The 272345-nt window shown below is 45.5% G+C and overlaps 8 protein-coding genes and 2 long non-coding RNA genes across 14 annotated transcripts; 3 read left to right on the top strand and 7 right to left on the bottom strand.

Moving 5' to 3' along the window:
* The first annotated feature begins 7605 nt into the window (after positions 1-7605).
* HOPX (HOP homeobox) lies at positions 7606-27822 on the top strand. 2 transcript variants are annotated; one of them, XM_067557350.1, is made up of 3 exons: positions 7606-7937; positions 19792-19988; positions 26682-27822. In XM_067557350.1, the coding sequence occupies exons 2-3, from the start codon at positions 19845-19847 to the stop codon at positions 26757-26759; spliced, it is 222 nt and encodes a 73-aa protein (XP_067413451.1). In that variant the 5' UTR covers positions 7606-7937; positions 19792-19844; the 3' UTR covers positions 26760-27822. The 2 variants fall into 2 exon arrangements, with proteins under 2 accessions (XP_067413451.1, XP_067413450.1); XM_067557349.1 differs by lacking the exon at positions 7606-7937 and adding an exon at positions 10807-11105.
* A 14833-nt stretch (positions 27823-42655) lies between these two features.
* SPMAP2L (sperm microtubule associated protein 2 like) lies at positions 42656-75010 on the bottom strand. Its single transcript, XM_067557261.1, has 9 exons — positions 74992-75010; positions 62051-62081; positions 59197-59250; positions 58454-58582; positions 55427-55564; positions 52017-52137; positions 47438-47569; positions 44717-44892; positions 42656-42978 (listed from the first exon to the last, which is right to left on the bottom strand). Exons 1-9 carry the CDS (start codon positions 75008-75010, stop codon positions 42864-42866), a joined length of 915 nt encoding a protein of 304 aa, XP_067413362.1. The 3' UTR covers positions 42656-42863.
* A 2629-nt stretch (positions 75011-77639) lies between these two features.
* Positions 77640-106813, bottom strand: ARL9 (ADP ribosylation factor like GTPase 9). The gene is made up of 4 exons (XM_067556880.1): positions 106535-106813; positions 87851-88019; positions 80210-80385; positions 77640-79102 (listed from the first exon to the last, which is right to left on the bottom strand). Exons 1-4 carry the CDS (start codon positions 106691-106693, stop codon positions 78923-78925), a joined length of 684 nt encoding a protein of 227 aa, XP_067412981.1. The 5' UTR covers positions 106694-106813; the 3' UTR covers positions 77640-78922.
* Positions 105189-106340, bottom strand: LOC137158900 (uncharacterized). The gene is made up of 2 exons (XR_010921489.1): positions 106260-106340; positions 105189-105650 (listed from the first exon to the last, which is right to left on the bottom strand). It is a non-coding gene; the product is annotated as an uncharacterized lncRNA (long non-coding RNA).
* Positions 106814-113221: 6408 nt separating the features above from the next.
* Positions 113222-150782, bottom strand: SRP72 (signal recognition particle 72). The gene is given in 20 exon segments (XM_067556881.1): positions 113222-115314; positions 119723-119882; positions 120786-120823; positions 121500-121566; positions 121569-121636; positions 123139-123216; positions 124187-124290; positions 125700-125795; positions 126695-126759; positions 128274-128346; positions 129347-129475; positions 131140-131271; positions 135504-135561; positions 135656-135780; positions 136467-136498; positions 139810-139921; positions 141207-141350; positions 142253-142376; positions 147785-147905; positions 150562-150782. Coding segments are annotated over 20 exon segments (2013 nt in total). The 5' UTR covers positions 150668-150782; the 3' UTR covers positions 113222-115133.
* Positions 150783-158283: 7501 nt separating this feature from the next.
* Positions 158284-167447, bottom strand: LEPROTL1 (leptin receptor overlapping transcript like 1). The gene is made up of 4 exons (XM_067556886.1): positions 167317-167447; positions 162863-162941; positions 160855-161041; positions 158284-159807 (listed from the first exon to the last, which is right to left on the bottom strand). Exons 1-4 carry the CDS (start codon positions 167330-167332, stop codon positions 159691-159693), a joined length of 399 nt encoding a protein of 132 aa, XP_067412987.1. The 5' UTR covers positions 167333-167447; the 3' UTR covers positions 158284-159690.
* Positions 167448-167637: 190 nt separating this feature from the next.
* Positions 167638-181087, top strand: SARAF (store-operated calcium entry associated regulatory factor). 3 transcript variants are annotated; one of them, XM_067556882.1, is made up of 6 exons: positions 167641-167809; positions 169311-169486; positions 171003-171408; positions 174212-174326; positions 176575-176702; positions 178611-181087. In XM_067556882.1, exons 1-6 carry the CDS (start codon positions 167707-167709, stop codon positions 178634-178636), a joined length of 954 nt encoding a protein of 317 aa, XP_067412983.1. In that variant the 5' UTR covers positions 167641-167706; the 3' UTR covers positions 178637-181087. The 3 variants fall into 3 exon arrangements, with proteins under 3 accessions (XP_067412986.1, XP_067412985.1, XP_067412983.1); XM_067556885.1 differs by lacking the exons at positions 176575-176702; positions 178611-181087 and adding an exon at positions 174423-174860 and having other exon boundaries at positions 167638-167809; XM_067556884.1 differs by lacking the exons at positions 176575-176702; positions 178611-181087 and adding an exon at positions 174430-174856 and having other exon boundaries at positions 167638-167809.
* LOC137158904 (uncharacterized) lies at positions 168143-198225 on the bottom strand. The gene is made up of 3 exons (XR_010921490.1): positions 198089-198225; positions 197462-197498; positions 168143-168718 (listed from the first exon to the last, which is right to left on the bottom strand). It is a non-coding gene; the product is annotated as an uncharacterized lncRNA (long non-coding RNA).
* A 12837-nt stretch (positions 198226-211062) lies between these two features.
* On the top strand, positions 211063-231750 carry REST (RE1 silencing transcription factor). 2 transcript variants are annotated; one of them, XM_067556887.1, is made up of 4 exons: positions 211063-211191; positions 213379-214289; positions 220582-220665; positions 226137-231750. In XM_067556887.1, exons 2-4 carry the CDS (start codon positions 213389-213391, stop codon positions 227825-227827), a joined length of 2676 nt encoding a protein of 891 aa, XP_067412988.1. In that variant the 5' UTR covers positions 211063-211191; positions 213379-213388; the 3' UTR covers positions 227828-231750. The 2 variants fall into 2 exon arrangements, with proteins under 2 accessions (XP_067412988.1, XP_067412989.1); XM_067556888.1 differs by lacking the exon at positions 211063-211191 and adding an exon at positions 211704-211840.
* Positions 231751-247206: 15456 nt separating this feature from the next.
* Positions 247207-267761, bottom strand: NOA1 (nitric oxide associated 1). The gene is made up of 7 exons (XM_067556889.1): positions 266429-267761; positions 261523-261687; positions 259270-259466; positions 253048-253179; positions 250130-250246; positions 248275-248392; positions 247207-247878 (listed from the first exon to the last, which is right to left on the bottom strand). Exons 1-7 carry the CDS (start codon positions 267705-267707, stop codon positions 247658-247660), a joined length of 2229 nt encoding a protein of 742 aa, XP_067412990.1. The 5' UTR covers positions 267708-267761; the 3' UTR covers positions 247207-247657.
* Positions 267762-272345: the final 4584 nt, after the last annotated feature.

A 272345-nucleotide genomic window follows, 5' to 3' on the forward strand; every position in this document is an offset into this window, starting at 1 on the left:
TCTATTTTTGCTAGCGCAGCGAGGGATACAGTTCTCAGTTATATCCACAGGAAGAAGTTTAGTTGTTTTTCCCAATATCGGGAGTGGGGGGCGGGGAAGGGAGCCATAAAATACTGTGGTAGTTTTCTGAAAAAATAGAATCAACGTTAGGGAGCCTGGAAAATCAAGGTGCAGGCTCCATGTTAAAAACAAAGCAAACATTTGAAAGTGTAGAAACGCTCAGCTAGGCTCACTTGGCCAACTTTACCTCTGCTCTTAACCCTGCAGACAATCCATAGAGCGGGCCAAATACTGTTCTCCATTAGACGGGTGCAACTTCTCCTGGACTATCCAAAGGGGGGACAGCTCAGAGGGTCATTGCAACCCCATAACTGAGAGCAGAATTTGGCATAGCTGCAGTGCATAAGATGAGGTCTTTTTCTGAGGAAGGACTATTTCAGAGTGTTTGTTCTGATGGTCTGCCATGGGGTTGTAGCTGTGCTGGTCCCAAGGTACTAGAGAGACAAGGTAGGGGAGTTAATATCTTTTATTGGACCAGCTTCTGTTGGTGAGAGGCAATCTTTCTGAGGGTAGCAGCCACTGGTCCTCTATAATCTTCTAATGCTACTTTGCTAGCTTGTCAATGGAAAGAGAGATGACTCATCCGGTAAATTATTCAAACCTTCCCCAGCTGAGCATCCCACACACAGCAATTATGTGTATTCCTACAGAGCTACTGGCAACAGATTCACAGCCTGCGAAATCACACCTGGCTGATTTCAGACAGGAATATTCACTAGAGCTGGGCAGGAATCATTTGTCAGACCTGAAAATAAAATACGTCTTGTTTTCATCAACATTTTTGAGATTCTCGTTAAGAAAACAAAAAATGAAAATTTGGGTGGAGGGAGCTGAACAGCTGGAAAACAAAGTAAAAGTTGGCTTTAAGGGGTTATATTGCTGACCAAAAAAAACTGAGTTTTTGACAAAACCGGAAATTGTTTTGCAAAAATTTCTCTTTAATTGAAAAGCCATTGTTTGTCAAAACAAATCGGTCAGCTGAAAATGTTTGACCAGCTCGTGTTCAGATGAAGTAATATTGATGAAGTAATAACTCTAAGTTTAGAATGATAATACTTGGTTAAACTGAAATACATCTCTGCCTAAGGCCCTGTCCTTACAAATCAGAGGCCTGCTTGCTGCAGATCAAGAGATAAAAGAAAAGAGTTCCTTACACCTTAGGGGCTCCTCCAAGGGCTGTCAAATGATTAAAAAAATTAATTACAATTAATCACAAGATTTTAAAAACATAGTTGTGATTAATCGCAGTTTTAATCGCACTGTTAAACAATAATAGAAGACCAATTTAAATTGATTATAAATATTTTGCATTTTTTTCCACATTTTCAGAAATAGTGATTTCAATTGCAACCCAGAATACAAAGTGAACGGTGCTCACTTTATATTATTTTTATTAAAAATATTTGCACTGTAAAAAAGAGAGAAAAATGTACAAGTCGAAGCATGAAGGGGTATGTGAATGTTTAGCATATATGGCACATAAATACTTTGCAACGCCAGCTACAACAATGCCATGTGAACACCTGATCTCAATTTTTGGGGGCATTGTAAATAAGAAGAGGGCAGCATTAGCTCCCATAAATGTAAACAAAATTGTTCGTCATAGCAATCGGCTGAACAAGAAGTGGGACTTGCAGGCTCGAAAGTATTACAATGTTTTGTTTTTGAGTTCAGTTATGTAAAAAAAAGCTGACAAAGTGGGTTTCTGCCCACAAAAGCTTATGCCCAGATAAATTTGTTAGTTTTTAAGGTGCCACAGAACTCTCGTTGTTTTGCTGAAAATGGACTAACATGGCTACCTTCTGGAACTCGTCAACAATGCAAGGCATTGAATTTAGCCAAATGAAATGGAAATCTACCATTTTGCATCTGACAAAGTGAGTTTCTGCCCAGGAAAGCCTATGCCCACATAAATTTGTTAGTCTTTAAGGTGCCAAAGAACTCTCGTTTTGTAAAAAAAAAATAATAATTCTACCTTTGTAAGTTTCACTTTCATGATAAAGAGATTGCACTATAGTACTTGTATGAGGTGAACTGAAAAATACTATTTCTTTTGTTTCTCTTTATTACAGTGCAAATATTTGTAATAAAAAATAATACTATGAAGTGAGCACGGTACACTTTGTATTCTGTGTTGTAATTGAAATCAATATGTTTAAAAATGTAGAAAAACATCCAAAGATATTTATAATTAATTTAAATTGGTATGCTATTATTAACAGGGCAATTAAAACTGCGATCAATCATGCCTTTTTTTTTTTTTAAATCTAGTTCATTTGTTTTGCATTCATCGTTTGCGTTAACTGCGATTAATTGACAACCCTAGTTCGTTCCTTTCATAGAAAGCAATAAAGAAGAGAGCACAGTTGCCAGGGGAAGGGGGGGTGGGGAGTAGGTTTTGCAAAGTTTTGATGTGATAGGAATAGACACACACAAATCCACACCAAATTGTGCAGATGGGTCTTGTTGCTGCTGCAGTGCCGAACGGACAAGTCTAGGCAGTAGCTCAGTTCCACACTGCAGGCCACACCGCTAGTACTCAGCTAGTACCAAAGCCGAAGACGGCTGCCCAGCAGCTGAGGCCTGCACTTAGCTCCTGGCCCACTACCCAGGACTCTTTGGAGACAGTTGGCTTGTTGGGAGAGACGGGGGAAGAGTTATGGAACACGTCGCCGGTTTGAATCTGTGCTGCATTCAAAAAAAACCTCCCCCTATCAAATACACTTTGAGAGAGAATCAGAAACACTCGCCATTGATTGGGACTGGATAGGCTTTGGCCTAAATTCATGCACGCAGGAGCAGAGCAGTACAGTTTACATCTCCCTGTGCCAGACAGCAGACTCACCTCTGTGGCCGGGAACGGTGGGATTTCCATTGGGTCCACCAGGTATTCCTCCCAGCCCTGCCAATGGAGCCTGCAAGGGGGTATCATTGTTCAACACACCCCCTGTGATGCTGTCTGGAATGTAAGTGATCATTTATGATATTACCAATTTTACAGAATTGCAATAAATATCATATGGGACAGGCCGGGCAAGGTACTGATGGAAAAGTCATGATTCGCTCAGACTGATAAGCACGTTTATGTGTTTGTATCGGTTTTGTATTATAAGTGCTAAATATGTCTGGTATATCTGTACTTCAACTTGTGCTGTGTTTCTGGGTGACACCCCAGACAGGATGGCTGCAGCACTAAGCCGGCTTAATAGCCCATCAAGGAAACTCAATCATACAATGAATCTAGTAAAAGAACCTTATGAGTCACCAGGACATATAAGAACATGCCTAGGGACAGGGGACTTTTCCACGCCATGTGCTGTGTGCATCTGTGTTTGGGACAAGCCACATGGCAAAGGGACATAAAAGGCAGCTGCACCATCCCCATCATCTCTTCATTCCTGCTTCCTACCTCTGGATCAACTCATCTACACCTGAAGCTGTGAAACAAGGGACTGAGACCCATCCAGGTACTGGATGTACACCAGAGAGACTGTACTAGCCAGCAGAGTCCGCAATTCTGCTAAGAATCAGATACATAGAGACTTTAAAGTCTTTTGCATGTATCTATGTATGTATTGCTTTGATCATTTCACAACTCTTTTCTCATTTGGCAGAGTGATATTTTGGATAAGAACTAAATTAATATTGATCTGGTGATGCGGCTGACCCTCTGGGGATGAGGAGAACCTTTTGGTAAAGGGAATAGAGTTTTAAGTAACTTCAGTGTTACCCATAAGTGCTGGAGAATCTGCAGCCTGCCCTGACCTTGGCATTTTCAGGTGACTTACCCTAGGCATGGACGGTCACACCCCCTCTTCATCCAGGTCTGCTCTAGCCCCCTGCAGAAACTCCCGCTCTGCCCCCACGTGGCCGTTGTGTAGCTAGGGTCTGCTCTTAGCAGGCATATGTCACTTAGACACCTCTATTGCTCTGCTGCCAATCCTCATTACATACCGCCAGCAGCTGCTCATTAGCACCTCTCTCTCACTGGGAAGGCTGCCCACATTCAAATTGCCTGGCATGGCGGCTAAGCAGCACACAGCGCGTTGGCCTTTTGCTTATGTAAAGCATGTAGGATCCGGTGCTTTGCCCATGAAAGTTCGTTTACAAAGATTTAAAAGCAAAGTTCGTTTCCTGCGGTGTCTAGATTAGCACTGTATTGAAAACAGTGCCCGCTCAGCCTGGCTGGTGCATGGCGTTCAAGGCCAGAAGGTCCTTCAAGTCAGCTAGCCAGACCCCCAGGACATCACAAACCTTTATATTGCACCCAGCTCCCCCTGTATTGAGCCCAGTAACTTGTGCTTAGCTACAGGATCTCTTCCCGAAAGGCATCCAGTCTTGATCTGAGACACTGAGATGGAGAATCCACCACTTCCCTTGGCAGGGCCAGATTTCCATTAGACACAGTAGGCCCGTGTCTAAGGGCGCTGGCGTTCTAGGGGTGGCTAAACAGTGGTGGATTACTGTGTGGGCCAATGGGGGCCGATTTGGGGGCCACAAATGAGCACCGGAACTCTGGCCACACCCCCTGCTCCTCCTCTTCCCCCTGGTGCCCTGCCCCATGGTGAGTATATTCCTCCACCTGAAGCTGGCTGGAGTTGCCCCAGCCCCTTGCGTGGAGCTGGCCCAGCCAACTTCTTTCTCCCCTATGGCCCGTGCAGAAAACACAAAGGTCAACTGTAGACTGTAGGCGGGGGGGCACTGAAGATGCTGTGCCTGGGCGTGCATAAGGGGTAAATCCAGCCCTGTCCCTTGGGATTTTGTTCCAATGATTCATCACCCTCACTGTTAACAAACTGTGCCTTATTGGTTCATGCTCTGCCTTTCTCTGCAAGATTACAGAGCCCTGTAATACCTCCTAGTTTCTCCCTGGGAAAGCTCTTCTAGTCTATTATCTCATTCTTCATTTCGATAACTGAAGAGACTGAGCTCATCAAACATCTCACTGCAAGGATTTTTTCTTCAACCCTTAAATTATTTGCATGGCTCTTTTCTGCACCCACTCTACTTTTCAATGTCCTTTTTAAAACGTGGACACCAGAACTCTACTTGATATTCTTGTATCAGGCTTCCCCAGGGCCATCTACAGAGGTAATATCCCCTCCCTGCTACTCCTACTCACGACTCCCCTGTGTACACATCCAAGGATCACAAGCACCCTTGGTGTCCCACATTGCACTGGGCAGCTTACGTTCAGTTACTTATCCACAATGGCACCTAGACCCTTTTCAGAGTCACTGCTTTCCAGAGTACAAGCTAGTCATTTGCATACTTATTTGTCGCTCTGTTTTGTGGCTTTTTGCCTGTTACTGTACTGGCAGTGTGTCCTGGGGAGTCGTCCCCTATCTGTCCTGCCACAGTCCAGTCACACACATCAGCAGAACTCCGCTTGAACTCAGTTTGCCTCAGTAAGGACTACAGGGTCAAGCGCAAGGAACTGTTATCTAGTGACGCATTAGCACATGGCCATGGAAATTACTGAGGAAGCATCACTTAGTGGTGAAGCAACACTTGTCGGAACAATGTACCTATAAAGAGTACCGGGATAAAATCCATGGGAGTGCAACTGCAGGTATCAGCCTCAGATGCTCTTGACCCCAGGGCTTAGATCTCAAGCTCAAACTGGCATCTGAGGCTGGGAAAGGCGACTTGAGCAATCCCCTGACATTTACAGCATATTTTCTGTGCTGTTGGATTCCCATGGATTGCTTGAGCTAATCTGCAGCACAGCTGGCTGAAGACCAATTGCAGTAGTAACTCTATGCGATTCCTTAAAGGAAAAGTGTGCATTCCTGTTTGCAGCTGGAAGCTTCTTAGCCAAAAGCTTCCCCCCCCCCCCCCCCCCAGCCTTCAGAACAATTCAACGATCTCATCATTTCTGCCTTTTCACACATTCACTGTTTATTTCTATTCAGTCCCAGCTGAACATAAACTCCGGAAACCAATGGAAATGCCGAAACCAGCCAGAACACTTCAGCGCTCTGCAGCCAGGATCCAGGTAGACCACATCCATTGGTGAGGCAGGAACAGACCCCAGTGGAGACCTCTGTCGTCCCACCTACCAGCCCAGAGGGAGTAACAAGTGGCACGTGTGAGTTTGCAGAAGTGGCGTGGACTCTGCCTCTCTGCAGGGCATCAGCTGTTACCAACTTTCTATAAAATTCTGGTGGCAAGAGGGTGCATTGATAAAACTCACCTCTAAATTGCATTATTTTTGCTGATGTATTTCCTCCTTTGCCCCAAATTGTTTTAGCAGTAACAGTGGAGCTAACAATGCTTAATAATCACAGTGAGGGCTTCCTTAGGGCGCTCTCTTCATACCCCCAGTGAAAACGGATCTCTGCAGGGGCGCATGACCCAGGCCAATGGGACTTCTTCAAGGTCACAAGAGGCTCGTGGCCGAGCCAGGAGTTGAACGCAGATCATCGCAGCACTCAGCCCAATGCCTGAACCACAAGAGCATCCTGGCGGTTAGGGGGAAGATTGAAGCCACTTCTGAGCTGCTAATTTGCTATGCCAGGCACCCAGCGAAAGGGCCATCCCACAGAAGGCAAGAAACAAAACACAAACACAGGTCAGTCCTCAGCAAGGGCAACAGAGACGCGCTCTGGCTGTGCTCCAGGGGCAGGGGCAGACACGTTTCATGGCAGCGGAGGCCAGGACCCCATGTTCACAAGCAGCCGCTGACTTTCAGTGCCCCAACCTGCGCTGACTTGGCCGGCTTTTCAGACACCTGGAGTACTTACGACCCCACTGACAGCCCTGGGCGTTCCAGGCACCTTAGGAATTTCAGTCTGGGCACCTCACAACGCCGGGCCCCCGGAAAGGGGAGGTGTGTGAGACGTAAAGAGACCTGGGCACCACCGTGACAGAGGCTCAATTTTCTCCTGCTTCGTCCTAGCTCCAAAGGGTTCACGGATGACAAGGCCAGAAGGGCCACTGTGATCATCTGCTCTGTCCCCCAGGACAACACAGGCCAGAGAACCTCACCTGCCTCCAGCCCAGAACTGGTGCTGGAGCTACTGATGTGCCACCAGCACACTAAAAACTTTGACAGTGACTCAAACGCACCAGCCGGCACACGGGCGGCGGGGGGGGTGGGCAGTGCCATGGCTCCCCCAGCTCCACTTCAAGCACACCAGAGACCACGGGATGTGGTACTCGCTCCAAGTCATAACTCAGCGCAGCAAGCCAACGGAAAGCTAATTCCATGCATGGACATGCACAGACTTGGGTTGCGAAGTGCCATTAAAAGCCTGCTAGCTCTTTGCTGAGAGGTCAGGGCGGAAAAGCTAGGAGGGACATAGCGAGAACTAAAACAGCATTTGTGGTGGATCTGAGCTTGCGTCATACCTGCCATCCCCTCCCTTCTATATAGTATGTGTACGTTCTGTCCCTAAAGGGAAACAACTGTGCGTTAATTAGACAACCGTCAAAATGACACCCAGTGTGGCATGCGGCCAGGGGGAGCTATTTACATCAGCAGCGTGCTCTTTGAAGTGGTGCAAAGGCTAGTGAGAAGCCAGGCTCAGAGAGGGAAGCCAACCAAGTATCCTCAGTCTCTGTTCTCCCCAGTCTTCATGTGAGCTGTAGAACCGAGGGGTGTGGGGGGTTAATGAGCAAGACGGGATGGCAAAAATAGCATAGCTGCGTCCTGGGATGTGTCTGCCTCAGCAAGCTGAACGCCAAACCTGAATGACTAGCAGCGAGTGTCACTGAACAGCCAGCCAGGCGACAACGTGCTGCAGGTTTTTCAGGTCCCTGCGTGTCACACACACAAACACGCTTGTTATCAGGGCCCTCCGCCTGCTCAGCTACTTAACCTGTCGCACAGGACACAGGCTTTTTGAGAACGATCTGGTCGTCTACAGCTTCAGGTGAGTGCCAGCTTTGCTCTGACTGTGCTGGATTCAGGGAGAGCACAGGCTGGAACTAAGGACTGCCACTGACTCTGTGTCAGCCGGGGGGGCTGGGGACAAGGCACCAGACCTGCACTGGGGTGACCCTGCACAGGTACTGTTGGAAGAAAGCTCCTGGGTGCAGAACGAGGAGCGTAACGGCACCAGGTGTTGCCGCATTTGGGTTTACACTGCTGTGTTCAAATGTAGGGAGTTGGCTTTACTGGCTGTTGTTGCACTCAGATAAAGTCTTGTGTTTTCACTGGATATTTTCCTATACATATGGCTCTGGTGAAGCTGGGTGGATGTGAATTAGATCAGTGTTTCTCAATCTTTTAAGTAGCAAGTACCCCCTAACTTCTGAAAATTTTAATAAGTACCCCAACACTCAATATTCCACGGGATTTTATATTTACAGACTAATGAGAGCCATATGTTGGAAGAAGGGCTGTGTATATAAGGCCGTGATATGACAGATGGCAGATCTAGTGTGGGTAGGGTTACCACCTTTACCCCAGGGGTGCACAACTCAAATATGTACCTGGGCTAGAGGTGATGTTGGCCAAAGCTAGGAGGCTTTGAGCGGCATGCCAATGCTGGGGAATATAAAGTGCCGCGCCAAATTTTATGCCATAGATTTGAGAGGAGGAAGGGGTTGAGAGAGAGACAGGGAAGGAGCGGGAGAGAGAGACAGGAAAAGAGGGTAACTGGTAAAATCTGGGGCTGTCATAATTGTCAATTTGTCACATGAAATTGACAAGTTTTCTGGGCACTGGGCTTTGAGCCAGGGAGGGGGGCTGCCACCTGGGCATGTTGCAGGCGGCTGCCGCCTGGCTGCCAGCCTGGGTAGTGAGTGACTGCCACCCAATCTGAGCTGGGGCAGAGGAGGCTTCCGCGCTGGCTGGGACCCAGGGATGTGGGCAGACGGCTGCTGCCCGTCTTCAAGCCGGGATGCTGGAGGCTGTCCCTCTGCTCAGAGCCAGGGCACGGGTGGCTGCCACCCAGCTGCAAGGCCAGCTCGCGAGACACAAGAGGCTGCCACCAGGCTCCCACCTGGGAGCTGGGACCCGGCAGGAAGCAGGGGGCTGCTACCCACCTTCCCCAGAAGCCAGGGGCTGCCACACACCTCCCAGCTAGGAGCTGGGACCGGGTGGGAAGCGGGCTGCTGCCACCTGCCTCCCCTTCACTTTGTTTTTCTCCAGGTACCCCCTGCCTGTGTCTCGCGTACCCCCAGGGGTACATGTACCACAGGTTGAGAAACTATGAGAAACTATTAGATGCTGCACGTTACTATTTTATATGATCACTGACAAACATAGTTTGTTTATTAAGGACCAGACTCTGTCACCCTGGTTTAGAGTGAGCCGTGCCTTATTATGTGTCTCCCCCAGGGATTTTGGCACCAGCAGGAAATGGTGTCAATCGGACTGCCAGCCACAGTAAAGATTGCCTCAAGAAGAGCAAAGGTGGCAGGTCTGAACCCTGAACCAGAACACGGTTATGAAACAGAGCAAGGGAAATGAACGTGCTTTGGTGGCTTTTTGATGGGCTTTTCACATTAGGATTTTGGTTGCCAGCGGTTTGCTGTTTTGATCCCTCCCGGTCACGGTGCTATCTAAAAATAGTCCCTTTAAACATCCAGCCACACCATAGCCTACTGACAACTGAGTGAGGGTGTTTGCAGAATAGATGCCCGGGAAGTCAACGAGCCAGCGCACAGCCGGGGGTGTCAGTCTGTGCTGCAGATTAGCAAAGCATGAAATAATAAAAAGAGGCCAAGCTTAACGTGCACCGTCCTGATCAGTAAATATTGACAGAGGCAACCGACCAACCAGATATAGTGCCTAGCGTTCAAACGAGCAAGCCGAGAGGCTGGGCATTGTTTGGTAGCCGGCACAGAGCGCAATTAACCCTTGGTGTGAACTTTGTGTATAAAATCCGAGCACCAGCATGTGCTTGAGAGAGGATTTCCGTAAGGCAGGAAACGCTAGCTGGTTTGTACTTGTTTGAACCTGCAGTGTTAGCTGGCTTATAAGGAAAGAGCCTTTGGCGATAACGTGCAGGCAGCAGGAAAATCTCGCACTTGGGCCCAGCACCTCAAACTCCCATTGAAATAATTGAGCTGCTGGTGATGGGTGCCTTGGAAGGCCTTACAACAGCCTGGCTTCAGAGAGCCAGTTACCTGTGCTGCTCGCACGCTAAGGAACGATCCTGCACATGAAGAATATGGTCTTTGCCATCTCCAGTAGCTGTGATTCAGCTACCTGGGCTGCAGGTCTTTGTAGATTCGGCGCTAATAAGCTCAGTGCGAATACCGCATTGCATTACGTTACTTCCTTGGGACCACTCCTGTGCGCTATGTGGATAATACGTGTTTGCAGGGCAGAGACGACGGCTTGTCGCTAGATCGGGGAGTCTCTTGGGCTGAATGCTGCTTTGTCATGCAGGGTGGGGGTTCTCAGCAGCCAGTTCTGGCTTAGCTCTGCTCCAGCGACGTCATGGGCGTCCCAGCCTTGACTTTAAGGGGGGACCAATGAGGCCAGCCCTGAATGCTATTGGAAAGATCACCCTTTAGGATCTAATCTTCAGCAAGGCTGGGCACCTACCCCCAAGTGACGTCACTGGGACCTGCAAATGCTCAGCTCCTCCAGACACCAGAGCCCGATTAATCGTCGTCATTCAGTCCCCTGACAAACACTGAGGTTTGCCAATAGGACGCTGCAAACTCTCTGGCCGCACTGCTCTAAACGTTTGCTCAGAAGAACTATTTTTAGGCAGCTGAACGCCCACAATGAGCGAAGAAGCCGTCTTTTGCATGCAGCCGACAATGCATGAGCAGTCGCAGCGAAGCTTGGCTCGCTCCGGCTTCGCCAGGGAACCTAGCACTACTAGCTCAGTGAGTTTGCTGCCAGAGACACTGCTGCATCAAGGCCACCGCCAGCACTTCAAGGCTAGCTGAGTGAACGGTGCTTACAGCAGAGAGCGTCTGTGTTCCCGGGAAAGGCAGGGTCGCCTAGCATTAGCTTTCTATTCCAAACCGGAGCAGGAAAACAAAAAAGCCTCTTGCTGAATGCGCGTACTGCCCATAGCCCCAGCTTGACGAGGCAAGGTTTTGCCGGGCTCTCTGTGACCAGTTGTTGTTAGCAGGTAGGTAACGCTCTGCTTTAGTGCATCGGGGAGCCAGAGTTATATACCTTTGTGATAGAGACAGCGTTGTAACAGGGTGGGGAAGGAATATCCTTGGCAGGTGTTCATTGCATAGGAATGTGGGGGAGAAGGTTTGTTCCTTTATTTTTCACCGTCATTCCTTGGAAAGGAAAACGGTCTGACTTTTGTTAAAAGAATCCGACGTTGCCCTAATGGTTAAAAAGTGTCAAATAGGTGGAAAGAGCTTTGCTTACACACACGCCACCACTTCGTAACATGCTTACGCGCTTTGCTCTAACGTGACTCTGAATCAGCTGTGACAAGCAGCGCTCCCGGGGGGCGGAGTTGGGAGGCAGTGTTGCTAGAGGACACCTCTGTTCTCTCTGACGTGGGTTTCCTCGGGCGTTCGGAGTAAAGGTGTCACCCCCCAGTGTTTTCATTAGGGCTCTGCAGAGGGGCTGGTGCCTGTGTTGAATGTATCCTGCATTTGTGTTGATTTGTATTTCTGGTTTTGCGGTGCTGTCTTTAAAGCCTGATGTAGCAGCAGGGCTGGTTTTCTCCTAGAGTTTCACTGTGTGGCTGATAGTGACTGTGAGACGACCACTGGAGAGAGGCAGGTTGTTCCAGTATTTAGGGCGTTACCCTGGGATGCAGAAGACCTGGATTAGGTTCCCAGCTTGGCCACATCATGGAGTGGCTCTGCACCTCAGTTTCTTCATCTGTACAACGGCCCTGTTCTATCTCACGAGTGCAGTGGTGTACCGTGGGTCTCCGGCGCCCGGGGCCAATACTTATTCCCCCCCCCCCAACAGTGGCAGCGGTGGCACCCCACAGGGGGCAGAGGGGCTGGGAGGACATTTGCTCCCCCCTCAGTGGGAGCCCTCGGCTGCCGGCAGGCCTGAGCTGGGGTCAGCGCAGCCGCTAGGGATGTTAAAGCCTCACGGTCTCTGGCCTGCAACATCGAGGGCAGTTCCTCTGAGACGCCCCCCAAGGCCAGCACCCGAGGGCATGGCCCCCCACCCCACCCATCCCTGATATGCCACTGCAGGGGTGTTGTGAGGATTAACAAGTTAAATACTGTGAGCTGCTCAGATACTATAGTGACGAGGCTCACCTAAAGGAGATAAAATCGTCACTTCAGTGGGTCCAAAGAAGGATTTAAAAAGTCCATCCAGGATGGCCATAGACAGACAAAGCTAGCTGGGTTTACGTGACACCAGGAGCACTGCTCTCTGGGTCTTGGCTGATGCAAAGCCTGAGTGATTTTCATTCCATTCATTTTTTAACCCCCTACCCAAGAGTTAGCAGGCGTTCATCCATGTGACAGATCCCTGGTCCCTTTCGCTCACCGCTGAACGCAGAAGGGTGCCGTTTCCCCCTCCCCAGAAGCCCTAGATTAGAAAGCAAACCTTGGTCTGGGTCAGAACCGAGCAGCATTAGCAGAGCTGCAGCGTAACACTTGCGTGCCTCTGGAGGTTCTAGCTGATTGGGCCTTCGCTGTAAGGGGTGCCCACACCCCGACTTGGCAATCCAGGGCTAGCGCCTCACTTGATGGCAATGAACATCGGTCCAATTAAACCGTGGAGCCCTGTTCATTTACAGCAGCTGAGGATCTAGCCCCTAAAGTTTTGTGGCTCTCAATGGAGCCAGGATGGCCTGGGTGGTAAGTTCATTCAGGCCTGCGTGCAAACTCGACCGGCTCTGCAGCTGGAGTGTACGTGACAAGGCAGGTATCTGGGACCATGCCTGAGAACTGATTCTGCCCCTGCATTACGGAGCAAAGTCTCATATCATGCTCTAGGCTGTAAACATGCTGGCCCAACCCCGCGCTGATGGCCTGTGGCCCTCTGATGCACCGTCAGCTCCCATGGACTTTCCTGGGAGCCGTGGGGTCAGCCCGTGCTGAGCAGCTCTCAGCACTTGGCCCATATTGGAAGGACAAACTTGAGAAACAGTTTTCCATGCACCAGGGACGTGCCCCATAGTGCCCCCATGCGACTGCAGTCATGTGAGGAAATTCTCCTGGGGAACTTCTCACTCCTTTGTCACTCAGCCCCCGTGCATGCAAATGACTAGCACAAGCAGACAGAATCTGTCCGACCCCCGCTGGTGTAAATCAGTGGTGCTTCATTGGATTCAATGGGTCTGATCCCCCTGGTGGAGTAAACCAGCGTCGCCCCACTGGAGCCCATGGCCAGCTCCTCAGCAGGTGGGGTTGCACTGGAGTCAGCGAACCGCCCCCTGGAGTTGTGACATCAATGGAGAGGTGCTGAGCCCACGGAGGTGCCCATCCCATACAAGGCCCTCAGGGCTTGTCCCAGCACGCTTATGCCACCAGCAGCCTTCCTGAAGCTCATGCTAGCATTTCAGATTGGTTAGGAGACAGCTGAAAAATTCAACCTGGTCAAAATGTCTCAAACACAAACATGTTTTGTTCAAATTTGGCCCTTCCCTGCTCCCCGACCTCTGGAAGTTTCCAGAAAAACATTTAAAATGTTCTTAAAATGTTCCATTTTTCTGAAAAAATGTCAAGAATCACTTGAAATGAAACTGGAAAGGCTTCCTTAGCCCATCCAATGGCTCCCGACTCAGTACTACCCCCTCCCCCACCCCCAACACAGGGAATCTCTGGTCAAACACTTTGCGAGCTGGCCAGCGTTTTATTGGTGCTGTTTTAGTCCCCTCGCGCTGCACAGCCTTGCACGGCACAAGGCCGAGTGTCATGGTGGCAAGTGGCCAGGGCACAGACCCTCAGGATAGTCTGCACTAGTGCAGCCACCCTTGCTCGCACTGTTGGAGCTAAATCAGTACCAGAGCACTGGGGGAGCATTTCAGAAAAGCCTCAGCAAAATACACGTACACCAAGGAAATCAATTGCCCAGCAGACCAGAGCAGGTCCCGATTCGTTTCCACTTGAAATTGCAGCCAGGGCTTAGTTTGGACATTAGGAAAAAGTTCCTAGCTGCCGGGGTAGTTCAGCCCTGGAACAATTGCCTAGGGAGGTGGTTGACTCTCTGTCGCTGGAGGTTTTTACGAGTAGGTTGGACAGACCCCTGTCAGGGATGGGCTAGATCAGTGGGTCTCAAACTGAGGGGCAGACAAGAGAGGCAGACAAGAGGCAGACCCGGCCAGAAAGGCTGGGCTTTGGAGCAAGTCTGAAGGTGGCTACAAAATCAGTGAGGCAAAGAGACAGATGGACATTTCCAAACAGAGGGTGGCAGAGGAAAGAGGGGCCAAGGGGACTGAGAGGCCTGGCCCAGGCGCCTGAGACCCTGAGCACATCACGTACCCTCCCACCTGTGCCATGGGGCTAACAGCATGGCCCTGCCTCCTGGAGGGTCGGGAGGCTATATACGTTCAACAGCACAAGTGCTTAGACTATATGGGAATGGCTAGACTTTTAGACAGACCAGCGCTGCAGTCCTCAGCTCTGTCCCTGCACCACCTGCTGTCTGGCAGGGGCCACATTCCCCTATGCCCCTGACCCCATAGAAGGGGGTTAGCCTCTGGTGCAGCGTAGACCAGCTCCATGCCCCTTGCCCTGGGAGATGTCCAGGGGGAGACGGTGGGGAGCCAGCTATTCGTGTAGGCCAGGGAACACCCACGAGGACAGTTACATCAGCCTCCTCGCCACTGGGGCTCTGAGTGGGATGCTTCAGGACTGAGGCCCCCGCCCCGGGCATTTGCGGCAGTGACCGTGGCATGCAGGGGCTGCTCTCGCACCAGGGGAGCCCACACTGCCAGGCTGGCTAGCATCACATTCGTTGCAGAGCCTGCCCTTTTCCCAAGCGTGAGCTACCTGCAGGCATCCGGTGCATCACCACCAGGCCGGGGGCCGGCCGTCACTCCTCCCTGCGGACCCAGAAGCATCAGTGTTTGCAGCCCCTCTCCACGTGGCAGGAGGAGACGTGGCCTTCGGCAAACCACACCGGTGGCCAGTGAGCCAATGGGCACGTTATGTTTGATTCATGCAGCCTGAACAATCTAGCACTCAGGTACTCGCAGGACCCTTTATTGCCTTCTAGCCTTCAAGGTGGGTAAGATCAGCTGGCCTGTCCTTTGCGAGCCAGCCTGAATGCCAGTCTGGGCTGGGCAGAGGGCCTCCTCGGGTTCCTACCCAAAGCAGCTCGGCAAAGGGTGCCTAAATCCAGACGTAGGCGTCTAATTTTGAAAATTTGGGCCAATGTCTTTTAGCACAAACCCCTCCTGCCAAAGCCATGGGGTGTGGGGGAGTCTAGATCTACTCCACTGTCAAGAGGTGTGACGGCACCACGTGTCCACGTGCAGGGCCTGCGCTATGAGCCACTCAAATACACACCCGGGGGGGGGGGGGGGGGGGGGGGCGTCCCGCTGCTCTTGCTGCCACAGCTTGTCACTTGAGCTACCTTGGCGCTAGCTAGCTCAAAGCTGGCTTGGGGATGTCCCACCTCCTGGCTGCTGGGCAGCCATGCCCGTTTGTCTCTCCCCTGCGTGTGCTGCACGCGTTACTGACGCTTTGGCGCCAGCTTTCTGTGCAGAGCACTCCAAGCTGCTGACCAGGCAGGAGGACATTGGCTCTCTCGTGGCTGGGTGCTGGAGGATGTGCAGGTGAAGGTTTGTCCCTTTAGAAAAGCATGCTGCTCCTCGAGTTTGTTTGTGTGACTTGTGCCCGACAGTTGAGGGTGCAGCAGTAATTACGTTTGCACAAGTAATGCTGTTATATCACTCACGGGAGGCGAGTGAGTTGTTTGTTTGCTTCCTAAGAAGGATAAATCAGCTGATCCTGCCCATTTCAAACCAGGTGCATCCCAGAGCCACGGGGGTGGTTACTGTCCTGCAGCATTCTCGGACACATGAAAAAAAGGCTCTGTGTTTGAGCAATGCATTTTACAGTCAGCGTTCAGCAAAGGAGTGATTCGTTGTTGGAAGTTGCACAGCTGGTGCACAGTCCTAATTATAACCACTTTCCATATTGCCCAACAATTATTTCACTAGCAAATGCCGCCTTCTACAGAACGGCTCCAACGGGAGTTTCCAGATAGGGTGTTTGCAGTACAAAGCTCACAATGCTGTGAGACTGAAAGCAACATTTCAAAAAGCACCTACGTGACTTCGGGGCATTTGTCCCATTTTGAGAAATGACTTCAGCCATTAGGATCTAAATCCCATCAGCTTTCAATAAGAGCTAGGCTTTTAGAGAATACGACTGTCAGCCTTGAGAGAGCCGCCAGATTTGTGGGCCTGGAGTTTGTACCAAGTCCTGCTGGACAAGAAAACAAAGCTACTACAGCTTTCATGGGTCATATCATGGCTAATATTCCTAGCACTAGCTGGTTACAAAGCATGGTATAGGTTTGATTCCAAAATCAGAATCTGCTGCCTATTCATAGCAAGTTAAAGCCAGATCTTAGCTGTATTTTGGGGGAGGGGGCTAGGATTGGGAAGGGTTGAATTTCCACCTCCACAAGTTCACCCGCACATAGAGACCATTTCCCCTCAGATGGCAGTGCACTCAGCTCCCCCTAGCACTAACCCAGGCTAGGGCCAATGAGCAACCTAGGAGACCCTTTCTAAAAACATGTGGCTTTAGCACCCTGCCCCCCGATAAAGTCTTAGCCACACCCATCCTTCAGGAGCATAACGTTTAAATTCCCTGGTCACCATTGCAGGCGGCTCCCCCCCATTTGCCAGCACGCCGAGTTTCTGGGCACAAGAAACCACGCACTGCTGTTATGTGGGAAAAACACATCAGTACCTGCAATAAAATGGGCACAAGCCCAGCTGTGCATCAGGGGTCCGGCAGACCCCCAGGGCAGAAACCAGGGTGGCTGGAAATGATTTGGGGGCAATGGCCTGGGTGCCGGCTGGGGCAGGGTAACGCCCACAAGAAGCCATGGCTTTTGAGAAGGGACGTGAAGGCGGGTGCGGCTGGCTAGGCCAGGGGGACGCCCCAGGCACAGGGGGCGGCATAAGAATTTAAAGGCTATAACATTTGTAAAAAGCTCTGCCTCTGCAATGCTCTGTGGTGACTTCTGAGAGCGACTTCTAGTGCAGCACACAACTCTCCCGGCGCGGCTTAGTGTAACTGCACATGGCTGGGACCCATTTCCAAAGCCTCAGGTGATCTCTGCGTCCTCTGCCCCTGCAACAGCTTGTAGATTGATGACCAAATCAGGCTTTTCGCCCCTCTGCTGAGCGGTAGCACAGGTCACACGCGTATATACCTGGGTCCTGGACAGATGCGGCCAGACCGTGCAGCTGCCCCTAAGAGCGTGTGCACTGGAGCTGGAGGTGTAATTTCCAGCATGCGTAGACATACCCACGTGAGCGCTGAGTGAGCTAGTGTGCTACACAGAGCAGTGTGGGCCCCTGCAGCACAAGCTGTTAATGGCCAGAGTACATATCTAGGGTTGTAGATGGCATCATACTTGGGGCAGCTAACCCCTCCCGCTGCAGCAATGTCTGTTTTTAGTGCGCGAGCTCGATCAGAGCTCATGTGGGTACATCTTCTCAGACTGAAAAATGACATCTTCCAGTTCCAGTGTAGAAGTGTGACTCGTTGTATTTACACTTATATGCTGTCCTGGAACAGAGCATGCTGGCAAGCCCGTCTCCCAGGAATCTTAGCCAATGTTCCAGATAGCAATTCTGCCACAAGAATTTACTCTACTCAGAGACCAAGGCAGAGACCAAACTACTCCAGCTACTGCTATACAGGACCACAGTCTCTATGCAAAAACTTGTACAACCAAAACTAATAACCATATGCTGCATGTCTACCAAAGACTGACCATTCACTCTCACAATAAGACAAAGACCTTGGCAGATTATATTTAACAGTGCTACCTGGTGATGCCTCCATAGCTATATCTATTTGTGGTGGTGGAAGGAGAGGTGTCAAAAAGATTGTGTCATATCACACATCTAGCCCTTTCTGCCATGAGCTCATCCTAATGGGAGTACACATGTGGCTGATAATAAGGAACCAGCTCAAATTATGGGCCTGACCCTGCATTCCTTGTTCACTGCAGACGTCCCACTCAGTGCAGTGGCAGAGCTGCGTGCACAAGCACCAATTTTGGGACAAAAATTTCTTTTGAAATCTTGACAGTTCTGGAAAGGGAAAAATCATTTCCCATGCAGCTCTAATCACGACCAGAATGTCGCACTCCAATGCAGACATTCTATGAGGAGTCCAGCCATGCAGGGAAGCCCTTATATTGGTCCCAACAAGGAAAAAAGCATTCCATAAAAAGACTTGCAGACATTCTTTCTCCATCAGGAAGAAGCAATAAAAACAGCACAATGCATTTTTTCCCCTCTAGAGCAGTGGTTCTCAACCTTTTTTTCCCCGAGTACCACTCGGGCCAGGTACAGTCACTTGTACCTGACAAGTACTTGACCTGACTGTACCCGACCCAAGTACCACTCAGGAAAAAAAGGGAGGGGACTTGTGGCGGCGGCGGGGTTTTGCGGTGGCGGCGGGGAGAGACGTGCGGCGGCTTACATGGGGGAAACAATGCCCGCTGCCGAAACCCTTCCGCTGTTTGCCCGTTTTCGGTGGCAAGGTTTCGCGCGGGCGGGCAGGAGGGCACTTCCGGCGGCAGATTCAGTGGGCGTGGTACAGCTCGCGTACCACCCAGCCTTCTCATAAGTACCACCGGTGGTACGTGTACCACCGGTTGAGAACCGCTGCTCTAGAGGTTACCCTCCATGCACTAGTTTGTTACCAGCAGAATCAAGAGTGCTAGCTCACCCAGTAACTAGCAGACACTCTTCCCAGAACCGTACGCATTCCTGTAACATCCCCAGCAAGTGAGGGCACCGCCTAAAGATGTGAACAGGGATCATCCCTGCTGGCACTGTACCCATGGCAGAATAGCTTTGCCAAGCAGAGCACAGAATCAGCCTGGAAAGAGGTGTTATTTTCTGCCTTCTGCGGAGTTATTACAGCTCAGCCAGATATATCGTTGATGTGAACCAGCTGCCGCTCTCTCCCCATTTCCACTGTCACGGGTCAATCGAGGCTGGTGTATTTTTAGTCCCCCTAAAGGATTTCCCGTTATGCCTTTCTGCTAGTTTTTGGGGTGAGCAGTTTAATCCACACAGGCCCAGTTCTCTGGCCCCTCTGCCAGCTGGCGAAGCGTCTATGACAGCGCCCAGCTGAAGGCGCTAGTGCGTTTGCTCCCAAGGTAGCAGCTCCTGGCGTTGGGGCTGAGTTTGAATCCACGTAGGCACAGGGTGTACAATGACACAGAGTCTCGAAATGGTTTGCAAGTCATGGACTGAGCATCCCCCCCCCCCGCATTGACTGGCCGGCTGGGCCTGTGCCTTTGGAGGGCGGTTACTCCTTTCGGGGGTCTCTGGCAGCTGTGTCTCCCCTGCCTATGATGGAGGGCTTTGCTGGGGCGACCCCAAATGAGCCAGGGTGCTAAAACTCACTCCTTCAGAGTAGCCCGATTTGGGATCCCCCCGGCACGAGACCGCCCTGGTTTGTGACAGTGTCGCAGGCCCAGCCCGTGCAGGCACCGCCGGGCCCAAAGCCCAGAAGCTGCGTGCACTGAGTGGCAGGCAGCTCTGCCCTGCTAGCGCGGCTGGGCTGGCTGCTGATCAGAGCTGGCTGTGGGGGCACCGGCAGCGCAGGGAAGGAGGGGGACGCATCTCCCCTGCCGGCTCTGGGCTCAGGCAAGATCCCTCTCTCCCCCAGCCCTCAGGTCTCTCTCCTCAGCCCCTCGCCCCAGCACCCTTTGTGGAGAGAAAATGGCCACGGAGCAGCCGAGGGGCCCCACGGAGGAGCAGCTGGAGATCCTGGAGTATAACTTCAGCAAGGTCGACAAGCACCCTGACCCCACCACCCTGTGCCTCATCGCCGCCGAGGCGGGGCTGTCCGAGGAGGAGACCCTGGTGAGTGTCCCCGGCACCCTCGCCCCGCTCCTCAGCCCCAAATCCCGCTTTTCCCCTGCCCCCAGAACTCACCCACCCCATAACCCTGCTCCCCGCCCCACAATCCCACCTTCTCATCTCCCCATTCCCATTCCCCCATACTCCAGTACAGCCCCACTGCCCCACTCCCCAGCTCCAGCAGACCTGCTTCCTGCCTCTCCCTGCCTCACCAGAACCCAGTGTCACCCCTCCGCTCCGCTCCCCGTGCCCCGCCCGGCTGGCCTCACCCCACAATTCCATAGCCCCACGCAGCCCCATAACCCCACTCTCCACCCCACAACATGGGTCCCCATCTCACACCAAACCTCCACCCCTTGCTCCACCACGCTGCTCTCTCTCACCCCACAGCCCCATCATGCTGCTCTCAGATTCAGCCCACTCTCTCGTCACTTCAAGTCACCCCATAACCACACGCTTCAGACTGCAATACCCTATAATCCTGCTCTCCAGACCGCTAAATCCACACCTTCCTACCCCAACTGCCCCCATATCCCTCTCCTCCACCCCACAGCCCCCTAACCCTGCTCCTCAGCTCACACGGCGTCCCACCCACAGCCCTGCTGTCCAGAGCACAGCCCCATAATCCCAGCCCCTCGCCCCATACCTGTGCTGTCCATACCACACAACTGGCTCCCACCCCACCACGCCTCACCCCACTCCACAGCTCCATACACTCAACACACAGCCCTGTACCCCATAAGTGCTCTCCCTACCCTGCCCCATAGCCTCAACTGGCCCCCCCAGACCTGCTCCCCCATAATTTCGCTGGCCCCTTCCCCTGCTACCCCAGAGCAACTTCCCTTCTCTCCCCTTCCCACCCGCCTGCCTGGCCTGCCCCTTGTCTCTCTCCCTCACTCTGGCTGGCATCTTGCTCTCTTCTCTTTCCGTCCAGCGTGTTTCTTTCTCCCCCTGTTTTGCAGGCTCGCTCTCCTGGTGCGGCTGAATAGCTGTCACCTCCCCTCGGCTGCGCTGGCAGGCTCCACTGTTGTTGCTCCTCTATTGATGAGTTTCCCAGCAGCAGCCCTGACTGGTTCTGCTCTTGCCAAGACGTTTATAGCGCCTTAGCACTGGCCCCTTCTCCTGCTGGCCGGTCATTCCTTTTTCCACCTGCTCTCATTCATCCGGGCTTTGCGGTTCCCTTTAATTCTCCGCCGCCTTGTTCCTGTCCCTTTAAATCAGATCCGTCGCATCAGCTGAATGCTCTGCGGGCTCTCTCAAACTGGCCAAAAGGGGCCAAAGAAATCCGGGAATCCGCTTCAGCTGGGAGCTGCCAAACTGCTGCAATGTGGGGGCTGACTGTCCCTGGGGCGCCACGCCCCGCTCCTTGGGGGAATTGTCCACACACGCAGCACGAGCAAGTGCAGGCCACAGGCTGTTCTCAGGCCGCTGCTGGGGACAGCCTCACACAGACATGCACTCCCTCACGGCGTGACTCCTTTGTCCCCCGCTCCTAGGTGTGACGCACGGGTGTGTCTGGGGGCAAGCAGCTCAGCTCATTGAGTAGCATGGAGCGGCTCCCTGAAAGGCCGTGCCGGCACCCAGGTGCAATTCATAAAGTCAAGTCCTAAAAACTGGACTGCACCAGACCATGATTCCCAGAGAGGATGAAAGCTGGTGAACACAAAGAACTCTTGGCCATGCCAGCAGCTGCTTCCGTCGCCTTGCTCTGTGTCTCTGAAGCCTGAGTCAGAGACAATCCTGGCATTTTTTTTATCTGGATTAAGGCCAAAGTCAGCAGGCGCTAGCAGGAGGGGACGCACAAAGCTTCTCCCGCCTGCCCCTGCTGCTTGTGCTCCCAGCATCCCCAAAGAGAGCAGGGAGGTGATGGAGTCACCAGCCACCCCCCCGCGTGCGACCCTGGCCAGCACAGGCTGGCTGGGTGCACCGGGACATGCATGCTGCATTCTCCTGCAGGACAGCGCAGTGCACAGAGTCCCCCCGCACTCAGGCAGGGCAGGGAGGGCACTAGGAAGTATGATGCTTCTTCAGCAGTGCCTCCCCCATGGCACAAGCGGATGCCATGCAGCTCAGTGCTGGCCCCGGTGCAAGGCCAGGCCTTAAGGTTGCTTGTTAGCGAGACAGCCCGCAGCAGCTGCAAAGGTTGCTTCCTACCAGGATGAAAGGGCAGCCCGGAGCATTAAAACAGCACCAGGATTAAAAGGGAACCATGGGGATAAATTCCTCTGCAGCATTTCACTAGCCTGTGCGAGGCAAAGGGGTCCATGCCAGAGAGAAGAAGAGCCGCTGCAGTGCCTCGGAGGGCTGTGATTACAGAGTCAGCCAGCGGGAGCGCCAGGGTCAGGAACCATGCCCTCTCCCTGGGATCACGTGGCACCGGGGGCTAGCTGCACTTTACACCCCCCCTTCCCCAGAAGCCTTTGGCGCTGGTCGTGGTCAGAAGGACATTTCCTCCCACACTGGCAGCGGCGTGAGACGGCCCCGCCACAGCCCCCAACCTCGACGCTGCCGCCGGTTCCGGTATGACTGTCCCTGTCTCCGGGAGCGGCGCTCGCATCCACGCCTGGGCAGGGCAGACCAGTTCTCTCTGTGTCAGCATCCGCCCTGGCGCAGTGCAGAGCCAGCACCGATACGGCCCGTTCGCCGGCCACTTGGGAGATGCCCCCAGGCACCCGCCATCCAGGCCTGTACGCAGTGAGACAAGGAGATGCATCCGGCACCTGCCGATGGTAGGGGTGGGTGCCCAGTGACACGCTTGGTGTCGGCTGAGTACCTCGCCCTCCACCCCCGTCCCTCTGTGCCCTGTGCCATCAGGCACAGCCCTGCCCACGCTGACCCAGGCCTTCATGGCCAGCTCAAGGCTGGGCTGATGCAACTCGTTCTATCGAGGGCCGAGGGCAGGGCCAGTCCATACATGCACGCAGAGAACACACGGCCCGGCCTCAACGCCATCCTACAGAAACGACAGGCCCATGGGGGGAAGCACAGCTCCACACAGCGAGCGCGGCCTCGCTCCAACGCACTCTCGCCAGAGCGCGAGTGACTGCGGAACGAGCCACCTACACGTCGACAGACAAACATCCATGGTTAGACTTAGCGTCCCCTCAGTCAGCGTGTCACTCACACACACACACACCCATTCACTCCTGCGCACCCGAGCACACTACTCAAACCAGTCCTCCGGCAGGCTGAAAAGCGAGACTCTCCTTGTGCCCTCTCATCTGAATGGCTTGGGAGGCGCGTGGCTGGGCTAGTGAAGGGGGCCTGATATGGCTAGATCACTCAGCACAATAAGCACAGACATAGGCGAGCGAGCAGCCCCCCCACCCCCCACGCCACTTACATGTGTCAGTTTCCTTTTTGAAAATTGCCAGAGTGGCCTCTAAAAAGAAAACCAACCCGAGGAAAGAGTTTTGCCACGGGTTGCAGGTTGTCACTGAGCTGGGGGGAAGTGGATTCGAATGTGCCCAGTTCAGATCTCACATGCACTATATCAATCAGAAAGACCATTGCAGTCAATGTGAGACCAGTCTCTGTCCTGCCCGGTGTCAGTGATGCGAGGGTCATATTTATTCCTTTGTTCCTGGCATGCTTCTCCCCTTTCCGTTTACCCCGTGCGCTCTAGAAATCAAAACAGGCATCCGGGAGTGAAAGTAATATTGAAGTGAGGAGCAGTGCATGTCTTTGTGACTAACCACACCGCACTGCTTCTTCCCGGCTGCTGTGGGACAGCTGGGCAAAAATAAATAAATCAGCCACACAAGATCCTCTTAGTGCTGATTGCCTAATTAAAACAAGTCATCACAAGGGAGAATCCACGCTCCTCATTGGAGTCTCAAGTTAAGAGAGTTATTTCCATGGTTAAATGGTGACATCAGATGATGGGCCGAAGTGCTGTTCTGTGTTAACTTGTCAGAGATGTGCTATGGCTCTGAAACTTCACTGCTTCCTTCTTTACAAAGTTCTGATTAAACAATTGGAATGGGTTACCTAGGGAGGGGGTGGAATCTCCATCCTTACAGGTTTTTAAGGGCCAGCTTGACAAAGCCCTGGCTGGGATGGTTTAGTCGGAGTTGGTCCTGCCTTGAGCAGCGGGTTTGACTAGATGATCTCCTGAGGTCCCTTCCAACCCCCATCGTCTATGATTCTATGATCATACAGAACACACAGAACCAATATCAAAATTACTGTATATTAAAATTTGACCTTCGTAGACAAGCTTGTTTTCTCCTGAGCCTGAAATGCTCCGACAGAGCTGAGGATGTTTGCAAAGTGGGTTGTTTTATGTCATAAATCAAGACTGAGGTTTTAGTTATGTGACACATGTACTGCGGCTAATGCTAATAATATCAGTGTTTTCCATCTGCAATGCCTCTCTGGCTAAGCATAGGAACCCTTCCAGCCACCAAAGAGGCTACCGCTGAAGTGCAAAGTGGCACCTGTTCAATGGTTTAGGACAGGAAGTGTCAAACAGCGCATCTAATTGAAACTAAAGGGAGAAGCTTAAGTGGATAATTATCTGATGGGAGTTGAGCCAAGATCTCCCTGTTACAATGATGCTGCACTGCTTTTATGAAAGGTGTTATGGCACCACACTGGTGTCTCTAGTGACCACAATCACTCCAAAAATACCTGCTAACAGCAAAATAGTAGCCCACAGGCATAAAGGGGGCTATGTTTATTCACAGACACAGAGCAAAGTTGTACTTTCAGCATGGATGACTTATTTCAGCCGCTGGGTTTTTACTGAAGGCACATGGAACTGTTGACAGTATACATATTTTATGTAAGTGTTCAAAGGTGGTGAAGACAAACACTAAGGGAATACAGCAGAGCTGAGGGACTGTAACATTTTACAGTAGGCATCCACTGGGGATGACTTATTTTAGACAAAATGAAACAAGAAAAAACAATATGTGGTCTCCAGTGGAGAGCGCATTGTGTGTGACTCACTCTGTACTGGCAGTCATCTTGGGCTAACTCACAGGGTGCGGCTTTGCAGACAGGCTAGGGAGTCCTCTTTACTCTTGAAAGTGCAGTACCTAAAAATAGCCTTATATTTATATAGCTACCTCGATCACAGGGGGGTTACATCAATTTTTAACCAAACGACACCCATATCTGCAGAGAGCCATTCTGCTTCTTCCTCATGCACTTTGAAATAGTTTCCCCATTGATGACCACCATTGTCATCTAAAGCACACGTTGGTCCCACCATTGGATTAAAGCATGAGGGTAGTTTCACCACTCCGGGTTTCCCAGCTTTGCTGATGATGCATTTAGCCAGGTATCATATTCTGGCCAGTTAGCCAGTCACTGAGAATCATAGAAGATTAGGGTCAGGAGGTCATCTAGTCCAACCCCCTGCTCAAAGCAGGACCAGCCCCAACTAAACCATCCCAGCCAGGGCTTTGTCAAGCTGCTCTTTAAAACCTCTAAAGATGGAGATTCCACCCGCACCCACTCCCAGGTAACCCACTCCAGTGCTTCACCATCCTCCTAGGGAAAAAGCTTTTCCTAATATCTAACCTAGACCTTCTCCACTGCAACTTGAGACCATTGGTCCTAGTTCTGTCATCTACTGCCACTGAGAACAGCCTAACCCCATCCTCCCTGGAACCCCCCCCCCCCCCTTCAGGTAGTTGAAGGCTGCTATCAAATCTCCCCTCACTCTTCTCTTCTGCAGATTAAATAAGTCCTGTTCCCTCAGCCTCTCCTCATAAATCATGTGCTCCAGCCCCCGAATCATTTTCGTTACTCTTTGCTGGACTCTCCAATTTGTCCACATCCTTCTTGTCGCAGGGGGCCCAAAACTGGACACAATACTCCAGATGTGGCCTCACCAGTGCCGAATAGAGGGGAATAATCACTCCCCTTGATCTGCTGGCACTTGTTCACTTATTTCTGTGAATTAGAAAATCAAAAATTTCAATGTTAAAAATGTGACTTAGATTATCTATCCTGAAAAATTCTGCAAAAGACAGAATTTAGTCCTATGGTGAAGATAATTTCCACATTTATATTAAATAACATGCACTGTAATCACAGTCTTCAATATGCACATACACTTTACTCACTATTACCAACCAAGCCCTAGTAGCGTGCTCGGAGATGTGCAAACATTGACCCCCACCCTGCACAAAGCTGCATGCAGCTAGTTTGCCCCTGCAGGATTAGGGCTATAGGCCTTGCCCTGGGGAGCTATTTTCCATGTCAAAGGTTCACTTCTGTGACCCATATTCCACTCCCCACTCACTGATGTCTACACCAGTGTTTCTTAACCTGGGGTTTTAGAGGGGTCGCAAGTGCAGAGCTGGTATTGGGGGTGGCAAGAAAGGCAATTGCCTGGAGCCACAGGGGCGCCATGAAACTAAGTTACATGCCTCAGCCCCGTGGGGGTGGGACTCAGGCTTCAGGGGTACAGTAGTTTGGAAAGGTTAAGAACCACTGGTCTACACTGACTGGGAGCACAGGACTGCTGCACTAAATCTCTCAGCTTCTTTTTCCCATCCTGGATCCATCCTGCTGATTTTCAGTGGGCCGGTAGGCTCCTAAATCACATAGGCACATATAAAAATTTGACCTTATAGGTCATTGCAATGGCATAGAGAGTAACTGCAATGTCAAGAAGCTGTTATGTGCATCACTGTAATTTGCTTCAAACTATTCATCTTTGTACATTTCTCTGTTCTCTAGAAATGGTTCAAGCAGCGCCTGGCAAAGTGGAGAAAATCCGAAGGGCTCCCTTCAGAGTGTGGGTCCGTCAGAGACTAAAGACAACTCACTTTTTCCCTACTCACTGCAAACAATTGGGAAATCTACAGTCTGTCTTTGGAGGGTAGCAAAGATATTGCTTCTTCTTCTCGTAATATATTTTATTATCCAAAGTAACATCCTGCTATTTAACACAGTGTTTTATTTAAAGTGTACATAACCAGAAAAAAACTAATTATATACAACTTTATACAGCTCTTGTAATGTATTATACCATGGCTAAGAGGAGAGCAGCTGTATAATGTGTGCTCCATGTGGCATATACATGTAATGTCTGTTGCATAAAGCAGAATCAGTTAGAGACCTTTGCTCAGAGACAAGGGTAAGCTACTATGAAAGTGCAGAATGATAGTATGCAGAAAAATGTTTCCTTTTCTTATGATCCCTTATATGCACACTCAGTACCAGCATTAATATGCTCTAGGTTCCCAGAGCAGAGGACAGTACCTCTCAGTAAACCAGATGTGTCATTAACCTGACCTTGCTTAATGCAATATACAAAGCATTGAAAGGAGAACTGAGGACATTCCTAATAACTATATCAGTGGCTCTCAACCTTTCTGGACTACTGTACTGTTTTCAGGAGTCAGATTTGTCTTATGTAGCCCCAAGTTTCACTTAATTTAAAAACTACTTGCTTACAAAATGAGACATAAAAATACAAAAGCATCACCACACATTATTCCTGGAAAATGGCTGACTTTCTCATTTTTACCATATAATTATAAAATGAATCAATTGGAATATAAATATTGTACTTACATTTCAGTGGATAGTATATACAGCAGTATAAACAAGGCATTATCTGTATGAAATTTTTAGTTTGTACTGACTTTACTAGAGCTTTTTATGTAGCCTGTTGTAAAACTAGGCAAACAGCTAGATGAGTTGATGTACCCTTGGAAGATCTCTGCATTCTCCCAGGAGTACACATACCCCGGTTGAGACCTATTGAATTCGATCATGCCAAGAACCCGTGAATTGATCTGAAGTGTGCCTAACAAATGTCACTAAAGGAATATTTTTCTGATGTATTAATAAAATAAGACCTTTTTGTTCAAACTGAAAACATTTGTATCCTGTTGACATTAAAGTCAGAGCTCAAGGCTGGACGGGCCCCACCCCCTAGATCATCTAGTCTGACCTGTATATCACAGACCAATAGGCACCACCCAGCCACCCACATAACAAGCCATGCAACCCGAATTAGACGGTCACATTCGCCAGCGTGGTTTTAGAAGGACTAGACGACGGCATGTGGTGCTCTTAGCCAAGAGCTCTGCACCTCACTCGCAGCCCATCCAACGTATCACTTCTAGGCCCACCCAGTCTTTTCTTCCCTTCCCAGGCAGCGGCTTTACAAGATTGCTGGCCATCTCGCAGGCCTTCCACGCAGGGCAGACCCTGGGGCTGTTTCCTGCCCCGAGGGGTGTTTGTCCCATCAGTTGTATTTTTAAACAGCTTTGGGGTGTGCCTGCCTTGTGCTCTGATTTCTGAGCTCAGGGGGTGATGTGTGGCAATGCAGGTTGCTGAGGTGACCCTGCTTTAGACCAGGGGTTCTCAGCCTTTGTCTTGACGAGCCCCCCCAGCATGCTGGGAAAACTCCACGGCCCAGCTCAGTCGCTCAGACTTTGGCTTCAGCCCCAAGCTGGGGGCTTGGGAGCTCGGGGCTTCTGCCCTGCGGGATGCCAGGGCTCAAGGGTCTGGGCTTCAGCTTTCTGCCCTGAGCCCTAGCCAGTCTAACACCATCCATGCTTGGCTGCCCCCCTGGAACTGGCTTGTGGCCCCCCAGTTAAGAACTGCTGCCTTAGACCTGTGAAGTTACGTGCTTAAGCCCCGCCAGGCAGGCCTCGGCCTTTGGCTTCATAGGGGGCGTCACAATTTATTTTTACATCCAAAGGGGCTCGCCAGCACAAAGAGGCTGAGAAACCGGAGCTGAAACAACCCCCCAGGCGCGGGATGAAGCATCATCACATATGCACAACAAATATCAGGGTTTAGTCATTCCCATGCCAGCCGTCAGAGACGGCATTGATCGTGACGCCAGAAGGGACCGGGATGATCATCCAGTGTGACCCGCTGCATCACAGAGGCCAGAGAATTTTGCCCAGTAATTCCTGCATCAAACACATCTCTTGCGGGTCAAGGTTAGAGTTCTAACCCTAGCTTAGGGCTTCTGATTTTAACTTTTACGTGATAAAACACTCCCAAAACCAAACAAACAGGGAACACACCAGAAATGGAGACTTGTAGCTAAGGCCTGCTCCATGTAGACAAGCAATGCACACTACGGGGGGGGAGAGGGGGCATTTCTAAAACTTTTCTAACATGTTGCACATTAATTGGTCCATGTAGACCCTGCTGGCATGCACTAAAGACTTGCTGGTGTGCTTTAACAGCATGCGGTTTGAAAGCCTAGCTCTTGGGCTCCCCGCCACCCCCTGGAACTTGGGGTCCAGGCCCCCATGCAATTCATGGGGAGAGGTTGGGGCTAAGAAAGGGAATCTCAAAGTAGGAGCCTCCTAAGCAAACCAGGACTGAACTGCAGAGGACAGGTGTGGGGTATAGGCACCTAACTCCCATGGCTTTGGGGAGATGTGTCTGTCTCGGCCAGGCTTCTTGGCCATGAACTCTTTCCTGACACTGGCCCCCGCGCTCAGCCCTTGCTTGTGGAAGGAGCAGAATGCAATCCCCCTCCCGTTACAGCCGGCAGGCCAGCAGTTCGGTCTGAGCAGTGAGACACCCAGCTTCAAAGCCCTGCCCTGCCTGACTGGAACCAGCCCAGGGTTCCTGACTCCCAGGAGAGCCCTGAACACCAGCGTGGGGGATAGCCAGGGGCGGGGCAGGCTGTCCTCTTAATCATTCCCCCATGTATAAATGCTGACATAGTCACTTGGCCGGAGAACGCGCGAGGGAGTGACTCGTGACCCAGCGACCGGGGCCATCAGCGAGCACCTGCTAGCGCCAGGTTCCAAGCCCATCTCCAAAGCAGGGGTTCGGATTTGGGCCAGTGAGCGCCCTGCCCACCAGACTCCGGGCACATCCCCGTGCCCGCTGGCCGAGGGGGCAAGATCTGAGCACAACTCAGCGCTCCAGGGAGAGAAGCAGGGACGTGCCCAGCTGCCGAATCCTGCTGGCATTTGGGCTTGAGCGAGGGCTCTGAGCAGCTGGTAAGCGGAGAGGGCTGCACCACAACCTAGGCAGCTCTGGGCAGGCCTCCCGGGGAAACGTAGGCACCAATGGGCATTTGGGTGGCGCCTGAGTAGGGGTTTTGGGAACATCAGCAGCACCGAAGTATTGAACTAGGCACCTAAAGAGGCAGTTTGGGGCCCGTGGCCCTTGTGAACCTAGCCCTCTTTGCCAGAGGGTGGACTGGTCCTTTAAGGGGAGCAGGGCTCGGCCAGGCTGCTGGCCACAGGATGGGTCTGGGCTTGGCTCAGGTGAGCAGGCACCACATGATGGTAACCCAAGGCCAGGCTTCCGGAAGAGGGAGGCTCGGCTCTAGGAAGGACCTAGGCCGCGCTCTTTGGCGTGGGACTAGCAGAGCTCCCCTGCTCAGCGAGCTGTGGGGCGGAAAGAGAGAGCTGTGGCTTGATGGGTGGACACAAAGATAAAGGGGAGATCTCCAGGCAAGCCAGAGCCAGGGAGGACAGGGAAAGGGGCTCTCAGAGAGAGGGGCTGGTAGACGTGATCTGCAGCGAGGCGCATCAGCTCCTTAAAGGCTGTATTTGAGAGGCAGCACTGGGGGAGAACTAGCTGGCTGGGAAAGGGTATTTTGCAAAGCAAGTAGCCTGGACCAGGCAGCACAGAGGGGATTGGACACTTGTTTAGTGATGCAGGGAGGGTGAGAGGAACCCTCCCTTCTATTGCCCTGAGTCGACCCAGTGCAATGCCCTGGTGGCATGATCCTAATCGAACCCAGCATGCAGTTGTGGGAGTCTGTTTGGTTTAGCTGAACTGTGCTGTTTTAATAACTTATATCCTGGCAGGGGTCGTTGACTCGCACAAGCATTATTTAAAAGCCCTGAGAGCAGGGAAATTGAGGCAGCTGCAGGACCGTTGCTGGGTGAAGTGAGCTCCTGTTGCAATCTTGCACACCATTTTCATAAAGGTTTCTAAACATCCGCTGTGCTGGAGCCAGAGCAATTGGCTGGGGTAGGTCTGGGAATATGGCAAACAAAGTGAGAGGAAAGTACTACTAGAGTGTCAGACCGACAGGCCCGAGGGCAATGTAAGCCTGGCTCCGGGACTCGCGGCAGTGGAAGCTCTGTGATTCCCGGCTGGCAGACATTCATTCCTTTCATAGCTCAGGAAGGACTCAGTCTGGCTGCCGGCTTGAGTGCTAAATATTTATCCCCCCCCCCCCCCCCCCATGCTCTGCATACCATCCCTTCAAAGAGATGTGGAGTTGCTCATCACAGTTCTGGGATGCTTCCCATCACCATGGAGAATAGCAAAGGATAGACAGTCATGCAGGAGCACAGTGCCAGCGCAGATAACTAAAGCCCGAGCATCCCAGGGCCCTTGTGTTTAAAGCAAGATCATACTTACCCCTGCTGGAGGAGGTTTAACTCAGCGGTTCTCAACCTTTCCAGACTATTGATTTGTCTTGCGTACCCCAAGTTTCACCTGACTTAAAAACTATTTGCTTACAAAATCAGACATCAAAGTGTCACAGCACGCTGTTACTGAAAAATGGCTGACTTCTTCATTTTTACCAAATAATTATAAAACAAAGCGATTGGAATATAAATATGGCACTTACATTTCAGTGTATAACATATAGAGCAGTACAAACAAGTCACTGTTTATGACATTTTAATTTGTACTGACTTTGCTGGTGCTTTTTATGTAGCCTGTTGTAAAACCAGGCAAATATCTAGCAGAGTTGATGTACCCCCTGGAAGACCTCTGTGTACATAGGGTCAGCACTGCGGCACCAAACACCAGGTACCCTCCCACCCCGTGGCATTCTCAGCCTGACTTAGTTTCCCTGCCCCACGCGCAGGGAGAGCTCCCTGCTCAGAGTGGGATCCCCAAAACCCAGCCCACTGAGCGGGGAGCTGCCCATGCTAGCCAGTAGGATGGAGTGAGGAGAGAAGGTGGCCTAAACTCCCCTTAGGGGCCTAAACTTCCCTTAGGGAAGTGGGTGTCCAACTGTGGGCTGGAGGGAGCCACTTTCCTCCCCTTGGGAGCCAGGGCCGGGACCCCTCTGCTGGAGGCAGGAGCCCAATCCAGATCGGTCCTTGCTGGCAAAACACTGAGGCAGGGGTGGCAATAGTGCCCTCCCCCCCCCGCCATCTCACTTCTTATGCCCCATGGGCCAGTGGTTAGAGAATCAGTCCAGGACAGGAGAGACCGTGATGTGGTAGCATGCTGCACGCCCATCTCTTCCACAAACAGGGGCCACACAGAGACCTGGCGTGCAAACCCCCCGGCTCAGTTCATTTACTGACCCCTCCACAATACACAGCCAGAGCTGTATAGCTGCTACACCCTGCTCCTCATCTTTCTCCCCCTTCTCCAAAAAGAGTGGGAGTTAGACCCCCGTTATCAGGCTCTCCTAGTTGTCTGTTCTCTCTTCCTTTCCATCCCAAACACGCCTTTCTGTCCCTTTTATTACAGTTTCCCTGTTAATGGGCTAATTGGCTCATTGTCTCTCCAGCCCCACTCTGGCCTGGTAATCAGATACCGTTCTGTCCAAGTAGGCCTTCTCCAGGGGAACCTAATGAGTGCTAACGGTGACTAGCGTGCTGACTCCATTGCTGGCCCTCCGCACTCTGTCTGTCAGGCATCTGAACCCTGTTCCCCACCCCTGTTCACCAACCGCATTCCCTCAGCAGGTCCTGCTACAGAGCGTATTTCAGGAGCCTGTGACCAGCATGAAAACACAGTGACAGAGAAGCACGTGTTCAAAACAAAGCATGATTTCTTTCTCCATAGGAGAACCCTGCCCATCGCCACAGGGAAAGGGTCAAAACAAGAAAGCTCTACCCGCACGTTACGCTACCTAAACCTCAGCCTTTCCTTGCACGTTTCCATTGGCTCCCTTGCCTCAGAGACCCCCCACCACTGGGCTGGGTGAGACAGACTGCACCGCTGCAGCCTCCATTGTCAGTCTGACCCCAGTCAGTGTCTCTCCCCCGAGCACACGGGCTGTCTTTCAAAATCCCTGCTTGCCCTGGGCGCCCTGACTCTGATCAGGCCGTGTGACAAAGTCACCGTGAGCGCACCTCCTTGCTGTCAGGCCGGGAACTTCGCTCTCGCCACCTCAGGCGCCTCTGCTGCTCATCGCTTGCTCTGCAATAGCTTGCTTGCTGGTAACGCGGCCCTCTGCCAAGGTCACCATTTCGCCCACCCCTTCCAGGTGCCATTTACAAAGTCCAATAGAACCGCTGTCCAAGTGCCATCTCCAGAGGCTGTTCTGTGCCAGGCTCTGTAGCAGCGGCAGGCAGGGGAACCCGGGCCTTCCCCACTGCACCAGGTTCTGGCCCAAGGACCCTACAACCAGCAATCCAGGGCCTCAGGTCCAGTCCTCTTGCTGCTTCCCTGGGTTCCTTCCTACCCCGCCTCTCTATCTTCTCTTTCCTGGGTCTGAGTTTACCATTGGCATTTACTCTGCTCCCGCTGGCTACTTCACCCCTCCTAGCCTCCTAGCTCCTTATTCCAGGACAGGATCTCCTCCCCGTACCTCCTCCTTGTCCCTGATAACCTCCTTCAGCCCAGCGAGGGACTGCAGATTCCTTCCCCTGCAGCCCCCTTCTACTCACAGCTTCCTGGCTTCATAGCGCTGTCCCAGCCCTTCCTCAGCAGGGCTCCATCCTCAGTTAACCTCCTGCTCTCAGGTGATGCCAGATGAGCTAACTGGCCTCTAAGGCCCTTGTTACCCCTTCCCAGGCTGGGGTGGGGTGCACGAGCCATCACTGTCAGGTTTATGCTTTCCCTTGGGAAAGCGGGAGGCAGATCTCCAGCCGCAGATTCATTGTAATGTCTGTTAAGCACCAGCAATTAAATTAGAGTCATTGTCTCATTCTGGGTATGTGTGGAGAGCGCCAGCTGAAATTAACCCTTCGTGTTTCATTGAGCCAGCCACACTACGATGCTCAATATGAGAGACACATAATATTCATTAAACCATACAGATATCTTCATGTTCTTCACGCCTTTGCAGAATACACAGCTTGAATCCAGCTTTTCTGGGATGGGTATGAGTCAGGTTTCTTGTGATTCTTACAAACAATGGCCCAGCGTGCAACCCCAAAAGTGCCATATAACCTCTGACATGAAATCTCACGTTCGCATTCACAAACACATTTATCAAAGCATAGTTCCCTGAGCATGGCTGGAGTGGTAATTTATGACGTGCATGTTCTGTATGAGGTCTCCTTGTGGACCAAGCACTCACACCAGAAATTTCACATCACCTAGCAACTATTTGTAGCAACCACAATGTGTCCCATCAGAATTCACAGCTGGCAAAGGGCCGGCAAACTTCTGCCTCCAAAAATCCCAGTATTTTCGATCTACTACTGCATCCCTGATTCTGATCTCAGAACAACTGTGTGTTCAGCCCAGGACCAGCAGATTTGCCCTGAATAGGTTACGCCCAAGAGGCAGCATTTAGGATAATTATGTGCATCTCTCACAGCTGTACTGCAATTGTGCCCAGCTGAGCTGTGACTCAACCAAGAGTCAGAGACATATGCCCCCATCTATTAATATTCCAGCATCTCCAATGGGTGTATCAGGAACAAATGACTTGCATATGTCACCACCAGCCAGTAGCTCTTATGGCTTCTTTGCTTGGTCTCTAATTGGTCCCTAAAAATCTTCCCAGTCACTTTGGACTTGCAGCCCACATTCCCCAAAGCTTCCTGGTAACTAGCTCAAGTTGCTTTTAAGGCCAGTAGAGAAGTGTGGTTTTCCAATCTGTAATTGCCAGGATTTGGGGGAGGTCTAGGTTGGATATTAAAAAAAACTTTTTCGCTAGGAGGGTGGTGAAGCACTGGAATGGGTTACCTAGGGAGGTGGTGGAATCTCCATCTTTAGGGATTTTTAAGGCCCAGCTTGACAAAGCCCTGGCTGGGATGGTTTAGTTGGGGTTGGTCCTGCTTTGAGCAGGGGGTTGGACTAGATGACCTCCTAAGGTCCCTTCCAATCCTAATCTTCTCTGATTCTATGAAGTACATACAAGTTTGTTACAAGGAGAAGGGTGAAAAATTGTTCTCGTTAACGTCTGAGAACAGGACAAGAAGCAATGCAGCCAGGGTGGTTTAGTTTGGTCATTAAGAAAAACTTCCTAACTGCCAGGGTTGTTCAGCACTGGAACAAATTACCGAGGGAGGTCATGGAATCTCTGTCACTGGAGGTTTTTCAGAACAGGTTAGACATGCACCTGTCAGGGATGGCTCATTATTACATAGTCCTGCATGGAGTTTAGAGGACTGGACTAGATGATTTATTCAGATCCCTTCCAGAAATAAGTGAATAAGTGCCAGCAGATCAAGGGAAGTGATTATTCCCCTCTGTTCGGCACTGGTGTGGCCACGTCAGGAGTATTGTGTCCAGTTTTGGGCGTCCAGTACAGGAAGGATGTGGACAAATCGGAGTCCAGTGGAGAGCAATGAAAATAATTAGGGGGCTGGAGCACATGACTTCTGAGGAGAAGCTGAGGGAATTAGGCCTGTTTAGTTTGCAGAAGAGAAGAATGAGGGGGGATTTGGTAGCAGCCTTTAACTACCTAAAGGGGGGTTCCAGGGAGGATGGAGCTAGGCTGTTCTCAATGGTAGTAGATGACAGAACAAGGAGCAATGGTCTCAAGTTGCAGTGGGGGAGGTCTAGGTTAGATATTAGGAAAAGCTTTTTCACTAGGAGGTGGTGAAGCACTGGAATGGGTTACCTGGGAGTGGATGGGGGTGGAATCTCCATCCTTACAGGTTTTTAAGGTGCAGCTTGACAAAGACCTGGCTGGGATGATTTAGTTGGGGTTGGTCCTGCTTTGAGCAGGGAGTTGGACTAGATGATCTCCTGAGGTCCTTTCCAACCCTACTCTTCTAGGATTCTATGCTTCTATGGTCATCTCTGGAGCCTTTTTAAAAAAATAAGTGTTACAGTAGCTATACTCCAGTCATCTGGTATAGAGGCTGATTTAAGTGATAGGTTACATACGACAGTTAGTAGTTCTGCAATCTCATATTTGAGTTCCATCAGAACTCTTGGGTGATACCATCTGGTCCTCATTTGTTCCAAAACCTGACCCCTCAATCTGGAACAGTTCTTCAGGTTTGTCACCTAAAAAGAATGGCTTGCGTGTGGGGATCTCCCCCCCACCCACATCCTCTACAGTGAAGACCAATACAAAGAATTATTTTAGCTTTTCCACAATGGCCTTGTCTTTCTTGGGTGCTCCTTTAGCATCTTGATCGTCTAGTGGCCCTTGACTGTTTTGTAGGCTTCCTGCTTCTAATATACTTAGTGTTCCGCGTTTTCAGTTTTTATTTGTAAAAAAAAAAAAAAACAGGAACTTTTCGGTGTTTATTTTCCAAACATTAAAACAGGGATGAAATCACATTTAAAAAAAATTTAAACTCAGGGAAAATCTTTCATAATATGCACATTTTACTACAGTATAACAAACTTTTTTTTATATACAAAGCTATTTTTTGTCTCTCTCTCAGAGCTAGTAGTTTTTCCAGGAATCTTGGTTTGCATACACTTGCATAATTTTCTTCAAAGTATCCTCACTCATGTAACCCGTCTGCCAGGCAGAGCCAGCAGCAGCAAGGGCCCAGTTCTATATCTAGGGGTCCCTGTCAATGATACCACACCAAACCAGCTCAAGCCGCCAGCCAGTCACTTGGGAAATCACACTATCCCCTGGGTGCCCCAAAAGGCAATACTTCCTCTCTCACAAGCCCAGAGTCTGACGGTAGAAAGTAAATCTTTTAATAACAGAAGGGAAGTAACACAGCGCTGGTTTGGGAACCAGTGCAAACAGAGTTCATGAACTCATTGAGCCAAACCCACCCCAGAGTACAGGGCGTGTCCTTCGCCTTGCCCTTCTTGCTTTCCCCTGTACTGACCGTTGTAGTTGCAATGTCCACCTCTCAGTTGGGGCTCAGCCAGTCCCCCTCTGCAGGCTCCTGCCAGATGCAGGCTTGATCAGGCCTCCTCTGCTGTTGCCTCCTGCCACCTCCAGGGCTTGCTGAGTCCCCACTACTGGCTATTGCCATCTGCTGGCGCTGACCACTCCTGGCTCCCGCTGTCTGCTGGCCCCCCCACCCCGCTGTCTGCAGATGCTAACCAATCCTGGTGTCTGCTGGCACTGACCACTCCTGGCGCCCCTCTGCTGGTTGTCAGTCAAGGTTTCCCAGTTCCTCTAGTGATTCAGCTCTTCGTGAATTTCAGCTCCTGGGAAAACCTGCTGACACAGGAGCAAGGTCTCCAAGAGGAGTAATTAATTCTACCTTTTAGCAGTGGAAGGAGATTGTCAATCTATGCCTGGGGGTAGCCCTTTGCCAGAGCTAGTGCAATCTCAACAGAAGACTTCTCACCCCCTCCCTCTTGCAATGCTGAGACATCCCTCTGCCACCCTTGTTGGGCTCTGTTTAGATGAGAGTGATTTTTTTATCAGAGCAGGCTAAACACAGATCTGATGCCATTTGTTCATACAGTCGAAGGACAACATTTCATTACTCCTGCAGTTAACACAAAAGGTGCTTGTAACACAATACCAGACACACTGATCATTTCCCATCATGTTCAACATCTAGTGTGCTTATGCAATATGCTGAGTACTTAATTGTACTCATGCAAATACAGAGCCCATGCAAATAACGTTCCCCCCCTTTCAGCTGCTGAGCAGGGAGAGTGCCACTCAGGCCTTGCTTACACTCTTGTTGAGCCTCTTGCTGTCTTGGAGGTAGTCCAACTTTGAAAATAAGCCCTCTCCATCAATAGATCCAGGGAGTACACTCAAAGCTCACCATGCCAATTCGCTGAAGTTGGGATGTGTGTCTCGATGACTGTTCCAAAAAGCCAGAACATCCCGTTTCACATTGGCATGTTCATGTAAATAATAAATTCCCTTTCCGATTTGAAATTTCATCTTTAGTGGGAAATGGTTGAAACACTCTGGCAGAACAGTCGTAGAATGCTGCATAATTCACCTTGCGGAAGGGAGTGCAACACCTGGATGACATTCCAAAAAGAATCTTCGGCACCAAACACTTCATGGTTCAGATTATGGGCCACGGTCATCTCCTCTTTCTCGCTGAGCATTGTGTTGAAGGTTTTGAATCTTTTTTTGATTTTCTCATGTGGGGTTGGAAGGATTTCCAGAAACAGCTGGGCTTTCTTGCTGTATGTTTCTCTTGCAGCTTTTGCGCTCAGTTCAGCTGAGATTTTGGTTGTCAGGATCCAATAAATGTCTGTATCGGTAAACATGTCAGCGGTAGTCGGAGAAAACGCCAGCGTTTTCTGCATGTCACACTGATTCCCAGTTTTCAATAACGAACATTACCTTGGTGCGCCATTTTGGTTATTTGCCAGTCTCTTCAGAGTTGCTGCTTTAGAACCAACAAACTCAGGCTGATCTAGGAGACGCCTTAGCACAGTCCACACATTATTTACATGACAGGCAGCAAAGTACAAGCTATCCACCACACTAAACGGATGCAAAGAAATGGGCAGGCAGATCTCTTTGTGAGCCAATCATAGCGTGATATTAACGTTGTTTGATTTTCTGGCCTCCACCGTGTGTGTTTTCTGTCTTTTACACTGCGGAACTGCTTCATTCTCAGAGCTATAAGACACAACAATCACATAAAGTGTTAGTGTTTAACAAAAATAAGTACCTAAAACAAAATATTGAGTGGATTGATAAACAGGTGTAACTCAGTAAAAACCAAACTCCTTTAATAAAAAAAAATAAATTATTTATCAGTGAAAATCGGTAAAAACTGAAAACACAGAACACTAGCTGTACGTTAAAAAAATTGCTGTTAGTTTTTGTGTTCTTAACTAGTTGCTCTTCAAATTCTTTCTTGGCCTACTTTACTTTACTTTTACACTTGACTTGCAAGATTTTATACTCCTTGCTATTTTCCTCAGGAGAATTGCCTTCCAGTTTCTGAACAATGTCTTTTTGTCTCTAAACACCTCTTTTCCTCTGCTTTTTAGCTATGGTGGCTTGCTTGCTCGCTTGCTCATTCTTTCTTTCTTACGTTTTTTTTTTTGTATTTCAATTACACATTTTATTTGCGCCTCTATGGTATTCTTTAAATAGTCTCCATGCAGTTTGCAAGCATTTCTCCCTTGTGACTGTTCCTTTTAATTAACTTCCTCATTTTTGTGTATTTCCCTTTTTTGAAGTTAAATGCAACAGTGGCAGGCTCCTTTGGCATTTTTTCCCCTGTATAAGGATGTTAAATTTAATTACGTTATAGTCGCTATTACCAACCAGTTCAGCTATATTCACGTCTTGAACTAGATCCTGTGCTCCATATAGGAATAAATCAAGACTTGCCCTGTCCCTTGTGGGTTCCAGGACAGGCTGCTCCAAGAAGCCATCGTTTATGGTGTCTAGTATTTTTATCTCTGCATCCCGTCCTGAGGTGACATGTACCCAATCAACACAAGGATAGTTGAAATTCCCCCATTATTGTTGGATTTTCTGCCTTTGTAGCCTCTCTAATTCCCTGAGCATTTCACAGTCACTGTCACCATCCCAGTCAGATGGTTGGCAGTCTATTCCTACTGCCGTATTTTTATTGTTCAAGCATGGATTGTCTATCCATACAGATTCTAAGGGGGCATTTAAGATTTTCACTTTATTGGACTCTCTGTTTTCTTCCACATATAGCACCCCTCCCCCACCAGCGCAACCTACTCTGTCATTCCTGTAGATTTTTGTACCCTGATATTACCATATCCTACTGATTAGCATCATTAAGTTCCTGTGATGCCCCTTATATCAATATCCTCATTTCCTGCCAGGCACTCTAGTTCACCCATCTGAGTATTTAGACTTCTAATATTTGTATATAAGCACTTGCTTTCCTTGTGCTGTATTTAAACAGGACTCTATTACATTTCACTGTTACTCATTAGCTTCTACCTGGACTTTACCAGCTTCTTTCCTATCCTCTTTCCTAGAATCTCAAGTATCCCCTTTAATAATTGCATTCCTAAGGGATGTCTCTGCTCGAAACATATGCGCCTCCACATCTACTGGCTTTCCCACAACCCTTCATTTTAAAACCAGTTGTTGACATCCAGTGAAACAGCCAGCCCTGCACAAACACAGAGCTCTGTTTTTCTTTCCTTTCTCATAAGGGAGTCCCCCTTCTGCTCCCTGTACCATCCAGAGTCTGAGAAAAACACTATCTTTGAAGAAACCGGCACATACAGAAATAATCATGCTGCTCTAGCATTGAATCTAGCTACAGACAAAGTCCTTCACCCAGCCCCTCACCCCTCGCAGATTCTTCTGCAAGCCAGCTGGCAAGCGGACTTCACATGAGAGCTGGCTAGCGCTCCTCGGAATTGCTCTGCTCTCAGTCTGGGTGAATTGACCTTCATCCCATCCTGAGAGCTCTGGGTTTCAGGTTAGACACCAAAATCTCAAAGCGAAACTCCATCAGCATACTCATGTGTCACATCTGACCCACACCAACTCACCAACTCATATGGATTAAAGATGGGCCCAAACCAAAATGCCAGATCCACACACGCTCCAGAACTTAGAGGGGGGTGGGTGCATGTGCTGGAATCCAAACCCAAATCAAATTTTATGGCTAGCATCTCTTTCTATAATGGGCCCATCCAAAACCCTGAGCCCAAGCACCCCTGGACTTTAGGATGTTTAAAATCCACCCCCAATTTGGATTTTTCAGTCCCTTCCCATCTTTACTTCTGATGCCAACATGTAGTTCAGCCCAGCTTCATTGGAAAGGTTTGTGAACTTCAGCAAACACTTTAATAGAGTTTTTACTGAAAGCTGAGGCCAAGTGAATTCGGTGTTGCACAGATCTCCTAAGAACTGTTGACCCTGAGTCTTAACAGCCAAATACCCCTTCATCTCATGTGAAAGTATGATTTCAGTCCTGGTTTCTGGCCAGTCCAGCCTTGCCCCAGAGTTAGTCTATGATTTGTTCTAATCTAATGACATAATAATATTTAAAAACAAAAACAAAAAAACAAACAAAACAAAAAAAAGCCAGCAATGATAAATCACTCTCATATTTCATCCAAGGAAGTTATTCTTTATGCATGGTAGAAAAAACAGATGTAGGGCTAAATTCTGCTCTCTTATCCTGCTGAATATCCAGAGTTATTCCTTTGATTCTTTACAGCTGTGTAACTGAACAGGATTTTGCCCAAGAGATATTCTTCAGGTGCACAGTTACTAACAGAGCTGTGTGAATAACGGAATTTTCAGTTAGCTGGCTAGTTCAAAGAATTAAACAAAATGTTCATTTCAGGTTGAATAAAAATTAATTTTAAAAAAATTTTCAGTAAATTGAAAAGTAAAAAAAAGTCATTTGGGATTGAATGAAATTTTATTTCACTAAAATCAAAACATTTCATTTGATTTTGACTGTTTTTAAACGTTTTTACTGGCTTTTAAGTAAACTAAACAAAATTTTTAAACAAAAAGTCATTTAAAACCAAAACCGAAACATTTCATTTAAAAAAATCTAAACTAAACTTTTTGATTGTTTTTGATTTTTTTTAGGGTTTTGTTCAATCAAAACCACAAGACAAAACCAACACAAATTCACAAAATGTTTTGGTGCCACTGAATTGGCATTTTTTTGGGACACAAAATGTTTGAGCAGAAAAATGTCCCCCAACTCCAGTGATTAACCATCTAACTCAGAAATCCAAAGACAGAACACAGTACTCAGGCGGAGGATACAGATTTGTGACATTCCATGCAGGAGTTTGAGTCCATAAAGCAAAGAACAGATTACATATGAGCATATGTGCATCCCTTCCATCTGTTACAGTAGCAATATATGAATAATATTCTTCATTTACAAAGTAACCCAAGTATAAATACATCCTAAGTTTTATTTAACTGTTTCAAGAAAAGCATGGTGAATAGAGCTGGGTGAATAACTGATTTTTCAGCTCAGAGGGCCAAACTGAAAAAAAATCAGAAAAATATTTTGTTTCAGATCAACCCAAAATGACAATTTTTCAGTTTTTCTCACCCTAAAAGAATTTTTTTTTAATTATTTTTTGTTTCAGACCAAACAAAACATTTAGTTTAACTCAAAACAGAATGTTTCATTTCATTTTGGGGTGTTTTTTCTGGTGCGGGGGGGGATTTAGTTAAATCTAGCTAAATTTTTAAACAAAACACCATTTTGAAACAAAAAGTCAAAATGTTTCATATCAACATTTTCAGCATTTTTTTCCAGCTAAAACTATTAATTGAATTTGACCCAAATTCACAAATAGTTTGACAAGCTGAAATTACACTTTTTTTGTGAATAAACTATTTGCCAAAAAAAATTCACCCAGCTCTAACCGCGAATGGAAATTGCTTATGAAAAACATGAGAAAGGGTTTCTGCACTGGGTTGTATCTGCATCCCAGTGAAGTGAAAGACATGCCTTTGCAAATGAGATGGTGGTTCTGGATCTACCCAGGAAGATAAAACTAAAACATGTTCTATATGGGCAAGCTGTGGGGAGAAGGGGCCAAATTAAACACAAAGTAAGTAGGAAAAATTGGGGGTTGGATGGGCTATGGCACTCATTGAAGAAGTTCTCTCATCAGGAGCCACTGAGAAGCAAAGGAATCAGAGTATGGGTCCAGCCCTAATAATGCAAAGATACTCTGAGGTTTTTTCATTTATGCACACATTTTTATTTGAGAACTTGGATAGAGACCCAACATATTTAAAAGCAGCAGCAGTTGAATCACTGGAGGGTATTTCCCTAGGTCTCTCAGCTCTTGTTTATTCCAAGTCCCCCAAGCCTACAGTCTACGTACAACATATAATCAAACACATTGGGGATAGGACTGCAGACGTGAATCTTCTAAGGATTTAATGAACCTAAGGGTGGAGTTAGAAGCATCTGATAAATAGGTTCAGCGCTCAATAGGGTGCGCTAGCTGTTGAATCCTGCTGGAGCAAACTGCCTTCTTAGCAGACTCCTTTACTAAAAATGCATCTGGATCAAATTGAGCAAGGTTTGCAGTGGGCCTGAAACAGAGAAAACAGAGAACAGGTTAGGAGTTTGAACTGTGGCACAGTGATTTCTGAAGACTCCCTCACTTTCAACAACTGGAACCGTAGTTCTGAATCTATAGCTACTAACACTAAGAGTTTATGGTTTCAGGAGAACTTCAAACTGCACCCGTTATAGTCTGTACAAATTACTGGTGAATTCTCCTCATCTCTCAGCCAAGATTTAATAACACATGTCATTGGGAGGGCCCATGTTACTAAGATTTCATTATTTTTGCAAAATATATCACAGAACATTTCCTAGTATGTAGTGATATATTGCCACAGATAATTAAGGCTGTGACGCTGACAGGCCAGGCTCCAGCGCATGCCAGATTCTCAAGACAATTCACTTGTATGTGAATATCAAAGGAGATGTTGACTGTATTGTTTTCATCTGCCTGTATCCTGTAGTTTGCTATTACATTACTTCTACATTATGTATACTCTTTAACTAAATAACCTTAGATCAAAGGTGTGTTAATGTAAGATTGTAGTCAGGTGTTAAAACTTCATGAAAACCAACAAAGAACTGTTGTTTGCTACTACATTACTTTTTACACTGGTATATCCCTGTGACTAAACTCATCAAATGGAACCTTGGAAATGCTAATGAAGGGCTTAATGGCTGTAACAGGAAATGCTCATTTCAAAGCAAGGGGTCATGGAGGAGTAGAGACACTGATCAGATTGCTTTCTGTGTGGAAAAGCTCTAAATATGGATTCATTCATTCATCTCTGGACTGTTTGGATTCCAACAGGATGGAAATACTGTGTGAGTGGACAGAGATTCCCAGAGTTATCCTGGGTAACCCTGAAAGACTTTTGGAGACTAGCAGATTACTACATCTCTGCTAACATTTGGACTTATAAACTTTGACTCACCTGTTAACGTATTTTACCCGCTTTAACCTTTCAATAACTCTCATTTCTTTTTTTTAGCTAATAAACCCTTAATTAGTTTACAAGAGAATTGGCTACCAGTGTTGTTTTTGGTATAAGATCCAGAGTGATTTGGGGTAAGTGACTGTCCTTTGGGTTCGGGAGTAACCTAATGTGATGTGATTTTTGATTTATATAATCTTTTATCACAAAGTTCAGTTTGTCTGGGTGGCAAGATAGATGGGAGAGTCTAAGGGAACTGTCTGTGACTCCATGGTAAGACTGGTCTAGTGATCAGGAGTTCACATTTATCACTGGCTTGATGAAATCTAGTAATAGAACACACCACCCGTTTGGTGTGTCTGTCCTATTTTCTGACAGTCTGTCCTGAGAGAGGCCCTCCACTCCAGACAGTGTGACAGTTTGACAACATAAATGAACAAAGTGCATTGTGTGATACGTCAGCCTACTTTTCTTATCGTATTTATTAACTAATGTGCTAAATTCAGGAATTCAGAGTAGTTCTCTCAGCTCTTCCATCTCAAAACATTTCAAAGCACTTTTCAAACTATATATACAGTTCAATGCCGATTCATGAGTCACTTCTTCCAATACCTAACACTTTTGGGGTGGAATGCCAGATTTAACAGCACAACTAGTTTTTGGATTTCTACAAGAAAGAACTTAGCTTAATACATGTCCACATTTTGTATGAAATGGTCATAGAACCAACTGGTGAGACACAGGAACAATGACAAAGCAAAGCTCTCTCTGCACATCTGAGCAACCTTTCACCTCTCCTTTTAGCAAGCCCCCTTTGGTGAGCACGTACCTTTTGCAAGGCTGGGACAGTTTTTCAATCCTAGGTGTAGCTACTGCATGCTTAGCTGCCCTTGTCACCGGCCATTCAGTATCACGGGCAGGGAGATACTCAGAAGACACCTTTTTTGTTTTAGCCAACTCTAGTGTCCGAGGACTTGCAACTGCTTGCTGGGCAGACCTGGATACCTGTGAGAGGAACCACAAGAGCTCCCCTCAACTTCTGTCGTGAAAGCACATCTTGGAGATTGAAGCCGAACAGGCATTCTGCCCTGCTATTCAGCCTGCCAAGTGCTGGGCGGAGTGTTAGAAAGCTGCAGGGCAGCCCCGTGACATGCTCTCCTGTCGGGACACGCAACTTCGCAAATGCTCTTCACAAACAATTCTGTGCCCAGAAGGATTTAAGGGGGAGCCCAATGCAGAGCCATAGCAACCTAGAGATGACCAAGGCATGGATGACAGTAGCAAAGTCTACCTCCAAGAGAAAAGCCTGGAGCCTCCTGCCCAGACACTGTTATTTGATCCTATGGGAGCAGCTGGGAGTCTAACACGCCTACTAAGGTATACACCCAGTGACAAATGATACACCCAGCCCTCAATCAGAGGGGCTGACACAGTCTTTGCTAAACCCTGCACCTGCTTCCCCCAACCCACCATCACAGGCTCAGTCTCAGCTCCTACCCAGTCACAGAGAGCAATGCACCATCGTACTCTCTGGCCGGGGCAAGGTGGCCCCCGTTACAATGCTGGAAGCATCAGCATATTGAAGGCACTGCAGACCACAGCTCTGCACTGACCCTTCCAGTTGCGTCCTCACACACACACACTCAGCAGAGGTGGCAGAGTGAAGACGCAAGACACCCACAGGAGAGACCCCTTCCCTTCTCCCCCCACAGGGCTGAAGTCTGAATATCAAAGCTACTCTGCTTCCCCAACCCAGCTGGGAATCCACCTCTCCTAGCTGCCTCTCCCACCGCCAATTCCATGTCACAGCATGGGGTCACTAGAGGGGTCATGTCTGGAGACAGAGACACAGGTGCACACGGTGAGGCGAGAAATGGGGCTCTCGGTCCAAAGAGCTAAGTTAGATAACTAAAGAAAGAGGACTAGAGGGACGGAAGGAGACAAGAGAAAATGAGGGAGGCAGCTTTGCCTTGTGAATAGGCCTGGGAGTCAGGTGACGTGGGATCTATTCCTGGAGCTGCTACTGACATGCGGTGTGACCTTGGGAAAGTCACCTCCCATCTCTGTGCCTCAGTTTCTCCTCCCTCCCCTGTCCACTTAGAGTGTAAGTTCTCTCCCTGTGTGTGCAGTGCCCAGCACAACAAGGCCTGACACCTGTGGGCGCCGCTGTAATACTAAAAACAAGACAAAAGGGGCTAAGGAGCCTTGGCAAAGGAGGATCAAGCCCAGGGACCTGGGTTTAGTGGTTGGGATGGAGGGGAAAGGATGGATTTCAGACATACTGAAGGAAAAGAGCCAGCTGTGGAGGGGAAATGAAAGAGAGGAATTCCCTCAACTCCCGACACTGCCCCTTTGTTCTGGTCCATTGCACAGACTCAGACTTCGCTCTCTAGCAACCCTCAGCTAGCTGAGATCCTGCAGTCACGTCTCCACTCTCCAATGAGACTAGATCAGTGGTTCCCAACCCATGGCCCTTGGGGGCTTTCAAAGTGGCCCGGGGCTCCCATCCCGCTGACTGTAGCAGGGAACCCAGCAAAGCACTTTGCCTGAGTCCCTAGGTGCTGGGGTCCCTGCTGGGGCCAGAGGGAGGGGAGCACTGATCCTCCATCCCCCCGGCTGCAGAAGGGAGCCACTGCTTAGGTACCCAGGTGGAGCGCATGGAGCTACAGGACGTGCGGTTTCCCTGCTGCAGCCAGGGGGACTGGAGAACAGGTAGGAGAGAGGCAACCTCCACGCTGAACTCCTTCCATCTGGCTGCAATGGGGGGAGGCTGCTGGAGGAGACTGGTGGCCCTTCAAGGTTGCAACAATGATATCTGTGGCCCTCGAGCCAAAAGCGTTGGGAAGCACTGGACTGGATCATCTCAGCTTGTCAGTCTATCCTATGGCCAAAGCATTTTCCTTCCATCCATCACCTTTGCTGCCCTGCATGGCGCGCTCTTCATCTTAGCCACCAGATCTCCTTCTGCTCATAAACTGCACACAGCTTCAAATGGATCTGTGCTTCTGCAACACTTGCTCCTTTCTCTACTGCAGCAAATCCAAAGCAAAGTGCCAGTTTGAAAGCCGGGTCAGGTGCTGGGCAAACACATGTGTGGGAGGAAGAATCCTTGTCCCAGGCTCCAGTCCTGGTCTGCAGCAGCTATTTCAGCTTAATGCCTAGAGCAGCTTCTCTGGGCCCTGATGCGTGGCGACAAACGAGCGGATCTGTGCAGTGATGGATCTTCCAGTCCCTGTCCTCCACCAGCCTGTCCATCTCCTACGTACCCACCTTCCACCTATCTGCCTGCCGTGTGTTCACACCTTGCACATCTCCATGGTACTAGAGCACCGGGGGCCATGCACAAAGGGGCCCCATGCCAGACTGAGGGTGCATTCCTGCGCCAGCTCCCACACTGGATCCAGCCCGACCCATGCACAGCGGAGAATCTTGGGTTGTGAAGTTTTTTTGTACACGCTAAATGCATAAGCTTTGTCTGCTGTGTAATCTAAGCAGGGATGATAGCACCCTGTAAGTAGACAGGAAGGTCCGCCACACCATATTGCCTTACCGGTCGGATCGGAGACTCAGGACTTCCCTGGTCATAGCACAAAGAATTCTTCTTAATCTTCGGCTGGGCAAGACATTGTGTTCTTGGAGGAGCGTTGGCCATCCTTACAGCATCTGTAATTTGTGTTTCAACCTATAGAGGGCAAATAAACCAATGCACAGGTCTGTTAGCTCTTAGAAACCAATATTAACAAAGGCAGGTATCCCACTTTAGGCACTTGAATAAAATAGTTTGATTTTCAGCGGAGCTGAATATGCACAGTTCTCATTGACATCAGTGGAAGCTGTCTGAAAATCAGGCCATTTTTAATTTAGGCAGCTTAAAAACCAGGGACTGAAAATCAGGCCATTTTTAATTTCTAATTTTAGGTGCCCAAGTTTGATCCGTGAACACATACCAGTAACGAAGTCAGACTTAGGCCCTGTCTACACTTACCTCGGAGATTCGGTGGCAGTTGACCAGAGTTACACAAGCTACGTAAAAAACTTGCGTAAATCCCGTCAACTTCTCTGCTCCTCTTCTGCATGCCATCTTCACTGCACTGCGCTGACAGGAACCACGTTCCCGTCGACACAGCACTATGCCACTTGTGAAGGTGGTCTTAATACGTCAATTTCTGGATCGACTGAGCGGGTCTTCACTGACCGCTCAATCGATCCAGAGAAATCGATCTGACGGTGGCGACTTTGCCGCCGTCAGTGGAGCTGTAGCCCTAGTCAGCAAGGCAAAAAGCTTCATTGAAATGCTAGGAATGAAGCTTTTAAAAAGCTTCTCTTAGGGTGGGAGTTTCAAAGGTGCCTAAGTGGTTTGGGAGCACAAATCCCATTGAAATCAACAGGACCTGGGTTCCCCAATCACTTCTGGAAATGCCACCATGATTCCGCAAACCAACACCAGCCGAATTTTGTTTGGAACTTTTGGGTGTTGGTCTTTTTTGGGAGGAAACAATAGACGGGATCAGGACATCATGGAACTACCGCTACGCGTGTGGTGGAGCCGCAGGCAATGGAAAAGAAGGACCTTATAAAATATTTACAGTGACGCGTGCACAATGCTGTGCTCAAGGGTGGATAAAGTAGCAGCCACGGGAGACGAATGCAGGGATTATAAACGAAGAGAGAAAAGGGGAAATCTTTCCAAAGTGTGTGTGTGTTCGTGTGTATGCTCTAGCCAGCCAGCGTGCTTATTGGAAAACCTCCAGGGAAACTCCAGGCACTCAAAGGCAAACTGTAAGGCAAGAGAAGAAAGCGGGGGAAATAAAACATCTAGCACATTATAGATAGCATGGAATGGCTTAGTCTGCAGGCCTGCAGACAGAATCTACTGGGAGTGGGAAAAGTGCAGCAGCAGGCCCAATGGGATCCCAGTACAATAAAGCCATTTCTCACCAGGTGTACGAGGTACATGTCCTGACATCAGCCCTTCACCTCTCCCCTCCACCACAGCACCAGGACCTTTATGACCCACCAGCTGCTCGACTGTGTTACTTTCTGGGACCCTCACAGACTTTTGATCATGAACCCCCCATAGCCCTGTGCTACTCTTCCGCTGGCTCCTACACTCTTGTCCTGCCCTTCGCCCTCAGCACCAAACCCTTTTCTTCACTTCTCCAGGCAGGCTGCCCGTTCTGCTCTAGCTGTGATCGCTGCTCCCACCCCATCGCTGTGCATGCTGCTGGGTCACATCTCTGCCAATCTGGGGCTGTAAGGGAACGGGCTGAGCATTGTGGCAAAGGAGAGAACAGAAGGTCTGAGGTCAAGACTCGTCCCTCGTGCCCCTGGTTTGAAATGAGTTCTGTGGGACTGGAGGAAAGGAGGCTGGCAGGTCTCCCTGGAAGGTAGAGCTACCTGGCATGACACGGTCAGTCTGCTCTCCCCCCCGAGCCCCCTGCTCAATTGCTCAGGCTCTGATTCCACAATAGTTATAAACTTGTAACTGTGGGAAAAACCTAGTGGTGGGTTTTGAAGGCCTGACGCCTCCCAGAGCCTGAAGATGGAGCTGGGGTAACCACTACTCAGTTTTTGAGAATGGATGCAGGTCCTTTTGCTGTTATTAATACGTTTCTCTATAATGTTTTGTTAGTCTTTAAAGTGCTACAGAACTCTCATTGTTTTTGCTGTATACAGACTAACAGCTACCCCTCTGGAACTCTTTCTCTATAATGCTTTCACCTGTTGGAAAAACTGTGCTTTCTGAGCCGGAGCTGTGCGGTAACTCATAACAGTGGGTAATTACTTGTTCAGAGCCTCCAAAGAGAAAGCAAAGCGCAGACACTGAGCTGTTAAGTGGTCTGGCTTGCTGGGAATATCACAGTGTAGGAGGGAACAGTGCAGCCTAGAAGACCTCCAGTCATGGGGGAGAAAGACACAGGATGCTGTTGAGGAGACATCAGTCCAGAGTGGATACCATTGGCAGACTACGGAGGGAGCATACAGGTGCACTTGCCCTGAACTGTGACAGTAATATTTCCCACAACAGAGCAATTTTCTAATTCTCCTTCCTGACTGAGTCATAACATTTATTTGTTAACTATAGATATTCATGTCCCATTAAAAAAGACACACACAAAAAGGATGGTCTCTTTAATTGCATCCCCAAAGGTGAGAGTATTTTATGTACTGGAATGGGATTTTTAATTCTCTTTTTTGCACTGTTCATAACTGGGGCCAGACAAAACCACTATGGTCACCTAGTCTGACATCCTGCATACCACAGGTCACAGAACCTCACCCAGGGATTCCTGCAGGGTAAGGAGTTTTGGTTCCCTATTATATACATGAATGAATATGACTCACATTAGCTGAGATCCTGACTGAACCCTCTCATGCCATGCCGGAGAACAACCAGCCAAGGAAGAGAGATTTTAGAGGTCACTCTCAATTTAGGTTTCCTGTACAATAGCGTCAAACGAGAGGGAACTATGGTTCCTGACCCTTTCTGCTGTCTTTGTACAGGTGAGTAAATGCGTTTGATGTGAATATGACTAATACATTCCAAATGTGGTTTGCATTATCTAGCAACAACAGGGGTCGGAATTCTCATCAGCCAATCAGCTCTTTCCATATTCTCAACCCACTTTATCATGCACTGTAGCCAAGAGCATTATTTCCACTTGTTTGCTATTTTTGGCTGCTTAGACTAGTCTCTTTTCAATCCTCCATCAAATGTATTTTGGAGTGGCTGGAACACAAAGAGAACATGCAGATTCATAGATTCTAAGACCAGAAAGGACGATTGTGATCATCGAGTCTGGCCCCCCGTATAGCACAGGCCAGAGACTGCCCCAAAGAATTCCTGAAGCAGAGCTTTTCGAAAAACATCCGATCTTGATGGAAAAACGGCCAGCAATGGCAAATCCACCACAAACCTTGGTAAATTGTTCCAATGGTTAATTACTCTCACTGTTAAAAATGTATGCCTTATTTACAGTCTGAATTTGTCTAGCTTCAACTTCCAGCTATTGGATCATGTTATAATGTCCCTCTTCAATTTATCTACATCCTTCTTAAATTGTGGGCACCAAAACTGGATACAGTATCCAACAGTGTTCACACCAGTGCTAAATTCAGAGGTGAAATAATCTCTCTACTCCTAGTCAAGATTCCCCTGTTTATGCATCTCAGGATCACCTTTTTTTTTTTTTTTTGGGGGGGGGGGGGGAGAGGGATTTGGGGGGAGAGGCACAGAGTCACATTGGGAGCTCCTGTTCAGTGATTGCCACCCCCAAATCATTTTTTGGAGTCCCAGATTCCCAGGATAAAGTCCCCCATCCTGTCAGTATAGCCTACATTCTTGGTTCTCAGATGTACACATTGACATTTAGTATTAAAATGCATCTTGCTTGGTTGTGCCCAGTTTACCAAGCATTCTAGATCAATCTGTATCAGTGATCTATCCTCTTCATTATTTACCACTCCCCCAATTTTTGTGTCATCTGCAAACTAACAGTGATAATTTTGTTTTCTTCCAAGCCATTGTAAAAAATGTTTTAAAAAGTAGGGCCTGGAACCAATCCCTGCAGGGCCCCACTGGAAACAGAACCACTCGATGACAATTCCCCGCTCACAGTTACTGTTTAAAGACCCATCCATTAGCCAGTTTTAATCTGTTCGATGTGTGCCATGTTCATTTTATATCATTTTAGGGTTTTTTAATCAAAATATCGTGCAGTACCAAGTCAAAAGCCATACAGAAGTCTCCGTATATTCTGTCAACACTATTACCTGTATCAACCAACCAAAGCAACCAAAAAAAGATATTCTGTAAAAGGGCTACCATTTAAGTCACCACTACATGATAAGAAAAAGACACTTTAAAAATGGTGCAAGCTAGCAAGGCTGAGCAGCCATGGTAGATTTGGCACAACTTTCTTAACCTAGTAATTAAAAAGCATATCAAGCAGCTTGTGCCCGGTCTCCTGAACTGGCAGAACCATCCAGCAGTTTCTATAGTGAAGAGGCCACAGTGTACATTCCATGGCTAAATTTGGGCTGCAGCAACCAAAGTGAATTTGCTGCTGAAAGCTGACACAGGAGAGTGATGGTCCCCCTTTCCCAGTTTGGCTGATCATCACCATCACCTGTCTGTCTAGGATAAAGTGTGGATGCACAGATTTCGGACGTGCAAGCTGTAGAACCCGCTGGGAAGCCTCACAGGTGAGCGCAGCTGTTGGCACAGGCCACTCTGGACAGCTACGAGGCCTAGAGGCAAACACAAACATGTAACATAGATACAGCTTCCGGGCATTCTCAGTATTGGTTTGTTTACTTCAATCAAACTAGCCACTTTGCTGCAGAATTATTTCAATGGTTTGTCTACAAAGATTATGGTGATGGTGCTGTAACAACCTGCCCTAAAACTGGTTTTCATTTAACTCCTGGTGTAAAGAAAACCAAAGCCACAGAGTTACTGTCACTTAGGAAGTGCATGAAAATATCTGGAGTAGATGTGTGCTTGAGGGAGCCATCACCCTGCTAAGCAATGATCTGAATGTGGAGCCCCCACTCCACACCAGCCCTGACTGAACCGGAGGTGGGGGGGGCAGAGAGAGGACCTAGCCGCAGAGCCCTGCTAAGGGGTGGCTGGCTTGACTCCCTGCAGCCAGCCCAATTTTTTCACACACTTCCTGTAGTGGGGGGCCCAAAACTGGACACAATACTCCAGATGTGGCTTAACCACTGCCAAATAGAGGGGAATAATCACTTCCCTCGATCTGCTGGCAATGCTCCTATTAATGCAACCCAATGTGCTCTTAGCTTTCTCAACAATAAGGGCACAACTGTTGACTCATATCCAACTTTTTGTCCACTGTAACCCCCATGTCGTTTTCTGCAGAACTGCTGCCTAGCCTGTCGGTCCCTAGTCTGTAGCTGCGCATGGGATTCTTCCATCCTGAGTACAGGACTCTGCACTTGTCCTTGTTGAACCTCATCGGATTTCTTTTGTCCCAGTCCTCCAATTTGTCTAGATCACTCTGAATCCTATCCCTGCCCTCCAGCGACAGTGTCCATCCCCAGTCTTATGTTTCAGGTCTAAGGTTGGGAACATTTTTCAACAAAATGGGGAGAGGGACCAGGAAAGCATTTTGACTTGGTGAAGAGGCAAAAAGCGGCAGCTGAAAATAAGGAATATGGGTGTTCTAAATAGACCTGCAGTAGCACATCATGCACTTTCGAGACATTAAGGCTGAGACTGTCCAAGGGGCCCAAGGAGTTAGGTGCCCAAATCTCAATAACCTTCACCTAACTCCTCCAGCTCCCAGTTTAAAGGCACACGCAGTGTCTGGTCGGGTGCCCCACACTTTGTGTGATGGACAGTTGCGAGTAAGTTTCCTTCTGCTTTTGATTGTCTGTTTCCCTAGCACATTCTGCCTTTGCTTCTCTCTGGAGACACCATAAAGAGGGTCTTCCTTTTTCGACACTGCAAACAACATGCAGGCTGGTTATTAGCCCATCTCTCCGCAGTGAAAACAGGGAAGCCATTCAGTACTGCACCTGGCAGGGGAAGCTCTTTAGAATTCTGCATACGGCCCTCACCTGCTTCCACTAAATAGACCCAGAGCAGAGAATTCTTATGATCAGGTGAACCATTTCTGATGGTTTCTCTCTAACCCAGATCTTTATAATGGGGCCATCACAGCAGAATTGGTGTCTCCCCACAAGAGTTATAACCAAGCCTGAGGCCTAATTTGTTTCCCTACTGCCGCAGAGGAAGTTGGGCAGTTTCCTTTCTTCTTTCCTTTTTATCTTTCCCTCCCTGCACCCAGCCCCGCAGCCAGGCCACCATCTCGTCTCCCCTTCCTCTCTTCTTTCATGGATTCACCTCATTTTCCTCCTCCTTCTTCCTCTTTGCTGTTTTCGCTGCAGCTGGGCAGAAGCTCTATCAAACAGGTGAGTTTCACAAGTCCTTCTGAAGGCAACGAGATTAGTGGCCACTCTTATCTCCTCAGCCCCGCTAATGCCCTGTTGCCCACTCTCACCAACATCACCCTGGAGTTTGACAGCTGCACAGAGGCTGAGGAATGCAGCTGCTAAGAGAGTTATGGTCACAGAAGGTTTGTCTAGATTTGGAAAAGAGATGGACATTAGGCCAAGGGAAGCGCTGTTTTTGGAAAAAAAAGGGTTGTTTCCCCATGGAAAAAAACATTCATTTTCATCTAATTTTCCACAGAAAATTTAGATTTTTTAGCAGAAATTAAAATACCAAAAAATGTGTCCAAAACCGAAAAGACTCTATATGGAAATGTGGCCATGGTGCCTCATGGGAGTTGTAGTTCCGATGCCTCATGCTCCCTTTCTCCTCTGTAAGCTGGACTCCCTGGTTGGACCCTCTCTCCCAAGATGCACCAGTCTCGCCTTTTGGAGTGGGGAGGTGGTGTATCATGGAGTCCTTGGCCCTGGTATATCTAAGGAGACATAGTCCAACCAGCAAAGGTGATGCATTGGGGGGGAAATGCAAGGTCACGTGCCCCCCACCCCCAGATTTACTGCTCCATAACACTGCAGAAGCCAGCTGCTCTCACTCTGCCCCCCTCACTATCAGTAGGCACGGATCATCTCTGCCAACCGGGGAGCCCAGCATATAGAGATGAATGGAGACAGGAGATAACAGAACTACAACTCCCAAGAGGCACCACTGCAGCATTTCCAAATTGAAAACATTCCAATTTCCAGACATTCCATTTTTTGGCAAAACAATCACAATTTTTTATGGAAAATTTTGCCTTTTGCAAAAAACTTAATTTAGTCAAAAACCCAGCTTTATGTCATAAACACAGCATGGACTGAATATTTTCAGCCCTAGTCAGGGGCAGCTAACGTGTGTTAGCTACTCCTGACCTATTGCCACCTCTTTTCCTAATCTAGCCAAACCCAGAAAGAAAGGCAGTCTCTAAACCCCTATGGCCAATTCTAGGGAGGTCTGTTCCATCAGGACTGTGCTTTGAATTTGACCCAGGTTCTATTCTTTTCATCAGATGAATACGTGTTTATGGTAAATGTACCCTGGTCTTGCATTTATAACCCTGGCCTATTCCAAGTAAACCACCTGTTTTGCCTTTGAAGGAGTCCTTAACACAATGATGTGCTCTCTGGGAGGTTTCTCAATCATTTTCATAGCGTGGACCACACACAAAGACAGAAACTTTCTGCCCTCCCATTCACATTTATGCGGGCCACTTCTCTTCCCATTCAGGGTCTGGCAAAGTAATGTGAGGAAAGCACTGCACGTATGCACATAGGCTTAGCTTCTTTAAATACAGTTTGGCAGCTGGAAAGAGGCAAGTGCACATGATGACAGCAGCCAGCTACCTGCAGACCATCAGCTAGTGCCACACAGAGCACAGCTACACAATTTCTCTGCTCCCCCCACCTTTTTTGGCCCTGTTAGTTTTGCTTCTAATCCAACCGGGCGTACTGCTTTTGAACACTGATTATGCTGAAAACCCACTTGAAACATCTGTAATACGGTAAGAGCTGTGTCATCTTTTACCTTTGTTTTAAGTAAGCTGTTTGGTATTTTTTGGGTTCTGCCAACTTCAATATTAGAGGAGAAGGGAAAGCTAAATCCGTCAACGGTGGGTGCTGCCAGATCTCCGATACCCGGCCACAGCTGTGCAAGAAGAGACGCCTTTGGGAACGTCATGAAAGCAATAAGGATAAGAGTCAGCCAGGAGCATATCCTCATTAAAACAGACAGACAACAGACATGCACAGTCAAACCAGGCTAACTGAAATACGTACACAGACACTGCATATGCAAAGGGCCACATTTGTGCACTCAGACTGGGCATGCTGCATAAACAAATGGGATTATCTGATCTGGTCAGGCAAATACCAGCTTGCTTGCATGTACAAAGGACTTTTTAAGCACAATGAGGTGACGGGGATGAAAATGTACTCACTCCTATGGGCCAGTTTAAGAAACTACTTCACAATACACCTCCCACAATATCTCTGTTGTTTATTTATGAAGCATGCAAATTAGAACCCTTCTAATTATAACATTAATGTATGGCACTGTTATAGCTCCATTCATCTCAGGAGCAGTGAATTAATTTAGCCTCATAACACCCTTGGCAGGTGGCATCAGGATGATTAAACCCACTTTACGGAGGGGGAAAATGAAACGTCGCGAGGTTTGTCCAAGGCCACATAGTATAAATCAGTGGTGGAGATGGGGTTAGAACATGGTAGTCCAGATTCCCAATTGTTTCTCCCCATTGCCCTATAATTCTCACCCCACCTACTATACCCACTTTAATTAACACTCGCATTTTGTTTTGTATGTAAATCCATGTTTTGTATTAACTCTTCACAAGAAAGAGACAATGAACTAGTGGCAATGGCAAGAGAGAAACAAATACAATTGTGCTGTCATGACAGCCCCAATCTTCATTCTGGCTACTGAGCACCACATTCAATAGAACAAGAAATGCAGAGACACGTTATTGGTTTGTTTCCATTCTCACTGGTGTTATGGCTCCTTGGGAACTAGAAATCTGCTCTAGACCCTACCAGAGCTTTGGCCTAGTCCTCTCACCAAAACCACCCCTCTAATAATTATTTCAAAACATGAATCGACACTTATAAGCGCTTAGAGAAACCTCCTGCTAAAATATCTCCAGATAGCCCCCTGGGGTCTACAAAGCACTGGGGATAGCAAACCTTTAGAGGAAGGGACTGAATGAATTCAATGATTAGCAGCTGATAAGCCAAAAAAATTGTTTTTTTCTTCTGGAACTTTATTGAAACTGCTACCAGAGAACTGCAAAGTTGGGCATCTTCCTCCTGAAATAACTCTGAACTACGTATCTGTATGGCCAGTTTGTTCCCTGGCTTTGCCTTTTTCCAACCAACAATGGCCATCTGGAGGAGGGAGTGTCCATTAATTTTTATGACAAATACAACTGGTGGATGTTAATGAAACTGAAGATTCCTTGCCACCCCATAACCAATAGTGGTAATAATCATTCGCCTACACCTCCAGATGGGCATTTTAAATAGGTACACATTTTTGTGATCAACTCTATTTTGAAAGAGGAACTAAGTAACACTGTTCAGTAGAAAATCTTGTTAGCACCTGTTTTCTTTTTGCAAGCTGTTGGCCATGGGTTGGCTGAGTTGAGCTAATTTGTTGCTTTACAGCCATATTCCTTGGACAATATTCTGCTCTCATGCCCTCATTTAGCAAACTGGCTCCTCTTCCATGCCATCGCATGTGGTTTGGTATGTTAAAACTCCATGCTACAAATTCAACCCTCTTAATTCATATATCTTGCAGTTCTCTTCGTCAGCACATGACACAGGGATGCTTGCTGAACCCAGGGGTAATTTACACAATGTAGACTATTTGCTGAAGGATGCATTCGCCACGATCAAGCTTCTCTCTCTCCTTTTCATGGAACAACAGGGCCATGAAGGAGAGAGGGCTAAGGTCTGGGCGTCTACATGGGGCTTTGCTCCCAAGGGTCTCAGCCTTACATCTAGGCCAGGGTGTAACACTCCACAGCCAACCACCATCAGTCACACACCATAAAACACCCAGCCTTCTGCTCCAAAGCCACCTGCCCTGTGGAAACCAAGATCAGATTGGCACTAGACTGAACCCATTGTCAACCTGGAATTCTAAGAAGACACACTGCTGTTCAAGCAAGAAGAGCTGCCCATTGTGTGAGTCCTACCCTTCTTGCAACCCGTCAGCTGCTCCTCCCTTCTACTTAATCCCTGTACTGCCTGCCAGGTTCCGGAGTGAGCCTGAATTAAAACTGAACTACAACTTAACCCTCCCAGTTTCCTTTGGAAATCAACCTGCTCCCAGTTTTTGGAACAATATATATTTAGGAGGAAACTCTATTATGGAGAACTAAGATTTTCAAAAGTGACCAGTGATTCTGGCTGCCACCGTGTTTGGGCACACAACCTGAGACACCTTAAAAGGGGGATTTGATTTTCACAAAGTGCCGAGCACCCGCCCCCTGAAAAATCAGAGCCCTTTAGAGTGTCTCAGATTGGCCACCTGAAAACACATGCACCCAGAATCATGAATCTCATTTTGGAAATCTCAGCAATGACATTCAGTGAGCAAAACAACCCCCAGGATGTAATAGATGGGGATACTTCATGGGAAATGTTGAAAAAACATTCTATTTAGGGACATGTGGAATAAAATAATAAATAATAATAAATGCTTTACACTTTTGCAGCCCCCTTTCAGCCAGAACATCACAGAACTCAGCCAGACCTGCAGAGCCCTTAAGCAGGCAGAGTCGAATAATTGCTTTACTCAGTTGGAGCTGTGCTGAGCTGATCTCAGAGGGAAGCTGTTCATGGTGTATTGGGCAATTGTGATGCGAAAGTGCAGAAACCCATGCTTTCTTCTCCTTGCCCAGTGTTCTGGATTCATCTCTATGGTTGTCATGCCTTTATTTGTATTCAATATTATCCATAAACCCTGGGCCGCGTCATTCATTAGCGCATGTTTTCCAACAGATGGAAGAAGTCTCCTGAATACACCAACCTGCGCTGAAGGTTACCGTCAAAATTTTTCTTGGGTTTGGCCAGAGATATAATTCTTGGCGTCGGCCGAGCCGTCAAAGTGCTCCGGGAAAGGGGCCAGATTGTCTCTTGGTTTCCCCATTCTAGCCTACTGTTAAAACAGGGAACAAAAAGGAAAGAAAATTTGTGGTTAGATGATCACTAACTAAACCTGGCACCAAGCCTGCAGCGCTCGTCCAAATGTGCAGTGCCACCGAGGAGCCCTGTGCGTGTTTGTGGGTTGCCACCATCCTCCCTGCACACTGTTAGCAGCCCTCTCTATGCCATCCCTGAGGAACAGCTGGACAGCCCGCCATCCCCCCTCCACGCCCCCGGCCACTCTAGGACAGAACATCTCCCAACACTCCCCTGGCTCTCTTCCCACCTAGCCAAGGGGAACAACAACTGGCCTGGCATGACGAGAACTGGCAAAAGGCCCAGCACCAATCCTGACCATAGTCAGCATCAGATTAAGGTGTAAACCCTACACGTCCAGGGCCCTGGATTGCCTTGATTTGACCCTGACCACAGCAGCTGCGGGTGAGCTTGGACCCTCTAGTGCTGTAAAAGAAAAGCCATGTTCTTTTGTCTTTCACAGATGTCAGATGGAGACAGCTCACCATGCAGGGGAAACTATTCTCAGCACTCTCCACCCTTTAGTACCTGAATGTTGTCCATAGAGGCCCAAAGCCCATATAGCATAAGCTCTGTATTTTATCCACTCACCTACTGTAGTTCTCCCACGCTTTAGGCTTCTTTGGTTTTGCCAGTTCTCGGATCCTGGTAAGTGGTAACCATAGTTACATGATCAATTAAACTCCCAGAGATTTTTAAACCAAGCACAGAGCAGGTGTTATGGTAATCTGAACCCTAAATAATTCTTGAGTCACTCAAAGACTTTCATCATGAAGCCAACACGAAAAAAGAACACTGATTCCTTTTTTTAAGTAATAGGCCTGGCTAGTCATTGTCTTGGTAACATTACCTATCTTTTCAATACATATATTGAAGTAAGAGTTATCTCCGTCTTGGCCCAGCTTTTTCTTTGCTCAGTTCTGTAGTGAACTGATATTCCAGGATTTTTTCTATTACAATAAGTCTGCTGTCTTGGTCAGAATTGTATAGAAACAAATTCAGGATTAAGACTCCATTGCAGACTCAGTGAAGAGGGGTCGATGTGGAAGCACTTTTTTGTGTATTAACATCACATTATTAAAACAATAAGACTAGGAGGTCAGAGATTCGCTCAGTCAACACAAACCTAAACAGAGAAAGCTGTATATGTTATCATCATCATGATTATTAAATAGCACCATTCACACAGAGATTCACAAGTATAGATTAAAGACACATTCACTGCCCTAAACTGCTTACACTTTAAGATCAATTTATTATATTACTATTATTATTGTTTGTTTGTTGTACTACCCACAACGTGCAAGGCACTACAGAAAGAACAGAGAAAATGCATGGCCCCGATTACAAAAAACTTCACCCTAAAGAAGGTCAGATGGCTACATTGAATGATTAAGAATTCTCAGCAAAGTGTTGTCTGCTTCTGTTCATATAGTGTCTTCATCTAAAGCATGGACACACTTTGACTCATGTTTACCCAGATGCAGCTGCATGATGTAATTATTCAGACTGCGTATCCAGTCAGAGGAAGGGGTACAGGCAATTGATTTAGCAGTTCAATAGTATTTGCAAGATCTTTGACTTAGAATCTGTCAACAACCTCTCTGCTTACTGGAAGTTAGTGGCAAAAGAGTCCAATAAAATAGATGAAGTGCCAGCAAATTCCTCCTCCTTCTCCCTGACTCCCGTATTTCATATGTTAACATCCTTGGTGTCAATTCAACCCTTTCCCCAGATAGGCAGGGGACTGGTAGCTTTCCTTTACTTTGTGACACTTTCTTTAGCAACTGTACAGAAGTATGTGTATAAATTATGCACGATGTGCCTGACCCAGCAGAAAACTGGAAAGATGCCTGCAACAACAGATTATCGTTTAGGCAAAACAATGGACTATAGATTATGCTAATTATACTTGAGGTCTGCCTTCATCACATCATGTACAAACTCTGCTCCCATGAGTTTAAGAGGGATTTGCTCGTGAAATGTTGATCCTGTGCCTTCAGCTCGTGGCACAGTACAGTCAGGGACAGCCTTGTCTTTTAAGGAATCACGCATCAGTTTCATTTTTTAACTCCCCATCACGCTGTTCTACAATGGCCTTTTCTTGAGAAGCAGCAAGGGGGCAATTAGAATGCCAGACAGAACTATTTTCACTTCCAGTCTTATCACAGCATAAAATTAACAGTAGATAAACTAGTTTACTGAAAATGAGATTATTACTGGGCATCCTCTCAGTAGAAGAGACTCATTAATAGCTCTCTAATCTTTACCCATCCACAATATAATACATTGGCCTAGATCAGTTTTGTAATTATATCCAATGGATTATAAAGAAAGTCTGTCAGTAATGCTTTATATTTTCCTAAGAGTCGAATCACCTCACAAAATACGTTCTGTGCTGGAGATTCCTCTCAAGTAGCATGAAAAATGCCAAGCAGACTTTCTGCTTTTGTGCTGGTTTTTAGAAATGACAGCATGGCAATAATTTACATCTTAAATGGAGACCTTCAGTTTGCAATGTAGTCACTTTGAAGAAACAAGTAAAATGTATTTTCATCTCCCACCCCTGCACCTGAATTCCATTCACAATGTTTGTGGGTTTTATCAATTGCATTTTCCTATTTTAAAAAAATGTCATTTTTCTCCTCTGCTGTCATGTGAAAGACTCACACAAACAGGAGAAAACGACTCTCTGAAGTCTCACCCCAGCAAACGATTTAAATACATCTATAACTAAGCACATGAACAGTCCCGTTGACAGGGGAAATGATGAAAATGACTATACCTGTCTAGTATTTGGGTTGGGTTTTTTTTTAACAAATTAAAATAAATAAGCACAAATCCTCTGCATACAGTGAATACATTTCTATGTTTTATGTGGACATTATAATCAAAATGAGCACATCTCCACTTTTGTACGCATGGGAATTTCTGGTAAGAGATTCTTCTAGTTAAGACAGAATGATCTTTTACATTAAATTTCCTGGATTCACAGGCTGCTCATTCACAAAGAGGTCAGGATCAGCGCCACATACCTACACACTACTATAAGCATCCATGTCATGGAATGGATTTTTTTTTTTTTTTTTTGCAGGTACTACACTGAAATAATGTGAATAATTCCACTTAAATTATCTCTTGCAATAACCAGTTGACACAGACCTCCAAAAGCATGTCAGCATTGTAAGAAATGCTTGTTGTTGTCCCATTATCACTGATTTACTCATTCAGGTTCCCTCGTCTGCAGGGGACATTTCCCCCTGGTATTTATTACACTAGCACCAGCCCCATGAATCTCCATGCAGCCAGGCCTGCAGTCCACACTCAGGCAAACCTTTTATTATGTACCCTGGGAGCTTCCTCTGAGTGAGGAAGAAGACTCTGGGTTATGGCCCATAATCACTACTTGCATTCCCAAATGGCTGCTGGGTTATTTTTTTCTTACCTGTCACTTGAATATGAGCAGAAGTAAGAACCTGCAAAAGAAAACAAAAAAGAAAAAAGTGGGTATTAAAAGGCTGAATAGCACCTGCATTCTGTGCTGTCCTTTATCTGCAGGCTTGTAAGCAGGTATCTATCCTTTATTCTCTATAAAATAATTGGCAGGGGAAAAGATGCATGTCCAACTACTTAAGCCTTAGTTACGTGGCATAGCTTTGGGTATGTTTTTTCTAGTGGTTAGCCTGAATGAAACTGCAGTGCAATATACACACCATCCCTCACACTTAGCATTACACTTGCCTGTGGTTCATGGTTGTAACAAAAAACGTTCAGATATCTCTTTGAACCATGTGAGCAGCAGTGAGAAATTATCATTGACTGTAATGTTGATATACAGGTCCATCCTTGGCTAGGTCTAATAATCTATTATGTGCTTTAACTGCAACTTCAAGGGAATTTTTCAGAGCCGTAGGTAAGTAGCATTATATAAACATTACTGTACAAGCCATAAAATGCAAAAGGAATAGTGCCAATTGCAGAAAAGGGAGTCTTGAGAAATAGGAAAAATCCAGGGGCAGTGATATATGTTGTCAAGGCAGAAGTGAAGCAAATGATCTCATACTTGTGCAATTATTGGGAAATGCACTGTGATGACCTCAACAAAAGCCAATCTGCAGATGATATGCGTTCTTATAATTAATGACCTCAGGCACTATTATCTCAACACCACCCCTTGAGTCTTTATAGCTGAGGCTGTCATTTGTTCCACATCCTTTTAATCCATTACAAAACACTATTTTTTACAGACTAATAGAAATCAGCTTTAAATATTCATTCCAGGCAGCACACTGGCATGTAAGAAGAGCAAAGCCGGAGAAAAGAGCCCGGGTATTGCAACACTGAAATCTCTCTGCAATTCCAAGCTGATTTCTACATCATTTGAGCTGTACGTTAAAAGGAAGTTGCTAACCCTTTGCACAATTAAGCCAGCCTTGCAGAAATCAATGCCCAGAAAGACAATTGCAACAACAAATATGTAAACTGTTCCCCCCTTCATCCGAATGAGAGGTTTAATTATTTTCCTGACATCCTACAGTGCTGGAATCAGATGTTTTCCCTTTGGGGACCAACAGCCTTGAATCACAGGTGGGGAGGCATGGGAGACAGAGTGCTGTAGCACTCTCCCTGCTCCTTCTGTCTACATGTGTGAAGTGGTATAATTTCCTGTAACCCAGAGACTTGGAACAGTGGTGGTGCACTCTGTCCCCAGCTAGTCTGCTAGGAACGTTGCGATGTCCAGTTCCGCAAGACTGGAGAGTAGAACCTGGACTTCAGCTGGGTCAGGATTTCCTCCCACCCACATGAACAATGATGATGATAATTTCCATCAAGGTGGCACCTACGGACTCCAGTCAAGGATCAGGGCCCTGTTGTGCCCTGCATGCATGTTCCGGGTGGGCCAAACGCAGCCGCTGCAGACACCGCAGCAAAAGGAGGCCAGATACATGCATGGAATTAAATGGCAGGCTGCAATGTATTAAACAAGGGAGGGGTGCTACCCACCCACCACCCACACTCTCTATACCAGGCATTCAATTAGTTCCAGTGTGGGGGTTACAGGGCACCTACCTATAACCCACAACAGTGGGTGGCTTTCCTCAGCCTGCCCCCCTAGGACTCAGCTTTCTGAGTCCTAGCATCCTCCCGCCCCCCTGAGGGGGACATAGGGTGCAGCACAAGGCAGCACAAGGCCTGATCTCAGCCCACAAAGGCCACCAGGTCTCCCCCATCACATGAGCTCAAGGCCCATCACCAAAATCCCAGGTCTTTTCCCGTGGTAAACCGTTCATTTTGTTCTCTGACCTGCACTGGAAACCGGCCGCAAGTGGCGACACAAACACCACCGCCTCCGTACCGCAGTTAGGTGCTGAGCTCGGTCCTGCTCCTCCACCCACTGTGGCTTGCAGGTGCTGGAAGAAAGGTTTAAAAAAAATAAAAAAAAAACTCCCCAATTCTCCGCCAGTTGGCCCATGGAGGACAAAAATTCCTTCCTGCCCCCTGCAAGGGCGATCGGCTAGCCAAGCAGCGTCTGTCAGGCCGGGTCCCCACTCCTCATTCAGGTGGGCCGGGTGGGCTGCTGTAATGGCACCGAAAGAGGCGCCACATGGCTCCTGTGCTGGGCTAAATCCTGGGAGCTGGGGAGTGCTGGTCAATGAGCATCCTTCTCCCCCAGCTGGTCAACAGGAGCCATGGACTCCCGGGGGGGGAGGAGCTCCCTATTGTCCCTTGCCGCCGTGACTGTCCCCCTTTCACCGCCAGCCTCGTCAAGTTCCCCACCCGTTGCTGCAGGTGGTGGCATTTCACATCAGGGAAATCTGAAGTTCAGCGAGCAGCGTTGTTCTCATTGCCCCTTGCTGTGCACAAGTACACTGCAGAGGCCATTGCCATACGCATTATCCCGGGCGAGGCGATGTCTAGACTGGCTCCCGTGGGATTCAGCAATGCCCATTACCGTAGCTTTTTCCATTAATTGATATAAGCGGCCGAGCTTCCGTGCCTCTTGGTTGTCTGATGTGAGGAGCCGCTCTGAAAAGTGACCCTGTAAATGAGCCTGTTTATTAGCTCTCACTGCTTTCCCTAACATCTGTACTCAGTTTCCAGGTAAATTGTGGCTTCTCCCGGCTGCTCTGCCGAGAGGATGGATTCTGGCTGGGAAAGGCTGGCAGAGAATTCCTCTGGTTCAGGGGGAATCTCTAACGGGTGGTGGAGGGAGGCAGAAGAAGCGTTCCTGTGCCAGCTGACTTTGTTAAGAACTTTATGCAAGGGCTATAAGCTAGAACAAGCCCCCAGCCACTCTCGCTTCGGCTTGTGCTGGCTGGCACTGGGTTAAGACGCCACTGTGGTCCCCTCCTTCCTGGCACTCAAGCAAAGCTCACACGGGGAAGAGAATCCCGCCTTCGTTTTTCCAACTGCCAGCTTTGCACACTTCACCACGGCTCGGGTCCTAAAGCCAACGTGGGCTCTTTCTGCCTGCTGCATCATCCTCAGTCAGCCTCTGCCGAGCAACTGCTGTGAGCAGCACCATCAGCGGGCAAGTAAAATCAGTCAGCGGCCCACATTCTGTGAGCGGGGCTGTGCCCGGGGTGGGGAAGGCATGGCAGGGCCATGCTGCTGTGACAAGGGTAGAGCTGGATTTGGGGAGTGTCCTAATGGTAACTGGCGTGGGTGGGGCTCTGTGAATTGGGCGGGTGAAAGAGGGGGCAGCTGGCTCTGACAGAGAGTGGTCTGAGAACAGGATCACATAGCTGTGGCCAGGCTGAGGCAGGGCCTGGTGTGAAGACAAGTTTCCTCTTCACTGGAGGAGAGGATTTGGAGCAGCTTTCTGGCTCTGACCAGCAATGAGCCAAGGCCCTCGCCTCTAAGCAGGAGCCAGCCCCCTTCTCGTGCTTGTTTTCACATGGTGAGCTCCCCCACTTCCTTCAGGTACACCCCGCTGAGACTGTAGCTTCCATGAGCCCCAGCCAACAACCTCACACACCTCCCAAGTCCATCAGCAGAGTTTGTAAGTTACACGAACCATGGCTAGGGTCTCATGGAACCTGTAAGCGCAACAGCCACAATCTGTATTACTCTTAACATCCACAAGGCTGGTTCTCCTCCTGCTTACACTGGTTTTAGACTGCTGTAACTCCGCTGACTGCAATGGAGTTACTCTTGATTTACACCCGGGGTGCCCGTAATCTCCACAGAGACCTTAGTATAACTCCCAGAAATAAAAAATGTGGGATTGCCTTGCACCTTGAGCAATCATTTACACTTGTGCAAAGTGCACTTGTCTGAGCTGTCAGCACTTCACACCAGTTCTGCACAGGTATAAATAACTCCACAAGGTGCAATGCAGAACAGAATCAGACCCTTGAGTTGTACAAGCGCTAAAATTTTCAACATACCCTTAGTAAAAATAGCCCTATGCCAAATTCTCATAAAGTACTAATAAATACATTTTTATATTTCTAGCTTCTCTAATTATTATATTTTATGTCTATATCCATTAAGAAAACAAATGCATGCTGGAAGCTTTTACAAAAAGGAAAGAACACTTTTTTTTAAATCTCTTATCGGGCTAGAAACTGAACCTGAAAAATGTGAGGGAAGAAACGTCTTGGAAGAAGTTAGATGTTTGTTTGTGTGCACACACAAAACTGGGCTGACAATCTTAATTGTGGAGTAATGGAGCGTCACACCACGGTGTTTAATATCTGCTGGAAAAGCCTGCCCTCTGCTGGAACAAGAGAAGTAGTACAAAGAAATGGATTCATGCGAGGCTTTAGCAAAAGTCATGATCGATGTAACATTGCATGTGATATATGACAGAAATGAACATTGTTTAATGTTTAAGCAGAAAAGGAGCAAAAGTCAAGACAGTGCAACATTCAGGCTTTATACCTTGCTCCACGTATGCAGTTTTCTCAAGCATGTCCTGTATATCTCACCTAAAGGTTTACCATCCTTTTATGATAACCAAGGCAGGCCTTGCCTCTTCAGACACCCCAGCAAGTGCCTGTGTGTTAGCTTGGCTCCCTCAAACAACTCCCACCTCTTGAGAGACTGTTCCTTTTCAAAACCTGTCAGGGTCCTTTTGCTCGCCTGCATTCCTAGGCCTTTCCCTATTCTGGCATTGTCTCTTAGCAAGCCACAAATGCTTGCAGAAAAGTGGCTTACCTTTTGCCATTCTTTTTCCTGCCTGACAACTTCCTAGTAAACTAAACCAATACATTCATACAGCAAACATCCCAGTAACCAGTCAACATACAGTAGTCATAGCTACAGACACCACTGATATGGTAGACAATGTAACCTCTCTACACACAATACATCATTTGAAAGCTTATGTCTATTTTAAGATGAGCTGTCAAATGATGCCATTACCATAGAAACTGGGATAAACAATGATGTTAAAATGACCATTATGAAATATTTGCATTTGCTTCTGTTAGTTTAATGACCCTATGAATTATTTTCAAGACATAAAATTGGATTTCTTTGCGACCTCAAATCATCAAAACAAAAAGGGTAAAGCAAAATCTAATCATAAATTTGTATGGGTATCATTAAAATTTAAATAGCGCTTGTGACATTTCTAGCCCACATCATTCCATCATCTTGCTCATTGTTATGAGCTCTAAGGAGAATGAGTGGGGTACCACAGTCTTCACTGCCTTAACATTGCACAGTTCTGTGCAGGGAAGATTGTTCTGACTACAGACACAGATGATTATAGAACAACCTCTACTGGTAGAGACACAAATAAGGTCCTGTAGAAGCTCAGATGCCATTGGGCCCTTGAATACAGGAAGTCGTTCACCATCCATATTTTCCCATCCATGTTACCCTGGTGATCCCAATATCATGTTATCTCCATGATCCATTTTGGAAAGTAGTGAACAGCAGGGACCAAAACTGCTACCAATTTCTTTGCTCCATCAGGTGGCCTAATTACTATGGTTCCTTTGATAGCGAGAGACCCAAAGGCCATATTGGCACATACAGCATGCAGACGCATCCTTGTGTCAACTTCCTCTTGAGTACGGTACAAGTCTCAGGCTTCTTCAGCACCTCTACTGGTGATGGACTTTGCTGCTGACAGCCAGAGACCCAAAGGCTATATTGGACAAGCCTCCAGCAAGAAGTACAAGTCTCAGGCTTCTTGTTGGACAAGCCTCCAGCAAGAAGGAGTGCTTGTGTTGCACATGCTCCCGCGCTCTCAAGTGCATTTTGAACCATATAGTCAGAGGAATTTTACAAGTGATGGCTTGTTGGATGTCATGTTTAGAAACTTTTTCCAGGAGGTACAGGCACCCACCCATCACCTGGTATGTCTTGCATCCAAACTTAGCTCCTGTCTGGAGCTGCCTTCCCTCAGTTTTCACAGAGTTACTTTTGTCATATCTGTCAAAAAGATTTTGATTACAGAATGAGCTCTCTCAAATCATTTTAGGACCTGCCTCAAGTACTCAGTAGCCAAAGCCTTGAATGTGTGGAATTTGTCTCCAGCCATCATTTGAATGACAGCCAGGGCATCCCTGACGGACACTGTGGTTTCTTTGTTGCATGCTCTTAGCTCATGGATTCTTTCAGCTTGAGTTTCCAGCTGATGCGCTAATTCATCTTTTTCTGTTCTTCTCACTGTTCCATCAGCATGGAAGAGCAACAAAGGCCAAGGGTGACTAAGAACAGTTGCCATTGAAACATCATTTCTGCATCTTGCTAAGGACATTGTGGAAAACAATTTCTGGACTGACAGCTGCTGTGATTGTCCCTCTCTTACCACACCTAAATTTGGTCTTCTTGGCCTTGTCAACAAATGTTTTGGTGCCTGATCTCTTGACTGGCCTGAAGAAGCTATGGGGCCCATCAAAATGAAGTGCTCCTCTCACAAATCTCTCCATTTGTTCTTTACCAACATCTCCTATTTTCAGTAGCAATCTTTGTATGCTGACGTTACAGGCAGTCCAACAGACATGTTGGTAAGCATCTCTGGATGCGATTCAGTATCAAATGAGTTCATCATGCTGTTGATGACATGGTTGGTAAGAGTTGCAGCCTGCTGGTCATCCCTTGTCAGTGCAGAAGCAAAGACGTCTGTGGAGTTCATCTTCACTACTTCTTGTTAGGCCACTTTTCTCCTATAACTTTTGCATATTCACCCAGGTCACGTCTTGTGAGGGTCCCTCTGACAAGGACTGGCTTCTTTCTTGTCAGTCCTACAAACCTACTGCTGCCCTTTAAGTCTTTGATGACAGTTTTCTCTCTTCCTGTGTCACTCTATGTTCCACTGAAAGAATATCACAGAACCAAGGTCAGATACTGCATCCACACCCGCAGTCACTGCATTTGACTGCGTAGATGTTGGCTGGTTGAGTGCTACTGATGGAAACTGCTCCCTACAGATTCAAGACAGAGCTCTGCAAAGCAGAAAGCCTTTTGTGAAGATTTACTGCTCCTTGAAATGGTAGTGATGCTCAGTCTGAGTGGCTCAGTACACTCTTGGCCTGGTGAAGGCTTCTATACTGAAGGTAAAAGGCAATTTATCTGAAAAGCTTCACACTTCAGCCACTTTTCCTACTCCCAAGTCTAAAAAAATAATGGTTAGGATGTTTTCTTCTTCACCTTTATTGAAGCTGAAAACAGCTAAATTACAATCTTTTTCCCTGAAAAAATGTATCCCCTTTGGACTAACAGTCAGAGTGCAGCCGGGGGCTGATCTCCAGCAGCTGCTCCAGCTCCACCCCTACTCCAGCCCCAGGAGGGCTGACACAACCCCGACTGCTGCTCCGGCCATGCCACTGCTCCTGTAGCAAAGGCTGACAGCCACTGCTCCAGCCCCAGGGGAGCTGACCCAACCCCGGCCACTGCTTTAGCCCTGGGGCCATTCCTCTAGCAGCCCCAGAGCTGACAGCTGCTCCAGCCCTGCCCAGGAAGAAGTCCCGGAGGTCCCGGGAAAGTCATGGAATCTGTGACAGAATCATATCCTTAACCATTATGGATGCTGCACCAGCTCCAAACATTCTACAAAATCCTACAGAGCAGAAGCTGTCAGACAGCCCTCTTGCAGCCAGGATAGTTGACAAGCAGAGGCTGCTCCTCTGAGGCTACAACAAATCACAAGTGAACAGACTATCTTTAGAGAACTATCTGAAGATATAACTGAGAGGAAAAATGTGACTAGCACACTTCAGGCTAATTTGCAAGGCACAGTGAGTGCTATGACTATAACTACAGAGCAACGGGAAAGGACCACTCAAGCACTGCAGGAGAAGGTTAATGATCTCAAGTGAAGATCAAGGAGAAATAATCCAGGCACTGTGGGTCCCTCAGAGGTGTGGAATTTTTATCCACCATGCTGCCAGCACTTTTGTCTCTGCCCCCAATCAAAACTCTGATATTGGGAGAGCCCACCGCTCCCTCTCAAATGCAAAGTGCCAGGCCATAGCATTAAGATTTTTAGAACACAATAGTAAGGAACCGATGCTTTAAAAAGCCTGTGAATGTAAAATCCTACGGTGGAAGGGACACAGGGTGATGATGTTCCTGGATTACACCAAGCCCCTGCTGGAAGAGAGGGCAACATTCAGTAGATGAAGAGCCCTGGCCAACAAGTTGGGTTTGGACGACTTCATTTCCTTCCCTGATACTTTCATGGTTAAAAAGGAGGCAAGAGTCTTAGGCTCTGTCTACTCTACAGCCTATGTTGCCATAACGTCTGTCACTCGGGGGTGTGAAACCCCTCCCTCAAGAGACATAAATCACACCAACCTAAGCACTCGTGTGCACGGCAGTATGTCAGTGGGAGAGCTTCTCCCACCAACGTTGCTTCTGCCAATTGCGGCGGTGGTTTTGTTATGCTGATGGGAGAGTGCTTTCCCGTCAGCACAGAGCACATTCACCAGATGCACCACTGCAGCACTGTACATATCGACGCGGCCTTAGTTTTACGACAGCAGAAGAGGCTGAAAGGATCTGAGCTCACTACAGCAGAAGTTATGGACAGCAACAGGATGCATTAAAACAACTTTACCAGCCCAGTGACTGCAGTGTGGGAATCCAGCTCCCAGTCGAGCAACAAACTGTACAGGGCAAGCGCACTATTCTGTCTGCCCCTTCCCCTCAGTTCTATTTCCTTGGTCTTCCCAGGTGCTCCAGCAGAGGAGCCAGCTGAGGAGCAAGCGGGTGGGGAGAAGAATTTCATCTGGGATTGAATTGTCACCCTCCTGGCCCTCCACCCAGACCTAGGAAGCAGCTCTGGCTGCTGCTGTTAGCAGGCAGGGATGTCACACTTTGGACACTGCTGGTTTGCCTGCACCCACCCCATCCCCTCCATGGCTCCAGTGCTCCGAGAGCCTCTACCCCACCTGATGATTCCGCCTCTGGTTGGTAGGCACCAGGAGTCCGGGCACAGGACACACACTTTTAGTACTGTCCCTCCCCACTGCCTTCATTTTGGGTGAACGCCCTCTATCAATCTTTTTGAGCCTCTTGAAAGGCACCAGAGAGTGGGAACAGTGCCAGATCATATTCGGTGCCAGGGAATGCCAGTGGTGGGATTCTCTCAGTGCCTAGTCCTTCTTCAGCACCATAGATGCTCTAATAGAGGCCAGAGCACTCCACACTGAGGTACTGGGTGCCAGGTCCCAGTGGCCTGGGACCAGAGAGCTGCCTCCATGAGGAGGTGTTTAAGTCTAACATTCCTCTCCTTCTCGGACCTAGGATGGAATCCCCTGTAAATATTATAGTGATCAGTTTGATGGGATTCATCCAGGCATTTCAGGCAGGATTCGTGGGGGGTCGCCCTTTAGAATAGGTTTATGGAACTTCCTTGGTTGCTCCTTCTCCTCTTTCAAATGCACTGCACTCGGATTACTACCAATTCCCTGAAAAGCAATTACGAACTATTGTGGCAGCCAGAAATACTCGATGCACTGTGTCTACTAACTTTAAAAATCATACCAAGGCCTCTCTCTGGGGGTAACTCAAAACTCTATATAGCAGTGTGATGAGCTGTTCACTCCACACTTGCCCTGAAAGGATTAATGAAGACAAAGTGGGGGCTAATTAACCCAACAGGCCACAGCTGAGTGGAATCAAGTGGCTGGCTAATCCCCTGATTGAATGAGAAAGCCCAGCTGAGGAGGAAGGAACTGGATGGGGCTATAAAGGCAGGAAATTGGTAGTAGAGAGGGGCTGCTGGGAAAGACTACATTTACTCACTGGGAAGAGGGAGGAGGATTTGGAGTTGGTACACATAGAGAAAGGCGAGGAAACAGGAGTTGTAGAAAGAAGTCCATGGAAGAAGCAACAAGGATTGCAGGAAAGCAGGCCACAGTTGCAGGTGTAGGTTCCCTGGACTGGAACCCGGAGTAATGGGTGGGCCCGAGTTCTCCTACTGGCCATTGGGGAAGCAGCACCATCAGAGCCATGCTGGAGAAGACTGCCTGAGACTGTTTGTGTGGAAGTACTTTGGGTAACCCCTGAAATGGGAAACCAGATAGTGACCCGGAGGGCCGAGTCACAAAGAGGAAACTGTGGTTCCAGGAGCAAGGGGAGCTGCAAGGTGAGACGGGATATGTGAAGACACTGCTGGAGGAGGGCACAACACCTGTCCAGAGTGAATCCCCAGGAAGATGTGCCACCACTGGTGAGCAGCCCCAGGATAATTGGTGGAGAAAGCGGGCAGTGACGGTCACCCCTGATACAAGGGGAGTTTGAAAGACTGTGCAGATGATTGCACCTGATACAAGGGGCATGGGAAAAGCTGTAGAAGAGACACTGGGGGCAAAGAGAAAATAGAACTGCCGTGTGCGGAGGGCAGGTGTACTCTTCCAGGCTGGACCACAGAGTTTTCACTCCCAGTGACGGGAGCTGATGAGCAACAAAGGGGGATACAAGCTCTGATGAGACAGTTTCTAGAGAACCAGCGGCAACAGTGGGAGGTGCAGAGACACCTCCAGAGCTATATGATACAGTTGGTTGACGAACAACAGTATTTTCTCAAGACCCTCCAGGAGGTGAGTAAGGGCCAGAGAAGCTGGGGCAAGAAAAGAGGTGCCAGGGTCAGGAGGCCAGAAGCCCAGGCAGGGCATTGTTACACCTGTGGGAGGAGGAGACACTAAGAAAAAGTGCCCAGATTGGGAAGAGCAGGAACCTAGCCCCAAGGGAAAGAATGCAGGAAAACCCCAAGATGTCTGACCTGTGAAGAAAACAGGAAGGGGGCAGCACTTGTTTCACCTGGGGGGAACCAGGATGCATGAAGAGGAAGTGCCCTCAGAGACAGAACAGTAACCCAAAGAAGGGCAGAGTCCTGACAGTGGATGCGAAAAAGGAGACAAGCCGGGGAAAGGGTCAAGAAGTGCCCAGAAGGAAATGCCAGATACCTAGAAGGGGTGCACTGAGGTTGTGGAGAAGGCTGAAGGGACAGAAAGGGAGAAGAGAAGAGAGACTGGATAGAAGGAAGAGTCTCTCAGAGGTCCAGTTGAAGGATATGGGGACTAATACAGAGACTAATCGAGGCGAACTGGGAACTCAGACCCTGGGAGAAGGGGTGCTGGGAGAGCCTCCAAAGCAAGAATCAGGGCTACAGAAGAAAAAGTGAAAGCCACCAAGCTGGCCTTGCAAACATCATGAGAAGATGCAGAGTTCCAGAGAGAGAAATTCAGAGACAGCATGGAGAAGAATGGTAAGTTGTTCCTCATGGTGGAAGACCTGAAGCATGAGTGGGATGACCTGGAGGTTCAGCTGCGGCAGCTCCCGGGTTGTAGTCTTGAGGGGGAGAAGGTATATGATGGGGTGTTTAACCTACATTTGCCCTGAAAGGGTTAATGAAGACTAAGAGGGAGGCTAATTAACCCCAACCGCCACAGCTGAGTAGAATCATGTGGCCAGCTAATCCCGATTGAATGAGGAAGCCCAACTGAGGAACGAGCTGGATGGAGCTATAAAGGCAGGAAATTGGCAGCCGAGAGGGGCTACTGGGAAAGGCTACAGTCACTCCCTGGGAAGAAAGAAGAGGGTTTCTGGCTGGTACAGCTAGAGAAAGGAGGGGAAGCAGGAGCTGTAGGAAGAAGTCCAGGGAAAGCAGGACACAGTCGCAGATGTAGGTTCCCTGGACTGGAACCCAGAGTAGTGGGTGGGCCCGGGTTCCCCTACGGGCCACTGTGGGTGTGGCACTATCAGTACCGTGCCACAGAAGACTGCCTGAGACTGTTTGCATGAAAGGACTTTGGGTATCCCATGGAAGGGGAAAACTACAGGGTGACCCGGATGGAGGGCTGAGTCACAAAGAGCAGGCTCCGGTTCCTGGAGTGAGAGAGGCTGCAGGGCCAAACGGGATGGGTGAAGATACTGCCGGAGAAGGGTGCAACACCTAGCCAGAGCTAATCCCCATGTCAGTCAGAAGGAGGCACGACCAGCAGTGAGTGCACTCCATAACAAGCAGGCAATCCCAGCCTTTGGCCAGATTGGATTAGGAAAGGAATTTTGACCATCAGCCAATTTATTTTTCTCCCTTTTACAATATTAAAAGGAAGGTCCAATCTAGAGACTAAGGGCAGATCTACACTGCTGCTTAAATCAATCTAACTTACATCAATCAGAGGTGTGAAAAAGTGACAAGTTACAGCGACCTAAGCGCTGTCCACACTGGCGCTATGTTAGCAGCTGATGCTCTCCCACTACCATAGCTTCTGCCTCTCACAGAGGTGGAGTAATTATGCCAACTTAATGGCAGTATTACATTTTTCCGATCAAATAAAATGTGTTCCAAGCGAAACGTGTCATGTTAAATCGGCTGGATGTTAAGTGGGAGCTGAATAAAGCTGAAAAGCTTTGGCTAAGCAGAGCACATAACGGCTAAAAGACTAGCCCTGCAAACACGGAAATCCAAAGAGCGACCCAACCGCAGACTGGAGCACAGCCACCGCCGGTTGGGGCCAGCGTGGGAAAACTTGTCTGTCCACCACAACGTAACAGAACTAGCCACGACAGACTCACAGCGACTGGCCAGGATGCTGCTTTCCTGCAAGCAGCGGAATGATCTTACTAAAGGCAGCATCCCCCTCCTCTATTCATCCTCCCCACCTCTACCCCACCGCTCAACTCTCTACCCATCCTGCCTCCCCAGCCTCTCCACTCTCCTGATGGGCTGCCTCGGCTGCCCAGAGCTTAGCACAGAGCTTGGCTGCAGTGCGCCGCCATGCAGCTGGCCCAGGGTGGCTCCCCCAAGCCCGGGAGGGGCAGGGCCAGAGGTGCTGGGACGCTGGCCTGCCTGGTGCTCTCCATACAGCGTAGCTAGGTTGTGGCTGGCGGGTAGGGGCCGCTCTCCGGCAGGGCAGGGTCTTTGCGGGGCAGGCCCGCGGTTCTGCCCCCAACAGGTTGCGGGCACAGACTCACCTGGCTGCCAGCCCGCCATGCTGCGGGCCGGGCCCCGCTCCCGCCTCGCGCACAGGCTGACCCGGGCCGCGCGCTGCGCCTCGGTGGCACCACTGTTTGTGCCGGTCTCCAGGGCAACCACCGGGGCTCGCGCCTGCGTTCCAAGTGGAGGTTGGGGGCAGGGGAGCCGTGGCCGCCTAGGCCTGCTCCCAGGGCGCACTGCAGGGCCCCATGCTACTAGCAACAAGCGTGCAGGGCCCCCGTGGCCATGGGTCCAGAGACCTCACGGCCAGGGGCTGGGACAGGGCCTCCTAGGAAGGCTCACCAAGCCTTTACCCGCTAGCTCGCTTTATTGTAGACGTAGACTAGAAATGCCCCCTGGCCTGCTGCCCAGATAGCTGCTGTGACGCTGCCCTGGGTGTGGGAGGTATTGCAGAGCAACGAGGCAAGGTGGCACATCCGGCAGAGTTCAGAGGTGCCCGCCCCTCTACTGTAAAGCCATGGCCGAAGGCCCTGACCAGAGAGGAAGACTGTTCCAGCACCTTATTCGCCCAACACTTATTTCTTCTTTTCTAGCTCTCTGAAGCCAGGCCCAGTGCAGGCTGCTGGATCCTTCCGCGTGCACAGCCCCCGCCGTTTAAACCAGTCCACAGCACGGCTAGGTCCTGTCTGCACTGGCCAGGGAAACTGTATTCAAACCGAATAGCTAGAGAAATTTTAACATGGGGCCTGATTTTACCAGGGACTGGGCATCTGCTGCTGCTCAGCTCATGGCAACCAAAGGTACTCAGCATCTCACAGAATCAGATCCCCCGTTTCCCTTTGTAGGCTGGGCCCATGCGTGAATAGAGGCAGGAAGTGCAGATCGGTGCTGTTAAACGTTTTGGGCCCATTCTCCACCCTTACAACATGATTTGTTAAGGAAGGGTAACACACTGTAGTGCTGAGCGTCTTTAAACCGTGATGTGAGGAAACCAGAATCTCAGCCAGAGGTTAGGGGGTCCGTTACAGGAGTGGGCGGGTGAGGTTCTGTGGCCTGCGTTGTGCAGGAGGGCAGACTAGATGATCATGATGGTGCCTTCTGACCTTAAAGTTTATGAATCTATTACCCTACTAGCAGGGAGAGAATTTAAAACCGTGTTACTGACAACGAGCTAAGATCATGCATAGCAGCAGCTTGCTCTCAGTTACGCACCGGCACTTGGCACTGGCAGATCTTTTCCTACCCTCATCTCTGAAATATATTAAAAGGTCACGTATTCTTTTTAATTAACGGATGGCATCAGGGCTCTGCCCTGCCAGTTAAGAATGACATACTTTTTTTCCTTCTGACAGTATTCCAGACTTGTTGCCGACTGTCACAACTTTATCGTGAGTCTCATGATATTCGGTGCTTTCTTTAAAGACCCAGCTTCTGGAGTCCTACAATTACTTTGAGAAATCTCAGCATTCACTTTAAAAACAAGTTTCTAGCCCTCATGATTGTGAAGAAAAGCTTAAAAATGTGACCCCCTAAAGACAGTCACCAGAAGACAAAGAAAAGGAGCCCTAAAGTTATTTTTAAAATCTTATGATTTGAGGGGCCTAACTCATGAATTCTGAGTGCTTGGAAGTGATAATGCTGCATCTGCATGGTCTTCTCTTTCAATTGATTCCAGTTTAAGCAAGTGTTTTTTAAAGATTTTTTTTTTAAATTCATGAATAGCTATCTAAGAATTTGTAATGGCTATAGCTGCCGTAGTGTTTGTCTGCTTTCCAGTCCCCTGTGCCTGTCCTAGCTGGAATTGGGAGTGTCAGAGTTCTAGATTCTAAAGCCAGAACAGATCATTATGATCAGCCAATCTGACCTCCTGCGTCGCACAGGCCAGAGAATTTACCCAGTAATTTCTGTATTAAGTCCATAAACTCTGTCCTGAGCTATCATCACTTCGTTTTTAGCTTAGGGCAAAGAGCACAAAGGACAGCAAAACAGAGCAGTGGCGGTGTCTCTGAATTTGGTTTAAAGTTCTGTTCCAGTAGTCAGTCTGCCAGAAAAATCAGTTTTGGTCTGTAAGTCAATACAGACCCATATTTTGTATCAGATCTGCTCCTGGAGCTAGGGGCTCAGCACTATATAGGCCGAATGGTGAGGTTGGAAGTTTGGCACAATCTTAGTTTTGAATTGAACACACTTTCTCTCTCATGCTGCTTGTTGGGGAATGACAAATCACACCCCCTTCCTTTCCCCAGCCAAACAATCAACTCCCAGGAGTAGCCCAAGCAATGGTTGCAGATAAGGGGAAGTAGCAGGCAGTCACTGGTAACCTAGGGGAGAGTGCTAGCCCCCTGAGTAGGGTCCTGGAGGTGGGAAGGTAAGTAACAGTGAAGCAGCAGTCTGGAACAAGGAGATGTGTGCAAAGCGGAGGAAGAGCGGTCTTTGGAGAAAGAGAGTGGGAAACCTGGGACCAGGATGGGGTGCAGAAAGGGAGGGGAGAGAGAATGGTCCAGGGGCTGCAGGGAGGAATTACAAAGGAAGAAGCCTACAATCTAGATGGGTGTGAAAGGGTCTGATTTTGTATTTAACAGTACCAGAGTATAATAAAACCTCAAACTAACTCAACCAGACCATCGCGGGGTTCTGGAATATCAGCTAAGCAGTCTGGTCAGATAAATGAAATTCAGACAAGTGATTATGATAAATGTTTCTGCTTTATATAACTGTTTCAGTGGACATGTGTAAAGGCTGCTGCTACAAAACCTTTGTATAATATCTGCTGTTACAAAACCTTTGCTTGGTATTTACAGTATTTTCTAAATACTCTTAAGGAAGTACATTTTTTAAATTAAAGAGACTATGGCAAGATGAACATAATGAACAAATTGTTTTCCTTATCAGTAAATAATAGAAGTAATTTTAAAAATGTGATTTATTTTTCATCTTTGATACGGTTTGTTTACTTTTGGCATTTGACTTAGCGCAGGGCTGGCCAACTTACCCTGAAATAACTTTAACTGTCTTTTAAACCAATGTAGTTAAACTAATGCAAAAGGTGTATCTGGACAGTCTTATTTGATATAAGAATGGCTTATTTCAGTTTAGTTGAATTAAACTAAACCAAAATAAGCCATTCTTACAGTGAAGTAAATGTCCCTAGAGACTTTTGCACAACTTTAACTAAACAGGTATAAATTCACACCTTAAGTTACACTGTTGAAACTACAGTATTTTCTATACACAAAGAAACCCTTAGACAGTGGTTTCTACCTTCTCAGTTTCACTTCCTGGTTTTCACACACCAACAAAAGGTTGCAAGCCAAGATTTTCAGAAGTGATTAGTGATTTTGGGTGGCCAACTTGTGAAACTTTAAAAAGGGCCTGATTTCCGGAACACGACGAATGGCCAGCCTCTGAAAAACAGCCCTTCTAAATGGTGACCAGCTGGACACCCAAATTGGGGCACCCAAAATTGCTAGTTGCTTTTGAAAAATCCTGATCATAATGCTTAAGCCTTCCAACACTGTAGGAGAACGTTTTCATATTTTTAAGTGCAGAAAGCTTTGCTATTAAGATTTTGTAAAACTTAAAAAGACACAAACACAAACTACATTTCAGGCTCAGATCCTTACCTGGTATAAATCAGTGTCATGCAATTGAAGCTAATGGAGCAACGTTGATTTATATCAGCGGAGGATCTGGTTCAATGTGTCTAACACTGCATCTCCCAATAACTCTGTCTTACCGAAACTTCCCCCATCCTACAAATATTCCAACAAAAAATACACTGCGTTTCAAAGATATCAAACTGTAAACCCTAAATAAAATAGATATTCGTAACAAACAGACATCATTTTCATATGAACGCCACGCACTAGGAAAAAATGCCATGTTTTGATTTGAAAGTGAAACTATTATGGCTGCAAACTGGCAATTCAATAATACCATATCCTATTACTGTTCCCAAGAGAACAAGTGTCACTGAGCTTCTGAAACCAGCTGTGCAATCAGTTCCTTGGCATCCTTCATGCTAGAAGAGATCTCAGAGCCATCCTCTGCCACGTGGGTTCCAATCAGGAACATCTTTCTCTCATCTCCAATTTCAGACAATGCCAGGGCATCATGAAGGTCTGTGATGCAATATGCACCTTTGAGATCCTGAGCAACAAAGACAAAACAATTCTGTTATTGCATCTCTTATAAGCACCAATTATGCTGTTCAGTCTCTGAGTCAAAGACCGGTACATTTGTGTGACTGACAGTGAATACTAAGATTTTCAAAAGTGCTAATGGATTTCGGAGCATAAATACCTATTGACTTTCAATGAGACTTGTGCTCCCAAAACCCTAAAGGCCTTTTGGAAAATCTGGCTAGCTCCATTCTAATTTTTCTCTAGAATGAAAGTATATAACCTAAGGGCATGATCCTGTTTTATGCTGTTCCAGTGTTTCCGACACCAAGAACTACCCCTGAACTTAACAATCCCCAGTGGTAACACGATCCAATTGATTTCTGAAAGTGTACACCCATTACACAGATTGGCCCAAGTAAAAGATAATTCATTAGAAAATCTGAGGCAAAGCAGAACAAACAAACAGGGTTTTAGTAAGATAAAAACATCTTGTTTTAGAAAAAACAGGCATTTTCTTTGTCACATTGAAACACACCCATATTATATCAATTCAGGGTGAAGAGCAGACAAGGAATACAAATTTATTTTCTATATTTTAGTGAAGGAAAAGCATTAGCTAAGAGAAAACGTGTCTAGTTGAGAGAAAGTACATTGCAACTTCCGCAATCCTTCAGCTGTGCATCCATTCTATGAAACACAGTGCCTAATATAAAGAATCGCTTGGGATTCACTAAGTGACTGCTGGCAGGTAACGTGAAGCATATAGATAAATTCTCTGCAGCTCCTAAATAATATCTTCCCATGACACTATGTTCAGGCACATTGCTGAGCCTTCAGGTCCAAACTGTCAACCAGGAATTAGCCAGTCCTCCATTTTTGCACCTGCAAATTGCACACACAGTTTCACATGTGCAATTATTTACACCCCCACTTAGATCATGTGGCTATCTAAAATCCTGCCCTAACCTGTGCATGCAGAACTAATCCTTGTATTATTTTAATCTGCAATTGGGAAGCACAGAATTGAAGATCAGCTTCTGAAATACCTGGCCTTTAAAGATTCAAATGTGTCTGGAGAAGTTTATTTTTCTGCTTTCCCCATCCGCTTTGAATGGCTAAGTTTCCCTTTTACCTGTTTATTGGCTAGGATCACCACGGGCAGGGTGGAGTCATTTTGGATCAACTGATGAAGAAGCTGTTTAGCCAAAGGTAAGCGCTCATGATCTGCTGAATCCACAACGTATATCAGCACCAGAACCCTGGGCAGGTACATCTTCCAATAGGAACGCAAAGATTCACTACCCCCAACTGGAAGAGAACAGTATGGCAGAACACTATTAGTAACCCAAGCAATACAGCTAGAAGATATGCAATGGGTGGTAATTCTGTTGTGAACACAAGATATTCAGGTTAGAGAATATTTGATTTCATATACTTTTGTTATCCTTTAACAATCCCTAAATATAAAGGCACCTAATCAAAATATCTCCTTATTTTTTCAAATTGTAAGCTGTCCTCACTGTCTTTTTTTTTTTTTTTTTTTTTTTGGGGGGGGTGGGGGGGAAGAGAAGGGGGGTCTCTCCCTGAAAACATTCCTACAACAGACTACATCCAAGTGCTTGTTCTTTTATTAAAGCCTAACATTTTCAAACACTTCCTCTAGTTCTGGGTGTCTCTCAGTTTGGGTATTTGACTTGAGACACCCAGGATCTGGTTTTTCAGAAGTGCCGCCCTCCTCCATCCGCAACTCCAGTCAAGGTGCACAGCCGTAGGTACTTAAGAAATCCCAATGAAAAATCCCAATAAAAAATCCCAATGAACTCTCAGAACTGGGTGAAAATCATTATTTAGGATACATTTTACCGACCCGAATAACTTCGGGACCCTCAGTAAAGCTGTCTGTCTCCAGTACAAACACTGCATGCAACACTGTACCTCCCAACTTCTCAGCTGAGTCACCTACTAGTAACATAACCAAGCTCAACCTGTTCCTATCCACAAAGAGGAGTTCTACATTGCCTGTGGACTGCGGTAGGAGCAGCCCCCAGTACAACGGGTCTGTCACAGGTGTGATCGTGCCCCGCCACTCAGCACAGCTTGCCTGATCCACTCTTTTAAGCAACCAGAGGGTCAGAATGTACAGCTTCCTCGTAGGTGAACTTCAAAGTCAGTAGAGTGATCACGTGCGGGTGATGTCTATTGAAAGGGATGATTAGAACATCTGGTCTGATCTCCTGTTTAACACATGCCACAGAATTTCACCCAGTTACCCTGTATTGAGCCCAGGAACGTGTGGTTGGCTAAAGCATGCTGTCCAGAAAGGTGTCTGGCTCCAAGGGCAGCGATAACGCTAGCGGCAGCATGTTTAAAGAGCTCATTCCAGCTCTGGAGACATCACGGATTCTAGCAGCATTCCCCATTTTAAATACAGAGAACATCTCAAACCTCTAATCGCTTTCAAACCAGACTGAACTAACAGAACCCTCCAGTAGATTATTACAACTAGAAATACATTGCAAACATGGGGGGGGGCCCCAAATGATTCACAAATGGTCACCGAGTCGGGCCCTGCCTTCCCATCATAAGAACTCTGGGGCTTGATTGTCAAAGGTGCAGAACTCCAGCTGATCTGTGCGGAGGCTGCGGGTGCTCGGCCGCTCTGGAAATCGGGGCCCTTGGTGTGTCCCAGTGGCTCCCTAAAGGGAGCGTGCACGTTTGTGAACGTAGGGCTGACTGATCATTATGATCACCCTGGAGGGAATACACGGAGACGGAGACTGACGCCCGGAGGGGAAGTGGGTTTTCCAGAGCCATAGAAGGTATAAGAGTGTCAGTGCCAGAGGCAGCAATAGTTCTGTCCTGTGGTCAGACCCCACCTTTCTACTCGGCTTGATGCTACCCAGCCCCAGTGCCTGTCACAGCACCAACCCCTCCGAACTCAGAAGAGCCTTTGTCCCAGGCCAACCCTGCTGGACAAATTGTTACAGAGTGGCCAGAGGCTCTGCCTAGGTCTGGACACATGGCTTCCAAAGACCCTGGCGTCTCTGCTTCCCAGGGTAGTGTGACAACAGAGCTAGGAATAAGACCTGGTTCCCCCCAGGGCAGGGCAGGGCACGGCAGTATATGCACTGAGTATGCACAATCGTGCACCCAGATCCCCCCCGACTTCAATGGAGTACACAAAGGATACAGGGTTAAGCCCATTATACATATTATTACACAGGTAAGCCTAGACTACATGGCTAAACACACAGGCAGTCGCCCCACAGGCTTCTGACTGCATGTGTAGTTCAAGTGGTTTGTGGTATCATCCCAGCCCCTGGGACGAACCTGACACCTTGGCAGCGGTTTTGCTGCATTTTATTTGTATCTCTGAACTCACAAGGCAGTCAGACAATTGCACCACAAGGGTCAGTCCCCCCTGCACACACCTTGGCCCCCCTGCACACCTCAGCCATCTTGGGTACTACGGCGCAGTAAGTGGGTCCCAGAAAACAGCAGCTTGTTTTTACTTGTCTTCCCTAGACATTTGTGCTCTAGGTAGCCAACTGCAAATGGACGTGAGATACTTAAACACATTTAACGTTTGTAGTTTAGCACAACAGTCTTCCTAGGCCAAATGAGAGACGCTTGTAGTCTGGAACAAACTAGCCTTTAAAAAGGGGTGTCTTCACTAGGAAAAAAGGTGTGTTCTTAACTCAAGCAAGCTCAGGCTTGGTCTATGCTGACTGGTTCTGCCGGTTTAACAATGTCAATTTAGTTAAACCGGCAAAATCCTCCTGCACGGGCACAGCTATAGCGGTATAAAAGTGTTTCTACTGATATAGCTTATGCCAGCACAGAGAATGGACACAAGCTATCCCTGCATAGACACTTTCATGCCAGTATAACTGCCTGTGTACCAGGGTTTTTACAGCTGTGTCAGCAAAAAAAACCAAAACCTCACTGACAAAGCCATGCGGGGAAAGCTTTTAAATCTAGACAAGGCCTAACATGAAGTAAAATCTTAGGCTGTCTCTTCATGGCACAGTTAACCTGGGTGACTGGCACCCCGCCCCTGAGCACCTGCATTAGCCTCAGTGGCAGACCAACGGGGCGGGGGGCAAGAGGGGGCCGTGGCCCCCGCGCACCAGCCTGCAGGAGGAGGGGGCACCGCCACCCGGGCCCTTCCGTGTTCTACAGGAGGCGCTCACAGTCTAAACTCCAGCTACCTGCAGAGCAGCCGGAGTCAGACCTGTGGGGCACTCCACCAGGAGGGGAAATGGGGTTGCCTCACTCATGGCTCAAGTCTCTGCGGCAGGGGGTGATTTCCCCAGCGGGCTGGCTCAGCACCAGGCTGCCAGCTCCGGACGGGAGGCGTCAATGCAAGCATTGGTCCCCGGACGCCAGAGACTCACGGTATGCCACTGATTAGCCTAGTCTGGATGTGAGCATCCCCATAGCAAAGACTTACCCAGGTTCTTGGGTCCTTGCTGTTTCTGCATTCACCCGTGTGTATAACCGGGGGCACAGCACATAGTTCTCTGGGCTGTGACCCCTAGAATTCCTGCCCTGTCAATGGTGGGAGAATGCCTGCCCTTTGGAGGGCGTGGGGGGAAGGTGCAGGTGCTGGACCAGCACTCGAGTGGTTTAACCTGCTCAGTGCAAAGGGGAAGAATTCTCACCTGAGTTAAACTGGAGCCGGGTTCTCGTGTGTACCCCTAGGCAGGTCAGCCAGCGCAGGCGCAAAGCACCCCCAAACCTAGCTCAGAAATTTTTCTGTGTAGCTGGTAGAGATTAGGGCTCATATCCAGGTAAGAGCCCAGGCTAACTGTGCAATGAAGACAGACCCAAATGTAAGTGGGGGAACGGTCCCGCTATTGTGGGGAACTTTCCTGGCTCCTACACTACCCCGGTGGAGTTGGCTAGTGAAAGGATCTGAGTCCTTGCCCCCGCTCCCTTTACCCAGGGGCCTGCCTGGCCTCGAGGGCTCCCCTTCCACTCTCCTGTGTGGCGGGGTCCCTGTAACCCCGACAAAGCAGGGTCCAGGATTCTTGGGTGGGCTCAACCCCCAACTTTGCCATGCTCTCTTAAGACAGGGGCTTGGGTGTCCCCACTCCGGGGGCTTGCTGTACTGGACACTTCCCTGACCCACTGATTGTTGCATACCGTTCAAAGCAGATACAATTTATCAAACAGCCACCGATTAAAAAATAAGGAAGAAACGGGAGAGGTTAAAGGAAAACACCTAACGCTGCCCCCTGGCCTGGGGGCCCCATACACAGCGTCTCTGGAGTGCGAGGGATGCTCACAGCCTGCTCCCCACACATCCCAGCCTCCTGCCCAGGCCAGGCTGCACTGCAGGGAGGCCATGGGTCAGACACGGGCTCCGGCGGTGGCCACACGCCCCCAGGCACTAGGAGGGAGGGCCCTTTTCCCCAGGATCACCCCATCAGCCTGACTCCCTCATTGGCCTGCCTGTCCTGTCAATCAGGCTGACCTGGAGCATTGGCCTCTCCCCATTGGCTCTGTGGGCTGTCAGTCTCAGGGTTCTGATTTCTCCTCAACCTGCCCCTCGGCTTTGGTCCTGGGAGATGCCAACTGAGCGTCAGTGAGGGGCCAGCGATCCCCGTATACAAAGTTGGCTTATTCCCGTTAAGAGCACACCGTTTCTCCCACTGAAGACCAGGCCAAGACGTTCACAACCTTGAGTTAATTGGCCATCACTAAACTCAAGGTAGAAAAACCTCCAGTGCACATCAGGCCTGTGATGTCAGCATACCACTGACTTCAAATCCTTTGCATATTTCATGGCAGTGACAGCAGCGCCAGGAAACAGACCCTCCAGGTTAAGTCACAGTTATGATTATGGAATTTTTCACCAGCTGGCTGCTTGTTTGGGGGCCACGTCTGCTTAAACGCAGGGCCCTGTCTGTGTATTTGACACCAAGGCAGATCTAAAATCTGCAGCAAGGACACTGGTTCTAATGCAGGCCTGAACTTCTGGAACACCTTCGGGTACATTAGAAAAAGGAGGATTTCCTTGAATTAAACACATACACAGACAACACTGTCCAATATAATATCCCGGGTGCTATTTATTTTGATTTTATAGTCCATCTATTTTATGCAACTTCTAGATTTTCAGCAAGCCCTCGAATTTTGTTCAGAAAACACAGAACTGGCCACAGAAGTTGTGGGAGGGCGGCTAGAAGGTTTGGGAACTACAGGGGGAAAAAATAGCTTCCACCCACGAAGCAATGGAAACTTTTGCCCCAGGAAGGAGACCTTCCTATTTTAAGGAGGGGTAGAAGTCCCTTGTTCCCCAGCCTAGGAGCTTTTGACCAGACACCACGTAGTCCCAAAATTCCCCACTGGAGTTTTACCAGACTAGAGCAGCAAAACAGGCTCTTGATCTTAATATTTTTTATTTCCACTAGGAAGAGCATTGCACATGCCACAGGATTTCTGCAGCTAGAAGCTTCTTTTTAGTTCCCAGCAGCATCTCTGAAGAACAGAGACCTCAGAAGGAGAGTCTCCCTAGCCATTTTCAAAGCTCTAACGGGAAAGCTTAAAAGATTTATTCTAGTTGCTTCACTAAAATAATGTGTCTTGCACGTAACATATGACATGTAATCAGGTAAGAAGCTGTTACCCTGAGAATCTGATAATGTGCTTCAGGTCTGAGAGGATGCAGAAGCAACAGTATGCATGGGAAGCAAAGTCACTATATGGAAAGTTCCCCCCCACCACCACTTATCTGGCCCCAATTACCACAATACCAGAGCACCTCACCCCTCCATCAGGCAGAGAAGTGCTACTGATCCAACTTTTCATAGGTTGCAAAGCTAGAAGGGACCATTGTGATCATCTCGTCTGACCTCCTGTGTAACACAGGCCAGAGAACGCCTCCCAAATAATTCCCATTTTACAGTTAAGGAGCCTAAGTGTTATACACACAGAGCCTAAGTGATGATCTGCCCAAAGTCACACAGAGTCTGTGTCAGAGCAAGGAATTTAACCCAGATCGCCCAATTCTTAGGCTTTCCCTAGCCATTGGGCCATCCTTCCTCTCTCTAAATCCCTTCTTTCTCATAAACACTAAGGACTTCTGAGTCCTTTAAATCCTACCTCTACCACCAGGAGTCAATCTGGAAATATTACAGTGGCCTCTTCCACAAAGATATCATTCATTGCTATGGAAACAGTGGCAAATAGATTTTAAAGTTCCTACTGGTATTTTTGAAAGCGCCTACATGCCTAAGATGCCAGGTGGATAACAAGAGTTTTTTTTTAATTGATATTTGTTTTCATTCAAACTATTGTACATTTTTCCCAATGAAAATTAAGTTTTTAAAACTCCCAAAGAGGCCACAACAGCTTCTTGTTTGTAGACTCAGTCAACATACACAGTCCACGTTAGGAATGATCTGAAGGATGGAAGGGAATAGCTAGAGTTCAAAGGGGCTCTAGCATAACAATAAGTAAGATTAGAGTTCCTGCCGTTTTTAAATTTTACAAACATCAGATGTTCCCTATTCCGTCTGATCTTTTTCAAGTTATTACTTAGCCCTTGTCTAGCTAAGGATAGCGTTGGGATGTGTGCTCTAGTGAAAGAACACTAATTCATAGCTGTAAAATACAGCTTTCTTCAACAGGTGTCATTGTTTGGGGTTTCTTTGGCATTCTCTCACTCTCTCAGCCAAATCCATCCCTAGTATAACTTCCCTGGAGCTATGCCAGCAATGCATTTCTATTTAGCATATGTGCATGCACGCATGCACTTTGATACCAATGTATTTCTTAAGCAAGGACCAATGTAGAAAGATGTAATCTGTTAATAAACACCATAACCATACAATCTTCACAGTGTTCCAGAGAATAGTGTGATAGCACAGCCCTGGGATTAAAAGGATTAAAAATGATGGGTCTATAAAGCAATGGTTCAAAAAAAAAAAAAAAAAAAATACAGAGGTTATGGTTATGGGAAATTAATACACCAACTATGTACCCAGCAAATAGGTAGAGGACAGATAGATATTTGGTTACCTTTTATTCAGACAAACGATTGCAAAAAAAAAAAAAAAAAAAAAAAAAAAAAAAAAATCACCACACCTGTCCATTTTTTAAAAAAGTAACATTTGACAGACATGCCTAGTCTGTTAAATGTGCAGAGAAATTTCACTCAATTTAATAAAATCACTAGAAATGACATGATAGGTGTTGTAATGATGCTCACATGTAATATGGTACCACCCTGTTAAACAGAAAGACCTGATGACTTTGTTCCTATATAATGTCTCTTTGGACAAAAACTCACTGTTAAAATAATTTTGTTTCTGATATTTACATGGCAAGGATCTGTAACCTTGTTAAAACTTCCTAGACAGACAGACAGATGGGGGAAAAAAAAAAAAAAAAAAGGGCCTAATTTTTCTTCCTTAAGCAAAGCTCCCATTGAGTACAATGAGAGTTTTCCTAATGTTTTTTTTGTTTGTTTGGTTTTTTAGCATCAAGAGTTTGTGTTTATTTGTTTACATTCAGCTTAATCCAGATGTACTGCCTGAATGATCCAGACATACAAAACCCACTCTTTCCCACTGGTTTTTAAAATAAAATCTTCACTTAAAAAACAGAAACATTAAAGCATTAAAATACAAAAAGCTTGTTTAACTCACTTCACAAAAGCATTAACAGATGACATATCCCTTATCTATTAAAAGCCATACTGGGTTAACACTTGAATGACAATTTTAAATAGAAAAAGGATATTTATTAAAATGCATGCACTTACTTTCTAAGAATTCCATCTTGGCCTCTTCTGTGTTGATGCAGACTGCATTGATGCCCTCTGTGGGAGCTGTGCTTCGCTTTACATGGTTCGTGGCCAGCGAGTGGAGAACACTAGTCTTCCCTGCTCCGTCCAGGCCAAGTACTAATATCTGTTTGCTTTGTGGTTTACCCTGTAAAATAAGGAGCATGTTCACTAGTTCAGCATGAAGATGGCGAGTAGGCTGTTCAGTGTACAGATCTGCAGAGCATCGCACTATGAAGCATTAAATGTTTCATACGGCTAGCATACAAGGAAGCAAGAGAATTGATCTGTATGTGTGACCATATGAGAAAGAAAACCAAATATTAGTAAAACTCTAGCAAGATGAAAGCAGTAAGGGCCTATGCCTGCACTGGAAATAAAAAGGGCCAGAAACATATCAAGTTAGACCCTGATCCTGCAAATAGCTACACATATGCTTTCTTTATACACTGAGTAACCCATTGACTTCAATGGGACCACTCAAAGTGTGTGAAATTAGTTCATTGCAGGGACCTTACATCAGTTTGTCTGGAACTATTTCCATTTTCCAACATCGTTCTGTCAAAGCTGCCCACCCACAATGTGAGCAGGACACATGACTGCTCGTACAGTGTTTCCTCCCCACTGTTAACAGAACACTGCCATGTCCTTCCAAACAAAATACTTCAGCCTCCTTTATTTGTAGTCACCTTTCAGAAGCCCAAAAATAATAAAAGTGTTTCTCTGTCAGTATCACTGCATTCTACTTGGCAAACACCTGTTTCTTTTGAGCTCTGAATGTATCTGGCATTAATGTATTTGCGTTGGATTAACGGCCGTCCGTGCACACCTCATATCATCAAGCCAAGACACTCATTTGAGGACCAGCTCCATCACAGCTGGCGGGAGGTCGTTTGCTACTTCATCTCTGCTGCGAGAGGCAGCAGCAAGAACAAAGGTACATTATGTTCCTGTAGAATCTTATTTATTTGACGTGGCAGTTAGTTGGTTTTTGCTAGCTCTTCAGAATTGGACAGGACTTTCCCTCTGCTTCCCCTCTTGTCCCCCCCTCCGCCCAAAAAAAAAAAAAAAATGGACATCAGCTTCTAATAACATGGTCACCCTTTAGGAGGCATCTTTCTTCCACTGCAAGTGACAGCCTCACAGATTGTTTGCATGCCGTGAAACCCTGCTGTGTGCTATGAATAACACCCCAGGGGGTCACCACCAGTGATGAGATGGGGGGCAGGGAGCCCACACACGTTCACAATCCTTACACTAGAGTTCTATGGCAATGATGCCATGCATCAGCGTGGACAAGAGTGCTGCTGCAGTGTTCAGGACTATTGCTACAGGCTTATTTTGATAAGGGGACGCCATGCCCGTCCCCTCTTCTGCTCTTCCGCCCGCATCTCTGCTCAGCTGGGCCTCAGACTAAGACCTCAAATAAACCCGTCTCCCTCTCCCCTCCCCCCCGCCCGCCCCTGCATGAGCAAGAGCAAGGATCAGTGCATAGGATTCTGGGGGACAGCAGCCCCAGCTGGCTCGTTTCTCACTAATGAGAAAATACACCAGCCCCACCCAGCACATGGTGCGAGCAGGCAGAGCCAATCCCCACCATCCAGGCCTGCAGGAAGAGCCAGGCTGACCGGGGAGGGCCTGGGGCTCTGGTTGGGGGGAGGGGAGGTTAGGTCAGGACAGGCGAGGCTGCCCGGGGTGGTTTGATCCCCATGAGCCTCCTGGTCCCAGCCCCCACCTGTTCCCCATGACCCCTCACCTCCCGTGCTAGCGGGGCGCCAGGCAGCCAGCTGCCCCCTCTTCCCGGCTGTGCCATGAGGCTGGTTCCCAGCTGGGGGCAGAGAGCAGAACCAGAAAGGCACCTGCCATTCCTCGGCAGTGCAGCCCTTGCTGGCCTGGAGGAGCAGCTGCAGGAGCACAGAGCCGCCCCCTGCACTGGGCCCGTGCAGCAGGGCATGGGCTACTGGATGCACGCCCCTCACCTGGGATGAGCGACACGGGGCAGCCCCGAAGCGGCTGAACGTGGAACCACATGCTCCCAAAGACGGAGGCTGGGTGTCACAGCTAGAACCATGAAGCCCAGAGCGCTGCATGCCCGCCTGCTCGTTCTCTGCAGCTAAGCACGGCTGGCTGGCTTTGTTCTGAAACGAGTGGTCTCTGTGGCACCCGGCTGTTAAACATCCCATGGGGGTTTCTGTCCAAGCAGGGTTTGAGCCATGGTATCTCCTCCCTGCAGAGCTGTGCAGCACGCTGCCTGCACAACAGTGGGTTGCAGACTTCCCCTGCAGAAGTGGGGCCTACTTATATAGTTTCTTAAGGTCCGTGGACTCCATCTGGGTTCAAGTTGTTTTTTTGCAGACAGGCTCAATGCTTGATTGTAGCCCAATGAAAACCTGTTTTGGAGTCAGCTTTCTGAACTCTCTGTGCCTCCCATGCAGCTTTTAGAAGCTTTTAGAAGCAGCTAAAATTATCCCTGTGTAGCAAGGCTTCTCTTTACCACCTGAATTTCTGCCAATAGATCATCCATCACTATTTAAGACCAATGATCACTAGCACTGTTTTGTTGGTAATGTAGGTGTTTTGCACCCACACTTGGCTTTTGGTTGCCCCCAGATCTCTGTGTATGTCCCATAGCAAATAAAGCAGACAGGAAGAGAGAATTCATACTGGCTAGCCCAAAGCACAAGAACGTAACAATGACATTTACACCCAGATCCTCAAAGGTATTAGGCACTTGACCCCCATTGCTTTCCCACTTAGCTGGACTTTAGCTCTTTTCATTCACAAATTTCAATGCACTTTACAAAAGAAGGCAAGTACCCTTATCCCTGCTTTGTACAGGCAAGAGAAAGGAATGATTTCTATACAGTGATGCAGCTGGTCTGGCAAAGCAGAGTCTACAAGCCAGGTCCCCTGACTACTGGTTCACCGCCCTGTCCACTTAGCGTGACCAGACATCCTGATATTATCGGGACCATCCTGATATTTGAGGCTGTCTTACATAGGACCCTATTACCACCCCCGTCCCAGTTTCTCACACTTGCTATCTGGTCACCCTATGCTCACTAAACCATGCTTCTTCCCTGACTTGAAAATAGCACGATACTTAATAGTACTGATGAAAACATTGAAGATACAGGATTCTACCAGCTCTGATGAAGACAGCCACAGCTCCTATTTATTTCAATGGGAGTTGAGCCCATTTATCCAGAGCCCAATGTGGCCCGTAGCCTTCATAATGTTATATGTATGAGAGCAAGTAACTGGCGCTGACACTACACTGCTCTTTGATCCCAACATCACAGAGTTTGTTGCCATCAGCAGAGGCACTGATCGCCTCGATGATTGGCTACCTGAGGAAGCGTGAAATGCCTGATTTACCTATTTAATTTCTACAGAGCCCAGAAAGCCATTTTGGGAAATTATGACCTGATAAAAATTCAAGGGAGTTTGGAGCTGGAATAATAAGCCTGGTATTTTGCTCTTCTCATAGAAACGAAGGACTATAAGGACCCCCGGAAGGTAATCTAGTCCCTCTCTTCCCACGAGGCAGGAATATATTCCTGGATGAGTGTTTGTCTAACCTGTTCGTAACAGCTTCCAGCGACAGAGATTCCACAACTGCCCGCCTGTTCCAGTGCTTAGCCAACCTTATAGTAAGGAAGTCTTTCCTAATATCTAACCTAAATCTCCCTTGCTATAAACTAAGCTGATTACTTCTTGTCTTACCATCGATGAACCTGGAGAACAATTCTAGCCATGTAAACTGCCGTCTAGATTCCCAAAATGACAGCTGCTTTACAAATGTATGTAGTCGATGATAATCTCTGCAAGCACGTGGTGTTAGTCATCCATATTGTGCAGAAAAAGCATCTCATGCTACTGAAATAAAGAACTGCACAGTATTTGCATATGAACCATCCCCCAGCCAGCAGATGAAGTCAGCAACTACCCTGAAGATTTGTACATTTTGCTGCCACGACCCACAACGTACAAGGAAGTGGTAAGAGCTTGATCTCACAGCTGCTTACTACACAACAGAGCGTTTACTACTCCCAGCACTAAGTATTTGCAGGATTAGGACCTAAGTGGGCGTAGGTTGTGGTTCATTTAATTTAGCAAAGTTAATTGCTTATGATATAGAGTGTGATAGTCAGGTCGAAGGGCTACATAAGGGTACATGAGGGCAGGTACGTCAGCCCTAGAATGTTAAAGGCCCTTTTACTTGCAGACGGGGGGAGGTTACTGCAGGTTAATTAGAAACACTGAGCCCAATCAAAGCCTACTCCAGGCCTATTAAAACCCCACGTCTGCTAGAGAGAAGGGGGGGAGAGACACAAGCTGCCAGAAGGCATGTGGCAGTAGGAGGAGAGACTTCCCCAAAACAGGAGGGGAGCAGCAAATGGAAAAACCCAGGCACCAGCTTGGGAGAGAGGCTGATACCGCTCTGGCCCCAGGGCAACACCACCATGTCTACAGCTCTGCCAGAGGAGCCATGGAAAGGTACTGCTCGAGGTCTGGGCGTTATAGACTTACTAAACTCACCCCCTCCCCCTGCCATGGGATGGAGGGGCATTCCATCGGCCCAAACCAAGGCCCACCCTGAACATGCTAGCAAAGAGACGCTGAGGGGAGAAGCAAAGCACTCAGCCAGCGTGGGGCCGATTTACCCCAGGCCCGTCCAGCCAGAGGAGACAACCATTACCTGGGCAAGGCTGAATAGGGTACCTTGCCACACGAGATACACTGTACATTAACCACTTCATTGCTCTCCAGCCTCACATTAAAAGTGATGGTGACTCAGTTACAGCCCCAGCCCCACGGGCCAGTGTTAAAGGTATTTAGGTGCCTTAAGAGGCCAATAGGGACCTAAAGACTTTGAACAATCTGACCCTAAGGGCATGCTAAAATTCAGCCCTGAAGAAACTTTGGTTGACCTACCGGAGGTGGGGGGGAAGGGGTGGGAATTGGGGCCATATTCTCTTGGATTTTGCCTTTGCTTGCTTCTTAGCAATGGAGGAAGTCTTGAGGGTTTTGTCAAACAAAAATTGTTTTTCCTTGGCTTAAAAAGATCAGGATTGTCAAGGCTGGTCGTGCCTGATTTTGTTGGAGAACACGCTCACTGTCTCAGCGTGAAGTGGTTGGGTGGGTAAGACATCAGCAAGCATCTGGGTCATGGATAAAATACAGGTTAGGTCCCATCTGCACCACAGAAGAGAGGGCTACTCACCTTGTGCAGTAACTGACGTTCGAGATGTGTCCCCCTGTGGGTGCTCCACTCCAGGTGTTGGCGCGTCCTCAATCAGAGATTTTGTCAGCAGTGCCCATCCAGGTCATGCATGCGCTGTCCCCGTCTGGCGGTGCTGTTGGCGCTCTTTTCAGCACGCACAACCTGACCCCCTCTGTACCTTCTCTACAATAGAGCCGTAAACCTTGACTCCGAAGTAGAGGGGAGGAGGGTGGGTGGAGGAGTACCCACAGGGGGACACATCTGGAAGAACGTTAGCTACTGCACAAGGTGAGTAACCATCTCTTCTTCTTCAAGTAGTGTCCCTGTGGGTGCTCCACTCCGTGTGACTCTTGAGTAGTGCCCTCAGTTGGCAGAGGGAACTTCAAAGTTGTTAGGCTGAGTGGAGACTACTGAAAGTCTGATTGCTGCATCATGTCTTGATCCCTGACCGACTGCAGAGTGTTTTATGAAAGTGTGGGTCCGAAGTACCCAGGTGACTGATTTGCATATTTCAGTAATTGGTATGTTATGTAGAAAGACTGTGGATGTAACGATTGATCTGGTTGAATCTGTCCTGACTGTTTGGGGTGGTGTTATACCTAACCATGTGTAACATGTGTGAATGCAGCTGGAAATGCACCTTGGTAGCCTTTGAGTGGATATAGTGTTGCCTTTGGAATGTTCTGTGATTGACACGAAAAGTTTAGGAGATTTGCTGAATGGTTTTGTTATTTCTAGGTAAAATGCAGTGGCTTGCCTAACATCCAGCATATGAAGGGCCGCATCCTGTGCGTTAGCATCGGGTTTTGGATAAAATGTAAGTAAATGAATGCTTTGGTTAAGGTGGCATGCTGATGTCACTTTGAGGAGGAATTTTGGATGAGGTCATAGCGTCACTTTATCCTTATAAGATATTGTATATGGTGGGTGGGCCATACATGCTCCAAGCCTGCTTACACGCCATGCGCATGCGATTGCCCCTAAAAATGATACCTTCATTGGTATGTACATTAACGGACAAGTCGCTAAGGGCTCAAATGGTGGCTTGATGATGGTCCTTAGTACTAAATTGAGGTCCCAAGGTATTGTGGGCGGACATATATCTGGGTACACATTTTGTATGCCAATCATTAAACATTTCAGAATTGGATGTGCAAAGATTGTGGAATCATCTATGAGATCGTGGAAGGTGGCAATAGCAGCTAGGTTTACTTTAAGTGAGCTAATTGATAATCCAGATTTTTTTATTTCCGATAGTCCAATATAATTGGGGTTGGCGCCACTGTTGCATTGATTTGCCTCTGTTGACACCACAAAGAGAATCTACGCCATTTTTTATTATAAGTTTTCCTTGTGGCACGTCTTCTGCTAGTCAGTAAAACATGCCTTACTGGTTCTGAACATTGTAGTTCAGTTTGTTGGAACCAGTTAGGAACCATGCTGTGAGATGCAATTTCTTCAGATGGGGATGGACAATGTGTCCTTTGTCCTGGAAGAGGAGATCTTGGAATAGTGGGAGAGAGATTGGTGTGCAAATCGACATTTGCATCAGATAAATAAACCACATTTGTCTGAGCTATGCTGGTGCTATCATTATCACCTTTGCTTTGTCTTTGTGTATGGTTTTAGATATCGTGGGGATGGGTGGAAATGCATAAAGGAGACCTGTATTCCATTTGATAAGGAATGCATCTCCCATTGAGCCTCTGCCCAGACCAGCTCTTGAAAAAAAGTAACAGTACTTGCGCTTCATTGTTGTCACAAATAGATCTATTGTGAGATAATCGCATTGTTGAAATGTTTTCCAAGACTTCGTTGTGTAATTCCCACTCATGATTGTCACCAAATTGTCTGCTCAGATTGTTTGAGATGGTGTTCTGAATACCAGGTAAGTATGCTGCTGAAATGTGGATGTTGTGGCCTATGAACCAATTCCACAGTTTTGTCACTTCTGAGCACAAGGAGTCGGACCTTGCCCTTTCTTCCTGATTGATGTAGAACATACAGGCGACGTTGTCCATCATTATCTTTATTGTTTTCCCTGCTATCATGGGTAGAAAATGTAGACGGGCATTGTGGACTGCACGTAGCTCCAGTAGATTTATACTGTTTCATCTCCTGCATTGACCATTTTCCTTGAACGGTATGTTCTTGTAAGTGTGTTCCCCATCCAATTAGGGATGCATCCATAGTGATCATGATGGAGGGTGTTTCCTGTATGAACGGAACTCCTGTTTGAAGGTTATTGGGCTGTGTCCACCATTTTAAATGATTGTTTGATCTTTTTTGGCATTACCACAGTTTTGTATAGCGATTGACTGTGTGGTTTATAAACTGTCATGAGCCACATTTGGAGTGCTCATATGTGCAATCCTGCATGTTGTACTACAAACGTGGTGCTGCCATGTGACCCAGCATTTGAAGGCATGTGCATACGGTCAAGGTTGGAGTGTTTTCTATTATAAATCCTAGATTCACAATAGTATCGAATCTGGTTTTTGGTAGGAATGCCCTGGCAGTGACAGAATCCAAATGCGCACCTATAAACTCTAACTGTTGCCCAGGCTGTAGGGTGGATTTTTTGTCACTGAACATCAGCCCTAGCGTATGAAATAAAGTCCTGGTTGTATGAATTGCCTGAACTGCCCCCCCCCATGTACGTGTGTGCCATTATCAGGCAATCGTCCAGATGGGATTACTATATTCCCCTTAGTCTGAGAAGGTAGGCTGCTATGACGGCAAGTACTTTGGAGAAGACTCTTGGGGCAGTACAAAAGCCAAAGGGTAACACTGTTTATCGATAGTGGTCATTGCCTAGTGTGAATCTTAAGAACCTTCTGTGGGCTGGGTGAATAGTAATGTGGAAGTATGCATCCTGGAGGTCGAGGCTGCAAACCAGTCCCCCTGTTCCAGCGCCGGTAATATTGTAGCCAGAGTGACCATCCTGAATTTTTGTAACCTTTATAAATCTGTTCAGTTTTCTTAAGTCCAAAATGGGTCTCCAACCTCCGGTCTTCTTTTGGGTGATGAAGTAATGGAAATAGAAGCCTCTGTCTCTGTGTTGGGAGGGGACATTATCTATGGCCCCTATTTGGAGTAGGCACTCGTGAAATGGATCCCTGAAGAGAAACAGGGAAGGGGTTTGGATTATAGGCATGGCGGTAAAGGGGACAGAATACCCAGATTGGATAATTTCTAGTACTCATTTGTCTGTTATGCTCAGCCCGTGTTGCTAAAAGGGGCGTAGACGATGTTTGAACAAGATGGTGGATGTTATGGGCTCTGGCTGTGGCAGGCAGAGGTGGTTGTACAGACTCTCGACCAAGTCCTCAAAACTGTTGTTTTGGAGGGGCACCCTGAGATGTTGATGGCTGTTGGTTTGTCTGTCGGCATCACTGAGGCTTTTGTCGGGAGCGTGGTTGCTCAAATAGTCAGTTTTGTGAATAATGTTGGTATCTGGAGTTATACGGCTGGTACCTAAAGGATCTCCTTCTTGTTGCAGATCTGTAGATTCCAAGCTTGCGAAGCATAGCCCTTCAATCTTTCATGGTATGCATGACTTCATCAGTCTTATCTGTGAAGAGCTTCACCTTGTCAAAGGGATGATCCTCGATCGTCACCTGTAGTTGTTTAGGAAGGGCCGCGGAGTGAAGTCATGATGCCCTATGCATGATGACAGCAGTTGCAGCTGTTCTAGCTGCCGTGCCACAATGTCGAGAGAAGCCTGCAATGCGGTTCTTGCAACCAACTGTCCTTTTATCAGAGACTGAAATTGTTGTTTTCTGTCCTCAGGGATGTATTCAATAAACTCAGACATCTTTGCGTAATTGTCATGATCATAATTTGACAGTAACGCGGTGTAATTTGCTACTCTTAATTGTAGGGTAGCTGACGTGTAGACTTTCCTGCCAAGTAAATCCAGTCTTTTGTTCTCTTTGTCATGTGGCATTGATCTGTGATGCTGTTGCTTGTTCCTCTGGTTAGCAGCTTCTATGACTAACAAGTTAGGAGCAAGGTGGGTGAAGAGGAACTCAGTACCTTTAGCAGGAACATAAAACTTTTTATCAGCCCTTTTACAAATAGGGGGATTGGTGGCGGGTGTTTGCCAGATATTATTCGCTGGCTCTATAAGGGCATCATCTATCAGAAAGGCAATTTTAGAAGAAACTGAGGTCTGTAGTATTCTCAGTAATTTATGTTGTAAACCTGCCACTTCCTGAAGTGGACTCTTCAAGCTGTCAGCCACCCTCAAACAGTTTCTGGAACTGCTTAAAATCATCTGCAGTCGTCGGAGGTGGGGGAACTATGACCTCGTCAGGTAAAGAAGATGAGTTGTGTGCAGGTGGAGTTATTTCCTGCTCTGCAGTCTCATCCTGTTCCTCTATAGGGCCAGTTGTTTCAGGTCCTATTAGAGTAGGTCTATTAGGTGACCTTTCTCTGTATCTCAGGGAGGTTGATGGTCTACTGTGCGATGTCAAATGAGTAGACCAGGTGTCCTATCCAGGCCAGTGCATGTGATATGGGACTGGTGGAGCAAGCCATGGCAATCCAAACCATGGATATGATGGATGTCTAGCATGTGAACGGTGTTTAGTTGGGTGCCCCCTATGTGATGGTTGTTAGGGCGGGAGGGGAAGTAGCCTGTTCACCATCATACTCCTCATCACTGGAGAAGGAGATGAGAGAAATGGGGTCCTCCTGACTGAATTGCATTGGGGAGGTGTCAGTCCCACATAGTGCTGATAGTGGGGAAGATGTCAAGAATTCTTCCTCCTCATAGTGCCTATGCTTTTCAGTATGCTTTCGCAGGCCCGGCATCGTCGGCTCTGTTGTTAAATTCTACTCGGTAACATCTCTCAGTGCAGACATATCTGTTGGTGCCGTAGGCACCATAGGTATAACCGGTGCCGATGCAGTCGGCGCGGTGTGTGCCTATGCCGTGCCGCTTGTCAGTGCCTAGGTCTGTGGCGGTGCCGATTTGGCGGTTACCACTGTTTTGCAGACCATTACTTTTGACGGTGCCATCTCAGATCAGGGTTGTTTTGTTTTATCTCTCAGCTCTTTCGTGGAGCGATGAGAGTCCTTCATTGTTGTGGAGGTCAGTGTACCAGAGGAACCTAGAGCCTCTTTGGTACTAAAGCCTTTGTCCATTCTCAGTGACCTCCTTCTCTTGGCATGCTCCGTCATCAGTGGAGTAGAATGCCTTTTTCCAATCTTATCCCGTGAGGAGCTGTTACCCTGTTCAGGGTCTGAGGCAGGTCTCAGAGACCTTTCCGTAAGTATTAGCTTCATGCGGAGTTCTCTGTCATGCCTGGCTCTAGATTTCAAGTTCTTGCAGAGGACACATTTCTGGGTGATATGCCCTTCACCTAGGCATCTGATGCACTCCCAATGCCTGTCCGAAACTGGCAGTGTGCCTGCATGAGACACAGCATTTGAAGCTGGAAGAGCCCGGCATGATACTTCTATTAACTAAAGAGTAAGTCTGAGGGAAACTTTTTTTTTTTTTTGAAAGGGAAGGATTGTGGTAGACTAATCTAAATTACAGGTAAGCCGACTAACTTTTTGGGGAAAAAACAAATTATTAAAGATTTCTCAAACAGGCTGTGATGGTTGAGAAGGAATTGAGGGAGTTGGGTTGCATGTGCAGAAAAGAGCGCCAATGGTGCCATGAGATGGGGATGGTGCAAGCGCTACCAAAATCTCTGCTACCAAAATCTTCGATCAGTGACACGAGGAGTGGAGCATCCACAGGGATACTACTTGAAGAAGAACAGAGCTGGTGTCATAACTGGGTGCCTGGTTGCAGCTGAAGCTAGAGTACAGACAGGTTCTTCAGGAGTTTGAATGTCTCCTTGCATGTTTGGGGTCAGCTAAACCAAGAAATTAATAATCTTGACACAGCCGGAGGCACAAACTCACAACAGCATGCATGACATTTTAAATACACTAGAAATGCCACTGCAGAATTTGCAGTGACTAGATGATTTTTCAGAGCTGATGTGACGTTCCCTAGTTAAAACCAGCAACTCAAGCACAGCCATTCAGGCCAGTTTATCCAAAGGGCTCAGCTCCCCTGTAGGCACCTACACACAGTGGTCAGATTTTCAGAAGGGCTTGGACCCCAGCAGCTCTCAGAGAGAGCAGTGGGGAACCCTGCCCCTCCAACCCACATTGAGAACAAGAGGGGCTCTGAACTCCTTGGATAAGGTGACTATTCATATAGGTGCCTACGTGGGAGCTGTTGAGGGCTAAGCTCTCGAAATCCAGCTCTGGCTTTTTTCATTAACTAAGTTAATTTTTTCATTAATTAAGTGCTGAATGCTTGGTGTAGTCACTAATACCTTTTAGCCTTTCCTGATCTCCACTGTTTGTCACACAAACAGGTGCCGCTTGGCTGTGCCCAGCTCCATCGAAGGCTTAACAATCACCACCAGGTAACAGAAGCAGCAGAGCTCACTGCGGGTGAACAAGGCCTCAAGGGTGGACCTAGAGCTAAACTATGATACCCCGATGCCCGGAGCCGTGGGCATAGTGCTGTTAAATATCAGCTCATTCCTTCTCTCACCTCTCTTTCACCAGGTACCTCATTCAGAATCTCTGTAATTTCTAAGGAAGGACCAGTCTACAGCCAGTGTTTCACCAGAGAGTTAGCATTCATAGCGGATTAGATTCAATCCGGGGGAGGCCTGGCGGGGGGAAAGAGGGAGAGGACACGCTGAAATCACTTAGCTGGTTCAGTTCAGGTTAGACATGAGCATTTGGACTTGCGCACCCCTTTTACACTGGGAGAACAAATAAGTCAATACAGCAGCTATGTAAGTTCATGGAAGATAGGTCCATCAACAGCTATTAGCCCAGATGGTGGGGGAGGCAACCCCATGCTCTGAGTACTCCTAGCCTGACTCCCAGAAGCTGGGAGGTGACGACAGGGGATGGATCACTCGATAGTTGCCCTGTTCTGCTCACTCCCTCTGAAGCACCTGGCATTGGCCACTGTCGGAAGACAGGACACTGGGCCAGATGGACCATTGGTCTGACCCAGTATGGCCGTTCTGAGGTCCAGCTATTGCATTCGCTGGTGGCCGAACTGGGATAGGATTGGTGTAGGAAGGCGGCAGAAACCTGAACTAAAGCACTAGCTTGGTGTGGGTTTTTTCTGAAAGCCTGGTCCTGACCCAGTTCTACTCGACCCTGGCCAGACCAAACCACACCACTGCACCAGCTGTTAAGCTCTGCTATTTGGGGTAGCTAGAGGAGATCAGGGAACTCTGCCGACTTGTAAATGGAAGACATTGCTGAAGACAGCCAAACATGTCATGGAGGAACACCACCGAGGTCATTGTCACCACGTCTGTGAATGCTGCTGCTTGTGGAAGTGATAAATCATACCACTGGCAAGAGCTAGGCCCTATCCCAGCTCTCCCACCACAGATCTGGCTACACTAGGAGGAGAGGCTGGTGGGGGTTAGGCAGAGCCGACTGGCTGGCAGTCATGGGAAGCTTTCGGCACAAAACTGCACAGAACAATTACTACTGTAAAAGCTTCATGCATTAATCCACAGCACCACCTAAACGCCAGCCTCCTACATAACAGTCATGGCTGCAGCCTCTCCTCAGCCTTCACTCACCATCCCTGCTCCTATGGGATGGCTGCTGGCCTTGTTCTTGAGGTGTTAGGGTTGGATACACTCCCAAGTACCTTAGCTGAGGCCCCCATGCAGGCAGGTCTCCCACTGGCTCCAGTGCAAGTTTTGCCCAAGAACCTTAGGATTTCGCCATGTGCGCCTAAACGAGGCTGTCAGTGATGTGTGAACAATGACGCAGCCAGCCAGGCAAGGACTGAAGCAACTCTTCTGACAGGCGGATTCTGTCTTATTACATCACCGTATCCAGAAAACAATAAATAGCAATTAGCCAGTTGATTAGCCACCATGCATCTGTCCAGAGATCGTCACATGGGTGGAGCCTGGAATTGCTAGGATTAGGAGGGAAGGATGTACACGTGGCAATGGCACCGAGATAGCAAAGTGAGTGGCTCCTAAGAAGTGATGAAGACGGGCGGGCAGGCAAGGCGGTGCACATACTGCCTTGCAGCAGCAGAAAGAGGCCACGGCAGCATTGATCAAACACAGAGATGAGAAAAGCCACTCTCTCTCTCTCTCTCTCACACACACACACGTTCAGCTGCAGAGCTGTGGGGTTCTTTGTCCAATCAAACCTCCTGCGAATGGTAGTTTCACTCAGAATGTATTCAGGGGACACCCCAAAGCACTTGTGTTATCTGGAATGGACACAGGTGCTGAAACCTACTGCCCTCAAAGCTCTAGCAGCCATCTCTAGAAGCTGTTGGGCTGATTAATTATAGAAATAACAGATTTATAGAAAAATGACACACTCCTCTGACTGCCAGCTGGATGACAACATTTTTCTTCAACTGGACATCAACACTCTTGGAGTAAGGAATAACCTTTCCTCCTCGAAAGAAGACAGGCGCTGGAGATACACAATAACTAGAGAGAAGAATAATATCAATCATTGTTGCTTTTTCAGCAACACATGTAAATTACCTCCGAACTGAGTTATCTGGATAGATCTGAGCCGCATGGTTGTTGACCCCCCCTAACCAAATGGCATCAGTGACAAGCAACATTTGTGACCCATTTGATTTTCGATGGCATACTTTACTGAACACAGTTTTACAAAACTGAATGCCATGGCACCTGAAATTACAAAATAAACCAAGAGAAGGGTGCTGAAAGACTCTGCATTTTAAAGCAACATGAGAATAGCTATGGCGTGTGTTATATTGTTAGGTACAGCAAATTCTAGTTAACAGTTTATAGGACAGTGTGAGCTCTGCAAGCTGCTGCCCGTCTGAAGTTTTTAGAAGTTGCCTAGCACACACTGGGCATTATTACAAGTAAATCATTCATAGAACTGCACACAACTGCAACCACCACACGAGCATTGAGGAAAGATAAGAGGAAGAAATATTGTTCCATAAAATGCTGCCACAACTTTACATTTTCAGCCCAACGCAAGTCTGTCACTTTCTTTTTGTTTAGAGGCTTCTCCAGAATGGAGAGCCTACAGGCCTAATATACTATTGCACTCGTCCAGTTTTCTGCCAGCGTAACTCCACTGACATCAGCAGAGTTACACCGCAGTAACACAGAGTAGAACAAGTGCTAGTGCATGCAAGTGAGAAGACAGGCCAGTCGGCCAATTACTTACAGGCTCTGCAGCTTTGGTGCACAGAATTTCATAACATGACAGTATAGACAGAAGTGTGCCCCATGCCAAGAGAGACAGCAATGAATCCTTCCCCTGCTTCTACAATCTCACCTCCGTTCCTCACTTTGTATTTCTGGTCCCACTCTTTGATCATCATCCAAAGCCAGGAGCTCCTTGCTAATTTCAGAGCATCCTAGCTCTGCATATGCCAGTCTTGTGGGAAATTTCTTCATCCTTAGTGTTTCCAGAATGGTTTTCATCAAGTGGCTGATTGGTTCATAAGCCCCCCGGCCAATTAACTACGTATGACTGCAAAGCAGCCCCCAGCACGGATACCACATGGACAGCAGCAGATGCCATTGTGTCACTGTATTATCAGTCCCTCCTTTCATTCACTGTGCTGAGCAGGCAGAGATGCTCTGGGCAGGTCCACATGATGTCCTGGGCTAGCAACGATGCCCCTAGATCTTTTTTATTTGTGGGAGAAGCAATTTCTGTCTTGCAAAAGGAAGCTCTGGTTTGCACCTGACTGAATTCTCCAATAGGAGAGACATATTTACACCACCGACAACTGAGCTCCAGAGTCATTTTTAAGCCAGTGATGCAGACCAGACAGCAGCGTCTAGGATTTCTGTCACTTCATTACCCGTCAGGTTATTAGTCCTAAAGGAGACAGGTGTTGCCGGCTTTCCTGCATGTCTGCGGCCGCTCAGGGATGTGTTCCCTCTTCTCTCTTCCCCCACCCCCAGGACAGGCTGATCTTTTCTAGTTAGTGTTCTGTGAACCAAGAGACTCCAGCCGCAGCTCTCCTTCAGCACATGGGCCCACAGAACAAGGCAGCCTTGGTTTGGTGGGCCCCAACATGCTATAATCCACAGCCACGTCTCACCAGTCATTCGTTGCACAGCAACATTCTTTCACGGACAGCGTGAGCAGCACAAAATGAAGGTGACATGCCCCAATTCCCATTGGCTCTGCTTCAGCCAGAGCAATCTGTTCTGAGGTACCAGGCATTCAACGATGCGTGAGTGTCTCTCTTTGCCTTTGAGCTTGCTACAGTTCGCTGAGTTACCCTCAGTCTCCCCCTGAACTGTGCTGGGCTCAGGGCCACTTTTCAGAGTATTTCCACTGGAGTCCCTCTGTCCATCTTCAAGCCTGAGCATCAGGCCCCTCTATTCAAGCCAGCCCGTCTGGCTTGAATCACTTGAATCCCTTTAATCACCAGCTCTTCCTTTCTTTCCCTTGCATTTGCCAGTGTGGCTGTTTGTCTCCAGGCCTAGCTTTAGCTTGATTATTGCCTTTAACTTCTGCACAACAGCAAGATTCACATATGGCCTCCATATAAACTAGGGTGACCAGATAGCAAGAGTGAAAAATCAGGAGGGACAGAGGGAGGAAAAATAGGCACCTATATAAGAAAAATCCCCAAATATTGGGACTGTCCTTAAAAAAAATCAGGACATCTGGTTACCCTAAAATACAAATTCAGTACACACACAATATGAAACCAGCAGTATTTCCATGACTGTTAGTGGGCCAATTCTGATCTCTGTTAAATAAGTGTAAGACTTGAGTAACAGCAAAGACTTAAAAAAGACCAAACACCCTCCCCAAAAAATCCCAACAACCTATTGACTTCCCCAGAATTACTCTGGTTTAACAGAGGTTAGAATCAGGCCCAGTATGTCTGTGCTGTACTGGGTGAACCAAAGCTGTGGTGTTAGAGTGACAGGCACCAATCCTGTGAAAATATAACAGTGCTTTCCTGAATTATGTTCAGTTTCTTTAATCATTGCAGTCATTAGAGAGAGGCGCATGTAGAAGGATGTGTGTCTTGGAAAGCCTGCCAAACAATCAGTGGGGACATTGGACCATCAAGGTGCTAAAGGAACATTCAAGAAAAACAAGGTTATTGTGAAGAAACTTAAATGAATTCTTTGCATCAGACTTCACTGCAGAGAACATGGGGGAGATCCCCACACTCAAGCCATTCGTTGTGGATGACAAATGTGTGGAATTGTCCCAGACTGAGATGTCGACAGAGGTGGTTTTTGGAACAAACTGATTAATTTAACAGTAATAAGTCACCAGGACCAGATGGTATCACCCAAGTGTTCTGAAGGACCTCAAATATGAAATTGCAGCACTACCAACAGTGGTATGTAACCTATCACTTAAATCAGCCTCCATACCAGATGGCTGGAAGGTAGCTAATGTAACACCAATTTTTTAAAAGGGCTCCAGAGGCAATCCTGGCAAATACGGGCTAGTAAACTTAACTTCAGTACCAGGCAAACTGGTTGAAACTACAGTCAAGAACAGAATTATCAGACATATAGATAAACAAGATATGTTGGGACGAATCAACACGGCTTTTGAAAAGGGAAGACAATGTGCTTGTTTGGTGAGGCATGACAAAAGTGATCCAGTGGATATAGTGCACTTGGACTTTCATAAAGCCTTTGACAAGGTCCATCACCAAAGGCTCTTAAGCAAAGTAAGCAGTCATGGGATAAGAGGGAAGGTTCTCTCATGGATCAGTAACTGGTAAAAAGATAGAAAACAAAGAGTAGGAATAAATCAGTTTTCACAGTGGAGAGAGGTAAATACCAGGGTCACCCAAGGACTGTTATGGGACCAGTGCTATTCAACATATTCATTATTATCTGGCAATGGGAGTGAACAGTGAGGTGGCAAAGTTTGCAGATGATACAAAATTACTCAAGATAGTTAAGACCAAAGCAGACTGTGAAGAGTTACAAAGGGATCTCACTAAACTGGGTCCCTGAAGTCAGCTGAGTTCAGTATCCTGCTGGCATGGAACCTGAGACCTGCAGAGAATCTCAGAGCCTGACAAAGGCCAGTGGGCTTGAATCAGGCCTTCCCTGGCTTTTAATGGCCACTTGGGTCTGCAATTACTCTAGTGTTTGCTCTGCTCTGTGCAGGATTTGACTGGGGGTGTGGAGGGGGGAGCTTTCAGAAAAGAAAGAAAGAGTAGATCCCACAAATGTGAACTTTATAATGATGGGCTTTTACATTTCCTGCCCCCATCCACTGCTGGGGAAAACAAAGTTCAACTCCATTGACTTCAGATGAGTTGTGAGATTTTTTTATGCCAGCAATAAATTGGGCCAAATAACATTTAAAACAAGGGGCAGGGGCTTTTCAAGAGTCATTGTGCACAAGTGGAAACAAGATCCTGGAGATCACCGTGTCAGATTCAAACCACACTAATTCTGAACCTCTGCGGAGCACTCTCCGGCTCGCAGTGAAAGTCTGTCTGTGTAGAAGGAGACAGGGAGAAGATGGATTATCCTGGAGGAAATAAATAGGTCTAGATTAGCATATCGCTTATGGATAGAATTTTCAAAGGACCCAGGAGAGTTAGGCACACAGCTGCCCTCAGCAGTCGATAGAAACTGTGTATGTAAATCCCTTAGGCCTCTCCCACCCTATACCTCTGTGTGAAGTTTACTCTTGTACAAGAACGCGAGAGCAACAGGGATCTCTACGGCTTAACACAAGCATGAGAGCCAGGTTGCAGCTTCCGAGGTGGCAGTCACCTTGGCGGGGAAGGATTTACCTTTGACTAGCTCTGAAACGTGGGTCTTAACCAGATGAACCCCCTGTGATTTAGTTCCTAAAATAAATGCTTAATCTTTGGCCAGCGCGCTACAGCCGGGCCGCTCGGTAATCCCATAAGAAAGGGCATGGCTCGCCCCGACCAGAGCCAGGTGCCGGAGTCCAGCAACCAGGCAGAAGTCTGCCAAAGCCACCCCCTGTGCGGTGGGGTCCCCAGTGACCCCAGCCCAGGGCTGGAGAGCCGAGCCGAGCCCAGGGGGGCAGGGGCGCTCGGGACAGTTGTGTTCTCAGCAGCAGCAGCAGGGCGCTCGGGGTGATTTGCCCCTGGCCGGCCAGGCTCACCCGGCTGGGAGCCCGCAGGGGCCCGGGTCCGGCCCAGACCGGAGCCTGGCTCTGGGAGGGCAAACGCGGGAATTAGCAGCGTGACCCGGACCCAGAGCAGGCACCGCCGCCCCGTACGCAGCGGCTCTGGCCCGTACTCGTGAGCTCCGCCCCGGGGGCTGGAGCAGGGCCCGACCCCGCCTTGCCCAGCCCAGCCCGGCTCACGCCCCGGCCCCGGTCCCGCCCCGGAGAGCCGCAGCCCGGCGGCAGGGAGGGCGGGGACGTGCGGGACGTACCTGCTCCCCTGCCGCTGCACGGACGCCGCCCGCCCGCGGCTCCAGCTCCGGCGGCCCGGTTCGCGCTCGAGCTAGGCGGCGCCAGGCGACGTAGGCTCCCCCCAGGCCGAGCGCCAGGGCCGCGCCCGCCAGCCCAGCCCGCCGCAGGCTGCTGCCCATCCCGAGCGGCGCGCTGCGGCCCGGCTCCGAGTCCGAGTCCGCCCGGGCAGCGGCAGCCGCGCTCAGGGGCCGGGCTCCCGGGCCGACGGCCAGTAGCTGCGCGATCCCGACCCGCCTCCAGGCCCGGCAGCCAACAACAAGCTGAGCTGGGGGCGGAGGCCTGTGCGCCAGGCCCGGCCCTTCTCCCGCCTCGTCAGCATCGCGCCCGCCTCCAGTAAGGCCTGTCCCGCCAACAGCGACCTGGCCCGGGGCTCCGGGCCCTGCCTTGCGGGGCTGCCAGTAAATTTACCGACTGTCAGTAAAAAAAAAAGTACCAATTTAACACTGCCCGTAAACCAAGGGAAATGCCCGTGAAATCGGGTAGGAACAACACGCCGTGTTTCGACGCCGCTTGTCGTCGTTCAGAATCACGGGCCGGCCCTGGCTTTATCCCTGTCCTGTTTTCTGTCATTGCCCCCGACCGATCGATCGATCGATAACTGCAGCGACCGCCAGGGCCTGGGCCCCAATTCCTGCGCACAGAACAGCACGAGGCAGCGCCCGCTTTCCTGACCTTCGTGTCTTGTTTATGGTCTTTTTAGCGAGGTCAGTACAAAAGTTCACTGTATCAGTTAAAAAACCATCAACTTCAGATCTTCATGTCAGTAAAAACTACAATGCAAGGTGGGCAGCCCTGCAGTGCCCACCCAGCGCCAAACACCCAGCTCCCGTTTCCCACCCCGGCCCATCGCCTTGAAGTGCACCGGCAACTGCCCAGGTGTCCCCTCATAAGCCAAGCTTTCAGTTTTACAAAAGGGAGACCTGGCCCCAGGGCTGTGTTGTTTCTTCGTTTCCACTCGTTTGCCTGTTGAAGGCAAAGCTGCTGTCAGTGACGCCTTCCCTCCCATTCCCACGCCTGCCACGGCCAGCACCACCCGGCTGCGGTAACTTGTCTGTTTCCCCGGGACTAGTGAGAGGTGCTGCTGGCACCCGCCGGGCCCACCGCCCGCTTCACGGGCTGCCAGGAGCAAACGCGGCTGGGACTGGGCCCGATTTTCAACACTCAGAACCCAGCTGCTCCCAGGTTGGCACCTCTATGAACGGGCCAGAGACAGAGAGAGAGTTGCAGGCAGGGCCGGCAGTGTATGGGATGGGAGCTGTGTGGAGAGGGCTGGGATTGGTCAGATTTTCCATTTCACAGGAAATTCTGCAATTTAAAAAAAATCAACTTGAAAAGGACAAAAATATTCAAAATCCCCTTCTCTTCCTCCCCTCCTCTCCCCCCCAAAAAATGTAGTTGGGGTCAATTGAAATGTTTTGCGATGATTTCACTTTTCTAAACTTTTCACGCATATTTTTATACATAAACCATTTTCTTTCAAAAAGTCATTTCAAAACAAAAAGTGTTCCATTCGGAAAATGTCACATGGGACATTTTAACACTGAAATACTGGTGTGTGTGGGGGGGTTTCCCTTCAATGAAATTTCATCAAAATAGAGTTTTTCCAAACCATTTCAACTGACCAAAAAAAGGCATTTTTAGGCAAACTATCTTGACAAAAACATTCTGACCATTTCTAGAGCTGAGTTCTTTCGAAAATCTGGTTCCATACATATCACAGACATAGTTTTTAAAATGGCATTTAATTTGGTAAACTTGTCAACATTGCCTGACTCAAGTGATTAATATCATTGATCAGACACACAGAGAATGTTAAGCTTTTTTAGATAAGAAGTCTATTATTGGTGTTTTCCCATTTTCTTTTATTTTGGCTTGGACACAGTGAAAAGAAATGAATCAGTTTCTCTTTCTGCCTCCCATCCATTAGCAAACCACTGCAATGTTTGGGCTGCTAATACCAGAGGGTAACACCACACACAAAGATATCCTAGTTAAAATATGGAAACATTCCTAATATTACATGTTTTTACATTTACATTTTTGGCCCAGTCTCTATTTTATATACCTATGTATTTGCATATAACTAAGATGTTTCTTTTCTTTTTTTTACATTTGACATTTAAAACAATGCAGGTGGTGTCAGCCCAAAATTAGGGCTCAGTCTTCATGTTTACACATATAAACATATGTAACTTTACTCACATGGGTAATTCCATTGATTTCAGCAGCACTGTTCTGGCAAGCAGTTACGAATGCACTTAAGTGTCTGCAGTATCAAGCCTTTATTAAAGCCTTCTTTCTTTCTGACCTAGATGTAATGTAAGGTGTGGTTCTACACAGTTTTTGTACCTGTCTCTTTGAAACTGGTTCAGTGGTGCAACCCTTAGGGCAGGTCTACACTAGAAGCACTATATTAGCACTGTAGCACATCTGGTGAAGATGCTGTATGCCGATGGGAGAGAACTCTTTACCTCCGTGAGAGGCGGAAGCTATATGGGCAGGAGAGCATCTCTCGCTGACAAAATGCCAGTGTGGACAGCACTAAGGTCACTGTAACCTGTGTCGCTTAGGGGGTGTCTTTTTCACACCCATGAGTGACTAAGTTAGATCAACTTAAGTGGTAGTGTAGACCTGCCCTTAGCGGGTAGCAGATAAACTGGTATAAAGGTACCTAATAGCAGTCTAGCTCGTTCCCATACATTTGTTACATGCAGTTGGGGAAAAGAAGGGTGAACTACAGTGTGTTGTCATATAGGAATCCTACAATTGCTGGGGGGAAATGTAAAAAGGTGTATGTTACAGGATTTGCAATGGTTCCTGGTCAGTTACTCACGCTGAAATGCCCTATGCACGAGGTGGCATTTCGTTCACAAAAGCTGACTATAGTCCTCTGTAGGGCTGGTCAACATATTTCCAATCGAATAGCCTGGTCACAGCTTGTCTTGTGTATGTGGCACCAGGCGCGGGCACTTGTTTCAGACTGACTCAGGAAGTCACAGTGCTCGTGGCACGCTGTCTGTTAGCCACCGGCTTCAATATATGCCCCTTGCCTCCCTGCGCTAAAAGAAGAAGTGGAAAGAGGGCAGGGTGTGTCACTGCTCAGTGGGCATCTGACTCCCAAACAAAAAGATCACTTTCCCAGGCTGCTCCCCTACAAACATCACCCCACCCCTCCCCCGGCCTTGGCTAACTGCTAGTGGAAATGGCAGCTCTGCGAAGCAGCAGTCTTCCACCGAGCAATGTAGGGTGGGAAGAAGAAAATACCAGCTTCCGTGGCTGGGGCCTGCTGAGTGAAGGAGCTGTGTTGTAGAAGCCCTGCACCATGCCCCCCAGGAAGTGAAGGGCAGCAAATCAGATTGCCACCAGGCGGAGGAGGCAGCAGAATTCATTTCACCCCAGAGGATGTGCGGAGCTAATGGAGAGCATGGGGAAGATGTGAGCTCACCAGTCCTGTTACCATAATCTAGCCCCCAAAGCAGTAGTAGTTATGGATAACATTTCCCATTTGTTGTTTTAGAAAAGTTATAAATAAAACACACTTGTTTCAAATGAGAAATGGACTGTTGCATTCTTTAGGGTGTCTTCAGGAGGCTAACGAAGGAGTGATGACCAGAGAGCGCCCTGTGCACCCCCACAACAGGAGAGGATGTTAAGTGAAGCACAGCTGTTGTGCTGCAGCTGTGAGCAATGTAACACACACAAGTGTGCGGTGTGTGTGCTACGTGCAGGCAGCAGCCAGCATCAGCATCATGCTGCTTTAGGGAGCAATCAGGAGCCACATGGCATCAGTGTGTGTGTGCCAGGCCCAGTACAGATGGGGGTTGCAGCAGAAGGCACGGTGCTGGAAAGCCAGCCCAATGTTGCAGTGGATAGATTGATGCCAGCTCTGGGATGGTCCCTTGGTGCCCCCTGCAGAGATGGATTTTCTGTGCCAGGTGAAAACCTCCTGCTTTGATCATCTCTGAGTCCGAACATTTCATTTCAATAAGTATTTAGAGGTTTCAACATCTCATCTCAGTATCAAAACATCGTAGTTTCCCACAGGATGGAAAAGCTGTTTTCTGACTAGCTCTAGTATAATTGGTCTCTGCAAACCAGCCCACTCCCTGCCCTCAACCTGCCCCCTCACACACAGCAGCCAGGGCTTTCCAGGAGTGTGGATTGGCACAGATGTCATCTTTGTCATGGGATGGTAAAACTCACTGAGTCCAACAAGATTTGTTCAAGCCCAGGAGATTTCATTTTCTCTGCAGGTGGTTTAGTTCCCCAGGCCTGAGGAGATGGCAGTTTTGGAGACCATCTTCTGAAAGTCCCCATAAGAACTCAGCACCCTCTGGGAACAACGGAAAACCCTGCAGCCCCAGGGGACAATGGGAGCTGCTGGGTGCTGAGCACATCAGGAAATCAGGCCTGTACATTCAATGGATTTTCTAAAAAGGTAGGCTGATGTGAAGTTCACAGCCTGGGCATATTTTACTTGCACACAGCATAGAAATTTAAAAGGGACACAGTTTTTCAACCCACGATCTTGTTTACTAGCCCCACTTAGTGGCAGAGGATTAAAACAAAGGTTTTAGAAACCAAATTTAATTTTCCTGGGTTGTGCTGTTCACTTTTCACATTTATGGTCACTGGGGTGATGAACCAGACTAGTCCATGTTTAGTTTAGTCAGTTTCAGGTCCTCATGTTGTGTGGTGCTAACCTATTAAGGCTGGGAAGTAGATTCTGCAGAGTAACGTATAAGGTCTGAGGTCTTGTTTTTTTGCCTAAGCTTAGGCCTTGTTCTTGGGCTAAGCAAGAGCAAACCATATTAGGAGAGGCAGCAGCCATGAGCTAAGTAGCAGGTGGTCACATCTTCACATTCCTGAAATGACTTCAAGACAATGTTGTTAAGAAGGTGATACTGTCTTCATAGTACCTACCACCACCAGATAAACAGATTTTAAGATGCTTAAAAAAAGCTTTCTTTGATAGCATTCTGTCTGGAAAGAAATCACTTAACAGTTGTGGTTGTAAAATCTACACTTATTGTTTTGTCTTTATGGTACCCAGTTCTTTATAATTTATCGGAAAGATTTCTATCTGGTTCTTTGATGATTTCTGTCTGTTGCCTAACTTAGGGCGCACTATTTAAATCAGATAGGATTGGTTAAAGGACAGTTTTGTAATAAACTAGGATTGGTGTTTTGAGGTACTTTAGTTTAAAATGATTGGTTAAGGTATAGGTAAGCAGGAGCCACGTTTTAACTATATAAACAGCGGTTCAAAAGGAAGTTCTTTAGAAGCTAACTCCAGGACACAGCCCAAGAAGATCAGAGCTGGCAGACCTCAACACCCTGCTACTCATTCTGGCAGAAGCTGTAGTCCCCAGCTGATCTAATCCTGATTGGGCACCAAAAGTTTGTCTGCCTTATTGAGAGTGGTGAGGATTGTATGCTTAGCATGTGTACTCTGTTTTGATAATTGTTAATAAATAGAGAACAAGGATATTACTGTGTAAGGCTTCACTGGTAAAAGATCCTGCAAACCCACACAGAATTACACCCAGAGCTCTATGCATTGGGAAAGGGTGGGTACTTCAATTAAGCAGGTTACACCCAGAGCCCTACTGCCTGGGAATGGGTGACCCTGAGCCTTAGAATGTGAAATGGGTAAGAGTAGGTGCTTTTCCCCCAGAGCCCTACAGATTGGGAAAAGGTGGGGGTGCCTTAACTGGGTTATGCCTTGAGCGCTCTGGACTGGAGTAACGGTGGGGTGCCTTAGTGTGTGGGTAACAAATGTTTGTTTCCACTGGCAGTATTCCAGTTTATCTTGGATTTCTCTAAAAGCTTTTTACAAACCCTACATTTTGTGCCAAACTTTGTCCCACTACCCTATACTACTGCAATTTATACCCAACTTTGAAATGCCTGAGTCCTAGTACAGCGCTCTCTCCCCTCTACCTATCTCTTCCCTCCCCACTTTCCTTATGAACTTTTTTTTTTGCAACATTCACCAAAACAACAGGAAAAGTATGGAAGAAGTGGCATTACTCAGAAACGGATGTATTTACAGAGTTCAATTGTAAACTTCCACTCAAAAGAATGAAGTATTTAGGTGAGTATTTTCTGCAGCTGACTAGAGAAACCACCCAGTTATTAGTTTGAACCTCCCTCTAACTTTAATATGGAGCTTAGCAGTAATACATTTGGCTGGCACTGGAGAAGAGTATTTTAGTAAACTACACTATAAATACCAGCACTTTTTGAAGGGCTTCCTACTTGTGATGTTGATCGCTTCTCCCAATCTTGTTCAGCAACTCTAACCCACAATGTAATTTTTGTAAGATGTATTTGTTCCTATGCTGCTTAGAGTGTGTGATTAACTTACATTTAAAAGGAGAAGCAACTGTGATTGGAAGAGAAACAAAAACAGCTTTCCCCCCGCAGCCATCATATTCTGTGTATAACCTCTACAGATCCTGGCATCAATCAAATCAGTACCTACACTGGTTATGCCTCTCTACTTGAAGTCAATAGGAGCTGGGACTGCTCAGCAAAAATCAGCCGATTTTTATTTTGGTGCCTAAACTCCCAGGCTTCCCATTTGAGAGTGTTGGCCATGATTAAGAATGTAGAGTGCTCCAGAATAGGTTGCAAACATCTAAATGTATTTAATATATACATTCAAAAGCTGAATACACAGTTGTTGTAGCCAGAGGTGGTGTTGCTTTGTGTGTTGCGATTTACTCTTCATAGGTACAAAAGTAGTGATTTCTAACACTGCATTCAGATTCTTCTGGTACAAAACAATTATTTTGTTCAGTTACACCTGTCTTCAGCCCATTCCACTGTGCTATACAAAATGGTAGCACAAAAATGTGGTTTTGTGCCCAATCTGCCTGCCGGTGGAAGCACAATAATCACTGTAACTTGGTCTTGGAGCTGGCTGTTGCTAGAAAAACCAACTTCCAGTCCACACCTTCTTCCTCTTCTACCTTGATCGTTGCTATCTGGTAGCAACTGCCCTCTTCACCTTGCTGCTACAGTAAGAAATACTGTTCCTGTGCCATGCAATAAATCCATCCCAGCTTACTGGGTGTGGCCATCTGAACTGCATCCTGCAGACACAGAGACACTTGTGCACCAGTCTACATACAGTGTGCTGCCTGGTAAGACAGTTTGAAATAACCAAGCCTGCCTGCCCCAGTCAAGCAGAGTTAACAGCTACCCCAAGTGTGGAGGAAGCAGGCCTCCCATCCTTAAAAAGATACCATCACTGCAGTTAGGCTAAAGCCCAACCTACCCAGGGGCTTCCAAAGAGCCTTGAGACAGCTCCTATGCTCATTTCTTCTCAAGGCAACGTGTGTGAATGGCCCCCGTCAGTGGCTATTAATATTCCTGTGCACTAGCCCTACAAATATTAGAATTAAATCCCAGATACTGTCTTATGATCCAGGGGCTTTAGGCTGGCAGGGGTGTGCATCAGTAAGACAGCATGGGCATCCTTTGTGAGGAGAAGCAGAGCATGGGGCATTGTATACATCATTTTGCTGCAGCAAAGGTTTTTGGAAAAGATTCCTAAGATCTTGAAGATCGCACACAAATAGGTCATAATACACGTGAAGCCTGCAATCCAGACTGTCCCTTTGATACCACCAGAGCCTGAAAACGTATTCCAGTGCCAGACATCACAGGAACATGCTCAAGAGAACTCAGCACCCAGCCCCAGAGGAGCAAGTGCACCATTTCCAAAGCTCCGTCTCATCCAGGTTTTGTTGCCCATGGAAGCCCAGACACACAGCGCAGCACAAGCTGCTCACACGCACACACACACACAGTGCTCCAGTGTTACCCACTGACAAAGCAGCATTCTCACATGCTGTTTGGTTACAGGAAATCAAAGCCTCCAGACTGTGCCAAGGTGCCACAGGTCACTTGCACCTTACCCTCAGAAGCTCCATGCAACCTCAGATTGCTCTTCATTGACAACTTTAACAATGTGGCTCTCCAGAGCTCAAGCCACAAAATTAAGTGATGGTGAATTATCCCTTCCACCATGCCCAGCCACCTCCAGACAGCAGCCCAGAGGCTCAGTATCCAATGTCTGCCCTCCTGGCGCCTAGGTGAGGGCCTTTGCTAGGTAGCACAGACAGCAAAGACCCACGGGGAGTCCATCCCATGGCATGTTTGTCAAGACTCATCACTCCAGTTTATTCCCTGATGTAAACAGAACTGGGGAAATACCCTGTGTTTGTGTAACTGCTGCAGGGGGCCACAGGCCCACTGGGAAGGGATGGAAGGGACTGACTCAATAAGCAAATGAACCATGATTTTTCCACCTCCTCTCCCTCCCCCCAAACCACCAACAGAAGTATCAGGCAGTGGGTTAGGAAAGGGAGCGGGGATTCCCTTCCTAGTGTGGAGGGAATGTGAAGCACACGAGGAAACCTTTTCAAGACAGCGTGAAGGAAGCTGGGAGCTTGTGCTGCTTCTCACTCTTTGATCTTTATTCTGTTCTCAGCACTTTACAGCAGGGAGTTCCAGTCACTCACACCGCTAGCTCACCGGCCGCTCTCGTCACCAGCCTCCTTTCCCCCCTTTCTTCTTCTTCTGCTGCTGCTTCTTCTTAGTTGCTGCAGCGCCAGCAGGTTTCTGGTGCCGGGGAGGGATCATGTTACTCGTGGCTGCGGAGGATGCGGCTGTGGCGCTGCCAGGCCATGGGGAGGAAGGCGGGCTGCTTGCTGTCTTGCTGGCATCCCTGAGGGGAGACAGGTAACATCACACAGGTTAGAAACACCTCTCAGAGCCTGGGAACTTCAAACATCTCTGCTAGAGAGAGGAACATTTTCCCTTTCCTTGTCCAGAACAGAAATCAAAGGGAAATGGATTTCAGCTCCGAACAGAAAAAAAGAGCAATTGGCCTCATGTCCATGGGACTTGCTTTTAAAACTCAGAATCACAGCCCACTACATTTAAACAACTCAAGTGACACACACTGACTAGGTATGGCTAAATTATTTAAATTCAAGTCGAAACCTCACACTCCAGGACATGCAGATGATCAGCACAAACCTGACAGAAGCCTGGTGATTGCTGTTCTCTTTGTTGCCACAGCCCAGCACCTCCCTGCTTGACCCTGCAAGGGGCTGTGATGCACTCCCGTCCAGCGCACAATCATTACTAAGATCAGTGCAAGCAGAACTTCACTTTAGCTCAGTATCATGGTTCAGGAGATTTGAAGAGTCTGCAGGAGCTGAACTCACTTATCGGAAAACTAAACAGAAGGATGTGCAAAATCTCCTAATTCATCAAGCATGTAACGTGGTACAGCTGAGAAGTGGGAAGGGAAGTTGAAGGGCCAAGAAAGTTTTAGGAAGTGTGATCTGCATCCTAGATCTAGCTACAGAAAACCCCAATTACTACATGCTTTGGTCCCAACATCAGAACATTAAATGTCAGAAGAACTGCCCAGGCTCACAGAAGACACATTCTGGGCTGACGGGACGTTTTCAGCCCACAACCTCAGGCAGCAGAAATCACCTGTGTTCATAAACGACAAAGCACAGGGGCCTCATCCTGTCTGCAGCTGGGATTGTGAAAGGGCGCAAGGGAATCCAGCCAAAGTCAAGTGGCACCTACCTCCATTAGGCATTTTTGAAAACCCCAACCTACCTCTCCTCTCACCTGGATAACAAGTGCTGCTAGGTATCCCTGCAGGCCCCAGGTGCAGAGAAGGCTGGGGTCCTGATGGGGCAAAGCAGCAGCCCCCGAACAGGGCTGCAAGGACAACTGCTGCTGCTGACATTCCTGCTGCTGAAGGGATGGCTCCCACACTCTTGGACAGTGAGGGAGTGAGCAGGGCTTTAACAATGGGGTTGCAAGAGGCTCCCTGCACTGCCCTGGGGCTGAGGACAGTGAGGTGGCCTGCCTCATAGCCAGGGGCTCATCCTGCCCCCAGTCCTGGCTGGGGATCTCTGCTCATAGCGCCGGTATAAAGGGCCCTGCCAACTCCACTCCCCTTCCGTTCCTTCTTACCACTCGGACAGCCTCTGAAAGGGCACAAAGGGTGGGTTTTGGAGTGGACATGTGCTAGCACATCTCGAAGAACAACAGTTACAGAAAGATTAGTATCTATTCCAACATCGGGGACTCCCAAGCAGTTGCACTGGAGTTGCAGTCTCTGGCCTGCTGTGTAATGGCATAGTGCGTTGTGAACGTGTGAACCAATGACCAAATTGCTGGCCTGCAGATGTCCTGAATTGGGACTTGTGCCAAAAAGGTGGCAGAGGGGGCTTGAGACCTCGTAGAGTGAGCTGTTAGGTTAGCTGGCGACAGGATATTCGCAAGATACACGAGGTAATCCATGACGAGATTCTCTGTGCAGAAATGGGGAAACCTTTAATTCTTTCTGCTATCGCTACAAACAGCTGAGTGGATCTGCAGAAGGGTTTGGTTCTTTGTATGTAAAGGGACAAGGCACGCTGAGCATCCAATGAATGGAGGTGCTGTTCCTCTCTATTCATATGTGGCTTAGGGTAGAACACTGGCAGAAAAATAGTGTGACTGCAATGGAATTGTGAGACAACATTTGGAAGGAACAATGGGTGTAGTCGCAGCAACTGGACCTTGTCCTTGGGAGGAAAAAAAACACGCATACGGAGGTTCTGGAGTGAGGGCCACCAAGCAGGCTGCCTTCCAGGACAGGTGTAACAGCAAGTATGTTGCCAGAGATTCAAACGGGGAGCCCGTGTGCTTTGACAGGGCAAGGTTTAGGTCCCACCTAGGGACAGGATCCTAATTTGGGGGTACACTTTCTCCAGACTCTTGAGAAACCAGATGACCATGTCATGTGAAGAGACAGAACGGCTGTTGATCTTGGGATGGAAAGCCAAGATAGCCACTAAAAGGACCGTGACTGAGGAAAAGGCTACGCCTTGTTGTCCTAGCTAAAGCAGGTAGTCCAGAATGAGTGGCAGGGATGACTGCAAAGGCAGGACTTGTCGTTGGGAACACCAGGTGGAGAACCGCTTCCACTTTGCAAGGTAGGTGGCTCTGGTGGATGGCTTTCTACTGCCCATTTGGATCTCCCGGATTTCCGCCGAGCAAACTTGCTCCTCCGAATTCAGCCATGGAGCTTCCAGGCTGTCAGACGAAGAGACGCAAGGGTCGGATGCCACAACTGATCGTAATCCTGAGATATCAAGTCTGGGTGCAGTGGAAGCTGTAGTGGTATCTCCAACTGACATGCCCTGTAGGGTGGAGAACCAATGTTGCCTGGTGCCATGCAGGGCTATGAGGATGACCCATGCTCAGTCCCACTTGATCTTCGTCAGAACCTTGTGAATCAGTGAGATGGGAGGAAATGCATAGTACAGGTGCCTTTGACCATGGTAACAGGAGCACACGTGCGAGAGACCCTGGGCTGTGATCTTTCAGGAAGCAAAACTGGTGGCATTTCCTGTTGGTTCGGGTGGCAAACAGGTCTGTGAAGGGAGTCCACTACCATTGGAAAATGTTCCTCACAATGTCAGGACGGAAAGACCACTTGTGGTGAGAGGAGAAAGATCTGCTATGGTAATCTGCTAGCTGGTTCTGAGTCCCAGGAAGGTAAGATGCCTCTAGATCAGTGGTTCCCAACCTTTCACCCATGGGGGCTTTCGAAGTAGCCTGCGGCTCCCCTCCCGCTGGCTGCAGAAGGGAGCCGCTGCCTAAGGACCCAGGCAGAGCACGTTGCCACAGGGGTAAAAGACCGGTGCAGGCTCCTTGCTGCAGCCAAGGGGACGGGGGATCAGCGCTTCCCTCCCCCGGGTGGTAGCAGGGAGCACTGCAAAGCATGTCGCCTGGGTCCCTAGGCACTGGGGTCCCTGCTGGGTCCAGAGGGAGGGGAGCACTGATCCTCCGTCCCCCCAGCTGCAGAAGGGAGCCACTGCCTAGGGACCAGGTGGAGCGCACGGGGCTATGGGACACGTGCGGTTTCCCTGCTGCAGCCAGGGAGATGGGAAATCAGCGAGAAGGGAGGCAGCCTCCTCACTGAACTCCTTCCGTCTGGCTGCTGGGGGGAAGAGGGGCTGCTGACAGAGACTGGTGGCCCTTCAGGGTTGTAAAAATGATATCTGTGGCTCTTAAGCCAAAAAGGTTGGGAACCACTGGTCTAGACTGATAGAGTGATTCATACTGAGCGCCCACAGGCAGGTTGCTTCCTGGCACAGGGAAGGAGGACACGTCCCACCCTGCCTGGAGCGGACATGTGCAAGCCCTCCAAGAAGAATAGATACATTTTTAAATGTTAACAATAAAAATTGATTCATGTTAAAACAACAAAAAGATAACTGAATTCTGCTAAGCCTCAGCCGTGTGTACAGATTCTAAGCCTGCGATTTGCAGGTGATGACAGCTGCGTAACTGCTGCTGCACTAGCTGTGCGTCCCAACTCACCAGTCTGCACTCAGAGCCATGGCCAACTTGTTAACAAAGGACTCCAGGCACCATGTCGATTAAGAGGAAATACAACTCCCATTTGCTTTTATTTCTATTAGTAACTTAATCGTTTCAATCCTTTTTAAACTAATTAGCTACACTAAGATGCGATTTAGCTGTAAGTTGCCCATTTCACACGAGGCACATATTATACAAAAACAAATGTGATGAGAGAGACAGAATTAATTCCCCCGCAGGGGCCCCACAAAGGAAAGGCTGCTGGAAAAGTTGCAGCAGCTCCACCATTAGGCTAATTCCCAGGCACATAATTCTTTCGACCTATGGTCTACCCCAGTTTCAATTGGATAAGGGTGTTTCACTTCCTGTCCTGGAGTGCAGCCTAATTCAGCCTAGGCTGTTGAACAGCTGCTGTGCTTAATGACCAATGAAGCTCTGCCAGTATGTACGGTCTAGTCCTGTATGCTTGGTGCATGCAAGACTGATGTTAAATACTGACAGCATGCTCAGTTTAAGACAACTCTAGATACAGTCCCTGCTCTGGGGAACTGACAATCAACAGAGCAAACAAATAAGGCTCAATGTACTGGGGAGAACCAGAGGAAGAAATCACTAATCCAGCCCTGGCTGGTTTCAGTGGGATCTGGGGGCCATTGGGAAGCAGTTAAGCAGCTTTGGCTACCTGAGGCACTGTGAATTACAAAGCACCCTTCTGTACAATCCCTACTCACAGCTCAGACGTGGCAGCTGTCGTCGCTCCCTGGGTTCCCTTTCCAACCTGATCCTTCTTCTTGCCCTTCTTCCTGCCGCGATAATAGGAGCGCTCTCGCATTGGCAGCCACCGCTCAGGGTCCGGGGTCACCTTGGGGTCATAGTTCTTGGGCAGTTTTCCTGCAAGGCATTCACAGCAGGAGAAAAAGTTGAGATCACATGACATGGTGAGGAAAAACCATACACACGGACATGAAGCATAATGACAGCAACCTCAGTGCCAGAGTAATTTTTCTATCTTTATTACATCTTGGATGATGTTCTAAAAGATACACTCTAGGAATGATTTCGGGGCAGTTCCCTGGCCTGTGTTACACAGGGGGTCAGACTAGATGACCACAATGGTCCCTTCTGGCCCTGGAATCTAGGATTCTAAGAATCTCAAGTCCACAAGGTGTGGGAGTTGAATGAAGCTCCTCTCGCTGGTACAGTTGTGCCTGCTAGGTCTGCTTTTCCCCTAAAGGGGATGTGGGAAATACTTTCAGGAAACAAAGGCTTGGAAATCAGAGGGATTCTGGTTTGTTTATGACCCAATCCTGTGTGAGGCAAAGTGCCTACAACTCCCACTGAAACCAATGGGAACAGAGGGGTGCTCAGGACTGGCTGTTTAACGTTTTATGTTGACCCAACCAGCTGAAGTTGAAGACACAGGACTAGGCAGGCAACAGGCAGGTAGCACAGTAACCTGGTGTGAAGGAGTACACGTTGCAGCCACCAGTCATGCTTTAAAAGACATGCTTTAAATTCTATAGATGGGATTTTCAACCTTCCCCTCCACCAAGGGAATGAGGCACTCAACCCCCACTCAAAGTCTATGGGACATGAGCATCTAACTCCTTTAGGTGTTCCCTCCCCCATCAAAAACGATAGCCTGGGATTTTCACAGTCTTCTGATCCCTCTGGAAGGAGTTTAAAGAACGTTACTAGAGGAGGGGGCAGTGCACAAACAAGGTCTGGCAGTCTCTCCAAACTGATCGCCAGCAGGACAGCAAAGGCTTACTGCAAACACACGCAACAACTCACCCTTCTTTTTCTTCTTCTTTTTCTTCACGTCCCCTTGCCTAAAAAGAGGGAGGAGAAGAAACAAGATCAGTGACACTGCAGGTTCCCTGGGACACACTGGCAAGCACAGAGCTACGGATGGGAAGAGAAGGATCTGACTTTTTTCAAAGAAGTGAGGGGGCGAGGAGGAAAGGACATAAGTTTCAGAGAAAGAGTTCTAAACTCCTGGTGCAGTGGATCTCCAGCTACTTCCCCCAGAGACCAGTCTGTAAGATTACAACCCTCTCCTGGACTCCTGCTCCCATAATACCCCTATGGTCCCCTTTCCATTTGCTTGGCTCAATGTTTCATTGCACTGCCCACCAGCAAATGCTCCACAAGCCAATGCATGAGAACCCCAGCGTAAGGGAATGTTCCCCAGACCATGCTCTCACTCTGGCTGTGTTCACAGCTCTGGCTTCACAAAGTCCTTGCTGTCTACCTCTGTATTGCTCATAGGGAGTTCCTTTGCATCACTGATCTGGACGGGGCTGCTGTCCCTCACTGGAACTCCCGTAGTTATCTACAGACGCACTAAGGGACAGCCTGCTTTTCGAATGAGAGATCATTTGCAGGGTGGTTGTAGGAATGGGCCCAAGGCTCTGAAGTGACTGTTAGCAACGTGATCCACGCAGCAGGTGCTTTCTAACACCAAGCCCAGAGAAGGGAACGATGGGCTTGAGAGATGCTTTTTACCCTTGCTCTGTCTGCAGGTTCTCTCCCGTGAGCTTTCCGCCTTTCTTCCGAACATATGTAGCTCCGGGGAATTTTCAAGCGCCTCCACGTCTACTTTCAAAGACATCGTGTCTGACGAGGGCAAGTGTTTACTAAGACTGTGGAGGTGCAAAGCTCAGGAATGGAAACAGGAATGCATTTGACAAGATGAACAAAAGAAAGCAGCAAGGGCAGCACCAACTTAAACCCCATCTCTATCCCATCGAAGAATAACCAGCAATTACCATCCATGCCTATCTAAAGAATCAGTGGCTAGGGCAACAGACTGGGACCCAGGAGACCTGGATTCCATTCCTGGCTCTGCCATCGGCCTGGTAGGTGACCATGGACAAATCACTTCCCTTCTATGTGCCTCAGTTTTCCCATCTGTAAAATGGGGATAATGACCCTGATCACTTTTGTAATGAGAGCTACTGATGGGAAGCGCTGTAAGAAGTTATTATTCTAATAAGAGTTATGCCAAATGATTAGGTGGGAAAGTACAGCATGCTGCCACTGTAGGACAAAAATGCAATAGCAAAAAGTTGGATCACATCAATTTGTTCCCTCATCATTAACTGACAGGAGTTTCAAAAGCCCTCAGGGAGTTAGACACCCAAATCCCTTAAATAGCAGTTAGGCACTCAACTCACGTCGGCACTTTTGAAAAGCCCACCCTTAATGTGAAGTTGCACTATGACTTTCCTGCTTTTTGCCAGGCATAGGGGGCATTTTAGCAAATCACCAGGTGCCTAAGCCATTACCAACTATTGAGATGATCAATTATTTTGTTATTTCTAGGAGTAGTCATTAGTATCTAGTGCAGCCAAAGCATAGCCGGAAGGGAGGACGGTGAGCATGACTTTCTGTGCCCTTTTGAGCTTGACTTTCTATGCCCTTTTATGTGCAGCGATAAAAAGCAGGCAGTCTGCACACCTGCCAGACTAACTGCCCGAAACAATAAAACCACATCCTGTTTTGACATTCCTTATAACCTTTACCTTTGCTTGACAATTATTTCCATTTGATCAGCCAGACAACACTTTTCATTGACATAGCTCTGTAACTTTTGGGGTATGAGAGGAAGGTAGCAAGTCTGAGCCAGGCGAATCACTTTGTGGACACTTTGAAAGATCCCCATGTGCAGATGGAGGGACCTGCCATCTGGAAATCTGTGACTGGTTCACCCGAAGACTGCCTCAGACTTGTGGGGGTAATATTAAGTTTTGGGGTACTCTAACATCTATTGCATTTGTATGTGCATAAGACTAATAAGTGGAGACTGTGGTGAAAGCTTGAATTGCTGGAGACCGGAAGTAAAGCTTTAAAGTTAAATGCACTTGGTTTTGATTTGTCTGCGTCAACCATATAGCAGGCGGATGTACTGACTGTCCTTTGGTTTACTGCCTAATATCAACCTGCAGAGACTAAAAGTTACTGGGTCGAGGAATCTTGGGTAACACAGGGTCAGAGGTTCCCTGATGTCTCTGTTGGAAGGGTTCTGAAGAAACTAAAAATTCCCAACACTCATTACATCATTAGGAAAACATTCAGGGAACCGAAAGGAGAGTAAACACACACACACATGCCCCACAAGCCCAGTCATCACCACGAAGGATACACCTTAGCCTTCTCAGGGTCCACGAGGGAGTACGCAGAGATGAGCTGGGCCAGAGTATGAATGTCTTGTGGATTTTGCCTTAAAGAGAAGAAAAAAAGGACATTATGAAGTTCCCTGAACACTCTACAAACACCAGCCACGCCCAGAGTGTGCACTACAGCTAACCAACCACATGGCCCAGCACTGGGTAGCCTGTACAGAGGTTTTCTGAGTGTGCAACAGCAGATGCAGAGAGAGGCCTTGAAACTCAACCAGTACAACATGCAGGGCTTTCACTGCCGAACAGTGCCAAGCACTTCAATAGCCTCTCTCCAGGGACCATACAGCCACAAACAACCCTATAAATCTAGGGCCTATTTTCATTATTCTTATCCATTTTCTTATTGTAGATTTTTTAAATTGGTGTCAAGTTTTCAGGTTATTTTTTTTTTTTTAAAGGTAGCTCCTAAAAAATCATCTACCTTATAAAAACACACACTGCTCTGCTTCTCCCCATAATTAGCTAAGAGTGCATTGGCAGGCCGATTTGTTTTTTGGCATAACAGGATAGATAGCTGCAGATCAGTCCTCAGAATGTGCCAGCACCAAAGAGGATCTGGGGGATTCTGATGAATTTCAGCGGTGGGCAGAGGAACTCCTGCAGGTAGTGCTGGCTGGGGACAGAAAGGCATGGCACTGAACACGAAAGACACAGCTTCTTTCAGGGTGTAACACACAAGCACCCACAAAACACATTGACAGCTGCTCCTACAGCTTGGGGACTAACTCTGCTATAGCAGTCATTTCATCTGACATCAGTTCTGTGCCATGTTCCTAAGAGATGGGGCAGGGAGCACAGCTTTGGCCAGAAGCCCCTTTACGATGTCAAAAAGGAGGAACTACTGCCTCACACCATCACTGAGACGCCAGCAGACATTACCTGGCTCCAGAAGCCCTGAGCAGGCCCCACAGGGACCACACACAGCCATGTTTCAGTGCACAAAACAGCAGGGCCACGGTTTAGGTGCAGAATGAAAACAGGATACCCTTCTCCCCCCCATGAACTCACTTCCACAGCTCTTCCAGGTCACTGATTGCTTCTTTCTTCCTCCCGTATTTCAGCTTGAAATTGGCTGCTTCCCTTATCAGCGACAAATGAACTGGAGACTTTGGCTGAAAGTCACAAGGTTCTTCAGATGAAAACATGTCTGACAGCATTTTGCAAGTCAGTGATCTGGCAGCTTTGCTTCCTGACGTTACTAGAGACCGGCTCAGACCAAGTCTACACCCCCCACCCAAGTGTTCTGGAAGGAGAACTGAGCGGCAGGAATTTCTGCTCTATTCCTGGGGGAAAAGGCATGGCAGCTGCCTTTGCATGTCTGTGGCGTTAAGCCACTACCCATGTTAGAGAGAGCTGGGAATGGAGAAGGGATTTGCTCACCTGCAGCCACTTGCATGAGCCTGTCAGGGGAAACAGACTGTCAGCTCATGAATACAATATGCAGATTACTGCTTTTTAATATTCATGACTGTGTTACCTCCTGCAGCCTCAGCTATGAGCCCAGGGCTGCTTGTTGGTGCAGAAGGGGGCGGGGCAGCAGCTTAGTCTTTGGGTCCTGTCTTTCCCCATATCCTTATGCACTAGGAGTGTAAGGAGCAGGACTGCGCCTGTCCCCGTCCACAGGCCTCATGCACCCTCCCCGCCCCTTCACATCCACATGGCGCTAGCACAACCTCGTCCCTTGTCTGGTGACACCTCGTGTAAGAGCAAGCTCCAGTTACTCTGCCTGGTTATTAACTAAGAGCTACTAACCCCGCCTGCTGACAGCAGCAGTCACCAACAGAATGGGGTGGGGGTGGGCAAAACTGGGAAGGGGACTGGCATTTTAGCCAGCATCTGACAATCACGGCAAACTAACAGTCATCTGCTGCTGCTTCTTATTTGCAACCTGCAGTCACAGCCTTGCTTAGGACATCAGCTATTTCCCCAGTGACCAGCCAAGGCATCAGACCATCAGGTGGGGACAACTACAGGCGGACGTGTTTGAAAAGCCAAGCATCCTTGCTGATAGAAAACCCGGGAAGAGAGAAACACAGGAAACAGCCAATCCCAAAGCAGCTTTATGAGAACCTTTCCCCTGGGGCACATGCTCTTAGTTTCTTCCGGCAATTAACTGTTTGCTGAAATAACTGCTACATCCAATCTCAAAACAACAAGGTTCCAGGAACGAATTACTGATCCCTCAATGGAATGGTCCCACCACTCAGCATACAGACTCCACCCGGCTCCTTTCAGCAGGCCTGATGTTCCAATTAACTGAGTACAGCAAGCAAGTTGGTCCCAGTGATACGCCTGGTGCAAGCAGCACGTTGGAGAGAAACGGAGACAAGGAGCAGAATGGCTCCCTGACCCCCCCAGTATCCCATCTGACATACTGAGCAGTTGGCATGGAGACCTCTTATTGGAAAGCCCCTCTCCAGTCGATGTAGAAAGAGGAGATGGGAGCTTGTCAGGAATAGCTGGACTCCAGCAAATTAGGAGCTCAAACTCTCAAATGCACTGTCTGCCCTGATTTACTTGCCTGGTATTCCTGGTACCATTGAATAGCTTGTGTGAAGATCTCAATAGCACTGTCAATGTCTTCTTCATGACTGTACATCGTCACTAATGCAGACACCTGCAAACATCAAAGAGCAGCTTAAAAACCCCAGTAATAGTCAGTGTGCAGCCAAGAGAGAGGGAGTTATTTTTAAGTGATCATCTTAAGGTACTGTTCATGTAAATATATTATTAAAAAAAAATCACTGAAGAAAAAGGAAACAATGAATTGTTCAAATGGAATTTTAGCAGCAGCAGCAGCAGCCGCCCCCTTTGGGATTATCTTCCCCAATACAGCCTGGACGATACTGCAAGGTTGAAATAGCCATGGGAAGCTGTTGTTTAAAAGGTTTCCAATCAGTGGAGGATAAGGGATGAGAGAATCATTGAACTGAGGAAAGCCAAGGTTCCCACACCGTGCTCTCAACACCACGATGGTCAGCAGGGCACTTGGTGCTGCTGGGACGTGAGGGGAGCTGGAAGGTCATCCGATACTGGCTCCTCCTTGCTTCCCGCTGCTCACTGCCATATAAAGCGGCTTAAAAATGTGTTTGATAATTTCCCAATAATACTTGCCAGGCAAGCAATTCCTGTAGCTGCCCCAGGCTGTTAAGGGAATGCTGCAGGAAGGGAAAGCAGGTCTGTGTGACTGACCAAGAGGGACGTGGTTCACTCTAACAAGAAGTTTGGGGACTCCTGATGCACATTATTACCCTTTGGCTGGCTGGCTGTCACCACAATAATAAGCGATCTAAAAGGTCTAAAACCTACTCTGAAGCATAATGCTTCGTATCAAAAATATCAGCAACTGAGCACCATTATGCAAGCAGACCAGCAGACTGAGACGAATGCTGGACACCCAGGATCAGTGCAGGAGTAGCTCAGGAGACAAGAAAACAGGAACAGAAAAGGAGCATGAAAGGGTTAAAGGGCTCTGGACGATGATATCTGCGATGGTACATGTTTACTGCCACTCACCATGCCTGGCTTATGCTTCAGCTCTTCTATACTCCGCAGGATGATGCATGCTTTGGTGACGCTACCTTAGAGAAAGAAGGGAGAATAATGCACTTTAAACTACACAGCAATGCTTTCCCTGCCTTCTCTGTTCTTCCACCTGGATCCCCTTCCCACAGAGTGTCCCTGGGGAAGTCTGCATATGCCGACCTGCCACTGCACTCCTCTGCCTGGAGGGCCAGTTGCTGAAGAGGTTTTCTCCACTATTATTGCTAAGACACCACCAATGGCTGGCCGGTCTTGGGGAAGAGACGCGAGTCCCATCAGAGCTCGTCTCATCCTCAGACTAAACAGCCTTTGCAATAGCCTCAGCACCTATTGGTTTCCCTACCTACGTCTCCAGCATGCCCAGCATTAATACCCCGAGCAAAGGGTTTATTCCCACCTCTAACACCAGACGCAGTGGGTTGACAGCAATGCTTTACTTCCCTAAGAGAGGGGATGAAGCACCAGGAGCTGGGTGTATTCTTTAACATTCCAAATGCTCAGCGCTTGCCTGATTGATGCCAGTGCAAGTTTTATCACTAGCTTCAACGGGAGCAAACCTGGGCCAACACCAAGTGATTTGACCCCTCCACCTTATCCCCTTGCTGCGCTGGGCCAGATCCTTCCCCCTTATTTCTGCAGAATAATCCCACTGATTGCAGGCAGTAATGCCAGGCGACAATGGAGCACAGCACTGCACCAACCCATGCCCAGATAGTCCGAGAGGAACTTTAAAACTTGAGTGACATTCAGTCAGCAGCAGCCAGCCATCTTCAATACACAGATCTCCCAGCCTTTTCTGGGGCCAGTGGGGAAAGTGTCGATCCCGTGCCAGTCACATGATACAAATACCCTGCCACCGCTAAACTTCGTCAATTACCCCCAGGGCGCCTGGCTCCCCTCTCTCTGCTGCAGCACACATCCGTTCATTGTCAATGCCCGAATGACGGATGTCAGCACGGTGCCCAGGGCTGCCCTCCACTCGGTCCACAAGCCCCAGCACTGCGTGGACAATGCCCCCAACCGTCATACCCCCCAGGCTCAGCCTGGGAAACGTTGATCTCTATAGCGCACCCCTCTGTGCAGGAGGCACTGTGCTATGGTATCTGCAGACATCCTCCTCAGGAGGAAGGTCAGCAAGAGAGAAGGAACAGAAGGGAGAGTCCTCCTTTTTCACCCCATCAACCAGGGTAACACCTCTCAGAGATGCCAGAGGGGCAGGAGCTGCCCTGTCCAAGAACCGACCAAGAGAAAAATGGTTCTGGCCAAAGTCAGAGGACAGCTTGCTTTAATGCTGCTCATTTTGAGGTATGAATGGAGATGCTATCCCAACCCTACTGCAGCCAGGCAGAGGGGCCTGTGAAGCACAGTATTTGAGCAGGTATTTCTAACCCCACGCTGGATGGAGCTGCTCTGCTGGGGCTCACACCAGCCAGAGCTCCTATCTCAGTCCTGGCTCTCCATACACTGAGGTCAGTGACAAAGAATTTGGTTTTTTACGCAGTGAAAATCCAGATAAAAACAAGCATTTCCCAGCACAAAAGGATACCGATACCTTGAGCGATTTTCAGCTGTGCCATTGTCAGCTTGATCTCTGCCGCGTTGGCAGGGCTCTGCTCCACAAAATCCTGAGAGAGAGACACAAGGGTGCTTTAGCACATTCATAAACACAGAGCATCAGCCTTGGCAAGGGCCCATTTCAGAAAGAAAAGCTCGATTATGTAATTTGGCTAGTTAGGGAGGGAGCCAGAGCGGAACCATCTCAGAGTTAGAGAAACTCCACTCAGCACAGAGCCCTGAATTGCTTCTGTGAACTCACTCCTCTCACAGCGACATCCCATCCCACCACAAGCAAGTCCCGGAGTCCATGCCCTCACAGCACAGCACCTGCTCCCCCACAGGCAGGCTGCCGGCAAGCGCAGCGTGCCAGGTGACACTCCACACCATGACAGAAGCCTCGTTTACACGAGGAAGCTGCACCCATTTATGGAAATCAGTTCCAAATGCTAAGCAAACACCACTTCAGTTTAAAACCAGCTTATTTCAGTTTAGCAGAAGTTGACTAGGAATAAGGCACTCCGAAACCAAAAGTGTCCAGAGTCTTTGGCACCAGTTTAAACCCCAATTTCAAGTAAACCAGTGCAACTTGTGCACGTAGACAAGGCCAGAGAAGAGATGGAAAAGGAATGTGGACACCACCCTTTGCAATGAGAGGTCAGAAGTGAAGTCCTGCCTTCCAGAGGGGCACACCCTAGGCGCCAGTGCCCACCAGGTCTCTATGGGCAGGAAAAGCAGCCCTGGCACTATAGTGAAGGGGGTCTTTTGCCAAGCGAGGCTCTTCCATTATAGAAAAATCCTACTGTGGTTGGGAAAAAACAAACACTTCACGATAAGAGAATGTGCATGTATGTGTCTCCCCCTACCAGACTGGTCACTGCATTCTCACTGGTGAGCCCTGCGTGCATCACACCCATTATATACAATGCCGTGATGAGCTCAAATCCATTTCCACAGTCCCCACCGTTTCAGGACTATTAATTTCCCGTAGTACCAACTCCATCTGTCGGGTTCCAAGGCAGGGAACAGCCCTCTACCCTCACGGTCAACGGAAGGAAATCAGTCACCCACCTGTAGGAGCTCTATTGCTTTTGCATGCTGCTTCTCTCGACAGAGCTGGGCAGCCTGGATTAACACAGGCAGGAGGTGCTCGGGGTTCTGGGACTGTAAACTCGCTGACAGCTTGCGGCACTGATCTGCCTAAGGGACACAAAGAACATTTTCCTCAGTATTAGTGGACAGTTAATGCAACTGTGCAAACCCCCAGAGAGAACAGGGGCAAGACGGGGCTAACCAGGGCCAGACATTGCCTGCCATGAGCAGATTCCAAGAGACACTGCACCTCCCCGAGGAACAGATTACACTGCAGGAGCGACGTGGGAGAGGCTGTGCAGACAGGTAAAGTCACTGGCCCATGGAGATTATGGTCCAAGACTCCCACAGAGCAGGGCCTGTGCATGATAACCACAGCCTCACATTGCACTGCTCTCCATCCCGCCTCAGCCAGAATGGCTATGCAATGCCCTCTCACTGCCACCCTGTGCTCCTCCTGGCGCTGTGTTACATCTGCTTTACACTAGGGTTATGTCTGCACTAGCACTTTTGTCAATAAACTTGTGTCGCTCAGGGGTGTGAAAAAAACAGCCCCAACCAACATAAGTTACACCAACAGAAGCACCGGTGTGGACAAAGCTATGCTGACGGGAGACGTTCTCCCACTCATAGGTACCGCCGCTCATTGGGAGTGGTATAATGATGTGAGCTCTCTCTTGTTGGCATACAGCAGCTATATGGGAGTACATCAGTACAGCTGTGCCACTGTAAGGTCTCCATTGCAGACACAGCCTTAGATTGCAAGCAGTTTAGGGGCAGAAAGAGTCTGTTACATGCATACAGTGCCTAATTCAGTCAGCATCAGAGCCTGGAGATGCTACTGCAATAACACACACATGATCTGGGAAGAGACTCGCTAAGTGAGGTGCTGTGTAAGTCACTATCACATGAATTCTTCTTACAAGTTCTCCCTTGTTTTTCCACCAGACTGTCTGTATGGGAAAGGAAGGAGTGAGACCCACACGGGGGTGGATTCTGATTTTACTATGCATTCTGGAAATGGAACCACATGAAAATGCCCTGCACACGCCTTCTGCCAGATTCCCTAACAACCAAAGGATAAATATTGGTTTCTGCACACACACTCTCTCGCAAAAAATGGATGCCTGGAGCTGCTTCAGAATCTCTCTCACCACAGGACCACACTGAAAGCTGCTTTCATCAGCCAGTGTGAAACCCGATGAAGTACCTTCACAGGTAGGTTTCCATGGTCTAGAAAGCAGACAGTCTTTTTATTGGTTATTTAGATGTCTATACAGTGCACTCATCCAAAGCACTGAGCTCTTGGACCCAATAATAGCACCAAATCCATTATTCAGATCCAACTCGTGGTTTCATTTTGGCAGTGGATATTATTGGTCCTTGTTAACAAAAACCACAGTATGCACATTTCCTCATGTGCTGCAATGCACAATTTCTTTTCAGTCTGCATGTACCCAGTCAACCCTACTTTAATAACTAATACATTTACCAGGACAGTCACGTGCAGTTCACCAATAGGTGTCAAACATTATGGGATTGTCAAAAGGACTCAGTAAAAAGGTTTTTTTCAGTAGAAGCTACTGAGCACTTTTGAAAAATCTGGCATTTAAAATTCACTCCATCTCTGGACAACGTCCTAAGTATTTTGGGGGGGTAAAGAACAGCCTATGGAAATCTGATTCAGATCAACCGGATTTACATTTCTGCTCAATTAAAGTCCTGTGATTGGTTGTAAATCTGTACCCAGCTAATGCAGGACAGTTCTCTACCTGACTGGTGTACATGGCCAGTAAAGCTTTGTTAAATTCGATGGCCTGGAGCTGTTTCTTGGAGAGTTTGTGCTCCACACCTTCTGTATTGGTCAATTTCACCTTTTTCTTTGAGTCAAAGACGTTTTGGTCCTGTAGAAAACAAAAACAAAAACAAGATCAAACCAAGCTCCACTACATTTGTTAAACAGTAACATCTATTTGGACCCATATTATAAAAGCTCTCCCCACGCCACATGCAGATTGTGCCATGAAGAACACAAGAGAGAGGAACTGAGGAGGCATGGTGACTGGGAAGGGAATAACCACACTGTGCTCTTCTATCTTAAGTATATAAATGGCCTCTGTTATGCTGGTATCTGTGCACCTCACAATCTTAACTGTATTTATTTGTAATACCCCTGTGAGGTAGGGCCATGTTGTTATTCCCACTGTACAGCTGGGAGACTGAGGCATACAGATTTGCCTAAGGTCATAAAAGGAGTCTGTGGCAGAGCAGGGTCAGAATCTGGGTCTCCCTTCTGGGCCACATATTCTGAGTCTCCCCTCGCTATTCTCTGCCATAAAAAAGATATTAAAATATGTAACTAGCCAAATCTTTACTCATAATTACTTCTTAGAGCGAAGTCTGACCTGGACATCCTATGAAAGAAACAAGACCTTGGTAACTGCTGCTGACATACTGATCAGCCAATGTTTATGCTTATTTGTTCTCTTGCAAAACTTGCTTTGTAGGTTCTCATTTGTTTCTTATTACTGGAAGACTTCACTTGCTTGACAATAAAAACAAACTAACCAGTCTCAACCCTTTGGGAATATTGCATTATTTATGTATCTATGTAACTTCTCATGAGATATACACACACAGAAGAGTGATACAAGGGGTTGAACTGGGCCGGTTTGTGACAGTTCAGTGAAACGATACTTTCCTATGGTGGCTGTATCTCGTGTTCCAGAATCTAAGTTTTCACTTAAAAAGAAATCAGGCCTCTAACCCTTATGGCTGTGAAGAATACTTTCCAAATGTGAACCAAGTGGAAACTGGAGCTGTGATATGTAACTAAGGCCTGCTCTACACTACACAGTTAGGTCAACACAAAGCAGTTTACATCGGCCTAGTTGTGCATGTGTCTATGCTCAAAATGGTCTCCTACCAATGTTATGCCGACATAGTAACACCGCCCCACAAGCAGAGCAGAGACATGGTCGATGTGCTTAAGTCAACACAATGCAAGCGTAGACTGCATTAGTTATGTTGGCCCAAACTGTCTCCAGCAAACTCCAGCAGCTCTCCCACAATACCCCACACTGACCACTCTGGTGGGAGCTCCATGACTCAGTAGTCATGGAGACCAGAAAGCCTCCCTTTCTCTTTAAAGCCCTGCAAATTTTTGAAATTCCTTTTTCTGACTGCCTGGCTTGGTGAGCACACCTAGCAGCTCTCCACTTTTGAGTGCAGCTTCCCAGCTGACCATGCTGGCTACACACTCTTGCCTGGAGCAGACAGGAGATATTGGATCTCCCGGGCTTGAGGGGAGAACAGGCTGCGCCAGACACAGCTCCAAACCAGCTGTAGAAATGTTGACATCTAAGAGCAGATTGCTCAGGGGATGCAGGAGAAGGGGTAAAAAAAGATCAGCAGCAGTGCCGCATGAAAGCCAAGGAGCTGCGTCAGACACATCAGAAGGCCAGGGAGGCAGACAGTCAATCTGGCACTGAGCCACAGACCTGCCATTTTTACAAAGAGCAACATGCCATCTTTGGCAGAGACCCCACCACCATCTCCTACAGCACTTTGGATACCTCTCAGGATCCCTAGCAACAGGCCCCTGCTGCAAACAGCAAGGAGCAGGAGGTGGATGAAGAGGAGTATGGGGGACAGGCAAGCAGGGGATCCACCTGCACAACGAGCTGGGACCAGTTTTTGACTCCACTGCTGTCCAGCCAGTCCTGCCAGTCAAGCACAGGTGAGCCCGATCCAGGGAAAGGAACCTCAGGTAGATGTGTAGATAACTTTTCCATTACAGGGATAGCCCCCCTAAAGTAGCAGGACACAGCTTCTGACTTTTCATTACTTTACTTGTGCTAGAAGAGGTAGCAGTACAACCAAGAGCTTTTCAGTCCCCTTGAGTTAGGCAAAGGGGGCCAAGTGAAGCAGTTTGTTTATGTGCACAGGCATGTCTCTTGAATCCTCCTGAGAGATCTCGATGAAAACTTTCCTGAAGTTGCTCTGCAAACCTCTGCCGAAGGTTTTTGGGGAGGGCTGCCTTATTCCTTCCTCCACGGAAGGATTTTCCCATGCCAGTCAATGATAACTTCAGCAGGCACCACTGCAGTGCACAAAAGGTTAGCTGCATACGGACTCTGGTGCCAGCAGCTGTGCTCTCTGTGCCTGTTACCCTCAGTGGTGATTTTAGCTGATTTCTTACAAATGGTGCCAGTATTAAGTGCCATTGCCCTATACCACAATAATCATGCTAATGAGCAATTCCCTCCTCATTTCCCCACCTCATAGCAGGCCATACTCACTACGGCAGGTGCTGTGACTGGCACTGTGCACCAGCAATCTCAAGCACAAGTGAGAATGAGCATGTAGAGCGCACAACTTTAGGGGAGCAAGTTCTGCATCTTTAGTTTCGCTCTCTGCGTGAATGCTCTGACAATGGCACATCTGTGGGTTTTATCTCCAGCTGCTGCCACTGTGGCTTTAAGGGTCTCCCTCTCCACACCCATGGAACACCTGAGCCAGACAAGGAGGAGAAAGAAGAGGACTCAGGATGACACGTTCAGCAAGATCCTGCAAGCCAGTGCTGCATCAGACCACAAGCACAAGTCCTGGAGGGTGAATGTAGCAGAGAGCCTGAATAAGGGAAGAGCAGAGAAGAGAAAGGCCCAGGAGTTCCAGCAGGAAAAGGCGAGGGAGATGCACCAGAGCATAAAGAGCGTCTCAGGCAACATCTGTGTTTGCTGCAGATTCTGGTGGACCTCCAGGTTCAACATTTCCAGGCTCACTCCATGCTTTCAGTCATCCTTTTGCGATTTGTTTCAGTCCCTTCATTCATTGCCAATAACTTCCCAAAAGACAGTGCAGTGGATGGTGAGGAGTTGCACACTAGGATACCCATCCATGGTGCACCACACTCAGCATTGACAAGCACTCCTGGAGAGCACACACTGCCGAAACAGGAAACCAGCGTGCACATGCACAAGTGATGTACTAACTGCAGCAGCTGTAGGCCAACGTAACTTGAGTTGACATAAGTTTGTAATCTAGATGCGGCCTTAGTCAGCACACAAACAAACAGCAGCTTAAAGAGAGGCATGAACTAAATGGCCCTATTCATTTTAAGGAGGTTAACTGTGAAAAATGATATCAACTACACTGACGTTGTTAACTATTTCATCACCAACCAAAGCACACAAAAACGAACAAGGATGAATACAAAGATCTGCATCATCTACTGGGAAACACACCTTAGTTTAGAGAGCACCACCACTTATTTTTCCACTCTGACTCTCGCAAAGCACATTATATTACTTTATTATATACAGGCAACTTTTTGTGTTTTTAGCTCAGAGAATCAACAAAGAGCACAATGACTTAGTGGCAATTCTGGCATTGTCAAGCAAACACTTTAAAAATTAGGGTAAAGTGGGGCTAGATAAGAAATGACGCCTCCATTATGCTATTTGTATGGTTTTCACATATAAAAATACTATTGTGGCTGTGTACTTGATGTAAGTTTCATAGTAACTATTCATCAGGTTTCGAAGACAGCAAAAAAGCCCCATGTCCACAATGTGCACTAATAGCTTACACGATGCACTTTAAAAGTTACTGAAGCACAAGCATAGCACATCTACTCCAGTACCTTCTCATTTCCCCAACTCCCTCAATCCTGTACCTGAAAAAAATTCTCTCTCTCTCTCTCTCACACACACACTCCCACCCACCCCTTAGTCTGAAAGTTTGTCTTCTAAGACCCAGATCCTGCAAATTCTTACACATGTAACTCAAGAGGCATGTAAGCCACCCCTCCAGCGGGACTCATGTGAATGAATTTATTTTTGTGCAGGATCATTTTTGCAATCTGTGTTTGCAGGACTGGGGCCTATAAGCATAAAAATATAATGGAAATACCTATGTAACTGCACAAACAGCAAAACTATAAATATAACTTTCATGCTAGAGTTCTTCTTCCACTTGAAAGCAAGTACTTCTTTCAAGCAGAGATCCAACTCCGCAATCCCTCTGCACACAGAATCCCCCTCAAAGTTAGTGGAAGTGCTGCATGGGATGCATTCTCAGTTCATTCAGATTTTTTTGCAAATATGCCTTAGAAAGAGGATAGCCGTTTCCATACCTTGTTAATAGTAATGATGTTATTTGCAATAACAGCAAGCAATCCCACGTCTGTTGGCCTGCAGACAACAAATGAAAATTAAATGCACAGCTATGAAACAGCAGCCTTGTCACATATGAAAGGATAACAGCTTGTTTTAATGATGCCCTTACTTTAATTTGATTATTTGATTGTAAAGCTGGAGGGCATCCTCTGTACGCCCTTGTAGTTGCATGATATAGGCCATCTGACCATGAATAATTGCCAGCTCAGCTTCAATGTCTTCCTCAGTCACATCCTGAAGGAAAATCAAGGCAAAACATGAAACCTTGCCCTTCTCATACGCCCTGGCTTCAGCATTTTGCAGAGGAACTGTGCCTTTGTAATCTATTCTGAGCAATACCATCTGTCACAATCCCCACCACTAGACGAGGACATCTTCAAAGACAGCCATGGCACTATTAACAACATTCACACCTTAAACCCGAAAACGGGGGCAAAAGATTGAGCTACTGTTAGCAACAAAATTACCCTTCCAATCCATGCGTAAGCAGACAGCTTCCACACTATAAATATGCCAAAGCGTGCTGGGTATGAATCATGAATTGTGGGCCTGATTTTCCACAGCCTCTGACCTTGTGTGATTCTTCACGCCTCTGCAGTGGGTGAGGCATCCCATCTCTCTAACACGGTAGTGGGTACACCCACATTGCACTGGTGTAAGGGACTGCAGAAGGGGCAAGGCAGGAGAAAGCACAGCCACCGGAATTTACATTTCAGCAATAGGCCAAACTATAGCTCACACCTCAGGAATGGCATCAGGAAGGTCAATTTAGGCACATTGGTGACTACTGCTGGGTATGACACTATATAGCAATTTAACAAGTAATCTCCTGGCTAATCCCTAGAGCAACAACTTTGAAATGTATCTACATTTGCTTAGGTGTAAAATGCACATTATTCAAAGTAATAGCCACTACTTACAGAGTCTTCTGAAAGCGACTGGCGACACAGATCTAGAGAAAATAATTTGAAAGACAAATTTAGACAGGGCTAACTCTTACATATAGGAAAGCACAGAATATCATGTGTCCATCATGGATATTAAGGGAGGCTTCTGCAATGTTTCATGAATACTTTTTAATGCAAGAAAGCAAGGAAATGCCTGGGTGTGTGTCGGAGAGAGATAAGGTCTACAGTGAAATTAAAAAAAAGTCAAGTATGCAGGAGACATGTTTCTCCGGAACTCTTTTTGAATACTGAAGTTTTTGACTTGTCTCTCTCCATCTCCTGCTCGTTTTCCTTAAAACTAGTTTATGATCTTTCATGAAAGAAAATTCTCTCCACCATACCAACTAGTCACTCATATCACCTTACCCAGGCTGGTTGCAGACTTAAAAGATTGATGTAGATTTCATCCCTCTACTTTGTGCAGTGGTACCTCACTAATTCCTACCCATTTTCACCCTCATCATTATTCCCTGATTCTCCCATTATCTTCTCTCTCACCTACTGCTCAGTAAGCAGTTTTACAGTGCAATAAAAGTGACTGCTATGTGTTTTTCTGAAGATTATTGTCTCAGTGTCTGGATTAACACCAGAAATAACATGCACTAAGAAGGACCTGCAGCTAGTCTAGCACCACATAACTGTAACCAAGGTCAATACTGAACTGTGTTATTTATTAACTCAACGGTTCCCAACTCTGCCACGTTGTGCACCACCAACATAAAATGCCACTACCTGTATACCATCACCAATTTTTTTTATAAACCGACTATGTATAAAAACCGTCTTACAACCTAAGTGTCGTTGTATCAATAGCACAGCTATGTATATAAAAAGCTGTAGTCTTGCAAAATATTAATAAACACATTATAAACGTACCCCATCTGAGATTTCTGGTATGCCTTTAATGAGAGGGATGTGTGTGCTTGACAGAGCAAAGTTGGTGGATATCTGGTGAAATCTTGGGAGGTAGGGGCGGTCACCGCGCTGCTTGGGGCAGGAGCAGCTCATGGTCAGAGCGCTGGGCCCACATGGGAGAGGGGCGGGGGAAGAGGCAGGGCCGGGAGGGGGGAGCAGCAGCCACGTTGCTTAGGGGCAGGTGGCCGGCACCAGAGCAGCTCTGGCCAGTCGCTGAGTGCATGTCAGCGGAGAGGGAGAGCAGAACAGCCAGGCCGCCCTGGGGGCTGCTGCGCTCTGCCCCTGCACTGCCGAGCGCCACTGGAGGCGCCGCACTGGCCCCCCAGCAGCACAGAGAGATTGGTGGAGCCAGACCCACGTTCTGCAGTCTTAATTAGTCAGCGGACGCATACCATTGGGAAGTGGCCTGCGTACCACTGTGGTATGCGTACACAGTTTGGAAACCGCTGTATTAACATGTTATCCAGCAGCAAACAGAGCTGAAGGGTTCCCATTATGTTCCACAGGTAGATCATGAAAGGCAAAATTACTAGTCAGGAATGTACACACACAAGACTTCTGATTCCACAGTAACATCATAGATTTATGTAATCTATCCATTTTTTTAACCAAAAAAATTAGGTTAAAAGTACATTAAGGTTGCAAAGTCAAGCACTCCAAAGTCAGGAAATGCCAGAATTAAGGTTGCCTGTGCAAAATTAATTCAGCCTCCTTCCTCATCTGGTCATACATAGACAGAATCTTCAACACACTTAGCTGTAAAACTAACAAACCTCTACTGAGCATCTGAGAACAGAGATTTTCGGAAGTTTGTAGTTTAGGATGGCAAAAGGCACATCCCTGACACTAGGGCAACCTCTCTTGCAAGTTTTGAATCCCTGCCCTTTAGTGTGGGCATGCTAGAACTCTTCAGTGAAATTGCTGTAAGCATTGTTTGTTTGTTTTTTAACATGGGCAAACTAACATATTGTTTCTTACACTCCTTGGAAATGGCTGAATTGTTTATGCTGAGGTGCTCCAAAAATGCCAGGCCACAGGCAAGTACCTGGCATGGAAAACTTCTGAATAACTATAGTTTGGCAAAGTTATAAGCAACTGAAAACAGGGCCTTATAATGGGACGTACTGGGTAGCTTTAAGTATTGATGGTGTTGCCGGCTCCACCTATAACATATTTAGTCAGCTTACTAAGAGGATATAAGGGAGTTCAAGCTTTTCAGCTGTGCATCTGTCACTGTTAGACCTAATCTGAAAGGCTAACAAAGTTATGTGTGCCTGTAACTTGGTTCCTCTTCATGACTTTAAACTTCAACTTTGAAGTTTTATTCTCCTTTCCACGCATCTTATTGGACAGACCAAAATATAACAATAATAAAACCAGTCTTTCTGAATGTGAAAAGTTAACGTTAGTACACACAAAAGAGCAATACCCAACTCAGAACATTACTGCGCCCTAGTCTTCAGTACACTCATAAAACAATGGCTGCATAGGGATTTTACAACTTCTGCTAGCGTGATGAGATTATAAACAGATACCAAATTGCCCTCAGGAATTAAATACCAATTGAGAGGGAAGACTGAGATGTTACATATAGTTTGCTACTGTAAAATGACTGCAAAATATTTAAACTATACATATCGTAGAATCATAGAAGATTAGAGTTGGAAGGGAACTCAGGAGGTCATCTATTCCAACCTCCTGCTCAGAGCAGGACCAACCTCAACTAATTCATCCCAGCCAAGGCTTTGTCAAGCCGGGCCTTAAAAATCTTTAAGGATGGAGATTCCACCACCTCCCTAGGAAACCCATTCCAGTGCTTCACCATCCTCCTTGCATGATAGGACTTCTTCTTTGCATTAATCCCATCAAAAGGGGTCTGCTCTACAAGTCCTCTCCCTCCACAGTGCTCTGTTCAATGCCATATCCTCTATCATACCACATGCTAACATGTCTTCCGCTATGACATCCCATCACTTCCTCTTGGGTTGGCTTCACTGTCTTTTTCCTTCAATCTTACTCAGTTGGGCTCTCTTACCCACATAGCTGTCAGGACTGTACTTTACATGACCAACCATCTGAGCCTGCACTCCCTCATTCTGGAAAGCAAGCTGAGATCTACAGATTGAAATGCTATGTACAAAATGGGACTTGCAGATAAGAAAACAGTTTGATGTAAAATAACTAAAAATTATTGATATAATAAAAGTTATTTAAGGAATGTTAAGAGCTATGAACTCCCAACCATTCTTGGCAAACACACCATGGAAATTGTAATAGAAGAACCCTACAGTTCTCCAATCCCATTTTTAATCCAAAATCAAATCCCTGTTCTCTCTCTAAATGTGTTTACAAAGAATTAGTGACAAAAAAAAAAAAAAATCTATAAACCCCATGTTTTTACCTTCTGCTTTCTGTAGGTTCTTCATTGCCTCCTTCAGTCTTCCTTGCCCAATCAATGCACACGCAGCATTATAACACAGCTCATAGGTAGCTTCTTGGAGGCCCAGATCTTCCTGACATGGAGTGAATGGATCGGGTTAAATGCTTGAAAGGCAAATTTAACACAGCCTAATTTTGGATCGTAATCTAAACAGATTTGTTTAAAGCCACTTTTATAGGATTACTACATAAACAAACCATAGCTTTAGCACACATGACAATTTCTTAGATTAATATAAAACAGAAGATTCATTATGAAATCTACTCGAGGAGGTGACCTTGAGAAGACATGTGCTGTCAAGCCATGGCATGAATGGTCTTCCCCTTACATTGCAGGACAAAACCAAGGGGAAATATGCAATGGAGCTATCCAGCTCCTTGCTGTAGAGCAGTCCTATTCTTGGTGATTAGTGAGAGAAACAGATTAGGCCTCAGGGGAGCTGTCCAAGCTGTTTAAGCAGAGAATAGGCAGATATTGCCATCCCGGAGAATTTCAAAGACGAGCTGTAGTCTTACGTATTTAAAAACTTATTTAATGTGCCTAACCACTGAGTTTTATACTTGCAATGGATCTTCCCAGTCATTAGTTCAGATTAGCAAGATTCTACTGGCTGTAAATAGGCTTTGCAGGATCAGGACCTTATGCCCATTCACATACAGTGGAATCTTGCAGGTTTGTACTACCTGGGAGACCCACTGTAAATACCAAATTGCACAAGCGTGGTAATATGTGAATGAGCACAATGAAATGTATAGAATACTGCCAATTGCAAAAGGCACCTTTGTTAACTATCCAATAGAAAATAGACACTGCTAAGCAAGGTGACAGATAACTCTTTAGCAATAAATGTTCACATTCCCAAACTAGAATCCTGAAGTATGCCATGCACTCATGCATTAAGGGACACCAAATGCAGAGATAAACCCCAAGAGTGACCTCTGACATTTCCACTTTGGAGAGACAACAGCCAGCTGAGGTCATTAGGGCTGCTTTCTGGATTTTAGCCAAGCAAAATGTGGAAGACAAGTGAAGCACCAATGCTAATAGCCACATGCAGAGGGAGAAATGCTGCCTGCTTCTGTTTTATAAAAATAATTACATCTCCAGAACGAAGCCTCACTACACACTCAGCAATTAAATTTCTGCCGAGGGGCAGGGCAAGAGGAAGGGACTGTTATTTTCTGTGTGTATTAGCCAAGTGCTCCTATTTTCTGTTAATGATTTAGGATCTAGAATGTTTTCTTCTCCCACTCCTATCCATGAGCCATGCAATTCATCTTCAGAAGTGTTCTAAAAAGGGCCAGGTTCAGAAGAGAGAGTGTGGAAGGGGGAACAATCTTTCACAAGTGTGCACATACTGGCTCCACTTTCTGCCACGTGCTCTGTGCTGCAACCACCGCGGAAAGGTTGGTTTTCCTTTCTTCTTCATAGTCGTCTTGGGAGTTCCGGATGAGATCCCGATACACGGCTAAGCAGTCATCATAGCGCTCCAATCTGTACAACTGAAAAGAGAGACATTGTCCTGCAGATTGGCAACCACAACTAGAGACACCTGAACAAGTGCTGCAACGTCTAATACAGAATTTACTCTGGACAAGAGAGCTGATTTTGTTCTCTGCCAACCTTTTCACAGCAGCTGTCAGCATCTCTCCAGGGAGCAAATTAAATGACCACCTTTCAAGCACTGTTTACGGCAAACAACTGTTTCCTCCACATGTCGGGGTTATTCTAAACAACTGTGGAAACAAAAGGAGGAGGAAAAATCTTCTCTTCCTCTTTTCAATCCTGATGCTCTGAGGTACCCCATCCTTGTCTCCCTTCACTCACACAGCTGCTCCTGATGTTGAAGAGCTATATGCATGAAGCATGTGCAGGGCTAGATCATAAGCGAAGAGCTGATCTGGCTCACACAGTGGAAAGCAGAGAGCTCTCCTCAGGACCACCCATTTCCCTGGCGTATGGAACGCAAGCAAATCACTTCATTCTAGCCCTGGGGAGACGGAAGGTGTGCCAAGTGTACTGCTGCAGGGGCACATTTTGGTTCAGTGCCTTCCAACAAACTATCCTGCCCCCAAGAACAGAGGAATGTGATTCATTAGAAGCTGAAATGGATGGAAGTTAGTGGGCCAACAAGTGAAAGGATGGTGCAATGTGCCCAAACTGACAGCGTGGGAGACCCCAGCTAACTAGAACAGAGGGTGAAATCCTAGGCCAAACTGAAGTCAGTGGGAGCTTTGTTTTCATTTCAGTGGGTTTTTCACTCAGAACATATGAATGGGTTTTTAAGTCACAGCTGCGGGCAGAGGAGAAAAGTTTCTCTCTGATTTTTTCCACCCTCACAAAGCAGAGGGATCGAGTCAACACTCTTGAATTATAAGAACAGAGTTTCCAAAGCAGTAGTTACCACTTGTCCATACAGCTCCTTCAGTTTGTCTGTCTGCTGGCTCGCACTCTGAATGGTCTTCAGGGCATTTTCAATTCTGTTCAACCTGTACTCACAGTACGCCTTCTCAAAGGTGATAGAGTCACTGCGAAAACAAGTCCGAGACTGATGGCGGCGCATCACCAAAGCACTCATTCTACAACATTCGCCTCCCAGGAGAGGCATGAAGCATCCGTAATTACTCTTACAAGATCACCATGTTCTAAGAGGCAGAAGAGCATGTGTTGGCAGTGGCACCAGGATATTGAATTATTTATCTACTGAGCACTGACAGTACCTAAAATGTGTATCTTAGAAAAGAGGGGATACAAAAGCCCTACCCCAAAGAAGAATCTAAATTAGTTAAACTAGTTCAGACTCCTAAGTACCCTAGATCACCACTTCATGGCAGCAAATTCTCAAAGCTATGCAGATTTCCTGTTTATTTTTGTATCACACACTTTTCTAAGGTAAAACAACAAAAAGCTTCACTGAATAATCAATGAAGGAAGAGAGGGTTGGCTGCTACTGCATACAGAAAGGCAGTATCACCGCAGCACAAAGATACAGACAGACAGAGCAAGTGTGATGATATGCAGTCTCTCCTAAACTATAAAAGCCAAATCTTATGCTATGCAATGAAACATCTTGAGAAACATCACAATTACAAGGGAGAACCAACGGCAAAACTGTTAGGTTGAATCAGATCTAAAAGGGTTCTGCTGACACCAGCAAGCCTTAATATACACAACTGGGTAGTTTTTATTTAAAAAGGAGTCCAGTGTATTTTCTCCCAGCTAAAATAAAAAGGGACTAACAATTTACTGTAACTTTAGCACAGATGCTGTGAGAGAGCACATGCACAGAGGTTAATTCACGTTCATGTTTTATTTAAATGTTTTCTGCACTCTAATAATTTCTGGGGGATTACAAGGATGGAATAGAAATAAAAAGATTAAAACATGATCCTGGTCACAATAGCCTGAAAGTTAATCAGAACAGATGTATCAATTGTGACAATGAGACCTTTCTTTACTCTGAAGAATACACAATTCAGTGGCTAAGCAGAGTTTTATACAGAAAAAACTTCACTTTTATAACAATGGCCATATTGGGTCAGACCATTGGTCCATCCAGCCCAATATTCTGTCTCCAACAGTGGCCAATATCACAGCTTCAGCAGGAGTATACAGAACAGGGAAATTTGGAGAAATCCACCTGTCTTTTCCTCCCAGATCCTATGCAGTGTAGTTGTATTACATATCTAATATCCTGGGATCAAAACGGCCACAACTAAATGGCATACAACAATGGAAGATATCAAATTTAGCTGTCTGAAATGGAAACTCCACAACACGAAGAAAAAGGAAGCACAACTTAACAGCAACATCTACTTCCTGAGCAAATGCAAAAACAAAGCACCATCCCCAGAGGTCTCACCATCTATACTCCTCTGACTATTACATACATTTCTATTCCCAGCTTCTGGGGGTCAGAAGTTTAGGGTCACCCTGACCATGGTGTTACATCCCTAACCACCTTGGCTAATGGCCACTCATGGACCTATCCTCCATGAATGTATCTATTTTTTGAACCCGTTACACTTTGGGTCATCATAGCAATCATCATCATAGCAATGAGCTCCACAGGTTCGCTGTGTGTTGTGTGAAAAAGTACTTCCTCTTCTTAATATGAAACCTGCTGTCTATTAAAGTCATTGGGTGACACCTGGTTTTTGTATTGTGGGAAAGGGTAAATGACACTTCTCTGTTCACTTTTTCCATACCATTCATGATTTTATAGACCTCTATCATATCCTCCCTTAGTCGGGTCTTTTCTAAGCTGAACATCCCTAATCTTTTAGTCTCTCTTCATATGAAAGCAGTTCCATACCCTGGATCATCTTTGTTGCTCTTCTTTGAACCTTTTTGAGTTCCACTACTCCTTTCTGAGATGGGGCAACCAAAACTGGACACAGTATTCAAGGTGTTGGTGGCCCCTAAAGAAATCCATGGTGCATTATAACATTTTCTGTCTTATTTTTGACCCCTTTTGTCATAATCCCTAACATACTGTTAGCCTTTTTCACCACTGCAGCACACTGAGCTTAAGTTTTCTGAGAACCATCCACAATGAATCCAAGATCTTTCTTGAGTGGGAACAGCTAATTGAGATCCCATCGTTGTGTGTGTCATTGTGATTATGTTTTCCAATGTGCATTACTCTGCACTTATCAATGATGAATTTCATCTGCCATTTTGATGCCCAGTCACTCAGCTTTGTGAGATCCCTTTGTAACATTTTGCAGTTAGCGTTGGACTTAACTATCTTGAATAATTCTGTATCATCCGCAAACTTTGCCACCTCACTGTTCACCCCATTTCCAAGATCATAAATGACTATGTTGAACAGCACACATCCCAGTACAGTTCCTTAGAAGATCCTACTGTTCACCTCTTTCCAGTATGAAAGCTGACCATTTATTCCTAGCCTTTTGTTTTCTATCTTTAAACCAGTTACTGATTCAGTAGAGGACCTTCGCTCTTTTCCCACAACTGCTTGCTTTGCTTAAGAGCCTTTGGTGAGGGACCATGTCAAAGGCTTTCTGAAAATCCAAGACACTATATCCACTGGATCACCCTTGTCCACACGCTTGTTAACACCCTCAAAGACTTAATAGATTGGTGAGGCATGACTTCCCTTTACAAAAGCCGTGTTGACTCTTCCTCAGCAAATTGCATTCATCTATGTGTCTGATAATTCTGTTCTTTACTATAGTTTCTACCAATTTGCCCAGTACTAAAGTTAGGCTCACAAACTTGTAATTCGCAGGATCACCTCTGAAGCCCAAAAATCAATGTCACATTAGCTACTGTCCAGTCATCTGGTACAGAGGCTTGTTTCAACAATAGGTTACATACCACAGTTAATAGTTCTGCAAATCCATATTTGAATTGCTTCAGATCTGCTTGAACAAATACATCTGGTCTCAGTAACTTATTACCATTTAACTGATCAGTTTCTTCTAAAACCTCTTTTACTGACACATCAGTGCAGGACAGTACTTCAGATTTGTCACCCAAAAGGAACAGCTCAGGTGTGGGGATCTCCCCCACATCATCTGCAGTGAAGACTAATGCAAAGAATTAATTTAGCTTCTCTGCAATGGCCTTGTCTTCCAGGAGGGCTCCTTTAGCACCTTGATTGTCCAGTGGCCCCACTGATTATTTGGCAGCTGCCTGTTAGTTTTTGCATCTTTAGCAAGTTGCTTCTTAAATTCTTTCTTGGTCTGCCTTATTACCCTTAACCTGCCAGAGTTTGTGCTCCTTCCTATTATCATTAAGTTTTGACTTCCAAATTTTAAAGGATGCCTTTTTGCCTCTAACCACCTGCATTACTCTGCTATTTAATCATGGTGGCACTATTTTGGTCTTCTTATTGTCTTTTCTGATTTGGGGTACACATTTAGTCTGAGCCTCTATTATAGTGTTTTTAAATAGTCTCCATACTGTTTGCAGGCATTTCATCCTTGTGACAGCTCCTTTTAATTTCCACCCAACAATAATAATAATTTTTGTGTTTCCCTTTTCAAACTTAAATGTTACCATAGTGAAGTTTTTTGGTATTGTACCTCCTACAAGAATATTCAATTTAATTTAATTATATTATGGTCACTATTACCAAGCAGTTCAGCTATAGTTACCTCTTGGACCAGATCCTGAGGTCCCCTTATGACTAAATCAAGAATTGCCTCTCCGGTCCTGGGTTCCAGGACTAATGGCTCCAAGAAATAGTCATTTATGGTGTCTAGAAATTGTGTGTCTGCATCACAAGGCAACATTTACCCAGTCAATATGAGGATATTGCCTATTATTATTGCACTTTCTACTTTTGTCGCCTCTCTAACCTCCCTCAGCGTTTCACAATCACTGTCACCTCTTGGACAGGTGACTGAAAGTACACTTCTACTGCTAGAAGCTTTTTATTTAAACATGAAATTTCTATCCACAGAGATTCTATGGTACATTTTCGTTTAAGATTTTTACTAAATTTGACTTTATGCTTTTTTCCACATATGGTGCCGCCACCTCGACTTATTCTGTCATTTCTATATATTTTGTAACCTGGTGTTATTGGGTCCCATTGTCATAATTCCACCAAGTTTTCATTATGCCTATTATATCAATATCCTCATTTATTGCCAGGCACTCTAGTTCACCCATCTTAATATTTAGACTCCTTGCATTTGTATATAAGCACTTGTACATTTTGTCAATATTCAGTTGCTTGCCTTCTCATGTTATTTTTAAATGGGACACTATTTTGTTTGACTGTTCCCCACCTATCTTCTTTACTAGGATATAGATTTTTCCCTTTAATAACTTCATCCCTAAGGGATGTCTCTGCCCAAACTTTGCACTCTCCTCCATACATGTCAACTTTTCCGTAGCCCTTAGTTTAAAAAATCCTCTACAACCTTTTTTAACGTATGTGCAAACAGTCTGGTTCCATTTTGGTTAAGTGGAGTCATCACTTCTGTACAGGCCACTCCTTCCCAAAAATGTCCCCCAGTTTCTATAAACCTAAATCCCTCCTCCTTACACCCTCACCTCATCTGCACATTGAGACTTTGCAGTTCTGCTCGTCTTCCTGGCCCTGTATGTGGCACGGGAAGCATTTCAGAGAATGCTACCATAGAGGTCCTGGATTTTACTCTCTTATCTGACAGCCAAAATTTAGCCTCCAGGAGCTCTCTTCTACCTTTCCCTATGTACCACAACCAACAGCTCCTTCTCAGCACTACCTATAAGACTATCACCATGTCTCATGCAATCCACTACCTTCACACCTGGCAGGTAATTTACCATGGGGTTCTTCTGATCCTCACAAGTACATACATATATTTTTATGCATGCCAAATAAAAGTTGCTTTACTATTTAAGTTACGAGTGTTCAAAGAGGCAAGGAATTAATGTTAAAGTCTAGATTGATTTTTTATATTCACATTAGTGATTATAAATAAGGAAAATAAGAAAATACTTTCATAGCCTACTCTGGTACTACAACAATATTGTCAGTTCCACATCCTTTCCCTCCATGCTTCCCTATAGGGAACTAATGAGGACAGTACATACATTAGTTCTCCTAATAGTGAGTGCTTATATATAGCAGTTTTCTTCTTAAGCCACTGCACAGATGCTAGACCTGAAAAAGCTCTGTGAGGCAGGAAGGTAGGTAGCAACATTTATCACTGCCATTTCACAGATGGGAAACAGAGATAAGGACAGGTGTGGGCCCATTCCTGCAAACACTTACACACATTTTGAAGTCACATGAGCAGTTCCACTGTCTTCAGCAGGAGTGCTTGTGAGAGCAAAGTTAAGCGTGTGAAACACTGAAAACTTCAGCAACAGCCATTGCCTACCAGCACCACCACCCTCCTGCCTAGACTAGCAGCCTCCTAGGGGGACTTGTGCTTTTTTCCTTTCAGGAGCCTCTGGGGCTGCCACTCACCTGGTTAACACTTTGGTGTGGGTGTGGATTACGCTGAGGGCTTCCTTGAAATTTCCATTCTGAATGAGACACACCACTTTGCAGTGAAGGGCAGTCGCATCATCCTTGTTGAGCTGCAATACTTGGGGAAGCAAAGAAAGTTATCACAATCTTTAAGTCTATTCCTACTTCCCATTCAAAATAGTCCATCAAATTAAAATCCTGACAATTTCTCAGACTTTGTTTGTACTAGAAAGTTGCACTGTTTTAACAATACCAGTAAAATAAAGGTGGCAAAAAAGCCCTAATATGGATGCAGCTATACTGGTATAGCTCATTCTGGTTTAGGGAGCAAATGCTATATCAGTATAAGATACCTTTATATTGCTGTTAACTGCATGCACATTAGGTCTTATACTAGTATTCCTGGTAAAAATAATTCAAGCACATCCTTAATCACCAGTTGTACTGGTAGAATGGTTTTCATGTAGACCACGCCTTGATGTCAGCTAAGTGTGAAAGTGTCTAGAAAGGCCTAGACAGCACCATGGGTTATTGCACTATCATGTCTCTCTGTGGACCAAAGTTAAAAGCCTGATTAGCGGGTCAGAACTGGGCATCATCTATTCTGCAATCCCTACGCAGGAACAAAAGGGCAAATGCATGGAGAAAAAGCAGGGCAAGTGCAGATCCATGAAAGGATTAATTTCAGGACCTGAGGTTTACTCCCAGGGAAAGGCAGTGGGAAAATAATTGGAACCTAGTTTGTATTTTTGTCATATGACATCAATTGCTGACAGCTCGGATTATGGATCAACATGGATTATGGATTAACAGATCAACTCCTTCCCCCATAAACATGTCAAAGAGAAAAGTACCAGCTCTTTCCCTATACCAGCCTGGGTTTGGTATCAAAAGTGGTACAATATAATAGACCTATCACAACATCGTTCAACACTGATTGTCCAAATTCTAGTCAGCTGCTCCCAAGGCTGCAGGCACAGACCAAGGCTCCTTCCTTCGGATTGAAATCTTGCAGGGCTGAACCTCCCTGCGTTCCACCCAACAATCCCAAACTCTGATTTGACAAAGCTTGTGGGTGCCCCTACAAGACTTACAAAAAGCAGATTCCAATATGTTTATGGAGCCAGAGCAAGGTGAATTTAACCCTTAGAGAATGTCAGGCTCTTTGGGAACCTTATCTAGGCCACAGAGTGAAACACAAACTAAAGCCTGATGAAGTACTAGGTCTTAAATATGCATCCTCAGCCTCACTTGCTTCTCCTTTCATCAATATTTTCCCTTTTCCTTACTAAGGTTAGCCTGATGGTAAACAAATGGATTCATGAAACCACATCATACTCTAGCAATGGAACTGCTCATGTAATATTACTACTCAAGAAAATATAGTCATCATCTTGCTATTGTACCATAGATGCTTCTCTTTATTATCTGTTCCAGAGGGGTAGCCATGTTAGTCTGGTTTTAGCAAAACAGCGAGAGTTCTGTGTTGTGATAGGTCTATTGTATAGCACTACCTTAAAGCCGAACAAATTTATTTCAGCATAAGCTTTCGTGGGCAGAAACCCACTTCGTTGGATACAACTCAAGTCCGGATGCATCCGACGAAGTGGGTTTCTGCCCACAAAAGCTTATGACGAAATAAATTTGTTCGTCTTTTAGGTGCCACAGGACCCTCGCTGTTTTCTTATTTGCATTACTGTAGTGCTAGTAGAGCCCAGGGCCCCATTGTGCTAAGCACTGTATAAACACACCATGGAAACAATCCCTGCCTGGAAGACCTTACAAACTAAGTGTAAACTTACAAACAAGTGGATAAAACGAAAAGATGAGGGGGGCACAAGGAAAGAATAAAACCAAACCAGTCAGCATGACAACAAGCAGTGGTTACAGAAAACCAGCTGCCTTAACCACCAGCATTGCCTCTCTGGACATACATGATGCTGGGGCCCTGATCCTGAGATCAGAGCCTCGCAGGTAGGCTTCAGAGAGCACGCAAAGGTTAAGTGAAGTGGATGAGGCGCTGGCTACCCGGACCCAACGGCAGAACCAGGATCCTGGGATGGGAAAGTCTAGCGAACAAACATGACTTTGAAAGAGAAGATACCAGCACGTGGTAGGAGAGGGTCTCCACACCCTAAAACGTGACGGGGTGAAAGTCAGGGAGGAGGATCTAGAGACCAGAGGTTTTCAAACCGTGGGGGGTTTGGAGGAACGGTTATGGGGCAAGTGGTGACACTGGGCGGCTGAGCACAGCGGGGCTCAGGATGTGCCACCGTCCGCCAGCCCCCACTCGCCCTTGGGGCTGCGCTGCGCTGCTCTGGGCTGGGGGCCGCCACCGAAAATTGTGACTGGGGCAAGCGGGGGGAGGGGCTCAGCTCGAAGGGTTTGAAAACGGCTGGTCTAGGCTTTGCCAGGCCCTCGGGGCCCCTCCTGGCGGCCGAGAGACAGGCTGGCCAGCGGGGACCTCCCGCATGCCACCGGGCCGAGCGGGGCTCGAGTCGTGGCTCACGCGTCAGAGTCTGAGGGGCGCCCCAGACCGGGGGCGGGGAACGCAGGGACCCCGGAGCCCTGCCGCGGGTGGCCTGGCCCGGCCCGATGGGCGGGGGGGAAGCAGGGAGGGAGTCTCGGTCCGGCGCGGTCCACGCGTTGTTGTTGTTGTTGCCCGGACCCCCCCCGCGCGGACCGAGGCTGGCAGGGACGCCCATCTGCCCTGCGGAAGGGGGGGATTGGAGGGACGGGCCAGGATGCCTGAGGCGCGCGCGGGTCCGACTCACGCTTGTTGACGGACTTGAGCGCGCGGCCGAAGTCTCCGCTCTGGCCGCCGCGATTCACCTCGCTCCACAGCGCGGCCGCCGCCCCCGCGCCGCCCGCCGCCGCCATCTTGGGAACGGCGCGGCAGCAAGGCCCGCCCGGCGGCGGCTCGGAGTCGTCACTCGGGCTGAGTCTCGTCACCACTCGCCGACCGTCACCTTTCCCCCGGAAGCGGACACGTGCCCGCCCATCCAGCCCGCGGGGAGAGTAGCGTGCCCGGCGCTGTACACTCCGGCCGGGGCCGGCTCGTGCGCGCGTGAGGCCGGGGATGAATGATGGGGACACACGGGCTCCGGGCACTGAGCCGCCCCGGGGGGGAGGGGCTCCGCTCTCTGGAGAACCCAGGGCACGTGTCCCTTTTTGGAAAGGGGCCCTAACGTCTCCGGCACGTGCTGAACACAGACACTGACAGGTGAGTGCGACCCGCAGCGGCGCGTGTCCCTCCCGGTAAAGCCCCTGGTTGCATTGGCCATGCAGACACCGTTTGCTCTCTGGGATGGGTCATCCCGCCAGCTGTGTGAGTCGCTCAGCGGTGGCAGGGCTCCCTTCGTCCCTGTGTCGATTTCAAATGGCCAGCCAAATCCTTACCCCAAGGCAGGCCTCGAATAGGGCTGCCCGGGGGGGCGGGGGGGAGGGCTTGCAAAATTGAAATTAGAACATGCCATCTGAACCACCTTCCTTTGTCGATCACTTACTGCGAGTCGGTCACTTCGTGTGCTGTTACTCAGGGCTGTGGGTAAGCATCACCGTTAATTGGTACTTGCCAGTGCCTTATGGCTCTCCAGATGACTTTGTTACCTCCTGTCGTTACAGAGGGGCCCCAAACCAGTATCTTTGTTTCAGCCAAGGTACTTGGGCAAAGCTTAGATCTGGATCAGAGCCTTTAGTTCTACCCTGTCTTTCCAATAGGTTGAACAAAACTGCAGATGATCTGAATCCCTCCGGAACTTTCTGCAAGTTCAGATCTACACTCTGGAGTTGGGTTCTATCTTGACTCCAGATAAAAGCTCCATCCTTTCTGTAATTTATTATTTTGGCTATCTGCTTCAGTCTTTCTGTAGCACCTTTCCCAGCTACTCTCTGCTTGCATTTCTTTATAATGATTATAATGGTTCCTTCTGACCACAAAATCTATAACTTTGAGAGAATATTTTAAAAATCTAAGATGCATTTGATTTCAAAGTTTGCATTGCACCACTTGTAATATTTCTCTCAAAATTTTGCAAAGTTGCATTTATATCTATCAAGCACACATGCATGATTAAAAGTAGAGATGGTACGTAATTTACAGAAAATTTATATCAATGCTAAGAATATAAGAAAACTAAATACTTACACAATCATAAGCTTGATATTGTTAGCTGCATTTTACACATGGAGAAAACGAGGCAGAGAGATTTAGACGTTGATCAAAAAGCCAGCCTCTAAATCTCAGTCTTTTTCCCTACCTGAAAAACAGATAATACCTGCTTTATGGTTCTGTATGCATTGTTTGAAGTAGCAGCATGGTCCAGTGGATGGGGATCGTGGACTGGAGGACAGAAGACCTGGGTGGTATTCCTAGCTCTGCAACTCATAGAATGATAGATCATAGATTAGGGTTGGAAGGGACCTCAGGAGGTCATCTAGTCCAACTCCCTGCTTAAAGCACAACCAATCCAGCTAAATGATTCCAGCCAGGGCTTTGTCAAACCAGGCCTTAAAAACCTCTAAGGATGGAGATTCCATCCCCTTCCTAGGTAACTCATTCCAGTGCTTCACCACCCTCCTAGGGAAAAAGTTTTTCCTGATATCCAACCTAGACCTCCCCCACTGCAACTTGAGACCATTGCTCCTTGTTCTGTCATCTATTACCACTGAGAACAGCCTAACTCCATCCTCCCTGGAACGCCCCTTCAGGTAGTTAAAGGCTGCTACCAAATCCCCCTCATTCTTCTCTTCTGCATATTAAAGAGGCCTAATTCCCTCAGCTTCTCCTCAGAAGTCATGTGCTCTAGCCCCTTAGTTATTTTCATTGCTCTCCACTGGACTCCGATTTGTCCACATCCTTCCTGTAGTGGAGGCCCAAAACTGGACACAATACTCCAGATGTGGCCACACCAGTGCCGAACAGAGGGGAATAATCACTTCCCTCCATCTGCTGGCAATGCTCCTACTAATGCTGCCCAATGTGCCATAAGCCTTCTTGGCAACAAGGGCACACTTTTGACTCATATCCAGCTTCTTGTCCACTGTAGCCCCCAGTTCCTTTTCTGCAGAATTGCTGTATAGAGTCGGTCCCCAGTCTGTAGCAGTGCATGTGATTCTTCCATCCTAAGTGCAGGACTCTGCACTTGTCCTTCTTGAACCACATCAGATTTCTTTTGGCCCAATCCTCCACTTTGTTTTGGTCACTCTGTATCCTATCCCTCCCCTCCAGCCTATCTACCACTCCCTCCAGCTCAGTGTCACCCGCAAACTTGCTGAGGGTGCAATCCACCCCATCCTGCAGATCATTAATGAAGATGTTGAACAAAACTGGCCTCAGGACCAACCCCTTATGCACTCCTCTTGTTATCAGCTGCCAACTAGACATCAAGCTGTTGATGATCTAGCCAGCTTTCTATTTATCTTACAGACCATTCATCCACCCATACTTCTTTAATTTGCTGGCAAGAATACTGTGGGAGACCATATAAAAAGCTTTGCTAAAGTTTTTGAAGTAAATTGACTTGCTATTTGACCTTGGGCACATCATTTCCTGTGCCTCTGTTTCCTGTTCTACCCTTTGTGTGACTTGTCTTTCAATTGTAAGCTCTTGAAGGCAGGTCTCTTACTATGTATTTGTACTGTGTCTAGCACAATAAGGCCATAGGCACTAATGTAATATAAATAAGAATAAGGCCATAGATAGTGCCTGGATCAGAACTTAGTACTGAGATTCCTGTCCTGTGTTCACACCATGTCTCCCCTGAAATGTAAAGCTAATATCCTATAGACTTGACCAATTTAGGGCAAAAAAAATAGATTTTCACAGACCTGCTATGTAAAACAGGATCATGACAAAGTTAGTTGTCTAATATAGAATATACCCCAACTGTATTCTGGAAAATTCTAATAATTTGGCACTTTTTCACCCTGCAGTTTTCCATCAACCTCATGATAAGTTCTATCTCTGTTCTTTGTCTGTTTCTGATCACCTGTACCATACATTTCCTCAGTAAACTTCTGCAGCATTTTACAGATTTGGGATCATCTTGAAGCAACTCTTATTCCAGCTTCAGTTTAGGTTCCCATATCTTAGACTCAGCCTTTAAGGCCCAAAGGGACCATCATGATTGTGTAGTCTGATCCCCTATATAATCACAGGCCACAGAACCTCACCCACCCACTCCTGTAATAGGCCTATAACCTCTGGCTGAGTTAATAAAGTCCTCAAATCTTGATTTAAAACTTCATGTTACAGAGTAACAAGTAAGTGACCTGTGCTCCATGCTATAGAGGAAGGCAAAAAAAAAACCCAGGGTCTCTGCCAACCTGACCTGGAGGAAATTCCTTCCCAATCCCAAATATGGCAGTCTGTTAGGCCCTGAGCATGTGGGTGAGACCCACCACCCAGATACCTGAGGAAAAATTATCTGTTGTAACATAGAGCTCTCCCCCTCTTGTGTTCCATTCCGGGCCTTTGGAGATATTTGCTAACAATGGTCAGAGATGGGCCATATGGCCATCGTAGGCAACATCATACCATCCTCTGCATAAACTTGACAAACTCAGTCTTGAAACAAGTTAGGTTTTTGCCCCCATTACTCCCCGTGGAAGGGTGTTCCAGAACTTCACGCCTCTGACAAGAATGGACAAACTACACGATAACCACGACGAATAGTTTGCTGTTCTTACAGGACTCGATTTTAACAATATCTTTGGCACAAACAGCCTTTCCTTGTTTAACCTGCAGCTCAGCAACAGTGCCTGGGAACAAAATTATTCTCCACAAATACTAAAATGATAATAGAAAAAGTACATGTAACACTTCCATAGTAAATTGGTAGATAAGCCACTAATTTTATTTAAAAAATAACATGGACAAAATGACTACATTTAGACGTTTTAGACTTGCTCAATCATTTGTTGCACACAGAAGACAAATTTGAGGGTGTAGTGCTTAATTTGTAATGAAAGAGGTGCTGGGGCTCAACCAATGTTTTTACTTCCATAACTGATGCAGCAAGCCCAGAGGTGCTGGAGCGGGTGAGCCCTGGCAAGCCCTGGCACAAATTAAACACTGACCATATGTTAAACAGTTACTATAACTGGGAAAACTATACTAACTGGAGTAACTTGTAATAGGCAACAGACGCAGATGCTTGATCTTAAGTGGACACTGTTAAAACTTCATTTTCTTTCTAGTCTCTGGTATGTAAACCCACTGTACCACTAACATTTTTCTCTAAACATTTAAATCTCAGTGGTTTCTTCATGCAAGGTGATTGCATCCAGTATAAATCTGTACTATCCATCTTTTTGCAAATGCAACCAAAAATCTTCTATTTTTTTTAATACAAGTTGCTGCATAATAGGCAGCCTTCTTCATTAAACTACCCATTCACAATGACTTTTTGGCCTTTTCCACTCAGAAGATAGTGCAAGTTCAGACTTCATGAACATTTTAATCAGTTACTTACCCTACTTAAATGTAATTTGCCATTGCATTAACTAATCACCTCTACTATGTTCAGAACTAAAGTGTCCCTAATCCTTATTTGCTAATTTTATACCCAGTCTCAACTCAGTTTCCTCCACCAAACTATATTAACACTTCTCCCACTATTGATCCAAAGATATCCCATTTACCCCCAGAAAAGGAGCTCTTTGTTACTGTTGTAAGTTCTTCTCTTACCCATTATAGGACTGTGACTCACTGGTTTTCATCATTTGAGGGATGGTTAGAAAATTAAAAGTTTCAACCATCAGAAACCATCTATTTTAATTTTTCCTCCGATTTCTCACATTAGAAGTACACAATTTTTGCTTTCAGAAACTGGTTTGACCCCATCATGTTCTGTTTTTCCCAAGAGCTTCCCCCTAGAAAAAAGGAAAAGGATTATCCACGATTTCCAGGATTCCCATTGGTTTATTTTGTTAGAGATAGGCACTGTAGGTTAACATCACAATTTTCAAAAGTTTGCTGATGGATGTTGATGCTGTTTTAAGTATGGATGACTATTTATATTATTGATACCAATATTATGAAATTGCAATGAATCTCACAAGACATTGCCATGTAAGATATCATTGGAAAAGTTATAATTTGCTAGATATGATAATCTTATTTATATGTATATATCATCTTTGTATTGTAAGTTATGAATGTGTGAGATATACTACTGGGTGACACCCCCAGATAGATTAGCATTATCACTGTCCAATCTGCTTGATGGCCTATAAAGGGCAATCAGCTATACAGTGCACCCAGGAAGAGAAACCAGGGGCTACACCTATGAATCAGCAGGACATGTAGTGATGTGCAGGTGGACAGGGGTCTAAGTGCTTTTTTCCACATGCCGTGAACTTGCTTTTGGAACAGGCCACATGGCAAAGGATATAAAAGGCAGCTTCACCTCCATTTTGTCTTCATTCCTGCTTCTTACCTCTGAATCAACTTCTCTACAACTGAAGCTTTGAAACAAAGGACTGATAGATCCATCCAAGTACTGAATGTGCTCCAGAGGAACTGTAAGCCAGCAAACTCACCCATGCTGCTAAGAACCTGATAGGTGGACTTTGAAGTCATATGTATGTATCTGGTTGCTTTGATCATTTAATAACTTTTCATGTTTCTTTTCTAATAAACCTCTAGTTTTAAATGTTAAAGGATTGGCTGGCAGCATGATATTTTAGATAAGATCCAAACTAATATTGATCTGGTAATGTGGCTGACCCTTTGAGAATCCAAAGACCATTATGTAAAGGTAATGGAGTTTTAAATAACATCTCTTTACTGGAGACTGGGAGCCAGAGACTGAAATGAAATAAAGGGGACTGTGTATTTCTTGGGCAGGGGGACACAGACTTCAGATAATCAGTATGGGGAATCAGGAGTACTGTTTGTGACTAGTTGGTGAATCTAATCACCAGTTCTGGGAGAACCTGCTCTTTCCTTTTTGGAGCCTGCCCTGACCTTGGCATTTTCAGGAGGGCTGCCCTAGGCACATTAGGACACAAATGCATTTCACACCACTCTTTATAACTCAGTGTTCTTACACTATGTGTGTACTGAGGCAATAAGTGTAGCAGAAGGCCCATGTGTCAAAGTTTTGGCTGACAACATATTATGGTGGAATGTTTAAGTTGTGCTAGTGTGGGCGATTCCACTGGTTACAATTGACACAGAATATTGTATGGTTTAGCATCCTGTTAATATATAATTGAAATATGTCAGAAGTCCCCATATTGTGAGATATATTGGCAATGCACGCCCAGTGGCATATGCAATTAAAGTTAGAGAGTTAGTATCTGATATTACACATCTTACAAATGAAATTCAAGAAAATGGAAAAACAGATTTGGAAAAGTGTCTAAACATTTTAAATATCTTTTATGGCATTTCTGGAGTTTCTTGGGACATCATTGTATACCAATGAATATATCATCATAAGCCTCATAATAGATCTCAATAGCAGTCTCAGATTAATGAAATACCCGCTCACAGAACTGCCTCAAATAATTTTTGGAAACAAGCACAAAACTAAGGACAACACTAAGAAAACAAGTTGGGGAAAGCGATCAATGTTTTAAACACATCACATTATACTCTTTGATTAACAACAGTATATTTTCATTAAATACCCAGAACTCAAGCTGATATTTAAAATGTTTATTGTTTCATCATCAAAAGTTTTCTATAGAAGGATAGTAATACTAATTCAGTGCATATTATATGGAAAAAATCATACCTCAAGTGTCTAGCCTAGAAACCAGAGACAGCACTATGTCTAATTAGTGTGCAAGGTCAAGAACACAATGCTCTCAATGCAATTAATATACAGAAAAATACACAGCTCTTAAATATATGGAAGAGTAGCAGTGCATTACATTGATAACTAGAAAAGCAACATGGGTATGGGAAAAACGGAGCACATCTTGGGCAATTGACTGGTCAGGTCATAAAAAGAATTCAAGAATCTGGGAGGAGTTGTCAGTCACAAGTGCTACCGTCTATGTGAAGGCAAGTACTATCATTAGCCAGTGGTTTAGGAAATTTTCAAAAACATGTAAGGTAATGCTGTCTGCTAAAGATTCACTTTCTGCACACCTAGGACTTTATTCTTCAGTTCCTTTACACCTATGGATAATATTGCTCAGAGCTCTGACCCCATAACATCGTGTGGCCCAACAGACAAATAGCTGTACACACCCATCTCTTGTCCCTACACACTGGACTAAATATCTTGAACATACAATATCACATGTGTAACTACCATGATTATCAGACTTCAATTAGTCAATTTTATATTTTGATTACATCAGTGTAAATAAAATCCCCTTTCAAACAAGCCAAGATCCACTTAATTACCAGTGCTTCACTATAAAAAAAAAAAAAAAAAAAGCAGAGTAAGACTTAAGTAATGAATTTTTATCATGTCTGTACAATTAGCTTTCTAATCTTCATTTTTAAAAAAAGTTTAATAAAAACAGATTTAGAATTATTTTTGGTCAGCTTTATTGCTGCATCTAATACAGTCAAGCCTGGCTAATCTGCATTAATCCAATATGTATCATAATGAATATCCAATAATTAAAAATTACCATCAATTAAAAACAAACAGACAATTGAGAGGTATGCAGAAAACTAGTCTTAAATATTGTAAATTACAGGTGATATAGCCTTATGGAACAAGAACTACAATTATTACAGACAACATTACTGTTAACAGATAATGCATGAACTGAAAGACTGGCAAAGTCTTTAGGAAATTATTTCAGTCAAAGACTTGCAAAATAGTTGTGCTTTGACTGTATAGTATATTAATATAGCACTCACTTTACCTAGGTAAGTTAAATACCTATGGTTTAAGTGTTAATCTACATTTGAAAAGCCATTTTACTCAATATATACTATGTATAAAATAAATTAAAAAAGGGAAGCAGGGGAAATATTTTGTATATGCTGCAAACTAACACACATCAGTAGTTCCATAAATGAACATTTTACCTCCCCTTTGGTAAAATGTGAAAAGTTGACACAGAAGACGAAAAGTGTACAATACTTACAAATAGAAACATTAACAGATTTTTTTTAAATGGAATTAAATATCAATTTTTTTCCCCACCAATGCAATTTAAATTTTGCATTTTATAACATCAATAAACTTAAATAATAAAACTTACATAAGAGATTTATGTTACACCCACACCAGAGTTGAGAACAAAAAGGGAGAAGTACTCCTTTAAGGGTGTTAAAAACATAGGAATCAGTTTCCAGAAAATAATTATCTGCTTATTTGCAGAACAGCTGCCACATTGCCAAGCCAGCGGCATCAACACTTCAGTCCCCAGCGAGGTCTGAACACAGTCTACAACTGGTATGTGTATCCATTACCCATACCACTACCAAAACACACTGACAATCTGCACATTTGCTTATTGATAATGTTGCCGTTTCGGCAGCACAATTGCTTCCTTTGTACATCATATTTTAGTCACCATGTCAAGAGAAAAAATACATTCTGTCTTTAACCCAATATTACTGTTCTTAAAAGAAACTTTTAAAAACTTTCTCAAGGAGACCATTTAAAAATATTTGTTCCAGCATTTATATGTAGCATAAATATAAAACAGAATGGAACCAACAATTAAAATTTTAAATGAAGTGAGATATAAACATATTCAGATAAAAGGAAGCGAAAACAAAGTGTCTTTCCAAACAATAAAATCCTTGAAAGCCATCAGCAAGTCAGTGAAGATAGTACACTTATAATAAACAAGGTGAAAAGGAGTATCTAAAATACAAGAGGCTTGCTATGCTATTTCTCCTTATTGCCCATTCTCTCATTTGTATGGATGGCCACTGAATGATAAGATGTCTATGATAGTTCTGTATTAAGGTCCTTTCACCACTGCTGCCAGCTGAAGTCATCATTGTTGCCGAAGACCAAGAAAAATCCTAGGATAGTCGCAAAGATGACAGTATTCCCAGTGAGGACAAGTGCACATGCTCCCCACAAAATCTGTGGATAAGGGAAATGTAATTACATATACAGAGAATTAGATAGCAGAAGAAACCAAATGACGCAAAATGAATAATGTAACAGTTAATTGACACAGGAATAAGTTTGTATGTTATGATGTGCAATTAAGCCAGAAACCCAGGTACGCGATGGCACATTTTAATGACTCTCTCACAGCTGGTCCAGCACCAGATCAGCTCCCCTTCATTTCTAGCAATGGTGGAAGTGCAAGCATACAGGTGGGTTTTTTTTAAACCACCATATCATCTAGATTTGCTCCAAGCAGGATTTGACAAGAGCCATAAACAGGTCTGCTCTCAGTCTACTCTAGTGCTAGCCCCAGTGCTAGAATTGCCTATTCTCTGTTTAGCCCTATGGAAGAAAGTTATCTTGGATCTTGGTAACTAAGTGGGATTTTCAAAAATCATAAGGGAATTAGGTGCTCAGAACCCATTAAAAGTAAATAAAAGTTAGGCACATGACTCCCCCCGGCACTTTTGAGAGCCCCACCCTTGGTGTTGGTTTTCCTATAAAAAAATTAAAAAAAAACCACTTTATTTTCCGATTCTCAATGGAGTTAAAGCGGACTGGATATTCCTTTAAAGTGTGTTAGTGAATGAATACAAACAGATAGCGTTTTGAGGGTAGAAGAGAATTATACATTGATTAGAACCAGGGCCACTCATTTTTTCATAATTCTCCTTTGACAGCCTATATTTTTGTTTACTGAAACTAACAAAAAGGAGAAAGAAATAGCTGACTGCCAGGGAATTGTTCTCTCTAACTATTCCATAAATGGTCTCTACATTATCTGGAACACTTCTAGCTTTGTTTTTGTGGGTAAGTTTTTATATTGCTGTTATGTTTTCCTTCTGGAATGTTTGCAGTGTTATATACATTTTCATTTACTGGGGTACACTTTAAACATCTTAGTTTAAAAATTTATAATTGATAAATGTATCAGCAAAACTTTAAGCTCAGAGAATGTATTACACAACATAGAATCATTTAGCAAAGAACATGTTCCCAGGTGGAAATATTACTAACCAGTTGTGCTCTGGCAAATACTATAGGCAGCCCAAATGCTGAGACAACAATGCCTGTTGTAAGAAATATTGCTAGTTCCTTGCAGGCATTACTTGTAGCATCTGTTTCATCTACTAATCTTCTTGCTATGCAGTATGGAATAGGAGAAAGGATGTAAAAAAACAGAACAAATAGTGGCCAGTATTGGCTGGGAAAAAGAAAAAAGAGACAAGAGTTAATATTCTCATTTCTCCACAGTAAATACTTAGTCGCTTTTCCTAATATACACCCTTATGAGTGTACTTCTTCCCACCACCAGGAAAGTTTAAGAAGCCCCCACCACATTGATTACTGTACAAGGCATATTAAGAACTTGATGACCTATAACACTAAAGTCTTTTGCCCCACTGCAAAGTTATAACCCCCTTTTAACCCCTTTCCTATTTAGACAAAAGCTTAAGAATGAGGCATTCCAACATGAATTGACAGACATATTGGCTCCAGTGCATTCATGTGGGAAGTTAATTCCATAACCAAGATGGGGCCACCAGTGAGAATGTTTTGCGAATAGGTCCACATGTTCAAGCCTACAGGCTGTTTCAGCTGACCTAAACTAAGGTGGTGGAAAACAAGTTGAGAGGGAGTTCTCAGATGGTTATAGAGAAAGATCTCGATCTGCTTCTCTCTTCACTTCAGGAACTTGTATTGAAACATTTAAAACAAAAACCGAACCCAGCTGTCAGCCAATACTGAAAAGTAAAAAATGCCAAGTTCTTTTGACATTTTAAATATCCAAGTGTAACAGTCATTATATAAAATACATCCATAGCATTTGGCAATAATGGTTTATTTTAGTATTAGCACTTAAACAGATACCGTTTCTTAGGCACATAATAAAGGGAAAGACATATATCCACTGTTTTATTGGGAGCATCTCTGCATCATTTACAAGAATCGGATACGATCAACTCCTCTCTGAATATTTTAACAGCCAAGCCAAGCTCTATAGAATTAAGAGTTGCCCATAAAAAAAATTATCCATGGAAGGAGAGAATTGTTCTCTGCAGACATTTATATTAAAAAAAAAAAACCTTAGCAGTAGAATTAATGCCTCCACATTTTTAAGGACTTGGAAAATTAACACTTAGGCAAATATTTTAAGTATAGCGTTCACTCAATAAGAAGGGGTCATGCAAAGTATAGTTAGCACTACATCTGTCATTCAACACTCAGAAAGAAGGGACAAGGACACAACTAACCAAAAATACAGACCCATGAGGACAACTAATCCAACAACAGTGGATGTCACCCTACCTTGCAACAAATGTTTAGTATAATTTTTTCATTATACCATCAGTTGGAGGATCAGACTATCAGACAGACCTGGCATTCTGAAGCAACTAGGAGAGCCTGCCTTTTGGCTAGATCACCTATGAGCTTGCTTATCAGTGAATCTAGAGAGACAAAGTTGGTAAGGTAAATATCTTTTATTGGACCAACTTCTCAGTCTCTCTCACCAATAGAAGTTGGTCCAATAAAATATATTACCTTACCCACCTTGTCTCTCTAATTCTGGGACCAACTCAGCTACAACACTGCATGTATCAGTGAATCGGTCAGCTATCCAATAGAGTTTGTTTGACACAGTGGCCATCACACAGGCAATAAACTTCCATTATCCATTTCAAAACATGCTAAAACAAGGCCTTGTCAACTGCAAGTACACAAAGGTTATAGGATAAAATGAGTTAAAGTATTTGAGAAACATTTTTCTGATGCTTTCCCAAATGGCTTGTATTTAAGACTATTTTAATATTAGTTGGTTTCCCTTTCCTGACCAGACAGCTGCCAACTAGTCCACAGGTGATTTCCCCTCCCCCCCCGCAACATTTTTAATCCATAATCAAAAAATTGCCTGTAAGCACAGCCAGTGTGCACTAAAAGGATTTTCACTACACGGGCTTGGAGGACAGACTATTTAGTAGTGAAAGGGCATGAGGTCAAAGGGCATTAAAACTGTAATCATCACCTGTTATACTGTGGAAGAGCACATCCAAGCATCAAAAACATTAGTCCAATTGCTCCTCCAAAGGACAGACTAATCAAAGCTGTAAGAAAAACACAATGAAGAACAGAAGGGTCAGATTGTTGGACCACATAGAACTATCACACACAATCTGAAAGCATTAACAATTTTTGATGCCATTGGCGTAGCTGAATAACCACGCAAGTGAAAGGTGTCATTGAGATAAGAGTCTCCTGCTGCATTAACAGACATTCAAAGTCAAGGTGGGGGAGGTAATATCTTTTATTGGACCAACTTCTGTTGGTGAGAGACAAGCTTGAGAGTTTACCCAGAGTACCCTATAATAGTCCAGTCAATTTTATTTTTAATACAAACATTTAAAACAGATTAAGGGATGCTATTGCAGTAGGTTGTGGTGAGCTGATCTCATTCGCCACTCACAAGCATTTGCTTGACAGCACATGCTGTAATTAAGGTTGCAAAACAGATTCAGTAATCTTGTTTTTCACTTGCTCAAAAACTCTTTGGGGCTGAAATTTTACATGCTTGATCTACACAGAAGTTAATTTTTTTAATGTTTGAAGAAAATCTATTCAACTATTTGAATTGTGTGACACTAAGAATGTCATACTAAATGCAAATTGGCTGAACTTTGAAACGAGTCACAAATTATGCTTATTGAATGGAATATCCCATAATCAAATGTGCAAAAAAAATACAACTGGACATATATCTAAATGACTTGTACTCACTTAGCACAATTAAGATTTTAGCAAAGTTAAAGAACTCTAGCCTCCTTTGGATAAACTCACTGTATTATGCTTATTCAGTGGTCAGTATACTAGGTCCAAGACTGATAACTATGACTGATGACAGCCTCGTGACTATGTTCAACTTAAAAATTCTGAAACCTTTTCTTACACAGGTGATTTTTAAAAAAAAGTTATTCTGAAGTCAAGTCATATGCAACATATGCCTCAATTTTATTTCACATTCACATATGTCCAAATTTATTTATATATAAAATATGGTAATTGCATCCATTAGAAATCAGTTAATGGAAAAAGCTTCTATTTTTTTATTTAAAAACTGATGTGAAAGTGTAATTGTTTTAAGGTATCTCTACACTGTGGAGTGAAGTCTATTTAATTTTAGTTGCCTTTCACCCACCGAACTTACGAAGTCAGAGGCGCGTGATCACACAATACGCATTGCGTCAGGGGTTTGTGTCCCCACCTGCTGCATCAATAATCAAAGCAGTGCACCGTGGGTAGCTATCCCACAGTGCCTTTTGGGAAAGTTGTTGTCCTCCCATGATGCAATGTGCTACCTCTCTCCTTCCCTCTTTTCCAGAACAAACAGACGAATGTTTTTTCACACCATTTTTCAAAACCCATCTCTGCCGCACACATGCCATTGCCAGAGAGGCATGGAGCCCCCTCAACTGTGCACTATCATTGTGAGCATCACAAACACCTCCCGACTTATCCTGCAGTATTTTCAGGGGAAAACAGGAGCCGCAGTGCTGAAAATTGCAATGTTACAAAAGCCGTCCTGCTATAAGCCATAGAATGAAACAATTCCTATTTGCTGCAGGCTGTCACACATCATCATCAGGCAGTAGAATGCCGCTTCTGGTCCAATGAAACAAGCAGTAACTGGTGGGATTCATCATTATGAAGGTATGGGATGATGAGCAGTGGCTGCAGAACTTTCATATGCAAAAGGCCACTTTCTCTGAACTTTGCACGGAGCTGTCCCCAGCCCTGAAGCGCATGAATACTCGCTTGAGACCTGCTGTGACAGTAGAGAAGCGAGTGGCCATCGCTCTGTGGAAACTAGCAACCCCAGATTGCTACCAGTCACTTAGGAATCAATTCAGAGTCAGTAAATCCACCATGGGGGCTGCTGTGATGTAAGTGTGCATGGCCATCAATAGACTTCTGCTAAGGAGGGTAGTGACTTTGGGAAACATGCAGGACATAGTGGACGGGTTTGCCACAATAGGGTTCCCAAACTATGGTGGGGCGATTGATAGGACGCACACCCCTATCTTAGCACCGGACCACCTTGCCACAGAGTACATAACTGAAAGGGATACTTCTTAATGGTGTTGCAAGCTCTTGTGGATCACAGAGGAAGTTTCACTAACATTTTGAGGTGGTCTGGAAAGGTGCATGATGCGTGCATCTTAGGAACTCTTTAGGTTTTATTAAGTAGAATTTTACTGGGATTTAGGTTGGCGAAACTGACATGCCAGTGAGGTTGCATACTTTATGTGGTGGACGCAAGCCGCATTCTGTTGACCTACATTGTTAGTGTAGACCAGGCCTGAGATCCTGTCAAATGATATCCTCTTAAAACTGCCCAATCATTTACCAAGGAAAATGTTAACTTGATATACTGCCAAATTACATTTTACAGCTTTTCACAATTACATCTTTTAAAGCACTACTCAGAGGTGTATTATATAGGATTCATTCAAGTCTATTGAAACATGAGTTCTCAAATTTTTTCCACTGATTCCAAGCCATCAGGACATTATAAGAAGGAGATGTTTATAAGCATTACTGTATTACGGTAAAAGGCTCTGTACATTTGTATTTAAGACTACGCTAAAAATTGTATCTTGGGTTACATGAACATTTATATTAAGCTTTAAAACAAAGTCAACGTTAAATGAAGCTTTGAATGTAATTTAAAATGAGGCTCTCACTTCTGTTTGCTACATGTTTTCATCTGTTAATACCTAAAGAACAAAGATGATGCAAGTGGAACTATCATTTCCACCTTGGGACTTTCTGAAGCACAAGAAAGGTTATGGATTCCTCGTGATAACCCTTATGGGGTTACTTCATTTATGAATCCTATCGTGAGGAAAACGTTATTTAACTTTGGCTTTATGGTTAAGCTAGCATTGAGAATGGATAGAGATGTCTCATGAAGTTATGTGGTATATATACACACTAATCTCCCAGTATAGATTCAGACAAAAAATAGAAGTGTAAAAAGTGTTTTCCTTCCATATTTTTCAAAACTGATTTGTTTACTGATTCCAAAGCCCACTGGAGTTAACAAAGACTCTGACCTCAGAGGACTCTGGATCAGGCCCTAAATTAATTTGACAGCGTTTTGCCCACACCTTGTACAGTCAGTTGGTTTCCTCTATTTATATGGGTCATTTTAAAAGACAAGAAAATACAATTCTACAGCAAAAAGCAGCAGGAAATCTCAGGGGCAGAGCTAGTACCTTAAGCTACTTTTAACTCATTTAAAAATTAAAAAAATGTAAGGCCTTAACATAGGAACATTTAAAATTTCACGTTAAACCTGTTCCCCATTAAGTAATTGGTTTGTGTAATATGCTTACTTGATATTTTGAAATAATTTCTCCCCACAGAGATGGATCATTCTATTCCAGATGTACTGCTCAGAATCTAGCTGTTGTGACAAAAGAAAATTGCCTCTGTTTTCAAAATGGCAATGATGAAACTATAGTATTTGGAAGTTTAGGCAATGGAAAGCAAGATGCGTTTTTGATTCCATGTATTTGTTTTTATCTGAATACCTTTTGCGGTAAATGACAGATTTTCAAGAAGTTCAAGTTTTACCAATTCCTAACCAGTCAGCTGGCTTTGTTGTAAATCTGTCTTTAAATAACCTGAGATCAGAGCTATTTTAACTTCACAGAAACACAAGGTATTCCCAAGAGATTTCAGAAAGTCTTTACTCCTTTGTGTGGATCAGTCCATTTAAAATTAGATTTATGGAAAATGTTACTGGAGAGTCTTACATGCTGTAGATATGACGTTTAAACTAGAAGTGGGATTTGAAGAGCCAGCTTGTCAATAGCCGGATAACGACTTTCTTTGGAGGATCTTGCAAGCTTTAGTCTCTTGAGGGTTTTTTTCATTTGACCTCCTGCCCTTCAGTCTGCAAAGGCGCCCTAGGAGCGTGCTCCACCCAAGGGTGAATCAATGCTGCACGGGCTTTGCTTTCACCTGCCTGGAAACAGCGACCACGATGTCACACCCTGCCGGGGCGACACAGCACGGGCAGGAATTGCCTTCCCCAGCTACAGCAAGCTCTCCCGTGGGCGGGCCAGCCACTGCGCCGAGAGACCCACCCCAGGACTCCGGCTTCCCGGCCCGCGAGGGCACACCTCACTCCGAGGGAGCGGGGCGGCAGGGGAGGGCTCGCCCGGTCTCCCCGCAGCTGCGCCGCTTCCGTGCACCCCCGGCCCGGCCCGCCATCGGAGCTCGCCTCACTAGAGAAGAGCCGCGCCGCGTCTACCCCGCGGGCTGGGGGCGGGGCACACGGGCCGGGCCCCGGACGCTGGGTCTCTCTCGGGGGAGGAAAGGACAGGGACCGGGGCACGCACCCACCCACCCACCGGCCCCCTCCCCGCCGCGCAGACGGAGCCGGCCGAGGCCGAGCACTGCCCCTCCCCCAAGTACCTTTGATACCGGCCATAGCGCCGCTGCCTTAGCCTCTCCAGCCCCTCGACACAGCCAGTCACAGCCACAACCGCTCCAGCCGCCGGGCCGGGGGGGGAGCGCTGCGCAGGGCTCTACTTACTAGACTGACCTAACCCCCGGAAGTGCGCGGCGAGGCGCCACTTCCGGTGAGAACTGCGCAGCCGCCGAGGCGCGAGTGCGCCGATGCTCCCGTCACGTGACGCGGGAGGCTCTGAAGCCGCGCGCTACGGGGGCGTGCCGGGAAAGGGAGGCAATTGACAATCGCCAGCCAATCAGGGGGCGCGGCGTGCTTACGCCACATGTGCACGCGCAGTAGCGGCGGGGCGGTTGTTGTTGTGGCGCTGCAGAGGGGAGCCTATTCCAATCCGAATGTGGCCTGTAACCATCATGGCGCGCGGCGGGCGGGTCCCGCTCATGTCCCTGCTGCTGATCCTGAGCGCGCCGGGGCCCGCCCGGGGTTGGGACCAGCCGGGTAAGGGCTCGCCCCCTCCCCCAGCCCTCCCCGGGGAGGGGGCCCGCGAGCCTATCGGGGAGGGAGGCTAGGCTCCGGCAGGTGGCCGGGTCCGTCTCGGGGCGGGCGCTCGTAACCGCCCTGTCCGGCAGCGCTCCGGGGAGGGCAAACCAGAGCAGCGCTCGGAGCCCCGCCGCACAGGCCCGGCCTCGGGGACCCGTCTGCCGGCGCTCGGTCTGCGGGGTTTGCTGGGGCCCCGCCCTCACCTGCCCAGCTCTGCCGCGGACCCCGGCTCGCCCCCGCTGGCTGGGAGAGCGCTCAGCCCTAGGGCCAGGCTCGAGAGTCACACGCTCCTTTCTTCCCAAGGCCTTTCCGCCCCCACTTGCTGCTGCCAGCGCTTTTCACCCAGGCTTTGCCGTGTAGCCAGCATCGCTGTGGGAGGCTCAGGGGGCTCCTTTTAAGACAGTGTCTTTGTGTCTGTCTTAAAACCATCCCCCGCCTCCCCTATGGGTCAGAGGCCTTCCTTTTAGACTTCATTAGACAGGATACCGGCCTAAATGGGCCTGCGGCGTTTGGACCGACCCCGGGTGGCCGTTCTTATGTGTGTATTATTTACGGTGTGGCCCCAAGTCTTTATAACAATCTTTTTCTGTTTTCCTTGTTTTTATTTCACCCCCCCCCCCACCCGCCCCTGAAAAATCATGGGGGGGTGGTTGGGTTGATTTCTTGTGGGAGCTGCATGGCTTGTGTAGTGCAGCAAGTTTCCAGAAGGTGCGGGATTCTTGCATATCCTTGTGAGTAGGTGATGGTATTTAGTCATCATGATACAGCAGGTGTTCAATAGTTGAGTCATTTAATGGGCATCCTGGATTTGGGGATTGTTCCAGTAGTGCTGGCAGGTCATGGATGTATTCATTGAAGAGGGCTAGGCTGAAATTGAACAAAAGAGGGTTTATTTTTCTTGCATGAAGGCTTCGGTTTGTATAGTACACTCTTAAATTTGATGGACTGGTACATGGATTTACTACAGTCATAGGGTTTTTTACTCTGCTACATTTTGTACTAATCTCAGCTTCAGTCAGTGGGTGCAGGTCAAAAGCTTTTTATGGAGTCGGTGAAGCTGGCAAGTTTTTTTTTTTTTTTTAATCAGATTCATTCATGAGCATCTATATGGTAAAAACGCAGTCAGGGATTCACTTCTCGCAGAGAAAGTATTGTGTTGTGACTGAAGGTTTTTACATAAGCCTGTATGTTATTGGTAAGGTGCCAGCTGGGCTGTGACAGATACACAGTAACATCTCTTTGAAAGAAGTAGAACAGTCCTGTTAGTAGGGTCTGTAGGTGTCCCAGACTTTCAACCACTCTTGCATCGTTGTTGGGAATCTCAAGTAACTTTTAAAGTGCTCCAGGTTCTGAAAGTATGTTGGCAGGCTGCTTATGTTACCTATCACGTTTACTCCTGCTCTGAATTGAATTCTTCATGCAAGCTGGTTCTATTAATTTATGGTTCTTCCTGTTTCAGGGAGAGTTTTGTTGCGGGAGATCCAAGCGCTCACTCTCTACAGAGATCAGTATACTACTTCTCGGCGGACATCTCCGATTCCCCAGTTACAATGCACTGGAGGCACAGCTGGATGTGCATATGTCCCTGCGGTTGTTCAATGTCATAATAAAGGCTGGGATGGCTTTGACGTTCAGGTAGCTTCACTTAAAAGTTCATGTAAATAAAATGCTAAATATTAAATAGAACTCTCTCTGCACAGGCACAGACTGAATGAAATTTTGAGCAGCCATAAACTGAAAAGAAGCACAAGGACATTTCTAAATTATAGTGCAGATTATTCCTTTAATGAGTGTTTAAAAGCATAGTTTTAAAGGGACCATTGTCTGTTAGTTTACACCACAAACTTAGATTTTGTTTAAAAGTGGTACATTTTTTTAAAAAACACTGTCAAAAGAAATTTGAGCCAAATGTTAGGTTTCTTAAAATAAACTTCCTGAAATCAAAGACCAGTACAAAAGTTTCCATATTACTCTTATCTTTCTTTAATCTAGAAGTGAGGGCTTGTCTAAATGAGAAAGTTGCAGCAGTTTTACTTCTTTATTTTTAAATTGCATTAGTTAAACCAGTGCATAGACCTTCTATAGGCACACTTATTTTGGCTTGGCTTAGCTTAAATTGACTCCCAATCAATTTATGCTAAACTTGAAACAAGGCATTCTGCAAGCAAACACAATGGTATGCACCAGTTTAGCTAAACTAATTTTAAAACCAATTTAAGTTAAATTGCTGCAACTTTCACTGTAGACAAGTTGACTTTCAGATCTTTCAAGAGGGGCATGGAGGTTTTGTTTTGGCAGCTGGAGAAACAAAAACATGGTTAAATTTAACTTTTTACCAAATTGTCAAAAGCTTGGATAATAGCAAAATAGATTTCTGGAGAAGGAAAGCTGAAGTAGGAGTCCTAGCAATAGAAACCCTGTAAAATCTTAGTATTTGTAAAGTCAGTTGAATCTGGATTTACAATTGCAAGTGTCATTCTGAATTGTTTGTTCAGGAATTAACTATTTAAATCTTACTAAATCTATGTGTGCCTTATGGCTAAGGCCTTTTTGTTTGTTTGTTTGTTTGCTGAGATAGGCACATCTTTAGGAGTTGCATTTATGACTTACTTTACAGAATGTTTTCATTACATCATTCAATTTCTGACCCTGCAATTTCATCTATGTGGCAGACCTTTGTCTCAGTGATGTCAGTGGAGCTCCATCTGGATACAACAGTTTGACATGGATCAGATTGCAGGATCAGGGCCTTTGTTAGTATTTATTTCATTGTAACTACCTCACAGCTGTTTTGTGAGGGATTTCCGTTAAAACATTATAAAGGCTATTTTATTACATGATACTCTGCAGTATTCTTAAAAGTTGAATGTTTAGAAAAACCTGATAGTTTCAGTAGTTTGTTCACCTGTCTTCTAGAGTTTAATTGCTTTACTTTTTGAATGTTCAATTTCTCTAAGTTAAAGGTTCGTAAATCTTAATAGCTAACTTTTAAAATACAAACATCCAGAAGCTCTCTTAACTACTGTTTTTAAATAATTTTATTAATAATTATTGCTATATTTCACTACATATACATGAAAGCAAACAAAAGGCTACTTACCTACTTCCAGGAAATAATTACTACTTTGAGTTTTTTTTTTACTACTTTCAGTGGGAGTGTAAGGCAGACTTGGACAATTCCTATCGCTTTGGAAGAATTGAAGTGAGCTGTGAAGGCTATGATTATCCTGATGACCCTTACATCTTAAGGGGATCCTGTGGTTTGCAGTATGGGTTAGAGTTAACCGAGGAAGGCCAAAGGAAAGCTAACAACTTTGGTGGAAGCTTTGGCTCCAGCTATTACCAGACAAATAAAATGAATTCTCAGGATTCCTCTGACTCTGGTGCTGGAGTGATAGTCATAATAGTACTTCTGCTCCTTGCTTACGGGTGTTACAAGCTATTCCTCAGTAATCAGCTGCCTCAGCAGGATTTCTCTAATGGTGATGGATACTCCAGGACATCTTGGCAGAATCATCAGACACCACCTCCTCCTGGTTTTAAATCCAGCTTCACAGGTGTGGTTCTAAGCCTATTGTACAGTTAAATATAAAAAGCAATGGGTATTGCTCTGGTTGCAGCAAATGTGGGTGGGAATAGTTTAAAAAACAAAACAATGTGTGCATGGATTGCTGAGTATGAATGTCAGTTGTAGGGCCCAGTCATAACTTCAGTGTTAAAGTTTCAAGTAGCTTTCCACTGTACTCTTTGGGGGAGACTTTCAAAGGCACAAATAGGTGTCAGATGCTCAAGTCCTACTGACCCTCAAAGAGTTGGATGCCTGACTGCCCTCCCTTTGTCTTTGAAAAGCTCCTCTTATTTTTCATGTTCCTAACTTTTTTTTCAAAGCAGTCCTTTTAGGATGAAACTTCATAATGATTTGGTCAGTAGTGTTTTTTTGTGTGTTTTTTTGGGGGGCAGGGAGGTCACAGTGTGAAAGGGATCAAACATTGAGTAAACTTACTTATTTATTCTGAGGACTCCTATTGTGCTATGTGTTGTGTAAACAGAGAAAAGACAGTCGGGGACAACAGTTTATCAATTTAAATATAAGAGAAGAGACAACAGATGAATTCAGACAGACCCATGGGAGCGCATAAGGAAACAATGAGATACCGTTGGTCAGCATGAGAGACTAAGGTCTCAGCACATCAGCAGCCCAGTCATTGTCAAGTTTTTTGTAGACTTCATGGCAAAGGGGAGTTTTGAGGAGGGATTTGAAGGTGAATAAGGAGGTATTTGTGCAGTTGTTTACAGGGCCACCTCCTAAGCATGTGGGGCAACATGGGAGAAGGCACAAAAATACTTGTTTGAGAACATAACTTAGTAGACTGTGGAGGCTGGCATCATTAGCTAATTGGAAGTGGGAGTCAACTTTTCAATACTAAATGAGAGGAAGAGTGGAGTTAAGTCATGTGTGACCTTGAAAATTGAATACTGTGAGGTGGTGAGGGCTTGTGCCCCTAAATTCCCTATGTGCTTTTGAACAATCTGTTCCCACTTGCTTATTGTGGAATTTCTAAACAATGTGTCTGCCATGTGCCCATTAATAACCCTGGTGAGTTCCTAATTCACACCGGTGCTATTGTTGTTGTTGTTATATATTTGTATTGTGAAGCATCTACAAGCCCCAGCCGTGGACCAGGACCCCACTGTGTGTGTTGTCAAGCATAGAACGAAAAGTCATTTTCTTCCTCCGTCCCATTCCTTATCCAAGATTAGCCAAGGCCCCTGTCCTTATCAGGGCCAACAGATTCTAGGCCAAGCCATTTCAGATGTTTTAGGAAATTTTCCCTTTGTGTAACATTTTTTTAATTATTATCTCAAATGCCTTATTGATTTCCTTCAGACTACTATAGCATAACATTATGCATGTGACGTTTCTGGCAGATTGGGCAAGTTTGGAATGCCAACTTCAATCACTTTTTTTTATTTTTAGTGATTGTTTTTTTCCTGGAGTTAAGGTCTTTGTGCTGACTTTCACATCTACTGCTTCTTTATTATGCTTTTGTAAACTACCTTATCTTGATGCCAGATCAAGTTGAGAGTACAGTCCTACTCTAAAATCTAACGGTAAAAATGACATTGTGAAGCTCCACATTGCCTCTGATTCCAGGTTAAAAGGCATCTGCTTACAATTAAAAATACGTCTTTTTCTGATTGATAATCCTGCAGGTTCAACCAGAGATTTAAATCAAGATGGGTTTCCCCTGACTCATGCATCACTAATAATGAAGGTTTTGCAATCTGATCTCAGTTAACAATTCCGTTAACACACAATTGAGAGAGAACTACCAGGAGAAAAATGTGGTAGTGTTGTTTTAGTCAGAGTGAGCACCTACTACTCAATGTACTTGGTTACTCAAAATGGGAGCAAATCTGTTGCATGAGAAGACGGGGAGGTAGTGCAGTCTAATGCATAAGACTGGGCTGGGAAAGCTGGATTCTGTTCCCAGCTCTTCCACTGACCTCCTGTGTCCTTGGACAAGTTGCTTCCCCTCCATGCTTTTTGTCTTGCCTGTTTAGTGTAAGCTCCTTGAGACAATCCCTGCCCCAATGTGTTTTTGTGCAATGCCTATTAACAAAGGCCCTGATCTGGGATGGAGACTCTAGGCCAGTGGTTCCCAACCTGGGGCCCGCCACTCCCTTCCCGTTGGCTGCCTAAGGACCAGGTGGAGCACATTGCTGTGGGGCTACATGATGGGTGCAGGCTCCTTGCTGCAGCCAAGGGCCTGAGAGATCAGCGCTGTACTCCCCTCCCCTGGCATCAGCTGAGAGCAAAGCGCTCTCCCTGGGTCCCTAGGTACTGGGGTCCCTGCTGGATCTCCCATCCCAGTGCAGAAAGGAGTCACTGCCCAGGGACCCAGATGGAGCACACAGGGCTACAGGACATGGGGTTTTCCTGCTGCAGTCAGGGGGATGGGAGATCAGCTAGGAGGTCTTCGTTGAACTCCTGCTGTCTAGCTGCAGAGTGGGGAGCTACTGGAAGAGACTGGTGGCCCTTCAGGGTTGTAAAAATGATATCTATGTCCCTCGAGCCAAATAGATTGGGAACCACTGTTTATAGACATTACAGTAATAAAACTATTAAAATGGCGCCTTCTGAATGTTTTCAATGTAATCACTTGCCAGAGCAGAACTGCTCACTGGAGCCCTTCAAATGGAGATTGAAGCCCATTGCAGTCAGTGGAAGTCAGAACTCAGTTTGCTTTTGTTTAAAATAATTCTTTAATGTGGCCTGTTGTTGGCTCTAAGGATGACACGATGATTAACTGCCAGTGACTCTAAAAGTTGATATTTTTAATTTGCAATTGAATTAAGGAGCTGGCGGTTCTGGAGGTGGTGTTGGTTCCAGTCATGAGGCCAATTCAGGACCAGGGTTTTGGACTGGACTTGGAACAGGAGGTCTACTAGGATACTTGGCTGGTAGTCAAAGGTAAGCATTAACTATGCTCTATCCCCAACAGTCTTTCCTCTTCCTGATGTACACTTTACCTGGCTATAAAATATTCACATTGCTTCTGTGTTTGAGCTTGCAGAACCCTGCATTATCCAAGCTGCAAAATCTTACCACAACAGCAATTCCAAGGTGGAACTACAGCTTCTGCAAACTGGGGCATTTTAAAAGGGTTCTTTGAGACTTGATTTGTTTCAGTTAAGCACTTACCCTTGTAGCTTGTTAGATGAGCTGCAAATTAAAAAAAAATTATGTAAACAAGTTGTGTGGAATGTCTCCAGTGACATAGCTAAGAACATTAACCATAGAAGTAATTGTAAATTAGCCTTTTTTCCCTCAATTTTATCTCCCCTAAAGTCAATTTGGGATGGTTCCTGCTGTGCTGTGACATCCAGAACACAGCATTCTGTGACATGGGGAGCCAAATTACAGGGTCTCCAATACGTGGACTAGTCTCCCCACCTCACATGCCATGAATGGAAATCCAAGTGGCATGGTTCTGCAAAGGACTTTTACTTATTACTTTGTACAAAGTAACTACAGGCAGAAATCTGTTTTCCTGTAATAGATATTTAAATATCTGTGCCCTCATCTGCCATTCACATTTGAAATGTTTATTTAAAAATCAAAACATTTTGTAAACTCTTCTAGACTGCTTCCTAGGAGTATCAACAGCTGCCATTTGGGGGGGGGGGGAGCTAGAGCTCTTCAAGGACTCTGCTGAGCTTAAATTGATCTTGCACAGGAGTGCTTTGTTTGTCAAGTGACTGTGCTACCTGCAGATATGCCAACTCCCCTTTTTGGGAATGTAGTAATATAAAGGGCTGTGTGTATTTACCTACTCTTTTAAGGAACAAAAGTTGGAATACCAACTGATAAAAGCAAAACTGCAAAGGTTAGGTGGAAATGTTCCATGATTCTAATACCAACCATACTGGGATGCACTGAAGTTTCAATCTACTTTGAAAAGTGACTGGGAGGGAACTGGAGGAGACAAACAGGCAGCTTTGCAGAAAAACCAGTTTGGGATCAGAGACCAATTCTGATGTACAAGAAACAATAGAATCCAGCTCCCTCTCTGAGCTCTGAAGGGCTAACAGAAGTAAAAGCAGTAAAGCTAGCAGATATGACTGAATACACACAGGCTCCAGATTTCTTCAGTAGGAAGAAATAAAATGTTTACAGTGTTACTCTTCAGAGGACAGCAGTTTGAAGTAACTGAAATCACTCCTTGTTATAAATCAGTGCATTAGGGTTCCTAGAATGTTTCAAATGTCTGGATTTTTTTAAGCTTTTCTTAGTTTGACACAGTTTTAAACTGGTCTAAATGCCAGGAAATTTATATATCAAATGTTTGGTTTTGGCTTCAGTGGGAGCTCTTGGGTGCTCAGAATGCTGGAAACTCGAGTCACTTATTTAAAGGCCTAAATAAGTATTTAAGAGCCTAACTTTAGCTTCCTTTTTTAGAACAAATTATAGGCTCTTCTCAAACTTGTGAAAGCATGTGCCTCAAGGACACCAATGTCATCAAGTACCATGGTAGCTTTGTTCCATTTAAAAAAAAAAAAAAAAAAAAAAAAAAAAAAAAACTTTCCCCATATTCTGACAAGAATGAGGGAAAAAAACTGAACCAGACTTAGTGTGAAGGAGCAGACTTTGGATTTTCAAAAAGTAGGAATCTTCTCCTGCCAATAGAAGTTAATAAACTGAAGTGAGATGAGTCAAAGATCGTGAATTTTACTGTCTCTAGTCAGAGCTGTATTGCAGTTGCTCATATCTTCTCTAGTCAAATGTCCTAGAGATGCTTTTAAAAGAACTTTTTTTTTTAACATTACATGAATATAATAGAAGAGCAAAAGAATTGCCAGACTGGATAAAAAATTTAGTCCAGTTTCTGACAATGCCCAGCATCAGATTCTTCTTTGGAAAGTGCAAGAATCCCTAGGAGTTAGACACGGGTTTAAATCCTGAAGCATGATTTAATCTCTTACAAAACTTGTTAGTATTAAGTATGATAGCTCTGGGAAAACTTGATATCCATATATATGTCCAGTTCCTCTTTGCATCTTACTATGTTTTAGGCCTAAAAATAAGTAGTGTGCGCAATTGTGTATTTCTATTCATATCTGCCTTTTTTTAAAAGAAATACTTCACTCAGGATATTAATACCTTCTTAAACAATGACTTTTCTTTTAAAAAACAAAACAAAAAACATTTCTTTTCTCAGGACACAACCACGTTCCTCATATTTTCCATATGCCAATCCATACACTGGTCCCACTGCTCCTCCTCCTCCAGGTGGAAATTCAAGTGGCCATACAGGGCCTCAGACCTCAGGGACAAGAACTGCTTCTGGTAAGGCAAAGACTTATCTTCCTGCAACTCCTCAAAAGAGAGAGTTTGGGGCTGATCCAAAGCACATTGAAATGAATGGACAGACTCCCATGGATTTTAGTGGGCTTTGGATCAGTCCCTGTTGGGCAAAATAAAACCATGTTGCTGAGTAGATGTTCTTCATAAAGTTGAATGTGTGTGAACTTTCTATTGTACATAGCTTCTTTCCCAAAGTAGTATTAATTAAATAAATGCCAAATGAGAGACAAGGGGGTAAAAGAAATATCTTTTCCTGAGACTGACATGACTACAGCTACACTGCATACATGAAATGCCAAATGACCTTCCAAAACTGTCACCTCCAGCTCTTTAATGACCATGTTCAGGACTTCAGAATGTGTACACAGAATCATAGAAATGCAGGGCTGGAAGGGACCTGAAGAGGTCATCAAGTCCATCCACCTGTGCTAAGGCAGCACCAAGTAAACATAGACCATCCCTGACAGGTGTTTGTCCAACTTGTTCTTAAAACCTCCAATGACAGGGATTCTACAACCACCGTTGGAAGCCTATTCCAGGGCTTAACTATTCTTAGGAAAAACTTTCTAACGATATCTAACCTGACTCTCCCTTTCTGCAAATCAAACAGATTCCTTTTTGTCCTACCCCTGGAGGACATGGAGAACAATTGATCCCCATCATCTTTATAACAATCTTTTACAAATTTGAAGGCTGTTATGTCCCTCCTCAGCCTTCTCTAGACTACAGTAGTTGACTTGACTAAATTTGTAATAAATTTTACACAAAAATACTGCATTAGAAGACCATTAGGATTTGATTGCACTGCTGGGTAATCCTTCTGCCCCTTTTGTATATGCATTGTGGTATAGCTTTTAATTACATGAACATATACTCTTAATTTTTCTCAGGACCCCACCCTCAGTCACTGTGGAAGTTGCAGAGTAAATGAAGCTGCTGAACTAGATTTTTATCCTTGGAATTCAGTGTGAGATTCCCTCCCTCATTCACAATACCTCACTTAAATCTCCATATGTACGGGGCTGGCTGGTGGTCAGGCGTAGGGCACAAAGATTTTTCCTTTGTAGAACTGGCCCATCCCCCTTACCACTTCAGCAATCAGAAGAGGCTGTCATAACACAGCTGCAGCTGGTAGTGTAGACAAAACCTTAGCAGTATTTCTTAACCAGGCTAAAACTTCAGACTATAGAATAAAGTTATGATTCAGTCTTCACTACAAACTGGCACCAGGCTATAATCAGGTCTCCCTTAACTCTGTTCTCATGTAAATAGGTTTAGTCATTCCAGATCACTGCCTTTTCTGCTTTGTTTCCATGGAGGCAGAGTTGCTCCAGGAGTAATGAGTTTCTCTCTCTTGCTTGAGTAGTGGTAGCTTATGGCACGTGCATAGGTGTGTTCTAAAGATATTGTTCAGTAATTAATACAGGGCCAGGGGTCAATTAATGAACATTTCTGTTATGGTAGTGCCCAGAGGCCCCATTGTGCATATGTTCACACACAACTCTAAAAAATTCCTGGTTTGGTGGGTTTGCAGTCTAAATGATAGACATGGAACTACCCTGTAGGCCTGCAGTGAACATCATGTTACCCGCACTGGGCTCACCCTTAAGTCTGCAGACTTCATTAGATTGTTAGGGATTTCTCTCCCCTTCTACTAGGGTGGATTATTCATGATTACACTAAACTCTTGTCAGAAATCAGACAGTCCAAGCCATCACCTTGAAATTTTTCCCAGGCCAGCTCGGTGTCATCCTGTCACCCTAATCCCGTGACTATGCTAGGTAGACTCAGTTATCCGTGTGTACAACGGTGAAGGAGGAGAACCAAATGGAAAGCTGATGGTGAGCTGAGACGTATTGTTTTTGTAATGATTGTCCTTTTCCTTTGCAGGCTTTGGCGGCACAAAAAGGAGATGACGTTCTTAGAGCCTCAAGATGGTTGCAGTTAAATACATCCTTCCTCCCTGCATTTTAGTGCCTTTAAAAAAAATTCTTCAGTTTTAAAACTATTGAAATCTTTCTCCACAGGACTTATGGGTTGGGGGTGGAGTTTGAAATATCTCCACAGTTCAGTTTATTTTAATAAGTTGCTTCTTGGATTTAGATGTTGCAGATGTTACGCTCTGAATGTTCATTTTGAAAAGAAAATGGAGATAAAAGATCAGGGAGCAGATACTGCTCTTGGTGGTGAGAACAGGTTTTTCATGCATTCAGACTAAGGTGTATATGACTGTGTGGGAGATGAATGAAGGAATAAATATGGCACTGACTTTCATAGCCCTCACAGAAAGGTTGGATACCACCGTCTTGTTTAAAAATGTAGCAGGTATCAAAGCATACCCTATACCACAAGAATATTTTCCTAAAATAAAAACAAAGTCCTCCAAGTTTACAAAGGCATCTTTCCCATCTTTATTATTTGAGTGATTTGGCAAGGATACCTGACCCAGTCTGCCAAAATAACTAGCTTAACCATGCCCTGGGAGCTAGTTCTTTTCAAGCAGGGTTTTTCAGTCTTTGGGCTCCAGCATTTGCAAGCTCGTGTTAGACAATTCTATGGGACACTGGCAAGCGTGGTAATGAACACTGAGGCCCAGAGCCTCAAGAAGCATTGGGAGTCTTAGCCTAGATAAGCAGCAATTGCTTTTAACTCCAAATCTTGTCAGAGCAAATTGATATGGTGTGAAATACTTATGGCCAGCGGAATTTTGTCAATAGTATGGCTCCAGCTGTTTCAACCATGGCTGTTAGCAATGGTGGAAAGCTCTTATCATAAAAAATCCTTACTGCAGACAGTGTCTCAGCCACCATCCTTCCTGCATGGAGAAGTGGCAAGGACTCCATTAGTTGGGAGTGGTCATTGTAAGTTGACAAAGAGCATTGTTGCCCCTATTCAGAAACTACAACATAGTCTTCCAGAGCACAGCAGACCTTGAGACTGAGCCCAGAACGTGAACCCAGCTCTCCTAGGATGTCTGCATTGCAGCTTGAAGGGATGATTCCCAGTGCAGGCAGGCACTCACACTAGCGCCGCTCAAGCTAGCATACTCAGAATAGCGGTGTGGATGTTGCAGTGTAGGTGGTAGCTCATGCTACCTGCTCAAGCTCAGCTGCAGGGGTCAGGTGGGCTTGGACAAGAGCAGCTAGCTAGCGTTCTAACAGCCACACTCGTATGTTTAGCTTGGCACTAAAATTACACCTTCTGGATGCACTGTAGACACATATCTGAGTCTGAGCCAGCTTTGCAGATTTTGTTTTTAAAAGCGTTAGCAGCCTTTTTCTGTAAACATGGACTTTGTTTGGCATTGGTGCTTCCAAAATATCATCAGAAAGCAATGAGGTGGGAGCTTTACCCAGCCTTATGTCATGGGTTGGATCTGGGAAGAGGAGCAGCTTTATAAAGCAAAGAAATAGAAACCCCTGAGGACCCTTGGGGGTATGAAGAGTATAAGAGGACACTGTGGCCAGGTGTACACTAGAAATTATTGCTGGTATAGTAATGGCAGTTACGGTAATTTTTTTTTACTGACACTTGTATACCATCAAAAGCCCTAAAGTAGACCTGGCCTTAATGCCAGTAGGCCCAAAAGAAAAATACAACCACAGCTATTAAGTACAAATGCAACTGCTTAAGACTATTTTGCCTGAGCGCGGGGCTTGTTTCAGGCAAGAAGGCTAAACTTATAAGATCCCTGCTAACCAAGAAACTATTTAGAATTTGGAACTGGCACAAAAAGATAGTCATCTCTGTAGAAACGTGCTACTTCACCATCAGAGATCTGAATCTGCTTTCTGCAAGACTAATGGAGACCAGGACTACTGCAAGAACACCACATTAGCTTGTTCATTACTGATCCTGACAGCCAAACAAGGAATATTGTTAAACTCTTAACTGTCTGTGTGACACTTGCCTATATACACCAGAAAACCAGTAACTGATCTGGGAGGGTGGGCAGGTTTAACAGGGAGGGGAGTTTAGATCTGCCAGAGGATCACATGGTTGTTGGGGGAGAGGAAATGAGCACATTTTATTTCCTCTCACTCTCCAGAACAGAACAAACTTTAAAACAGGAAGAGAGAATTAGTCTTACTGTTGGCTCACTAGAATGCATAACTATTTTAGCTCTTAGGTAGGGTGGGGAGTAGTAAATGTGGGCAAGGGTTGATAGATGGCCAACAAAACCAAAATCCCCATCAAAAAAGCTAAGTAGAGTGAAGTAGCTTACTTTTACTTAGCCAGCTTGATTTTTTTAGCTGTGTATCATGCCATTTAATTTATTTGTAATTTTCTCATTGAAGTTTATTGTATTATTTAGCTCTTAGCACTTTGTTTCCTTGCTATGCAGATAAATATCCATTATCATAGAATTGTCTGGGTGGAGTTTGAATTCTGTGCTTGACTTAGAAATACATAACTGGATATAAAACATTCAGATAATGCTTTAATTTGTACTTTGTTTCTTGTGTATTTGTTCCGGTGTGTAACCTTGATGACATTGATATTTTTACATACCTACAACTTAGGCTGCTTTTGCCCTGCACTTTGTTACTTTAATAAAAATAAAAATTCATACAAAGGGGGAAAAAGGTACTGTCTCAATGCCTAGATGGCTTTTCTCATGCCATGTCATTCACATTATGCCATGATGCTATTTTGCAGAATACCCATGATACCACTGCACCTGGGGAGTGACTGTTACACTGCATTATTAGCCTGCACATCCAGCTGCTAGGCTGGTGTATGCCATATTTTGTTTAAAGGGGTAATGACTAGCACATGAGGATTTATCATTCAGTCTTGCAAACAAAATCTCGTGAAAATCTGATTCCACTATCAAGTCTTACAAGAAAATACTTAATCTAGATTGCTTTGAGAAGAAATCATATGTAAGGAGAGGATTCCTGTTGAGTTGCATTAGTTTTTTTTATTTCCCACTTGTTATGCTAACCCTATCTTTGGGTCCATTTAAAAGTGCTATAGTATTAGTGAATTTGAGATAAAAAGGATAGTGACTAATTCATATTTCAGGAATTTATAAGCACCTGTAAAGGTGGTAACTGATAGTGGTGACAAATTCCTCTCTAGGAGAAGCAGTTGATATCTGTCTACCCCAATATTCTATGGCCCATTTATACTAAAAGGAACCAAACTCTACTGCTGACAACAGATGTTGGTAATTGATGCAGCTCAGTTGATGCTGAACAGTTTAGCAATAAATGAAGTAAGGCTAAGCTATGTACTGCATTCTAATTGGTTTGAGACAATTGCCAAGGCAAGGGCAGGATACAGTTTGGGCATATCACAGGCTCTATGATGCTACTTGGCTGAAAACTGCCAGCAGGAGGCACATGGGATTCAAAATCAGATAAGATCATCATGGGGCTCTCATCTGAAATTTGAAAGAGTCCTGTGTTGTGTTTGGGACTGCTGCTTGGTATGTGGTCTGGAGGAGGAACAAAGATCAACAATGTATAAGAAATCAGGAAAATGATAGCGGAGGAGAGCAGGGCCTCATTTACACTGGCATTTTTCTTATTGCAGGGCAGCTCTATAGCTGGTAACAATGGGAGACAGGAGATGATGGGTGGCTACCACCATTTTCACCACTGTTTTGGACCTGCTTTGTTCAGGGTTTGACAACAGAGTGAATAAAATAGAAGTGGCCAATCTATACTAGTGTTCTCTTTATGCTGCTGAAGCAGTGGCATAATGGTAGGAAGCTTTTAAAAAATGCTTGCAGACACAGCCTGAGCAATAGTCTGGAGAGCAGTACCCTAAAGTCTGTTTGACAGCAGAGGGAAAGGAAGTTATTCTCCCTCACAATTATAGTTTGATATTACTCCCATGAAGCCAAGTCCCCAATGATTTCTATGGTAGAAGAGAACTCTTTAATACACCCATCTGTGCTACAAAATTAACTGCATTTAAATATAGCTGTTGTGAAATCATGTTACATTTTTTCCCCAGAGACTCAAACAAAAAGCCAACCATGTGAAGGAACCCTAGTCTATTCACTAGCCTAAAACATGGTTCTTTTCTGTCCTCCCAAGGTTCTGTGTTTCACAAGTGTGTTTGAATATGGCTGGGGTCACTTATGCATCTCTCTACCTGTTATGTGACACACACTCTCTCTCTCTCTCTCTCTCTGACCATATGGCCCTGAGGATGTCACTTGGGCCACAGCTGGGTGCTGATTGGGCTGTGGATTGAGAACTACTGGTCTAACCAGATGCAAGAGAAGGCCCCAGCAGCACAGCATTAGAAAGAAACAGCTGAAAAAGTACCCAGAGTTATAACTAGCTGTTGTGCCACCTAGTGTCAAAACTGAAAACTTCTCACTTTGAGAGTGTATTTGCACTGTGAGAGACATCAAGGTTGCAAAGAATCAGAGATTCTGTGATTTTAAGATATTTCCACAAGTGTAGCTACTTTCTGCAAAATGTAAAGCCTTGTCTACACTAGAAAGGAGGTGCCAGAGTAGCTATTTCACTGAATCCTCCCAGCATAGGCAGCAGCTTTCTGGCCTAGCTATATCAGTTAGGAGTAGACTAGGCCTAAGCTTTCATTTTAAAACATTAGGTTAGTCTTCTCTTGTGCAGATAGAGGCTTCACAATGTAGCCTGATGCTTTGTTATAACCACCTTCCAGTCCTCTGGACTGAGGTATTAAAATTAACTTCTGGTTGGGCCTATTTAAATGCTAAACTTATCAAGTGTGGCAGAATAAAGAAAGAAAGGTTAACAGGCAACTTGGTCATGGCTTAATAAGGACGTACAAAGAGAGAAAATAGTTGCTGTTCGGCGGCCTTCATATCTTGTAGGCAAGATCCACGGGTTGGGAGTTGAAGAAAAATTCTGATTAGAAATTAAATGCAGCTATTTAACAGGGAAACGGATTACACAGCTTCCTAAGGGATATGGTAAATTCAGCACCACATCTCTACAGTTTCTGTATCGATTTCATTATAGTTATATTGCTACAGCTTACTTCATGAACTCCTTTATCTCCACCTTCACAGCCACACCGATTTAACTCTATATGGTTCTAAACCCATGTAGTTAAATGGGTACGCAAACTGTAAACTAGGCCTTGGGCAGCCCGATTCACAAAGGCACCTAGATGTTACAATGCTTCACTCCTAGGGTCCCTGTTGCCTCCTGGAATTCTCAGCCCTGAGTTAGGCTCAGAAGGGAAGAGTTAAGCACCTGAGGAAGAGATGCTCAGAAGCCAGGAAGCTGCAGTGGGATCCACCTAGCCTAGCCTGGTGTGAAATGCAGAGGAAAGGCACAGGGCTTAGATGCCTTCTGTGAATCTAGACCTTAACTCCCTTTGATCTGGACTTCAGGTGCCAGACGGTATATCTACACTGGAATAAGAAACCCACGGCACAGCCGTGGCTGGCCTGGGCCAGCTGATTAGCCCTACAGCCCGAGTGCCGTCAGTCGAAAAATTGCAGTGTAGATGTTCGGGCTTGAACTGGAGCCTGGGCTCTGGGACCCTCCTCCATTGCAGGGTCCCAGAGCGAGGGCTCCAGCCTGAGCCCGAATGTCTACTCAGCAGTGTTACAACCCTGCAGCCTGAGCCCCAGTCAACTCACCTGGGCCAGTTGCAGGTGTTTAATTGCTATGCAGACATAGCCTGACAGGCAGGCAACAGGTGCCTCCCTTTAAGGATTCTCAGCAACAAACTTTCTCTGGGAGTTCGGTGCCTAAATCACATCAGCCCTTTCTCTGCTGCCCCACCTCATCAGAACCAATAGCCCAGTGGTTAAGGCACTCACCTGGGATGTCAGACCTGGATTCAAGTCTCTGCTACAAATCAGGCAGAGTGGTGATTCCAACCTGACTCTCCACATCTTAGGCCTTGTCTACACTACGGCATTTTGATGACACGTTACGCCAGCGCGCAGCCACCGCTGTAATTGAACCGCTGTTGCACATCCTCACTGTGCTCCTCATGTCAGAGGAGTGCATTCACACTACCTGCTCTTGCATCGACACGGAGCAGTGCACAGTGGGTGGCTACCCCACTAGGCAACTGCACGCAGCGTGTGTCGGGAAGGGTTTGCGCTGCCTCATGGGGCAGGCCCAGCATCACAGTATGAAGGTTTCTGAATCTCATCGTTCCAGGGGCATCCGACCAGATCAACAGCTGCTTTTCAACTGCCGTCAGCCACACTGACAGTGCTGAACGCAAACACAAGAAGCCCACAGAATTGGGGGATGGGGGATGAGTGAGACAGGGAGTGTATGTGTGTGCATGCGTGCGAGAGAGACCGAGACTGTGTGTGTTGAGGGACAGTGTGTGTCCGCGCGCTATCTCAAGTTCAGACAGCAGCCAGAAGCAACCAATTTTGAGGCAGAAGCTGGTGCACAGACAGCTGGTGTCCCCCCTGTTCCTGCCCCCTCCCCCAGCTTAGCAGAGACCTGCACACTAGTGGGATGAAGGGGACACCCCAACATCAGCCCCCACCTCCCTCCCTGGCTCTGCACAGCACATCAAGAGCCTCTCCCATCCCCACAGCAGCGATCTGCCCTGCCTGCCACTGCAGTCCTAGTGCTGGGGAGAGCAGGATTTTCCCAGAATCAGGACAAAAGGCTGAGTTCTTCCACAGCTTCCTTCCCTGGCTCTGCACAGCACATCAGCAGTCTCTTCCCACACCTCCTGCCAGGAGCAGCCCATGCTGCCTGAATGCCTGTCATAGAAGAGCAGGATTAATTCCCTGCGAGTTCTCCCACAGCCTCGTCTCCCCACAGACCCAGGAGAATGATCCACCCTTCTCCCCTGCAATCCAGGGAAGAGGGCATTTGCTGCCCAGAGCCGGCTTGCTCAGCCAGGCAGTAGCTGTGTGAGCTCTTCTCCAGGCTGAGCAATTTCCAAACCTCCTGAGGCTTTGAAAGGGGAGGGACGCCTGCCTGTGTAGCTGAAATGCAGGGCAATGCAGCAGAATTCAAACCAGTGAGCAGAGAAGTCAGGGTGGGCATTGTGGGATAGCTCCTGGATCCAAATTACAGCACACAGCGTCCACACTGACACTTTGTCGCTCTAACTTTGCCACAAAAAGCTCTACTCTTGTCAAGATGGTTTTATTTTGTCACCAAAGCAGGGGAGTTTTGTTGTCGGGGAAACACTAATATGTACACCGTCACTCTGTTGATAAAAGGTCACTTTTGTCAACAAAACTCTGTAGTGTAGACCAGCCCTAAGTGAATGCTGTAACTGGGTATGGATATGCACGCACACACTCAGATCCTGCTGATGCAATAAATAGGGGAACATCTAGTTTAAGAATCCTACTGGGGCTTCAACTTGAGTGATGGCTCCAAGCAGCTTGTTCGTTGGGTGGGGCAGCATCTGGACTTAGGGGCTTTGCATGTGCCTACTGCCAAAATGTAGGCATCTACAAGGGTAGGCAGCAACTGAGCAGTTTTGAGAATGTCAGTGGTGCCTAAATGTTGGACTTAGCCCCTAAGTACCTTTGAATCCAACCTGCAGTCATGAAATCAATGTTGACTGTCTGAAAGATGCTGTAGTCTGAGACCCTCTTAGAGTCTCTGAGCTGAAATCACTGTATCTTTTGACCTATCTGCAATGGAGAGGAAGCGTCTCAGAGATTTTCTGAAGGCTCTTGTCCAGTCCAACTAGAAGGCCAAGACTCCCACATCAACCGTATGGAGGATGACTTCCCTATTATCCTGATGAGGTTTGGGATAAAAGGCTAGAAGCTCAAAGGGGAGTCCTCCGCTGTTTGGACCTCCTTGGGGAAGCTGGAGAGATGAAGTCACGAGGCCCGTCTCATCACAGTGGTTGTCGAAATAGAACATGCTGCTGTGTCAGACTGCAGAGACTTTTTGCTACCAGCTGGCCCTCATTAACCAAGGCTTTAAATAGATCCTTGTGAGAATCGGGGAGGTGTTCAATAAAAGAACTAAGCGTCACATAGTTCTGATAGTCCTATTTAGCCCACAAAGCTTGGTGGTTTGCCATTCTGAAGTGAAGGGTGGCAGAGAAGTAGGCCTTCCTGCCAAACAGATCTAGGTGCTTCCAGTCCCTGTTATAAGGAATGGACGTAAAGTGCCTCTGCCACCCTCTTCACCAAGTCCTGAAACACTCTAAGGTCATCCGCCATAGACTGCGCAGAAGGCATCATCATCTTGTCTGGCGACGATGAGGAGAAGTGGGCTGGAGGAGTGACTTCCTCCTCAACTTTGACCTCCGGTTCCTCCCTTGCCTGCTCGGGGACTTCAGAAGTACTCGATTAGTATCTTGGGGCTAAGAATCCCAGTTTTAGGCATCTAGTTCTCCCCATACATTGCTTGGGGAGCCTGGGCATTTCACTGGGGGATGAGAATTTTCAGCAGGCAGCAGAGGGTCTAAAGTTACCTTTGTGATTCTGGCTCTTACTTCACAAATATTTACTCCAGTAAAGTTAATGAGCCACTAATGAAGTTAGGTACAACTCAATGTGGCAGAACTGAGCCCAACAACAATGAAGTTACATGTATTAAATGTTTGCAGGCTCAACAAAAATTAAATACATGAACAAATGGCTCTTTAGAGGTTACCATGTTAATTCTTTGCAGAATTCCATACACTTGGGATGAGACTCCACAGAATTTGTCAGAATTATTTGCAGTCTCCCAACGGCCCTGAAGTCTCAAAACAGCCATTACAAGTACAAAACTTTTAAAAAAAATAAAAATTCTGTTTAGATTCTGAGGGCTATCACTTGTTTTAGTCATCAAGTTAACTGTATGCCACACGAATCTGGATCCCTCTCACTTTTATCACTGGCCACTGTTTACAGCAATAATAAGCAGAGCTGAGGTTATAGGAAGAGCTATTTGCATGCAAAGAAGGAATCCCACAGCAGATCCAGTTGTTGCAAGAATATGTTGTTTGTCTTTCATTTTGGACTTTGTCCCACAGCTGGGCCCTGTCAGGTTGAGAGGTAAATTCTGCTATAAAATGGGAGGAGTAGTACTTACCTACCTCCCCACCCGTACCCCCAGGACCCTTTTGTTTAATGTAATCAGGCGCTTGCCACTGACTGACTGACATTTCACTTGTTGACTTGAGGAGTTGTGTAGGAAAGCAAATCAGCTCACAAGAGGCAAGGTCCTAGTGTCAGTGCTTTGACATTAATACGAGACACATCTCTGGGTCAACTGCAGGTGGAGAAACCTGGCCACTGAGGGGAGGTAGAAATGCAGCAACAGCCAGTGGGATGCCCACACAGAGCTCCATGCAAGGTTGGGGAATGAACAACAAACATTGCTACAGAATATATTAAACTTGAGAAGTGCTGTGAAACAGGACTGACCTTTGTCCAGGTGAAATATTTTATCAGCATTCGTTCAGGCCCTGAAAGAATGCTTTATTGTTGCTCTTCTGACTATCCCCAGTGCTTTCTGCAGCACTTACATCAGTAGTATTGCATTCACAATCTGTAGAATTCTGGATCTTGCAATCAAGGTAAAATTCAAGCCCCTTTTGTGCTTCTCTCTCTATAGTCTGGTCTATGCTAGAAAAATGACCCATTGCTGACAATGGGTGCCTGCATCAGGTGCAGCTAGATCACTGCTCTACACTATTTAACTGCACATTTCTGCACTGTTTCAGAAACCGAGCTTCAAAACTGAAATCACTCACTCCCCTCCCCCATCTCCGCCAACAAAATCTTAGAGGGTTTATCAACTACCAAGATCTGAGAAAACAGACGTTTCAGGGTGTATTTGCTTTCTTTTGTCTGCCCACTACAGCAGCACATATTAGGGCTTGTCTACACAGGGAAAATTACCAGCCCGAGGCCTGGTCTACACTACAAAGTTTTGTTGATAAAAGTCAGCTTTTGTTGACAAAACAGTGCTAGTGTTCACGCTACGATCGCCCCCCTGGCCGACAAAATGCCGTTTTTTCAACGAAATAAAACTACCTCAATGAGGCTTTGTCAGTGTAGCTAGGATGACGCACCATCAATGTAGACAGTGTCCTTTCACACTGAGGCTGGGACATGGGCGGCTGCAGGCCGGGGAGGGAGAATTCCCTGCATGGCTGCTCCCAGCTCCTGACTGGGACCAGGGTGTGTGCGCGGTGGGCAGCCCACAGGGAGCTGAGAGATGGGGCTGTCAGCTCCCCACACTGCCCCTTAGGTCAGTGGAATTGCTCCTGGTGAGGACACACTCCACCGACCCAAGGAGAGCAGTGTGGACATCAGCCACTGCTGTAATTATAGCAGTGGCTGGAAGTCAACATCGTATGTCAGCTTTATTTATTTAATTATTTATTTTAAGAGTAGACAAGGCCTAACTATACCAGAATAATTATACCAGTGGTTAGTGTCCCCATATGGGCACACTTAGTCCTAATTCCGAGACCAGAAGGGACCATTTTGATCATCTAGTCTCATCCCCCCATATAACACAGGCCATAGAACTGCCCCAAAATAATTCCTAGAGCAAATCTTTTAGGAAAGCAACCAGTAAAAGTGTCTACATAGGGAGTTATACCAGTATAGCTATGGTGGTATAGTTAGAGTGGTATAACGATACTGGTATAAAACCTTGTTCAACACAGGAGGGTTTTTCAGAACATTGCACCATGGGATATCTATCCAGAATTCTATGCTTTTCTTTGAAAAAGCGAAGAGCAGTTTGGACACAATGGTTCACACAGGAACGAACGTAAAATGGCACAAGCCAAGTGATGTAGCTGCACTCTGCTGGTAAAGTTACACTGGTTTGGTTACAGTCATAGGCAGCTAGTGAAAATATTCTTGGAAGGGGCAAAGATGCCAGGTAGTGCCTGCCCAATATTCACCTCTCTGAAGTTGTAAGAGGGAGGAGAAGATCAATACTGTTTTCCCCAGATTATTGGACAAGTGTGGCAACACAACAGGCTTCCTTCCAGGACAACAGGCTAGAGGCGGCTATGAGTTAGGGCTTGTCTACACAGGGAAATTTATTAGCAAAACGAAGGCTTGCCTACACAAGAGTGCTTTTAAAAAAAATGTTTTTCCACCCAGCCCCCCAGATCTACCTCTGCCTTGCCACCCCACTGCCCGCCCACATGTCCAGCTCAGCAAGTGAAGTCCTGTGTCCGGCAGCACCAGGGCCAGGAAGGGGTGAGACAGGGTGTCAAGGTAGGAGGGGTCTCACCTGTGCATAGATGCATGCGTGTCACATGATGCTCTGGCAGGTTCCTTCAAATCAGCAAGAGCCAAAGGCTAGAACAGGGAGTTGAGCCTCGCCCCATAGCACAGGATCCACTGTTGCAGAGTGAGTGCAGGGCAGGCTTGCTCACCAACCCCCCCGCATCCTGGGCCTCCCCTCTGCACTGGGCGAAAATAGAGACAGCGACCCACACACCCATCCCAAAGACCAGGGCCTGACACCCTCCCCATAAGAGACGAGACTCTTCCTGCACGCACCCAGGGTCAGGACTCAGCCCCTTCCCATTGTTGCCACTCTTGCAATTTTATTGTAAGTGTCAAGATATTTGGTGTTTTTTCTTAGAATGTCAGCTCCTCCAGTCCTGTGGTTACATGAGAATCCTAGCTATTTTTAAGTAAATTCCTAGCCCTCATGGTTGTGAAGAAAAGCTTAAGGCAATAACAAGAGATCCAAATTTGTTACTTCTAAGGTCTCAAGATTTTTAAGTCAACCTCATGATTTTTTTGGGCTGGACTCATGATTTTTGAATACTTGGGGTTGGCATCACTAGAAGTGGTGACATCAGGCAGTACCATCCTTTCACTCTTTGACTGTGCCTGCCCTAACTTCTTTGTTCCTTGGCTCCCGCCCAGTAGAGGTGTGAGATGAGAAAACAGCTGCCTTTGGGATTCCCTGCCCAGGAAGTGGCTATCCTCTGGAGTTTCCTTTTCTATAAGAAGTATACTTGTCAACCATCCTGATGGGACTGTGGCTGTTCCAAATGTTAGCAATAGTCAATGGTCCCACTTGGCTGCCTTTTTCTCTTAGCGATTCAGAGCAGCTGGGCCTGTACTCTGCCCTCAAAACTACCATAGAGGCTGCTTCTCCTGCGGTTATCTCCTTCGCTCCATACCTCATTACAGCAGCATAGTTGGGGGCTGGAGGCAGCAGGAAGGGAAAGAGGCAGGAGTTGTTATACATTGCGCTTTTATTAAACTGATGTCAGGGGGCAGCAGTTACTCCTACTTTATCTAACCACAATAATAAATAAATATAATAATAATAATAATACTTTTTCAGATCAAAAGTGCCAGGTAAGTGCAATTCTCAAACTTCTTTGCAAAAATGAGTAAGCATTATTACCCGTGTTTTACAGAGAGCAAAACTCAGGCACAAAGAAATTAAGGGCAACATTTTCAAAGTTAGATGAGAATTTATGCACCTATTTAACGAAATAAGTGGCCTGATTTTCAAAAGTGCTGTGCATCCAGTAGCTCCCACTGAAGTCAATAGGAACTCTGGGTAATCAACACCTCTGACAAGCAGGTTGCTTTCACTTAGGTTCCTAAATAAAAAAAAGTAAGATTAAAACATTTGACTATTTGGATTTCAAAAGATGCAGCTGTATTCTTGTGCAACATAATTAGTCACTGCAGGAGCTTGCAAAAGCCTTACACTCAACTCCATGGCATTTCTGAGTTTGTCTGTCTGTCTGTCTGTCTGTCTGTATGTAATGCAATAACTTTTTATACCATATCCAATCAATTTCAGGGATGTTCTAGGCATCAGAACCCTATTAATTTAGGGGGAAATGGAACGCATAGAACCCCAGCTATCTGCTTAGCAAAGCCACATCTGCAACTATCCATAGATCAAACAACTGGTTGATGGCACCTATTAACACCTTCTAGCATAACAATATCCCAGCTCATCCTCTCAGTAGAGTTTAACATGCAGACACCCTGGATGATTTCTTGTCTGTCTCCCAGACAAATAATAATGGTGTGGGGGAGGAAGAGGAATGGAGGGGCATGGTGGGAGAAAGAGAAAGACAGAGCTCTCCTGGGGAGAGGAAATTGAGGGACCTGGTATGGGAGGACATGGGCTCACAGAGCCTCTATCAGTGGGGAGGGTGAGAATAGGGGAAAGGAGGTGCACCAGAGGGAGGGAGAATAGGGCACCCTGTATAGGGGGAGGAGGAATGGGGGGGCACACAGAACCCGACAGAGGGGGAGATTGGGAAAGCCTAGTACACAGAGGAAGGACAAATGAGGGCGCACACATACACAGCCCCCGATATGGGGAGGGGGAAATGGGGGCATACAAAGGCTCTGGGGAGTGAGATTGGGGGAACGTAGTATGGGAGAAGAGAGGCACACAGAGCCCCTGGCATTAGAAGAAGCGGGAATGGGAGTGCACACCGACCTGCTAGCATGTGGGGGAAGGAAGAGGGAACCCAGGCTCTTAGCTAGATAGACTTCTGGGTGGAAAGAATGCTACAGCATCCAGTACAAGCGACAGTCAGTCCACAAGAAGACCTTAAGAAGAGCTCTGTAGGGCTGGAAAGTCTCTCCCACCAAAAGACCCTTGCTCCAATAAAAGACATTACCTCACCCACCTTAGTCAGTCCACAAGAACAAACAAGGGGTTGGGCAGGGAAGGATAGAACACACCAGAAAAGTGATCAACTTGATGGGCTGCTAATGCCATATTAGGAGTTTTTTCTGTTTCTTTTCTTTGTGTTTTGGGTGGAGTTTTGTTGGGGGTGAGATTAGCTAAACAGAAAGAAGGGAAGGGACCCTGAAGAGGAGTGGGGAAGAACATTCATAACTAGGCTCCAAAGTTAAGTAAATAATGGCAATTAAGTTTCCTTCTATGATTCTGAAAATAGAAGACTTGCAAGAACTTGTCTTACCAAAATGTAAAAACAACAATCTATATTTGTACAGTGTATTTATGTTAAAGCTATTGTTTTTGGGAGGATTTTCATTTTTTTTGGTCTAACACACATGATTATGGCTACATTATACTATGAAGTTTTAAGGCCAAAGATGCATTTTCTAGTTCTCCTATTCTCTAGCGGACTTTGAAGAACTTTATCTGCTCTGCATCACTTCCCATTCTTCATAGGAAATCTTTCTTTAAAAAGGGGGGGGGGGGAAACTATTTTAAGTTCTTGTGATTTAAAATTACCGGGGGTGGAAAAATAAGCAGGTTTATATTACTACCACCACAACAAAAATCCTACCCAAAACAGACTGTGGGGAGGGAAAATACATGTTTAAAGAGGCTATTTTGTTATTGAATGTTTCATATATACACAATGCAGCTCTCTCTCTCACAGGGTCAGGAGTCTGATTTACACTGGAAGTTACTGAGCAACTGGATTGTAGAGATTATAATTCTTGCATTTTCCTACAAAATATATTTTGAAGACACTATTTCTATCAAACTTTTTTTTTTTTTTTTTTTTTTTTAAAAAAAAAAAAAATAACTGCCCATCAAGATGAAGGGGGACATTCACATTCCTTTCAGTGCCATTGTTTTCCATTCAGAAAGATAAGGGCATCAGTTTACAATGCAAAGGTTATCTTCCCTAGCCAGAGCACTAGAAATTTTTTCAATGAACTCCTGGGCTTGCAAGGTTTTAGAGCCACCATTATACCTATTTCAGTGTCGCTGCCTCCTGCATACATGCAGATGTGACTTGCATCAGGGCAGGTAATCCTGATTAAAAACGGGGAGAAACTGCTGTAGTGCACAGTTACACGAGACTACATGCTGTTTGTTACCAGTGTAGACAATGCTTTACATTTTGCAGAAAACAATAAAATTGAAAGCAAGCGTTGGGAGGTTAATTTCTTCTAGGGCTGGATGCAAATGTACCATAGTGCCATGCCTAGAGATTAGTTCAACAGAATTGTTTGCAAATCTGATTAAAAATGTGGAATTGAGAAGAAATTAAAAAGAAACATAATTTAAGTATTGTCTAGGCTGTTTTTGTTTGGTTTTTTGCACCAATATAGTTGCACTAGTGCAAACCCACAATTAGATGTACTGTGTTGGAGTAAACAGTGATTGAATGATGCAGCTTATGCTGCTTGGGTTGAATCCTCATGTGTCTTGAAGAAGCTCAGTGCACTTTGATGAAAATGGCAAAGCTAACTTTGTCATCTTTTCTTCCCCTGAATCCTATCCTGGGGAGGATTTACCCCCGTTATACCTTAGGGCATGTCTACCCTACAAGCTTAAATCAACCTATGTTAGGTCAACTTACAGCCACCACAGTAATTACTGCAGTGCTTCACATCCACACTGCACTCCGTGCATTCTCACCAGGAATGTTTAACCGACTTAAGAGCAATAGCAGGCAGGGCCAAGCATAATTTTTTCGGGCCCAGTACAAACTTGTAACAGGGGCCCTCTGCCACACACATACCACAATCCCTCGTCCCCTTCAGACAATCTCATGAGCCATGAAAATGTTTTTTCCTCATGGCAATGAGGGTTGCAGCCTGGGCTGGGCCCAACAAGGTCTCTCTGGGCCCTGGTAAAGTGTACCCTTCCCCCACCCCATGTGGGGGCCCTGGCAGTGGGGGGCAGTTAAAAGCCTGGGCTGCCCGCTTTCTGCAGGGAGCCTCCACGCAGCTGGGCTCCCTGTGGGAAGCCTCAGTACTTTCCAGTATCTGATCACTGAAGCACTATCAAAAAAAGAGGCTTTAAAGTATTGGCAGGAATTAAAAATCAGTAATAACTATTTTCCAATTGTCACAGGGTGATGAGCTGGCCCTTTAGGGTGGTTGGAGCTCAGCATTACCTATGCCAACCGGGTTTAACACCCTCTCCAAGGAGGAAAAAACAAGGGTCATGTGATGTGGAACATGTGACTAAGAAGAAACAGGCAGGCTGTGGGGCATAAGGACAGTTCAAACAGGGGCCAGGGAAGAGACTGTAGGGAGAACAGGGCTGGGGCTGGGAGTGAGCACTCCATTGAAGAGTGACGTGAACAGGCCAGGAAGACACCCTGAACCGAGTAACTTTCCGAGTGCTTAAATAACAAGCCTAGGAGAGAGGCCTGCGGGGAGCAGAAGCCTATGAGAAGGAAAGCCACAGCAAGGATAGGACTCCATATCCTGCACCATGTGTGTGAGCCAGCTAGGAAGGCTGAGTGAAGATGTGTTGTTTTGAGCTCCGTTAATAAGACAGACTTCTGCAATCACGGGAGGGTTAGTGAGAATGCACGTGAAGTGTGACGTTTGACTAACTGGGAACAAAGGGAGAAACTGAGGCAACAGCAGGGCATGGAGTCAGAACAGCTAATCCCTGCTACACAATATATATTCTTCTAACTATAGCTTGCTTTCATTGTATTCCCTATTGCCCACTAATTTCCTTTAACGTCTATTATGTGCTCTCTCCTCCTTGAATAACTCTTGTCAGTGGTAGAGCCAGTGACAGTGGGGGTTAGGCTACTGATTAAGCAACAAGTCTCATCCATAGAACTGTTGTCAAACACTGGGGCACTGCTTACTACTTTGTTACTAACTAAGGCCTTGTCCAAACACCAGAGTTGTACTGCTTAACTACACCAGTGTTGCTAACGCCTTCCAACCCCCTCTAGCCTGCCAGTGTGGATCTAGTTATACTGGTATGAAGGCGCTTATGCTGGTATAGTTTATTCCCCTTCATATTGTACCACTATAACTACTATGGTAAAAAATAAAATCATCCATCACTATAATAGTTATACTGGTAACTTAAAAAGTGTTACAGCACAGGATTGGGAGTCAGTTGTTACTTAAATTCTATTCCCACCTCTGACCATTGATTCTCTATATGGCTTCAGGCAAGAAACATAGGACCAGATTTTCAGAAGTGCTCTGCACTCTCGTTGCTGAGTACTGTACTCCTTTGGAAATCCAGCCACATGTATGTATGTATAAATGGAAGCTGTTGGATGCTGACATCTTTTGAAAATGTGGCCTTTAAGCTCTGTGTTTCATTTTCACCAAATGAAGATAATACTTCTGTCCCTACAGGGATACTGAGAAAAGTACTTTGAGATCTTCAACGAAAAGGCACTGAGGAGCCTAAACATCTTTGGATCTGGACCAAACTTTCACTGAAATCAATGGAAGTTAGGAGCCTATATATCTTTGTGGATCTGCGCCTACGAGATGATCGTATATCTATGTCACTTTGCCAAGCACAGTTGATTGACAACCGAAAATAGTTTTGCATTATTATTATCCTAAATTGGGCAATAGCTTTTAGCATGACAAACTACTAAGCAGCTACCCATTGAATAAAACTCAGTCCCCATCCATGATTGCTTCTGTCATTACTGCTGTGTTGCAACTTTTCTATAGGGGAGGTCACATATCCCTGTATGCTAAATGTAGAGCACTCTCAGTAAAACTGTAGCATATCAAGGACTAAATGATGCATTTAAAAGGATATAACAAAGCATATATAGATTTGAGTGTTTAGTTTGCAGGAAAAACTACTGCCCCTTCAATTGAAAAAGTGACCTCCAGTCCCCAAAAGCTGGGTTTATGAGCATTATATCCCATTCTCTGTGAAATGATGGCCCTACTGCAGTCTTGGGAGTTTGCCATTTACTTCAATATGCCAGGGCATCACTCACCTTCAGTCACTCTTACAATCCACTGACCATTATTTTTCCATTATGCACCTCAATGCCAGTAAAAATATATGCAATATAATATATATGTTTTGCTCACCAGTTCAGTGTAAAATATTTAAATGACCATTCAAACAGCTTAGTTATTTTGAATTAAATACACCTCCACGCATGAGTCTCTTCCAGCCAGCGTCTAGTAATGTCCCCAGGTATGGCTATCCATGATGAATTCTACTTCTTTTGTGTATATTTCTTCTATAACAATTAGTAGCCAAATTATCAGTAATCAGCTGGGAAATCAACTGTATTCTACTCTCACAAAGTGGCTGCATTAAATTCATTCTTAGACACAGCCATTAGCCCATCAGAACCAATGGCCCCCGGAATTTTTTTTACATTTTTCTTGGGACATCTGAAAAATCAAGGCATTTGCAATTACTACCTGTCTGACAGCCCCACCGTAGCTGATCAGGTTATGGTAATCAGAGCACATGGAAACACGGGTACTCTAAAAGCAGTAGGAACTGATTTCAAAAGTGTTCAGCTCACCGCTGGGGCCAGATTTTTAAAAATATAATGGGAGCTGTGGAGTGCCGAGGATTTTTTGTTGCTGTTGTTCTTAACTCTGAATAGTTAGCATTATACACAATGTGCTAATCAATTTAAATCAACTGTTCTCTTTGGGACAAATTCAGCCCCAGTATATGAGGTAATACCCTACTGATGTCTGACTTCAATATTGTCTTTAGTCTTTTATTCTAAACTTCAAGTACAATACCTGTTGCTGTACGTAGCGAACCCCTCCCCCCCATGCACAAAAGTCTAAAAATAAAATAAAATAAAAATATAGAGGTCTCTATAACACAAACTTTTATGAGAGTTGTTTGTCTCCTCGCCACTGCCGGAGAAAGAAAGAGTCCCCATACAATATTTTCTGTAGGTGTATATCTGGTGTGATTCAATTAGAAACTTGTTACAAGTTCAGCACAGGACAGTTTCTTAAAGCTACTGTAAAGTCAGACAACTTTTCTGATTTACTTCAAAATGCTTGCAGATACCATTTCAAAGCAAATGAGACAATTAATATTCAAGTTATTTAGAATATTTTAACAAAACAAATTTTTAAACAATTAACATAAATAGTTATGGTAAAGTGATCTACTTACTGTGTACAAAAGTTGAGAAATCAGGTCAGACTGGTTTCTAAAAAGGGGAGGAAAAAGACCTCTGAGTAAAAAGGATAAACAAATTAAAAAAAAACTGTTAAGACAATGTTAAGCCTAGGATTTTCAAAGGAGTCTAAAGGATTTGAACACTTAAAACATTCAGATGAGGAAAATTCCAGCTATATAAATAAATGTCTTTATGTGGAATGAAACTGAAAGAACGCTTAAATCTAATCTAATGCAATTGTGGAAACACACACATACACGGAAAGAACCTAAATTTCCAAAAACTGAAGTAATATAAACCCTATTAAATTTAAAACACGATTCAGTGCCTTTAGTATTATTATTGATGGATGTAAAGGTTAAAGCTTGCTTTTCAATATAAACTTGATTTTAACTCCTTCTCTATAATATACAAAAAATTAAAATAATCCATCTGAAAGTTCCTCTGAAGTTTATTTAGCAAAATTTTTTAACTATTAAGTGTTTTTTCACATATACTATAGCCCTGTCTTCTCTGCAGAATTAACTCAGATTCAAATTATTTTTCTCACCTTAGAAACCACCCTATGAAATAACATTCAAGCTGCTGTGTCCACACTGGTGCTGCCCTCACTCACTCACCTGTGGCAACAAGTTTTTCAAAGTCATATCCCATGGTTCTTTGCGCTGGATTAAGCTGAGACTCTATGAATTATTTCCAAGTGAACTGAGGGAGAACTTGTTGTCTATCTTTCCCCAGGCACATAGGGGAATTATGGGAAGGCACTGGAGGGGTACTTGAGTGGAGCTAGCCTAAGTCCATAATAGAATAATCATGTTAGCAGCTGACTAGTTGTGCTAACTAGAGCTTTAGGCTACAACTGCTGATGGACCAACTAACTCCAATTAAGAGCACCACCATACTTGCATTAAAGGATTTTGCATGTGGATGGGACTCAAGTTAAGGGCAATGCTCAAGTTATAACACAAATTAACTTTACATTGAAGACACAAGGGGTGAGCAATAAGCAGACACTCACATGGGGAAGGGACAAGTGCTAGGGAACTGATAGAAACAGAGAGGCACATGGGGAAGTAGAGGGAACCAGTTTAAGGAACAAGAGCAGCAGGCAGGGGAGTTCTCCAGATGAAGGAGGAGTGACTATGTGACCTTTAGGTGAGTTTATTGTCTGTTAATTAGTTTGTTGTGTGCTTTCTTGACTGAAGTTTAGAGTGTGGTCTGTTTGGGGGACTGTGTGCTGTGCCTAGGAGCAAGACTCTAGCCTGCTATCCTTTGATCCCTTAACAAAGGGTAGGGCTACTCAGGGAGCATTGGGATTTAAACAATCAGCTCCTAAGCAACCAGAGGGAGTGCAGAGAGGGAGTGTGACAGTCACATATATCTAACATTATCTGAACATAGGCCATATACAAAACAAAGAAAAAGCTGCATGAGTAAAAATAATGCAGGCATAAAACTAGCAGCAGAGTGGGGGGTATCCAGTTTATTGCACTGACTGCAGCATGTATGATTACCTGCCTTGAGGGCAGGTGGCTATCCAGTCAAGCAGCTCATGACCCTCAGAGACCATGAATGGGCTCTTGAAACAAGTGTGGCTAACTGAAGGAACTAAAGGAGACTTTCTGGGACACACAAGAGGGGTCCCACCTCCAGTCTGGCAATTGTGCTGTTGAGGAGGATGAAAGTCTCAGGGAAGCAGAAAGTCAAACTAGAGTAGCAGAAAATGATCCCATAGTTGGGATCCTCCTTCCAGATGATGTCATGGTATCCTCCATAGGTGTGCGCAGCACATTACATTAGGGTGTGCACCCAGGGAATTTTTGGGCCACACTGGATTAAAATTGACTTACTCTTGCTGCCTTACTCTCCACTGAAAAATCTCACCACATCATCTGTTTCGGCGGCAGCTAGCGATGTCTTACCCGCCGCCGAAAAAACTACCGGGGTCCTTCTTTTCGGTGGCAGCTCGTGACGGTCGTCGTCGTCCGTCCGTGTCCCCCTCCCCCCCCCACTGAGAAAAAATGCCAGGGTCTTTCTTTTCGGCGGCAGCTTGCAACGCATTACGGTTTTGTTGAGCCCTGCATTAGGGTGTGCTTGGGCACACACGGCACACCCCATGCGCACATCTATGGTATCCTCTTGCACTGAGGACACCCCACTGGGGAAGGGGGCTTCAGTTACTGAGAAGAGACAGGTAATAGTAATGGGGAATTTGATTATTAGAAATATAGTCAGTTGGGTTTGTGATGACTGAGAGAACCTCATGCTGAATTGCCTGCTGCATGCAAAGGTTGCAGATCTCTTGAGACATCTAGACAGACTTATGTGCAGTGCTGGGGAGGAGCTGGTGGTCATGTTACATGTAGGTGCCAACGACACAGGAAAGGATAGGAGAGAGGTCCTGGAGGCCAAATCCAGGCTGCTAGGTAGGAGATCAAAGCCCAAGAACTCCATGGCAGCATTCTTTGAAATGCTTCCAGTTTCATGTGCCGGGCCAAATAGACAGGCAAAACGGCAGGGTTTCAATGCATGAATGAAACAGTGGTGTAAGGAGGAGGGGTTTAGGTTGACTAGGAACTGAGGACCTTTTGGGAAAGGAGGAGCCTATACAGGAAGGATGGGCTCCACCTAATCCAAAATGGAACCAGATTGCTGGCATGTAAAATTAAACAAGTCATAGAGGAGTTTTTAAATTAAGAGGTGGGGGAAAGCTGACAGGTGCTAAGGAGCATATAGTTTGGACAGAGACATCCCGTAGGGGAGAATCTATTAATGGGGATTCTCTATATCCTAATAAACAGGGAAGGATAGAAGTTGATAAAGTAGAGGTAGAAGCTGAAGAGAAATCAAATGAAAAAAAGTCCCGTTCAATTTTTATAAGTGCTTGTATACAAATGCTAGAAGTCTGAATAGTAAGAAGGATGAGCTTCAGTGCCTGGTATTAAATGAGAATATAGATATAATAGACATCACAGAAACTTGGTGGAATGATGATTGTCAATGGAACTCGGTAATACCAGGGTACAAAATATATAGGAATGACAGAGCAGATTGTGCTGGTGGGGGATGGCACTATATGTGAAAGAAAGCATAGAGTCAAATACACCAAAATATTAAATGAATCAAACTGTACCACAGAATCTCTATGGATAGAAATTCCATGCTTGAATAATAGGAGTATAGCAATAGGGATATACTGCCAATCACCTGACCAGGCTGGTGAAGATAATTGTGAAATGGTCAGAGAGACTAGAGAGGGTCTAAGATAGAAAACTCAATAATAATGGGGCAGTTAAACTAGCCTCATAATGTCTGGTACATGTCGCCTCAGGATGGATGCAGAGAGGAAAATTTCTTCACACCATTAATGACTGCCATGATGCTGTCTAGATTGGGGGACCATTTATAATATTATGTAACATCAATATTTCAAAATAACAAAAATTCATGTGAGAGAGGCCATGTCAGGTACCATTAGAAAGGCCATAGTTTGCTAAGTATGATATTGTTTGTGTATATGTCTCATTTGTATTGGAAGTTATGGACATGTTTGATATGTCTGTATTTCAACTTGTGCTGTGTCTCTGGGTGACTCCCCAGACAGGATGGCAGCAGCGATAAACTGTTTAATGGCCCATTATGGGAACTCATAGGTACAATAAGCCCAGGGAAAGAACCCAGTGGCTACACCTTATGAGTCACCAGGTGACTCACTCATGTGACCCTGGACTCCATCTTATTCCTGTAAATTTCCACAAGCAGCATGACAAAGGAACATAAAAGGCAGCTGCACCACATCCATGTATATTGTCTTCAGTCAGTCTTCACCTACCTCTAGAATGGATCAATTCATCTAAGCTAAGAATGCTTAGCAACTCATGAAGCTAAGAAACAAAAGACTGAGACCCATCCAGATACTGGATGTATATCACAGGGACGATACAAGCCTGCAAACTCTACAATTCTACAGAGAACCTGATATAGATGGACTTTTGAATCATTTGTATGTATCCGATTACTCTGACCATTTAACATTTCTCTTATAGCTTGTTTCTTTTGTTTTATAATAAACCTTTAGTTTTAGTTACTAAAGGATTGGCTGGCAGCGTGATATTTTGGTAAGATCTAAACTTATATTGCTTTGGTAATGTGGCTGACCCTTTGGGAATCAGGAAAACCTTTTTGTGAAGAGCATAGAGTTTTAAATAACTTATCTCTTTACTGCACCTAGTGGCTGATTGGGACCTTGAGACTGAAATGCAAGAAAGGGGCTGTGTACTTTCTATTTTAGCTTTTTGATAACCAGTATGGGGAATCAGAAGCACTGTTTGTGGCTGGTTGGGAAGTCTAAATTAAGTGTTACCCATCAGTGCTGGGAGAATCTGCTTTCCTTTTGCAGCCTGCCCTGGCCTCGGCATTTTCAGGTGGCCTACCCTAGGCATGGACGGGTCACAACTGCTTCTTGGAGCAGCAAGTCCTGGAACTCACAAAGGACTAAATCAAGAATTACCTCTCCCCAAGTGGAGCACAGGATCTGGTCCAAAAGGTGAATATACCTGAACCACTTGATAAGAATGACCATAATGTAATTAAATTTAACATCCTTGTGAGGAGGGAAATACCAAAGAAGCCCATTACTATAGAATTTAACTTCAAAAAGGGGAACTACACAAAAATGAGGAAGCTAGTTTAATGGAAATTAAAGGAACAGTCACAAGAGTGAAATGGCTCCAAGCTGCATGGAAACTTTTTAAAAACACCATAATAGAGGCTCAAATTAAATGTATACCCCAAATAAAAAAAAATAGTAACAGGACCAAAAAAATGCCACCATGTGTATGCATAGTGTATGCACCAATGCAACAGAGAAAAAAAAGGCAGTAAGAGGCAAAAAGGCGTTGTTTAAAAACTGGAATTCAAATCCTACTGAGGAAAAGAGAAAGGGCAAGTTAAGCGTAAAATTATAATTAGGCAGGCTAAAAAAGAATTTGAAAAGCAACTAGCAAAAGACACAAACTAATGGCAAATTTTTTTAAGTACATCAGAAACAGGAAGCCTGCCAAACAATCAGTGGGGCCACTGGACGAATCGAGGTGCTAAAGGAGCACTTGTGGAATACAAGGCCGTTGCGGAGAAGCTAAATGAATTCTTTGCATTGGTCTTCACTGCAGAGGATATGAGAGAGATTCCCACACCTGAGCCATTCTTTTAGGTGACAAATCTGAGAAACTGTCCCAGGTTGAGAGGTCAATAGAGGAGGTTTTGGGACAAATTGATAAATTAAACAGTAGTAATTCAACAGGACCAGATGGTATTTACCCAAGAGTTCCAAAGGAACTCAAATATAAAATTGTAGAACTATTAACTGTGGTATGTAACCTATCACTTAAGTTAGCCTCTGTACCAGATGACTAGAGGATAGCTAATGTAACGCTGATTTTAAAAAAGGCTCCAGAGGTGATCCTGGTAATTACAGGCTGGTAAGTCTAACTTCAGTAGCAGGCTAACTATAGTAAAGAACAGAATTATCAAACACATAGATGAACACGATTTGTTGAAGAGTCAACATGGTTTTTGTAAAATCATGCCTCACCAATCTATTAGACTTTTTGAGGGTTTCAAACATGTGGATATAGTATACTTGGACTTTCAGAAAGCCTTTGACAAGGTCCCTCACCAAAGGCTCTTAAGCAAAGTAAGCTATCATGGGATAAGAGAAAGGGTCCTCTCCTGGATCAGTAACTGCATGGAGTTAGTGTTGCCCCATCTCCAAAAAAGATGTATTAGAACTGGGAAAGGTAGATAGAAGAGCAACAAAAATGATTAGGGGTATGGAACAGCTTCCATATGAACAAAGATTAAAAAGACGGGGACTGTTCAGCTTGGGAAAGAGATGAGCAAGGAGGGAACATGATAAAGGTCTATAAAATCTTGAATGATATGGAGAAAGTGAATATGTAAGTGTTATTTACCCTTTCACATAACACAAGAAATAGGGTCATCCAATTAAATTATAGGCAGCAGGTTTAAAACAAACATTAGGAAGTACTTTTTCACACAACATATAGTCACCCTGTGGAAGTCATTGCGAGGGGATGTTGTGAAGGCCAAAAATATAACTGGGTTAAAAAAAAAATTGGATACATTCATGGAAGATAGGTCCATTAATGGCTATTTGCCAAGACACCCATGCTCTGGGTGTCTCTAAATCTCTGATTGTAAGATGCTGGGACTGGATGACAAGGATGGATGACTTGACACATGCCCTGTAATGTTCTTTCCCTCTGAAACTCTGACACCTGCCACTACTGGAAGATGGGATTCTTGGCTAGATGGACCACTGATCTAACCCAGTATGGCCATTCTTATGTCTGAGTGGCCAGAGGAAGAAAGATACATGGAAATTGCAGAGTGTGGGAAGAAAACCGAGATGGTCTGGAAAGAGCCTCTTCCCAGATCAGATCATTATTCTTGCTGAAGGCAGGCAGTCACAGGATGAGGGACAAAGAGCTTTCCTCTAGGGAACGGGAGGGAGGAAAGAACTTTCATGAATATGTAAAAAGTAGTTCTGAAAGATGAAGAGTCTCGGCACAGTTTGCAAGGTCTACAGTGACCTCTGTTACTGTTAATGGGCAATTATTTAAAACAAAAATAAGAATTCCATGGTAAAAAAATGAAACAAGAAACTTGTTACAATTAATATTGCAAATGTCTAGCAAGTATTTAAAGAAAAAACCTCCTCTTAAAAGAACTTTTATTTTTCAGAAGACAGGGTAAAACTTTCAAGAATACTTGACTGACTTATGTTCCTAAGGTCCATTAGAAGTCAAGTCAAGTTCCTAAGTCATTAAGCACTTCTGAAAATTTTACCCACAAACATTACAAAGCCTGGAAACTCAAAGTTAAGATTACAGTTCTAAATTCCCAGAAAATAAAGCACTTTCACCAAAAACCCATCAGACCCTATATCACTGAAAAAGGAATCAAATATACCTCTTTCATCAAAAACTGAGAAATGCTCTAACTAGATTCTTTGTTTTTGACTGACATATTGCATATTACCACAGAATTTTTCAAACTGAAAGAGGTGTGTCTCTTTAAACCAGATTCGATTCACATTGCCAAAGATAGTGTGGGGATGCATGCCCAGTTGTTGCCAATGCTGTACCTGTTTTGGGGAAAAACAGTGGACTTTATTACTGGAGATCTGCACCTCCTCTTATTTGGACTGACTGGATTTTGGGTAGGCATAAACTTGTACAATTAAAAGAAAAACCTTGTAATTGTGGGGAGAAGGTAAAAAAGGAAGATCTTTATTTCCACTGCTGTCAATCTGGCATTTTTAACAAGCACTGAATTCAGCTTCTAAAATTTAAGAAATTATACCACCAGATCCTTGACTAATGTAAATCTGCATAGATCTCTCTATATACTGAACTAATAAGCTATGAAATATGTAACAGGGTGGCCAAACTGTGGCTCAGGAGCAGTGTGGCTCTTTTACAGTTAAAGTACGGCTCGTGGAGCCCCCAACGCCCCCCCCCCCCATTATTTGCTTATCAGATTGGGGTGTGGAGTTCAGTGCTTCTGCCATGCAGTGGGGTGGTGGGGCTAGAGGTTTCTGCCCAGAAGGAAGGGGGATCTGAGGGCTTCAGCCCCACGGGGCACACCTGTCGGGGATCAGGGCTTCAGCACCACAGTGGGGTGATGGGGCTAGAGGCTTCTGCCCCATAGGAAGAACCTGCTGGACCTCTGGGCTTCTCCCTGTGGCAGGGTGCTGGTGGCTCTTGGGGCTTCATACCTGTCATGCCCCGAGCCCCACCGCCACCCCACAGGGCTTGCACCCCAGCTCTCGAACTTCTGAAGTATGCAATTCCGAAGGTCAGTAAGTTTGGCCACCCCGATATATAACTAACTAAATGAGACTCGTACAGTGAGTCATACAACAAATGAAAATCTATCTAGTTGTATTATATTTTTTGTTATGTACTGGTGTTGTGTTGGTTCTGTACAAGCCATATATGAAAACTCCCTTGAGGAGTTTATAATCTATGTCTGGCTTCTGCAATTTGCTTCATGGGATCTGACCCCTGCACCTGTACAGAGCCCCAGTAAGTTCACTGGGACTTCACACAGACAGACCTTTATGCCCACAGGAAAGTCAATGGGAGTCAGTGTGTATGGATCAGATTGCAGGATTGTATTTTAACTAAGATAACATTCAGTTAAATATTATACAGTTTCTTTGGTGCTGAATTATTCTCCACCAAATTAAACTGTTTTGTGAACTTGTTTAATTATATAGCCAATCTACCAGCAATCTCTAAATGAGTCAAAGCAATGCTTTCAAAACCAAGAAAAGAAAATCCATAGAAATGACTAATATACAAAAACAGTCAGCCATCTGTGAGAGAAGTTTACTGATATTCCTCAGCTTGAAATGCATGAAGCAGCTCAGGACTATCAACACCAACTGGGCTCATTTCAGCTGAAATTCCTGATGGGATAAAGACTAAAAATGAATTCATCGTTATATCAAGAAACTGGCTAGATAAAGTATTTAAAAATATGACTATGCTTTATGCTCAAAATGAATCCAGACTTGGTTTGAATTTTCCAGTTATTTTTGTATATAGGAAAAACAGCTATAACTTTCAAAAGTTAGTCTAAAGAGTTTCACTCTGCCAACTGCTGAGTCTGCCCTCTTCTTTATATCTGATGCTGGGTGCAGTGTAGGGGGAGGTAAAGTACACTTTGAAGTTGGTGAGATGAAAAGAGAACTGCACTGAGGCAGCTGAAAGGAGTGGGCTGTTTTTTTTAAACCTTCCAATTAAATTAGTTCCTTAACTACTCAATTCTCTTTTAGCATTTAAGATTTACAAAGCAGTTCAGCTGAAAACATACAAGTTCAGTCCACACTGACTTTTAAAACATTATCAGCCAACAGCCGTGTGACTGCAGCAGTGAAGAAAATAGCAATACCAGTTTTTCTGTACAAAGGCTGGGTTTCTGCTGTGCCTGCTAATATAAATAAAGTCTGTTTGAAGCACAAGTGAGACAAGCAATTGGTTAGGTCCCCATGCTTTGCGGGGCATGCAATAGTTGAAACAGTCTGCCAGCAGCAACAGATTTTTTCCCCATCTTTCTAGTAGTGGGCTTGGAGGTGAAGACAAACGCATAGGATTCCCACTCTGGGGTCCTACTATTGCTTGTGTCCCTGTACATCCTAAGGCACACACAGATTCCCCCACTCCCAAACACTCTCACACTCACACATTCCCCCAATACACACACCCTCTCCCTCACACGCTCCCTTCAACACACATACTTTCTCACACACACTTGTGTTGTTGTTGCTACTTCTTGATACTTCCTGTCAAAATGTGCAATGCACATATATTCTCTGTAATTTTATTCTTTCAAAGTTTATTAAGGATTATAATAGTTATTTTAGTTTTTTATTGGTATGTGCATTTCATAATTTTATTTCTCTCTTATGCTTAAATTTAATTCTTTGTGTAGTGAGTTCTAAAATGCCTAGCCTCTCCTGGCTGGAGTACTTATCGTTATTACTTTTATTACCATATTACGCTTTGTCATTCATTATTTCAAGTGATACAATAAAATAACAGTATCCTTCTAGAATGTAAATTTAGCTTAGTTTAGCAGTCCCAGTTTAAAAAAGCTTAGCTAAACACATAACTTTAGACATTGTGCAGATGAAGATTGTATTTTTAGTTATATCTATGAAATAACTTTTTAAATTTGTATGAAAATAAATGCGGTTCCAAGTCTGATACTAATAGTAATGATGGAATCAAATGTTAGTAACTCATACACATGATTGATCGGTAAACGTAAATGCCAAAATAATTAGAAAAAAAAATCCTGTTCTTAATAAAAGAGAAAAAACAACCACCAATCATGTATGTTAAAATTAAGTAAATTTGTTTTAGTGGAGTGAAAAACAAGTGACTAAAATACTGTAAATAATGATAGTAACACAGTGTGTGTCTGTTAGAGAAAGTAAGCAGATTTTAAGCAGATTTTATTTATCTCTACTAAAGATAGTGTACCAAGTATCTAACTTGTGTTTCTGGTATCTGTGTTAAGACTCAAGGTTTAGGATTGGGAATAACTTGCTGTATTATCTCCTGATTGTTCTAAATTTACATATAAATTTAAAACATGGCTTTAATTGATGTTTGTATATATTTTTTTATATAGGAATTAGATACAGTGCTTCTTTCTGTCTGCTAATTTTTAAATTATCTGGAGAAAAAAACCTAGAGTTTTTCAGATGCCTAAGTAGCCCCTGGAATCATGATTAAAGTGCCTCCCCCAATCTGAAATGGCACCCCTGTCTAAAATGCTACCAGTGCTCAACCCTATCTCCACTGCCAGACCAAACAGCAGTGTAACTGTGTTGGGAGCCTGATTAACATGCTGGAACTGGATTCCTTGGCGTGTCCCTTCCTGCGGGGGGGCATTCCTCTCTCTATGGGACTGGGTTCCTCTAACAGATAGGGGTAACCAAGCACCTAATAAACATCAGTGGTGTACCGAGGAGGGGCAGACCCCGGGCACCAGCCTGCGGTGGGGGCACTGGGCCGGCCCTTCATGATGCATGGGGGGGGCACAAGTGGAAGCAGGAGCAGCCGCCCCCCAGGCTCCAGCGCCCTTTGCCCTTCATGAAGGGCTGAGCCGGCACCGGGCCCTTGGGCTGGAGTGGTAGCTAAGTGCGAGGCACCGACTCGGCCCTCCAGCAGGGGCAGAAGGGGCAGGAGGCTGAGGGGCAGCTGCTCCCGCTTCCACTCCTGCACCCCCTGACGCATTGTGAAGGCTGGCCTGGCTGCCCACCCAGGCCGGGGGGTGAGGCTGTCCTCCATCCAAGCCAGCACCGGGCTGCGGGGCTGCTGGAGTGGGGGTAAGTGCGGGGGAGTGTGCGTGCCAGGCTGGCCCTTTGCAACAGGTGAGGGGTGGGGGGCGCAGGAAGCTCTGAGGGGCGCCTCCTCAGTGCCTTCCCCCGACGCGTCATGAAGGGCCGGCCGGGGGCTGAAGTCACCCCCGTCCCAGCGGGCACCAGGCTGCAGCAGGAAAGGCAGGTGCCGGGAAAGTGCAGAGAGTGGGGGGCGGCGGAGCCAAGCCTACATTTGTGCCCCTCGCGCCTCACGGCCCCCCCCCCCCGCAGGTACAGACCCCGTTCCTGCCCTACGTGGGGGGGGGTTGCAAATGTAGGCTTGGCCCCTGGGTGCCGGAGACCCTCCGCATATGCTGATAAACATCCTTTCTACAGGCACTCAATTCACGTATGCAGGCCCAAAAACACAGCAACACACTGCAAGCCCTACCCCACGACCACAAGACCTCTCCACCTCAGAGTCCCCATCACACCCTGATACACAGAGTACCCCACTTCCCAGCCTGACACATGACAATCTCACCTTGCAGCCTCTCCAATCACCCACATGAGAGGCCCATGCCTCACAACCCCCACAGCAATCACCCCTGAAACACTGGACAGCTCACCGCAGAGCCCCTCTGCACTATCATCCCCCACAAGCACAAGAGACCCCTACCTCAGAATCACTGACCTATGATACCTCCCACCTCATAGCCCCCTCAAAATCACTCACCCACATGAGACCTCCCACAGAGGGGGTCTTAATTGGCCTCTTCTCATAATCCCCCATCTGTCACCCCATCAGAATCCCATACACACAGAAGACGCCCATTTCACAATTGCCCCCAAGACAGACCTCAGCTCCAGCCCCTCGCAATCACCCTCACTGATATGCCCCCACTTCAGAGACTCCTCACAATCAGCCGTGAGACATTTCTGAATTTGCAGCTCCTGCACAATCAGCACCGTTACAACCACCCCCATCCTTTCCCCCCACTTCACCGTGATATTTTCTCACCTACAGCCTCTTCCTATTCACTCACCCACCCATCCACGAGACTCCCCACCCCACAAGCCCTTACAGTCACCCACCTTGTGCTCGCCCACCTCACAATCATCCCCAACTTGCAGCTCCCCCCACAATATGCTACCACCACAATCCCCTCCATGATATGTCCTCACTTCTGTCACTCTTCACCTCACTCACCTGTCATTCTGCACACCTCACAATAGCCACCCCACTTCACAGCCCCTTCATAACTGCCCCTACAAGCTCCCCAACATCTCCCCACTTCACAGGCCCCAGAATCATCCCCTCACAACATCCTTCTCTCCACCTCACAACTCCATGTCATTCCCCAACTCCTCACAATCAACCCTATGATACACCCCCCTCAGTTACCCCCACCACACTGACACCACACAACTACCTCCCTGCCTGACAGTTGCACAAAAGACATCCCTGTCCTCACAGCCCTCTGCAAATCACAACTCACAACATTCCCCACCTCACACTTGCTCCATGACATCCTCTCCCAATCTTGCAGCCCCCCCACAATCACCCACCCGAACCTGCCCACCTCCCAGTCACCCACCCACGAGACCCCGCCACCTCACAGCCCCTCACCACCATATCTTCCCACTTCAGTCACCACACCACCCCTTCCCTTCACAATATCCTCCACTCCACAGCCTTCTCACCTCCCCCACCTCACAGCTCCCACCCCAACAACATCCAAACTCACAATCCCCCTCAGCATCTCTTCCATTTCCCAGCCCCTCACAATCAATCACAGCCCCATCAACCACCCCACATCACCCCACCTGTCACCAGGACCTCATAGTCCCATCAGTCACTCCCACTTCCCCATCACCCCCCAGCTCCCCATCACCCCCACATCCTCCTCCTCACTATCAGCCGCCAGCTCACCATCACCCCCACTCTCACCCCACAGTCCCATCAATCACTCCCACCTCCCCATCACCCTTACCACACAGCCCTATCAATCACCCCACAGCCCTCACCTCACCATCACCCCCAGCCCCATCAGTCACCCTCACATCCTCCTCACTGTCACCCCACCCCACTGCCCCTCCATCACCTCACATCCACACACGTGTCACCCTATACCCCTATCAGTCACCTTATGGCCCCACCTCACCATCATCCCCACCCCCAGCCCCATCCGTCACCCCACCCCACCGTCACCTCCACCCTACAGTCCCTTCAGTCACTCCCACAACCCCCCCACACTTAGCCATCACCCCACAGCTCCCCATCACTCCCACCCCACCAACCCATCAGTCATCCCCACAGCCCCCTCACTATCACCCCACCCCACCGCCCATAGTCACCTCACATCCACACACCTATCACCCCTCAGCCCCATCAGTCACCCTATTGCCCCACCTCACCATCACCCCCATCCCACCGTCCCCTCAATCGCTCCACATCCCCCCCACACTTCACCATCCCCCCCACCATTCACCCCCCCCCCCCCAGCCTCCTCAGTTATCCCCCAGCTGCCTCACCGTCCCATCCCCACTCACCAGCCCCGTTCCTCGGCCACCCCCGCGGCACGACGCAGGGCGGGGCGGCGCCAGGCGAGCGGCGGGGGGCCAGGCGGCGGCGGACGGCCGGGGCGGGGCAGCGCGGGGCGGGCGGGCGGAGGCGCTGCGGCGCGGGGTGTGCTGGAATGTGAGGCGCCTCCCGCCGCCCGCAGGAGACTCGCGGCCGCCCAGCGCCCTGAGCCCGGCCCCCCAGACCCCAGCCCTCGGGAGTAGGGCAGAGCCCGGGCGGGCGGCGGCCCGGCCCCGCTGGTGAGTGAGTGAGTGAGTGCCGCGGGGAGCTGGCTGACTTGGCGACGCGGGGAGCCAGAGGCGCTGTCCAGAGCTGATCTGCAGCGAGGCAGCCCGCCGGGGGCGGCCAGGCCCGGCCGGGCCGGGGCGGGGCGGGGGATCAGCACCAAGGCTAAGGGGCCGGGCCCCTCCCGCGCTGCGCCCGGCGGAGCTGCTCGGGCCGCTGGTCCTGAAGCGGCCGGGCCCAGCGGGGGCGCCCCCGGAAGGGGCTTGGCGCCGCCGGGCGGGCTGAGCAGGCGCCGGGAGGGAGCCCCAGGCCGCAGGGCCCGGGAGGCTGGACAGCGATTTCCTGCCCGGCTCGGCCCAGCTGGGCCTGGGTCTCCGTGGTGGGGGCGGGGGGCGTGGGCGTGACCTTGAGCAGGGGCGCGGGCGGCGGCGCCTGCTCAGGCGTGGGGGGGCGGCCAGGCCCTGCCCTCCCCTCTCCCCTGCGGGCTGGGCGGGAGGAGGGGGCCGGGGGCCGGCCTGCAGGGCGATCGTGCGAGGAAGGGGAAGCCGCCGCAGCGCCCGCCCGCTCGCCGGAGCTGCCCGGACGCGGGGAGGGGGCGAGTTGCCCGCTCCCGGACGCACGGTGGGGTCGGCTCGGGGCTCGCCGGCAGCGGAGGCCCGCGGGGTGAGCGGGGGCGCGGGGGGACCGAGAGCGGCTTTGTGTGGGTATGGCAGAAAATGGCCGAATGCCGATTTGTGGAATGCAGCCGCCGCCGCCGCCGGGGCTGCTGGTGCTGGCCCCGCCACACGCCGGAATCCGGCCCGGCCTGGCCCGGCCCGGCCCGGCCTGCGTGCGGAGCCTGGCGGCTCGGCCAGCGGGGTTCGGCGGCGGCCGCTGGGCCTGGCCCGCAGACGGACGCGGGACGCGCCGGACTTTAGAAACCCAGCGGGCTCGTCCCGTCCGCTGCCGTGGCGATCTTTGGGTCCTTCCCGGGCTGGCGAGTGGGACGGGAGAGAAGGGGAAGGTTTTTGAAATGAGAGCAGATTCCTCTTGTTTCCTCTCCAGTCAGCGGCTCAGCAGACCTGACTCGATTCCTTAAGGAACCAAATCTAACTTGGAGAGTCTGGGCTTAGCTTTGAAAGTAAAGGCATTTGTTGCCTCGAGAAATGCAGCTCTTGAGGATTGCACGGCAGCAGGATTGCCTGCTTGCTCAAGTAGGCCGAATAGTGAAAGCTTGTTGATTAGTAACGTTGCTTTTTAATGCGGTGAAGGTAACTCCTGTTTTCCTCTCTCTTGGTCTTTAACCCAACAAAAATCACACTCATTCTTTCACAGTTGTGGTCTTCTTTGATTAAAGAGGCCTTGGACAAATTAATAAAAATTGATTAAATTGTCAAGAGCACTAGTCATCTGGAAGTTGTGATGAGTCCACAACAAATTCAATTAAATTGACCAATTATCACAGTCTTCCACATTGTAAGACATGTCTGAGTACATAATGGACGCACAGCATGGCTTTGAAGTTGCCAAAGCCTTTGGATTCGTGAGACAAATGAAATTAGAAAAAGCTCTCTCAATTTCTTGTAAAATTCACATAGTTCTTCTAAATTTCAGAAAGAAAGCTTTCAGATTTTTATTTATTTATTTTTTTGGTAAACACAGATGCAAAATGAGTCTCTTTGCAAAGGAGTGCAGCTTGTAAAGTATGGTAATGCCTGACTTTCAGCTTTGAATGAGAGGGGGCAGGAGAAGGGATTTCAGAAATATGTCTCTAGACACATTCTAAATTTAGTTCAACAATGAGTAATATTTTGTTAAGCAAATATGTCTTGTGATAGTGAAGCAATCAAGAATTTAATTGTTAGATTATAGTTAGACTGTCTTTTTTTTTTTTTTTTTTTAAAGAACATTTAAGGCAGATTTTTCAGAAGGTGACTTTTCCCACTTGTGAGCCAAAAGTAAAGATTATTTTAAAGGAAAATGAATGAATACTTGCTCAGTTCATAAAAGAAAATATTTATCTAATCTAATGAAGATACAACTTTCACCAGATCTTTTTGTTTTTATTCTCCTATTCGTATTTAATAATAATTGACAGTCTTGGATAGATTTTAAGTCACATGAAGTACTCTCAGTTTTGGGTATTACAAAATGGATGTTTTATATTTTTAATTGTCAGATTTTTACTGGTTCCTTTTTGTTTTGTTTTGTTTTTTTGACAGAATTGCTGTTATGGCAACTCAGGTGCTGGGGCAGTCTGGTGGGAACAGCCTATTTGCTGGCAATGCTAACATCAGTATGGCATTGTCCAATGACATGTATGACTTGCATGACCTTTCCAAAGCTGAGCTGGCAGCCCCACAGCTTATTATGTTGGCCAACGTGGCCTTGACAGGAGAAGTTAATGGCAACTGCTGTGATTACCTGGTTGGAGAAGAGAGGCAAATGGCTGAATTGACAACTGTAGGTGACAGTAACTTTTCAGACAGTGATGGAGAGGATATGGAAGATACACAAGGAGCGGACAGTGACCCCGATGGACCTGAAAACATGGAATTAGGGGGTCTTGAAATTCCTAGTGTAGAAACCCAGGGTCCAGTAGTTTGCCCTACTCCTGAGACTTGCAGTCTGGACAAGGACCTCCCACTGGAAGCACCAGATAATCCAGAGAGTCCGGAGGACAAATGCAAAAGTTTGAAGAGCAAGCCATTTCGTTGCAAACCATGCCAGTATGAGGCAGAGTGTGAGGAGGAGTTTGTGCATCACATTAGGGTTCACAGTGCCAAGAAATTCATTGTAGAAGAAAATGCAGAGAAGCAAGCCCAGGTTAAGGAATCTGATTCTTGCACCTCAGAAGAGGCAGATTTCTCTAAGGGGCCTATTCGTTGTGATCGATGTGGCTATAACACTAACAGATACGATCACTATCTGGCTCACTTGAAGCACCACAACAAAGCAGGAGAAAATGAGAGAGTCTACAAGTGCACCATATGCACTTATACTACAGTCAGTGAATATCATTGGAAGAAACATCTAAGAAATCATTTTCCCAGGAAGGTGTACACGTGCTCCCAATGTTCCTATTTTTCAGACAGGAAGAACAATTATATTCAGCATATTCGAACTCATACAGGTAAGTCTTTCCTCTTTATTTGAGTAGGATTGTTGGTGTTGGGGGGAACAGTACTAAATATACCAAAGTGAGACTCTTGTATTTGCAAGATTTGCTCCACCCTGATAAGGCTCTCTGTTTGACTGTTGTGCTCTTATAATATTACCAGGTTAGCTTCCAGCTACATGGAAGCTTATACTTGATCTGAACTGCACTTTGTAGTTCTGAAAGGTTGAGAAAACACATCCAGTGTCACGGGTCCCAGGAGAGATTAAGAGTATTGTATCCATCTTGCTCAGCTCAGCCGTCTAAAAACACTTTATCCTGAATAGAACATGAATATATATTGAAACGTGGTTCCTTCGTTTTAGAATTACTGGGCCTGCAAAGTGAAGGCCAGCTGTCTTAAAAAAAATAAAATTGACATCAGATTAAGGGTAAAGTTTTCAAAGGGCCGATGCAACTCAGTCGCCTTTGAAAACTTTACCCTAAGGCTGAGCCAAAACGTGATCGTTTTCAGATTCCGTTGCAAATAGAATACAAGGAATTGACACACACACACGCAAAGAAAGAACTCCTCCCTGTCTCAAACCTTGAGCAACTACCAAGCCTGGTGAGAGGTTAAGAGCAGAGTCTACTGCATGAATCTTAATTGGCCAAGCTTGTGATGGCTTTTCTGTATTTGGATGTAATGTGATGTGATAACTTTTGAACGCCATATCCAAGTAATTCCAGAATTTCAGGGGGAGTTCTAAGAATTAATGGGCAGAACCCTATTGATTTTGGGAAAAATTGGAAAACCATAGGGAGAAAATTGGGGGGGATGCAGAAACCCTGCTGTCTGTCTAGCCGTGCCACAACTTCAAGCACCCCTGCAATTGTCTATAGCTCAAGGTACCGATTGTCACCAGTTAACATCTTCTGTCTTAACAATACCTTGATTTCATCCCTCTGCCCAGTCTCCCAATAGATTTCGACATATTGACACCCTGAATTACTTATCTCCCAGACAGAAAGAAGAGAAATAATAACGCAAGGGAAGGCATGCAGAGAGAGCCATGGCAGGGATGGGTGGGGAACCCTGGTATGGATGGGATGGGGTGTAAGAGCCCTGGCATGAGGGAAAGGGTAGGAGGGTTGCAGAGAGTACCTGAAATAGATGGGAGGGTGGGAGCTAGTGGGGGAATGGAGTCCCTGGTATGTGCAATGAGCTGGGCCTATTGAAGCTATTATATGTGCGACCCACTAGTTACTATATCTGGGGCTCAGATGTTTCTAGGGTCCCCCTCATGGCAGTATCCAAGAGAAATGTGTTAGCACATACGAGTCCCATGTAGCAGATTTTGAACCAGTTTCCAATCGGCTACTAACAATTTAAAGACAAAAATTAGGGCCTCATTTTGCTTTGTACCAAGTGCAGTCCCAGGAATTTCTGTGGAGTGGCTCCAGGTGTAGGGCAGGACAGAACTTGGTCTAGCTGTTTTAACAAGATATTCTTAAGCACGAGCAGCCAGTTTCCAAATCTCTTACCTAGGGCTCCTATGCTGTCAGTGTCACAAGTGCTATTACTTTTTAGCAAAATGGCTGCCACCAGCTTTATGTTTAATCACAAAGTGGTGTTTGATCAGCCAGATTCACTCCTGGGATAATGGGATAAAAACTCTCTCTCTGCTCTTGTGGCACAGAATGGGGTTCACATGTGACTTAGCTGGCAGTGTGGTCACTCCTTCTGGGGGCACCTTAAATTCCAGCCAGTGGAGATTACCTCAAGGAGAGAGACTCAATCATCACATCTTCCAGTTGGCCGGGGCTGCCCCCTATCCCCCCTGCCTTCCTGACCTGGTTCTTCCTACTGTGTGCATTGTGCTGGCTGAGCAAAGTGCATAGAGAATTTCTCTTTTCAAGTTACTGTGTTTATAATCCAAGTAAAATGGTTTTAGTGACTTCATCTTAATCTCCTGCACAATTCTTCACAGTTTGAAATCTCTGTTTAGAAGTCCAGGGCTGGAGACATGAGATTTGCAGATGAAGACTGAGGTGCAGTGGTGAAGCTACATAGAGAAGCTCATACAGTACCAGCCAGTGTTCATCTGTGCCCTTTGTTTCTTATCTATGTTAAAATGTACTCATCTCTGTAAAATAGAAGAGTCTTGTTTAGAGGACACCATCATCTGAAAAAAATCACACTCCTATCTGAAAATATGTTAATTACTATTTTTAAAATCATACCTAAAGTTATTAGAGAGACAAGATGGGTGAGGTAATATCATTTATTGGACCAACTTCTTTTGGTGAAAGAGACAAGCTTTCAGGCGCTCTCACAAACAGAAGTTGGTCCAATAAAAGATATTACCTCACCATCTTGTCTCTTTAATACTGGGGCCAACATGGCTTCAACACCACTGCATATGTAAGATTATTATAGCTGAAAGAGATTAGGAAGAAAACCCAATATTTCCTGTCTTCCTGTTTATTTTGTGCATTTGGCAGTACTTTGCGTATGGTCAGTTTCACCATTTTCCCTGTAGTCAGTTTTTGATTGGTGTGGATCTTTCCTACACCATTAGGAGAGAGAAAACTTTTTAGAAATTAGAAAACGTGATTGTAAAATCACTAAAATAGGCAATGGGGCTAACGATCCAGTGGAATTCCCTGAAACAATTTTTAATTAGTTTTTAAAAGTTATATTGATTTCAGGTTAATGGTATCTCTTTAAAGTTCCCCACTTTTGTTTGGATCCTGCAGTCAGTTGGGACTCTCACTCTGACAAACTCTCAAAAGCTCTCATTGAGAAAAGAGTGCTCAGCATTTTATAGGGTCTAACCTAAAAGCGTGAGCCTTTCACGACAGCATTTAGTTGGTCACTGCATTTGGGGTGGGCAATACTACATAGTAACAGCAGTTATACTGTTTCAGAGAGGAATAAATGAGCAAAAGAAGAAATAAATATTGATCATTTTTCATGCTATCCATGGTACAAGGGCTTGTTTGCCAGTGTTTGGATCTCTGGCAAATGGTATGCTGCATTTATGATTTCATTGATTTGTTTTGATGCATTTATGATTTCATTGAAATGTTTGCCACTAGTTCACGAATAAATTAACTAGGAAAGCTATTTTAAAAAATCAAATACATAAAACAAGTAAAAGAGAGGTTTCTATTCTTTTTTTTGGTTTTTTTTTTTTTAAGTAACCGAGGCAGTCTGTACACATGGTTCTTTACTTGGAAGTGCCTTTATAACCGGTTAAAAGTGAACTTTGTATTTACAGTGCCTTAAGAAGCATCCAGCCTAGGTAGTTACTTCCTTCATTAGGTCTTAGCGTCTTAAAATGGGCTCGTCAGGAAGGCCCTTATCCTGCAGTGGGCTCTTTGTGGGCAAATCCCTGCTCCCACTTGTATGCTACACTAGAAAAGCTATATCAGCACAGCTGCAGCGTAGACACTTGCCGCAGTGACACCAGGATTCTTCCTTAGCTGTAGTAAACCCACCTCTTGGAAAGGCGGTAGCTAGGTCAGCAGAAGAATTCTTCCGTCAACATAGCAGTGTCTACACCAGGGCTTAGGTTGGCTTAATGACATTGCACTGAGCAGTGTAGTTAAATGGACCTAACTCTGTAGTGTAAACCAACCCAGAGTTTTAAATATTTAAGCATATGGAAAGATTTGTTTGATATATATCCATTTGGCTGGAAATGAGGGGTATGTATATGAGGCTGAAGGAAGGAAATGAAGAAGTAGTTAGTTACTGGGTTTGTTGCCTACCAGGCTAAACAATCTATGCTGATTGCTTCACAGCTGTTTTGTCTTTTGTTTAAAACTCTGATTTGTGACAGATTCTGTCTTTAGACTGCTGCCTCTCTGGTTAACTCACTATTGTTAGGGTAACACTCTAATGAAGCTTTCTTGGGCAGCTTTTACAATAATATTTAAATAACATCAGATTTCTTATTTACATGTTGCTAATTCTTTACTTTCCGTTTAATAGTCTTAAATGGCTGAAGTGGATGGGGTGTACTTGTTTCTTTAATTAGTTTCCTAATTGCTAGTAGAATTACAGATTTTGCTTAATTTTTTTCTACTAATTAGTTTCACGTTTGAAATTCTCCTGTATGATGAAAAAGATAAGTCCAAGGACTGATAATCATTCTTATTGTAAGAACAATACACTCACACACAATAGACGGGGTTATATTTGCAGTCACCACTGCTTTCCCACATATTGAACTGCCACACGTCAAGAAAGCTGAAATGCTTTGATCAGGCTTTATATCTCTGTCAGGTTTGCAGATTGAAGTCATTGCGTCTGGCTTCATTGCAGAGTTCATTTGGGAGAGGTCACCTGGGCTAGCCTAGCTCAAGTGCGAGCAGCCACACTGCATAACCTGTCTGAGTTACCACGTCCACTCTGGGGCTGTGTTCTTAGGACTGGTGCGGTCATTTCCCATGGTTCTTAGCACTGTGGTAAGCTGAGCTGCTCTGTGGGAGAGAGTGTCTGGCCTTCTGGGCCCGCAGGGGTAATTGTGGGAAAACACTGGAGGATTGTCAGCACTTGGTTTAGCTTGCATCCACACTTACAGAGTGAAAGTAGCACTCTGGCTTTAGCCTGTACCCCAGGTATAGAGTGCACAAGCAGGGTCTACACACAGCACAACATGGTAAGAGCACACTGCAGTTCACATCCTACAGAGCGAATTGTGGTGCTGTACAGACAAACACTGCGTCACTTAAGGTGCTTTTGAAAATTCCACCCCAGGAATTCACCTTTTAGACTCCTGTTCTTAAAAATGTTGGTCTATGTTTATAAGAGAGGTTACCACCATTGCTTTGCTAATATATTGAAAGTCTATAGTAAGTTTCACTGTTAACACAGAATCATCTTTGTTTTGAAGAAACAAAGGGTATGTATTCATTGCACAGTGCTTGGCACCAGGGTCTTCGCACCTGGGAATAGCCTAGCCTAGGTGTGCATGTACCCACACCAAAACCTACCTCTGTGCCTGTGTTCTCAGTGTTTCTGCATTTGCCTGCCAGTGTCTAGGGAAATCAGTAATTTGAATCAATTTAAACTGCTCCATCCTCTTTAAAGATATCTAAAAGTGTAATATTTTGGATTTTTAAATTTGTAGTTAAATCAAGAATGTGAAATGAAAAGCACAGTAAGAAGCAATGACTCAAACTAAAATAGGCCCGGACCTTTGATCATGTGTTTTCAGATTGAAAGAAAGTCTCATCTGCTTGGAGGAGGCATTTAAAAACACAATTACCACTTTACAACAGAAGACTCACCCCTCCCTTAATTTCATTTTATTTGTCTGGCAACAATCTCCCACACTGTTTTAAATGGGAGAGAATTAATATTTTTAGGAGGGGGATTAAACTGTTTTAGGGTGGAATTTGTCTTTCAGCTGCTGATCTAATTAACAATGATTCTATAATTGGATTGGAGGGAGGAAGAAGCTTAGTTAAAGGGCTTGTCTACATATACAGCGCGGCAGTACTTGGTGAAGACACTACCTACACCAACGGGAGAACTGCTCCTGTCGGCAGAGGTACTCCACCTCCCATAAAGGCAGTACCTATATTGATGGGAGAAGCCCTCCAAGCAACACAGTGCTGTCTACACCAGGTGTTCGGTTGGTATAACTGCATCGCTCAGAGGTGTGGATTTTCCATAGCCCGGAGTGATGTAGCTATGCCGACATAAGTCTGTCGTGTAGGCCAAGCCATAGAAACTCCAAAACAATCTGTCTGATATCCCCAGACCTTCCCCTGCTACACTTGGATGTGTGCACACTAGGAAAAGGTGTATTCTTAAAATGCTAGTGAAGACGAGGCAGTGTGTAGCTTTCACGTGTTACCAGGTCCAAGTAAACACCAATTGGGAATGTAGGATTTACCCTTGACCGTCTTAATATGCATTAATACTAAAACTGCCTTGTCTTCACTAAGAGCTTTTCTTATGTTAGGATTTATCTACAAATCCAGAATAGCTAATGCACTTTATATTTGTTTATCTTGAAAGTAGATTAAACTAAAAATGAATAAGGCACTGGTTTGTCTACTTGGGGACACCCAGAGTGTGTCTATACTACAGAGACTATAGCCTGCGCCGACAGAAGGAGTTTTTCTGTCAGTCCAGGAACACCCTTTCTCCAAACCAAGTTAGCTATGCTGACAGACATCCTCTTCCATCAACATAGCTGTGCCTACACTGGGGGTATTGTTGGCTTTGCTATGTTAGTCAGGGCTGTGGGGATTTTATTTGGATTTACTGTTTTTTGTTTTTATTTGAACTAACTGTTTGTTTTTGCAGGAGAACGTCCCTATCAATGTGCTATGTGTCCCTATTCAAGTTCTCAGAAGACTCATTTAACCAGGCACATGCGAACTCATTCAGGTTGGTAAAAAGGCAGTATCACAGTAACCCAAAAATAAGATAGGAACTCTTTGGTTTATTCTGTAGCAAATATTTATTAAATTATTGTTGTTCAAGCTTAAATTATCTTCATGAAAGTGATCTAGCTTTTTAAGAGGGCAGTTTTAATCTTGTGCAATTCAAACCAGCACTGTTGACTAAAGAACAGGATATCTGTTGTCATAGTGGTTTCGTAGTTGGGATGGGTCATTAGAATTGGATTATCAAATTAAGCAGTTTTACTCAAATGCTGCCTGTTCTTACTTCACTCGCTTTAGTGTGTGTATAGTGACATGCAAAAAGTGTTTGTTAATATACCGTCCTGTAAAAAAAACATTTTGGGTTAGATTGTGAAGCTTTGGTTAATTTGGATAAATTTTGAAAAAGTAGGTAAAATGGTTATCTCTGGGACAGGAAAAAGAAGACCACACTAATTTTTGCATTAGTAAATTAATGTTATTTGAAAACAAGACAATTTGCACTGCAGCCTACCACCCATCATTTGTTTACTTGAAGGTGGCAAGTTTAAAAGTGATGATCTCAAGCTTACTTAATTATTTGAAAGGTGGTCTCAGGTGGTAGGGGCTATACAAGTGCAAAGTATTACTATTAAAAGTCATAAGGAGGAGATTTTTTCCCCATTGCTATTCCAAGGCTTGAAAGAGTACCTTCAGTCCTTTGTACTTTTTAGAACATGGTATAGGTTCAGGAGCAGTAGGATGAAGTATGTTGGAACAGATCCCCAGCTTGTGTAAATTGTCATAGCTCAGTTGAAGACAGTGAAGCTATGACTTTATACACCAGGTGAGGATCTAGCCTGTGATGTCTTGTATACATCTCTTTCAGCAATTCTGAGAATAGTTAATTTCTGCTTGGTAATTAAAAAAGATCTGTCACAGTTATGTCCACATACTGTAAGGAAATGTCTTGTTTAGCTTTTATGTACAATGTCACCAAAAAAATTGCAGAGAATGTTTACACAATTGTATTTCCTAGGATTTAAGGCCAAGATGGTAATTGTCAGTGTCATTTATTTCACTCATGTTTGTGTCCTCAGTAATGTATTATAACCGTGTTTGGTCTCTCTTTTTCAAATCTTGTTTGTGAAATGGCAGCATTTACTTATTATACAGCTGCTATTGTATGGAGGTGATAGCCAGAAGTGCAACTCAGTTGTAGCTCTAGGAAAACCTCAGTGTGAACTACAATCCACACTATCTCTACTGACTTAATTGTGACTCTTGCCTGGGTAATGAGGGCAGGATCCAAATCCTAAATCAAAAGAATATAAAATATAGTAGTCAGATTATGCTACCAGCCTCCAGAGCGGGAACAAAATATTGTGTGTGCAATGTTGAAAGAGATGATATAGACAACTGAGTCTAATAAAGCAGCAATGTTAATAAAGCAGCAGTAGCGGATGTAACTATTTTCATATATCTGGTTGTATGTCATAGAATCATAGAAATGCAGGGCTGGAAGGGACTTTGAGAGGTCATCAAGCCCAGCCCCCTGTGCTGAGGCAGGACCAAGTAAATCTAGCCCATCTCTGACAGGTGTTTGCTCAACCTGTTCTTAAAAACCTCCAATGACGGGGATTCTACAACCACCCTTGGAAGCCTGTGCCACGGTTTAGCTATCCTTAGAGTTAGAAAGCTTTTCCTAATATCTAACCTCAATCTCCCTTGCTGCAGATTAAGCCTGTTACTTCTTGTCCTACCTTCAGTGGGCATGGAGACCAGTGGATCACCGTCCTCTTTATAATAGCTCTTAATATATTTGAAGACTGTTATCAGATCCCCCCTCAGAGTTCTCAAGACTAAACAGTCCCAGCTTTTTAACCTTTCCTCATAGGTCAGATTTTTAAAATCTTTAATCCTTTCTATTGCTCTCCTCTGGACTCTCTGCAATTGGTCCACCTCTTTTCTAAAGTGTGGCCCCTGAATTGGTTACAATACTCCAGTTGAGGCCTCACCGCCGGGTGGAACAGGAAAATTACCTCCTGTGTCTTACATTCAACACGCTTGTTAATACGAAGTCATGTCATGACATGGTTTAAAGAAGCAATTTCTGAGCACTGTAAACAGTTGAAACAGCTAATCTTAGAGCACACAAAGGGCGAGGCTGCTCTTTACCTAGTCCTAAGTAACAAACAGTAAAATATAGTTGATTCACTATATTTTTGTATCCCTGTGATAATTATGCAGTTAAGTTCAGGATCCTCAGGGAAGGGATTGTACCATATCAAACACTAGGCCTGTGATGTTAAACTTGTGAAAGAAGGATTAAAGGGGGAACTAAAAAAAAGAAAGAGGAAGATAGTCTTTTAAAAAAAGGCAGCTCCGGTCTACACTTGGTGTCCGAAAGTGCTATTGTGATATAAATAATAATAAAAAGATTCTGAAGTCAGAAGTGAGGAAATTAAAATCCTTAGATTCCGTCTGGAAGGCAACTTAATTCTATCTTAACAGTGAGGGCATGTATACAATACAAACTTAAGTCGACTTAAGTTAAATTGACATATAACCACCATAATAATTGCTGTGGCTTTTAATGTCCACACTACCCTCCTTCTGCCAGTGATGTGTGTCCTCACCAAGAGCCCTTGCACTGACTTAAGAGGGGCAGTGTGGGAGGCTGAGAGCCGGCTTTTCAGCTTGGTGGGGAGCTCTCCACTGGGAGCCCAGCTGCTGTCCAGCTCTCAACTCCCAGCTCCCTGGCAGCTGGGGTCTGGCTGGTTAGCTCCATAGGTTGAGAGCCTGGGTGGTAGCTGGGCTCACAGCTGGAGCCGCCCCCCAACTGGGTGACAGCCTGAGCTGTGAGCCCCAACTGGGATTCACAGCAGGGAGCCTACCAGTCTTTCTTGTCAATGTCAGGGCTGTCTCAGGCTCAGAGCAGCTGGGCTCACAGCTGAAGCTGTGAAATTGACAAGAAAGGCTGGTTGGCTGCATGCTGTGAAATTGAGCTCCCCCCCACCCCCAAGTGACTCTCAGCTGGGGCTGTCACCCCAGGGTGGGGGGCGGGGGCTCCAGCTGTGAACCCAGCAGGGGACCAGACTCAATTTCATAGTAGGGAGCCTCCTAGCCTTTCTTGTCAATTTCATGCCTCAACTGTGAGCCCCTGCTGCAGAGCTGAGTTGTGAAATTGAGGAGAATTACATCAGCTGTTGGCTGTCAGTAACAGTGTCTAAGGGGAGATTGCCCTGCCCTAACTACACCAACAGAAGTGCGACACGTCTCATCAAAGTGAAGTTATGATGTCAGTGTAGTAGGACACTGACATTGGCTGAAGCAAGACAATAGTGTAGATACGGACATCATTAGGTCGAGGTAAACTGCTTTACCTTGACCTAACTCTAGTGTAGACCAGGACTGACACAGAAAACATGCAGACCTCAAAACAAACAAGCAAAGTGGAAAGCAAAAAACAAAACAAAATTCTAGCATGATTAAATAGCAAAGGACCAGAGGTCATTAAAGCCAAACAGATATCCTTCAGAAAACTGAAATCTAGCCTGTGTGAAGCCAATAGAATGAAATTTGAATTAGAACAAGTTAAATTTAAAATGGAAATTAGGAGGGCTAAATGGGCATTTGAAAAACAAATAGCCAAAGAAAAGAAATGAGAAAATCGTTTATCCGACGCACAGGCCCACCAACCGCAACTCAGGGCCCCTGGGGAGAACAGTCCTGTCCTGCCTCTTCTGCCCATGGTCCCACCCACAGTCCACCCTCACTTGCTGCCACGTCCCTCCATCCCTCTGGGTCCCCCTCCTCTCTTCCACACTCCCCCTTGCCCCAGCCCAGAGGATTGGAGGGAAGACATGAGGAGCAGTGGTGCGGGGGGGAGGAGCAGGAGCAACAGGGCCTCGAGTGGAGCAGGGGATGGGGCTGAGGGCAAAAAAGGCCTGGGCCCTTTTAAATTGCCAACCCCCTGGGCGATTGCCCCCCCCCCATCCCCTTCCTGTCTGTGGGCCTTCAGAAGTAGGAGCCTCTGACTGCACATCTACACTGCAACTAAACACATGTGGCTGGCCTGTGTCAGCTAAGATGCTGACTTAAAAACCCACACGTGGCCTGTGTCAGCTTCAAGGGCTCAGGCTAAGATGCTGTTTAGTTGCAGTGTAGATGGTCAGGTTCAGGCTGGAGCCTGAGATCTGGGACCCTCCCCCCTTGCGGGGTCCCTGAGCCCAGGTTTCAGCCCGAGCCTGAATGTCTATACTGCAGTTAAACAGCCCCTTAGCCTGAGCCCTGGAAGCTGACACAGGCCACGTGTGGGTTTTTAATTGCAGTATAGACATACCCTGAAGGATCTCATGGGTCTGCTGGATTACTAGAGAGGAAATGGAGCAATTAAGAAGGATTAGGACATTAAAGAAGCGAAATGACTTCTTTGCATCAGTTCTCAACATAGAAGGTCTTTGAGAGAGACCTATGTTCTGTAGGTTAATAAAAAGAGGTACTGCCAAAGGTTGAGGTGTCTAAAGAGGAGGTGCTAGGGCCAACTAATCAATTAAATAACAAGACAATAGGACTGGAGGCAGCTTATCTAATTACTGGTGACTTTTTTTTTTTTTTTGGCAAATTTTTCAAAACCATTGAACTTGTTTTGTTACACTAAAAAAATAATGTTGCCTGTTTGCATTTATGTGTAAATAATCAAAGTAGTTCTGCTGTAAACTAATACACTAGACAAGTATGTTTTCTAACACACTTGTCAAGAAGTGCTGTAAAAATGCAGATGCCCTAGGACTTCAGCAATGATATGATAGTTATGCACTGAATGGAATTGGTCTTCTGTTATTAAGACCAGCATGCAAATGCTAAACCAAATAGGACTTTGCACATTATAGTTAATGCAAGATAATCTTTTAATATTTAAAGTAAAAGATCAGAAAATTGAATTAATGGGTAACAATCATCTGAATAGTGTAAATGTTTTTACAGAAAATTCTATTTTTAAAGTGTGCTTTATTGTTTTGCTAGCCGTGTGTAAGTATCAATTTTCATCCATTTCATTTTCAGTGCAAATAGAAAGTATATTAAACCTTTGTAAAGTTGGACTTTTTTGGAAATGTTTGTGTAAGACGACTATTCATCACCTGTTAATTTCCGTTTTTCTACAATGCATTCAATGGACCAGTTGGGTATGGATTCCATTTGCTAATATTACTATAGAATGATCTATTCTGGTATGTATTCATAGACAGAGTGTGATGTAGTTACTGCTTGTTTGATTGTTTTGTTTTTCCTTCTCTCTTTTCTTTGTGTTGTTATTGGTGTCTTTGTGAACGTGTTTGTGACTATAAAATTATGATTTTGGATTTCTTAAGTTGATGTACTTTTAAAAAAGGAGCATGGACAATTATTTTTTAATTCATGTCTATACCTATATAATGTTAAGTAATTGTTTCTTCTGTGTTTAATAATCATAATTCCCTACTCCTTCCTCAGGTGAGAAACCATTTAAATGTGATCAGTGCAGCTATGTGGCCTCAAACCAGCATGAAGTAACTCGTCATGCAAGGCAGGTTCACAATGGGCCCAAACCTTTGACTTGCCCACACTGTGACTACAAAACAGCTGACCGAAGTAACTTCAAAAAGCACGTAGAGCTCCATGTCAACCCACGCCAGTTCCTTTGTCCTGTCTGTGATTATGCTGCATCCAAGAAATGTAACCTGCAGTATCACATCAAATCCAGACATCCTGATTGTTCAGATATCACAATGGACGTTTCAAAAGTGAAACTACGGACTAAAAAGAGTGAAGCAGACTTTTCTGAAAGTGTGAATGACAAGATGGAAAAAGAGCAAATAAAAGGAGATTCTTCTGAAAAGAAAAATGAGAGAGTTGTAAAAGTGGAGAAAAAAGAGAGCTCATCAAAAGAAAAGAAACCAGCCAGCAGCATTTGTGTAGGCCAGGTGACAACCAGAAGTCGTAAATCAGCTTCTGAAAACAAGGAGGTAGATATTAAAAGTGAGAAAAGTACAGAGAAATCAAGTAAAACAAAGAAGACTAAAAGAAAAGCAGAGGCTGCATTAGTGTCCTCAAAGCAGGATCCTGCAAATGACACACAAACAATAGTAAAAAAGAAAAAGAAAGTGGAAAATAAATCAAGAAACTGTCAGGAAGCTCAAAAGAGTGAAGTCAAATTGGAAGTGCCTAAAAAACTGAACTCTTGCCTTAAGAAAAACAAAAAAAAGAAAGCTCTGAATAATAAGCATAGTAAGAAAAGCAATAAACTTGATCAGGAAAAGATCCAAGATGAGGTAATCCCTGAAAAGTCTCCTCTAATAGAACAGGACAAAAAAGGGAAGTCTGACAGTGATGGAAGTGACCAGCAGGAGCAAAATCCTGTTGTTAGTCCACTGTTAGTGAACACTGACAGCCAGATTCCTGATGGGGAAAGCCAGACTATTGATGGAGAGTGTGTGCAGGAGCAGGGACAACTTCCCCCACAGCCGATGGATGAAAATGTAGAGCTAAAGGTAAAAGACCGAGAAATGCCCACTGCAGAGAAGGAGAATAAAGAAACTGTTTATCAGAAAGAAGTTGAGAAACAGCCAGATAAAGAGCAAGCCATCTGCTCTGAGGAGTCTCCTAGTACATCATCTTCTCAACAAAACCTAGATGTGCCAAAGGATGCATTACCAGATTTGGTGCATCAGCTGGAGCTGGTGCCAGCGTGTGAGACAGAATCTCTGACTAATCCAGACCCGGTAGATCTGTCTAAAACAGACTTGCCAGCTGAAGAACCAGCGCCACCACCACCACAATCACCAGAAAAATGTGAGCAAGATCCTAAGGAAGCTCTGGCTTTGTCATCTGCAGATCACACGGCAGTGAATGAATCTCAGGAAATTGATGAGGACGAAGGCATCCACAGTCACGATGGCAGTGACATAAGTGACAACATGTCAGAAGGAAGCGATGATTCTGGGTTAAATGGTGCTCGCTCTGTGCAGGAGGAAACAAGTAGCAAAGCATCACAGGAAGCTGCAGAGGCTAAGGTTGCAAAGGAGAACTATGTGTGTATTTTTTGTGATCGCTCATTTAAAAAAGAAGGTGAATACAGTAAGCACCTCAATCGCCACTTGGTGAACGTGTATTATCTTGAGAAGGCAACAAAGGGGCAGGAATAACCAAACTGCAGTTTGATGGCAAGTTTATCTGTAAGATCTTACACGGCTTATGTACAGTTATTATAGCCTTTTTTAAAGCATGGTTTGCTTTAATTAGTGTCTAGTTTAATTTTTTTTAAGTTGAAAATACTTTTTGCCAACTTTTTGTGTAATGTTGAGTTCATTAATTGGTGTATCTCTTGATTAAAGAAGGCACATGAGGCTGTACCTATTAAATCAGCGTAAGCCTCTAGTCTGTTTGTTTATGCACAAAATTATTTTATAAATTGAGTTTTAGTAAACAGACTATAGCTATACCTGCGTAATTCAGATGCTTATTGAACATTGGCATTAGTTTCTTTTTGTTGTTAGCAGCCAATTTTTTCTCAAATTAATTTTTAGTTCGATTATCTTAACATATCTTGGTATGGTAAGTGTTAAACTACTAATTGATTTTTCTACAAGGAAAATGGCTTCTGTTTCGTAAAAGAGCACTTTCTAAAACAAATCAACGTTGGCTAGAGATAAATATAATCATTTGAGGATACCTGTAATTCTGAATATACATTTCAAATCCCCTAATCATGAGCAGTAAGCCAAAATTTGGAAGTAGTATTTCCAATTTTTGATTGGAGAACCATATCTTGGTAAATGTATTAATTGAAACTGTGGTGTGTGATTGGCATAGTTAGGAGGGGAGCAAGTGTTATTTTCTTTTCTTTTTTCTTTTTGATTGTGCTTTAAGGGCTTAAAAATATTGCACATTATATTTTTGATTTTTACCTATGCAGTTTAATCCTTTAGGAATAGCGTTTGTGCAGTATATGTACACTATATATGCATGTTGGGTTTTTTTGTTCATGTAATTTTTTTCTTTATTTTGAAACTTTCAGATTTGTTGCTTACCATGGGCCAGTTTTCTTTGATACTCTTTGCTACAGTTTTTCTTGTTTTCAGGGGTTATTGGTTGTGCATGAATTTGCTAAAATTATGGACTATTTGATTATATTTTTTAAGTAGCTTTAAAATTGTATAGGTTTTGGGCAAAGGATGTCGATACAGGTTCAAAATAATATTTTGAATAACCGTGTTCATGGCATTTTCATTGTATTTTGTCATGAGAATATTACTTCTGATATTTGTAATACATATAGAGTATTCATTCTAATTAATTTATAACTTGTGATCACCATAAGTGGAATATTCATTCTAGATGGAAACAGACTGCATATTTCTATAAACCTTGCTTTCTTTTTTTCTTCTCCATTTCAATGTGGGCAACTCTCAATCTATATGATTAAAACTAATTGTAGCACTGATGTAAGTGTAGATCATTCAAATCCAAAATCTCATGCACCAAAAAAAGACTGGTAAGCAACAAACCTGGAATTAGGAAAGATGTAGAATTTCCTGTTCTTTATTCATTCAAGATTTAAGTAAGCAATGAAATAAAATAGCCTGGATCAGCTAAAGATGACATAAAGAGAAAATAAATTGGTGCCGTATTATAAACTCATGCTGATATGTTAGGTAAGTCATATAAGTAATATTTGAATACAGGGCTTCATCCAGAACAAAACACATGATTTTCTGGGGCATGCATGCACTAGGAAGGCTGCATGTGTGCTGGCTGTGTACCAACCAGCTGCAAAAACAAATAAGCAAATAAACCCATCTCTGCAGCAAGGAAATCCACATCTATGTGCTTACTTTGAAGGGAAACAGTCTCTTGAATAGGGGGCAGCCTCCCTGGCTTTTTAGCCTTGAATGCTTGCTAGACTTCTGTGAAGCAGCAGTTGTGGAGGCAAATGTCAGCCAAATAGAAGCCCCAGTCAGTGAGTTCATCTGCCAAGGCATTTTGTGACAAGTCCTCTAAATATGAACTCTGCAAAGGAATAAAAATAAAGCCCTAAGATTTTGTTTTCTTCCCCCAGGGGACAGCGGAGTTTGTATTCTGATTACTCTTTATTTTGTCTAGAGACATAACTAGTTCTGGAAACTGCACATCAGAGTGCATAATATAGCTTGAATGAATAGAGAACAAAGACAATACATTGCTTCTGCTTACCGGGGAGATTGGTAGAGGGAGGCCAAAGATATGTGGGGGAGGGGGGAGATCCCTCAAGGCAGAAATAAATTGTATAATGTAGAGAGAGTTTGTGTGTGATTAGATAGTGTTCAATGCTTACCTTGGCTGTGACAATCATTGTCAACTAAAGATCAAGTTGCAACTATATTTATGTTAAAACATTAAGAAAATAAACCTAGTTGAAAAGTCTTCCTAAACAACCATTTGTGATAGTCTTAGCTACAGCTTTCCTTTTAATAGTGTGTTGTCTTTTTATATATAAAATGTTACCATCTTGTGTAAAAGATTTGAACAGAGGCTGGGAATTCCAGTGATGTGTAGAGGTTTTATGGATACCTTCATAATTTTTAAAAGAGCAATTACCATCTTGCAAGAGATTTCAAGAACTTTACTTATATTCAGATCAAGTTTTTGGAGAAGTCTGGTTTTTGAGCCGGAAGTAAAAACATGGCAGTGACATGAAGTAAATTTAAATGACTTGCCTTTAAATAAAAGCAGACTTGTTTCTCCAAGCTAATACTGTACACCACTGGGAAATGGGCAGGGCTAAATACTTTAGCTCACAAGGACTCTATGAAAAGAATAATGCCTATATTAGGCAATGTTCCTTATCACAAGATTTGAAAATGAAAATTAATGTGTGAAATATGAACAAAAATAAAATGTGGATTCTTAAAATAAAAATATACCAGAGATGCTTTTTGCCCTGAAATACTTTAGATATGAGAATGAAACCATGTTGGAATTCCCATTTTTCTGATGTGGTTGTAGTGAAACTAAAGATAGGAATTTGGAAGTATGTTAAGGTAAAGCAGCAAAAGATGTAATATGTCACTCATCTCTAATAATATGCTTAGACATTGCTAATGAATAGTTGAAATAGGGTGTAAAATTTAGTTAAAGTACCTTGTGTGTTCTAAAATACATTTCTCAACTCTTCCTTTAAACATATGTACCATGTTGTGTTTCTTTTCCCAGAATTTTAAATTAGTTTGTATACATTGTTACCAGTACTTCTTCCCTGTCTTGGGGCTTCTCTGGGCCACAAAGCTGTAACAATATTCAACCTTAAAATGCGTCTGGAGGGATTACTGCAGGTTTGCTTCCATGTAATCCAGTGTGTAATCCCACATTGCCAATCCCATACAGAGTAATTTGTTGTTTGAGGCTTTTACAAGCATGGAAAAGTATACTCAAAAAGTGACCACCACAAGATAGAACCTAAAAAGTGGATAACCAGGAACTTGTCATCCATGGTAACATAGTTGCTGTTTCTGAATTTTGATAAACTGGGCTGAAACTTTACATCCTTTGAAAAAATCCAAATTGACAGGTCAGTTAGCACCCAATAACGTTGTTGATTTCAACAGAGTAATGTAGCTGATAAGTGTTAACCAAATTCAAGACACCTCTTGAATCTTGGTAGTGTAGATACCTGATTTACATACAATATTAACTGAATCCAAGTAGCTAATGGAATTGTTTCACATGTACATGTGCTTTTTTCTAAAATTACACTAGCTAACGAACTTTTGTAAGCTGGCATTGAAACATTTTAAATGTTTTGTTGCGCCACATTTGAAGCTTTTACAGTGCAATACTTGTATTATTTTCTGAATTAAACCAAAGGTAATTTTTTTTCATGCTGTTTATCTACTGTAGTGCATGACGACCTTTTATACATTTGTAGTAGAAGTAAAACAAAACAGATCACAAGTCCTGTTTTACCTAAACCATGTATGTACAAGTCTTTTGTCCAAAATGTAGTGTAAAGTTAAACTAAATTACATTATATTAACCTTTATGAGTGTATTTTCCTAAGCATAGTCATGATTAAATAAACCTTATTAAGTAACTTGTGGCTTATCTACCTTTTATTAATAGCTAGTAAGCAATCTCGCGGTCTATAAAAACTGTAAATAACCCCTAGCATTAGTCAGCAACATTCACATGGAAGTCAGTTTCATTAGATGGAGCAAATAGTGCTCCCTATGGCCAAGGATGGCCCTGACCGCAGTAAAACTGTTTGGTTCTGCTGTGAGGACAGGATATGGGCTCCTTGTGCACTAGTGAACAGGTTTTTCTGGAGAGACAAGGGGGGAGGGTAATATCTTTTATTGGACCAACTTCTGCTGGCGAAAGAGAGAAGCTTTCAAGCTACACAGAGCTCTTCAGATTTCTCTACAGCCAGGGATGGTGGCTATGCAATTAATTGGATCCACCAGCCTTTGTAATGATGTCTCTTACCTGACCTCTGAATGCAATGGCATGTGATGGTTTGGGCATTCTGAATGCTTAAATAGCCTTAACTGCTTCCTGGGCTGGTTGGTTATATGGAATCGGAAAGGTTGAACTCTGTGAAATGAGCACTAAAGTGTCCTGTTTAATCTCTGGCCATGAAAAGTTGGCTGGGAACTCATCAGCAATATTGTGTCTGCTCTGAATGTTCCTTGTGTGAAAGGTTTGTCAGAGTCACACTGGAAATTTCTAAAGAATTACAGAGGCTGGCATATCCTGGACTGACTATTCCTTTCTGATATCCTTCCTTCCTTTTACACAAACAGTAGTCACAACAGCATAGTCTAAGCCGAGCCCTTCGTCACAGTTAACTATGTTATATACATTAGAGTGTGTCCATCACTCTTGCCTGGAGCAACAGAAGCTGCCAGTGATGGCAAAGGCTGGGTGCAGCCATACAGAGCAATACCCCACGGAGCCCCTCCAACTTCAGGCACTCACCAATGTAAAACCACTTCCCTGGCTCTTGAGTTTCTTTTTCTCTTCCCCAGGCTTTTGTACTAAACCTGAACGTATGGTGTAGCGAGGCAGAGTGGAAGGAGCAGATTGGCTAGTGCACCAGGATGGAGGGAGGGAAAGAGGGATAGTTTGGTGAGGGAAGAAAATAGTACGAACATGACTTCTTCCTAACATTATCCTGAACCTTTCGATTGCCCCTTATTTGTTTCTTGTCTCTTTAGGTTGGAATTTTAAAGGAAGCTGGATGCCCAAGTCTCACTGAAATTTTCCTGAGCTTTGAGCACTGAGTTCCCATTGGATCTTTGGAAATCCCCTCATATACCAGCAGCTTTTTGGCACAGGCACAGCACCTGGCCAAACGTTTGTACAGCACACAGTACGTTCAGGATGCTGTTGGGAACACTCTAACCAGGCTGTTTGCTCTTGGTTTAAATGGGTCTTTGCACACAAAAAGGGAAGGAATTGTTCAGACCAGTGTTTATAGCCAGCCAGCAAGGGCTGGGAGCATCATTGCGCCTGTAGCCCTCCACAGACGACTCCCATGGAGGCCAAGGAGAGCTACCACCACAGCACCGGCCTCCTGCAGGGCTGAGTATTACTGCCTATCAAAATATACAGGCGCACCTCAGCACTAACTGCTCTCTTGAAGGGGAAGCAATGCAGGGTGAGGCTCTGCGACTTTCCCAGCCACATGCCTCTTTTCATCAAGGCTGTCCTTGAAAGCCCTGTGGTGTTCACGTAAATGGCTTGCTTTGCTTGAAGCTTGCTATTTGGGTGTCCTCTAGTGGAGAATTCACTTCACAGGCTGGGACGCTGGAGCTACTGACTCTTCAGGTCCTTCTGCTGGAGGCTGGAGCCCGTACTGGGCCGGGCACACGGAAGTGGGACGAAAGTATATTTAATGTTCTAATCTCATTTTTCTAATCCGGGTGAGTGCCTCTGCCTGGGTAGCAAGATGGCATGATGGAACAGGCCTGCTAGGATGGAATGCAGACTTTGTTGTAGTGAAATGATCACTTTTGGTGGTGAAGGTAAAAGGGAGGTTGGGAAGAGAGGCAGCTTGTGGGGACAGTAAGAGAACAGCACTTCGTCACCAATCCAGGAGTGCCTCTGCAGTGGGGACTTTCACTACAGCTGTCATTGGCTTAGCAGTGGCGTCACCATGCTGTCCAGAGGGCATAGCCAGCAGCAAATAGCAGCCAACAAGCCTGAGGGGGAACACGGCTTGTAATCAACGTGTGGAACTACAGGGGTTTGTTGGGACAACACGGGAAAAGGTGGTGGGGGAAGGTGAATTAGTGGCTCTTTTTGAGCAGCCTGCTTAGCAAGGTCTGCCCTGGCCACCTTGACTCAAACCCCCTGTAAATTGGGAGAGAAGCCAGCTTTCCTCAGCTAGTGTGACTGGCTGTGACCACCCCTCCTGCTAGCCAACAGCCAGGATTGTGACAGGGCCTGACTAGGATGAGCCCAGCACCACTCCGAGTAACGGACTGCCGCCAGGGTCAAGAAGGAGTTTTTGAGGCTCAGTCATTGCCTGGATGGGTTCTTCGTTCCCAGAGCTGCCTATTTCATTTTTCCTTCAAGAAGCTCCTGGAAGTGAGTGGGAGTGCAGCGGGGGAGCTGCTCTGGAACACTCTTAAAATGTCCCAGGATTTGAAGGCTGGTGACTTAGGGCTAGATGCACCAAGGGACTTTAGTGTCTAAATCCCAGAATCAGGCCCCTTGGGGAGTCGCTAAATCCTCTCGATGCTTAAACTCTCTTGGCACCTAAATTTTTGCTGTAAAATTTCCCTAGGAGCCTAGATTTCCTTCTCTGAGCCACATGCCAGGCTTCTGGACCTGTCGGTCCCAGAGCGCTGCACGCCCCAGGAGAAGGTAGGCATTCCCTGCCTAACGTGCCTGCAGGACGTGTGCTCAGAGCTCACAGGATGGATTTGGCTCCCTACAGACAAGCTTACAGAAAACAGGTGGGGGAAGACCACCTCCTTCATAACTGTTAGCCCAGGGGTGGGAGGCCTGACCTGAGATGAGGGAGATCCCTCGGTTCAAGGCAGATGGTAAATCCCAGTTCAAATCCCTTCTCCAGCACAGGTTGAGGGGGAACTTCAACCAGGGGGTTTCCCACATCCCAGTTGAGTGGCCTAGCCCCTGGGCTTCTAATTATGAAGGTTTTCTTCCACATTTCCTCCTCTGAAAAACTGGTGGCTAAACCTTCATTTTCCACAATGTTACAATATTCTTGATCACCGAGTAACACACGTGTGCACAAGTAACTAATTAGCTAACGATGTTAGCAGGAGCTGACTCGTGCGTGATGAATGTCCCCACACGGAAGGTTAAAATAGTTTACATTGCTCCTACGACAAGTCAAGTGATGCCTTCATTTGAAAATGCCCACGTCCTTTGGCAGCACGTAGCCTGCAGAGGTGCAGATCTTGGCTTTGCGCCCAGCTGACTGATTCATCAGCAGATCAGCTGGGACGCAGCAGCCACTGTTTGTATGTGTCTCTGCACAGGTCTGTGCCACAGAGAGCCAAAGAGCAACAGTGGAGGCCTGGCTAGGCTCAAGCAGCTGCTCACCAGATTTAGGGGAGCCAGATGCTGGAGCTCCACACAATAAATCTGTGCCCCTGAATTGCTTGTTGCTTCACGTGGGAGAGAGCCGAGGCTGCTGATTTGTCCTTCGCAAACAACGCACTGACTCTCCCTAGCAGAGTGGCTGTTCTTCTTCACAAGGAAAGAAACATTCTCGCTCTAGCAATCTGTGGCTTGACAAAAGCCCTTCCTCTTTGAGCTCTGTAGCAGGTCCTTAGCAGGGCTGCTAGAAGTGGGCAGCTGAGTATTCAGCATGTTTAAAAAAATCAGAAAACTTATTCAGGAGCAGAAATAAGGAGCAAGGAGCTACAATTGCAGGCTCCTATTTTTAAAAACCTTGGCTTTGCATAAGTGAATACAGGTCTTGCTTATGTATAATGTGTGCATACTAAATATAAGTTCTCAGGAAACCAGCTGGACTGTTCATAGGAAATGGCATTTCCAGAGGGTGAAAGATGACTGAATTGCAGAGGAAAGTGGGGGGTTGGTCTATGAATGATAAAGCAAATTGTTCCTGGAGTTTAAAGTTGTGGGTTCTGATTCCCCAAGCCAGATAGGGGCATTCCAGGTTAGTAGAGAGGAGAGGGGTAGAGCTGCAGGTAATGGGTCCCTGATTCAGAACATACCAACTTCAGTACAAGGTGGAGCTGCACCAGTGCAGACCTAACATACTCCATGGGGATAAAATCCCTCAGGGACCTTTGCCAGTGAAGGACTGAGCAGAACCAGCCCCTAGAGTTGTGCCAGTGTAGGGTTCCCCAGCATGGTGGGGGGAGATTCTAAGCTGCTGGCTCTGGCAGCTTTCACCATGTTTAAAAAAAATAAATCCCTCAAGGTTTGAGGGAAAATAGCTAGTTTGTTGAGATGGCGATTGCTGTGGCCTATGTATGTGCTTAACAGCATTTTTAGGGCTCTTGTTGAAAAACTGAAATTTCTTCTGGTTTTCAGCAACTGAAAACTGATACATCTTGGTTGGTTGAGTGAAAATTTTTGCTGCAACCAAAAACCAGAAAAAATTAAATTAAAAATAAACATTTTTCATTTTTGTTTCAATGTTTCACAGATGGAGAAATCGCTTCCTGACCAGATCTGCAAAAAATTAATCAACTGAGCAATGAGGGGAGACATTAAAGGAGCTTTTAATTTGATTCCCTGTTGTAGGAACTGATGACTGCCAAAGCCCAACTACCATTGCATTCAATTAGCATTATGTTCCCTGCTGACCTTACTTGGATGTTTTATCTGCCCTCTAACTGTCTATGCTTAATGGAGGCAGTGCTGAAATTCTTCTCCAGTTGTTTTCGTTAGTGTTCTTGGGAGCTTCTGTTATTTCCCACCACGTTCTGTCCTCAGACTCTTTTTCATGCTGCTCCTCAGCCTCCAGGAGGCAGTTTGTTTTATTTAGCTTCCTGTCATGCCAGCATAGCGATTTTGTTTTCCTTGGTTTTCTGAATTTATTTTCTCCACACTGCTCCTGGGGAGAACCAGTGCTCTATCTGCCCAGGAGCATTTCCATTTGAACTATGAGCTTTGTACTAATCATTGCTAAAAGCAACACTTTTGGTGGTGGTGGTGGTGTTTTCAATCAGGGAAGATGATTAAGCCGAGTGTTGCATATACAAGATACAAAAGACTTGTTCTGTGCTCCCCAAGGACCCAATGTCCCCTCCATGGTGCATTCATGAAGTCTGGAGATAATTTATAGCATTTTGGCACCATCAGCATCTCCTTCCAAACATTTCCACGCAAAAATTTTCTCTTGCATTGCAAAATGGGAGTCCACGTGGATTGAGGGGTTGGACTTTAGCTGTGTGATTCCTATGAACATTAGTGGGTGGTGCACAGCTGAGCTAACTAATAGCTACCCTGCTAAAAATTCCCCCTTACTGTGTCCAGTTCATTATTTACTTTGTCTTGATTATTGCCACTTTCCCCACTTAGTCTAGTACATATTTGCTTTCTCTCTGATCTGTCCGTGGTACTTGCTGTATCCACTTGTAGGCCCAGTCTCTACAGATGAGCTGCAAAGCAAAAAGGGAATTTGATTTCATTCCAGATTTCTGTGCTGAGTGTCTCAACTCAAGAAATCAGGTGGTGCAGGGGCCAGGAAGCAGAAATTCAGCATTCTGACAAGTTTGGGGATTTTATCCCCATCCTCCTGGTAATTCCTGGTTCAGTGAAAATACTGCTGCATGTGCCATCTCAAATACCAAAGCTGCATTGCGATGGATGTATTGTCCAAGGTATTTGTGATGTCTCACTAGCCTTAGGTGCAAGCTGTTATCTCTAGAAGATGAAGGGATCTATTTTTTTAACAAATATTTTCCTTTTTTCCCCTCCTCCTTGTCCCAAACTCCATCTGTTTCAGTGCATTCCAAGAGCCACAAACTATCGGCTTCTTTCTTGCTTCAAAAGGTCTAATAAAAAATGTCCCCTGAACTCTAAGCAGATTTAGAAACTGAGGCAAAGGGAGATTAAACAATTTGCCTAAGGTCACGAAGGCGAGTCTGTGTCAGAACTGGGAATTAAACTGGACTCTCAAGTCTCACTCCAGTGCCATAACTACATGGCCATCGGTCGTCCTAACTCTCTCATGGGTGGGACCTCTCGTCAGAACACAAGAATGGCCATACTGGGTTAGACTAATGGTCCATCTAGCCCAGTATCTTGTCTTCCGAGTGTGATCAATGCCAGGTGCTTTAGAGGGAATGAACAGAACAGGGCAATTATTGATTAATCCATCCCGTTGCCCATTCCGAGCTTCTAGCAACCAGCAATCTCTGTCCATCAGGCTAATAGCCCTTGATGGCCCCATCCTCCATGAACCCATCCAGTTCTTCTTTGAACCCCCATTATAATCTTGGCCTTCACTCCTGTGGTAAGGAGCTCCACAGGTCAACTGTGCGCTATGTGTAGAAATACTTCCATTTGTTTGTTTTAAACCTCCTGCCCATTAATTTTGTATAGTGACCCCTACTTCTTGTGTTAGGAGGAGTAAATAACACTTCCTTATTTACTTTCTCCACCCAAGTCATGATTTTATAGACTTCTTTCCCAAAATCCTGCTTTAAGTGATTTGACCATCATCAAGGAAGCCTGTGTCAGAGCATCAGTCAGATCCCAGACCTACTGTGTCCCAGTCCCTTGCCAACCATCATTACCTTCTTACAGCTTCTGTCTTATTTTTTGCTACACTAAAATGTTACCACACATGACTTTTTGCTGAGGCAAATCCACCTCCCTAGGCAGCGAGAATGTGGCCACGTGAGAGGCCAGGGATCTGTTCTCAGCTCTGGTAGAAGTGACCTTGTACAACCTCTCAGTTAGTTTACCTGCAAAATGGGGGAGAGGGGAGATGACAGTTGCATCCCCCTAGGTGGGAATATGAAGACTTCATTATTAAGAAAAGCTGTGAAACACAATATTGTCAGCATAATAGGCGATCTGAATCTATGGTCTACTGGCTCGCAGCTCAGTGCATTTTTCCCCAGGTTGAAGGCTACACTGTAGCTCTGGCATTAGATTAAGACCCAGGAAATCTGGGTTTGATTCCTGGCTTCCCTTCTGACCTCAGACAAATCACTTAGGCTTTAGCTAGACTAGAAAAATGAGTGTCTTAGCTAACATCACTTAAACCGCAGTGCAGATACTGTTTAAAACTACATTAACTGGACTGGTTCAATTTGCTACTACAGTCCCCAGTGACCAGCTAGCTTGGTTCTAAAGCACATCTGCACTAGGTCCTAAGTGGCTACCCAAGTGGGTTAGCAAAGATGGCATTAAAACCATCTTTTTTCCTAGTCTAGACAAGACCTTAATCGCTCTGTGCCTGTTCTCTGTCTGTAACATGGGGGCAGTGCTGCTTGCTCACCTTACAGAGGCAGTGGGTGGCTAGAGTAGTTAATGACTGTGAGGGGCTGAGATGTGACTGATGGGGCCACACTGAGACCGGCTTTACTAGAAGTCACATTTAAAAGCATTTGCCACTCATGTCCAATGAACACCGTGCCTCCCGCTTGCCACATCAGAACTGGGCTCTGGCTCAGGTAAGGGCGCTCCAGGCATTATTTGTCCCATTCCATTTCCATGTCAGGAGTCTCCTGTAAAAACGAGTGTGTACCTGCTGGAGCAAGCCAAGGGTGAAGGAGTCATCGATGCACTGGAGAGAGAAAGAAAATGGTTCTCTTTGCTCCTGGATAGTCAGAGCCAAATGGGAAGCATTCCAAAGGAAAGGATCACAGGCTGCCATCTGTAACAGCACGTCTCTGCTTGCACATAGGGCAAAGCAACACAACCCTCTCAAAATGAGACACAGCTGTGTGTGCAGCACTCGGTGCCTGAGGGCTGGCTGCAACCTCCATTTTCATGAAAGAGGAGGATTCTGAAAGCATCCTAAGGGTGCTTCTGGTTCCTGCTGTTGCGCTCACTGTCCTGGGAGGAAGAGCTGCTCTAGTGATGGTGTGAAAATCCTGCTTTCAGAGGGGCTGGATGATTTCAGCAGAATGGTAATGGGAGACACGAAGCCTACCAGTTCTAGGGCACTGGTTCACATGTGCTCCAGCTGCTCATTACAGTCTGTATATTCCACAGCCACTGGCCTGTCAGTCCAGGGAACCTTTTCGATATCAGTGCTAACCTCAGCTTTAGGTTTTTTTTAGAAAATCAGATTGCAATTGTGGTGCTGAGCACTTGGGAAAAATCTGTCCCAGGATGGGGATGTCCCTTAATTTGGATCTTGTACCATTTTTTACTTTAAAAAAAATATAAAAAAGTATGAGCAGAGACCAAGCCTGGAAAACATCAACTGGATTGGTGAAAGCTGAGAAAGACTTCAAACAGGAAGTTATCACAGGAATAGGTAGGCAGCTGTAACTACAACAGTAACAACAAATCAGCTGTAGATAGCTAATGGTATGTAAGCTTCTGGTTAAGTTTGATGGTGTCTCATAGGGTGAAATCCTGGCCCCCTTGAAGTCAGTAAGAGGTTTTTCCATGATCCTAGCTTTTAAGACTCAAAAGGACAATTATGATCTTTTAGCCTGGCCTCCTGCATAGCACAAGCCCAGAGGATTTCACGCAACAATTCCTGCATCAAGCCCATAACTTCTGGTTGAGCTAGAGCACATCTTTTAGACAGAGACTCCAGTCTTGTCTCACCCCCTATGGCTAAAAGGTCCAGCTCAGTTGTGTCTAGATCCTCTATGTTTGGATGAAATATTGTTCTTCCACTGGGCCACCCACTCAGCCTTGCTCTTACAATTTCCCCAAATACAGTCATAATGTGGACCCCTGAATTTTCCCTGTCTGAAGAATCCTCCCATTCACAGGCACGTCCTCTACTTCTATACTATTCACTGACTGTGCTGACTAAAAGCTGAGCCATGCTGTAAAGCTATAGAGGACTGAATAAAATCCCCTTTATCATCGTGCTGTCAGGCATAATCTGATTTGCTGCTCAGCAGCAAAGGTTTATTTATTGGTTTAGCAACTCTGCAGTCCAAGTCAATACACCGCAGGCCCTCTGCCATTCGTCTTTCTCCTCAACTACTGTTACAGAAAATGAGTTATCTGTGGATTGGTTACAAGCATACATTGAGATGCCTTTAGGATTTCATCAGACTGATGTATAGACATTCAACACAAAAAAACGTATACATTACAGAATGCCAGCATATTTTCTTGGCAATTATGCTTGGCTTAAAAGTCATTCCTTCAAGACAATAACAGATCCAGCAAGTCTATCCACTTCCTCCTGGCAGGACGGACCTGCTTCTCAGCCAGAATAACCTGAAATGTTACAGTCTGAGATCTCACCCTAAAACAGTAGTTCCACAGAAAAATACTGCACAAAACAAACTCCTTCTGGCCTAGGGATGTTGGGCTAGATAATCGGAGGGGGCTTTTCCATCTCTCATTTCTGTGTTCCTCTCTTAAATAGACAGTACCCCAAGACAGCAATCCTGTGGGTGAGAAAGCCCTTGCTAATATCTTGTTTGAATCTCTTCTTTAGAAGTTTAGCTTTATCTCCTGGGGTTTTACCCTCCATCCTGAGCAATAAACAGGTTCTTGCTAAGATCTCTGGGTAATCTCAGCTTCATTTTTATGTTAATTTCTCAAAGCTTTTTCTTATGCATGTGCTTAGATGGAGATAATACTCAGGAAAGGACTCAGTTGTATTGGTTGATCTAAATTCTTAGTCCACTTTGCAGCAGCCATAAAAGTGGCTAATAGGATGCTGGTTTGTATCAAGAGGAGTGCATTGCAGATGGCCAAAAATGTGTTATCACTGGGTGTTTCGCAGGGTTTGGCCTCATCAGACGATTTATAGTCAACCAGACTCAGTATCAGTTCATGGTACTCCCATTTGGTCTCTTGGTGGCTCCCATAATGTTTACCAAATGTATGGCAGTCATAGCCGCACTTCTCAGAAAGCTCGAAGTACAAGTCTATCTGTACCTCGACAACTGGTTGATCTCCAAGGAATAGGTGGATGTGCACGTAAAGTTGGTAAGATCAGCCTTTGTCAAGGTGCAGAAATTGACTGATTCCCCACTCAGAGAATACAGTTCGTAGGAGCCGTGTTAGATTCAAACCAAGCCAAGGCTTACCTCCTGGACTCTCGACTCCAAGCCATACACTACATCATAGAAGCGGTATCCCACTACCATGGCTCAAAACTGCCTGAAACTACTGGGGCACCTAGCTGCATGCACATACGTTGTCCAATATGCCAGGCTACGTCTCAGACCTTTACAGGGTTGGCTAGCCTCAGTTTATCATCCATCTCAAGACCATGTCGACAGGGTAGTCTCGTACCCCCCATCTGTTAGAAATGCTTCACTGGTGGCTCAACCCACAGTCAGTCTGTGCAAGAGTCCCCTTCTCCACACTGTCCCCCTCTCTGACCCTGGTCATCGATGTCTCGGCGATGGGCTGGAGGGCTCACCTAGGAGAGCTCAGGAACCCAGGCCGTTGGTCCCGGGCAGAGCTCTCAATCCACATCAATGTGAGAAAACTGAGGGTGGTACACTTAGCCTGTCAGGCTTTCCAAATTTATCTGGTGAGCAAACGTGTGCCAGTAAGGACAGACAATACAACAGCGATGTTCTATACAAACAGATAGGGTGCAGCATGCTCCTCTCCCCTGTGCCAGGAAGCCCTTGAGTTGTGGGACTTCTGCATAGTCCATGTGATTTACCTAGAAGCGTCCGATCTGGTGGGGTCGCAGAATGAGTTGGTGGACCACCTCAGCAGGTCTTTCTCGAACCACAAATGGTCTCTCCACCCAGACATGGCAAATGACATCTTCCAGAAGTGGGGAATTCCCCACAGACTTGTTTGTGACAAAATATAACAGGAAGTGAATGCAGTTCCGTTCCTTCCAGAATCATAACCCGAGATTAATCACGGACACATTCCTCATCCTTTGGAAGGATCACCTGTTCTACGCATTTCTACCAATCCAGCTAGTCCACAAGGCCCTGCTGAAGATCAGGAAAAAGGGTCCTTCATAATCCTGGTAGTAGCAGCATGGCTGCGACAACACTGGTACACCATGCTTCTCACAACTTGGTGGAAACTCCTATCAGTCTGCTGCTGGTGCCAGACTTAATCACTCAGAATCATGGACACCTTCACCACCACAAACTAGTCTCTCTCCACCTCACAGCTTGGAAGCTCCATGGCTGAACCCTATGGAGCTAGAATGTTTGGAACCTTGGCAGCAGGAAACCTTCCACCAGGACCACTTACCTGGCCAAATGGAATTGATTCTCCATCTGGCCAATGCAGAAAGGTACCCCACCCATGCTCTCTCTCTCTCTCTCTCAGCTTGAACTACTTGTTACCAAAAGCCCGTTGCTTGAGATGTATCGTCGGTTAAGGTCCACCTGGCCTCTATCTCAGCTTTTCACCCGTGGGTGGCAGGCTGCTCGGTCTTTGCCAATCCCATGGTAGGGCGTTTCCTCAAGGGTCTAGACAGGCTATACCCTCAGATGGGTTAGCCAATTCCCCAATGGGATCTTAACCTGGTACTATCAACATTGAGGAATCCTCCAATCGAACCTCTAGTGACATGTTTGCTCCTCTACCTATCATTGAAGGTAGCCTTCTTGGCAGCCATCACTTCGGCCAGGAGAGTTTCAGAGCTTAAAGCTCTCATGTCTGAGCATTATATGGTCTTCTTCAAAGATAAGGTTCAGCTACACACTCATCTGGCATTCCTCCGAAAGGTAATGTCACAATTCCACTCAAACCAGGACATATTCCTTCTGGTTTTCTACCCAAAGCCACACGCCAACGGCCGAGATCAGATGCTATATACACGGGACTTTTGACGGGCTTTGGCCTTCTTTATTGAAAGGACTAAATCCTTTAGGAAAATGATACAGCTCTTTTTAAGCGGTGGCAGACAGGCCTTTCAATTTCACCACAAAGAATCTTGTCCTGGATCATGTCGTGCATCAGGACCTTATGACTTGGCAAAAAGGCCAGCCCCAGCGCTGACAGCTCACTCCACAAGGACACAAGCATTCTCGACAGCATTCCTCACTCAGGTCCCGATCCAGGACATTTGTAGAACCGCAATGTGGTTGTCTATCCACACCTTTGTAGCACACACGCCCTCCCTCAGAAAACCAGAGATGATGCAGCTTTTGGTAGAATGGTGCTGCAATCCGCAGGACATTGAACTCTGACCCCTCCTCCTACAGGTCTGCTTGGGAGTCACCTACTTGGAATTGACATGAGCAAACACTCAAAGAAGAAAAGACTGTTTCTAACCTTCTGTAACTGTTGTTCTTTGAGATGTGTTGCTCATGTCCATTCCAAGACCCACCCACCTACCCATCTGTCGGAGTCAGCTGGCAAGAAGGAACTGAAGAGGCAGAGGTCGGCAGGGCCTTATATAGGGCACCATGAAGGCATGACTTGAAGGGGTTCCAGAGCCGACCCTATGGATAACACTAGGTGAAAAACCTTCTAGTGACTGTGCAGGTAGCATGCACACACCTACTTGAAATTGACATGAGCAACTCACCTTGAAGAACAAGTTACAAAAGGTTTGTACCTGTCTCTTTCATACTTTCACCAGGCATAATTGCTTCCACACTACAGTCCACTACAATACCAAGTTTGATGTATACATTCCTGAATGTAGCTCTTTTCCTTAACTTTTAAAACAAATATTCAAACACCGCAATGCTAGCAGAGAGATACCTGCTATTAAAGTACATTTGTAATCTGGAATAAAAATACTACAGACTATGCCTTTATTACAAAAATATACTGTTCTACCGAGAATGATTTCTTATCCTTTGGAGCCAGTACATGCTGGGGAAAATCTTCAAAAGTGCCTAAATCCCATTTTCAAAAGTCATTTAGGAGCTTAAGTCTTACTGAAAATCAATGGGACTTAGGTGCTTTTGAACATTTAACCACTCTCCTTAAGCAAGTGTAGGTCTTGATTCACCTTTTTGCTCTGGATAATTTATTTTCAAATACTCAGTGAATGGGGACCAAATTTGTAGCACAATCTGCATCATGTCCATTTGCTGGATAGCAAGTCTTTTCCCTTAGAAGAACACCCTGCATGCAGTGAATCCATTGGTTCACCACTGATGGTTGTAAAGTAAGGCTGCATTTTAGAAGCAAATAGACAAGCCGCACAGAACATTTTTAATACTCATCTACATCATATTGAGACAGGACAACTAAATTAGCAAATGCCCATTGGGCTTTGGGGGGATAAAAGCCAGCATTATGGCAGAGAAGTTTCACTATTATTCCAGTATGTGCACAAGCTCATCTTTTGGTTTGTATCTTTAGCAGACTTATGGTCTTTGAGGAATGTTATCAAAGGAAGGATTCTCACCTGATGCAGTAGCTGGAGTTCTTCGAGATGTGTCCTACCATGGGTGCTCTACTTCAGGTAAACGTGCACCTCCATGTGCCTTTGATTGGAGATTTTCGGTAGCAGTGCCCATTCAGTCATGCACCCTACACATCCTTGTGCCCTGTACCAAGGATATAGAAGGCTCTGTATGCAAACCACCCTCAGTTCCTTTTCTTTCTCAACTGCCTGCAGGTGGAAATGAAGCGTCAAGTGGGTCTACTTCACTTACACTCAGCCATAGTTTAGATGGATAGTTTAGTTGAGAGTTTGTTGCTCTTTCCTCATTTGAGGTTATTTCCTGGACTTTTCATGGCTGTTTTACATTTATCAAACTAGCTTTAACAGCAGAATGCAGCAAAACCCATTTCTCAGTTTCCCACTTTAAGCTAGTTTATAGAGCCATGGGCTTTCCGGGCCTGCTTTCTCATGATTATTCTTGTTGAGGCCTGACAAATGAAGAGGCTGTTTATTCTGAGGGCTTTTATTTTTTAATCCACTGGTGGCTGAAATGCCTTGTCAAAGCTTTGATTCAGATTCTCCTTATACTGGCAGCATGAAACATTGTAAATTTGAATAATAGCTTATTTGTTAAGTGAAAGCCAGTTTTACACAGTTCATTTTGGTCTGGAATAAATTCATAATTGGTAAGATTGAACTAGTGCCCATTTTCTGCAGATTAGCAGTCCTAAATTGTCTAATAGCTGCAACCAAGATATAGGAAAAGGTGGTTTTTGAAACATTTTCCAACTGCAGTGCTTTTTTTCCAGACCTTAACAACCTGAAAGGTTGGTTATATATTTACTAAGTGGGATATCTTACAAAAAAATTGTATCCATTGAAGAGTGGACAAGATCATTTGCCATTATTTTTAAACCGCAACCAAATGGTAAAGATCTTAGAAGCCACGTTTTTATTATACACACAAACTTTAAAAAAATCTTTACGTAAGTTCAGAAATAAGTTCATAATCACAAAGTTTAGTAACCATTCATGTGAAACATAACAGCAGCAATATTTTCATTACTTTGCCTTTATTAAAGTGTTTTTACTGCATATTTCCCTTTGCTGGATGTTATTGGGGGACAAAGATGAGGCAACAATAAGAGCCAGATTGCAATACTGGTACTTTGCACTGCATCCACTCACAAACTGCCCTTCGACAATTTTCCTTCTGCAAAATGGAGGCCCTCTCAATAGCACGACTGTCTTGGGACGTGGATATCACATCAGTGAATTGTAACAGGCTATTGACCTTTTGGTAACCTATGCTGTAAAGGGCACTGTCCAAAACAAAGTCGCTCTCCCCTGATGTGCCTATGCCCCTTTTTGCCCCAGGAGCTCTCTTGTTCCAGTCTACCCCTGAACTGCCATGGAACTTTCTTGTTCTCCAACATTCCAAACAGCAGCTTCCCAAACGCTCTCTCGGCTTCTCAGTAGAAACCATATTCCTTCCCCGCCCCCTGCTGGCTCACCAGCACTCAGGGGTGCTAACATGATAGCTGGCAGTGGTCCATAATGGATGAGTGACCACATTTCAAGACTGCAGCTCAAAAGGGCACTTGACGATTCATTAATCTAGTAAGATTAAGGCCTTTGAATGACCAGTGTTCAAAAGGTCAAAGCCTGACTTTGCGACTCTGTGAAGAGCGGCAAATATTAAAAAGGGTCACAAATTTCAACGTTCTAACTCAATGGCACATGGAAATAAACTGTTCCAGCCAGTCACCATGTTACAAAAAGCTGAATTTGATTGGTGAGACCAGTTTTGATATTATATACATCCTTAGATTGGTATCATGCTAAACAGACAGATGACTGTACATTTAGAGCAAGTCACAGTATGGGGATGTTTTGCAGGAGCTCTCAGTCGAGGCATAAGCCTGATTTCCTTCCTTCAGTTATATACACAGTGCTCCCCTGGATGTTGTCTGCTTATCTTTAAAGTTTTAAATTATTGCAGTGAGACCTAGCAGGATGGTCTCTAGGGGCCTCTTTCTGAAATCTTTATTACTAATTTCATGTAAAAAGCCAAAAAACAAGCAGTCTCCTGCCCAAATATCTGTAGCATCTGGAAAGATTCATGAGCACTGACAGCTTCATTAAAGCCCTCCACACTGCTGATGTAACTGAAGTTACCCCTCCCATGCTGACAGCAGCTTTACTCCTCCCACTTTAGGGGAACCAGCAATAATGTGAAGTGACACCAAATCTGCCTGTCGAATGCAGAACTGTAAGGAGTCTGAATGAGACAGGCCATCTGTTAATGGGAAGTTTAGACTGCAAATCACATAATCCCATGAGCAGCACTACAAAGTAGGCCAATACAAACTTCAAATCTGCATTTGCAAGGTCTTTCAATCATGTTTTACAGAAGCCAGTCTTAAAATCAAAATGCGTTTTCTACAGTGTTCAATGAATAATGGTTTTTATAACTGTCTGTAAGCAATTGTCCAAGGCCAAAGCAATATGTCCTTGGATATATGTCCAAGACCTTCCCAGCTCCTGAGCTTCTTATATTTTAGATACTCTTTTTTTTATTTGTTCCCTTTGACTTTAAATTCTCCACTAGGGGGATTGGCTTTTTAGTTTTATAGGATGCACTTCCTCCGATGCGTCTCCCTTTGATGTCAACTATGTGTGGCAACAGAGGAGGTTGACGTATCATCAGTGTTGTCCCTTCAGGAGTATAAGCTCGCAGATGTAGTTTGTCTTCCAAATGAGCTGTTATTGCAACCCAACCTGTACATATGCCAGAACAGAATCCAGTTAGTTGCAACCTCTTTCAAACAAAATCAACTGTACCAAATTTATAAAATAGAAAGAGGCACTAATCTAAACGAGGCAATGGGCTGGATTTTCACACAAATTCAGCACTCAACAGATCCCATTTAGACTAAAAGCAGGAGCTGCTGGTTGCAAAGCACTTTTGAAAAACTACCCCAAAGCAGAAGTCAGTTGTTCATAATCACATACAAGGCAGCAGGCATTTTGGTCTGCACTATGTCACCTTTCCTGGTCACAAGACCTTGCAAGTCTCATAATGCACCCATTATCAAGTTACATCCAAGAACAAGAGTGCACAGCAGGAGTGGATACCCTGCACAAGTGAATGTTGAAAAGGAAATGCAGAATTACCAGCAGAGGAAAGCTTTATGTCAGCCACTGCCTCAAGGGTACCAATTCCTTCCAGCATAATTTCCTGAGGAATAAGTGGTGGGAATTCTTTAATTCGCTCTTCACCCCCCATAGGAACCTAACAATAAAATACAGAAGAAAGGGTTCAAAAGCTAATGAGAATGACACTTTTAAACTTCTCAAGTTACAGAACAAGTTACAAAGTGAAATGCAGCAACTTAACTCTTTCTATTCCAACCTACTCAAACATTGGACAAATTAAATGAGTAACTGCTCTCACATAACTTTTCTATTAAAAATGGCACTTGTATGGTTAAGGGACAGTTGGTCAAGAAACAAATGTCAAGGTGATAATGATTTCATCTAGATATCAAAGTAATAGGTACCTTAGATATGCCAAGAAGTAGCTATTACAATATCTGAGACTGTCCTGTTTGGGTAAGTGCTAGGATTCAGTTCCAGGCTAGCTGAATGAAATAGCTGAAGTTACTAATTACTACAGAAGTACAAAAATGTATGTTGTTGGTTAATCTCTGAAACGTTTATTTTTGCAAGGGGAGCAATAATTCACAAAGAGAATTCGGCATGAGCAGTGAGTTGTACTGTTGCTTTGCAAGTGAAGATAAATACCAGAAGAGACAGCCTGAAACTGCTTCAGATTGTGGAAAATGTACATGTAGCTAGGGTATCCTGAATATTCACTAGAGTGTGTGTGTTTCAGTTTTAGTGGTATCACCAAGGAAACAAATTAAAACACATGAAGCTATGCAAACATATACCCAGAGGCCCTGCTTACAGAGAGAAAAAAAGTGCATTTTTAAAACGTGATAGCTACCGCATTTTAAATACTAGTGTTGAAAGAGCAAGGTTATAGTATTAACGTGTCAGCTGGTTAAGGTGAACCCAGGAGATAGGGGACAGCTAACTTAATCAGCTAATATATATTAAAGTATACACACCTTGTTTATACTAGACTTCTGCAGTATTTTTTCTGACCACTACCCAATCTAGTTTCAGAAGTCCCAAATGACGGGATTTATATCATATCCAGGTATTTCTATTTCTAAATTCCACCTTGTTGCTCCTATTTATAGCCCGAGTCCTTTGCCTTTTAAATTTCCCTCCCTTTATGTTTCGCTAACATATCTTTCCACAGCAGACCTTCAGTTTTTGTTGCTCGTCTCTGAACTCCCGCCTGAATAGCTCCCATTTGTCAATGCCTTTCTGGCATCAGTGTCTATCTTACAACACAATATTCCAAATGTTGCCTCATCAGAGCTGCAAAAAAAGGGGTTCCCTGATGCCTTGGCAAGCGTAAGCCTAAATCCCACGAGTCTTTTTTTCCCTTTTAATGAAGGCTGCTTAGTAGTAGTTTGTGTGCTTCTGGGGTGGGGGGGAAAGAGATTATATCCCTACCTACCAAAACTACCTATCTAATGCACTGATATGGCCCCCTGTACACAAGCATTGCAGGCAATTCAACCCAGGTCTCCCAAGTCCCAGGCTAATTCCCTAACCTCGGCCCATGCTGCATTCTTCTGTCTGTGCACAGAGGGAGATCTCTTGATGAATTAGTTTCATTTTAAACAGGAAAAATATTGTGTGTTTTCATTCTCGTATCTGTTTCCCACAGTCAGGGGAGGAATAATGCATGTACTCTTTCATTTGGTTTTTCCAGAAAGGGGAAGAATCACTGACAAGACAATGCATAAAGAGTTCTAGCAAGGACTTAACAAAGCCTCTGTTGTGTCATGCATTGGAAAGCCAGTAATGGATGCTTGTTGAGCTACAAAAGAGATCACATGACCTTACTCCTTATACATACTCAACCACAATATAGAAGGTGTCTTCTTACCTTCAGTAGTGATTTGCCAGCATGTTTCTGATAGATGTTATCTGCTTTCTCAAGGCTAGTAACATGGACTGGTAACAGGTTAGAAGCCACAACAGAAAACCAGGAAGATTTTGCTCCCTAAAATTAATGAGGGGTCATTGTTTAACAAACTGAATGCTGCACAGGTATTTACAAGCTACTGTCCACCCTTCCCCCACCTTTTGTTTAAAAGCAGTTCTGCTGCCATGATTCTCTCTCATCTGGACAGGCAGGGTCTTAGTCTTTGAAATGCATCGGTACTGTTTCTATGATAAACAATGACTTCTCTGCAAATAATGGAGCTGAGCTTCCAATACAAAAATACAACAGCTGTGCCACTTCAAAGTTTCAAGTCCTAAAGCAAGCCCTAAGCCTTCCTGATTCTAGAGCTTCTACATCACAACCCTATACCTAGTGTTATGGGAATCAATTACAGTACACACACATTTATCTGAATGGCCTGGGGAACAGTGGAAACCTTTGGATAACCGTGAGCTCAGCTAACTGGAAGTGCTATGAACTAACATATGGCTATATGGGGGACATTACAAAGATGTCTTTAAGAGACGTCTCAAGACAGTGGACATCAATGTGGACACATGGGAGACACTGGCAGAAAACCGTGTACAGTGGAGAAATGCTGTATCTGAGGCCATTGAAAAGGTAGGAGAAAAACAATTAGCAACTTAGCATCAACATCAGCTAAGACACAACATGGCTCGAAACCAACAGAAAAACATCTCCTGCCCTCGATATGGCCGATATTTCTGTTCAAAAGCTGGAACTGCATCTCATCAGCATGCGGGAAAGTGCTAGTTTCGCTCTACAGTCACCTTTGTTTGCGATGGACAGCCGAAGAACATTGGGGGACATTGCGGATATGGATAACTAGGATTTCCAGATAAAAGGAATTTGGAGAATTGGAACTGTACTGTAATAAATAATAATAATCTGTTCTCAACTCAGGTCATGCAAATAAAATGATACATACTGTATAACATTTGACTATCTTTACACTAGTTTAGTTCACAGTACAGTACTGACAGTACTGGCAGTATGAAAAAACTGGCATGCTTATTTAATGGATGGTGTGACAGACTTCTCCTGCCCAGCTGATCCTCTCAGACCATTTCCCAGCTCCAGTAGTAAAATACCCTGCTTGTTTACCAGAGTCTGCTTTGGGGTACCTACAATTCTATAAAGACAGAATAAGATGAAATTTCTTCCCTGCTTCCTTGTGACCTTTGTATGTGAAGCGAATCTGACAACAGGTGTAAGAATCAGATTTTAAAATACATATATACACACATTCCTAAATAATAATACCACTGTACCAAAATTAAGCATGACAATTACCATAATTAACTGTACATCCAAACTGCAGTGGGAAAACAGGATTAAATCAAATACAAACCCGGAATCTACTTTCTTGCTGATGCATGGATATAACTCCCCCCACAAGCCCAGGACTACACTCCACATTTTTGCCAGCACAGTTACGGTGATCAAGGGTGTGAAGATTTGCAACTGACATGGTTGTGCTGGCAAAAGCTCCTAGTGCAGATGTAATTAGACCAGCAAAACTGTGCTTTTACTCATATAGATCATTTAGTTGGGGTTGGTCTTGCTTTGAGCAGGGGATTGGACTAGATGACCTCCTGAGGTCCCTTCCAACCCTAATCTTCTATGATAGCTTATTTCACTCAAGGGGTGTGGACGATGGATTGTGGAAAAAGCTTTACCAGCAAAAGTTCAGTTTTGCCTCTATATGCCACACCCATACTAAAAGTGCTTTGCAAGGATAGTTATAACAGTTATACAGGCAAAACACTCCTAGAGTAGACCTTGCCTACGGTTGTTGAATAGATCCACCACCTCAGCCAACCCCTTCTCATGGGCAGTCCTTGGTATTTTATTTATTTTTAATGGAGGTGATAGGCCTGCAGAGCACTGGATGGGCACTGACAGCTGCATTTTAGAAATGGAATAAATAAAACTATAAAAGAGAGAATGGACCCCAGACACACACACATCCCTCTGCTCTGCCCTTTACTATTAGATATTTCTTTAAACCTGGAGGAAATACACATCAAATTTATTTTTGTTCACAATTGCTACAAAAACTTTTGAAAAAGTTCACTCCTGCCCTGTTCTAATATCCTCTCTTTTCAAAATGAAGCAAATCATCACTAAGGGAATTATCACAAGTGTTTAATGTGACTTAAAGTTATTTCTGGAAGAGAAACCACCCCATTAAGAATCACAAGTCTATATAAGGAGGTTTTACTCTGTACCACTGTGAGTGAAAAGGATTAGCAATGAACAGTATTTTTCCAGTTTATTTTCTACTTCATTCAATAGTGTTTGGTGTCATCATTTTTCCTTTCTCCCTTAATTAAAGAATACTTATAAATGTCAGTGGAAAAGCAGAAATGCCCTTAAATCAATTTTCTCTATTTGTGTAGTCCTTTCACGTAACCATGGGAAAGTGTCCCTTTAAAGTTGAATCATTTTGGCTACACTCTAGCACTGTTAGCCACCCTGCAAGGATTTGTACGCTTGTTTTTTTAGTAGCCCATCAATCTCAAAGCAATTCACAATTTTCACTTAGAAAAAAAGCTCAGGACCTCTTTGAAACATGCTGCAAGATACTCCTTTGTGGTACAAAAATTTTAACTTTGGGCTATATTATGGCACAACCTTTTTCTAAAGCATTTTTTACTTTATACAACAAGGTTTGCATTTCATTAGTGGAAATCTCAAGAGCAGCAGCTACCAAAAAAAATGATGAAGAAAGCTACACAGCCTGTTGGTGAAAGTATTTTGTAACTTGTTATGACACCACAAAGCACAAACATGATCTTATTCACAAAACATTTAAAAAATCCACTCTCCCTTACCTGTAGGTAATCTATGCGTCCCAAAGCGCCTAGAAACAAAACCATTCCAGGTTTAAGTACAAAGGTCCGTGGAACAATGGCATTTGTTGGCAAGACAAGCTTTACTTCTTTCTCTGTTAGCAAATTTAAAACCTGCAAAGCAAATTATATGAGCATAACTCATTCTGGATGAGTTTACAAAAACGATGAAACCAGTGTTTTTGTTTTACGGGGAAAAAGGAAGACAACCAAATATACCTGAATAGAGAGCATCTGGCTCAAATGATCTAATACAAAGTTTACAGACAAGTCGGACTGCAAATACAGTTCAGCCATGGCAAGAAAGTGGTCATCTTTTTTAACAATTCACACATACTGACTTAAAGTAGCCTGTAACATGGACACTCCAAACTAACAATATGATTCAGTCTTAAAGCTTTACAGTCTAAAAAGCTCTAACCAATTTGTCCTCTGCAATGTTCATAGACTCAGCTTACTTCTACTTTGTGTTGTATTGAAGACCGTGGATGGGTCCTGCTATGCTTCTACACAGAAACTATTTATTTGTGGAACAACCTAAAATGAGACTGAGATCACCAGAATAAAAACATGTTGCACTGTGCTAAACTCACATTGTCTCTATTCAAGGATTATTTACCATTTTTATTATAAAGCCACTAATAATAATCAGCCAATTGTGTTTCATGCTCTACCACAGCAGATTGTTAAGCTTAATGTGCCTGCAGTTCAAGTTATATTAAACAGAATTTTGGATCAATATTTCTTACAGTTAGCATTATGGCAATTCTGAGCTCAAGGAGGTATTTCAGGTATTAGCAAAATTTCTGCTGTAAATCATTTTACACCGACTAAGGTTTGAGAGACCTCGTCCCCATCTCTACCACCACACAATACTTTTGAGAATAACTTATCTGGAAACATAACTAAGAGACGAGCACCTCAGCATAGGACTAAGTGCAACAAAGGTCCCACCTAAAAGGCAGAAACTACTGTGTCTGATCGGCCACTAAATTGCCCCAGGCACAGCAAGAGACTTCAACTTAAAAAATAAACTTCTGCCTGAAATGTTTTTCCTACTATTGTTATAAGTAACGCCTAAGGTGACTATAACTGAAAGGTATTTTCCTGGTTATTTTGTACATTTGATGGGACTATGTGCACAGTCAGTTTCACCTCCCCACTGACCCTGCACAGTCAGCTTCCCCGTCTGTGTGCGTCTTTCACGCACAGTAACAGTGGAGAGAAAAAAAATAATGTTAAAAAGAGGAAAAAGTTACTGGAAAAACACAAAACATGGCAGTGGGATCAAGGACCAGGCGCACTACCCAAAACTATTTAACTATAAAGAAGTGACTGGATTCCAAGTTGACAGCATCTCTTTCTCAAACACTTGAAATATACAGCACAAATAGAACCAAACTCTTCTAACCATGCTCCTAAGTCATGCCACAGCCTCGCTAAAGTTTAAGTTTGTAGTACAATTTGGCAGCAAGGTTACAAGACAGTTTGGTCTGGACTCTGCATTAAAAGACAGAACCATGCTTTAATTGTGTCAGAAACTACTATGGTGTGACTGGGTCTCTACACACACTTTATGTAGTGCAGATGGAACCAACTTGACTGAAAATTGTGGCAAATTTAGCACCATTTCTGAAACAGTAGGAGCCTTGTAGACTGCAAACTCCATAAATAGTATTACCTAATACTCTGGAATGTTTAGTGCTGAATTTGAGAGGGTACATCTACACTCATGGCAGCAAAGTCGCTGCCGTCAGATCAATCTATCTGGATCAACTGAGTGGTCAGTGAAGATCCGCTCAATTGATCCAGAAGTCGACACAGTAAAACCACCCTCAAATGGCGTAGCACTGCGTCGACAGGAACACGGTTCCCGTTGGTGCAGTGCAGTGAAGACGCCATGCAGAAAGGAAGCACAGCAGTCAACGGGAGTTACACTAGCTACTTGTGTAGCTTGCGTAACTGCCGTTGACTGCTGCCGAATTGCCAGGTAAGTGTAGACCAAGCCAGAGTAATCAAAAACCCTTTGTTGCAGTTTCTAGAAGTTTAGTTCTTTTCTCTTGCTCTCTTATAAAGCCTGAACATTTTTGGTAATTCATAGACTGAACTAGCCTACTAGAACGCCATCTACATCATCTAACCCTCACAAAAATGTACAAAAAGCAAAGACTGAAAATTCCTTCTCCCCACCCCAAAATTGGTGCCCAGACAACCCCTCCGCCTCTCTAACCAAAAAGAACAGCATGACAAGAGGAAATTTAATCTGAACTTCGGTATGCGTCAGACCTATCCTGCTTCACAGGACTCCAAGCTTAATCAAAATTAGAAATACTTATAGGAAGTTATTGAATACAATAAAGTCCATTCACTTTCCATGCTCATTCAATTCCTGGCGGCCAGAGGCCACTATGGTGCTGGATCTGAGAGCTGGGATTCTTCTTCTGTGCTCCCAGTGCTCCTGCTGCTAGCACCCTGGCAGCAATGAGGAGGAGCAATCAGCATGACTGGATGCAGAGAGGTGAGGAGCCAGGCGTAGGGGTCGGTTTGGCGAGGGACAGAAAGTCTGTAACCACTAAAGCACACTTCTCTTGGAACCTGGCATATAATAATCTAGGATTCCTGAGTCTCCATGTTCCTCTGCTGTCAACAAATAGCTGCAAGACCTGCTGGCAAAACGTGTCTCATCCCCTGCTCTTGCAAATGGTCCACACAGATGATGACAATCTACTACTGTTATTAGTTACTCCTTTAGCTCAAGTCACAGAGATCTGTGCTGTGGCTCTAAAGATCTGAACCCTACTGATGAACCACATGGGAGCCAATACGGTTCCACGTGATAGACTTTTTTGTCTCCCGTTTGATTTTAAAAACCTTGGAAATTACACACAAGAACCATATTGAAAGAATGTTAAGGTTGCTAAGTCAAGTAGTCAAAAATTAGGAAATGCCAGAATTTAGATTGCTGTGTAACCTTAATTTGACTCCCTTGTATGTATGCATTATGATGCAATATATGATCACATACTTGTTTTCCACAGGACCCCAGCCTTATACAGTGCACAGGATGGATGGTGTTCAGGGATGATCATGATCGGGTAGTGAAGGAAGCTGCTGTCTGTTGGACCCCTGCCTCATTTGTTGCAGAAGTTGAAAAGTGAATGAGGCAATGGACTGCAGAAAGAATAAGGATGGTGTCGTAGCTTCAGCAGTTGAATAGCACCCTGGAGAACTGATTCTATCCCCATCTCTGGCACACAGCTCTTATGGGATGCTGAGCAAGTCACTTAATCCAAACTTTTCACATGTGGTCACTAACTGTAGGTTCATTTTCTGGGTGCCCCATTTAAGACTACTGGCATCTGATTTACAGTTGAGCTGAATGCTCACAACTGCAAATGTGCTCCGAACATAAAAAGTGCTACAAAACACTACGTTCTCTGAAAAAAATCAGATCCTAGACATCTCAAAGTGAGCATCCCAATATAGTATATATTTTTCACAATGTCTGTGTGTCTCAGTTCCTTCGTCTGTAAAATTAGGATAATAATAATGCTCCCACCCCAACATCACAGGGGCATTGTGAAGATTAATTGATATTTGTGAAGTACTCAGATACTATAAGAGCAACATGAAAAGGCTCATGATGAAATTAATACTTCTGTCTTTAGAGCAGGACTGGAACAGTGTGCAGTAAATAAGGCCTGGAGCCAGACATTGTTCATCAAAGGTAAAATGAAAAACTGCTCATTCATTAAGCACTGTCCAATTTACATGCTGAATAAGGCAGGGTTCCTGTGGATAAAATAGTGTGTGATCATGTGATTAAAGACCAGTTCATGATGCATATGAACAAGGGGACTGGATTAAGTTTACATGGTCAATCTTAAATTTCCAAACTTTTGCGTGCTTGACTTTGCAACCTTAACACTCTTTCAATGTACTATTTTGTATGCCATTATTATGATTATTATTAAGTAACTTCCTGAAGCCCAAATCATAATTGGGACTCCACCAGCACTAGACATTGTACAATTAATCATTTGTATCTTTAAAACGTACTCATATGAAACATTGTTTCAAGTGAATCCAAACCACACATTTTAGCTAGGTGCTTCTACTCAATTCAAAGATTTAAAGGCCAGAAGGAAGCATTGTGACCATCTACTCTGACCTCCTGCATAACACAGGCCATAGAATTTCACCTGGTAATTGCAGCTTCAAGCCTATAACTTATGGTTGAGTTAGATGTATATACTAAACTGACTAGCAGTGAAATCCAATTAACATTGATATTTACAGTAAATCTGCACTAGCCTTCAGAATCTTAGCCTGTTGCGATGGCGGAGGCCAGACACACCTAAGAGTTATTACTGTCCTGGAACCTGACTGAAGCAGCGAGTAACAATAAAGCGTGAGCTCCTTTATACATCTCAACTGGGCAATAATTCTGAAGCCTGACTGAGGGTGCTGCTGAGATGAATCGGGCAGTTCACACCTCTCAGAGTTTTTTGGATCAGTCAGTCTAACATTTTCTGAAGGGCCTTGTCTCTACACAGAAGTTGTACCACTTATAATTTAAGTGGTATAGTTAAAGCAGTACCAACTGCCTAATGTGGCTGTAGTTATCTTGGATATAAAGATGTTATCAGTAAAACTCATTCTTCTATATTTTGGGGCGTAAGCTATAACAGTATAAGGCACCTTTATATTGATATGGCTGTGTCCACACTGGGGGTCGTACTGATTTAACTATTTTGGTTTAAAAAAAAAAAAAAAAAATTATCACACCTCTAACCAAAATAGTTATACTGGTATAAGATCTGTGTGTAAGACAAGACCTTAGAAAGGCAAACTACTACTACTATACTTTTTTAAAGGTTAACTTCAATTATGCAGAAAAAAATTATATTCTTAGATAGATCCTAACGCCATGTAGCTATGTAAGATTTCTACAGAGCGTATTTCCAGTGGCCCTAGTAATTTTAAGCCAAGATTTTCAAAGCCATCTAGGGGATTTGGTTTTCTTATTCCCATGAATTTATCATTCAAATTCCTTAAGCAGCTTTGAATATCTCAGTCCTAGAATTTGAGTAATGCCCCCCCACATGTTAAACATTAAAATCTATTTTAAAATCGATCTAGTTAAACAAACCCCTAATGTAGACATGCTCAAATGGGATTAGCTCTATTTGGTAAATTACCAATACAAGGCAAACGAATTTAAGCAATGGTTAACAGGTAGATACACTAGGGGGGTGCACTGATTTACCTAGATGAATTTTAAATCAATACAGTTAAACCAATATCATTTTTTTTAGAACACATAAGCCTTTAGTCTCTGGTGATCTGATTCTCACTCAAAACCAGAGCTAAAGGTATAATCCTATATCCTGCTACCAGATCCCGTTTTCAATACTCCAACCCATTCATTCCTCCTACAGAAATATACTACTAGAGAGAGACACATTCAGAGCTCAACTACAAAAAACAGGTCTGTACACAGTGGAGTAACATGGTTATAAATACTGTTTAGTCCAATCTACACTGGTAAACACCTATGTTATATGATGGTCATGGCACTATTGTGCTATAACAAAACCACCCAGTGTGATACATTTTGCTTTGTAAACCGGCATTATTCCTAGAGGTGGATGCATTTTTGGGCAAACAGAAATTTATCCAAAAATGAATTTTTCGAGGCTCTAAAATGATTTGCAAATTGATAAATCATTTCAGCTGAAAAAAAAAAGAAATATCAAAAAAGTTAAAACATTTCATTTTGACCATTTCAAAACAGGTAAAAAAAACCCTGAAAATGGCTGAATTGGTAAACTAGAGAAAAAAAAAGGTTTCAAGTTGACCAAAACACTTCAGTCAATTAGAAACAAAATTTCAAGTGTTTTGATTAAATGAAAAATTCTGAAAGAAAACCTGGTTTTGGTTCGATTCAAAATAGCTTTCCCCACTAAATGTTTTGGTTCAGCCTGGAACCAAATTTTTTTTAAATAATCCATTATTCACTCAGCTCTACTCATTACATAATATTCTGACACCCTGGGTGGTTCTAAATGATTACCTGAAAGTGAGAGTCTCTTATTTGATCAGGATATCAAAACTCTTTTTTCCTGCACTCACAGTAAGCTAAGACAATATTCCCTCTTCTAAATACTAATCTTCTCAAATGCAGACAACGAGAACACCTACACAATTTTCTTTTACAATCCCTGGTGTGTCAAAAAACCAGCGAGCATCTTTCAGTTCATTGTATGTAAATTCCACTCTCTCTTTAGGCTTGTTGGATGAAAAGACAGGCTCCTCTTCCATATTAAAAGAGAGCTCATCAGGATCAAAGTCAATGACACCTTTCAATTTCTGTTGTTGAAATGTTCTTCCAACTCTTCCTACATTAAAAAGGAAAAGTATTTTTAATAACTCATTAATAATAATACATGTAATTACTTTACATTTTCTTCAATTCTCAAAAGTCAGATTGTTAAAAAGTGACTTACATTTCTATATTTTAATTTTCCTTCTTGTCCAACAAAAACCAAAAAATCCAGTGCTATTAGCTGTCCCTCAGATCGAAGACATGCTATAATGTGCTTTTATTATTACTGTATTACAGTATCACTAAGGGCCCCAATCGTGTTTCCATTGTTCTAGGCATTGTACAAATCACTTTGTAAACTAGACTGTCTTATTTTACATTTAGTACCTTGATCTCTCAAACATTTATGCATGTGCTTAACTCTACTTGTGCGAGGAATGACTTGGATGGAACTGCTTGTATAAATGTCAGCATTTGCATCTTTGCAGGATAAGGCTCTTGGTTTGCAGCAGTTACAGTCTCCCTACCTACAGAGGGAAATCGCCTGCAAAACTTACAAACTCCACAGAGAATAAGCTCTGCAAAAACAAAGATTTCAATACAGAATCTGCTTCTGTATTGAGATCTCTCTATGGAAAAGGTTTTCTACAGTGCAAGCTTTTGATGTAGCAATATTAACTCAAGTCCATGTCCTGCTCTCCTTACTTACATAAGCCATCTCACTGTGAGCCTTGTAAAATATTAGCCATTTTGGAACATGGGTGGAGATCTTGCCCACACTAGGAACTGGAACAGTTTAATAACGGGGTCCCTAACACAGTTGCAACTGTAGCATAATTAGACTCCAGTATTGTAATTTAGGACTAAAAAACCTTAACTATCCTCCTTAGCTTTCTTTTTTATAACTGTTAGTTCACATGTACAATCAAGAGAGCCCATATATACACAGTATACATCTATTTACACAACTGTTTCTTGTATGTTTTCTAGGTCTTTGCTCTATATAGAGTGTTAAAAATAAGTGTTTAATTAGGGATAGGCCTGAACAAAAACTCCAGGATCTGAACATTCCTGAATTTGTTGGAAATCTAAAAGCAAACTCAGTAGCTTGGGCCTATCTCCAACTATATTGAAGCGTCTTTGGACTACATCCTCTTTGAAGGTAATTGTAGTCTTTTAGTCCATCTCCGCAAGACATACTATCCAGTCTGGTATATTACCAATGAATGGCCAATACAATTAAGTGTATTAGTCCTCTTTATTTTGGAAAAGGAGAAAGTGTTGTGACGCAGTCCTGGAAATCCATTAAGCTACTATACCACAAGAACAAAGACTGAACTGATGCATCTTTGTGGTGTCCAGGAGAATCTTCTGACATGTATATATACACACCTCTTATTGAGCAGAATAAAAAGAGGTGACATAAAAAAAATATCTGAAGTTATGACTTTTAGAAAATTAGAGTTCCTGTATGTCATATTAGATTTTCACATGTTCCAAGGCCAGAAGGTACCACTGTGATCATCTAGTCTGGCCTCTTTTATACCACAGGCCATCGAACTTCTCCTAAATAATTTCTAGAACAGATCTTTTAGAACAACATCCAATCTTGATTTATAAATTGTCAGTGATGGAGAATCCACCACAATCACTGATAAATTGTTTATATGGTTAATTACTTTCATTGTCAAAAAAATCATGCCTTATTTCCAGTCTGAATTTGTCCAGCTTCAACTTCCTGCCATTGGATCATGTTATACCTGTCTCTGATAGATTGAAAAAGCCCATTATTAAATACCTGTTCCTCCTGTAAGTACTTATAGACTGTAATCAAGTCGCCCCTTAAACCTGTTTTCTATTAAGATAAATAAGATAAAAAATAAGGATTTATAGAAGATTATTAAGATATGTTTGAAGAATTCTTATTCTGATATGCTATATTGCACTATCATGTATGCTAGTAACCAAAATTAGAATGTACCCTAAATGTATGTTGGCTCTCAAGTTTTACCAATTAAGAGTGACTTAGGACTGACTTACCATACAGTAAAGGTGAATTGAGTCCTTTGTGTAATGCAGTATTTTTAACTGAGAACAAGTGGTGATACTCTTCCTCAGATAATACTCACCTATTAAGTAACCTTGCTTTTTAAGGCACTTAAGATATTTTCGTTCATCATCAGTAAGTTCGTCTTCAGTTTTTTCTGCTTCTGCTTTTAGCCTCTCCCGTCTTCTGAACAGTCTGGCAGGTGTAGGATTAATAATAGGAAATTTCAGGAGGTTTAAGGTTGTGCCTGAAAAACAAGTGCCAGCATCATCAAGGCTGTGACTACGCAAACTGAACACAGGATATAAAAGCAATTAAATGTTAAGGTTCAAACAGGGAAAAAAGCCTCACACAGAAGGAAGTTCACAGGCTGTATGATGGCCTCATTCTTCTCTTTATGAAACAGAAAAACAGGCACACAACAAAACTAAAATCAACTGCTAGGCTAATGGCTCTTCTCAGAAGTGACCCGCCACACTGGCTGGGACAACACTACGATGTTGGACAACAGTTATCAGCAAGTCTTTCATTTCTAACCAGCTATTCAACCCAGATGCTGTTGACCTAATTCTGGTCCTTTAAAATTAAGGAGCTCTTTCCCCTTGGCTTCGATGAGACCAGGATTTGGCCTCCAATGGCCTAATTTACACTACACAAATTTACCATGTCTGACAGTCCAGTTGTGTTTTGTGACCCAGGTCTAAACATATTTTGGCAACATTTAATCATGGTGAGCTGACGCAGTTCTGAACGTAGTTTGCTTTTGCCTGCTCTGCATGCTAAGTCAGTTCAGCCTCAGTTCAGCTAACACAGGTCACTGTTCCCAAGTGCCAGATTCACTTAATGACACTGAAAACTAGGGAGCTCTGTTTCAATGCACTATTGGACAAGACTAGTAAACCTTATTTTTCCCAAAGAGACTTTGTGACACTTATTTGGCCAAATTATATGAACTGGAGTTTAAGCGTTATGTATACATCCACTGACCCAGGACTTGCTATATTCCGTCGTAGGCCAGAGCCAAAAAGAGCCCCATCAGACTGAAGGACTAGGAAGAGGTTTAAGGTCTGATATTTTGCAAACCACCAGGGCTAGCAGTAAAATATATGATGTCAATACTCTGATCTCTCCAAGTCACTTTGCAGTTTGGTTCTGTCCTGCTGTCTGACTGCACAACCTTTTCCAATTATGATGCTACCTGCAAATTTGATAATGGTTGAATGACAGCAGAGAAACACATGAGGCACCCATGCTGGATGCAGAGAGGTGCTAATTTTTGGTTTTTCAGTTTGTCAAGAAAGCCTCTGGAAACGGAAAAGTTCTGCACTGGACTACAACTAGCAGATGTGTCACTGCTTGAAGACTGACGGATAATTCTCTAATGTGAAGTAAACAGCTCTGAGCAGCACAGAGCACCATTGCAACATACCAGTGGAAATCAAGGAATACAAGCTTCCAGAGGATAGATTCACTAGCCCACTCCAGCTACTTTGCTTCACTCTGGTGAAGCAAACTAGATTCAAAGCCAATTTAACTGGCCAGTTAAACCAGGTCTAACAGCTGCCTTGTGTCACCAGAGAGGCACAATTGGTAGTTGTTTTTTATTTGGGGGGAATGTCATCAAAGTAGTTTGGTTTTTTAAAAAAAAAAAAAAAAAAAAAAAATGTGAATGCTTGCTGGCAGGAGAAGGGCATTTTAGGGGAATAACGATGAGAGGGACTTGGGGCTGTAGCGAGAGGAAGGGGATGAATAGGGATAGGTGGTAAAGGAGTTGAGAGGGATGGGGGGGGGGGCCCCACGAGAGGGACAATGGGAAGGGGCCATGAGAGTGAGTGGCAGAGGAACTGGGAAAGAATAGGAACAGAGATTTGTCCCCTTCCACGTGTGATCACCAGGATGTGAGGGATCTGAGCCTCTACCATACCCATGTGAGCTGGAATCTGGGGGTCCTGTCCTCCCCAATGGTGCCTGAGCCCCACTCCTGACTCCCGTGTGCGTGCCAGGATCTGGGGGTCCAGCCCATCTATGGTGCCCTGACCCCTCTTCCTGCCTCACCATGTGAGCTAGGTTCTGGAGACCTCTTGTCTTTCTTGGGGTATCTGAGCCCCTTTATCCTTCCCCCTCTGGGTATGAAGTTTAGAACAGGCATGGTTGGCGCATGCACCAAGAACACACTGCTGAGACAGAGGGGAGGAGCTGAGAACTGGGGGTGGGGAGGTGGGAGGGAGATGGGAACATCCACTGACATGAATAGAGCAGTTCATATAGGTCAGAGCTATTGGATGTATTCACCTCCACTGGGTAGTCTCTCTCATCTCATTGTGGTGACTGAGCCACTTAACACCTCTCTGAGCCTGCATCTTTGAAGTCTGAAATCCACCCTGGACAGATACCTGAGAATGAACTGTAAATATCGGCCTCTGCCAAGAAGTTTTTAAAAATTATTTTATATTATTATTATTAACATTTTATTTTGGACAAATATAATCTGAGTACAGCGGAACAGTCAGAAGGTGCTGAAACTATTTGTGAAAAGAAAATAAATGAATGCTCGCTGGGAGGGAAAGGCTGATTAGGGATAAAAGAGTAGGTGATAATAGAGGAAAAGGAGTTTGGGTGAGTAGTGAGGGATGAGATGGTTATAGGGAGAGGAATAAACAGGAATGAGTGGTAGGAGAGGAAAGAAGGGCTGGAGAATATGAGGGCTAACAGGAAGTTGAGGATTTAGGGTTGGAAGGACTTGTGAGCCCTAAATGCTTCCTTGCCATGTGTGTGCTGGGATCTAGGGGAGCCATACCCTTCTGCAGGGCTGAGCCTTATCCCTGCCCACTGGGGAGATCTAGCCCCTCTTGGGGTGTCTGAGCCCCATTCCCTGTCCCTCTGTGTGATCTGGGGAATGAAGGTAACACAAATGTAAACTTCTGAAATCCAGAAGATGAATAGTTACAATACATGTCACCCCTGTATAGTGTGGGGGACCAGAATGTGGGGGAGCTGCCTTGTTTGGAGAAGGGCTAGCCTGGGTGGACATAGGGCATGGCTGGGAAAGCCTGGATGAAGCAGGGGTGGCAGGAGTTCCAGCTGGAGAGGGGTAGTGGGAATACATACATCCAGCTCAGGCTACATAATCAAGGCAGTGTTTGGCCCCCCAATCAGCTGCTGCCTGTGCTATGTGTACATAGCAGCATACAGCAGGAGATGGCAAGGAGCAACTTCTTACATGTTAACGGCTTCTGTGGTGCCAACTAATGGCTAAATGGGATAGGAATGGGAGGGGCAGCTGGGAATGTGGGGCACTATATATTGGGGGAATGGTGCCGTATGAGTTGTAGAAGGAGAGAGACACATGAGTCTTCTCTCACATGCTTAAAATTACTGTAAGAACCATGTCATTAGACTGTCATGGTTTTGGGACATAGACCATTTCTGAGATTTCTCTCACTGGCCCTGTCAGCAACAACACTCTGCAAAGGTTTCAAAGTATGACCATTACCTCCATTCCACTACAACAAAATGTACAGGAGTGGGTAGGAGCACTGAGGAATCATGGGGCAACAGTGCCCTAGTGGAAAGACCACTGGACTGGGACTGTTCCTAGCTCTGCCACTGGTTGGCTGGGTGAGCTTGGGCAAGTCATTTCACCTCTATGCCTCAGTTTCCCATATGTAAAATGGGGATAATGGTGGAAAGTTTTTTGAGATCTACTGATGAAATCACTAGATAAAAGCTAAGTCTATTGATTATTAGTTAGCCACAGTAGCATATCAACTGCAAACTTAAGTGAGAACTACAACTGCCCAAATGACACTGCCTCCTACCAACAAACATTTGTTTACAAAACTAAGAAATTCAGTGGCAAAAACCTTGTTAACATAGAAATAAGGTTATCTGGCAATATCTTGTGTCCTTCCAGAACGTCAAATTCAGCAAAACAAACTTCTGATAATCAGGAAATGCGAGTTAAGATTAACAACCTTAACTCTGCCCTCTTTGAGCAATGCTCCAAAACACCAACACCACACATACTGGCACTCTGCCTTTTCTCTGTAATGGAAAAGTGCTATCTACAAACATGAGCCTACTCCCATAACAGAGTATCACGCTTCTGAATTTTAACAACTGCTTCATACCCTTTTACAATCCCTTGACACTAGCACACAGGATATTAACCAAACCTGGACCTTCCACTGCCCCTCATTAAATCCACAGCCTGCTCTCATATCCCACCTCACTAATGACAATGCCCATGGCATGAAGACTCCACTGCCAGGCTACTGATGTAACCTACACATTGCTGTACTGAATGGATACAGACAAACTTGCATCTCTTTCTTTTGAAAACACACATGGGGGTACTCAGCCCCAGATCTCTTCATATCCCAATGACAGCTCTATGACACTTCTCAAATTAACCCTCAGTTCTCCACATATCACAATCACAGCTCTTCCAAGCTGCCCCACTTATTCCTCCCTCATTAAATACAGCTACACCTAACACTTAGAATGCATGAAGATGATTCCCAGTGGCTCTTGCCAGCTTCACAGGACTGCATTAATGTTGTATTTCCTGGTTTACAGAAGTTTTGCGTTTTGCTGAACCTGAAGTTCTGGAAAGGCACAAGCTATCTCCAGACAACCTTAACTCAGTGTTAACAAAGTTTTTTTTTTTTTTGCCATTTAATATAATTAAAGCTTGTATCATAGTGCACAAGGAGACCCAATTAAGTTTGCACAGATCAAGCTTAACTCTGACATTTGTTAATTTTTGAGTGCTTGACTTTGCAACCTTAAAAGTTCTATTCACAACTTTTTTTTTTTTTTTGGGGGGGGGGGGGAATAGTTATTATATATATTATAACAACACCCAGGAGAATGCAATCAGAAATAGGGCCCCAACATGCTGGGCTAAAGCCTAAGTAACAGTCCTTTGCCCCAAAAAGCTAAGTCTAAATAGATTTTGATAAAAGTCCCTATCCATGCCCTCTTACCAGGCCAGGGTGAGACTGTTGCTCTGTTGATCACCTCCGGGGCTTTGGACTTGCAGTAGTCAGACTGCAGCAGGGTATTGAACAGAGTAGATTTGCCGGAGTTGGTAGCTCCTACGAGATACACATCGCCATTGCACTTCCAGGAGCGCTGCAGCTTGGAGATCAGCTCCTCCACTCCATAGCCTGTCTTGGCACTGATCAGGTGCACATCCACCAAGTTGTGGCTCTTAGTCCTGCCAACCTGGGCTCCAGTGTCATTGGTGGCGGGGAGGATGCCCACGCGAACACAGCTCCTCAGCAGCTCATTTTTGAAGCGCTTCAGATAGCCTGGAGAATCCCCAGGCAACAGGTCCACCTTGTTGCCCACCACCAGGATCTTGGACCCTGCACCCACCAGTTCAGGCAGGTCCGGCAGCACTGAGTCGGGCAGGTCCAGGAGGTCCACCATGTAGAGCACCAGGGGGGCCCGGCCATGGCGTGGGGGGCTGCGCAGGGCAGCGCTCACCAGACTGCGGTATTGCTCCCGGGACACCTGCATGTGCAGCGCCTGCTGGTGATGGACCAGGAGCCAGCAGCGCTGACACACCACCCCGTGCAGGGCCCGGTGTGCCTCTGAGTCCCCTAGGCCGCCCAGAGTCCCCTGCACCCCCGACCCCTCCGAGCCCCCCAGGACCTCCTTCACGGTCCCCTTTATCCCCAATCCTTCCGAGTCTCCCAGAGGCCCCTGCAGCCCCAATCCTTCCGGGGCCCCCGGTCCCTCCAGGGTCCTCTGCACCCCCGGCCCCTCCGAGCCCCCCGGCGGCCCGCTCATCAGGCGGCGGTACTTCTCGCTGGGCAGGTAGCCGGGCACGGCGGGGTCCCGGCAATGCAGCTCCGCCCCGCATCCGGAGCAGTTCACCCCGCTGGGCGGCACCGAGGGGTCCGGCCGCCCCGTCACTCGGTGCTGCCGCTTCTCCCGCGACCTCCTCTCCGGGCGGCCCGGCTCAGCGGGTGGCTCCCCGGTCAGCTCCAGCTCCGCGGGCGGCTGCGGCTCCGGCTCCGCGGGCGGCTCGGGCACGTACTCGGGGAAGACGAACAGCTCCTCCTCGCCGCCCAGCTCCAGCGCTGCAGAGCGCGTGGCGGCGGCGGGCAGCTCCGGCCGAGCGCACGTGCAGAGGCCGGCCCAGCTCCACGGCCGCAGGGCCACGGGCAGAAGCCGGCCGGGGCCCGGGGGCTGCAGGAGCCAGGGGGCCCGAGGCCGGGCCAGGGCCCCCAGCAGCGCGCGGCTCAGCCGCTGCATGAGGGAGGCGAGTCAGTCACTCAGCGCGAGCGAGGCGGCGACACCAGCGTCCGTTGGTTTTCGTTACCCTCTAACCCCGCCCAAGCCACGCGCGCCGGGGAGCCTGAGCCTGCCCTGTCGGCCGCCAGACAGCGCCTCCTGCCGGCCGGGAGGGACAGGGCAGCGGAGCTAAGCTGCCCAGCATCATCTCTCTCCCTCACCACCGGGCAGCGCCAACCCCTTTCCCAGGCCCGCCAGGCACCCTGCTCCCGGCTCGCTGCCTGACCGTGGGCAAGTCACTTACCCGCTCTGTGCTTCCGCTCCCCCAGCCCGGTCCGTGCCACACGCTGGAGCATTCAGAGAGCATCCAGGACAGGGCAGTGCAGGCAGCAGCGCTTCGGAAACTCATTTTGTAACCGAGAGACGCTTGAGCACTTGCATGTGTAGCAGCTGGTGGGTGACCAATCACAGTGTTTTAACCCAAGCAATAATAGTGCAAAACTTCCCACCCACCCTGTAAAAATAATCTTAAAATCAGACTGTGACGGGATCCCCAGGGTACAACCTGGAACTGGGCTACCGCTGTGCCCCCTTAACTCTCCAGCTTGGGCCATCTCTCGCACTGCTTTGCTAGTGATAAGCCGCAAATCCTTCCAGGCCCTGTTACCACTCACCACACAACATGTGGAGCGAGGGTACTGGGTCTCAAACTTTTTATATGGGTGACCCCTTTCACACAACAAGCCTCTAAGTGCAAGTTCCCTTGTAAATTAAAAATACTTTTCCTGTTTGCTAAATTTATAACCCTATTGTTTATAATGAACTGCCCTTTTCTCACTGCTTTTAAATTAAGACAAACACATTTTTATTGAATTATTGTTCTAAGCAGAAAAGTTATCTTTTTAAATAGTTACTGTTTAATACTGGGGGAGGGAGGGGGGTGCAAAGAAACTTTGTCAATATCACTTTTCACAACAGACTTGGTGCCCCATTGCCACCCTTACTTCTATGCTGCTGCTGGCAGTGACACTGCCTTCAGAGCTGGGCAACTCGAGATTCCCTGATGGGCTGCGACCCCCAATTTGAGAAACCCTGATTTAGGGTGACTGGATAGCAAATGTGAAAAATAAGGATGGGGTTCAGGTGTAATAGGCACCTATATAAGAAAGCCCTGACTATCAGGACTGTCCCTATAAAATCGAGACATCTGGTCACACTATGTGGCGCTCCACACCCAGCTAGATTGCATAAATGCTCCCAAGCCACACACAGATCACAACAGAGAAAGGCATCAGCCAATTCCCCCCAGCCTTGCACCGTAGAACTACACTGTCCAGGCCTAGTCAGAAGCCTGACCATGGTAAGTTTATTATCCAGTCCAGAGGATGCACACAAGCCTTTGTGACCTGAGCTAAGATTTTCCAATCACTTCAACCAAAACACACAGTTTTAGGTAAAATATGAAACAGATTTATTAACTACAGAAGGATAGATTTTAAGTGATTATAAGTGTTAAACATAAAAGCTTAGAGACAGTTACCAAAGAAAATAAAAGATAAGCATAAAATCTAAATTTTAAACCTTATCACTCTTGGCAGTATTTAGATCAAGCGGTTTGCTCACCTCATTGGATGTTATATTCTTAATACACAGGCTTCTCCCTTAAGCCTGGGACTAGAGTCCTCAGCTGAAGTCTATCTTCCCAGAATTCTTGTTGCTTCCAGCATGGGTGGGGGAAGAGAAAGGCCAAGGCATGATGCCACTGCTCCCTTATTTTATACCCTCAATCCATGTGCCTGGAAAAATGTAGCCCAGACATATGCCTATATATAGTTTTGCTGAGTCACTATGTAGAGCAAAACTTGGGAGCAAGCCCAAAATCAACACTACTAATATAAAAAACCAGAGGAAATGCCAGGAGTTTGTGAAGACTTTTGAACTCAGCATGCATGGGAAGTCACTACCAGAGAAAGCAGAGGAATTTTGGGAAGGTTTAAGAACAACCATCCATGAAACAGCTTTAGCTACATTTGAGGGAAAGAGATGATCAAAAAAGGTTTGGTTTGAAGAAAATGAAATGTAACTATTACCTTTTATTAACACTAAGAATACAGTAAGAATGGTGGAATACAATAAGAAGCCAACAGAAATCACCAAAGTGAGACCTTTGACATGGAAAAACCAAGGTACAGAGGGCAAGTAAGCACTGTGCAAATCATTACTGGACCAAGCTCTGTGAAGAGATACAGACAGTTTCAGATACAGGAAACCTTAAAGTCATGTATGATGGCCTGAAGAAAGCTCTGGACCCCACTATCAATAAGGTTGCCCCTCTTAAATTGTAAAGTGGTGGAATTATTACAGAAAAAAGTAAGCAGCTGTCTTGGTGGGTTGAACATTATTCAGAGCTATATGCACAAGAAAGGAACATCACTAGTGAATCACTGGATCAAATACCAACTCTACACGTCATGCCAGAGCTAGATGTAGAGCCCACTGTAGAAGAGCTAAGCAAGGTTACTGATTTGCTATCAAGCAGCAAGGCTCCTGGAAAAGATGGCATCCTAGTGGATATCTCTATCAATTGCTACTTAAATGCTGGAAAGAAGGTGAGGTTCCATGAGATGTGTGACACAAACATCATCACTTTGTATAAAATCAAAGGCAAAAAGGGTGACTATAACAACCACAGTGGTATCTCGCTACTAAGTGTAGCAGAAAAAACTTTTGCAAAAGTCATGTTAGTTTGCCTACAACAGCTGGTGAATCGTGTCTACCCTGAATCACAATGGTAGGTTCAGGGCTGGATGATCAACTATAGACATGATATTTTCTCTGCATCAACTTCAAGAAAAGTGCAGAGAGCAAAAGGGACCATTGTACATTGCCTTTTTGGATCTAACCAAAGCATTTGACAGTCAGCAGAGCAGGTCTATTTGCAATACTAGGAAAGATAGAACATCTATCAACCTTGTTAAGACTTATATGTTCATTTAATGACAACATGAGAGCAAATGTCCAGTTTGAAGGGACTACTTCGGGCAACTTTGTGATGAAAAGCAGAATGAAACAAGGATGTATTGCCCCTACATTCTTTGGAATCTTCTTCTCAGTATTCCTGAATTGTGTTTAAGGATGTGAAAGATGGAGTGCATCTCTCATGACTTAAGGCAAAGGCTAAACTTAAAAAGGTACTAATCAGGGAACTTTTATTCTCTGATGATGTTGCCCTTATAGACCATGATGAAGATCTACTACAAGAACTCATGGACCACCTTTCAAATGCTTGTCAGGCATTTGCTCTCACTAACAGTATTAAGAAAACAGATGCATTAGGACAGGGGGTTCCTTAATCACCTTAAATGCACACCATCTAGAAGTAGTCCAAAAGTTCAGCTATAGAGGTTCTACAGGGTCTACCACTCTGTGACAGGATGAAGAACTAAATGTTCACATTGGAAAGGCTGCCACCACTTTTAGTAAAGTAACTAAAAGAGCATGGAACAACTCAAAGCTTACCATCAAGACCAAAATGCTAGTGTACCAAGCTTGCGTCCTCAGCACTCTTATGTACGGTGGAGAAGCATGGACAACTTATGCTCATCAGTAGAAAGGTTAAACAGTTTCCACTTATGCTGCGAACTTAACATTAAATGGCAAGATAAAGTTACCAATTCAGAGTTCTTTAAAGGACAAATGTACCAAGTGTGACAGCCCTGCTTAAGCAAAGATGACTGTGGTGGCTGGGCCATCTAAGCAGTTTGGAAGATGTATGCATACCTAAGGACATACTTTGTGGGGAGCTAACAGAGGGAACAAGAACAGGACGTCCCAGGTTTTGCTATAAAGACACATGCAAGGGAGATATGATTTGGAATTAATCCTCACCGATGGGAAACCTTGGTAAGTAAGTGGCACCATCGTCTCCATCAGAGCATCAAAGTCCATGACAGGAGCTGGCTCCTACAGTTTGAAGAGAAAAGAGTTTGTAGAAGCAAGCAGCTCCCAACCAAGGCCCATATCTTTGCAATAACTGCCAAAGATTATGCAAATCTCAGATTGGACTATTTAGTCACGAGACTTTGCAATCATCTACATCATAGGGCTGCAATTTCCACTGTCTCTCGCAGATGAAAGGATGCCAATCAGGACTGCCAAACTCAAGAGTTCAAAAACCACCAATCAGATGGATTTAAAAACCATGAGATTTGACTAATTCTGGAATGGGGTTTAATTGGCTTCTGCTGGCCAAGCCTGCCCCTGCCGGGTGGGGGTAGGGGAGGTGGGTGAACTCCTGCTGTGCTCCACCATCACCAGGCTTGCAAACATTTTTTTGTTTGAAGTAAAAGCTGGCACTGTCCCTTAACCGCATGATTCCGAGTGCTGGCTCTTTACATGCGTCACCCACTGTTGCAACCCTTGCCATGCAACGGTGCGCGGTGGCAGTGCCGCCGGCGTGGTGGGGCCTGACATTCGCAGACCTAAGACCTTTGTTGGAGTAGGGAAATAAGGGACAGCGACATGACCAATAAGGGACAAGGCTTTGTTTCAAGGGAGATGCCAGGGCAATGCCATTTCCCTTGGGCGTAACGCAGCCGTGGTGTGCAGTGGTCTCCGGTGTTCACACCTCCTGTGACAGGTCGGGACAGCCTTTCCAGT

The sequence above is a fragment of the Emydura macquarii genome, unplaced genomic scaffold (assembly GCF_026122565.2).
Source record: "Emydura macquarii macquarii isolate MOO-44397 ecotype Brisbane River unplaced genomic scaffold, CSIRO-AGI_Emac_v2 contig_1790, whole genome shotgun sequence".
Classification (NCBI taxonomy): domain Eukaryota; kingdom Metazoa; phylum Chordata; order Testudines; family Chelidae; genus Emydura; species Emydura macquarii.

Bases quoted from the DNA above. Each gene is read 5' to 3' on its own strand.
- NOA1 (XM_067556889.1), bottom strand. From the start codon at position 267,707: ATGCAGCGGCTGAGCCGCGCGCTGCTGGGGGCCCTGGCCCGGCCTCGG. The intron at 250,247-253,047 runs GTAAGGGAGAGT...CATTAATTTTAG, and splicing joins GACGCATAGATTACCTACAG to GGAGCAAAATCTTCCTGGTT. The intron at 248,393-250,129 runs GTAAGAAGACAC...TTTTATTGTTAG, and splicing joins CTGGCAAATCACTACTGAAG to GTTCCTATGGGGGGTGAAGA.
- HOPX (XM_067557350.1), top strand. From the start codon at position 19,845: ATGGCCACGGAGCAGCCGAGGGGCCCCACGGAGGAGCAGCTGGAGATC. The intron at 19,989-26,681 runs GTGAGTGTCCCC...TCTGTTCTCTAG, and splicing joins TGTCCGAGGAGGAGACCCTG to AAATGGTTCAAGCAGCGCCT.
- LEPROTL1 (XM_067556886.1), bottom strand. The intron at 161,042-162,862 runs GTGATGATTACA...TCTTTTTCCCAG, and splicing joins GCTCTTCCACAGTATAACAG to CCAATACTGGCCACTATTTG. The intron at 159,808-160,854 runs GTTAGTAATATT...CCTTATCCACAG, and splicing joins TATTTGCCAGAGCACAACTG to ATTTTGTGGGGAGCATGTGC.
- SARAF (XM_067556882.1), top strand. From the start codon at position 167,707: ATGTGGCCTGTAACCATCATGGCGCGCGGCGGGCGGGTCCCGCTCATG. The intron at 169,487-171,002 runs GTAGCTTCACTT...TACTACTTTCAG, and splicing joins GGGATGGCTTTGACGTTCAG to TGGGAGTGTAAGGCAGACTT. The intron at 171,409-174,211 runs GTGTGGTTCTAA...AATTGAATTAAG, and splicing joins TTTTAAATCCAGCTTCACAG to GAGCTGGCGGTTCTGGAGGT.
- REST (XM_067556887.1), top strand. From the start codon at position 213,389: ATGGCAACTCAGGTGCTGGGGCAGTCTGGTGGGAACAGCCTATTTGCT. The intron at 214,290-220,581 runs GTAAGTCTTTCC...TTGTTTTTGCAG, and splicing joins GCATATTCGAACTCATACAG to GAGAACGTCCCTATCAATGT. The intron at 220,666-226,136 runs GTTGGTAAAAAG...CTCCTTCCTCAG, and splicing joins GCACATGCGAACTCATTCAG to GTGAGAAACCATTTAAATGT.
- SPMAP2L (XM_067557261.1), bottom strand. The intron at 58,583-59,196 runs GTGAGTGGATAA...CTGTTTTAACAG, and splicing joins GCGTGGGAGAACTACAGTAG to TAGGCTAGAATGGGGAAACC. The intron at 47,570-52,016 runs GTGATGGTGATG...TGCCCTCTATAG, and splicing joins ACTTTATCCTAGACAGACAG to GTTGAAACACAAATTACAGA.
- ARL9 (XM_067556880.1), bottom strand. From the start codon at position 106,693: ATGGGCAGCAGCCTGCGGCGGGCTGGGCTGGCGGGCGCGGCCCTGGCG. The intron at 88,020-106,534 runs GTACGTCCCGCA...CTTATTTTACAG, and splicing joins GTGCAGCGGCAGGGGAGCAG to GGTAAACCACAAAGCAAACA. The intron at 80,386-87,850 runs GTAAGTGCATGC...GTTCTCTTCCAG, and splicing joins CAAGATGGAATTCTTAGAAA to TTGGGGGTAGTGAATCTTTG.